At 40.5% G+C, this 234,130-nt stretch overlaps 16 protein-coding genes and 1 long non-coding RNA gene across 33 annotated transcripts; 9 read left to right on the forward strand and 8 right to left on the reverse strand.

The window, feature by feature from the left end:
* Window positions 1-848: 848 nt before the first annotated feature.
* On the forward strand, window positions 849-27,312 carry abcc6a (ATP-binding cassette, sub-family C (CFTR/MRP), member 6a). The gene is made up of 31 exons (XM_085277759.1): window positions 849-1,216; window positions 4,006-4,182; window positions 4,358-4,483; window positions 9,890-10,027; window positions 12,632-12,754; window positions 13,837-13,898; window positions 14,023-14,154; window positions 15,360-15,566; window positions 16,731-16,908; window positions 17,122-17,283; window positions 17,401-17,493; window positions 18,051-18,254; window positions 19,390-19,536; window positions 19,635-19,722; window positions 20,288-20,357; window positions 20,470-20,596; window positions 20,692-20,868; window positions 20,952-21,119; window positions 21,326-21,509; window positions 21,608-21,692; window positions 21,781-21,898; window positions 22,335-22,542; window positions 22,639-22,949; window positions 23,240-23,439; window positions 23,607-23,733; window positions 23,950-24,051; window positions 24,163-24,309; window positions 24,405-24,563; window positions 24,677-24,843; window positions 24,954-25,148; window positions 25,955-27,312. Exons 1-31 carry the CDS (start codon window positions 1,175-1,177, stop codon window positions 26,061-26,063), a joined length of 4,533 nt encoding a protein of 1,510 aa, XP_085133885.1. The 5' UTR covers window positions 849-1,174; the 3' UTR covers window positions 26,064-27,312.
* Window positions 16,125-21,467, reverse strand: LOC146573159 (uncharacterized). 2 transcript variants are annotated; one of them, XR_014892788.1, is made up of 4 exons: window positions 21,328-21,467; window positions 20,961-21,107; window positions 20,444-20,848; window positions 16,125-17,665 (listed from the first exon to the last, which is right to left on the reverse strand). It is a non-coding gene; the product is annotated as an uncharacterized LOC146573159 (long non-coding RNA). The 2 variants fall into 2 exon arrangements; XR_014892787.1 differs by having other exon boundaries at window positions 20,444-21,107.
* An 11,734-nt stretch (window positions 27,313-39,046) lies between the features above and the next one.
* Window positions 39,047-41,258, forward strand: cep20 (centrosomal protein 20). The gene is made up of 4 exons (XM_085278724.1): window positions 39,047-39,188; window positions 39,899-40,096; window positions 40,365-40,449; window positions 40,780-41,258. Exons 1-4 carry the CDS (start codon window positions 39,161-39,163, stop codon window positions 40,886-40,888), a joined length of 420 nt encoding a protein of 139 aa, XP_085134850.1. The 5' UTR covers window positions 39,047-39,160; the 3' UTR covers window positions 40,889-41,258.
* A 4,831-nt stretch (window positions 41,259-46,089) lies between these two features.
* Window positions 46,090-79,132, forward strand: myh11a (myosin, heavy chain 11a, smooth muscle). 3 transcript variants are annotated; one of them, XM_085277762.1, is made up of 43 exons: window positions 46,090-46,213; window positions 49,279-49,643; window positions 49,922-50,078; window positions 58,834-58,861; window positions 62,221-62,320; window positions 62,438-62,464; window positions 64,928-65,020; window positions 65,120-65,183; window positions 65,957-66,055; window positions 66,536-66,679; window positions 66,902-66,997; window positions 67,154-67,272; window positions 67,366-67,518; window positions 67,984-68,157; window positions 68,232-68,405; window positions 68,531-68,645; window positions 69,223-69,416; window positions 69,849-69,970; window positions 70,050-70,119; window positions 70,240-70,400; window positions 70,500-70,608; window positions 70,747-70,878; window positions 71,003-71,209; window positions 71,326-71,463; window positions 71,545-71,668; window positions 71,751-71,922; window positions 72,010-72,222; window positions 72,388-72,532; window positions 72,635-72,841; window positions 72,959-73,063; window positions 73,191-73,343; window positions 73,538-73,786; window positions 73,955-74,167; window positions 74,297-74,509; window positions 74,616-74,777; window positions 75,224-75,352; window positions 75,431-75,519; window positions 75,610-75,733; window positions 75,823-76,031; window positions 76,174-76,282; window positions 76,386-76,558; window positions 77,676-77,708; window positions 78,186-78,323. In XM_085277762.1, exons 2-42 carry the CDS (start codon window positions 49,302-49,304, stop codon window positions 77,698-77,700), a joined length of 5,832 nt encoding a protein of 1,943 aa, XP_085133888.1. In that variant the 5' UTR covers window positions 46,090-46,213; window positions 49,279-49,301; the 3' UTR covers window positions 77,701-77,708; window positions 78,186-78,323. The 3 variants fall into 3 exon arrangements, with proteins under 3 accessions (XP_085133888.1, XP_085133886.1, XP_085133887.1); XM_085277760.1 differs by lacking the exon at window positions 77,676-77,708 and having other exon boundaries at window positions 78,186-79,132; XM_085277761.1 differs by lacking the exons at window positions 62,438-62,464; window positions 77,676-77,708 and having other exon boundaries at window positions 78,186-79,132.
* Window positions 79,130-85,585, reverse strand: LOC146573162 (nuclear distribution protein nudE homolog 1-like). Its single transcript, XM_085277763.1, has 9 exons — window positions 85,413-85,585; window positions 84,942-85,032; window positions 84,660-84,813; window positions 84,077-84,225; window positions 83,835-83,971; window positions 83,088-83,264; window positions 82,920-83,005; window positions 82,674-82,828; window positions 79,130-81,414 (listed from the first exon to the last, which is right to left on the reverse strand). Exons 2-9 carry the CDS (start codon window positions 85,025-85,027, stop codon window positions 81,321-81,323), a joined length of 1,038 nt encoding a protein of 345 aa, XP_085133889.1. The 5' UTR covers window positions 85,028-85,032; window positions 85,413-85,585; the 3' UTR covers window positions 79,130-81,320.
* A 1,291-nt stretch (window positions 85,586-86,876) lies between these two features.
* On the reverse strand, window positions 86,877-91,771 carry LOC146573163 (pannexin-1-like). 2 transcript variants are annotated; one of them, XM_085277765.1, is made up of 7 exons: window positions 91,325-91,771; window positions 89,888-90,009; window positions 88,963-89,162; window positions 87,897-88,144; window positions 87,643-87,818; window positions 87,388-87,547; window positions 86,877-87,303 (listed from the first exon to the last, which is right to left on the reverse strand). In XM_085277765.1, exons 1-6 carry the CDS (start codon window positions 91,503-91,505, stop codon window positions 87,398-87,400), a joined length of 1,077 nt encoding a protein of 358 aa, XP_085133891.1. In that variant the 5' UTR covers window positions 91,506-91,771; the 3' UTR covers window positions 86,877-87,303; window positions 87,388-87,397. The 2 variants fall into 2 exon arrangements, with proteins under 2 accessions (XP_085133891.1, XP_085133890.1); XM_085277764.1 differs by having other exon boundaries at window positions 87,643-88,144; window positions 91,325-91,769.
* Window positions 91,772-96,915: 5,144 nt separating this feature from the next.
* Window positions 96,916-114,542, forward strand: marf1 (meiosis regulator and mRNA stability factor 1). 6 transcript variants are annotated; one of them, XM_085277767.1, is made up of 27 exons: window positions 96,916-97,029; window positions 97,594-97,800; window positions 99,266-100,150; window positions 100,315-100,477; window positions 100,590-100,804; window positions 101,095-101,212; window positions 101,302-101,474; window positions 101,813-102,331; window positions 103,681-103,835; window positions 103,944-104,105; window positions 104,201-104,384; window positions 104,519-104,697; window positions 104,815-104,895; window positions 105,030-105,269; window positions 105,357-105,476; window positions 105,576-105,754; window positions 105,998-106,218; window positions 106,324-106,466; window positions 106,571-106,704; window positions 106,876-107,078; window positions 107,366-107,593; window positions 107,966-108,205; window positions 108,287-108,529; window positions 110,859-110,919; window positions 111,101-111,202; window positions 111,454-111,624; window positions 111,756-114,542. In XM_085277767.1, the coding sequence occupies exons 2-27, from the start codon at window positions 97,648-97,650 to the stop codon at window positions 111,932-111,934; spliced, it is 5,451 nt and encodes a 1,816-aa protein (XP_085133893.1). In that variant the 5' UTR covers window positions 96,916-97,029; window positions 97,594-97,647; the 3' UTR covers window positions 111,935-114,542. The 6 variants fall into 6 exon arrangements, with proteins under 6 accessions (XP_085133893.1, XP_085133895.1, XP_085133896.1 ...); XM_085277769.1 differs by having other exon boundaries at window positions 103,947-104,105; XM_085277770.1 differs by having other exon boundaries at window positions 102,197-102,331.
* A 40-nt stretch (window positions 114,543-114,582) lies between these two features.
* On the reverse strand, window positions 114,583-128,002 carry bmerb1 (bMERB domain containing 1). Its single transcript, XM_085277773.1, has 6 exons — window positions 127,713-128,002; window positions 124,033-124,153; window positions 122,274-122,347; window positions 120,180-120,294; window positions 116,690-116,772; window positions 114,583-116,590 (listed from the first exon to the last, which is right to left on the reverse strand). Exons 1-6 carry the CDS (start codon window positions 127,798-127,800, stop codon window positions 116,472-116,474), a joined length of 600 nt encoding a protein of 199 aa, XP_085133899.1. The 5' UTR covers window positions 127,801-128,002; the 3' UTR covers window positions 114,583-116,471.
* A 560-nt stretch (window positions 128,003-128,562) lies between these two features.
* On the reverse strand, window positions 128,563-135,490 carry LOC146573166 (mpv17-like protein). Its single transcript, XM_085277774.1, has 4 exons — window positions 134,890-135,490; window positions 132,725-132,795; window positions 132,497-132,526; window positions 128,563-131,147 (listed from the first exon to the last, which is right to left on the reverse strand). Exons 1-4 carry the CDS (start codon window positions 135,191-135,193, stop codon window positions 130,938-130,940), a joined length of 615 nt encoding a protein of 204 aa, XP_085133900.1. The 5' UTR covers window positions 135,194-135,490; the 3' UTR covers window positions 128,563-130,937.
* Window positions 135,491-137,048: 1,558 nt separating this feature from the next.
* On the reverse strand, window positions 137,049-142,338 carry ntan1 (N-terminal asparagine amidase). Its single transcript, XM_085277778.1, has 10 exons — window positions 141,787-142,338; window positions 140,694-140,796; window positions 139,814-139,879; window positions 139,266-139,374; window positions 139,098-139,171; window positions 138,962-139,015; window positions 138,811-138,864; window positions 138,631-138,728; window positions 138,198-138,311; window positions 137,049-138,089 (listed from the first exon to the last, which is right to left on the reverse strand). Exons 1-10 carry the CDS (start codon window positions 141,865-141,867, stop codon window positions 137,919-137,921), a joined length of 924 nt encoding a protein of 307 aa, XP_085133904.1. The 5' UTR covers window positions 141,868-142,338; the 3' UTR covers window positions 137,049-137,918.
* Window positions 142,316-151,792, forward strand: LOC146573168 (putative ATP-dependent RNA helicase DDX17). The gene is made up of 13 exons (XM_085277777.1): window positions 142,316-142,633; window positions 143,603-143,762; window positions 144,018-144,114; window positions 144,390-144,523; window positions 144,721-144,786; window positions 144,914-145,055; window positions 145,222-145,382; window positions 145,479-145,651; window positions 145,738-145,848; window positions 145,963-146,024; window positions 146,173-146,232; window positions 149,116-149,349; window positions 150,503-151,792. Exons 1-13 carry the CDS (start codon window positions 142,581-142,583, stop codon window positions 151,006-151,008), a joined length of 1,959 nt encoding a protein of 652 aa, XP_085133903.1. The 5' UTR covers window positions 142,316-142,580; the 3' UTR covers window positions 151,009-151,792.
* A 1,039-nt stretch (window positions 151,793-152,831) lies between these two features.
* On the reverse strand, window positions 152,832-163,537 carry LOC146573169 (ADP-ribosylation factor-binding protein GGA1-like). 2 transcript variants are annotated; one of them, XM_085277775.1, is made up of 17 exons: window positions 163,407-163,537; window positions 162,650-162,734; window positions 161,144-161,219; window positions 160,939-161,037; window positions 160,519-160,642; window positions 159,345-159,445; window positions 158,974-159,054; window positions 158,354-158,491; window positions 158,162-158,243; window positions 157,966-158,076; window positions 157,701-157,844; window positions 156,688-156,731; window positions 156,281-156,471; window positions 155,906-156,177; window positions 155,627-155,796; window positions 155,333-155,443; window positions 152,832-154,578 (listed from the first exon to the last, which is right to left on the reverse strand). In XM_085277775.1, the coding sequence occupies exons 1-17, from the start codon at window positions 163,453-163,455 to the stop codon at window positions 154,468-154,470; spliced, it is 1,989 nt and encodes a 662-aa protein (XP_085133901.1). In that variant the 5' UTR covers window positions 163,456-163,537; the 3' UTR covers window positions 152,832-154,467. The 2 variants fall into 2 exon arrangements, with proteins under 2 accessions (XP_085133901.1, XP_085133902.1); XM_085277776.1 differs by lacking the exon at window positions 163,407-163,537 and adding an exon at window positions 162,873-162,891.
* A 4,715-nt stretch (window positions 163,538-168,252) lies between these two features.
* micall1a (MICAL-like 1a) lies at window positions 168,253-187,195 on the forward strand. 5 transcript variants are annotated; one of them, XM_085277782.1, is made up of 17 exons: window positions 168,253-168,435; window positions 169,724-170,720; window positions 175,033-175,081; window positions 177,593-177,734; window positions 178,925-179,016; window positions 180,161-180,300; window positions 181,081-181,670; window positions 181,756-181,816; window positions 181,996-182,420; window positions 183,682-184,070; window positions 184,161-184,295; window positions 184,420-184,546; window positions 184,707-184,797; window positions 184,938-185,011; window positions 185,479-185,593; window positions 185,671-185,717; window positions 185,810-187,195. In XM_085277782.1, the coding sequence occupies exons 2-17, from the start codon at window positions 170,575-170,577 to the stop codon at window positions 185,941-185,943; spliced, it is 2,757 nt and encodes a 918-aa protein (XP_085133908.1). In that variant the 5' UTR covers window positions 168,253-168,435; window positions 169,724-170,574; the 3' UTR covers window positions 185,944-187,195. The 5 variants fall into 5 exon arrangements, with proteins under 5 accessions (XP_085133908.1, XP_085133910.1, XP_085133909.1 ...); XM_085277784.1 differs by lacking the exon at window positions 169,724-170,720 and having other exon boundaries at window positions 168,254-168,435; XM_085277783.1 differs by lacking the exon at window positions 168,253-168,435 and having other exon boundaries at window positions 168,490-170,720; window positions 183,724-184,070.
* lg6h22orf23 (linkage group 6 C22orf23 homolog) lies at window positions 186,709-198,869 on the reverse strand. Of its 2 annotated transcripts, XM_085277787.1 has the most exons (10): window positions 198,735-198,869; window positions 191,023-191,080; window positions 190,350-190,389; window positions 190,124-190,243; window positions 189,802-189,902; window positions 189,174-189,236; window positions 188,295-188,450; window positions 187,992-188,129; window positions 187,547-187,647; window positions 186,709-187,396 (listed from the first exon to the last, which is right to left on the reverse strand). In XM_085277787.1, the coding sequence occupies exons 5-10, from the start codon at window positions 189,893-189,895 to the stop codon at window positions 187,301-187,303; spliced, it is 648 nt and encodes a 215-aa protein (XP_085133913.1). In that variant the 5' UTR covers window positions 189,896-189,902; window positions 190,124-190,243; window positions 190,350-190,389; window positions 191,023-191,080; window positions 198,735-198,869; the 3' UTR covers window positions 186,709-187,300. The 2 variants fall into 2 exon arrangements, with proteins under 2 accessions (XP_085133913.1, XP_085133912.1); XM_085277786.1 differs by lacking the exons at window positions 190,124-190,243; window positions 190,350-190,389.
* On the forward strand, window positions 192,429-197,037 carry klf1 (Kruppel like factor 1 (erythroid)). Its single transcript, XM_085277780.1, has 3 exons — window positions 192,429-192,773; window positions 193,927-194,785; window positions 194,876-197,037. Exons 1-3 carry the CDS (start codon window positions 192,699-192,701, stop codon window positions 195,049-195,051), a joined length of 1,110 nt encoding a protein of 369 aa, XP_085133906.1. The 5' UTR covers window positions 192,429-192,698; the 3' UTR covers window positions 195,052-197,037.
* A 10,667-nt stretch (window positions 198,870-209,536) lies between the features above and the next one.
* On the forward strand, window positions 209,537-212,025 carry LOC146573173 (uncharacterized). Its single transcript, XM_085278725.1, has 2 exons — window positions 209,537-209,910; window positions 210,301-212,025. Exon 2 carries the CDS (start codon window positions 210,373-210,375, stop codon window positions 211,582-211,584), a length of 1,212 nt encoding a protein of 403 aa, XP_085134851.1. The 5' UTR covers window positions 209,537-209,910; window positions 210,301-210,372; the 3' UTR covers window positions 211,585-212,025.
* A 4,363-nt stretch (window positions 212,026-216,388) lies between these two features.
* Window positions 216,389-225,595, forward strand: nfil3-5 (nuclear factor, interleukin 3 regulated, member 5). Of its 2 annotated transcripts, none has more exons than XM_085277788.1 (2): window positions 216,389-216,752; window positions 221,617-225,595. In XM_085277788.1, the coding sequence occupies exon 2, from the start codon at window positions 222,171-222,173 to the stop codon at window positions 224,004-224,006; it is 1,836 nt and encodes a 611-aa protein (XP_085133914.1). In that variant the 5' UTR covers window positions 216,389-216,752; window positions 221,617-222,170; the 3' UTR covers window positions 224,007-225,595. The 2 variants fall into 2 exon arrangements, with proteins under 2 accessions (XP_085133914.1, XP_085133915.1); XM_085277789.1 differs by lacking the exon at window positions 216,389-216,752 and adding an exon at window positions 217,932-218,398.
* The last annotated feature ends 8,535 nt before the right edge of the window (window positions 225,596-234,130 follow it).

Consider the following 234,130-nt stretch of genomic DNA (forward strand, 5'->3'; position numbering starts at 1 on the left):
GTGCTGCATTTAAGTATTTGCACCTATTCCTTAACAAACTAGTGACAGTAACACAAGCAACCAAGTCCCCCTCTCGTCTTTCAGTTTTTTCACAGACGAAAGGGACACAGATTTACTAACCCCCATCTTATTCAGCATGATGATGTCACATTTTCCACTAACAGTGCATGTTTTAGCTCAGGAAGATGACTAATTAACCAAATATATTATATTCTTGCCATATCAGCAATTTGTCCAATACTTGGAAATGCATGTGATGCTTTGTGCTACCAAGATAGTTCCACAAAAACAGTGTTTAGACTAAAAAATAGAACATTTCAAATACACAGCAGCTCAAATATTATGACATATGCTATAAGTTGGTGCTACCTAGGCTTGGTGAACTTAGGTAAGAAAATATTCACTGCTAATATCTTGGATTTGTGCTAAGTGGAGATCTTATAAGCATGGTATTTATCTGAGTGTGGCTAGTTTCAGTTTACAAGGTATGTCTATGCACAAACAGACACTTTGTGGTCAGACAACTGGCTGTTTGGGATGTGGGGAAAGAGGGGAAAAGAGGGAGCAAGGCAGGAGGTGAGGGGCACTGAGTGAAGATGGGAGGAGTGTGTCTGGGTGTGGAGCTGTCATCCCACTGAGGGAGTAGCTGTGGTGTTTTGATCAAAATCCAGAAGATGTGGGAGAGAAAAGAGGGGTGTGAGTAAATGAGGGAGAGAAAGAGGGAGAGTGTGAGAGAGCGAGAGAGAGAGAGAGAGAGAGAGAGAGAGAGAAATATTTCCACCCACCCAACAAGGAGACACACTCATAAACAGCAGGCAGACTGAGTGAGACTCAGAAAGACACAGAATCTCAGGGCAGCACCAGTTCAAACAGCGAGGCAGACAGAAACAGCGTTTGATTGAGAGAAGCTGTTTTATTAAAGAGCAGGAAAGGTCACACACTCAAACAGACACACACACTAATAAACACAGCGTACCACACAGACAGACAAGCGAGGACTGGCTAAACCCAAGAAACACAACCATTAGTCTTTTAGGACTCAGTGTCTCTCCCCCCGTCACACATACATACACCCACCGGTGCTGTTGCAGAGAGTCTGTGCTACCCATTGTGAGGAGCAGTGCTGATCGAGCCCAACAAGTGGAGCAACAGGGAGGAAGGAGCCAACGAGTGGATGGATGCCTTTTGCAGACTCAGTGGCCTGGACCCTCTGTGGGTGAGTTTATGATGTGTTCACTGACCCTGGAATCACATCGCATTACTGAGTGTGTGGCTTTTTCAGCCAAGGTCACTTTTAAACAGCATTCATTTAAAAAATGAGGTATGTCTTTATAATTCCTGCTTATTCCTGCAAAGATGTCTGTTAATTTCAGCTCGTAGTTGTCTATGAATTGCTAAATATGAAATCAAAGATATTTTTGTTATTTTGGCAGATTATATTATGAGTATTAGCATTTGTTTACAGAAGTGTTGGTGTATAAACACACTGGTATAATTCTTGATGAAACTCTCCTAAACTTGTTTTAATCTTATTATTTAAATGATCAGTGCCATTAGCATTAGCCAGATTAGCATTTTGTCCTTGGATACCTGTTGTTGATTAGATTAGAAGGATTACTGGCACTAATAAATAAATCAAATGAGTAATACTAATTTTGTGTGTTTAGGGAGAAAACCCCCATACACTGACCTTCTCAGTATTCGCAGCCAGTATTACTAATTGTAATCTAAAGCTTCTCTGAACGCCAGCCTTTACCTTTGATGAATACCACAGTTGTGTGTTTATTGTCATCCTGCGGCATAATTCATAACAACGAGATGCTGATTGGATGAAATGCACCACAGTGAGTCTGCTGCTCTAATTGGAAAAGGTTTCTAGTCTTGCATGTTTGCAAGACTCCACACTCTAAATCCCGGCTCTAAAATAAAAGGAACGGCTGTGATCCAACTGGAATGCCAGGATTATTAAATGCACTCATTCCTAACTTGACTTTTTCAACCCTCGTCCTTCCTCTTTCACTCGGTTTCTGGTTCTCGTTACTTCTTGTTCTCTGTTTCTGCTCCTGCAAAACCTCAAAACAACTGCCATCAAACACTGTTGGGAAAGTGAAAGCGTGTTAACTGTATTTTGTGCAGCCCTCGCTGCCATGAAACTTCAAAACACAGATGTGCTGTTCTTACGGGATGTTTTAACAGATGTTTCTGTCTTCTGCTGGCCACAAATATCTATTGCTATTAACTACACTGACCTTTTTACATGTTTTGGAAATGACATCATTGCTGACTCACTGGTCACAGCCTTGGGGCAGCAATGCAGATTTATATGGATCTAAAACTGAAATTGTAAAGTCCAGCTCAGCAATCTGTTCCAGCAACACCTGACCTGAAAGGTTTTAGGAAAAATTTGAAAGGGGCCAATTTAGGAGCTAGGATTGTGTTTAGCGTCTTTCTTTTTAGATCAACCTAATCTATAATTTGAACAACAGGCCAAAGTGAGACAGACAGGGGAGTGATCAACGCTCCCTTAAATTACAGTCTCTATAGTTTATACACGTCACATACTCACAATAGGTAATCCTCTAACAGTTCCTCAAAACTCAACGGGATTGCAACACGCTGAATTGGTTTCTGAAATAAAGGGGATGTAAAAAAGCAACAATGAGCAGATTCAGAGGACAATAAGTGTCTCTGTTCTCCACTCTCAAATCACTTTGTCAGGTAAAAATAGACACTATTGGCATCTACCAGACACCATTTCAGCCAAGGGTCAGAAACAAGCAAAAAGCACAAGAAAGAGCGCAGAGAGGCTTTGACGGGTTGGATGTCATCATAAAAGTGCTCATCTGCCTGCCACTGACCACAGAACTCAGACAGGTCTGTGAAAGTAGCCACCCACTCGCTCCTTCTCAAGCAGTTTTTCACTTAAATGGATTTTGATATGCCAAACCTCACAGAAGCTGCTGTTATACCATAGGTGCAAAATCATGCACTCGTTGCATAACCTTAACCAGATATGTAGTGAAGCTGTATGTGAGAATCAGACTTTTAAGGCGAGGCAGCCAAAGAAGTGTATCATCATAATTGCTAGCAACTGAAACAAGAGCCTGACAGTCCGATCATGATTCAGACCCATGTGGCAGTAAACAGTATTGACTGATGGTAAACTTGAATTAATCACAGTTACCAGAAATGACAGCGTCAGTCTGCCCAATATCTCACCTGCCGGGCTTCACTCAAAAGCCTGTGTGTGGACAGATGGTTGTTACATAATAATCTCGCAGCTGCCACCAATTTTGGCCACTTTACCTTATCCCAGTTGGAATTCTACCAGCAGAGCCAGACGTATGTGCCATGCTAGAAGCTTTAAAACCACTTCCTGTGGTGACTCCCCAGGGCAGTGTTGTTAGCACAGCCAGACACCCTGCCCCTCATTAGGGCAGCGAGGTGATAAACAAGGGAAGCTTGACAACAACAAGCCATTTAGCCCCAAGTATCTTTTTTTAACGATAGACAGACTATCTTGGTTGCGCTACTGTTACGTAATCGCAACATTTTGGCAGCATTTGCTCAACACACCTCGTCTGCACAAACTTTTATAGTTTATGGGCTTCATTATTACTGTAGTTCTTGACCTCATCGTTTGATTTGTTGACAGTTATATTGTCCTACTCAAATTGGGAAACAAGCCAGAGACGTGGTGAGGGGGAAAAAAATAAAACATTCAAATACTGACTCAGCTTTTTTGGCAAAGGAGGCCTTTTCCAGCTCGCACTCTCTCAGGACTGAGCACAGATACGTTTTCTGTTGACCTGCTGTGGTTTCGCTCTCAGTGGATTGATGGATGAAACGTAGGACCTGCACCAAGTCGGGATTTTTGCCACTTTGTCCCGCCTGCTTAGTCTGTCAGATGATGAATATAATCGCACAGTTTGACCTCGGTTTCTGGCTTTTAAGTATATTCTTTCAAGCTGAACTTTTGAACTTCTTGTTTTCTCTCTGATGCAGGACTGGAACCGTACATGGTACACAGCCAACCCAGACCTAACCCAGTGTTTCCAGAACACAGTGCTGGTGTGGGTCCCCTGTATCTATCTGTGGTTGCTGGCCCCTTTCTACTGTCTTCATCTCTACTGCCATGACCGCGGACACATTCAAATGTCCTGTCTCTGCTCTGCCAAGATGGTGAGACATCATTTTAAATGCTGGCCAGTCTTCAGTTTATTGTTTAAGTTTTTCCCATGACAGAAAAAGAAAAAAAGTCGAAACATTTGCTAAGTTTGTGTTGGTTTTTTTTGTTTTGTTTATTTTTGTTTTTAGCTTCTCGACTCATTCTCCTCATACTCTCTGCTCTGTTCAGGTGTTGGGTTTCCTGCTGGCTTCATTTGGCTTTGTGGAGTTCTTCTACATCCTGTTGGAGAGGAGCCAGGATATCCAACACCACATGGTCTTTCTGCTCAGCCCTATTATTCGCAGCATGACTGTGGTAAATACTGTGGCTCTTTTTTCTCACACATGTACACATCTATCCAAATCAAACTCCAGTTGTTTTAATTTAATGTTTTATTGACCTGGAAAAGGTTACGCACACTTTAGATCTTGCATGACATTTGGAACATCAAGGATAGGAGCAAGGCGCGTTTATCAATTCCTTATTTAGCCAAAGCACTGCACTGTGTTCTTAGTGTTTGTACTAAGGGGGGAAACTACATGTCGTCAGAATGGGAGTGATAACATTAAGGCACAGTGTTGAAAACAAATCCTTTAAGAATAAAAAAGCAAGAACTACAACGCAAGTTTTTAAACACAGTTATTAAACACAGACAACAACTTTAATATTACTGCGAAGCAATCATCTAATTGTGCATCAGGTGTCCATAATTTCTATATATAGATGCACCGTTGATTTGTAGATCTGACATTTGTTCTTCATTCAGAGTAGCTTTAGCTAACAGAGATGTTTGGGAAATATTTCGACTTGTGTCCTGCTGGCTCACATGTCACTGTGCAAATATACAGTATGCTAGTCAAACACTGAGGTGCAAAGATGCAGAACTATAGCTAGATTTATGGTGTAGCAGGCAATGCAAATATCACAGTAACCTGCTTGTATTTGACAATCGCTCATCGGACTGCAAAGCACTTATATAATGACATCACTTACTGTTTCATGTGGAGTCAATGTAACTGCATATGTATGTGCAAAGTTCCAATGCAATGAAAGTGTGACTGTTAGGTACTTTGGCAGTGGCCAAATAAACCAAATATAATGAATCAGATATTTTGCAGCCTGGATCCCTCTTTTACAAAATATATACAACTGACACTGAAAAAAATGGGAATTGCTTCATGTTTCCATCTGTGATTTAGGCTTTTTAACACAAACTCCTCTCAGCTGAGCTCATGAGACACCAGAGGAAGTCCATTCCCTCTGACTTCCCCTTTCCCAGTTTGGACCCTTCCTCTTTAATTTTCTTGCTTCTGTGAGTCTACATGCGTTGTTTTTTACATTATGGATATAAAATCTGCAAGAATATGACTGAATATAATGTGTCAGAGTATATACCTTGGAAACAGTATACACTACATAATGAATAAACACTGCATAAACGATAATATTTCTTATAGGTGATGATCTAGTGTATACTGTTTCCAAGGTATGTACTGTTTGTATCTGACACATCATCATGCATCATGATGATTGGTCAATTATGTATTAGAATTCAAATGAGCTGCTTAGTGGCGAAGAACATTGACAATGGCATGGCTTCAATCCCAATTAAGTCCATATGACTGTCTTCCAACTATGTGGTCTGTCTTTAAAACAAAAACACACAAATCCACACACACAATTGTAGTCTGTGTTAACCCTAATTACACAGGAAGATTCGGTCTTTATATAGCCTACAGGTGTACTGTTGGATTGGAAGTTTAGATGCCAGATGCTTCTCTGAGCACAATTCTTCTGACCACAACTGTACAGTTCAGTGGGTTCAACTGCAACGCCTTAGCAAAGAAGAAGAAAAGATAAAAGACAAAATAGCCCTCCGGATACCCTAGCAACAAGAATCCTCGGTTGGGTATAAACCAAACCCAAAATCCAAAAAACCCCAAAACAAAAAGCTCTGACTCAAATGTTTAGATCTGAATCAGTGCAAGACATATGCAGATGTACGTAGTCTGGAAGAGATCTTTAATCTTTACAAATGTTGTTTGTATCTTCCCTCAAAACATCTTGAAGCAAACCATACTGGCCTCCACGACCCAGATCACAGTGGTGTCTAGGGTGAGCGGTAGAAGGTTATTTATAGAAAATAAGGCCCAGCGTGCAATCAGAGAAATGTTTTAGCCTTTGTTGATAGAAAAGTCCCTGAATGTTTCTGAGAACATCGATCCCACTCATTTTCAGTACATCTTAAATGATACTTAACTTGGATGAGAAGGCAAAGGAGAAGAGGAGTACAGCTCAGCATGGGTGGCATGGCAAGTTTAAAATGCTGTTTATCCTGAGCAAGAGTGATAGAAAGTACAATGCTATGCAAGGGTGCAGAGCCCAGATGGGAAGGGTCCTGTGAGCTTATAAAGTTGTCGTATACGACCCACACAGTTGTATAAGTTTACGTACAAAGCTCTCTCTCTCTCTGTAGCCTCATACAGGTTCTGCTCAGTCTCACTCTCCAAGTCAGACAGCTTTACCCACCTGTGGTCTTTTCAGACTCTTGAGTAAATACCAGCACGTGTTTGTGTTAAAAATACACTGAGACGTCTCTTGTATCAAAAGGATACATCTCAAAAAAGGTCCCTTATTTGGAATATCTAATTTCTCACACCGGGGAGGAGGGTGGGGGGGCAGAGAACAAACTCCTAAATCACATTAAGAACATGTCTCCAATCTTTTAATCTATGTGCCAGACTTATCTTTATTAAAGGATATAATTTTCTAGATGTTGATTCTAGCCACATACCACCAACCAGTCCCTGGGTGCGGGAACGGAACACTGTGCTCTTGTTGCTCTGACCAGTTTGTTTTGTTGCCCTTCAACTCAAGTTAGTGTATGGGAACGCTTTCGCCCAAGTCAGTCAGCCCACGAATGAATCGTGGTCAGTACGGATGTAAAGTACACACATGACACCGGCTATAATCAGTAATGCCATGACGTAAAGCTCCTATTCCATCCCCAGCACTGCACACTTCCCATGTAATTATAAGGTCGGGGTTTGATTCAGGCCTAGTGATGAAGTTAGTTCCACCCACTGACTCCTACAAACAGATGGGCTTATGGTTTGCAGCAATATGGTGGCAAGACGGAGCGGAAAGCTAGGAATAAGATCAACCTTCCTCTTGTACGCTGACCTAAGGCCAGTTTGGTGTTAAGGTTTGGACTGGGGCTGATGTGATCTTATGTGTTTAGGAGCAAAAGAATTTAAAAAAAAGAAGGTTTATCCCATGGGCTTGGTACAGCACACTAACATAGAGTGTGCCTAATAGATATGGTGTTAAGTAGTCCCATAGTCTTACTTAACTCCTCCAGCAGTCAATAAGATGAACTGACTAATGGGTCAAATTAACCTATGAAATACATTCATTTATATTGATTCATCCCCAGTGTTAATCAACTAATTATCGCTAAACTGTAGCATTTTAGCATCTTTTAGCTAACTATTTTATCTTTATGATCACAAGCAATATCTAGTTTAACATAGTTAAGAATATTGTTCCCATATGCAGCAGAGGAAAATACTTCTAAAAGTGTATTAAATAACAGTTGAAGTTATTGACTTTTGCATTTGTTCAATCTTTATATCATGCTGGGCTGTCCCACAAATCCATTTTTACCATTCACTGGCACTTTAATCTATTGTTATGTAACTGGAAGATTAACTGTGGCATAAAAATGTCCTCTTTTTCTCAAACTTCATTTGACGATAATCTTAAATCTCCAGTAGTTGCTACACAGGTAGTATTAAAGCATTTCGTGTTTAGTTGGCTAAGACCACAAAATTGAGTTAAGAGAGGGCTGGACTGGCACTGCTCAGGCGCGTGCAACCACAAGCACTAATAGGCTCAAAATCTTTTGCTAACAGCGCTGCTATGCTATGTATATAAAGCAGTGAATGAATAAATCAGGCCAGTGTTGCTGATTTTATGTTCAGAAAACAAATATGCATTTAAAGCAGAATAAAATTCCATTGAAAACTATTAAAGAAGCTACTCAGTTAACTAAAGTATTGCTAATTAGAATAGCTTCGGTCCTAAAGCACACAAGATTCTTTGACATTTGTGTGTTTTGGGTTGGCATGTTGTTCACATCCCCTCTTTACTGTATCTATGGCTTTCCCTCCAACTTCCCAAACACATTCAAGTCAGGTAGACCAGAGACTCTAAATTCCCCATATGTGTGACTGTAAGTGCGTGTCTATTTATATTCTCTCTCCCTGATGGGCTGGTGAGCATCAAATGTGTTGGGGAAAATGAATGAACAAATCAAATCAAATCAAATGTTTCATCATCACTGCAGCAAGAATATTGTTTATATTAGCACAAAGACATTCACTGGATTTACACAAAGTGCTTCAGGTTGTTGATGCAAAAAGAAAAGTTATATAACTGACAGACCAGCAGTTTATAACAGGACAGCACTGCGGCTCGTCCCGGGGTAACCAATGTGGGTGCTCATTATGAAACCTAAATCCGCTTTCTCCCCACTTGGTGATGAGCTGGCACGGTGAAGTGACGTCTCACTTGGCCAACCACTCGGTGAGGGACCAATTACAGAGGTTCACAAGCCGATGCGTGCCTCCTCTGAGCACAGACAGATAGCCAGCATGTCTAAACCAAATTAGTCTTTTTTTGCTTGTTTGTTTGTTTGTTTTTTGGAGAAAACAGGAAAGTATATAGGACAGTGTGGCATGCGGCGTATATGTGTCATTTTTATAAAGAGAAAAGAGCCAAGTCATATTCGTGTCTGCAGCCAGGGAATTCCCAGAATCAGAGCTATTTTTGGAGGTTTTTATAAAACCATTGACCGCATTACATTAGATCACATGAAATCTGTGCTCTGTGGAAAACACTCGCACTGACAGTTGCAGCTAATAGAAGAGAATGAGGTTCTGTGGTTCCACGAGTGGCATCCGGTGACACACGCAGCCATTAAAAGATCGTCTGTCAGCATCCTCGGGTCATGCATTTGTTTTAGTAAGCAAGATAGCATTTGTTAATATTAACCAGAAAAAAAACAGCTTGTTGGCAGTTTTATTCCCCTGCATCAAGTGAAGGTTTTTCCATGAATTAAATGTTGTGTAAAATGTTAACCGTAGTTAACTTCAACGTTTGTCAGCATTTTTTGCAATTTATTTTGTTGCTATATTAAGTTTGCACTGCATTTGTTATTGGATTGTGAAGTTATTGTACTGATTTCCAAGCTAGTTTGGCTCATTGTTGGTTAGGTGAGAAACGATGAGCATAAAAATATCCCTTTCTTTGGATTTCTGCAGAATATCAGAATATTCAAATAACCTGAAGTCTTCATATAGACATAAATCCAGAGGCATTTAGAGTCAAAGGAAAGCCTTTTGGAAGGTCTCTGTTTTTAAATTTATAATGCAATCTATAGACGCAATGCCAATTAGAAAGCAGTTGACATGACTGTACACAGACTATGAAATCTGAGTTTCCCAGAGACTGAAAAACATTGTTGTGCTCTACAAAAGTTGATTCCTCCTGGTCCTTTTGTCCGTGAAATCATTTCAGGCAGTATCAACGTGGCATCACAGACTGGAGTTTGGCTCTCTTCTCTATGGTGCTCTCAGGGACAGAGTTGTTTCCTGTCCTGTGTTGCAAGAACCACACATGTTAACTGTTAAATTAAAGTCTTTCTGTCTCTCTTTCTAGATCCTGGCCATGTGCATCATCCAGTTGGAAAGAATAAGAGGCTGTCGTTCCTCTATATTCCTCTTCCTGTTCTGGGTCTTGGCAGTTGTTTGTGCTCTGGTGCCTCTAAGAGCAAAGATCCAGCTAGCCATGGATGAGGTATGTTCTTAGCCTATTAATGAATATAAAAATAAATGTACCCTTTAATATAAACGATATCATCTTGCATCCAAAAAGACTGAAATCAAAACTAGGCTCATGCCAAAGTGAATTTGTTAGCATGCCCAGTCTGAACTTAGTGAACCTGCCATGTCTAAACACCGTGAAGAGGTATCTAATCAGCTGTGCTCCTACCCATAGTCTAGACGCGAGACTCCAGCAGCACAGCTTGAGCTGTACCCTGTGTCAGAAAAGAATTTCTATCTCTATCCCCCAATTTTAACCAAGGTAGCCCAAAGTTAACACAATGTGTTGGAGGATGACACTGCCAATTCTGGTCAAGCCTGTGTGTGTTTAGGGTTTCCTTTTCTTCCTGTGTCTCCCGTCGAACACAGCAATCATTGTTGTATGGGGGTAGGTTTGTATTTTTGTTCACGCAGCCGTGGGGCAGTCGCATTTGCATTTCCATAAAAACACACACACATCCATATTTCTGTTTTATCGTTTCTCAGTGTGACATTCCCATACTGTTTGGGGGAGAGTAATGATGGGCCTGGGATAAATGCTGGTGAGACATGGCAGCCCAGGGTCAGACCAGAGGAACGTCAGCGCTGTGTTTATGGACCTACACTGCTGTAACCACGGCCAGATGGAAATCTATGCATTCACACATAATGTAAAGCCATATATGATTTACACGCAGATGTTTTCATTTCACACATGCGGACACATGAACGGTGCACACATGTAACCACTCATAAATTCTTACTATATCCTCCATACCATATTTCTAATTTATGATGAACCGTATCTACGTATTAAATTTGGTTAATCACTTTAGGCTTTTTACCACATCCTCTCCTCCAAAAACTGTTGTTGCTGCCAGCTAGAAGGTATTATACGTCAAGACTGGCATTTAAAGTTTCAGATTTGCAGGCAACTCCCCTAAAACTCATAAAACAAAGGAAGTTATAATTCCTGGTAGACTAATTGGCTTAGTCTACCACAAAGACAGTAAACTGATTACAAAAATTAAATGTAATGTGTCAGCTACTGAGACAGATTTTGTTTTTATGCTAAATAGTGGAGCTAGGTATCAAGCATACAGCCACAAGCAATATCACTCCTCTCAACCAACTTGGGAAGGAAACTGAATGTGCTTTTTCCTAGAATGTACAAATATGAATTTAATATTCATACAGTTGCAACAGAAGTAGTGAGGAAGTTCCAGGATCCCATCGGTAAATAAAAATTGGACTAGATCTCAGAAGTAAAACCAAAGAAAGGAAAGATTTAGGCAATGAATAGTGACGTTATAGATCTGTTTAACAGTTTCAAAATTGCAAACAAAATATTTTTAGTGTTTTTTTGACTGGTATATTTCAATGTCTGTAATTTTCATTATTTAAAAATGCCATTTTGTTCTCAGTTATCCTGGCCAGTATTTGTTTTCTGAGGGTTTTACTATAGCGGTCATCACTAACATCAGTACTGTTGCATGACAAAATACAAACAGTAAGACGTTTTCTTTTGCTGTGATGAGCTATAAAAAAAGCGGAGGCTGCACAGCTCAGCAGTTTTATTCCGTGTGGACTGTATATAGCGCTGAGATGTATTCTAAATGTTTATGAAGAATGTGTCCATTTCAAATTGCAGCGTTGACAGCTCAAGTTGATGGAGTACATGTTTGCGGACCCTTGGTCATTCTTAGCTGCTTGACCTACATTTTTCCCACCCACTCTCCGACCATCCTGACCCTGCTTTTCACAGTGTGGCCGGATCCGTTTGGCTTCTTCGTATCGCCTTTCTGGGCACGGCACCACACTTTTCACAGAAAATCATTTTACTGTTTACCATGGCTCCAACTCTTATGCATAGCCATACTGCTGCACATACACAGCACACAGCCTGTGGCAGTGGCTCTGTCCCAGTTGTAAACAAAGCCTGTGCCAGAGCCCAAAGTTTCTGTATGTCAAGAATAACATGCGAGTCCTACAATTCACAAAAGTCTCTGAGTGGTTAATATTGCAGCTGCTCCCTTGATTGAAAGTAAGGGTGCTGGTTTGTGAAACCACAATTTCCCTGTTTACAGATACGGGCTCTTAGCGTGACTGCGAGACAAATTTAACTGTTGTTTCATTTATAAAAAGCACACCATTAAAGACTCTGGGTTTTCACCCTGATTTGGCTTAAAGGTCCAAAATACTCTTTATTGTGTCTGTGATCCCGGTGCAGAAACCATCCTCCGCTATACGGCTTGCGCTCAAAGGAAAAGCTATATAAAAGCTATATAATGAATTTTGTGCTGTTGTGAAACTGCACACAAAGCCACAGTGGTGACAAATGATCCGTTGTACCACAGTCAGGATGTTGTGTGATTTGTTAAGTAATGTTGAAAGAGATGAAACAACCAAAATACATTTTGATCCAAATGAAAACCCTCGTCATGTCGGCCGCAAAGCCAATTAATTGTGTCCCTAGTTTAAAATAAATGTCTAAATTGCAAAACTTGCTTGAAACCAGTAAACTCAAAGAACTTTAACTGCAGCATTCTGACATTATCAGCTGCCTTTTCATTGCTTTTCCTATTTATTTATTCCACAGGGCATTGCCTCTGATATTGTACGATACCTCGCCTTCTTCTCCTACTTCACAATCCAGTTGGCCCAGCTATTCCTGTGCTGTTTTGCTGACCAGCCTCCAGAGGGAAAAACCATCTCAGAAAAGGTAGGCAGAGGAGAATGTAAACCGCTTCCGTCAAGAACATCCTCTATGATTACCTAGGAACGAAAAATGCCGGAGTGGCTGTCCTGTGGTTTTCCGCTTTTGTTGTGAAGACACTTTTCACTTTTGGAGGAAATGATGTGATTCACATCCTCCTTCCTTTCACTCTCACATGTCCACTTTGGCTTCCTGTGAGAGGAGTGTGAATGACTGTGTGTGTGTGCCTGTGTGTCTGCATACCTTCAGTACTGCTCACTCACTTTGTGAGATAACATCGAGACCACTGCTAAGAGTCTGTGACCACACAACAGAAAAGCAATTACTTAATACAGATCTCACTACCCCATCAAACATGAGCTTGGTAAAACGTTGTTGAGCTCAGAATAATACGCTGATTAGGGGCAACTCACAGGTGAATGAAAATGAGCCTCTAACTTATCAAACAGACATATGATGTAATATTTCCGCAGTGGTAAACAATTGAAATAGCTGGAAAAGTCCCTTAAGAAATTGCTGGCAAGTAGCAAGGAGGTTGAGGGTGCAGAAGCCACAGTCTGGCATGGTGGACACACCCATTTTCCTCCACCTCCTCCGCTGCTCTGCCCCACGCTCTGGTTAGAGTTACTCACAGGAAGAGAGGAAGAGGGGAGACAGAGAGTAAGAGCACTGGTAATGATGAGAGCAAACACCCCAGTGAGGGGGTGGCAGGGTGGAGGAGATGCCAAAAAGTTTGCGTGACGGGACAAACTCTGTTTTTCTGCGTGTGTATCCACTTGTTATAGTTTGTGATGACACATTTCCACTCTGTCTGCAGCAGACCTCAAAACGTCATATTCACCCTGCGCTAACACTGAGCACTATTTGTGCTGTTCTGTGGGAGTTCATGGCCTTTGGTCGTCAGACTGGACCACCTGAGTGTGCAGTGTTGTTTGCGCACATTAGCATTCTTAAACACAGCCCGCACAAGTGCACCATTCAACCATCAACCGACGGACTCTGTTAGGATGTGTATTTCTCAAAAACCCTCAAGTGGTGAGAGATTTACTGCGAAAACAACAGTGAGTCTGGTCTTTAATCTGTTGCAGAATCCCTGTCCTGTGAAAGATGCCTCTTTCCTGTCAAAGATCCTCTTCTGGTGGTTCACTGGGTAAGATGGTTCTTTAAAACCCTTTCATTTTTAGGCATCGGCTGACTCACTGCAACAACAGTTTGTGCTTGTTTACAATAATATGTTTATTCTGTTTGAATCACTTCCCGTGTTTCTTCCTCAGACTTGTCGTAAAAGGATATCGCAACCCACTGGAAGCAGGGGATCTGTGGACCCTAAGGGAGGAAGACAGATCACAAAAGATCATCTCAGATCTGGAACAGGACTGGACAGCTGAATGTGCCAAACTTCAAAAGTGAGAATTATTTAAATTTGATAAATTTTATTTGGTACTTTGGGTATTTACAGTAGTACTGCAATGCACTTTGCATATGCATCTGTATACCTCTCTAGTATGGCTGGGATTACGCTCCTTTAAGACACGTACACAAACATCTGCAGACACCACAAACACATAATTGTTCTCATTATACTACTTTCTAGTCCACTTGGAGTCTGCTCGGGGGAAGCATGTGCAGTTGGTGGACAAGTCTGTGGGGTCACCGCAAATTGGAGGGTACAATAACAGCCGTGCTGAGCCTCACATGCAGCTGCTGCTGATGAAACTTACATCATTCGTACCCTAGTGGACTCTGTGTACTAGTGGATGCAAAATCTATAACAAAATCTGTTACAGTACTGGAACCAATAACATTATTTTAACATTAACCTGATAAACAGTCATCTTTCAAGTCCTCAAACTGCCATTCTGACTTTCTGTTGAAAATTCTTATTTAAATCCTAACCTTAGGTAACCACGTCTTTACTGGGATCATCAGCTTTATTTGTTAGATTTTAGAAGGCATCTGCTTTTACATAGTTCTCCACATCAGAAGCATGTCAAATGTCAGCATACTCCTTTAAAGAACCACATCTTCAGCTGTTTAATGTTTGATATGTATCAGGCAGCAGTTGGTGCATGAATCTGCAGCACAAAAGACAGGACATGACATGTGCAGGAAATGCACGTGTCTTGCTATTTTGACACAGGCCTGTGATCCCCTGTACTCCTCTCCTTATTGTCATAGCCAAAAATCAGTTCCATTTTATTGCAATGTGGTCAAACTTCAACATGGGGCTGGTCGAATTAATGACCCGAGCAGAGCAGAGCTGTAACTGTGGTAAATTAAAACTTGGGATGTCTCATCACCACAGGCATTTAGGGCTAAAAATAGGCCCAAAGAGAGTCATTTGAGGACAATACAATACCATAATGTCAAGACTAGAGACTCTGTGCCATTTCCAAGGCTTGTTAACACAATCCAGTGCTTTGAAAGCAGTTGTTAAGTCTAATAATTATTTCAGCAAATAATGCTTTTCTAAGCTGCCAACAAATTCAGCGGTGGCACGAAAAACAAGTGCTTTTTTAGAGTTTTACATTGGAGACTTAAAAGACAGCAGCATGTTGGTGCATCTCTAACATAGATGTCTGTAACTGTGACAATGTCTTTGCTCTTTTAGGCAGGAGAAAGCCTTAGCATCAGGTGTGGCGCTGGGAAGCCGACTGCCAGAGCAGGCTCAGCTCCTCAGGAAGTTGCAAAAGGAACAAAGCTCTGGCTTCTTCCTCCTCAGAACACTGGCACGCAAATTCGGCCCGTACTTCCTGACTGGTACTCTGTGTATCATATTCCACGATGCCTTCATGTTCGCCATCCCTCAGGTGCTAAGGTAAGAGTGCACCAGAACCTCAAATTCTGCTTTTATGAAAGACATGTGCCTTTAAGTAGATGTAGTATGAGTTGCCAATATTTGCAAATATTAAGTGTATCTCAGCCAGTACCATGAGGCCCATGAGTATTTTTTTCCATTGCTGAAAATCCCCTAGATAGCAGTTCTCTCATTTATATAATCCATAAATGTTGTGACGATTTAGCATAAAGATAGAAATGAAGTAGTCTAGTCTGATAGAAAGAGGTTTACTTAGTGCAAGAAACTGTGCCATTATATTTGGAATGAGATACTGTTGTTGAGTTCCCAAATATAGCTTTTTCACTGCTCAGTGTCCCACAAACCAAATGGCATTGAGTGTACTGTATTGAGGAAAGCTCCAGCCAGACCTTTCCAAACCTCAGCTCTGACTGAAATTACCTGGATGCACTGCAGACCAGGCTAGGGTAAAATAAAGTTTTATTGTTTTACTGCTGGGAAAATTCAAGAAACAGCAGACAAAAATACAACCGTCTAAAATATCTCTTTAAATATAGAGATAGACAGATAAATAGCGTTAAGGGATTTGGTGATTTATGACAACTGCCAAACAACAACAGAAGCTGGCAGCAGTGAAAACAGGTCATGGCCGACCCGCCACCCGCCTCACCATCCCACCAGTCAGACTGGAATGTTGTTGTTGATGCAAAGCACAGAAGCAGTGGAAGTGTTAATTACGGTCATAGAGCTGTGAGCAAGAAAAGTAGACGAGACCACAGCCCTCTTTGCTCCAGTAAGGAGGACATGAAGAGAGAGAGAGGAGGCTCTAAATGTCAGAAATGCAGTTGGACCACAATAAGGGAGCCGCTGGCCAAGTGTGAGGGCAGCCTGGCCACAAGCTGAGCTCTGTTGTGCAACCTAGGCTACTTTGTGATGGCCAGTTAGCCAGCAGCCACAGCAGCGCTCAAGGACATTGGCAAAAGCACACGAAAAGAGTCAGATAATACCAGATTGAATCTGTAAAAAGAGTAAAAAACCTGTCTGTGCCTGTTTTGCTTTGCATCATTCGCAACTTTCCAGGAAAGATATAGAAACAGAGCCTCAATACAGAGGTTGAAGACAAAATTGAACATGTGCAACCATCTGAAACATTGCGATTAAGTATCTCTTTGTCCTCCTCCGTAGTCTTCTGCTGGATTTCATGAGAGATGAAGATGCACCACTGTGGAAGGGCTATTTCTACGCCACGCTAATGTTCCTCCTCTCTTGCCTTCAGTCCCTCTTCAACCATCAGTACATGTATACTTGCTTCACAGTGGGAATGAGGGTGAAGACAGCTGTCATGGGCTTGGTTTACAGGAAGGTGAGTCACTCTATATCTACGGACATGAAGCCACTAACCGACACAGACACACAACATAAATTATGTCTCAAGTGGCACAAACAAAAACCTTATCTTCTTCCAGAATGGAGTATGTGATTAGCAGTTTTACCTAAGATGAATGATTTTGTGAAATCTTTACGAGGATATTAAATTACACTGTAAACAATGCTGTCTCTTTTGTTGGCAATCCAGTCTTTGGTGATAAACAGCTCTGCCAGAAGGACTTGCACTGTGGGCGAGATTGTGAATCTGGTTTCAGCAGACACTCAGAAGCTCATGGACTTTGTGGTGTACTTTAATGCTGTGTGGCTGGCTCCGATTGAGATTGCGCTTTGTCTCTTCTTCCTCTGGCAGGTATGTTGAAATGCAGTGTTTTTACAAAGCATCCAATTCATGCACAAATGAGGCCTAACAGAGTAAGAGAAAAAAAAACAAACCTTTAAACAATCATATCCTTTCTCCTTTTTTCAGCAACTTGGCCCGTCAGCTCTGGCAGGAATTGCCACTGTCATTCTCATTTTTCCACTCAACGGATTCATTGCAAAGAAAAGAAGCAAGCTGCAGGTAAAAGCTGTTACAGGAATCCTTCACACTTTCGTTCCAGTAGCCCAGACATCTGGCACGTCAGGTCAGGGATACCACAGCTGGTTTAGATAGTGACTGAAGAGCTGTGTGGGTGTTTGGCCTGGATGGTGCATTCTCCCTTGTCCTTTTGATGTCTGGTCCATATAACATGCTTGAAAAACAATGACAGGAAAGGGTGGGCAGTAGAAAGGCATAATTTTTCATTTCTTTGGAAAAACAACAGAGGCTTCTGTAAATTTGGATGCCAGTTTAATCGAACTTAGTCTTGAATGCAGTGACCACATTCCTGGCTCTTTGTTGTTTCCTTGTTATAAAATTCACTAAAATGTAACAAGCAATAAATTCTTACTGAATTAAACAAGTTCTGTGATGTTCAAGAAAACTACTACAGCTGTAATAAGGGGAGTCAAACCCATGTTCACAAATGCATGAATCCTGTGGTCTGCTAATTGTCTATCCACTGTGCCTCAGTTCCAGCTTTGCATGCGGTCTTTTTCAAACAATACTGAGTAAAAACCCCTGTGTCTGGTCAACAGGAGATTCAAATGAAGTTCATGGATGGCCGTATCAGACTGATGAATGAGATCTTGAATGGGATAAAAATCTTGAAGTTTTATGCCTGGGAGAAGGCCTTCCTGGAGCAGGTTTTGGGCTACAGAGAAAAGGAGCTCAAGGCTCTGAAGAAGTCTCAAATTCTCTACTCCATCTCCATCGCATCTTTTAACTCCTCTTCTTTCTTGGTGAGAACAATCATTTGATAGACATTCCAATACAGAGGCTAACTCCACGATACTAACAAGCAGTCCTGCATGTCTAAAGTCTGAATAAGCCCACTGTGCTAAAGAGCTATATAGTCTGCAGTCTTGATAGTGAGGCGGTCTTGAATAAATAGACATGTAGACAAAAAAAATCTTGTCGTTTCTCAAGTACAGTAGCAATATATTAGATTTGATTGATTTGTTAGGAATTCACTTCATGACCGTCCCATGATAGCACCAAATGCTAACTATAGGCTAGGAGTGTAGCTTAAACAGTAGAGAAATGTATATGCGTGTATAACAAGCAGTCAGCTGTGACTGAAGGTGATTGCTCTCAGGGGGCTAATGCTACAATGTCTCTGCTGCAGCTCATTTAATGCTTAAAATCTAAATAACAGATGCCGTGAAGAACTTAGTGGTGCTGTGAATTTCCTCATCTTTACAGAAAGGAATCAGTCAAAGCCAGTAGTATCTATTGTCTCAGCCTTTTCTATCGAAAAAATACAAGAAGAATAAAGCGTACCTCATGAAATTACATTTAGGCCACAGCTCCACAGGTTCCCATTCATTCACGGCTCTTGCACCATACCTTTAAATAGTAGCATTCTACTAGTAACTAGTATTTTCTCAGTCATGCTAACGTGTTGGCAACCACCAGGTATAACCATTATACCATCTTACCATGCCAGAAACACAAAGTAAGCTGAGACAATACAATAATTACAAGTGTTAAATCAATAAGGTTGTGTTAGATCATCAAATCATTAAGATTTATCCTCTGGAGATGTCTGAAGAGAATTTCATCTTATTCTATCAAACACCTTGCTGGAGACGCAAAAAATAAAATTATACATAAGTGGCCTTATTTTAAAGATTCAAGTCTACAGAACAATAAGACTTGGCTAGACTTAGGGTTACGTGCCACAGACAGGGCGGGGAAGTCAGAAAGTAGTATCAGACATTTAAAGCATTGCTGCTGATGTTCGTCTCGACGTGGGTTAAAGTATATTGACAATTTAGACCTGTGCAATCCTTGTTCTTAAAACTGTCTGTGCCTAAAGAGCATGCAGGGTTCTGCCCATAAAAGTAACATTTAGTGCCTTTTTTCCCCCCCAAGATTGCTTTCGCCATGTTTGGAGTCTATGTGATGCTTGATGACAAGAACGTCCTGGATGCACAGAAGGTCTTTGTCTCCATGGCGCTAATCAATATCCTGAAGACTCCACTCAGTCAGCTTCCATTTGCAATAAGCACAACCCTGCAGGTAGGTTGCATTTCTTCTCCATCCCTGATTGAGGAGATTATTTTCACAGTCCACAGTTTAACAGCACATATCGACCATTTCATTTCTGACTGTTTCAGGCTGTAGTCTCACTGAAACGTCTGGGGAAGTACCTGTGCTCAGAAGAACTGAAAATGGAGAATGTCTCAAAGGCACCACTGAGCTCTGGTAAGAACCCCACCCATATATACACTATTACACTGAATGAATACACTTCTATACTTTTCAGTTTCACAAATATCCACAGTTTGGTTCCCCATACTGCCTGAAATCACAGGCTGTCATAATCAATATAAGCATCCCACAAGATGTAGTTGTTTATAACTGTGGACTACCACAACCTTGTATGGATCATGTGCACTGTCACTTCCTGGGTCCCCAGGCTGACTGGTAGACAGGGTAATTATAGGATGTTCCCTTCAGCGGTTGAACGTAAATCACAGCATGAATTCAGACATATGATTCAGAAAGAAATAAAAAAATATACTGCACTCCTCTGTCTGTAAACTGTCAACACTTCCTAAGACAGCTTGTGAAAAAGCAGCGGCTCTGTAATTTGTATGATTAAGAAAATTCACTTGTAATTACGCCCCGGCTGCACCCTGCCGAGTAACTTCAAGGAGAAGCTTTGTTTTGAAAGTTTGTTTATCACTAAGGATGAAAGAATACATCTGTTTTCCAGTGCTCGCTGCAGGTTTTGTTCTTTTAAGTCAATCTTTTCTTTATTGTTTAGACGGAGAAGATGTGGTCATAGAAAACGGCACTTTCAGTTGGTCTGCAGAGGGTCCTCCATGTCTTAAACGGTATGTCTTAAGTATGTGTTTATATGTTTTGGAAAAAGAAGATTGAAAAAAGAAATCAACAACAGAATAAAAGATTTGAGGCTTACAGGAAAATTCACTTCTTTGTTGACAGGATCAGTGTCAGTGTACCTCGAGGCTCCCTTGTTGCTGTGGTAGGACATGTAGGCAGTGGAAAGTCCTCGTTGTTATCCGCTATGCTTGGGGAAACGGAGAAAAGAAGTGGCCAAGTTACTGTCAAGGTACTAAGCTTGCGTTCCATAACAAGGTCTATTCATAGTTTGTGGGCAACTTGTAATAAATATTGATATTCTCGCTTTTGACTGTCTCTTCACAGGGTTCTGTGGCGTATGTTCCCCAGCAAGCCTGGATTCAGAATGCCACAGTCCAAGACAACATCATATTTGGCCGGGAAAAGCTGAAAACATGGTACCACCGTGTGCTCGAGGCCTGTGCCCTGCTCCCTGACCTGGACATCCTACCTGCTGGAGATGCTACAGAGATTGGAGAGAAGGTATTGAATACTTTGTTTAAAAAAAATGCTGCTTCATGCATATGTTGAGTCTCAGATATTTTAAACGTTTTTTCTCCATGCAGGGACTTAACCTCTCAGGCGGGCAGAAGCAGAGGGTCAGTTTGGCCAGAGCTGTCTACAGAAAGGCTGATGTATACTTGCTGGATGATCCGCTGTCTGCCGTTGATGCACATGTGGGTCAACACATCTTCGACAAAGTCATTGGACCAAAAGGAGTCCTTAGAGACAAGGTAATGCCATATAACGTCTGCAAAGTGCAGTTTATCCAGTTCAACGCAACCACAAAGACAATTGCGCCAGTTACAAGTTCTGTGCTATTGTTATCATAATATGGAAAGAACCACTTTGCTGACACCTTTGTTTTCAAGAAAGCCTCAATTTAGTGTTGGATTGTGCTTACATGTCATTTTTCTGACTTGTGTGGCTTGCTATACAGACCCGCATCCTGGTGACCCATGGGATGAGCTTCCTGCCGCAGGCCGACCTCATCCTCGTCCTCGTAGATGGAGAAATCACAGAGAGTGGCTCTTACCAGGAGCTCCTCAGCCACCACGGCGCATTTGCAGACTTCATCCACACCTTTGCAAGCACAGAGAGAAAAGAGAGTGCCATACAACGAGGTGAAAAGACATTTCAGACATTAGTTTTGCTGTTTTACATTAAGACAATCTCTTAAATTCCCAGTAATAACTCAACACTATGCACACTTTTCATGTAGCTGGTTCCAGGAGGTCTAATGCTCGCCTCAGTATGGTCGACTTCATGCCATTCTCCAGAGATCTCTCACAGGAGCAGCTCATTGGGTACATTGACAAATGCATCACTCCTCATTCTCATATTTGGAATATAAACCATACTTTTTTATGAAACTGACCTCTGACCTCTCCTTAGGGGTGACACCACTAATACAAACCTGCAGAATATGGAGCCTGTTTCTGAAACAGACCAGGAACAAGTACCAGAGGACTTGGGAAAGCTCACTGAAGTTGACAAGGCACGCACTGGAAGAGTAAGTCTGAAAAAGGCCTAAAATTAGGTGTCAGTGCCACTCCCTACCATGCTCTGCAGTTTCCCTCAACTCTGCTTAGCTTGCCAATATATTTCAAATCATTGTTGTTATTTTAGATTGTGCAAGTCTAATGTTTTGGTAGACAGTCACTCCCCTTATGTTATTTTTGGCTAAAACAAGAAGCCATCTTCAATGAAAAGCAATTTTACATGACATGTGCCCAGCACCAAATGGCAAACAGATACACAGCAGTAAAGTTAAACACATGGTCATGGCAGACACATTGTTCTGGTTGTGTCTGCAAAAATAGTTATTGCTGGTTTAATAATTATGAATAAAATTGTTTTATTATCTCTGATCTGGACTTGGATAAATGGAGGGAATGGATGTGAAGATAGTTCTCTTATTCCTGCTGCTTTTTATCTGTTTGTAACAGGTCAGGTTGGATATGTACAAGAAGTACTTCAAGACAATCGGTTTGGCCATCATCATTCCCATCGTCTTCCTGTACGCCTTCCAGCAGGGCGCTTCGTTGGCTTACAACTACTGGCTCAGCAAGTGGGCCGATGATCCTGTTGTTAACGGCACCCAAATTGATACAGACCTGAAACTGACTGTCTTTGGGGCCCTTGGGTTTGTGCAGGGTGAGTTAGTGGGTTTAATTCAAATGATGCTTCAAATGATTCAAACAATTTAACTTCGTTTGGACATAACAAACACTCATTCTCCCTTCCCTTCAGGTGTTGCTATCTTTGGTACGACTGTTGCCATCTCTATCTGCGGGATCATCGCCTCTCGCCACTTGCACATGGACCTCCTGAACAACGTGCTGCACTCTCCAATGTCTTTTTTTGAGTCCACGCCAAGTGGCAACCTCCTGAACCGCTTTGCTAAGGAGATTGACGCTATTGACTGTATGGTCCCTGAAGGCTTGAAGATGATGCTAAGCTACGTCTTCAAGCTCATGGAGGTCTGCATCATCGTGTTGATGGCTACACCCTTTGCAGCCGTGATCATCCTGCCTCTCGCTTTCCTCTATGCCTTTGTCCAGGTATATTTTCTCCCCAAAATATAAACTCTCCACTCTGATCTTTAGTTTCTTATTTGAGATGATGCTGTTGAATGTTGCTTAGCAAGAGCTGGGTTCCATTACTGTATGTTATTGGAAAGTTCTGGGCTCCAAAACCAAACCTGCTGATTTTGCCATCCACTTGAATTTTGTTCCCCACCTGCTGACATGGACTTTGAATGCATTCACTCTGAGTTATGGGAAAGCCCTGAGTGTTCCCACTTGTTTCATTCATTAAAGATGGTGTTTTACTTTTCCACTGTGGCCAACAGAGCTTCTACGTTGCCACATCCTGTCAGCTGCGCAGGCTGGAAGCTGTGAGCCGCTCGCCCATCTATACCCATTTCAATGAGACGGTGCAAGGCGCCAGCGTCATCCGAGCCTTCGGAGAGCAGTCCAGGTTCATTCTGCAGGCTAATGAGAGGGTTGACTTCAATCAGACCTCCTACTTCCCTCGATTTGTGGCCACCCGGTGAGAGGATATGCAATCATTATAAAGTGCCTTAGCTTTATTCATATTCCATTTGCTCACTTAGCAGTTGATGAGGGTTGGATAAGGTTTATAACATTAAGAATTGTGGTTGATTTATGAGATAACAATGTTATTAATGATATTAATGATAACACTGATATCTACAGGTGGCTGGCAGTCAATCTGGAGTTTGTTGGTAATGGTGTGGTCTTAGCTGCTGCCATTCTGTCTGTGATGGGGAAAAGCACCTTGAGCCCAGGCATTGTTGGTCTGGCTGTGTCACATTCTCTCCAGGTAATACAGTCTACCCACAGTCACGTTGTTATACTGTTATCCAAGTAGCCACCTTATTACCACCAGAAACACAGTATATATTCTTTGATCACACAGCTACAGAATGAGGCATTTGGGAGTTAAACTAGAAAAAGTGAAAATTGCATTGTTTTTATTTCTATCCGGAAATGCATCGCATTTCAGGAGAAGTAAAAGCCTTTTCACTAAATATTGCAGGTGACTGGAATCCTGAGCTGGATTGTGCGATCTTGGACTGATGTGGAAAACAACATTGTTTCCGTTGAGAGAGTGAACGAGTACGCTGACACTCCTAAAGAGGTCATTATTCCCACCGCACACACACGTACCCCAATCACTGCTTAGGACAATAAACTGTACTAGAGGAGGGCTTTTGTTTCTCTACTTATCCTTCCTTATTGGCTCATACAGGCCAGTTGGAGTATAGAGAGCAGCTCACTACCCCAGGCCTGGCCCCAGAACGGTACTATAGAGTTCCAGGACTACGGACTGCAGTACCGTAAAGGCCTTGAGTTGGCTCTGAAAGGAATTACTTTGCATATTCATGAGCGAGAGAAGGTAATTCATTTTGTGTGATATTAAAAGTGTTCATCGCCTTGATTTAAACTGCATAATTATCTAAAACATCATTTCTAAAACCTAATTTTTTTCAGGTCGGAATTGTGGGTAGAACTGGAGCAGGAAAATCCTCACTTGCCCTGGGAATCTTTAGGATCTTAGAGGCAGCAAAGGGAAAGATCTTTATCGATGGAGTCGACATTGCTGACATTGGACTCCATGACCTCAGATCGCGCATTACTATCATTCCTCAGGTATAATAACTCTTATTGAGATCTGGCTTTCATCACATTAAAAAAATGATTAGTGATTATATTACTAATTTAGACATTTCGGTGATGAATAAAATCTCTGTCCTCTCTCACAGGATCCTGTGCTGTTCTCAGGCTCCCTCCGGATGAACCTTGACCCTTTTGATACCTACACAGATGAGGAAGTGTGGAGTTCACTGGAACTTGCTCACCTCAAAAACTTTGTATCTAATCTGCCTGACAAACTTAACCATGAATGCACAGAGGGAGGAGAAAACCTCAGGTACACATAAGCTCACCAATATGACACGCAGTAGCGTACAGTAGCGTCTACTCCAGCACCACGTTTAGTATGATATTCTAATCTTCCCTTCTCTTCCTTTGTATACGTAGTCTGGGTCAGCGTCAGCTCGTATGCTTAGCCAGAGCCTTGTTGCGGAAAACCAAAATCTTGGTTTTGGATGAGGCAACAGCTGCTGTGGATCTGGAGACCGACACACTCATCCAGTCAACAATCCGCACACAGTTTGAGGACTGCACTGTGCTGACCATTGCTCACCGCCTTAATACCATCATGGACTACACCAGGTATATTAATGTTCATTGCCTATTTAGTGAATCGACAAAAAAGTAATGGTGACAATTTTAAGAATTCATTAAGTGACTGAGGCTAGGTAAAGATCCCACATTAGATGATCCCAGCTTCTGGAATATTGCTGCTTTTATCCATTTCTTGTCACAGTCCAAAAGTCTGTGAAAAGAGAGGACTCTGGACACTAACATGTAAAGGGCATTTGTTATTAGAAGAAAAAAAACTGTTTTTATTTACCATTTCAAAGACAGTAAATTGTGGGAATGGTTCTAAAGAAATATATTCTTTCTTGTAGCCCTATAAACAAACTTGTTAATATTAACTTTTGCCTAAACCAGTAGTATCTATGCAGTTTGTGGAGTCAAAGAGTCAAATCCAGGTGTAACATGGTCACTAGTGACATGCATTGTTTTTGCATTATTTAACTGCACTAACTTAATCAATGAATTGTTAACTTATATTCTGTCATTTGTAGATACGAATTAACATACAGAGGAAAGATCTGTTTGTAAAAACTGCTTTAAAAATGGATCTGACTCTTGCTGCCTGTGGATCTGAATGAGAAACAGCTAGATTATTTGTTGGACTATGCAAAAGTGTTTGAGGTCAGACTCTCTATGTGATGCAGGCATGTTATATGCTAGTAGAGTGTTATGCTATATCCAGATACAGCAAAGGAAATGATGACATGTGAGATGACGAATACAGATGTGCTTTGCAATATTTGCTTGTACTGCACAGCTTTATTACACACCTATATGTTGCATATAAACAATATACTTTCTTTCTTGCTGCTTCGCAGAGTTATCGTCATGGACAGAGGCCACATTTCTGAGATGGACTCTCCAGCCAACCTCATCTCACAGAGGGGGCAGTTCTATCGAATGTGTCGGGAAGCTGGACTGGTCTAGGTCTCCGCTGGGCTTTGGCCATAGAACTGATGACCTGGTGTACAGATGTGGCACCTTATGCTTATGGCTCTCCAACACACATTAATCTGGGCCATTCCAAGCTTTGTGGCAGCTCCAAAGACCTCTCCGTGAGGGCATTGTCGATGAATCTCAAAAGCATTTGTTGGTTTTTAACAGACAGACACACTGTCCCAAGTCAGGAAAAGACATTGTTAACCTCAGAGGATGAAAACTATACAGGAATGCTATACTGGATATTTGAGTCTCACTACAAATGTTGTATTTCGATTAATGGAGTCAGTTTATTCCATAAACAGGATTAAGCCAAAGGCTGGAATGAAAGGGTAACACAAATCTTAAGGATTTTCATTCTCTTTAAGAATGGAAGCTATATTATTTTTGTAGTTTTATAAGTGTGTATTTTTTTATGTTTTCTCAGGCTTAAATATGGATGTTTACTCACTCTTTTTTTTAGCCTTGTATAGAAAGAAGAGGCAATTTTATAATTTTAAAATGATAGAAGTCTTATTTTGTCTTCTTGTCTCAGAAAGTGGGTCAGGAAATTCTCTGACACACTAACCTTCAAAAGGTTCACTTTGGCAAAGGATGGGCAAATGAGGTTTGTACTGCATTCAAAATCTGAGCTTGGGGCAGCCAATTTGGAGTTTTTATATGTCAGGGAAAATGAGGAAAACATTGAAGTGAGCCAACACATTAGCAATCGTCCAACTATGTTGTGGCCATTGTTTATTTCTGTCAAAGTAAACACATAAAACTGTCAATAGAGTCCTTTCTGGTCAGATTTAACCTGACACCGGTAGTGAAAACCACCATGAATGAAGAGAATGCCTCATGAAAACAATGGTGATAAATCTCTGTGTGATTGTCTCTCAGCGTCTACCACACAGACCAGGCCATACACACACGGAGAAGATAAAAATCAGTGTTTGTTTGTTTTATTTTTTATGGTGCTGACATGTTGATTTTACTCTCTATTCAAAGAATGAACCCTATGAACTTTTCAAGGAGAAGAAGCATTTACTGTTTTGTCTTACTGGTTTAGACAATATATTCTAAGAGAAACCCAAGTTTTTATTTATACCATTTGACAAAATGTATTAAGTGTCCTTAAAATTATGAGGATTATGTTATATTTATACTTTTTATAACAAGCTTGATCATTTTCACTGACCTTTTACTGTTAATGGCTTTTGTTCCATACATCATGCTGGAAAATAAAATTTATTTGACTCAATGGTTATGTCTGGCTTTGCATTCGTAAGTATATAATGGTAGGTGCTTTCACAACCAAGTGAACGCAGATTGAAGAAGTGCTACAGAGCAATTAAGGCAACTTAAAATAATCACAGGATGGTGTCGAATGAGATTATATCTATGTATTTATATCAAATAATATTATGCCCCACTGACTTCATCATTTTAAAAAAAAGACACATTTCAAGTAAAAACCAAGTATTTCCTAATAATTATATTTTGAAAGAGTGAGGCAAAAATGCCTGACTCTTTCATTTAGGACTGTTTCTTTAAACAAGACTTTTGCCTCCTCATGTGTCAAGTTCTGTATGTAGTTTAATCCACATCCACATTTTTGTGTCAGAGCCTGTGCACAGCTCATTCAATGTGAGATTTACTGTGGTTTGTTGCATGTAACCAGAGCTGAGTTTATAAAAACCAGGGAAAGGTGCATGTAAAATATAAATTCACACAAAACTTAATTTAAGTTACCAAACTCAATCACTGGGTGGCAGACAGCTATGAAGCTGTTATCCAAGCTATGAAGCACAATAGCTGTTCGTTTACACCAATGACTGCAGAATGACTGTTTTGTCCTTCCAGTTACTGTTTTCTGCAGTCATGATGGGTAACCACGGGACAACAAACCCAGGAACACACAGGACTTAAATACAAAGAGTGATAATGAGGGAATCAGACACAGGAGGGGAGCACTGCAGGGAGCAATCGTACATCACAAGGAGTGGAGGAAGCAAAACTGAAAACATTAACAAAGGACGCAAGACTATCAACGTGAAAGGCACGGAGATGCGGACTTGACAGGGACACACGTCTGATGGGAGACAGAGCAAACATGGAGAACAGGGAGACTTCACTGTCTATGGAGAGAAGAGGAGATGAATAAACACATAGACAAGGGTGACTCGACATGAAACGAGGAACACAGGAACGGCACAGAGAAAACACGGAGACAGACTATACACAGCCTAAGATAAACACTGAGGGAGGGAGAACTACAGTCAATAAGAGCCTAAGACATAAAAGAGAGTCAAAACTGTGAATAACACTCAAAGAATATTGTAACCCAACCAGTGCAACCAGTGCAGGGGCAGAGTCCCTACAGCCCGGACTCTGCGTTGTGTAATTTTGTGTTGGATTGGGGTGTACAGAGTAGGGGTGGGTTTTGATTATCGATTTATCGATTAAAATCGATTCTAGCTTGGATAACGTGATATCATTCATTAAAATCCTGAATTGATTTTTTAAATATAAAATTACTTTGCCCGAAACACCAGAATATCAGGTTAAACCTCACAAAATTTCAACAACCACCAAACAGCTAAAACAGTAAACGAGAGCATCAAAACAAAACGCATGTTAGCTTGAAAAGTTAACAAATTGACAACAGCTTAAGGAAAACAAGTATTAACTGTAATAAAATGGTAAAACATAATAATAACCCTTTTTTGCACGCACGAGATCGGGGTCGGATCAAAAAATAGGCGTGCACTATTAACACCGAAAACATGGTCGGTTTTGAGTTTTGCGCATGCGCAGTAACAACAAGTAGGACAGCTTGATAGGTAGGATGTTTTGTCAGAATACCTGCAATGTAGCATCATGATGCTAACGGAGTTCTGGCTAAAACCACTAACTCTGGATACGAGCGTGACACTGCAACTGCTGCGGGCGGACGGGACGAGAGAGGAAAACCAACACTAATAAGAGGAAGGGGGGGAGGGGATGACAGATGGTGTAACCCTGGACACATCACTGTGAAAGAAATACTGTGTAGCAGAAACATTGAGCTGTTAGCCATTAGCATGCCTCCGTACTACCTCCCCAGGGATGTTATCACTAGGGTTGCCAACTCCCTGAAAAATAAATAAGGGACACCTCGTGGCCAGGACCGGGCGACCCAGTTGTCTTCACCCTTCCCAGTGTGGTGAATTTTCTAGCTCTTTTTTTGTGTGTGAAATTATTTTTTTAACCATTTGACTTGAAGTTGATTTAAGTAGATGCATATTCTATTCTTTGTGATATCAACACATGTGAAACAAATGATCATTTAGCTATTTATTTTTAGCTCAAAATGACAACATTAACACAATAAAACAGGTCTCTTTCTTAAACAGAAGCCTGTCATGCTTAACTTTTGAGAATATAAGTAAATCTTTCTTTAAAAGAACTCTGTCCTGCTTAACTTAAAATAATAGAAAACAATAGAAAGAAAAATATTCTTGTAACAGTGCCAAGCTGGTCAAGAAGGCTCACCAGCGCCTCTTCTTCTTGAGGACTCTGAGGAAGAACCACCTGTCCTCAGACATCCTGGTGAACTTCTATCGCTGCACCATCGAGAGCATCCTGACCAACTGTATAACAGTCTGGTACGGGAACTGCTCTGCCTCGGACCGGAAGGCGTTGCAGAGGGTCGTGAAAACTGCCCAGCGCATCGCCGGAGCACCACTTCCTGCCATAAAAGACATCTACAGGAAGCGGTGTCTGAAAAGGGCTGGGAAAATCATCAAAGACCCCAGTCACCCATCACATGGACTCTTCACCCTCCTGCCCTCTGGGAGGCGCCACAGGAGCCTCCGGACTAAGACCACCAGGTACCGGAACAGCTTCTTCCCCACAGCTGTCAGACTCCTGAACTCTGCCTCCTGACATCTGACCCACGTTAAACTCATGGACTGAACATACACACACCCACAATGGACAACTGTACCCTCAAACACACAATAATAACATGGACTGAACCACCACTCACAACCACTAGCACTTTATATAGCCTCTGTAGAAACTATCTACACCCTCACTTATCTTAACTGCACTACTGTATAGCTCTGTGTAAATAATCATTCTGTACATTCGATAATCTTTAATCCTACAACTGTTTACAACTTGCATAGTTCCCATTTCTGTATAGCTGTATATCTCGGATTCTGTAAAGTTATTTATTTCATATTCTGTATAGTTTTTCATATTTATATCCTGTTCATAGCCTGTACATACTTATAGTTATAGAATATTCACAACATACTTCATACCGTGTACATTATAACATACCATAATAGACCCATTTCTGTAATATACTCACATATCTATATTATTGCTGTTAAAGATATTCTATTATCAAAGTACTCAGATGCAATGAAATATCACTCAGACACTTAGAGCAGTTTTAAACGTGCACGGGTGAGAGACTCAGGGAGAGACTCACACACCTCCTTGGTGCAGTCTGGCTTTATTTATACACATCATGAAGCATACAAAAAAGGAAATATCATCCTTATCTTGTCAAGAAAACAGGTGTGGTTTATCAAAAAACTTCGTGTTCTCTACAAGGTTGTTTCTTACTCGTGGGTGGCGGTTTCCTGCTAGTGTGAAGGCAAACAGTGACAATGTGAAGGCAAAGACTGATAATGTGAAGGCAAGCAGTTTCCGTTATAAAGTAGGGAGCCAGCAATTAAAATATGCAGCTGGTTGAGTACAGAACAGAAATATAAACACTCTTAGCTGATTATTATATGAATAATAAAATCTTTAAAAGCAAAAATACTCTGACAATTGCTAATATATATTGTAATATATCTATATCACTAAAGCACTTCTGGATGGATGCAAACTGCATTTCGTTGCCCTGTACCTGTGCATGTGCAATGACAATAAAGTTGAATTCTATTCTATTCTATTTAGTGCATTTAGTACAATTGGCTTCAGTTGAGGTATTATTTCAGCTTTTCTAATGCTAATCAGCTGCTCCTGTTTGTAAACCCACTTGTTCCCATGATTACGCATCATAACTCATCATCATTATTCACCTATGTATTACTTTTATGTATTAGTCATCTATTTGTTGTAATCATCTATCCTTGCAGTTGTTTATTACACAAAATAAATTATATTATCACACTTCTGGCCACATAGCGCTGATATTCACTGCACATGCCCATATTAACTTTTTCCAGCCAGGTGTTTTCCTTTTCCCATTCTTCCCTTTCTCTGAGGGAAACAAACATTGCTGCTCTAATGCTGGGCTTACACTGTGCGGTTTTAGGCCCATTTTGAGCCGATTTTTGAGTGATCGGACCGATTTTGGCCTTCATCGTGCGTCATGTAGTATACGTTGGGTAACGAGAAGTGATTAACACCTCACGACCAGTTCCCGATCATCAATCGCTCGTGAGGGTGTCACCGCAGCTGCTCGCGCGCAAACACGTAAACGTCGGTGAAAAAGACGGAGCAGCACGGCAGTGCAGCGTGTGATCTGGACACAAGCGATGGAGGCACAACTTGTAGAACTTTGGAAAGCTCATCCGAGCCTTTTCGATGTGGCCTCACAAAATTATCACGACCACAACAACCGTGAAAATAGTTGGATTTACACTGCTGCTTAATCACAGCTGCCTGATCAATGTTTTTCATTAGCAATTTAGCAAAGTTGATGGTGGTGGTGTGTCTGTGTGAGTGAAAGACAGAGAGAGAGAGCGACAGATTTTCTGTTATAACCTTCATTTTATGGCGGGGGTAACTACTTTGGCACAACAGCGGCACAGTGTGAGCACTCAGGTCGCATCAGAGCATCGGGCGGTACAGTGTGAGAGTACATCGTGACCTATGAACTTCTAACCCCTGTGAGTCAATCGTGCAGTTTGAGCAGGAGCTGAATAACGTGACTGAAAAAATCACACAGTGTCTGCCCAGCTTTAGGTGTACTGTCGTCCGAGACTTGCACCGCAGAGTCGGCGTTTGTTTCCCTGTTGGCCATGCTTCTTGTTGTGGTCACCTGTTGTCTTCCGGTATTTTCTCCGAAAGCGACCTTTCCTCGACCAATGAGATGAGCGGTAATCTGAATTGTCATACTCGAATTGTCATAAGTGTGCTGTCAGCTCATTGGTCACAAAGCAGGAGAGGGGCTGGGAATTATGTTTTCAAACAAGGCGTTAATTCCATAAACATTTATAGACTACTTTTGGTTCTCACTGTATTACGGGACAAAGTGCGTCCCTTATTAGCTCAATACGGGACGTGTACTTTTGTTTCGAAATACGGGACGATTCCGTATTTTAAGGGACGGTTGGCAACCCTAGTTATCACGATAACAGAGTATGTCCTCCCCTTGGCCAACGTGGATGCAGCCTGTGACTCTCTCCACTCTGTGGTCAGCAGACTGCAAATGCAATCTCTGAGAGCCCTTCTTCTAATATCAGGGGACTTTAATCATGTCTCACTGGACTTGGACATTGGACATGCCCAACCAGAGACAATAAAACACTAGACTTACTGTAGGCCAATGCAGAAGGGCATAAAGTTCATCTCTCCCTCCCCTGAGCTGCAGAGATGGTCAGAGGAGAGCGAGCAGGCTCTTAAGGACTGTTTTGAGTCTACTATGTGGGAGGTGATCTGTGACGACCACAGTGAGGACACTGACAGCCTTGTGACATGCATTACGGACTATATTAACTTCTGTGTGGATAACACTGCACCCACCAGGATTGTGCGGTGTTTCTCCAACAACAAGCCTTGGATTACCCCAGAAATTAAAGCCCTCCTCAAGCAGATGAGGAGATCCTTCAAATCTAGAGACAAGAAGGAGTTGAAAAGGGTGCAGAGAGAGCTGAGAGGACTGATAAGGAATGGGTAGGACAGCTACAGGCAGAAGACTGAGAACCAGCTTCAGCAAAACAACAAAGTCTAGAGAGGCCTTAGAACCATCTCAGGCCACAAAGATCAGAACCCTCTGCCCGTGGGGGATGTGAGGTGGGCAAATGAACTGAATCAGTTCTTTAATAACAGGTTTGATTCATCCATGAGGCAGTCTTCAACATCGGCTGCAGACTCACACACCCCCACTGCTGCTGTTCCACCCCTGACACCTCAGACACTTCACACCTCCTCTACTCACCCTGCTCACTACTCCCCACCCCCAACAACAGTTCCAATACACATTCAACACAAGGCTTCAGCCTGTCTCTCTCAAACACCCAGGTTAGGAGGGAAATGAGAATTAAAGCCAAGAAGGCAGCGGGTCCAGATGGCATCAGCTCAGGTCGTCAGGTCCTGCGGAGACAAACTGTGTGGGGTGATGGAGCACATCTTCAACCTGAGACTGGGGAGAGTCCCACAGCTCTGGAAAACCTCCTGTGTTGTACCAGTGCCAAAGACTCCACGTCCAAAAGACCTCAACAGCTACAGGCTGGTGGCTCTGACATCCGACCTGATGAAGACCCTGGAGCGGCTGGTCCTGAATCAGCTTCGGCCCCTGGTGAGCTCATCACTTCAGTTTGCCTACCAGCCTGGCATTGGAGTGTATGATGCCGTCATTCACCTCCTACATTGTTTCCTCTCTCACCTGGAGAGCGCTGGGAGCACTGTGAGAATCATGTTCTTAGATTTCTCTAATGCCTTTAATGCCATTCTTCCCACAGTTCTGAAGGACAAGCTGGAGAACACAGGAGTGGACCATCACCTCACTACATGGATACTGGACTACCTCACCGATTGACCACAGTATGTGAGAACTCAGGGCTGTGTGTCAGACAGGGTTGTCTGCAGTACAGGGGCCCCATGGGGAATGGTTCTGGCTCCGTTCCTCTTCACCATCTACCGTACACTGCAAACTTCTCCCAAAAATCCACCCAGTGCCTCCTTCAGCAGTTATCTGATGACTCTGCAATAGTCAGACTCATCACTGATAGGGATGACAAAGAGTACAGAGAACTGACCAATGACTTTGTGGACTGGTGCCAGCAGAACTGCCACCAGATCAACACTAATAAAACCAAGGAGCTGGTGTCAGACTTCCGCAGGCACAAACATCCTCCACTGCAACCACTAAGCATCCAAGGTATGGCCATTGAGGCTGTGGACAGCTACTGGTACCTTGGTGTTTAACTGAACAATAATTCAGACGCCCTCTACAGAAGAGGGCAGACAAATGGTCAAAATTAGGCGAATCTACAGTGCATTTCCAGCTCAACAGCGACACCCTGTGACGTATTCAAGTCACTACCTTACAATATTAAACCAAAAACACAAACTCTATGTCACCCAGTAAATATTCTGTTCTATTTACTGGGGACATTTCATTCTTGCATGTACCAACTTCCTGTTTGTCATTCATAGTAAAATAAAAATGCACAACTTAATGTCAGCACTTGTGTCATCACAGGTTCACACAGAACCCTCTGGCTCTGTATCCTGTCTTCACCAAATGGCCAAGGAATAAGCTCAACACAAACAAGATGGCCATATCCAGCTCAACAATTTTTAAAGTGCTAACAGGTGATTCTTTGAGACCACAGATTTTTCCCCCACAGTTTATTGTTTTACTACTAGAAGTGATGAGTATACTTTTAATAATCCTACAGCACTAATTAATCACAGAGCTGGGAGATGAATTGAATTATGATTTAAATCACAACTCTGTCTTTTAACAACTAATTAAACAAGATCATCGCTCAACCCTGTGACCTGAGACATCAATCAGTGAAAACTGTGGGCCAATAAGGAGCGTCAGATGCCTTCTGAAGGTGGGTGTGATGTTTAAAAGGAAGTGTATCCTTGTCTTTGATGTCTACTTTAAAAATGCATTGATCTACATTTCAGAAAATCGCATTGTTCAAAACTGAGTAAATCCAAAATGTTTCACTTGATCACATGTCAAATGATAAAATTTCTTGTATGTAAAATTTCAAAATGTGGTATAGTTATATTCTTGTCTGGTAACAATAATAGACTGAGCTGGCTCTTTTTTTCTCCTTTAAAAATGCTACATTGTCTTCCTCCACACATGAATGAATGTGTGTTTTGAAATAAGTCAAGATATAAAACTATCACATTCTGCTTTATTAAACCTATTCTGCCATGTTCCGATTTTTTGAAAGGTTTCAAAGTAGGTTACACATTTAAATGAAACAGGAAGTTGGTGATGTTTTTTTTTTCAACTCACATACAATGAAAACAAACAGAAATCAGGGCATGAAACTGAAACATTTTGATTGATATTGTGGCATGCAGAGGAATAGTGATGTGCGAATCATGAACGAATCGCTCAGTACTCGAGAATCACTTTACTGACTCGTGCATAATGATTCACAAGCCCAACTGACTCACTGACTCATTCCTGTTGCTATTGGCAAACTAATTTCATTAGTCGAAATATATCTAGCTTATAATTAAAATTGTGGGGGGAAAAAAACAACAGCCAGTTTCTTAACAAAAGCATTTCTGCTCTGAACTGGAAGAAAAAACCCTGAGTAGAAAGCTTCCCAGTTCACAGTAGCATCGCTCTGCTAACATGCTAACAGCACATTTGAGTTACTCACCCCTTGCTCCTGTGCTGATTCATAGCCTAAGCGAATCACTCAGGACTCACTCACCCCCTCATTTAGATGAGAAAATATATATTTGACACATTTGAAGAAAATACTAATAAAATTAAATAAAATTAAAAATAAATGTTCCCTTTAGAAATCTTTTTTTTTTTGCTCTATAAAAATAGTTGTTTTTCTTTTTCAATCACTCATCTTAGCAGTAGGATTTACATGAAAATCCTTCTCGATTCAGTAAAAAGAATTGAATATACCATCACTACAGAGGAATCTTAGCCAAGACACTACATAAATTCAGAGCTTGCTGCTCAACCCCAAGCTGACAGGGGGAGCTTTTCATTAAACACTTGCTGGTGCTACAATGTGCTTCAAGGGTCAATAACAGCATAACAGAACTCACTTATGGTACTGCATTCTTTCTATAAAACAATAACTGTCAGTGACTTTGTACCATAGTATAAACACAAGATTGAAGATAACAGTTAACCTTACAGTAATTCCTGTATTACTGTAAGGTTCGGTACCTTACAGTATGAAAAAGAAAAGCCCAACAGACAAACCCCTCTGAGCAAGTACTTGGCGACAGTGGGGAGGAAAAACTTTCTTTTAAGAGAAAGAAACCTCAGACAGAACCAGTGTGTGTCTCACTGCTTTACACTCGCTGTCCTGGAGAAGCTCCCAGAAATTTTAAATACTTTCAGTTAGGAGAGTAGTGTAATAGGTGATCCAAGCACCAATGATACTGTTCGTCAGCAGTCCACTTTTATCAAACCCAATTCCGATATTGGGTCACATTGTGAGACGTTTTAGTAGGATCCTTAGCCCTCACAGGCCAGCTGTAAAATTTGCAATCTTAGTTCACTTGGGTCATTCACATCTTTGACCCATTCTGGGACTGCTTTTCTCTATTTAGAAGATACAGTATTTACCTAAATGTGTCAGGTATACCAGTACATTTGCTGCACATGTACACTCACTGGAGTCTTGTGGAAATACAAAATGCCCTCTGTTCCTGTCAAACAAAAGCTTTATTCTAAATGACTTGATCTCAACAAGTAACATAAACGTTGTCTTCTCAACATAGACAGTGGTCAGAAATGGTAATTTGAGTGTTTTTTCCAAGGAACGCCCCTTCGACTATACATTTTTTTTAGCTCTGAGGAAAGCTAAAAAGGTTCTCCAAGTGGTAGGGCGGTGGACCACTCAACCTTGATGTTTGCTGTTTTTGCATTGCTCTCCTAAACCCAAAATAGTTTTCTGTTTCACTTTTGTGATTTTATTTCTTCTATTCCTCTTATAACTATTTTATGGCTGATTTTAATATTTATATTTACCAGGCTGAACATCTGAATTTTGATGTGTATGAGACAGAGGTGGGACCAAGTCATTGTTTTGCAAGTCTCAAGTAAGTCTCAAGTCTTTATCCTCAAGTCTCAAGTCAAGTCTCAAGTAATGTCAGGCAAGTCAGAGTCGAGTCTCAAGTCACTGGTGTAAAAGTCCGAGTCAAGTCACAAGTCTGAAACTTTGAATTTCAAGTCCTTTCGAGTCTTTAAAAAAAAAAAAAAAACGAAAAAAATAATGTTGCAGTTATGCTAAATGTAAATATTAGACCATGTAATTTTAAAATCTGTGTTTTTCTCAACACATGACAAAATAGTGAACTTAGAAAATATACACAAATTGTGAAATTGCACCTCTTTAAAATGCAGCTCAATTAAACCTAGCTCCAAGAATAATTTTCACAGTTCACAGTTCTGAGATAAGCTGCATGTTATTCTTGGATGCGGTTGTAGGACCGGCTTTAAAATCGCATGACAAAAATATCATACACATTAAAAAAAAAACTGTATCACCAACGTAGCCTGGACAACATTTGCTAGTTAGATGAAGTCAGCTATCTCATTGTAGCATATTTATATGCATATTTATAATCATACGGTTCTTGGAGTGAGTGCATACACTCATGAAGTTTAGTAACTTCAGGTCACTGCAACAAGCCCAGGTACAGTTTACCGACGGATGGGTGCAAGACCTTGAAATGCACCGTGTAGAACGAAAGACCATCGTACGAACAAAGGTAAGTTTACCAGTCTCACAAATCGTCTTCATAAATACACATTCGTTAACCGTTTATTAATAGGACCTTTGAGCTCAACGGTAATTAATTAGTAGTGGAAATAATTTCTGGTACCCGTCACAGAAATGTAGCAGTGACAATAATATATGCTGTAATCGTACTGGACAATTAGTGATACAAAAAACCTGTTTTATCCTGTGAATAAAAGTATATGTTTTTGTCAGTGTACCATAATAACAGAAGCGAAACGCAATATTGTGTCAGGACAATTCACTATTTATGCACAATAAATAAAGGAGCATAGCGCAACAATTTCTGTTCAGCGCCAGACTTGCTTGTAACCTATATCACCAATTATGTTATGAAAATGACGTATTAACTACTAAAAAACACTGACCTTCGTGTAAATGCTTGGAGCAGACTAACCTGTGAGCTGGAGTGTTCTGGGACGTTATATTTGATCTTTGAATGGCTGCAATCCAGGCCATCCGTCGTGTCTTTGTCACTTCGGAAACATGGCTCGAACAATTTCTCTTCAACGACGTAATCCGATAACAACCGATCTCTTTACCCGTCGGCTTCCCGTGGCTGTCATGCGACCGGCTATTGCAGTTAATAATACAACAGCTTCTTGACATTTTTGTGTTTCTTTTTATCGCTGTGTAACTGATTTTAATTGAAAGCCTGCGTGCGCTAGTACCGCTTGCCACGAGTTCCCAGAATCCTTTGCGGTTCTACCCGTGAATGACGTCACATTTTCAATCTCTATATAATATGCATGTTAAATTTTATATTTGGGGTAAAATATCAAGTCTTTTCAAGTAAACCGGTTCAAGTCCAATTCAAGTCCCAAGTCATTGGTGTAAAAGTCCAAGTCAAGTCACAAGTCTTAGAACATTTTTTCAAGTCAAGTCTAAAGTCATAAAATTAATGACTCGAGTCTGACTCGAGTCCAAGTCATGTGACTCGAGTCCACACCTCTGGTATGAGAATCCCTTAACCTAACCATGTTTCAGCATTTTACATAAGTGTGGTCAGACTCTTTCTCTTTGACAGACTATTTATGATCATAGGTTATTGCATTTGATGTAAACTGTGCCTTGCCTACTCCTAGTTTTAAGTAAACTCTGTCCATGCGAATGCTTTTGAATGCTCTGCTCACTTCAATAATATTTATGATATGGTCAATCATTTCATTGCCATGTGCTTGAGAACTCTGAACCAAATGCACCTCTAAAGCTCAGCCATGTTGTCCTTCAAACCCCCCCAAAAATCACAGTAAAAATACACTTGTACATAATCTGGTCTTCCATAAAAATTGTGATTTTTTTAAAGTCTTCTCGTGTTATCTTCCTGAGTTGTCTTCCGCCACCTGTTGGGGCGCTATTTTTGGAAACGTTCATGTGGGTTGTATAGGAACACTCGTTGCGATGGCGACCATCACTGAACTGAAGTGCGGTAAGAGCTCACTGCCATTAGCATAATTCATTATTTTGTTTCCTAACTAGTATCCTAATACGATCTCAGATCAACCCACATAATTTTAGATGTTATTTTACAAGCTAGCGAAAAGCTACGAACACTGGCAAACTATAAAACACAGAAACATCCTTACCAGCCTCCATTCAAAAGTTTAATAAGTCAGCTACCTAAATGGCAGTGGTTTTAGGGATATTTTAAGGATGAATCAACCCATTGCCGCCTTTATTGTTAACACCTATAATTCGATTCGGCATAGCTAAACACGTAATATACTTTATTCGATCTATATTTTTTCAGGAAATTTTCGCTGCTCGCCAGCGCTAACAGCTGCTAGCCAGCTAGTTCAGAGTTAGGCTAGTTAGCATAGGGGGAGGACATGTAATAAACATTTTCATAAAAATAAGAACAGATTAATGGTTGAGAATTACTACGATTTAAAGAGTGTGTTGTGAAGATATTGACATGAATATGAGTTGTTATCGAAGCGGTCTATAGCTTTAAAAATACCAAGAATATGTTAAATTGGTAAATTTCTGTACGGTGTACGTCGTACAAAAACATCCCGCTTTCATTCGTTAGCTAAATTTACTGACCAAACAGATTCGTTGTACCCATAGGGGTTGTTTAGTTTTCCAATCTATTATCCTTTTTTTTTTTTTGCTGTGTTAAAAATGTGAATATTTTAGCTTTGAGGGAAACGCTGGAGTCTCGCGGTGTGCTGGGCCAGCTGAAGGCTCGCATCCGGGCGGAGGTGTTCAGCGCCCTGGATGACCAGCGTGAACCGCGACCTCCCCTGTCCCACGAAAACCTGATCATCAACGAGCTCATCAGGGAGTACTTGGAGTTCAACAAGTACAGATACACAGCGTCTGTGCTGACTGCAGGTGGGTGAGGTCCAAAAAAGTGCAAGCTCAACATTTTTTAATTTTATTTTTTTTTACAAACTTTAAGAACTGTAACTACTATTATTATGATTATGATTTATTACCTACGACCATTCAACTGCTTGTCAACACAAATGTATAATCAGCCAATCACATGGTAGCAACTCAGTGGACTCAACTATGTAGACTTGGTCAAGACAGTGGCTGTCATAACCAGCAACTATTGTTGAGAAAAGTGAATATTTTTTAGCACTGTTTGTTTTCTCAGAGTCGGGCCAACCCGAAGTTCCTTTGGACAGACAGTTCCTGGCGAATGAGCTGAAAGTCACTGAGGATCCAAGCTCCAAGTCAGTGTAAGTGTAGAAAGCAGGATTTAAGAAATACCAGTACATTCTGCTACTGAACATAATGTTCAAAAATTAGCTGAACTCTTTGGGGAATGTTCAGAGTGGGCGTAACAATTTGACAGTGTCCCCATGAATCCTCATCATAGTTGTGCACTGGCTTGATGACTTGGGAATTTATTCTAATTTAAAAAAAAAAATAAAATAAATTAGCACTTATCTCCATGTACCGCCAGTAAAAACTGAAAGGCGTACAATTTAAAATAATTACTATCAGTCACCTAGTTTCCTTCTCTAATGAAAACTTAATTACAATTCTTTTGTTTTTTTATTTTGCAGACCTCTTCTATATGGCTTAGTGTCCCACTTTGTGAACAGCAGTAATAAGGGAGGGAAGGTGTTTCTGCGAGGCGCTGCTGCCATTAACACTCCTGGAACTGATGCCTAAAGTTTGATGATACAGCAGTGACTTACTATGTTGTATCTCGCCTCTGTCCTTGTAGTTATTCAGCCTTTACAGCGTAAAGTCTGTAAGGTCTTGTTAGCTCAGTAATCTTTGTGTCTTTGTTATAAATTGCCAAATGTTCTTTGTGGCCTTTTTTACATTTTGAATTTATTATCAGACTTCAACACTTTATTTATATTAGTCACAGTGTAATCCTAATAATTAATAATCCTAATTGTTTTTGTCATAGTTGAGTTAAAGGATTGAGATTACATTTGTGATGTATTTGGTGTTTCATTTTGTAAATATGTGATATTTTTTGACTGATTTTTAACAGTGTAAAAATAATAAAATCTTTATTTTTATTCACCAACTGCAATTGCTGATCTCATTCTCCACCATATGGTGGCAGTGTCACCACAGACAAAACTGAAGTCTGCTTTTTTCATAGGATTAAACAACTTTCCTATTTTTTCAGTCTTATGCAGCCAATCATTTCTAACATGCAGACCAACAGTACTGGGTTTGACTTGTTGGTTGGTCTGGTTCACTGGGGCCTCCCTGTGCTCGCATGTGTCCTACCCAGCATACACACCACATCTCACACTCTGATAGCTACGATAGAATCCGGCCTCACTGCATCCCCGAATTAGATAAACAGCTAAGGAGATGAATGGATGGACATGTTACACTGTAACAGGTCCTAAAAGACCTTACAACATTGAAGATATTGAGAGCAGGACCTTGAGCATAAAAGTTGCAAATATAGCAGAGACCACAGCAAGTGCACTTTAATTAAGCTGCATGCATTAAACAGGCCTCTGAGGCGATCATACAGCTTGTACATTGATATGAAATGTTGCAGGCTTTTCCAAATTTACAAGACTTATTCATTGTGAATGCAAGCACTTTCTCTTTTACAGTTTTCATCATAGGGTGATTAAAGTAGCTGCTCCTCAACGTTGACCAAAATAACACTTTCCTGTGATTGTTTTAGTGGTCATTGTATTGTGTGAAACTAAACCCACCCATGATCCAAAGCTGTGCCCTTCAGTTGCTTATATAAATGAACCTAAACTAAGGTATAATGCATCTTCCAGACTTTATTCTGTAGCTTCTCTCTTTCATGTTTACTTCTTTTTCTCATTTGCTTGCTGCAGCTTAAGAGAAAAGGCAATGAGGTCCTTCTTACCTTGATAATTTTATTTTATCTGACCCCAAAGACCACAAAACAACAACAGTAAATCAACAAAACTTAATTATATCTATGTGTATACTGTGTGTAGCCCAGATCCCACGCTAATTATGCACTGCGTCGAGCTTTTCACATAGTTTCTCACCGTTTTAAGGAACTTGACATTTTTATCTCAAACTTAAAGCCCTAAGTTTCTGGAAGTGATTATCTACTGAGGCAGCCTTTTATTTCTTATCCTGATTACTGATGTTGGGCACTTAGTTGCACTGTTTAAACCATTTGTAACCTGCTCTACGTCTAAGTTATTTTTAGGTTATACACATTTGTTTCTGCTCATCATAGGTCTCAGATTCATCCACTGAAACAGTGAAGTGATAATACTGAGCACATGGTGTATTATCTTGAATTTGGCCACAAAATGATTGATGTACCTTTAGTGCAGCTTGTTGAAGAGCTTAACTGTCTACGGTGTCCTAATTTATTGTTTCCTAGTATCAAATGAAAATAGCGCTATGTCTTTGTTCGTCTGAAAATGTCTGAATTTACATGGTTTTACAAAAACAAACCTGATTTTTCCTTAAAGCTGAGGTACTCAAATACCTACTTCACTGACATCTGATATATCCATTCTCTTTAAAATGGCTTTACAAGCTCCTGAAGTTGAACAATGACACGATTGTTCAATTGGCAGTTTGCCCCATAATTGGTAGCATTTCTTCTCCACTGTATAAATTAGTTGTATGCAAAACAGGCAGCTGTATAAATAGTGTTAAATGCAGTGATCCTTTGACTGCTGCAGGCTGAACTGACGTTTGCCTCTGTGCTTAAATTAGAATGCAATTGCATTCCTTGGGGGTCAAACATATCCATAAACATGTTTTCTCTCCAATAGATGACCATCTATGGACATGAGGATGAAGAAAAAATACACATGAAACATGCTGTATGTACGAGATCTTAATATGACACCTCGTTTTGTTTTTATTGCTTCGAGGGAATCCTCCACATGTACGTGCTCAATTGCTTTAGCCATTCTGGCTGGTTTACTATAAACAGTGACCTGTTTGAATTCACTTGCTGCGTGTTAATTCATTTGCTGTGTGTAAATAAAATACAGATGATTAACATTTGATTTCTAAGTGAAAATCCTGCTTAGGTTTATTTCATTTGGAGTGGGATTTTGCCATCATTCACTCAGAGGTTTAAATCCATGTTCACTCCCGCTGTCTCCTCCTTAAAGGTGTGTCAGGACAAAGTTTAGAACAGATTAACTTTCAATACAAATAAATAATAATCCTTCCTTCTACCTTCATCCATTATTATGGCTCTTATTCTGGAAAATGATCCTGTTATACACTGTTTAGTTCAGAGGGAATCCCAAGTCTCTGTGTACTTATTTCAAAGGCATTAGCCTCAAGCTGCAAATTGTTAATTTCATATTTTATCTCACTAAAAATAACAAGAAAATAACAAGTCTTTCTCTTGTGTGCACTAAACAGAAGCTATAAACCAGTTGTCTGTCACAGCTAACTGCAGGTAAATAGAGTTAGAGTTTGGAGCCATAGGAGTAACTTTGTTTGAACAACCCTGTTGCTATTGAACCATATTTAGTCACTGGAGCTTGGGGTGGTTGCCTGTGCTAGACTTTGAAAGTAACACAGAAAGCTGCAGAGATTCCATACAGACGCCATTCTCCTTATATGGCACACACTGCAACTTCTCTGTTCAGTGTATCTGTTCCTCTTTCCCTCCTCTTCACTCTTCATCCCTCCCACTGCCTGTCTGTGCTGATTTTTTCAACCCATGGTCCTTTTCCACGAATGCCACCCCATCTCCTTGATGTTGGCCAGAGGGAACCTGAAGGCCCTTAATGTTGGTCTTAGGTCTGTCATCAGTTTTTACACAAACAGACACACACGAACACAATGCTATGTCTCTGGCGCAGTTATCAACCAGCAGTTTGATTTACCGGGACAAACAGAAAAGTGTCCTTATAAAGGAAGTTCCATTGGAAAGAAGCTGCACACAGGAGGGATGCAGCAGGACAGGGGAGGAGCTGTTTGCTGTGTGTGTAGCAACAGAAAGATGGGATGTGCACACACACACACACACACAAAGAAACTCACATTCATTATGCGAATTATGAGTTATGTACTGGTGGGAAACTCTCCAGGGAGGTTACAGTAAAAGGGGATTCCTATGCAGGGGACAGCTGGTTTTCCTTATGAGGAGTGGGAACGCATTGCATAATCTTTAAACCCTAGAACGTGTAGGAGTGACGCACACAGTTTTATAATTATGATTCCTGTTCATTTTTTCCCACTGTTTAGCCTTATTAGATTCAACTCAGAGGTGTGTGGAAATAAATGATACAAAATAAGGAGGTAAAAGCCCAGATTGCAATTTGAAATAATATTTTATTAGACTGCAGTTAAATTGTCTAAATTGTAAAGACTTTCTTGATTGCCTTTGAATAAATTCTTTGAAACATGACACCTGTAAATTATGTTAAAAAGGTTTTTCTACAGGGAAAGTACATAGAAATACATTTTTATTATATTGAAAATGTACTGCCACAGACAGAAGACAACTCCATCCCACACATCCACTCCTACAGCCATTGTAGAATAACACATACATCACCTAACATGCATGTCTTTAAACAGTAGAAACTGGAACACCTGGAAGAAACACAGACATTGAGAGAACATACAAACTGATAACAACAGTTAATTATGATTCAAGGCGCCCAATAAACGCTTGGCTTGATTAGTGCTGAATTACTAAATATTTTTGAACCAACTCTTTCCAAAGAAATTAGTTAAGACAGCAAGTGATAGCATGTTTTTAAGATTAGACTCAAATTGAACCAATTATTCGGCTTCTGTGTTTATTGTGGGTCCAGCTTTTATGATTCAATTAATGGAAACAACAAATCAAGTCATGAAATGTTCCTAAAATCTGTCATGATGCATAAAGAATAAACACATAAATTCAAGTTGAGCCATGCTGTTTACCTACAAACACACATTTGGCTTGTCCATCTACAAGAATGTAAAGTAATTGAACTAATTCTTTGGACAGGAGGGAGAGGAGAGGATGTTCCCTTTGGTAAGGTTATACTATTACACGTTTTCTTTTATATTTTTTAATATAAACTGCAGTTACTTTTAAAATATCAAGGTTTAGTTATCTAGTTTTATACAAATGATCTCATTTTAATTAATAAAAAACAAGTTATTATTTAATTTAACACAGTATCACTGACACTAAAATATCTAGTGTGTGAGAATTTGAGTTAATCGGTCTATTAATCTGAATAATGTGCTTATGGTAGACTCATAACCAAGACGTAGAATGAACCTTGCTGTGTTACATAGGCTTGATTATTTTTCGGGGTATTTTAATGTAGTTTGGCTCATGATGTAGTTAATTTTAACGAGAAGTTCTATATCAATTTGGATCATTTTATTTATAAAATATGTCACATGTATAAACGTGTTGCACATTAAAATCTAAAAAAAAAAGGGCTTGTAACATAAATGTTGTGGATTTAGATGTACTGGATTTGTTAGCTGCAGTAAATTTCAAGATATTAAAAAAAACTGATGAAACTGTATTACACGCCAATTTATTTTACAACCATAACCTGACCTCACAGCCCGTGTGTGCGCTAGTCTTACACACAAACATGATGTCTTTGTGCTGGAACAGTAAGCATGGAGATTAGGGAGTTATGGTGTTTTCCATTTTACTGTTGACTGTTATATATGACCTTTTAATCCTCTGCTTCTCTGTCAGCAGCACCCTCCACTCCATTCAGCGCCTTTTCATTCATCTTACATCCCTGTGACTCCTCGAACCTGCTGGTGTCCGCAGTGCGCATGTCCGTTGCCTCCGCAGCCCCGCTGACAGATGTAGACTGCAACTGGACGATGCTGCAGCTGGAGGAGGAGGGTCCCCTCGTACAGCTCCACCTTCGCGCAACAGTCCGCAGTTTAAATAGTAAGGCTTTGAAATTGACGAGGGTCATTTGGACTGTTCGCTTTTGGAGTACCTCGTCAACGCCGGCTTCTCCAAACTCCAACTTTCCAAAGCCAAAGCTCCCCTGAACACCCGTTTCTTCACATTATGTAAGTATATCCTTTAGTGGAAGCGTGCAGCGGCGGTCATGAAGTGCACCTGTCAATCGGCATCCCCTCATAACTTTAAATGCGTTTAAGGAAGAGGGAGTCTGCGTGTTTTCCTGTAGATAATGGCGGTTGCAGAGCTTTATTGTGAACTTTGTAGCTACTATGAAAAATTATTTTAAAAATATGCTTTAATTAATGTTTTATGGTAGCCTAGCATATGAGTTTTATTCATAACTTCTTCTGACAGTTAAAAGCAATGACATAGTTTACGTATCTGGGCGTCAGCTCATTATGTAATTATACATCTCCTGTATGCAAACACTTATTTGTGCATTAGATAAAGTGCAACAGACGACGTAGTATTATTGTTAAGTTAATCAACTACAGTTAATACTGTAAAAAAAATACATATATTAAATAAAACTGTAAAAAGTATTCGCGATCATAAGGAAAAGGGGAAAGGTCTGTCTATCTAAGAACCACATCCCACTGACCACTGAGTTTCCTGTTTTCCAAATATGGTTGTATTGGGCTGCATGTATATCCAGTATGTTTTCCCTGAAGATGCAGATAGCACAGACTCGTGACAATTTTCACATACAGCTAACTAATCTTGTCATGATTGGTTTGGAGGAGTGATGGACTGATTTTTATATAACACTCTTCTGCTCTCCTGAGGCACTCAAAGCGCTTTATACATGCCTCATTCACAAATTCATACAAGCCTTTTTTCTATGATTAAGCGCTTTCTGTCTAACATTAACACACATTCATAGCAACTTGGGGCTAGTATCCTGCCCAAGGATATTTGGCATGCAGACGTAGTCTCCCTTCTGTTTTATTTCAAGGGCTTTCACTGTCATAACCACACAAGCTAATGGACAGTCTAATAACTGAGTATTTCAACTCAATTATATATATGTAAAACTTGGATGCAGCTTTAAACAGATTAATTTTGCCACAGCATCACAGGTTTCTGGATGAACAGTTAAAGGAACAGTTTGGCAAGCACTGGGATATTCCTGGTCAGAAAATAAGAGGAAACACTTCCTGGAACAAGTCAAGTGTATATTTTAATAAATTCAATTAAACTATTTTCATGTTTTAATAGCAAACATTGAGCAAAGGCCTGGAAAACCTGATGCATCTGAGTTTATTGATAAAAGGATAACAGGAAGAAGAGAGAAAAGTTGTAAAATTGTCAGCCACTCGGTCAGCCACAAATAGAAAGGTCACTTAGTCTCCTGAGTGATATTTCCACTTGTTTATTATTTTTGATAGAGACTCTGGAATAATGATCCAGTTTATTGGTCTCATCACAAGTTTTATTTTTAGCCTTGGTGTGATATTTTTGACAAACTAGAACCGAGACAATACTGATTTGGTTTGATGATTACACAGGAGAGAGTTTAATATTATATTTAGTGGTTAAAGTTATGACAGATCAATAATACTGGATTATGTGTAGTTTAGTCTCATGACGAATAAAGATGCCAGAGATGACAAACCATCGTCGTGACTGTGAGACTTTTCCCTCTGAACCCTGTTCTGTCTTCAAGATACACTTACTGAGCACCAAACTGTATCAACACCACAGAAAGTGAGAGTGGACTCCACAACTATTAAGCATTAACTCAAGTTGGTGAGAAAGGTTAAAGAGAGTGAGGAGGAGCAACTTGATTGGCTGCACACACTTAAGTATACGGGGAGTGTCAGGAAAAGTTTGTTTACATTTATCTGCAGAAAATCACCAGATCATCAGAGGGTTCCTTCCTTGTTTTCTCAGACGTGTGCTTGACTTACTGCTTTCATCCACTGACATATAGACAGTGTTTGCTTCTGCTTCAAGCTAATACTTTTACAGTATATTTTATAGTTTGTGACTTAGTTTGTCTAAGACCAGGATTTCATATATAAGCTATCTTAGGTTAGAAAGTAAAACATTTTTTCCACTTAAAAACTTGCAAACTTGTTTCATTTTATCCATCACATTATGGTTTTATAGTTATGTAACAGTCCCTAAATTAGATCTAATGGGTTCCGTTTTTTTAATAACACTTGAAAAGAATTAAGTGCATGTACATTTACTCTACATATTTCTGTTAGCATTTCACATAAGCTCGGGAATGCTCCTTTTCAGACATGACTGAGTCCCAGGCACTTGTTCATGATTTAACCAGTGCATTTAAAAATGAATGCTACTATGGCCCCGTGTGAAGCACGATTGTTAAAGCTCCGGGCCCCCCTCAGGCTCTCTGCCTTACTGTTATCATTTTGGAGTAAACGACAAGGCCGGCAAGAGACATACTATTCCCTATATGGGCTTTGTTTGGGAGTTCACTTGCCTTGCTGTTTAGGTCTGCAGAAAAGAGCCCTGCTCCAGAGAAGGGGTCCATATATGGTCATCACAGCACGAGACTGAAGCCTCAAGCAGGAGACAGAGAGAGAGTAAGAGAGAGCAGGAGAGAGAGAGAGATGCAGAGTGAAAGACCGGAAAAAATGGATGTTGACAATTAAGCACTGACTTGACTGAGTATAAGTAAATGCCAGCAAGTATTAATGGTTTAGAGTTATTTGAGATAGAGCTGTTGACAAAACGTAGCGGTCTTTGTTGCTGAGTTAATTAAAATCAATTTCCCAGCCTCAGTCATTGGATCTACAGTAGGGAGGGGAATTGTTTGAGCTCTTCCCTTGTGGTGTGTGAGAGAGACAGGGAGAGAGTGCAGGGTCGAGAGGGGGGTGGAGGTCTGTGAGAATGGCTGCACTCTGGAACTCCCCGATAGATGAAGCATATTAACTCTTTGGGTTACGACCACAAGCAAGGAGGCAAATTTATAGCATGACTCCCACTAGGACTTACTCATTACTTGACACAGGGTTTTGCTATCTATAGGCCCAATCAGGTACTTCCAGTACCTGCAAGTGATTATTGTCTCTTACTGACTGCTGCTACTGACTTTCCGTTGCCTCTTTTCTCCCTTACTTGCATTCTTTCTGTCATCCATCTTTGTTTTACTTACTGCTCCCTCTTTTCTAACATTCAGTTAATTTTTTGTCATCGACAGCTGGCCCTTCACCTTAAGCCAAGATGTCCACGAAGGCCCCTACCGAGGATGAGAAGTTCCTCTTTGTTGACAAAGACTTCCTCAACAGCCCGATGGCTCAGGCTGACTGGGCAGCCAAGAAGTTGGTATGGGTTCCATCAGAAAAGCATGGCTTTGAGGCAGCTAGTATAAAGGAGGAGCATGGCGACGAGGTGCTGGTGGAGCTGGCTGATAATGCCAAGAAGATAACAGTCAATAAAGATGACATCCAGAAGATGAACCCTCCCAAGTTCAGCAAGGTGGAGGACATGGCCGAGCTCACCTGTCTAAATGAGGCCTCTGTGTTGCACAATCTTCGCGAGAGGTACTTCTCTGGGCTCATTTATGTAAGTATTTACTAAAAACAAGCGCATGCTCACAAAATAGTTTATGCCTTATTCTTATGGCAACTTGTTGACTTTGTTATCCCTTTGTTATTTGGATTGGGATGTACAAACTCTGACCCTAAATAAAGTACTAGAAAAATGATGACAAACTATGAATTTCCTCAGATTATTGTACTTTTTACTACTACTACTACTACTGTCTCGTTCTCTGGCAGAAACAAGCATGCAAACTGTGCAAGTTGTCCTTGTCTCACCTTTCTTGCATTCTCTGCTCTCAGACATACTCTGGCCTGTTCTGCGTGGTGGTGAATCCTTACAAAATGCTGCCCATCTACTCAGAGAAGATCATTGAAATGTACAAAGGAAAGAAACGACATGAACTACCCCCTCATATCTATTCCATCTCTGACAACGCCTATAGAAACATGATGCAAGGTAAGATGCTTACTACAAAACTCCTCTTGTGATGTAGATGCTTTCATACTGCAAAGACATGTTCCTACCCATGTTAGCTCTGTAATGGGGCTTTTTTATGTTATCTATCCAAAGTATACAATAGAAAAAGAGTCTTAGGCAACCCTTTCTTTATGTTTTGCTTCCAAGGAGCCAGACTCTAGTATTTTTAAAAGTGGTTCTCCAAATCAAATCAAATCACTTTTATTGTCACATCACATGTGCAGGTACATTGGTACAGCACATGTGAGTGAAATTCTTGTGTGCGAGCTTCACAAGCAACAGAGTTGTGCAAAATACAATAATGTAAACAAGCAAAATACAAGAATGGCTACATCTGAAACTAATAAATATATGTACAATATATAATAGTATATGCATTTCTGGATGTGTATACTAAATATTTTTCTACGTGTGTGTGTGTGTGTGTACACATATTTTACAAATTAAATAGAGTAAACAATAAATAAAATATATAAAATAAAATATACAGAGTGAGACATGTGCAAAACAGTGGCATTACTGTACAGTATGGAGTGCATAATGTTAAAGTTCCAGTAGTGAAGCTGAGGTGTCTATGAAGTGTTCAGCAGTCTGATGGCCTGATGGAAAAAGCTGTCTCTCAGTCTGCTGGTACGGGACCGGATGCTGCAGAACCTCCTTCCTGATGGAAGCAGTCTGAACAGTTTATGGCTGGGGTGACTGGAGTCCTTGATGATCCTCCCCGCTTTCCTCAGGCACCGCTTCCTGTAGATGTCTTGGAGGGAGGGAAGCTCACCTCCAATTATCCGTTCAGAGCACCGCACTACTCGCTGGAGAGCTTTGCAGTTGTAGGCGGTGCTGTTGCCATACCAGGTGGTGATGCATCCAGTGAGGATGCTCTCAATGGCACAGTGATAGAAGGTCCTGAGGATGCGGGGGCTCATGCCGAATCTTTTCAGTCTCCTGAGAAAGAAGAGGCGCTGCTGCGCCTTCTTCACTGTTTTGTTTGTGTGTACTGACCACGTAAGATCCTCAGCCAGATGTACACCAAGGAACCGGAAGCTGCTCACTCTCTCCACAGCAGCGCCGTTGATGGTGATGGGGGTGTGTACTTCTCTGCACCTCCGGAAGTCCACTATCAACTCCTTTGTCTTTGCGACGTTGAGGGTGAGATGGTTGTCTTGACACCAGTGGGTCAGGGCGCTGACCTCCTCCCTGTAAGCCGTCTCATCACCGTTGGTGATAAGACCCACCACTGTAGTGTCGTCCGCAAACTTCACAATGATGTTGGAGCTGTTAGTGGCTGTGCAGTCGTAGGTGTAGAGTGAGTACAGGAGAGGGCTCAATACACACCCCTGTGGAGCACCAGTGTTCAGTGTGATGGGGGATGAGGTGATGCTGCCCAGTCTGACCACTTGGCGTCTGTCAGACAGGAAGTTAAGGATCCAGCTGCAGAGGGAGCTGCTCAGTCCTAGATCCTGCAGTTTCCTGTCCAGCTTCGAGGGAACGATGGTATTGAATGCTGAGCTGTAATCTACAAACAGCATCCTCACATACGTGTCTCTCTTCTCCAGGTGTGACAGGGCAGTGTGTAGTGTCAGGGCTATGGCATCATCAGTGGACCTGTTGTGGCGGTATGCGAACTGTAGAGGGTCCAGTGAGTCGGGTAGTGCAGAGCAGATGAAGTCCCTGACCAGCTTCTCGAAGCATTTGCTTACGATGGGGGTCAGGGCTAAAGGTCGCCAGTCGTTCAATGAGGAGATGGTGGAGGATTTGGGTACAGGGACGATGGTGGCCATTTTGAAGCAGGCTGGGACTACAGACAGAGAGAGGGAAAGGTTGAAGATGTGCGTGAACACTCCAGCCAGCTGAGCCGCGCATGACTTGAGGACGCGGCCGGGAATCCCGTCCGGACCAGTAGCTTTGCGTGCGTTCACCTTCCTGAAGCTTCCAGGTTTTCTAAAGATCTTTTATAGTTTTTCTCTGGACATTGGCTACCTTTTGTTGTTGTTGTTGTTTTGTTTATTAAGCCTAGTATTGGTTCCCTGGCATCCAGTATAAAAGCATAACTGAATAGAAAGACACACAATTGAATGTAATCAGTCACTGACTGGCCTCCCCAGGGCCCAAACTTCAACATTTTTAAAGCAGTGTGGGATAATCTTGGAAAACAACAGAACAAAAGTCAGGCAACACCCAAAGAAGAGCTTTGAATGTCCTTCAAGAAACCTGGAGAACTATTCTTGAAGCTTAATTAAAGACATTACAAGAACAGCCTGACCCTGGTAGCTCAGGCTGTGTTGAATGATGAAGGAGGTCATACCAAATATATGCAAACTCGGTTTTTGCTTTATATACTGAATATAAATGAATAAATTCAGAATTGTTTCAATAAATTGCTGTAGCTATTTTACTAGGAACTTTTGACTTTTGCACAGCACATGCTGAGATGGGCTACAACATTTATAAACTAAAATGATCAGATCAAAATGATAAATAATAACAAACTGAGACAAGAAAGCAACAAACGTAAGTATATCTTCAGCAGGCCTCACACATAACTGAATAAAATCTGCAGGCGTTAGCTGCTGAAGCTCTTAAGTAAGCTGTGTCAAATTGAGCTGTTTGTTGGCAGCTTTAAGAGCTTGTTGTGGGTGAGTTGTGGTGGCTCTTGGTGACGACAGGCTTATCACACTGTCATGTTGACAAAGTGGTTGACAAAACAGCAAATTAATCCATGAAACTGATGGCTTAAAATGCAGAGCCATGTTTATAATGTAGTGAGAACAAAAAATACACTCATTAAAATGTAAAATGGTATGAAAAACAACTCCAAAATAGTATTTTGGTCTCATAGAGGTGATGGTAGCAGTCTTGGTCATGCTTACAGTAAATGTCCCTGCAGTGATTCAGAGTGGCTGGTTTCCCATAGAATCAGAGTCTGTGTTTCCAGGGGGTCTTGCCCACTGGATTTTATGTTGATATGACGATGTGTTCTCTCAGAGGACTTGACATCTGGATTGTGAGATGGTTGAGAGATGGGTGGAGGGCAATAAAACATTTCCTGTTTCAGAAAACCCTCTTGCTTATTTAAAAAAAATTCTTAGGGAGTGTAAATGCCAAAGATTTAACAAGTTTATTGGTCCTATTAAATGAGCCTGAGACTTTTGTCCTTTGGTTTGAGGAGTTTCCTTCCTAAACAGGATGTTTAGACAGGAGTTACTGTAATTTAGAGAGTTATTGTTTGGAAACCATCAAAGAAAGTTGTGTTATAATTTCTTCCACTACTGTACAGGCCTCACACATACATGCACAGCTGTCAATTCTGATAGGGTCATTATTACAGTATTGAAGTACACACCTGAATGAACTTTGAATTTCAATGCTAAAAAGCTTGAAGAGATCCAAACAAGTAATCAGGTACTCTAAAGCTCTGTATTTTGTTGTCATTATAATTCCTTTAGAGAGTATGTGATTCACACTGTGATATACAAAGCAAAATAATTGTTCTAGGATGTAAGCCAACAACTTGAAACTATATTTCTTTACCCGGGGTACTTTTGTTTGAGAAAATGTCAGTAGCATCGAGACCACCAACCTCTGACACCCTCTCAGACTGTTCCCGGCAGCTTTAGGTTCCTACATTCATCACTTAATCTATTTGTGTTGACAATGCTGCATGAAATGTATGGACAGCCCATGCATGAGTACGGAGCCCTGCAAGGGATATTGGAGAAAAAAAAATTAAGATGAACTTTTGCCAGATCTTGCAAACGTTTTGCGAGATCTCACAAAGTAGGCCGCATCCTTCAGAGGCCACCAGCTCGAAGCTGACCAGGAGGTCGAGGCATGATGTGCCAGGAGTGCGGTGTTCCCCCCGGCTCTAGTGGGCCTCGACCTCCCGGTCAGCTTTGAGCTGGTGGGTAACAGACGTCTCCAAAAACGTCGGAGCACTTTTGCAAATATGTGATGTCTTGATAAACCAAGCAGATATTTGAAGTTTACACAGCTACATTTTGTGACCCATAAAGACTAATATTAAAACTAAGTAGCTGCCTCCATTGTTGGATACTGAAATTGGCTAGACCGCGCTATGAATTCTGGGATAGGTTGGGCCACGAAGGATACACCGACTTGGCCTTCAAATGCGACCTGCGAAGGATTTGTGGAGGAAGACTTTTTAAATATCTCCCCAATTATATCAAGACTGATGCAAACATATCGAGATAAGTTTGCATCACTGGGGTCAAAGCTGAGTGTAGCCAGGAGCTGTCTGTATTTGTGTCTGTGTGATGCACTTATGTAGTTTATGGATGAAGCTTGTGCATCCAGTTTGCTGGCTCTACCAGATATAGTCACATCAGGCTTTAAAAAAACTAACAGACAGCTATAAACCATAGTGGAAGTTCAAAATGCAAGTCCACAAAACAGGGAGTTGCAAGTCCACGTATATATCGCATTACGCATTACGATCAACGATGACTGATCAAAGAAAATAAAGAAGCCTATCAAATGTGACCGTGCCGATATGTAGAACAAATTTGGAAATAGATATACTGAAACACCAGTTTGTCTTCAATTTGCTAAATTTGTTTGGCAATGACAATATAAATAACTTAATTGGTCTTTGATAAAGCAACTTAATGCTTTCTAATGCTTTTCTGTTACTAATAAGGTGTACGCACTGAGTGATTTAACGTTACAACAAACCAGGATACAGGAAAATACCTCATAAGCTATAGTTTGTAAACACAGCATCAAGAGTAAACAAGAAGAAGGGAGGATTGGTGTTTATGTGGCGTTTGGATTATACATCTTCTGTTCATCTCTGAGAACGAACGCTGGAACATAGCAGATGCTGTTCAGTCTGTGTCTGTATGTGCAGAAGAAAAAAATGTTTTGATTTGCTGCATTTATTTCAGACTAAACATTTTTTTCGGACTTATCATATATGTGACAGTAGATATTTAAGCTTGGACCACCCATTTAGCTGTCACGTTTTAACAACTGGGACTTAAAGTGCTTGAGTAAAGAAATCAAGATAAGTCGGCAGCGAAAAATAAGAACAAAAAAAAACCACAAAGAGAAATATAAAGAAAAGCATAGAAAAGACAAGAAACAATTAATCAAAAATATATTCATTCTTTAAAAATAACAAAATGTCTCAAGTCTCGTGGAAAGGTGAAAGAGACTGTCTCATATGGGTTTAAGTGAACTCATGATACGTTTTCCTCGTGCTTATTTTCTATCACTGTTACTGTTACAATGGTGATGATTATGTTAAATGAAATTTCAAGTAATCCATGTGAGCCCAAAGTTCAGGCTTCGAACTATTCTCAGGCCGTTTGTCCTGCTCTTAGACCTGCATGATGTCAGCGAGACTGGATATCTTTAATATGATGATCTAAGACACACAGCGCAGGCTGTTACCACATAAAGTCCCACCTACCTGATGTTTAAACTTTCTGTTTATAAGGCAGGGGCAGTCAGAGGACAGTTGGTTTAAATGGAAGGGATGGCAGCTAAACAGCTTGATTTGAGACAACAAGATCCAGTGTTATTTTGAAATGTGAATCATGTGGTTCAGGAATAAGAATAGCTCATGGAGTGTGAAATCAGTATGATAGGTCCTGTTTAATTTTTAAAGCTGGGGGAAAAGTATCAGTTTGAGAGGGGCAGCGAGTCAGAGGAAGGTTGTCTTAAAGGCAACTTTAATGAGGGTCATGGTTTAGATAAATAAGAGTGATTTTGAGCTGTAATGTAAAGCTACTGTAGTGGAATAAAAAAGGAACTGGAAACGAGCATAGCTGTAGCTCAGGTGGCAGAGCAGGTTAGCCACTAATCAGAAGGTCGGTGGTTCGATCCCAGGCTGCCTCCTGGCTGCATGCCAAATATCCTTGGGCAAGATACTAACCTTGTTTGCCTGCTGGTGGTGGTCAGAGAGCCCGGTGGCGCCAGTGTCCGGCAGCCTTGCCTTTGTCAGTGTGCCCCAGGGCAGCTGTGGCTACAATGTAGCTTGCCATTGCCTGTGTGTGAATGGGTGAATGACTGAATGTAGTGTAAAGTGTAAAGCAGGAACTGAGTAAAGTGCTATACAAATGCAGGCCATTTACATTAAAGTCTCCTTTTGATTCATAGGGTCTGATTGCTTGAAGCGTAGTCTTTTTCATAATTTAAACCTTTACAATATCAATGTCTCAAGGGTTCTCTATACACCAAAATAATATAAGAAAAACTATGACTGCCAGGGAGTTGTTATTGTTGATGCTTTGGTAGGATTTCCCATGAAGTTGTGACTAATGAAGCAGGATGTTCTACACTGAGTGCTGTAGTATGAACAATTCACATGTAAACTGGAAGTGGTGCATAACTGAAGCAAATCCAGATAAGTCTCCTAAGCTCTGAAACATTCCTTCTTCAGTCTTGGCCAAGATCCCATTCCTCCAAAATTGTACTTTGGTCTTTGATGTCCGGGAGATAAAAATGTAAATTCCCGTGGGGAGTTTTCTGTCCCCAGCAGCAGATGATTGACATGCTGTCCTTCCGTGCTCACAGTATATTTACTGGTGCAGAGACTCATATAATCAGATTTAATTCTCGTGACTTAATTAGGTTCACAGATTTTTTAAGTCTCATTCACTAATGTGAGTGCATGTTGTTTTTGGATTTGTTACAAGAATTCACAAATCTGGCCACCTTACTCTCTCTCTCTCTCTATGTGTGTTGCTGTCTTGCACTCTGCCTTAATTAGGAAGTGCAGAGAGGGAACAGGGTACATTTCGTCTGTATGTAAGGAATGAATCCAGTGGAACAGCAGCCAAACTGGAGTTCACATGGAGAAAAGGCATCCACCCCAGTTTACAGTTCAATGGAGGCTGGACACTGTATCTGTGTGTGCAGAATAGAATAGAATAGCCCTTTATTGTCACTGTACTTGTTCGACGAAATTATGAGTGCTCCACCCTAATTGTGCAGGAGTGTGCTGCTGGTTTATCTTGTGTGTGCGTGTGTGTGTGTGTACTTGTATGTGTGTGTCTTGGGGACCGCTTTAAATTTTCCACCTCTAAAGAGAGGACAGTTTGGCAAAGTGAAAACTCAATTTATGAAACACCTTCAAAGAGTTTTGTTGAGACTAAGGTTGATGTAATGATGCAACAGGGTTAGAGAGGAGCGGTTAGACTAATTTCTGTTGAACAAGATCACATTAAGCCCAGTTTAATCTCAAGTGCCAGACAAGTTAAGTTGTTGTAGTACCACCAACATTTTTCCTTTCTTTAGTAGAAAGAAGTTCATTAAACATTAGACAATTAAATATAGAGTATCTGTTAAAATCAATAGACAGTAAACATCATCATATCGTGTGAGACAGCTTTTCCACCTTCAGTTAGTCTACTGTCACTAAAAAGAAATGTTTTGGATACGTCTCCAAGGCTAGCTATCTTACTTCAGGCTACAGGCTATGGGGGCTATAAAATTGAAAACAATTAGTGCTTTGGTTTGTGACGTTATCCATTCTGTCAGTGCAATGTTTCCTGGTGCAATAAATGGGGAAAAATTTCCAAAAATGATGCCCTCCTCTCTTGCAATTTTAATTTTCTATGCAGTGGGTCAGATTGGACAATAGATATAAAAGAGAGGAAGTGCCTTAAACATTTCTTTCTAAAAGGTAGAAAGGTAGTGACTCCTCTAGTTGAAAAAAGATGATGTCCAGTATAAGAAAACTACTTACACTCTGACCTCAGTAAAGACTGTACTGATGAGTGCATGAACTCAGTTCAAGTCTTATGGAATACAGCAGTATCAGGAAGGACATTAAAGCAGGGTATGTTTAGGGGGGACCATATAAATGTTCACAGGCCCTCATGTCTGGTTTAAAAGAAATTGGAAATTGTGTGGCTCAAAGTTTCAGAGATGAAATTTCACAAATCAGTGGGTGACATCATGGTCGCTATGTCCATGTTTTATATAGTCTATGGAACTCTTTGGGAGACGTTTGACACCACAGAGATGGAGTGAAGTGTCAGTAAATAACCTCACAAAGTTAGACATGTCATTAGATTTGTGTCCTGGACATGTGGATGATAATCAAAATGAAAATGACATTCTTCAGTGTCAGAATGAGGAATTGTCTCCCGTCATTCACCCTACCCTGGGTCATTTTTGTTGCACAGTTGCATAGAGGTTTATGAGGCTGCCTAGTATGCCATTTGTTCTGTTCTGATCACAAATGCCCAGAAAAGTTATCTCTCTTTCAGCAACGTGCACCATACTCCCCCAGGGGTGGTTTGTACTGAAGTATACAGTTACAGTTTAGCCTTATATGGTCTTCGTGTAATCTCCCTGGAGTATTTTTGGAGACAGTCTAATGACTCATTGTTTTTGCGCATTCAGAGTTCATTTTCATGTGTAAAAATCAAAGTATTTTTAAGAGTTACATGTTTTCTTTGGCACAAGGGAGTAAATCACAAAGCCTAGCTGGTGTTTTAAGTTTGACAGTAGATTGATCTTTATTGCTGGAGAATTACATGTGGTTTCACAGTAGTGCATTTGACTACTTTGCATGGTGAATATAAGTGGTAGAAAGAAAAGAAAGAAAATAAAAGTCCCTCATGTCTATCATGCACAATAAAAATTACAAATGTATTCTACAGTTACTGCAAATTTATTTAGCTGTATCATGAATTTTATGTTTAAAAGTATTCAACATAAGTTGTAATAAAAATAATCTAACACTGACTCTCTCTTGATTCTACAGATCGTGAAGACCAGTCCATTCTCTGCACGTAAGTGAAAATCTCTCTCCTCCATGCTCACCTGTTCCATCTCTGCATGTTTGTTTTTTTACATTTTAAACATCACATAAAAGCAGGAGTGAATGCTACATCTGTTTGTGTGCAAGAACAGTTACATAATGCTTGTGTAAACATAGATCTAAACAGACGAAATACCTTTTTGGTCTCTCAGCACCGTTTCAACCATTAGTGCCAAAAAGAAATGATTTTGTTTGTCGGATTTTGTTACCATGGAGTCATCTTGTATTCAAAGACAGCTAAACTGGATGTGCTTTAATGCTTTTACGGTGCTCCCAGAGGCCCCTCTCTCCTCTCAGACCCTTACTCAGGAAGTATGCCCTGGATCCTGATGGGAGAACCAGATTAGCTCTGCAAATGTTTTGGCTCTATTTTGTTTGTTTATTTGTTCTAAACTAATTATTGAGAACTTTGACTGGGCAATTGGACATCCAGGGACAAACGGCCTCATTTTGTCTCTTAATGATAGCTTGATATTTGGACTGGCCTGAACTGAACTGTACTTTTAATTTATAGTAAACAAAGTGAGTTAATTAGTTTTTCTTTGTGTGCTGGAGTGACTTCACGTTTTGTCATGTACCATTTTAAATTAGTTGCACAATATAATCTTGCTGTTTATACATGTATATCTCAGTCATAAATGTAATTTAATAAAGACAATCACAAGAATAACCTTCTACACAAGAAGGTTAATTTACATGAGGCCATATTTAAAACTGTTTAAAGTTTTGTACGCAGAGCCGAAACACCATCAGCTTGGAACATCAACTCCTTGCACTTTTTAAGATTTCTGAGCCCCATCAGGCCTTTGGACCCATAAAAGGCAAAAATGTTTCAGCAATGATACGTGGAATTTCATTTATGACATTCTTCCTTGTGGGTGGATGCACTTGTGTTTAATTGCTTTGTATGCTTTGTGGTATTGTTTTTACAACAATCTATTATGGGCCGCTTGCATCTTAATGATTTTTAGTGAAAGCACTTTTTAATGTTGTGACTGGAGACTTGTGTGTGTGATTTTAAGCTGTTAATTAGTTGGGAAATTACACAGAGTGACATTTCTGTCACAAATTTCATATACTTCCTCTGTGGATGGACATGCACCGTTTTACCATGTCTGAAATCTGGTGAAGGCAAAAGAGGATTCAAAAGCATGACTTTTGAAAGTGAAGGTTAGAGTAATCAAACAAACAAAAATAGACTAAGGGTCGACTAAATAAGTGGATCCGGATGACCAAAAAAAGGGAACTAAACTTGAGGAATAGGCTTGAACATTAGAGAAACGTTGAATGGCAGACAAGAAGATCCAAACTAAATACTACAAAGAGGAATAGATAACAGGACGCAGGTGAAGCAAATCAAGATACAGACAGTAATTACAGTGTTATTAATACAAAATACCAAAACAGTTTCAAACCTATTATAACAAAATTAAAACGGCTCCAGTCTGGACTTTTATTTGTGGGTTTGATTATATCTTAAAATGATTCCTACTGTATCTTCTGGTTGCTGAGTCCTGATGAATGTATTATTTATTGTATTTCCCTGATTGCTCCATATAATAGTAAAAACGTGCCATGGGAAATAGTTGGGATGCTAAGAAATTTTTGGCATTTCAGCTTCACAAGGTCACCAGTTTCTTTTGTCTGCTGTTCAGTATATTTTCATGAAAAACAGACTGATGGGACAAGAATATTCACTATACTTCTGACTAGCTTAGGGCTCAAAGTTATAAATTTTTTAATGAGGAACGCCAAATATTTAGCCTTCCTGTCTGTTCTTGTAATTTTGATTTGTCAATCTAATAAAAAAGGGTGTGCAATTCATTTTCTCAAGGGGCCTCAAGTTCTCAAGAAACTGGAACTGCTGTGGAAGATCACATTAATATGCTGAACTCTGCTCAGTGTTAATTTTATCACTTTTGTCCACAGTCCCAGTTTCTCATGGGGCCCCCCTGGGAAAAATGATTGCCCACCTCTTCTTTAAAAGACGATACTACTTCCCTGATATTCAGTGACACATGTACACTTGTAAAATGTAGAAAAAATTGATGTTTTTATGAAATTAAATTCCCAAATATTAGAAATGCGGCCATCCATTCTGTAATCGTTCATACCCTTTCAAATAATCTTATAACAGCAAGTGAAACCTGTGCTGCTTACTGTGGATAAGCCGGATGAGACAGCTTGATAAACTATCAGGAAAAAAATCCCAACAGAATTTGCTCTGCACTAACAGCTGCCTGCAATAGCAGCCTGGATGTCATATATCCTTAGCAGACCTGAGCAGGACTGAGTAATTACACTCCTCTTTATGCTGCCAGGCCCTAACACAGTGAGCATCCGATGCCTTTTATGGACCCATGACCGAGCATGTCTGTGTGTTCTGGCTAGTGGCTGATGGCTCTGGGATCATTCAACTTTATTTGAAGTAGCCAAGTTCATTTTCGGGGAATAAATTGCATCGTCTCGCTTATGTTTAAGTAATTAGATGCCTTTCAAGCATACAGTAGCACGTTTTAGATTTTTGTCTAGTCTAAGGGTCGTTGTCATATAACTTTCATCAAGTTATCAGGTATATAAACGAATATAAGAAGTATATTAACATGAAATATCGGGTCACATTCTAAGAGCTAGCTCGGCTCTAGTGGAATGGTTGCATGAAATACTCCCTCCTGTCTCTTCGGGTGCATCTTAAAACCGATTCTTATATAGTGCCTTTCTAGTCTCCCAGAGTACTCAAAGCACTTTGTACAACATGCCGCATTCACCCATTCACACAAGCACTGTCTTCTATGTTTTTAAATGCTTTCTAACTAGCATTCACACACATTCATACTCCAATGGATTCATCGGAGAACAACTTAGGGCTAATATCTTGCCCAAGGATATTTGACATGCAGACTAGGGGGAGTCAGAGTTCGAACCCCCAACCTTCCGATCGGTAGACGACCTTGTTAGACTTAACTAGAGTAACTCTGAATGAGTTAAATTTGGAAATCTTATAATCGGTCTCAGACAACTTTCTTCCCTTATGAACAACAGGTGAGTAGCATCAGTATGCACAAATAAGAAAAAGGGTAATAAATCCCTTTTAAAATAACCTTTTCCCTGAAACTGTGTAGATTATCACAGGACCTGTGTGTAGTATACAGTCTGAACAATAACATTATGCTTTGTGTCAGGCACAGTTATCTCTGCAGCACATGATTTCCATTCAATTAAACTGGGTTACTGAAGTGTGAACAGAAACCTGTCAGTATTGCTTATCTTCATTGTCCTCTCTCCTTCTCTATTTCTTTTTCAATCCCACTGTAACTTTTTCCTCCCTAGTGGAGAGTCTGGTGCTGGGAAGACAGAAAACACCAAGAAAGTCATCCAGTATTTGGCTGTTGTGGCCTCCTCGCACAAAGGCAAGAAAGACAGCAGTGCTGTAAGTATCTGTGTAAAGAAACCATGATAGTTAGGATCTGTCAGCCAGTTCCCTCACTCTTAATGACATAGGAAACTACCCAGTTTAATCCTGTATATTACCATTTCCTCCAAATAGCAACATGCAGGATCACAGTTGGCTTACGTGAGTAAAGGGGAATGCCCGGAGTGTGTTTTTCTGTGTGGTTTTCATGTGTGTGTTCCTTCTTTAGGTTAGAAAAGTGCATGAAGATTGATAGTGTCACTGTTGCCCCCGAAATACCTGTTTTTCTACTGATTTTGCTTACACCAAAAGTACAGATGCCAAATGTTACTTTCCTTCTGTTAGATGGTGTTTACCCTAATATTCATCATCAAACAAAGTTTATTAAGGCTGCATGATCATCAGATTACTGAATCTCAGTCACATTTCAAACCTTGTGTTGTTCAGTGGCAGATATCCAGTTTTGCCTTCTCCTCAAGCGGTTCATTACGTTCAGTTTTTTGACCTCCATCTTCTTTAGACACCCTTTCACTGCCAGTGGAGATTATATGCAAGCCTCCCCGACAGTGAAAGGGTCTCTCACAGATCACAGTGTGAGCATGCCCTGTTTTTACCTATCAAACACCAGTCGCCCCCTTCCTTCCTTCCTTCCCTCCCTTACTTCCTCATCCGACTGCCAGTGGGCCTGACGTGGGCCGTGAGGCTGTCCTGTAACTTTTACTTTGTGGAGTTTTTAAAACTCAGTTTGGGAAACTCTGTTGACTTTTAAACATTGTGACTTCACTAAAATCAGCAACAAACTTGAAGCTTTCACAAAAAATAAAAAAATTATTTTAACGGTACTTCAGCTCAAACCTCACAAGTTGATGTTGCTGTTCTGGTGCTCGGGTAATAATTGGAAAAAGTCAGTCAAAGCAACGCTTCCCTTTGGCTCTGACCCTGCTCACTCAGAAGGTCTTTGCTCCCAGAGGAATAATTATCTCTGGACACTGTCCTCTATAGGACCTTGAGGCTCCCATGGACTGCCTGTGCAGAAATAGCATTGGATTAAACTCTTTTTTTTCTGCTTTCTCTTACTTCCGCTCATTCTCAAGCACTTTTTTAGCAGTTTCTCCTAATCTGTACTCTTAGATATTTGTATTTAAACTATGTCTCAAGGATCAGTCTTTCCCACCAGCTGTAACTTTCTCTTTCATGCTGTCTTGCTTTGCATCTTTTTTCCTTTTCTATTTTCTCATTTTTCCTTCAGAGACTTAAATAAACAGGACCTTCTTCTCTGCTTTGCCACCTCTGAACTGCATCTCATCAGCGGGTCTGTATCCTCCTGTTTTTTTCTTACATATAATATAAATACTTGGCTTTTAATTGAGGACACAACTTTTCCCAAATTAAAGCATTTTTCTAAGAGGCAAATTCCAAAATTATTTTAGTTCTCTTTTTTAAATTTTCCCATGTTCCTTTGAAATGTCTATATGTCTGTTTGGTTTGCTAAAGCAAGCTTAAAATATCTGTCAAAATATCACTAGTTTTGCCAAATTTCACATAAAAATACAGTATGAAGTGAAATAATGTGAAAACCGGGAATATTACTTCAATTCACATTCAGTCAGTATTGGCTACGTCTTTTACTTATTATCATTATTTCTATTTTTAATTACGGCTGTGGCTGACCTCCATATTTGTCAGTGAGTTCCAAAAACAGTCCTCTAATATATGGAAAAATATATATCAGCATTAGTAAAAACATCTGTAAACCACATATTTTGAAACTGAGCTTAACGAATTCACACAAGTTGGCAAACAGCTTCACATGGCTATCGTTTGTCTTCATTATCTTTGTGCTACAAGTCGTGCTCCTTTCTCTTCTTCCTAGCTTTAGCTCACTTACAGTGTTGCTAAGGGAGGTGTTTTTAAGCAAGAGAGGTTAGGTAGAGGTCTACAGCGCCCGACCTGGATACAGACTAGGACAGACCACTTTGATCAGGTGGATTAACTCAATGCAGAGTGACGGGGTGTCTGCCTCATTTACTGACTATCGCCCAGCTCCACCTGCATCTACAGTCTCTGCAGTCACGCTGGAAGCAAATCGCATCTCCAGTAGGATGTTTCTGAATCAGAATCATTTTGATTTGCCAACGCACTGAATAAAAAAAACTTTGTTGGAATATTTTCACAGCTTTTCAGCTGGTATTTGGAAGCCTGTGACCCAACATAACCCACCTCATCCATCTCAGCCTCTGATCTTCGTCATCAACAACAGCTTCTCTGGATTTTAACAGTTTCTCAGAACTGATGGAGGAGTGTTTTGGTCATGTCTGTGTTATGTAATCCATCCAGTATTCATCAGAAAATCAAAGAAGACTACAGTGAAATTATTATATTAACCTTTTGTAACTTGATATAAATGTACTTGTCCAAATATTCATTGTTTAGTGAGGACCCGTGCCCTTCGTCTTGTTTTCTGCCTTTTTTCCCTTGTCACTGATGATATTCTGGTAGACCTGCGCTAACCTATCAATACTGACCCTATACTACTTCATCCCCACCAAACTCCAACTCCACTGCATCACAAGCAGCGAATCAGTCCTTCTTAGTCACATTTTTCTGTGTTGCTGTCATCACTAGGGGGAGCTGGAGAAGCAACTCCTGCAGGCCAATCCTATCCTGGAGGCCTTTGGAAATGCTAAGACCATCAAAAATGACAACTCCTCAAGATTTGTGAGTTTTGTGAAGTTATAGAATGCATTGTTTAGATGTTTTCTTAGTTATATTTTTTGCACGTATCGTGATCTCACTTCTCATTTATCTCTCTCACAGGGAAAATTCATCCGCATCAACTTTGACGTGACCGGCTACATTGTTGGAGCCAACATTGAGACTTGTATCCTTTTTACTTTTTAATCTTAGACATATTATTTTTACAGTGAGAAGACTTTTTGTGTTGCCTTTCATCTGCACCAAAAGTTAAATGCTGTGTGCTGCTTTTTGATTTCAAATAAGTTATTGCAAAGTTTATCTGCTGACAGCTTTTGAATAACAGTTTATTTCGGGCCATTATAAATCATCTTTTTCCTATAAAAGGCGTTTTTTTAGGTATATAATTCAAACTTGCATCATCTATGAGATTTTTAAAACAATGACTGCTAGCTTTGTTGCTAATTACTTAATTACTTATTACTATTACAATTATTACAATTACTTATTAATCACTTGGATGAACTGTTTAGATTGTTTAAAGTCACAATAACCTCAGAAAATAAATGTTTGGCTTTAAATCAAGAATTCATACACTGATTACTGCAAAGATTAACACTAATATCTGATGACAGTTTATTTTTAAACATAATGTCATACTCTTCTGGACATTTTTCTGTCATATAACTTAGGAATAAAATCAGGGCTTGTGAAAATATTTCACATTTGGCTAGATACTGAATAGGTGGCACTCATTCGATGACATTTTGGAGAGAGATAGATTATTAGATCATTAGAAACTGAAACTTGACTGGCTTGTAAAAAAAAAACACAAGGCATTAATTATATTCTTCCTATTTAGTTAAAACAAGAATTATCATTTAAGGCTGAACAGAGGTTTGTAAACTAAATTGCCCCTACTCACAAATGAGATTTTTATTCTTTAACAGTTGCTCTCAGATCTGCTGGAGAAGTCTCGCTGTATCAGACAGGCAAAGACAGAAAGAGCTTTTCACATTTTCTACTACATGATTGCTGGTGCCAAGGACAAACTGCGCGGTAAGATGATTATAAACCCAAAATATGTGTGTGATTTCTTTGATGCTGCTGCTCAGCTGTTAGCAGGGCTTCTTTGATGCTGCAGCAGTTAGCAGGGCTTCTTTGACAGTGTGTTGTACATATCACCGTCATGTGGAAGTCTCATCTGGAACTGGAGGAAGGGGAAAAGGAAGTCACTTCTGGTCTTCGTTGACTGTCATGCATGTCACAATTTATCCAGCTGGATTATGAAAATGTTTTTTTAAGGTCATGGAGGAAAAGAATTTTCTCAAACTCTCAAAGAAGATTTTCTTCCAACTGATGTTTAACCACAATAATCAAAATAAAGCTGAGTAAAGCGTTCCTGCATGTTATTTATGACCACTCGTGCTATTTTCTCACGAGAGCAAAATCTTCATAAAAAGTTAAGCCTCACTGATTCACAGATTACTGACCACAGAACGATGATGATGATAAGTCGCTGTTTTTCTTTATTTTCAGAGGAGCTACTTCTGGAGCCCTTCAGTAATTACCGCTTCCTCAGCGCAGGCCACGTCCAGCTCCCTGGCCAGCAAGACGATGAGATGTATGAGGAAACCATGGAGGCCATGAATATCATGGGCATCACAGAAGAGGACAGAATTGGTATCAGCGTAGTAATAAGCATAGCATTAGCATCGCTCTAATACTGTTTGGTCTTTACCTTCTGAATCTGGACTGTTGTTGTGAATTTGCATTGAAGAGGCAACATTCATTTACATTTAAATCAGAAAACAAGCTGATTTTGGGGAAATGTTCCAGCAAACAAGAAGAACATTATTATTAGTGTTTCCCCGTGAAGTCAACCACTTGATTTCCTTGTTCCAGATATCCTGAAGGTGTGCTCCACAGTGATGCAGCTGGGAAACATTGAATTCAAGAAAGAGAGGAACCAGGAGCAGGCAACCATGCCAGACAACACTGGTTAGACACAACTTCTTCCTGCCATTAGAAATCCCACTAGGGGTTATTGACTTTTACAAAGCCAGCTGTAACTTTAAAAATGTATTATCTATAGCAGCAAGAACACCTGGGTGAAATAATATTGTGTCCAATATGACAAAATTTCTGTCTTTGTAGCTGCGCAGAAGGTGTGTCACCTGCAGGGCATCAATGTGACAGACTTTACACGAGCCATCCTCACCCCTCGCATCAAAGTGGGCAGGGAGGTGGTGCAGAAGGCACAGACCAAAGAGCAGGTACTGCAAGGAGGAAACTGTTTAAAAACACAGGAATAACTGTGTGTTAATCACAGTCTGGTCTGTGTTCTTCTGTGTGTCTGTGTCTGTTAGGCTGACTTTGCTATAGAAGCGTTGGCCAAAGCTGTCTTTGAGCGACTGTTCCGCTGGATCCTGGGCCGGGTTAACAAAGCCCTGGATAAGACTAAACGCCAAGGAGCCTCCTTCCTGGGAATCCTTGACATTGCCGGTTTTGAGATCTTTGAGGTATAGATCATCACACACTGTAAAAAAAAATTGTAATATAAAAGAATTTTACTGTGTATTTTCCAGTTTTGTACTGTTCTTCTAGAATATCATTAAATTTACATAAATAGACTGTGATTTTACATTTCAAATGTAAATTAATGTAAAATCACTGTAAATGTAATAAAACATAATTTTCTTGTTTTTTAAATGTATTTGTCTGTATATATGCATATTTAGATTATTAAAATACATTCACAAATGAAAAAGGCAAAGTCCCATGTAAAATTAGGACAACAAACTGTATTGTCATTACTGGAAATAACCGTATTTTCATGAGAAAGTTATTTTCTGGTATTATTTTGGCGCCCCAGCTGCCAGAATATTACTGTTTTTTTAGGATTTTTTTTTTTTACGGTGCAGAGCGCTTGGAAAGATAGTGGATGTGATATGCATGTCTTCATCTTTGTGTTCTGGCTATTGCAGGATAACTCCTTTGAGCAGCTGTGCATCAACTACACCAATGAGAAGCTACAGCAGCTTTTCAACCACACCATGTTCATCCTGGAGCAGGAGGAGTACCAGAGAGAAGGCATCGAGTGGAACTTCATTGACTTTGGCCTTGACCTCCAGCCCTGCATCGAGCTCATTGAGAGGCCAGTAAGTGTTAATAATAAATAACAGCATCAGTTAAATCTTACACAGCCTCTTAATCACATAAATATTCTCTGCAGAACAACCCTCCAGGCATCCTGGCCCTGCTGGATGAAGAGTGCTGGTTCCCCAAAGCCACAGATATCTCCTTTGTGGAGAAACTTTTAAACACACAGGGCAACCACATGAAATTTGCCAAACCTAAACAGCTTAAAGACAAAACAGAGTTCTCCATTCTTCATTATGCTGGGAAGGTGAGAATGATGGCAGTTAGGAGAAGGGAAAAATGTTCTGTCTTCATAATGTTTATCTTAATTTGAAGACAATCATCTTGCATTCTCATGAAAGCTCACATAACTTTGTCGTCTTGCTGTTTTAGGTAGACTATAACGCCACAGCCTGGCTGACAAAGAACATGGACCCTCTAAATGACAACGTTACAGCACTGCTCTCCAATTCTTCTAACCAGTTTGTCCAAGACCTCTGGAAAGATGGTGAGATGCATATGATTTTATTCCGTCTCATAAGTTTATTGTAAGCCACTCTGAGACAAGGACCAAACTCTCCTCAGTGGTAAGGCATAAAAACAGCAGAAGCTTCTGCTGCCACAACTAAACTAGATTTTCTTCTTTACTGAAATCCTAGAAATGTTTTTCTGCACATTTTGCCTTTGTCTTTGGAGAAACTTCTAGGTTAGGGCTTCCTAGCTTGCCCTGAGAGGCACTCAGAAAAGAGACTATTTATCTAGGAAGTTCACTTCCCGGTTAAATAAAAGGGAAAAAAGAAACCTTAGTGATTGTTGAACTATTTTGGAGCCACAACTAAAGATATCACCTTGATTCTTTCATATTGATTTTTAGATGGGACAACTCAGATTTATTTTACCTTAAGAACATTAAAGCAAATCTGACGTGTACACAATGAAACAAATTACCCGAAAGCAACACACACATTTTACCTGCTTTTATCAATATGTTTGTCCCACAAAAGATATGCAATTAGATTCTTAAAACTGAAATAGGCATTAAAGCAAAGACAAGCTGATTTTACACACTGTTTTGTGTTTTTCAGCGGACAGAGTCGTCGGCCTTGACACATTAGCTAAGATGTCAGACACCTCCGGCCCGAGCGCCTCAAAGACCAAGAAGGGAATGTTCCGCACAGTGGGGCAGCTCTACAAGGAGTCTTTGGCAAAACTCATGACCACGCTGCACAACACCCAACCCAACTTCGTCAGATGTATCATCCCGAACCATGAGAAGAGGGTAAAGACAATTAGCAGCAAAACTACTAGACTAGCAATAATAAAACATAATTTTAGAGGTGGTTGCTGGTGGTTAATGATCAATTAATCAAGTGTGTGTGATTATCAGCTCTTGGCTGCTATCTATCCTCTTAATTTCCTATACCTTAAATGTGTACTTAGTATTTCACAGGATGGTGTAAAACCCTATAAGAACTTTTTTTTCACATGACTATAGATGCATATTGAGAGGAGAGCTTTTTCATCATCATATAAATTAGCAATTGATCTCACTCCATATGTGGCCGTATTTCTAAAGTCATGAAAAAAAACACACACACATAACATAGACAAAATGAATTTATTACTAACCGGTCAGCATAAGCGAGTTATACTGTATGTATTTAGTTTTTGAAAACTTTATGTAATAAAACTGCAATCCTGCTCTACTCAGGCAGGGAAGCTGGATGCTAACCTGGTCTTAGAGCAGCTCAGGTGTAACGGTGTGCTGGAAGGAATCAGGATCTGTCGACAAGGCTTCCCCAACCGAATCGTTTTCCAGGAGTTCCGCCAGCGGTCGGTCTAGCTACTACTATACTATTTCAGTCAAAATTTCTCACCATATTAAGTGTAACATCTCTCTGGCTTCTTGCAGTTATGAGATCTTGGCTGCTAACGCTATTCCCAAAGGTTTCATGGACGGAAAACAAGCCTGCTGCCTCATGGTTAGTTCACAACTTCAAAATTGTCATCCATGTTCAATAACATTGACACACACCAAGGTAGAATTATCCTGTGTGACAACTTAATATATCACATCATTTACTGATCTCCTGTCTCTGTAGATCAAGCATCTGGACTTGGACCCCAACCTGTACAGAATCGGACAGAGTAAAATCTTCTTCCGCACAGGAGTGCTTGCTCAACTAGAGGAGGAGAGAGATTTGAAGATCACTGTGATCATCATTGCTTTCCAGGCCCAAGCTAGAGGCTTCCTGGCCAGAAAGTATGAAAATTGAAGCCCCCCCTTTAAAGCAGTTTATTTGTTGCTGTTATCACCGTAAATAAAACTTTGCATGTTGCACTATGTATTTTTTTTTTGAAGGGCATTCGCCAAGCGACAGCAGCAGCTGACAGCTATGAAAGTGATCCAGAGGAACTGTGCTGCCTACCTCAAACTAAGGAACTGGCAGTGGTGGAGGCTTTTCACAAAGGTCAGCTAGTCAGTCTCTAGAAGCATATAAATGCAACAAAACCATAGTACATCTGTGTGTTTTTTGAGAAAGAAACTTTCCAGATACTACAAAATTATTTTGAAATGACAAATTCTGCCTTTTCCTTCTGAACAACAGGTTAAGCCTCTGTTGCAAGTGACCCGACAGGAAGAGGAGATGGGTCTCAAGGAAGAGGAGCTACAGAAAGCCAAAGAAGTTGCCACAAAGTTTGAGTCAGAGCTAAAAGAAATCACCTTGAAACATACACAGGTAAGGGATTAAATGCGCATCAATGACACAAACCTTGTTTTGCTTTCTTTTAATGAATCCGTTCAGCGTTGATTCGATAAAGTTTCCAGTTATGGAGAGTCTGCTGATTCTGCCTGTCTGTCAGATTGTGGAGGAGAGAAACGCACTGCAGGAGCAGCTTCAGGCAGAGACAGAGTTGTATGCTGAGGCTGAGGAGATGAGGGTCCGTCTGGCGGCGAAGAAGCAGGAGTTGGAGGAAATCCTCCATGAGATGGAGGCGAGGCTCGATGAAGAGGAGGAGCGTTCTCAGGGGCTGTTAGTGGAAAAGAAGAAGATGCAGCAGCAGATGCAGGTCAACATGTCTGTTTCGCACTGTTGTTCAGTTGGAGTTGTTATTGCTCGGGTAGCTGTGCTTTCACAGTGTGATAAAGCTGCTGGAGAAACTGAGGGTTCAGTCTTTTCATGCAGGAGTTGGAGGAACATTTGGAAGAGGAGGAAGACGCTCGTCAAAAACTGCAGCTCGAGAAGGTTACCTGCGAGGGAAAGATCAAAAAGCTGGAGGATGATATTCTGGTAATGGAGGACCAGAACAACAAGCTGCTGAAGGTAAGTACTGGAAATCAGCATTTTTCAAAGTAAGTCACTTGGGAAACTAAATACATCACCGGCTTTGTGATGTTTTTGTAGGAGCGAAAGTTGCTAGAGGAGAGAGTTGCAGACTTCAGTGCTAACCTGGCAGAGGAAGAAGAAAAATCTAAGAATCTCACTAAGCTCAAAAATAAACACGAATCCATGATCTCTGAATTAGAAGGTAGTCACCTTGTATGCATTTGTAACGGTACTCATATCACATTTCTCATACACATCATTGAGTGGTATCTCTCTCGCACTAGTCCGCTTGAAGAAAGAGGAGAAGACCCGTCAGGAGCTGGATAAAGCTAAGCGCAAACTGGAGGCGGAGTCAAATGACCTACAGGAACAGATCGCTGACCTGCAGGCCCAGATCGCTGACCTCAAAGCTCAGCTTGCAAAGAAGGAGGAGGAGTTACAGAACGCCTTAGCCAGGTAGTGTCAGACTGGTGTATTTATTTCTTCAAAACAACACTAAGTTCTATCAGTTTTAATAGTTTAATATACTCTTGATTCTCACAGGTTGGAAGATGAGTCTGCCCAGAAAAACAATGCACTGAAGAAGATCAGAGAGCTGGAAGGACACATCTCCGACCTGCAGGAGGACCTAGACTCTGAGCGGGCTGCCAGGAACAAGGCCGAGAAGATCAAACGGGACCTTGGGGAGGAGCTGGAGGCCCTCAAGTCTGAGCTAGAGGACACTCTGGACACCACTGCCACACAGCAGGAACTAAGGTTACACAAATATGTATTCAGAGGAATTTATAAAGTGTATATACATTCACCTTTTAGATGATGAAGCTATCTTAGAGAAGAAAAAGATGACTAACAAAACATAACCAAAAAACAAAATGTGCATGCTTAAAAAAATACCTGCATTATCCATGTATCTGCCTACAGAGCCAAACGTGAGCATGAAGTGACCCAGCTGAAGAGAGCCATTGAGGAGGAGAACCGGACCCACGAGGCTCAAATACATGAGATGAGACAGAAACACACTCAGGCTGTTGAGGAGCTCAGTGAGCAGCTGGAACAGTCAAAACGAGTAAGGCCACTATTTTATGAATCATTCTTAATACCCAGCTGTCATTAGCTTTTTATTTCTTTAATTTCGTATTGAGGATTCTCTTTATTTTCCTCTGCTCAGGTCAAGTCAAACCTGGAGAAAGCAAAACAAGCTCTGGAGAAGGAAACGTCAGAGCTAACTATGGAGGTACGCTCACTGACCCAGGCCAAGCAAGATGGGGAGAACAAGAGGAAGAAGCTAGAAGGTCAGGTGACGGATCTTCAGTCCCGCTTCAACGACAGCGAGAAGCAGAAGGCTGAGCTGACAGAGCGCTGCTCCAAGATCACTGTAAATCACTTTCACTAATTATTTAACAACTGGAAAAAAATGTGAATCATTAAAAAAAGAATGCCACAAAACTACGCTTGAAAAAGTAACAAACACATAATTTTTATTCCTGTACAGATTGAACTGGAGAGTGTGACAAACCTACTGAATGAAGCAGAAGGAAAGAACATCAAACTGAGCAAAGACGTGGCCAGCCTTACCTCCCAACTCCAAGACTCTCAGGTAACCGAACGTTTACTCTTAACATGTTGTTAATAACACCACACAAACATTTAGTCTTTGCTGTGACGATGAAATATATTAAACTTTAGAACAAACGCACTGACTACTGAACTCTTGTGTCTAACAGGAGCTGCTGGCTGAGGAGACACGCCAGAAATTGCAGTTCTCCACAAAGCTGCGACAGGCGGAAGACGACAAGAACAGCCTACAGGAGCAGCTTGAAGAGGAGATGGAGGCAAAGAGGAACGTGGAGAGACACGTGTCCACTCTCAACATCCAGGTCAGAGGCCGAACTCTGTTGATTAAGACTTTAAGAGAAATTGGCGGGAGCAAAATAAAGATAATATGATGGGAAAAAACTGGAGCGATATTGGAGTGAAGGTTTACTGTAAGCTAAAGCTCATAACAAGAAAACACTCTTGTACCATGTAGAAGATTCCTCTCTGTTACATAACAGTTTTGCTTTGTGTGCAGCTATCAGATGCAAAGAAGAAGATGGATGAAATGTCAGGCAACATTGAGCTGCTGGAGGAAGGAAAGAAGCGTCTGCAGAGAGATTTGGAGGCAGCGAACACTCAGTATGAAGAGAAGGCCTCAGCATACGACAAGCTGGAGAAGACCAAAAATCGTCTGCAGCAGGAGCTGGAGGACACGCTGATGGATCTGGACAACCAGAGGCAGAACGTTTCAAACCTGGAGAAGAAACAGAAGAAGTTTGACCAGGTCTGCTAAACCAGAAAACAAGCTTTTAAAATATCATTCATGGGATTGAGCCTGTTTTTAGAATTTCACAGTTAATTGTAGTCAAGATTGTGACTTTATTATATAAGATTATATGCACAGTAAAACAGATTTGTTAAATTCATAGTTATTTGTTTCTTTGATCTCCAGATGCTGGCCGAAGAGAAGAGTGTCTCCAGTAAATATGCAGACGAGCGAGACCGTGCTGAAGCTGAGGCCAGAGAGAAGGAGACCAAAGCTCTGTCCCTGGCAAGGGCTCTAGAAGAGGCTCAGGACTCCAGAGAGGAGCTGGAGAGAGCCAACAAGGCCCTAAAAGCAGAGATGGAGGACCTGATCAGCTCCAAGGATGATGTGGGGAAAAATGTTAGTGTTGGAACATCTTTCACTCACTTGGCACTGGTCAATAAATCTGCAGGCTGAAAGTCTGTAGTTACAGGTATATGTTTACAGTGTCTAGAGCTTTCCAGTTAATTTAAAATGTATTGATGGAAGGTCCATGAGCTGGAGAAGTCCAAACGAGGCCTGGAAGCCCAGGTGGAGGAGATGAAGACGCAGCTGGAGGAGCTAGAGGACGAACTGCAGGCGGCTGAGGATGCCAAGTTGCGTCTGGAGGTCAACATGCAGGCTCTGAAGGCCCAGTTTGAGAGAGACCTCCAGGGAAGAGATGAGATGGGAGAGGAGAAGAAGAGGCAGCTGGTCAAGCAGGTAAATAAAAGCCTTCATTCTTATACCAGAAGGATGTGAATGATTTATTATCAAAGAATGCTATTTCAGCGTCAGTAATCATTGCAATGATGCACACTGGCTGCAGGTCCGTGAGTTGGAGACGGAGTTGGAGGATGAACGTAAGCAGAGGGCCACAGCAGCAGCAGCCAAGAAGAAGCTGGAGATAGACATGAAAGATCTGGAGGGACAGATCGAGACAGCCAATAAGGGACGTGATGAGGCTATCAAGCAGCTCCGCAAGCTCCAGGTCAGAGCAAAGGACACTGAGAAAATTCAGTACAGAAGAATTTATATAAATACTGTATGGGTCTTTTAGTTTTCACTGTAATTTTTTAGATGCATATTTACATTAAAGCATATGTTGTAGTGAAGGTTTTTATTTTAAAGGTAAAATGTTTTTGGATTTTTTTTTAACTTGGAAGCAAACACATGTAAAACTTAACTTGTTGTTTTCTTGAAATAAACTTGTAGATATGTAGACAAACATCTTCTTAAGGGAAAATTCCCCGGTTTTGGCTAGTAACTGTGACTTTAAAGGGAAATGTCAAAACACTAAAATAAGATATGATCACTAAGAGAAGCACTTGAAAACAGGACTTGGTATCATCAAACACAGATCATCTGCCTCAAGTATCGTAAATATACTTGAAACATTATCTGATGTCTTTTCTCTGTTTCTCTTCATCCCTCCAGGCCCAGATGAAGGACTACCAGAGGGAGCTGGAAGATGCTCGTGCTGCTCGAGAAGAGGTGCTGACCACCGCAAAGGAGAGCGAGAAGAAGGCCAAGAGTCTGGAGGCTGAGCTCATGCAGCTACAGGAGGTAAGGCTGTCGATTCCTAACAAGGCAAGAACGTCTCTGGGAGCCGGGGCTCAAAATAATGAATGTATGTGTTTGCAGGAACTGGCTGCAGCTGAGAGAGGACGGAAGCAAGCAGAGGCTGAAAGAGACGAACTGTCCGATGAGCTGGCGAGCAACACCTCTGGAAAGTAGGTGTAGAGTTCACTCTGTTGCTTTGTCTGTGAAGTGAACCATGAAAAAAAGATGGTGGCATTTCTTACCATGCTCTCTGTGCTCAGGTCAGCCTTGTCAGATGAGAAGCGTCGCCTGGAAGCTAAGATCGCCCAGCTAGAGGAGGAGCTGGAGGAGGAGCAAAGCAACATGGAGATCCTCAATGACAGGCTGAGGAAGAGCACACAACAGGTGATAAGACTGTAGCAGACATGATTCATGAAGTGTTAAAGCACTGGGCAGAGTTCTCATCCCTCTCTTTGCACGTACTCCACCCACAGGTGGATCAGCTGAACAATGAGCTGCAGACGGAGCGCACCACCTCCCAGAAGAACGAGAGCGCTCGGCAGCAGTTGGACCGCCAGAACAAGGAGCTGAAGGCCAAGCTCCAGGAGATGGAGAACCAGGTCAAGTCCAAGTTCAAGTCCTCCATCTCTGCCTTGGAGGCTAAAGTGGCACAGCTGGAGGAGCAGCTGGAGCAGGAGAACAGGTCAGGGACACATAAACACAGAGCATACCGTATGTTTGATGAATAAAAAAATATTTACTTTTTTTGGTGGTTTTACCTTCTTTAAATTGTATCAGCTGTACTCATATTCATTTCCTCTTAACTCTTGTCCATCTTGTCTCAGGGATAAGCAGACAACTGCCAAGAATATGCGCCAGAAAGACAAGAAGCTCAAGGACCTGATGTTGCAGGTGGAAGACGAAAGAAAACAGGCAGAGCAGTACAAAGACCAGGTACAGTCACGGAAATGTTTTTGTGCACGAACAAGAAAATAAATGCAGCTTTGATTGTGCTTGTCAGTGCCGAGTTAGCATATTCGCTTTGTTCACTCACCAGGCGGAAAAGTCAAACACTCGCATGAAGCAGCTGAAGCGGCAGCTAGAGGAATCGGAGGAGGAGTCTCAGCGTGCCACAGCAGCCCGCAGGAAGCTGCAGCGGGAGCTGGATGAAGCCACTGAGGCCAACGACGCCATGACCCGCGAGATCGGCTCTCTCAAGAACAAACTCAGGTAGGATAAAACGCCAAAGGGTCGTTCTGCTGATGGAGGTGATGTTCACCTGCTATTTCCATGATGCCACAACAGGACACAGACATTGCAGTAAGAGGTTGGGATGCTGTGTAAAATGTAAATAACTGAATGTAATGGTTTGCAGATCAGTTTAACCTGAAATACTACAAAGACAACAGGCTAGGTCTCCATGGTAACTTAGGTTTTAACATGACATAACCTGGTCGGTTTCAGAGTTTTGGCTTAAAATCAGCTGGAGGAACCACATTTTTATTATTACGTTTTTTTAAACCATGCTTTGCTTGCAGTATAGACTCTGTGGTGAAGCACTATGTTTTTATATACATACCTTACTAAAACCCCTGAATGAAGCTCAACTGTACACAGCACTCTGCTCATCTTATTTGCAGCCCGAGTGTTAGTGAGGTCTTTATCACCAGCTCCTTTGGTGGTACTCAATGTATCTAATTTTATGCAGAGCAAGTAAAGAAGCTAAATGGCACCAGCCCCCCTCCCTTTATATGCAAGAACACTCAGAGCCTGAAGCAGAAACTCTTTCACTTGAAAGTTGACTGTTAAATAATTTTCATGGTACCAGTTACCTCTGAATGAGGATTTAGGTTTTGTCGAGCCAGCTAACACAAAGAAACTCTGGCTTCGCTGAACTTCCTTCGTAGTAAAACCCTTGAGTCTCAAACTGTGCTGTTGGAAGAAGGAACTAAACCTGTTAAACATATTTTTGACATGATTCTCGCATCAAAATTTAAAAAACTGTATATTTGAAAAGCAAAATTAACAAAATTGTCTTTTCTGCTTCTTTCAATCAAACAGGCTTCGAGTTATTTGCAAATCTTAGCATTCTGCTCTAACATTTTATAAAGCATCCAAACTTTTTTGTAGCCACAGTTGTACACAAACAACAGTTTACAGATTTGCCAAACTGTAGACAGGTTAAAGCACATTTATTAGTTTTAAATGCTCTCAGTTAAGCTACATTTCAGTGCTACAGAGCATAATTAATGTCATTCAAAGGGATGTAAATGAACACTTGAAGCATTCACATTCTTTCTAAAGTTGATGAGCGGAAACAAAACAATCATGTCCATCTCTATTCCAGAGGCAACCCTGAACCCAAGGAGTAACGCAGCAGGTATCTCTGCGCCTAAAAGTTACCCCATCACTATTTCTCATTAACATACCATAACTTTTCATTCCCCGTGCACACCCTTAATGCTCTCATTTCTTTCACTGAGCCTAACTGAGGGAAATGTGGCTATCAGAGATGTAACTGAAAAATTCTGAGTCCCAAGTCATATTCCACCATTTGGTTTCCATTGTACCCATTTCCTGGGGTCATATTTTTCCTCAGTGCTTGGTTTAACTGCCGTAAACCAAACTCATTTTCCTGACCAAGGAGTTAAAATGAGTTACAAAGATAACCAGCGTGCTTTACCCGTAACCGAAGCACAACCTGTACATTCTGTACTTCATCAACGCTCCTTTTGCAGTGTGCAAACACCCAACTGGTTTTCAAATGAACTTAACCAACACAGAGCCTATTGCATCCCCTCACTGTGACAATGTTTCTTTCTGTTTGTGTCTTGTGTACTTTTTTGTCCTATTTTAGGCGTGGAAATGAGCCCCCCTTTAGCAGCACACCTCGGCGCATAGGCGGAGGCCGAAGGGTGGTCGAGGATGCCTCAGAGGAGGACACCGACTCCCAAAGCGACTTCAATGGAACAAAGTCCGCTGACTAAGGGACTTTTTAAAAAACCATATATGAGAAATACTGTTCAGGGCAAAGCCTGCCACTTAAAACAAAGAAAAAGCCTATTATGCTATCTATCTGTCCTCTTGTTTCAGAGCACCTTTTCTTGACACAAAAACAATCAGGACATGATTTCAACTTAGTGGGGTCGTCTAGTGGTTATGCTTTTGTGTGATTTGCTGTTTTTTTTTTCCCTTTTCTATTTTCACTGTTTTTTTTTTTTTTACTGCACTGACACAAACATAGGAGCCTCTAATTAACACCCACTTAGTACTTAAAGCAGTGACAAAGTGTAAATCTACAGATGTAGAACTATTATCAGTTACCGTCGTCCTGTTGCCTGTGACTGCTGTTATTGTTCCAGAGCACCACTCTAGGGTTTCAGATTGGATGCATAGACAGATATTTCAATCCCCAGTCTGCTTCTAGTCAGCAGTGTTGTTTATTACCCCCCACCAAGGAAAAACATTTTTAGCTTCCGTCATATTATTTGTGCCTCTCATGTGTCCAAACCTGTTTAGAGACGCGGTTTATGAAATGTTTGAGGTCAGACAAGGTTTTCGGTTACTGTTAACCAGAAAACTGAGTCACATATCAACATGGAGCACTAAGCAACGCTCAGATCTTCTTTCAGTAGCTTTCCTCTCTCCAGATTTACTGTACTTAGAAACAAAAAGTCCCTGATCACCCTAAACTAAGTCAATCTCATTTTATAATTTTCTTTGTATTCAACAAATGTTTACATGGCACTTTTTGTATCCATTACCTGTTGAACCACCTGCACAAGAAATAAAGAAAAAAAAATAGTTTGACTTTCTCCTTTTAATGTTTCTGTCTTGGTCAGTAACTCACTCACATTATTCACATCTGCTCAGTTTAGTAGAAAAAGAAAAAACGACTGCAAACCAGCAGGACGAAAGTTGGGTATAGTACCTCAGGCACAAACAGTTTAAAGTCAGCATACAGAAGCAGCTGCAGGCGTCCTAAACAAACAGCCAGTACACAGTGATTACAAGGATTACAACTGGAAGTAGCTCAAGGAAGATTAAAGGGGACCAGTTATGCTTCCCTTTACTTTCTGTCACACTTATAGACGAAACAAGGCCAAAGTTTCAAATCATGAGGTCAGCATATGTGTTAGGATTCCCTGTGAGTCAATATTTCTAGTTCAAGCCTGCTCTAAAGACTATTTTCTGTCTACTCTGTATGTCGTTAAAGAGGATATCCTTAATGTGTTCATTTCAGTGAGGTTCAAAACTTCCGTTTAGGAGGGAGCAGACATAAGAGAAAAAAAAAAAAGCTGGCCTAAATTAAGATCTACAATAACTTGTTTCAGGCAGTGGATAAACTCGGACTGTAAAAAGGTCCTGAATGAGACAAATGATGATTATTTTTAACTGTGTGACCTTCATAGCGCCTCGGTTACACTCAAGAACATTAATATGACTGTAGAAACAAGCATTACAGGCCCCCTTTAAACTGTCCTGCAAACAGGAGGACCTCCAGATTTCAGATGTTACAAGTTAATTCCTACACAAAGGCTACAGTGCAGTATACAGTGATAGCTACTGTATAAAGGTCATATTTAGATATGCAACTTTAATATTTGCTTAATGAGCTGCTTAATGAGCTGCTGGATGGCAGTAGTGACAAGATCCATTTAAACAGAAACATTTCAGGGAAAAGCATAGCTGTCACAGAATCGCTCCATTTCCTAATTTCAAAGTCTTCTTTATACCTACACAAATATACGAACAGTGCTAATTTGACCATTTCAAAATCTATTATTGCTTATCATGTTTACCATATGTCCACCATGTAAGTCTAAGTGGCAGAAAGAGATACTATACATTCAAGTGCCTGTCTAAAATATACTGTCAGCTACCATCAGTAAAAAGGTTTATGATAACATTAGATCATAAATCTTCAGCATGATAAATTTTATCTTTTATAACCCCAGTAAAGCAGAAAATAGTTGGTGTGTGAAATGGTTGGAGGGAGGTAATAGGAAGGACCCGAATGATAACGAAATGGGGTTGAGGGGTATACTAAATGCTATTACTTTAACCACCATGAAGTCAAGTGGCACCCCTCTCGATGAAAATCTGACAGAGACGATGATCTGTTTCGGTATTTTAACACCTGGATCAGCCGTGGCACTGCAGCAAAGCAAGAGCCCAAAAACTGAAGAAGTAACAGCAGTGATGAAGGCTGGCTGAAATACTAACGCCAATTCATGGCAGGAAGTAATTCATTGTCAGCTCATTCATTCACCCAGTCTGAAATATTTTTAAACCAAAATATCAATCTGTGTTCTTCAAGACATGATGGGAAACGATAAACACAGAAAAGGCCAATGATAAAGCTAAACCATGTTTTTCATATACATCTCAAAGAAAAACAAACCTATTGCTTTTGTTATTTTCAGTTTTCCCATTTATCACAGCTTTGGTTTTGACTTGGTCACAAACACAATATTTGCTCAACTTTTCCATAAACAATACTCCAGATTCTTGGTCCCTATACCAGGGTCACTTTCCAGTGCTTTTAATTATTAAAACTGTTCCTTACATGGATAATGATTAATAGGCTAGTGCACTAGATTAGTGATGTAGGAGCAGAAATGTTTACAAAGCCCTGCTGTGCTTGATCCAACCACAGAAAACACAGAAGGTCCATGAGTTTTTTTTTTTTTGTTTGTTTTTTTTAAGTTAGCCACCACAGCATTAGAGATATAGTGGAAGATATGCTGCGAATGGTAGGGTCCACAGGATGTAGTGCTGCCTCCTGTGATATGGTGTGGTACAAGCCTGAGAGAGCAGAAGTTCGTGTGTTAATGGGCAGAGCCTCTCTCTTTGCTCAGTGAGGGCACGGTGCAAGGACAATCAGCAGGACGTACGGCGACAAGGAAGACAGCTCAGCTCAAAGTCCAGGGGTGTCATATGAGGAAGGTCAGGAGGGAGAGAGAAAGGAAGGGTTTTTTCCCCTCCCCTCTCATAGCAGTATCTTGACCCCTCCCTGTGGAGACTGGGCACCATGGGAGATCCCTCTTGGAGGAGCTGGTCCAAACTCTAACCGTTTCACCAAACTGAAAAACAAAGTTCAACTCATGAGCTAAAGCTGTACATTCAGAGTCACAATCTTTTTTCAAATGTAGTTACAGTCAAAGGCCTCAAGGCTTTGCATTTGGACTGTTGCCATCTTGTTTTTTGTTTGTTGTGTTTAACAAGCACAGGGTGGTTCTGACTGAGAGACCCATAACAATGCTTGTGAGTTAGTGGCTTATTAAACAAAGTTAGGCAGCCAGACCCTAAAGCATATCCTGCTTTATCATTCATTTCACATCTTGAATGGAGCCAGAATGCACAAAATAAACATCATGTTTGTTCAGTAAGACTTCAAATTAATGAATGACTTTATAAAGTCATCAGGAACATTTTTACTCATGTCATAAAAGTAAAGAGGGGAGCATCATTCTCCCATCGACCTTTTACAGAGTTCATTTTGCAACCCCCGGAGACGCCCCCTGCTGGCCATTACATCATGACATTACACATGTCACTGCTTGGGTTTAGCCCAACTTCATCTGGCTTTTCAGGCCCAGAGGCCACATCCATTTTTAACTCTGTTCCCCATAAAGATGACATTTGACGGCACCCCTGTGCTGGTGTTTTGACACCTCAGTATATATTGATAGACGTGGAAAAACAACCGTTGGAATAGTTTCCAGGTTTTGTGATGGGTAGCTGGACAGGCAGAGCTCACCCCCTCAACTTCTGATGCAAACCCAGCCATTTTGTTCCATATGCAGGCATGAAATATGACAGTAACTGCTCAGATCATAAAACAGCTTGAATAATTTCTCCTAGGAGAAGGTAAAGACTCTATGCATAGTCTATACAGGTTATAACTGGTGTAGAGACCTATATATGCCAACATTCAACTACACATTACCTCATGTATTACATTGTTTAGCTACAAACACCATTATCACCAGTTATCACTACCAGTTGGCAAAGTGGTAAAGATAAAAGGCACCTAATTTAAGGAAGTAAAATTAAAGTATCATGCAGATTCTGAAATATTCAAATAGCCATTAAGTTTTATTAAATTCTGTTAGCATGCAATAAGCTACTAAACTTTTTTCCAGGGACAATCAACAAAAATAGAATAATAAAACTCTAAAATACCAAACAGCAACTTTAAGAGCTGGAAATTAGGCAAACAGAGAAGTAACAAGGTGCAATCTGGATCCATAAGAAGGCCAATCATAAAGTATGCAGATAGCTAGACGTGTATTACTCAAAACAGATCTTCTACTGTAAACTCATGATGACATTCCCTCACCTGTCATACTGAGAAGGAGGGCTCAGGCCCACCGCCTGGAGCTCAGCACCTGCATCTAAACCCGAAGGACTGCCAGGACCAACTGTAAGCGCCGGTCTGTTGACGGATGTGTCGTACACAAAGTCTCGACAAGATGCCAACTTGGACTCCAAATTCTGGCAGGATTAAAATAAATAAATACAGAAATCAATAATAAAGACATACAAACCAACATAGCACTTTCAGTACAAGTATTAACTTTCTTACTCCAACTTTTCTGAGTAGTTCCCCAACGATGTTGAGTGCAGATATTCTAGCCGATGTAGTAAGCGGGGTTCCTGTTAGACTATCGCCTAAAACAACAACCACACATAAGCTGATAAACACATGTTTTTTTAGTATAGAGGTACTTATTAAGATAGAGTTTTATATTACCTCTCCGGATGTTGGAAGCTGGGGTTGTGACATATGAACTAATAGGTTTGGAGGGTGTGACGGGGATGGAAGGATTTCCAGCTGAGGGTAACATCGTATCAGGACGATCTGTGTCTTTGCCCAGGCTGCTGGATGGCCGTCTCTCCTTCTGTCGTACAGCCAGCTCATGGCGAAGGTCTGCCGCAAGTTACAGAAGTAACAGAATTTAAACCATCTTCTAACCAACCACCTATTATAGTTTTTCAGAAGTAATTTATATTTGTGGAAAAAGCTGGCATATGGGGCAGGCAAACATGATCAAAAACAAAAGTAAAGGTGACGCTGGTTGCACAATGAAACCTGACGACCAACTGCCGGTTCAGTTTCTCGCAGCACATTAAAAGCACATACAATATATTAACTGTGATAGCGTTCCACACTTTAGAAAGATTCACCAAGTGAATTTCCACACACCATATAACACTAAAATATATGCCTATAGTTGTCTGTGAAGACCAGTTAAGCATAGACTCATAAACACTTATAAAACCCATTAAATAATTTTACCTAGGTTACTAGTTAAAACATATCCTATAAAATTATTATATATTAACAGTCAGATGTACAATAAACGGGAAGAACAGGACATAAATAAAAACAGGAACTGCTGAATTAATCAAACTATCAAAATTCACTGAGTCAGTGATAAGAGAAATCAGCAGTTCTTGTGAACCTGAGAAGCTGCTTTGAGTGGATGATTGTGTGTACCTCTAGCTTCGTCCTTGAGCCTCTGAACAGACTCAAGCAGGTTCTCTTTCTCATCCAGCTCACTTTCAAGAAAGGCGTTTCTCTCAATGACCTGGTTCATCCGCTGCTCAAAGTCCTCCAGAGACATGATGGTAGCCCTGAGACAAGCAGAGAGGACATATTATGCAATATTGTTTATATATTGGCAAGTCTAACAGGCACAGCATGGCTGTGTGAACATGTACCAACTTTTAAGCACTGACCTTTTGGTTCTCTCCAGGTCATCATTGGATTGCTCTAACTCTCTGATATACTTCTGCAGATGATCTCTAACTGCTCTGGTCTCTCCCAGCTCTTCCTCAAGTGTTGATATGTGCCTCAAAGCATCAGAATGCTGGACTTCAAATTTCTCCTACAAAAAGCACAAGAACAAATAAACTGAAACTGACAGTGTCAGCTTGGCAAGGTCATGGCAAATTAATCAACACAGCTGCCGTTCATATTTTAATAAGAAAAGCTGACTATTTTATTAAACGTTGAGACAATAAACCCTTTAAAAAGTTCCCTCTCCCCACATTTGAGCATTTTTTGAACACACAACTGAATTTACTTTCTCCACTATGCTTATTTCCCCATGGACCACTGACTAAAATAGCAGTCAGCTGCTTTATACCCAGGCAGCAATTTTCCTAGTGGCAGTAGCAATAACAAGCTGAATGTTGGTAGGCTAAAAGCTGCTTGTGTGGGGTGTGTCTGTTCCAAATCCTCAATGTCACTAAGTGGAGCATCAGTGCTTGTGTCCCTCTATTAAGGGGCCACAGCCTACTTAAAATCAAGGTTGTCTACCTTTATGTTTTCCAGTTCTACACGAAGCCGGTGATTATCCTGCAGGAGCTCTTTGTTTCGACCCTCACATTGCTTCAGCTCTGTCTCAAGCTCAGCCTCATAGTCCCGACTCATCTGCTGGAATTCCTGCAGCTCCTCTTGAGCCTCCTCAGCCCTGGTGACAGAGCAATGTACAACACCTCCAAAATATCAGCTCAGCACATGTTAAGAATTATATAACAATAACTGCAGAAAGTAATTTCCTAAAAGTAAGTCCTCCGATTGTATGCCTTTTTTTAGTACCTTTGCTCGTATCTCTCTGCTTGCTCCTTCCAGAAGCCCAGCTCCTCTTCTAGGGATGCAAACTTGCGTGTTGTCGGCTCTACCATGTCTGCTGCTCCGAGTAAGAATGGAGGGAGGATTCAATCAAATTATAGCTTTCTCCTTTCTTAAATTACGTGGTTGTCTCACTTGGGGACACATCATTACAAAACCGTTAGCGAGTGCTAACTTTATTAGCTAACACAAATTACCTCCGCCGAACAATTTCCTTCACATACTTATGCCAAAAAAGGGATAACCAAAAAAATAGTTTTAAAGTTTATTTGTAGAATAGTAAAAAATGAAACGGAAACTTTTAAATCTAAATGCAATGTCAGAGAATGCATATGGCCCGGCTAAGTTTTTAGCTAACTTAAGCTAATATAGGCAGCTAACCGATCTAGTTCGATATGTGATTCTAAAGCTGCTCTAAACGGAACTAAACACACTCACCTGCATATGAAGGAACGATTAAAGCATGCTACAGCTAAGGGAATGTACTTCGATGTGATGATATTTTTTCCGGATTTATTGAGTATACGTATTGAGAATTGCACAAACTAATCCTTCGTTACCACGTCGATCGTCTCGCCAACCAAATAAATACGAACATTGAGTTCGTGAAGCTCATTGGGCAACACAGATGACGTTTTTAAAGATTAACCAATCATATGATTTAGCAGACCTGTAGGCCGGGAAGGCGGAGCCTCAAGCACAGTCCGTTGTTTCTGCTTTGTAAGGCGTTTATGATATTTCATACACTGCATTTATAATAAAAGAAATTATTGTATAGCCCTCACATTTAGATTTAGATTTTCTTTTTTTTTGTTTGTTTGTTTTTTGTTTCAGTATTCTGCCCATATTACTACACCGACTGTCTGACAGGGAAAGTGAAATGGAATTGAAGCACTTTTTTCTTAATACATGATAAAGCGTAAAATGTTCTTGAGCTTTCATTCAGTCATCATTTATGTATGGGAAACATACAATGGTAGTGGCTCCACTGATGCTTTGTGTTATAAAAAAACAACAACAACAACTGTATTTCAGAAATGGCTGAGCTACTGTGATTTCTCCAAACAACTATCTCTAGGGTTTACAGAGTGCCTATACTACTTTAAACTAATAGGAAATAACTCAAATTACCACTTGTTCCAACCAATGTATGCAGAAGAACATCTCTGAATGTACAGCATGTCCAGCCTTGAAACAGACAGGCTACAACTATATAAAATCACAGTGAGTGCCTCACTTGTCAGCTTACAACGGGAAACTGAGGCTACTCACACAGGTTGATCATAACTGGACATCAGTTTGGAAAAAAGTTCTGATGAGTCTCATTTTCTGCATTCAGACATTCAGATGGTAGGGTCAGAATTTGCCATGAACAGCATGAAAGCATGGCTCCATCCTACATTGTATCAATGGTTCACACTGCTGGTGGTGTAATGGTGTGGAAGATTTTTTGCTGCCACATTTTGGTCCCCTTAGTACCAGTTTGGCATTGATAAAACACCACAGCCTACCTTCAATATTGCTGATTTATGCTATGATTTCAGTATGGATCAAAATCTCTATACCCTGTTGAATAGATGTCATTATAAATTAAGGCAGTTCTGAATGCAAAAGGTGTCCAATGTGCTACTAATAAGTTGTACCTATTAAAGTGGCCATGAGTGTGTATTAATTAAGTTAGAAATAAAAGGATAATAATCCAAAATGGTCATTCTGGCAGTGATACCATTAGTATTACAGTACTTGGAAAAATATAAATGTACCTTTCATGTAATTTGGACAGTTTAGGTTATATTTTAATTTTAGTGAGTGCAAACCAAAGTACATCATATACAGTATGCCAATGCTGATAACTTCACATTAGAAGGCAAAAATGCTTTACAACACAAACAAAAGTTCCAGTTTTTATAATATCAAGTGGTCTTAATTTATTGCGGCTTATTTTCAATAATTACACATGTAAACGAATAAAAACAAAGTGGTAAGAAGCTTCCCTCATTCTATAATAAAAGATAGGAAGCAGCTGTCCGAAGAACATGGCTCACTTTGATTTAAAGGCAATTTGGATCCTGAGCAAAGACGTGTGCAAAAAAAAAATAAAATAGGAAATCCTATGTAGAAAAAATTGCGACACCTGCTCCACTTATCTCTGGAGTATTTCCATGCATTAAAGTAAGAAGGTAAGGTAAACTGAATTGGTCAAACTACAGGTTTGTAGCTTAACACGCTACAACAGCTCCAATAAAAACAAGTCCAAAGGAGTTCATCTCAGTGCTTCTTTTCCATCAGAGCATCCTCATCAGGTCATCTCATCAGAAGTAACAAGGCACTGGAGGAAGACAAAATAAGTATGATGTTAAATACAACACATTTATTTTGGCTCTCATCAGAACACTCAAGAGTTTATCCTTACATGAGAGTAACTATTCTTCAGCCTTATCCGTTTCTTTGTTGTCCTTGTGAGAGCACGTCTTCTTACTGTCTAAAACATCAGTCTTCACCTGCCCCAGAGATCGCAGTAGACACATGGTGTCAAACCCCTCATCATCAGCCTCTTGCAACAATTCAAGCACCTGTGGAAGAGACATTTTTCTAATTTTCCTAAGAAGAAAGGAACAACACAAACAAGTGCCCATGCTTCACCCACAGTTTTAGTGTTGAGACGCACCTGCAGACACTTAAAGGACTTAAGTGCGCTCAGGTTCTCATGCAGAAACAGCAGATAGATACTGAGGTCATTGTAGACGGGGGTGACCAGACCCAGAGCACCAAATCCTGGCAGCATCTCATAAGGCCGAAGGAAGCTGGAGCTTTGACGTGCTGGCCCAAGAGCAGCATACACCACTAATGGAGCAAGAATCACATACACTCCCAGGTTGATATAGCTGAGAAGCCTGAAAACACCAACTGCAACAAGCTTACACTGAACAGGAGACGGCACCATGCTGTCGTTCTTCAGCACTCCTGTCCGCAGGTCACACGGAAACTCATCCGTGAGAGAAGCTAGCAGGATGTAATAGCCAAGGTAGATACATGCAAGCAGGAGGATCAGCAGAGTCAGTCCCCGACATGCCAGGTACTTGACCACAAGTCTGTGAGAGAAGCGCTTGGTCTTTAAATACTGCTCCACTAAAGGGTATTTAAAGCAGCCTTCAGTCAGGTCCGAAGCACTGCAGCAGGAAAAAGGTAAATGAACAATTAGCATGAGATAAAATGACTTCAGTTTCATAGCACTTTGTGGAAAATAGTTTTTAAACTACATTTTGGGTTTTTTAATGATCACTAATATTCAAAAAATGCCCCACTTTGTATGTCAGGAGTGAAAGACAAGCATTTCTCCCTGCCAGCTTTGCTTCTTTAACACTACCACAAGATGGCACCAAAGATGCCATCACTCTTCAGCAGATACAAAATGAAAAGAATTCAGATGTCCTGTGTACTGCTGCCTACCTTTCACCAAATAGCAGGAAGACCCAGTTAGCAACAATAAAATAAATGAAGCATTTAGCAGCTTTAAAAATGTGAGTGTAGGATGACTAAATGTTCTCTACATGAATACAAATATGGTACATTTCTCTTATATTTTTACTTGTACATATCTGAGATTCTTTTCAACCTTTTCGATTTGGATTTATTTATTATTTATATTGTAAAGCCCGATGGCGAGTAAATGCACCGAAATTTCGTTCTGGTGTGCACTAACAGTTGTATGTTCTGAATAACAATAAAGTGGCTATTCTATTCTTTTCTATTCTAAATGACGTCTCTATAAACTGGCTGCATGTGTAAATTAATGGCCTCATATGTGTAGTTTGTCGTCAAAGTTCAAGCTAGCTCATACTATAATAAAAAAGTGGTAGACCAACATTTTAAATAAATACCTTCAGAAGACTTTGAAAAAAGGAGTCTCCCAGTCTAATCACCTGCCAAAATCTACAAGAGTAAAGCAGTTGAGTACATTGACTGTAGGTGATAACAAGGTGTTTACCTCTGTGTGCCTTCGGGTGCATCCTTGCTATCTAAAGAGGCTAAATTCTTGGCTAGTCTGATGGCACGATTATAAAAGCGGTCTAGCTCCTCCATGATAAAGCTGAGATCAGAGGAGAGGTGCGGAGCTGCTGTGAAGCGCCAGAACAAGGCGGGGATGTACATGAGGATGGCCAGTGAGAGCAGGATGTATGGGAAGAACTGTGGAAGTCACAGAAAGGAAGACAAATGTATTAGTAGCTTTATTTTGGCTAATATTACTTTATAATGTTTATTCTTTTAATATTATAAAGAAAATAATGTCTTTGCCGTTCTTTGGTGCCCTCGCAGATGTTTTAGGAAGCACTCGTCTGGCAAAACTTGATTATTATGTTTAATTTGATCATCACCAGATTATGATGTGGGTATATACAAGGTTGTAGTTCGTTTCAGTGTCTACTAAGTAGTTGTTTAAATAAATTTGTAATGTGCCTAGCATCTGTTGAAAATATGAGACTTATTTCATTATGGTTAATGTAATATCTAATTTAGCTATTCGAAGACCTACAAAATGAAAATTAATGACGTTTTACAAATGAAGAGGTAATTAATTAACAGAAGTATTAATCTGCCAATAAATTATTAAAAAAAAACCATTAACAACTGATAAAAAAAAACAAGTGATAAAAATAGCATTTCATTAAATTAAAACTGACATATAATCAGCAATGCACTAGTTATAAATTCGATTTCTAGTATAATTAGATTTCAGCATAGTATTATGTTTATTGTGCAGGTATAAATGAGCATACTATATGTGTAAAAGATTTATTGCACAGGTGTGTATATGTTTCAATACAAATTCCTGCACTTTAACATAACATTGCACCTTTTTTATAAACATGTCCAGTGCATTTACTGTCTGTGTTTGGTTATACTGTGTGTACCTTGTGTAGCCACAGTGGCGAGCTGTCTGCTTGCTGCTGCACTGCTGCCCAACAAAAAGAGTCCACGTATCCAGCCTGTCTCCAGGAAAAGTTAGTGGGAGGAAAGCAGCTGATCTGGGTGCCTGAGGACCCAGAGGAAAACAAAGAATCAGTGCTAATGGGTGGCTTGTTTTTTCAGAAAAATTAATGCAGCCTTCTTTTTTCTGCACTCATGGTCCAGTTGCTTTGAATTGCTTTCAGCATATTTTGAGCCAATAATTACGTCATCGCCTGTTGTGGCAGGGATTCAAAGTATGCACAATTAAGAAAAAAATGCCCCTCATACTCAGTGGACAGGAACATCTTCCATGTGTTTTCTGTTCACTAGATACAACCACACCAACTATCAGTTATTTGAGCTCCAGCATCAGAGCAATGACCTTTTGATGTTTAGCAAAAGTGCAAATTTTGAAATTTTGTAAATAAAACAAAATAAAATGTAAGATGACAGTCGTCATTTTGGTGTCCTGACTTCTTTTAAATACAGTCTGTGATCCTGTTGCCATGCGTTAACTTGTATTGTTTGGGTTTTACCTCTCCCATCTTTTCACGCACTTGTTTGGTATTTTATTATTTATGTAACTAACCTTTGGAACTAAGAAACTGGAACTAAGAAGTAAATTCACTGCTTTTCTGCAATTTTCATACTTAGCCAAGCCACCCAAATTCCCACACGGGACCCTGTGGCATGCTGATGTTTGACACCCATCCTATGGCATCCCATTTCTGCTTAAAAATAAGCCAATTCACAACTCAGTGTTTCTATAGCTCAGAAGACTTTCCTTCCTGCAGCTATTTTTTTGTGACTGCCACACTATTTTTAATTGGGAACATTAATAATAGATTTTGAACCACTTTGCATTTCAACCTCAGAAGCACAACAGTAGTTCCCACAAGGCTTGCAGAGTAATGATCCATCTGGTCTGATTATGGACAGTGTGTTGGACTATGAGCATTGTGACCTAAGGGGATTATGTAGATTTGTGAAACTGCTGATGGAGCTAGATTTTTGTTTACACTCCAGAGGGAGGTATGCAGATCAAACTTGTGCCATATGTGTTTGTGTCTTTTCTCGCACTCATTGCATTCAGAAACAAGCTCATCCATGAAAAGAACACGTGTGTCAGCATGCCACTGTTTTCACCATCCTCATCATCAGCACCAGCAGCAGCTGCAGAGGCAGCAGGATGCTTGCCTCACTGTCTGGGAGTGAAAGGAGCAGACGGGTGGAGACTCAAACCACACCTTCTTCCACACCTCTGTCCTTCTGCATAGTAAAACACTCATCTTCACCCTACACTCTATGTCAGTTTGATTTTATTTAAGGAACAATAAGTTTCCCTGCCGGGATTGCATTTTCCCACATAATGAAACTGTCTCTTCACACATTTAACTCACCCACTGAGACCTCCTGAGCAAAGGCGAGCGAGATGAGGAACAAAGGCAGTCCCACCGCCAGAAACGTGACTATTTTGTCCACAGCCAACTCGAGACGGATGCCTTTGTACTTGGTCTCCGTCGGGTCCTTTAACAAAAAGTCGGAAAAGACGTACTCGGTGGCTACGTGTGCGATCGCCATGTCAGACGGGACCAAAAAGTCGGTGCCGTCTAATTGATGGGAGAGTCCGTTTCTTTTCAATTAAGCAAACAGCTTCTGGTGTTTCAACGATGTCGAGTCGCTCTCACGGTGGATAGTGTATGTATAAAAGGACAAAAATAACGGACCCACGTCCGTTCACAACGGGGCTGATGGTTGAACCTGTTTCCCTGCCTACCCCAGACATCAACGGGAGGGGAGGGGGGGGTCTGCCAGCCACTAGGGAGCGCTATTGTTCCGTTATACTCGACCGCTCAAAGCTTCTTTTTTTAAAAACGAACAAACAAAATAAACCAACAACAAAACTTTGGGGGGCAAAGGTGGGGCTTCTATACAGACATTCACTCCACATTACACCGTATCTATGCCAACTAAGAATAATTAATTAAATTAACACCCACATCACCGTACTCTGGAAGAAAGCTGGAAAGAATTCTGGCAGGAACAGAGACAACACGCAAGAAAGGCCCACGATAGTCAGGCTGAGGGTTTCCATGAGAAGATAAGTAAGACTATCAATAACAATGTTATTAAGATACTTCCTACCAAATGAAAACAACCATTAATTCAACAGTGCTTCCTTTCAGAATGTAATACCACCATTAGAACACTGCATTGCTATGTTTTCATAAAGACATAATGCTCCACCAACAAAAAACATTGCTTAATATTTTGCATGTTTAATCTATAAAAGCAATAATAAATGATAAGCAATAATAACATAAAAAGCATACTGATGGTATGGTCTGAGTATGTATCCTTGGATGTTGTGACTACATGTCGTTTTTGTGTGTGTGTGTCAATGGAAAATTGTACTTAGTAGTCAGTATAATCTTTTAATGATATAAGTTTGCATATGGTAGAATACTGCACGTAATCATTTGTGTTTAGAAGTATATAGTTGGTGGCATATTGAAAGAATGTCTCATCCTAGGAGGTCTGTAACATTCCAGGGTGTTCTGGCGTTCACCCCCACATCCTAGGAGCATGGGAGAGGTTGTACCTTGTCTTATTGTTTTACGGTAGGATTAATGTAGCTATGTCAGTTTTAGTCTAAGTGCTTTTTTACATATAGATGAACTGTTGGTATTTCCAGACCAGCAGGTTAAGGGAAGTCGTTTATGGGGTCACACTCTGAAACACACATACACACACACATACACACACGTACACCTCCACATTCCAATGTAAGGAACAAACGCTCACTGAAGCATATAAATAAAGACCAGGGCAGTCCTCGGGGCGAGTCTCAGTTCTGGAGGCTGCCCTTGCTAGCAAGAAGTTCTGTGTGTTTCTCTTCTCTGAGTCTCTACTGAAGAAGTGTTTTAGAGTATATCTCTTAACAGTGTGTGTGTGTGTGTGTGTGTGTGTGTGTGTGTGTGTGTGTGTGTGTGTGTGTGTGTGTGTGTGTGTGTAACACAAAATATTACCATAGTCTTAGTGGGCATGTGCTGGAATAAGAGCATGTGAAATTTACGACACAATGTGTTGTAGAACAGTAAGTAGAAAAGTAAGCACTTATAGAAGTAACATTTAATGATTACTTGTCTAGCTCAATAACAGTCAGTGTGTTAGAGTCTATAACCATGCAATGGTTGGTCCAGGGTGACTGAATCTTTTAAGCTCAATTATATTGTTGCACAGTGTTATATTTTGAAGTAAAGGCATGCCATGGAAGTAAAAGTTATTTCCAGCATGAATTTTGATATACGTTGACCAAACAAAATCACAAAGCTGCACGTGCTTACATAATACATAAACATATGTAGGATGTAAATAATAAGACTGAAAAATGGTATATTGCACGGTAGGACTGAGTCGTTATATTTGTTTGAGCAGTGTAACATGTATATATATGAGGGCTGTAAACATGTGGAAGGGAACAATAGAATGATGTACTTTGGATTATATTGTTTGTTTGGGTTTTTTTTGACAGATTATGAAATTTACATAAGTAAATGATTAACAATAAATTCCAGAAAGCAATGAGAATATCGCACATCGGATTTTGAATGTGAGGAAAAGGATTTTAAATTAAATTCTAGATTTAAAAGGGAGTCAATGAAGAAGAGTTAGAAGAGTTCATCTGCAGGTAATAGCCTACATAACTATGAGAAACATTCTCTTATCCATTTTTATATTATCATAGAAATTTCCACTTCCAATTTTAGCCTAAAAATACTGTAAAACTAATATAATATCCTGTAACAGTAAGAGTCTACTTCCCAAACTTCTCTACAATACACTTTGTGCAGTAAATAATAAAACCCAAATGTGTAAGTATGAGATATTAGCCTTAAAGATATAAATCTCAAAAAACACCAAAGGATAAAAACAAAAAAACAAAAAGAAATCAGAGGTAAGAATCATATCTTTAAAATAGTCACTTACGACATAAATTGATTATAACAATAAGATATAAAGAGCTTCATTGTACGTACCTGTTCACATCAAACCTCAACTTGTGTTACATTCAGTGATCTGTGTCCCCTGCCAAAACAACAGAGGACTGTCAGGAAGAGGGCTAAGCCTCCATCATTGGTCCTCACGAGTCATGAACATATACTACATTTCCATCAAGGCAGTGCAATCTAAAAAGAAAGAAAAGACTAGAAGATGCAAAGGCGCAAAGAAGGACGACCTGCCCTGCAAAGCATGTAAAGCAGTCTATGGAGACAAAAGTGACCCAAAGGCCACTGAGGAGTGGATCAGCTGCGAACTGCAGCACCTGGTTCCATGAGACTTGTGGAGAAGAAAATGGCATCTGTGCTGATGATGGATTCTTCTGTAAAGACTGTCTTTAAGAATCTGTCTTTTTGAAAATGGAAGATGCAGTTGTTATGAAAATACTCTAATAATTCATTAATTCTTGTTGTTTTTGTAATGCCAGTGTTGTTATTCATGAATTATTAAATCAACACTTGAATGTGTTATGCTTGTGAAAATGAGTTCAAATTAAAGCTGATTGATTTGTTATTGAATTGTTTTACAAGAAATAACTGGTTTCTCTTACAATTTAAATGGCTCATGTGAGATTATTCTGTTGTCATATGTTATCTTATATCTGTAGTTAAAGTAGTTGAATTATGATAACAGCTGTGGGACATATATTATCCTTTAGTTTAGATGGTGTGCTGTGTATGTAGTTTAGTTCTCATTATACTTTTGGGTTAAAAGAACATATTCATTTAGTAGTTCATTAGATAAGTGTGCATCACTCTGTATCCTTGATCTGCTGTGAATGTCTCACATTGTGTTCTTGACATGTTTTACTGCTGAATCATGAAAAGAAAGGTTGTATGCAGGAGACTCTGTGTCTAGGACAGGGGAGATAGACCACATTCCATACCCCCACCTTTACAGAGAGCAGAAAGACAGGGAGCTGAGGTCATAACTTAGGCGCCGTAACAGAGAAAGAATGTGAATGTTTAGGCTTTTACGACTAGGTGGGGGCCACTAAGGCTATAAGAAGCGGAGTAGCCCGTCACCATTTTGAGACATGCTGTGACCCTCTGCAAGCATCTCTCCCGTCCGGACGTTCTTATGCTCTTAAGTGTTGAATTGTATGGAAATAAACGATTGTTGATTGAGCATTTATACACCGAGTATTGTCCTTCCTTCAGCCCAAAGATTAAAAGAATTGGGAGATTTCAACACTCATTTTAGCTGATGAGTGGCTCATCAGGCCCACTTTACCTGAACACTGCTCATCTCAAAAATGTGCAACAGCTCCAGGTGTTTCAAAAGCTATAGGGCCTGAGTAATTGTAATTTATTGAATTAATTCAACATTTACATATTGAAAACAATCCATATTAACAACAAAAACACAAATCACTCACTCAGTGGTTTTTTTGCAGATTATTAAACGATTTGCCAAAAAGTGTCCAAATTTAACTGATTTCTTCCTAAGTCACTTAGATCATTTCTTTCGTGTTTTTTTTTTTTTTGGGGGGGGGAGCCCCAGCCCTAGGCCCAGAGGCCGAGGGCACTCCACCCCCCGAAGGGGCCCGAGCGAGCCCCAGGGTCCAGGCCCCGACAAGCAGCCACCAGGAGTGAGGTGGTGCATACCTGAGCAGCAGGTAAGCGCATAGCCCCTCACGAGAGCCCTCAATATATACGTGTATTTAAAATTGAGAGGTGGGCAACGGCGCCAGAGGTGAGGTTGTACACCCTGACAGTCTTCTGGATGCCGTGTAGCGTGCCCACCCCTAAGGTCCTATATGTATGTGTTATGAGAGTGTGAGTAATGTGAATGTCTAAGTTGTGGGATAAAATTGAGGCACAGACAGCCAGAAGGGGACAGAGGGGGGGGGGAGGGATGCCTCCCCTGCACCCTGGTGATACACCTTCACCCCAAGGCCCTGCATGTGTGGGTGATTGTGGTGGAGCAGCAAGAGGGAGGCAGCTGGAGATGGGGAGGGCCAACTCACCCGCTGACCCCAGTAGGCACCCCCACACTCTGGAACCCACCAAGGCAAGGGGACCCAGGCCCATCTGGACCGGGGCCCAGTTCAGCAGCGCTGCCTGGACCCACATAGCCCGGGGCAGCCCACCTGACCCAACCACAGAGAAAAACTGCACCCACCCCATCATCCACTCATCTCCCACTTAGATCATTTCTAAATCTTAATGTTTGGTTTATTTCTGTGCTTTATTTGCTCCTGAGCAAACTGGTTTGGCTGAAATGAAAGTTAAGCTTCATAACTGGATGTTTTATTTAATCTTTAAGTCTTACTTGAAAAGCTTACAGTTTATATTTTGAACTGAATATTTCACCTGTCATATCCCCTGATGGAAAATGTGCCGTTCTTACTTTGCAGACTCTGAATTAAACATTAAAAATATTTTTAATTGAGGAGGAAACATTTTCACTGGGAGTGGAAACAGCATATTAATATGTGATGATCCTGAAGGCAGCTCCAGAGATAATCAAATTATGTTTTAAATATTTGTTCAATTGTCTTCCAAACCCCATTAGCCTATTGTAAGTTTTGAGTGTCTACTAAAATAATAATAAAAGCATTCTAACATGAGACCTGTTTGTTACCATCGTGCCTTATTAGACATTATGAAACAAATCATATGTAAAAGTGAATTTTGCCAAAGTGCTTAAAATACTTCTTTTTTTAAATTATCTTTCTATACTATCTGAAATCTACTACATCATGTTTACCTTTTTATACTATGTCTAATTTCCATTGCAAATATTAATCGCAGTTAAATTAAGAGGGGATGGCAGTAAAAACTGGCGCTGAGATGATCAAGGACGTTCTCGGCAAGTCCAGATTCCCGCGTGAACTTACGAAGTACGGACTAGCAAGAACGCGAGTACGGACTTGCGTACTTGAGTATTGAGAAACAGCCAGATTCGGACAATAGGAACACATTTTACGACAGCAGTAATTGCTTTCCGGCAGAAGTAGGTTACAAAAAGGTGCGCGTTTCTAGGGAGATAGATAGGGAATGGTCCTTTGAGGAAGATGTAGAAGACGCGAGTTTCTCAGGTAAATAATCAGCTTGTTTGGCATTACCTCGCTGTTACCGAATAGTATCAATTCTCTCGTAAGGATCTCGAAGGATAGCTTGTGGGAGCAAGTATGTGCAAGTGCGTTCAAACAAGCTAAACATTAATACCCAGTTGTTAGCTTAAATAGCTAAAGACAAGCCATTAAGTTTCTATTTTAATGGCTAGATTTAGGTAGTGAGACTAGTTGGCTTAGCAGGCCAGTTCCGACGTAGCCAATGAGTAAATTAAATGAAAGTAACGTTAGCTAGCTCGAGCTAAGTTATCATCTTATCGGTTAGTTTACGTACTGCTTCGCTTCTGACATTAGCCTAAGAGGAACTGTTAAAACCGTCGAATTTGTAAAGGTTTGGGGTTGGAGATGACCCTTTTATTTATCTGTAATGTTTTGAAGCTGTGCTGTCGGGCTCACGGTTAGTCACCTGCGATCTGTGTCATCATAAATGAGTTGGTACGAACTTTAACCACGGTGTCAACGTCGCATATGGGAATTATTCAGCATGACTGTAGTAAACTTCTTTTAACTTTCGTTTCTTTGGGAAAGCATGAGAGAGAAGAGAGATAGATGCAAGTATGGTGAAAGACTCCTGTGGTTCGTATGATGGAAGGACTGGGAAAGGAGAGATCAACATGTGGCGCTAGATCCTTCCCATGGCTCGCTCACACCGAAACAGAGGCTTCAACCCTGCTATGGAAGCTCAAGGACTGCTTCTCCGCACATGAAACAAGCTCCCCTCATCAGACAGACAAAGTATGTATTTATCAGTACAGACATATGGAGCTTAATGAAGAAACTGAACTGTTTTCTAAATGAGAGATTAAAATGAAAATATTTCAGGTATGTTATCAAACCATTAATGTAAACTAATTTTTTTATTTTATTTTGCTGCGCAGTGTTATTTACCCCCTTACTGAGTACTAGAAAAAATAGTTGTCACACTTAAATGTTTCAGATCTATCAAATTTTAATATTGGATAAAGATAACAGTAAATACAAAATGCAATGTTTAAAATGAGGAGTTAATTTATTAAGTGAGGGAAGAGGTAGCTAACCTACCAGGCCCTATGTGCCGCCCTTGCCAGCAAGAGCAGCAGTAAAGTGTTTGTGGATAACACTTTACTGGGAATGATATGCATCACTGTGGAGAAATTTTGTCCCACTCTTCTGTAGCAGAATTGTTTTAATTCAACCATTGGTGGCTGTTTAAGGTCATGCCAAAAAAATCTAAATTTAATTTAAATATAGGCTTTGTATAGCCCACTCCAAAACCTTTGAGCCATTTAGAGGTGGATTCACTACTGTGTTCTGGACCGTTGTCCTGTTGCATAAAACAAGTAAACTTGAACTTCAGAGCACAAACTGATTGGGGGACATTCTCATTCAGGACTTTCTGTCAGTTACATCTAGTCATTCATGTCCTGAAACAGCAAAGAAGCCCCGGGCCATCACACCTTTGATATGATCCTTTTTTATAAAATGCTGATAGTTTTATGTGTGCTGTAACTTTAACTGATACAAGTGAGGCCTACAGGTTTTTTTATTTTATTTTATTTTATTTTATACATGCTGGGTGAAGACATAATTTTGGGAGGCTTGCCATTCCTGGGAAGTTTCACCACTGTTCCAAGTTTTCTCCATTTGCACTTCATGGATTTTGTCATGGGTTACTGGAGTTCCAAACCCTTATAAATGGCTTTGTAATCCTTTACACACTGATAGATGTCAGTTACTTTTTCTCATCTGTTCTCGAGTATTTTTAGACTGTGGCATAATGTTGCTTTTTGAGATCTAGTTTCTTACTTCGCTTTGTCGGACATGCTCTATTTGAAGAAATTGACAATTCATCTGACCTGAGAATAATCAGGCATGACTCTGGCTAGTGAAACTGAATTCAGCTTTCCAAAATATGTGGTTAATCAGTTAATTTAAGAAGGGGGGGGGGGGACAGTTGCCTTTTCACATAGGGCCTGGTAGTGTTAGATAACTTTTTTTTTTCTCTGAATAAAAATAATCATTTAAAAAGTTCATCTTGTCTTTTTCCAATAATAACATTTGCTTGTTGATCTTTTTTAGATGTTTTTTTTAAATATCGTAATCTTTTATTTATATTTTTTAATTCATATAGATATGTCTTTATTATGGCTTTGAGAAGTCACAAGAAATTTACAGAACTAATGTGAAGTGATTTTTTTTTTTTTCTTCTTTTCTTATTCAGAGCAATCACATGGACAACAGAAAGGCTGTACTGGATCTGAAAGATGTGCCTCCTCCACCACTGCACCATACTTCCTCTTCCCAGTTATCCCAGCCCTTCTCTCTGTCCTCTCTCCCATTGCCTCCTCCCTGCTTGCCGCCACCTCCCCCTCAGCTTGCACAAGACTCCTTCCAACAACCGCCACCACCTCATCAGCAACAAGAGGGGGCTAGCCCCAAAGTAAGCATTTGCGAGCACTGTGACCACAACAACACAGATGGCTTTGGGTTGTTGGGTGGCAGAGGTGTTGTTGGTAGCGGCAGCAATGCTGCAGGAGTTGTTTCGCTTTATATGGCCCCAGGGTCTCTGGGAGCACCGATCAGTACTAGTAGGTCTGGGCCTTGTTCTGTAGCCTCATCTGTTCATCAGTATAAACATAAATTTAGCTGTGGCACTGGAGGTGAAGCTTTTGATCCTTTATTCAGTCTTAGTTGCAAACCTCAGCTGTCCTCTTCTGTTGCTACCTCTCAACCTATTTCATCACACCCCTACCTCCCCTGCTGCTCAGGGCTTCTCCACACCTACCCAGCTGTACCTCTTTCTTTCAGTCAAGCCAGCCTCTTTCCCTCTTCAGCACCGATGGCATCCTCTCTCCCCTCTGTTTCCTCTCTACCTGCTAGCTTGCATGGCTCTTGCCTGACCTCTTCTGGCTTTTACACATGTGGTGTGGACTGCAGCGCATCAGCCAGAAGATCCCAAGGAAGTATACTCGGTGGTCACCCAAGCACCAGCACCATCACTACTACAGCCACTTCAGCACACTTCTTCTCTAATCCTATGCACCTAAATGTTGAACGCACTGTTTGTGTGAAGGGGGCACACTACTGTCAGGAGTGCTTATTTAAGGTTGGTCGATCTCTCTTCATTAAATTTGTGTGGCCTAAAGATGCAGGTATTTTTTTACAAAATGTTGAGCTGAATCATGTGTGTTTAAGCTTTTATCGCTTTTCATATTTCTTGTTATTGCTTTTTTGTGTGTTTGAGCGTCTTGAATTTGTACCCTTTTGCAGCCTATGAATGGTCTGATGGCAGAGTCCGACAAGGTGCACCCAAGTGTTCCTATTCCTCAGACTGCTCCTATTCCTATTCCTATTTGTAATGGCTGTGGCACCTTCTCCGATGGCAAAATGCTCATGCCATCAACCAGTCTTGGCAAGACTGGACAGAAATATGGTTAGTGGAGTCAGTAATGCAGCAGTACAAATCGGCAACAAAACTGAACTGATTTTATTAACTATAAGCTTCCAAGAAACCTGAGTGTGCTTTAAAATGATCGCTTTGCTAGGATCACCAGAGGGTACTGGTCCCGAGAACATCCCTCCAGTCGGGGTCTTTTGGGACATTGAGAACTGCAGTGTCCCCAGTGGACGCTCTGCTGGAGCTGTGGTCCAACGAATTCGCAACCGCTTCTTCCAGGGTCATCGTGAGGCAGAATTCATTTGCGTTTGTGATATTAGCAAGGAGAGTAAAGCTGTCATCCAAGAGCTCAACAACTGCCAGGTATCAGTAATATTCAAGCAATAAAAGCAGTCTGAAATTACCCTAATTATGACAATACAAATACTGAGTTCTCTTCATGCTGCTAATTGGTTCTATAACATTAAGTATAGCTTGTCCTGAAGAGGTTAAAAAAAAGTTGTGCGTTCAGTATTTTTAGCTTGACTGATCAGCTTGTGATTTTTGTCTTAACACATCACACACTTTTAAAATATCCATACAGTTTGAGTGTGTATTCAGTCACTGCCTAAAAGGAGGAATAATTCAGACGCTTAATAATTGTACTTTTACAGGTTACTGTTGCACATATTAATGCCACAGCCAAGAATGCTGCAGATGACAAACTTCGTCAGAGCCTACGGCGCTTTGCTGAGACGCACACTGCACCTGCAACTGTTGTACTGGTATCCTGTAAGTTCACCTCTGATTACTTGTAATGAACTACAGCCATGTTACCACACATACATTTGTGATAACACAGGTCACCTTTTTATTAACAGCTGATGTGAATTTTGCAAGCGAGTTGAGTGACCTGCGTCATCGCCATGGTTTCCATGTAATCCTGGTTCATGGCAGCCATACATCTTCAGCTCTACTGCAGCATGCCAACAGCCATGTGCCCTTTCAGGAGATAACAGCAGATCTGCCACCACGCATGCTTGTCAAAGCGCAGGTAGGCCTCATAAATGCTTCATTAAGATTTTAAGAGTACTTTTTAAACTGTCCTTTTATTAAGGTAAGTATACGCTAACAAAATTAACGAAGGACAAAATCTCGTTTTAATGTAAACTTGCCAAATGTGAAGAGCGATGCAGCTGGAATGTGAATTTCACACACGATTGAGTTACTAGTCTAATAGTGGGAATTGGAAATCATTAATTGTTGCTAATCGTTAATATTGTCGGCCATTCCCACTTGTTTTTCCCAAGTAAAAATAAATAAACGTTTTATTTTCTGAGTGTAAATAATACAAACCAGGCAGCCGCGGTGTCTTTTCCTCCCCTCCTTCAGCCCAGTTTCAACCACCTCTATGTGCACAACCTCCCTCTCAACTGTGACAAGAACATGCGGAACGCTGTGAAGCTCAGGCTCCGCCGGCTGTCAGACAACTGTGGCGGCAGAGTACTTGGTGTGTCCCAGGGCACAGCAGTCCTCCGCTTTGGCAGCCCTGAGGCAGCTACACGTGCCCGCAAGCGAATGGAAAATGAGGATGTGTTTGGCCACAGAATCAGCCTCTCCTTCTCCCCGCGGCCCAGAGACGATGCAAGTCCTGAGTCTGAGCTTCGTTCTCAGCCCCATCACTTGCCTCAGACTCTGGCCCGGACCTCTCAAACCCAGGATTCAATGTTCGGCCCTCCCCCATCTATAGCCTCCTTCTCTTTTCTGCCCCTGGAGACACCCAGGTCACCCAGAAGGCCACGGCGAGCAACCCGCCCCTGCCACACCCCTGGTCCGGTGGCTGAAAGGCCCTATAGCCCCAGGAGGGGTTGCAGTGGGCCTCCCGGTGGTGCTCCAGCCAAGCCCCATCAGGTCAGCAGACTCATCTGTGCCTGCTTCCCCTCAGCCTCCATTGCCATCTCTCTTTGTCTGGGCTGCTTTGTAAATCACTGTAGCTTCTCCTCCCCCCAGTGACCTTCTAATTGCTGCTTTGACTAACAGCTTGTAACTGTTAGCTCCTGCCTTTTGCCTGCGCATGTAATATGTGTTGCTTGTCCTTCATTAATCCACTCCTCTCCTGCTCGTCAGTCATCGTGTTATTGCATGAACGCCATATAGCTTTGTGTCTGTGGTTTTGCTCAGTATATCAGTGCTGATGTAGTTTGTGAGCTACCATTTTGTGTGTTTTGTCCAGGTTCTGCTTTATGTGCTGCTATAAGCGCTTTCTTTTCTATTTTTCAAATTAATGAATTTACTTTTGGAGAAATTTGGACAGTGCTGATTTCTACTATGATTAAAAATGACCTCTAGTGGCTGATTCGGTTTGTCTTTTTCTGGTTTGTTTGTAACCAGTGTGACAAATGGGGGGGGAGCTGACCCATAAATTAACTGGGATGGACATTTAAGTCTCTTTGTAGTTAAACAGTAAGGAGAAAATGTAATTTAAGATTTCTCTTTAAGCACCAAAATTGAATGAAGACATTAAAGCCTAGGTTTTTTGTTGTTGTTTTGTTGTTAGTTTTTTTTATATAAAGCCTTAGAGGTTTTTATATTTGAGGCTCACAATAAAACAAACGCAATGGGACTACCACAGTATTTTCAGTGTGCTGTTCTCATTGCTGCGAGGGCAAGTAGCAGAAAAGTTTGAACTGTCTCAGTATTCCTTTTATATCAGAGCAATTTACAGTGTTACACCCTTTAATGCAGTCAAGTTAATTTAAAAAATACAAGTTGTCCTTGGCTCAGTATGGGCCCTTCGTGAGTTTAGAACATAAGCAAGCACAGTTACGTAGTTACGTTACTTAACTGACGTCTATGAAATTTCTGTTTGATAAACAAAAATATATTGTAATCTGGAGAAAAATAATAAAAAATGTCTAAAATATTTGATCATAGTCCTGGAGATTTTCTTTGGTGCCAATCTAAAACCTTTTTGTTAATTATAAATTATTATTATTGCTTTTAATATGTAAGAAATTCCCTGAAAATGAGCTCTACGGTAAAGCAGTTTTTCCTTTTTTTGGCATTTTGAATGTACATCCCTAGTTAAACAGCAGTCCATGGTCTTTTCTGAGTTTCTCTGTTCTGCTTGTATTCGTATTTTGTAACTACTTGAACTAATCGCTTGACCATCCTGTTCCACACATGGACAGGATGGATACGACCATTATCTAGCAGGTCAATATCTACAACTTAACTTCTGCCTTCCCTGCTTGATCCAGGAGCTGGGCAGTTTGGAGGGGAAGGCCAGAATGAACTTTCAGCACTTGGAAAAGGGATGTGCTGCCTCGTCTTCGACCCAGAATAATGGTGAGGCTGGAGCACTGGAGCAACTAACTAAGCCTGGTCTCACTGTAGAATCCATCTACAGCCAGAGGTACACACAGAGATGGCGGGAATAAATTTTCAACTGAAAATAAAATGTTTGTCATGTTTGCGTCATGTTGTTTATCTGCATGTGCCTGTTGTTCATCTTTCTGTATAGCAGAGAGGACTCCAGCCCTCAAAGTGCAACTGAATCCCCTGTTGACCAAGTGGACAGGAACTCAGGGGAGTTCCAGATTAGCACACCCTCCGCCTTCAGCAAGTTGAACCTACACAGAAGCTTCAGCCCCCTCGTCTTATCTCAGGGCTCCTGGTCTTCCAGGTTACCTACTGCTGCATGCAAATTATAAACCATGCGTAATGATAAATGTAATTTTAATTATGTTTTTATTGCATCTCTCCATTCTCTAACATAAGGAGTGCATCCCCTTGCCTATCCAGCCGTTCCTCACCTCTGATTGCTGCCCCTCGTAGCCCTTGTTCTGAAGCTTCTGAGCCTTTCTCAGAGGGAGCAGAGATCCAGGTTGCCAACCTGGACTACAGAATGTCTCGCAAGGATCTGCAGCAAACTTTAAATGACACCTTCTCCCGATACGGAAGGGTAAAGCGTAGTCAAATTATGCCAATATTTCATGCAACGCATATCTGTGTTCTGCTCACATCTAAGTAGTTTGTATATGTTTTACCTACCCTTTCCTCTCAAAATCACTTTGTGGTATAACTTGTTTTGTTTAGGTAAAAAGTGTGGAGCTTAGCCCCCACACTGACTACCAGCTGAAGGCCACAATTCAGATGATGTCCCTGCAGCAGGCCATTAGTGCAGTCAGCGGCCTACACCGTTACAAGATCGGAGGCAAACGCATTCAGGTGTCTCTGATCACCGGTGGCAGCAACAAATCTCTTGCCATGCTCAGGTACATTTTATATATATTTTAGTTTGGAGCTTTAATATGTTGGTTACATTGTGAAATTTTAAAATTTAAATTGTTGTTTGGTCTATCGTGGTGACATTTGTGGTTGTTATTTTATAGCCCAGAGATAATCTCCATTCTTCAAGATGCTCCTGCCAGTTGCCTTCCTCTTTTCAAGTTCACTGAGATTTATGAGAAAAAGTCAGTATCTTTCTAAACTTGTTATTGTCTAATTTTTGCATACACATTTGGTGTTTGAGTATAGCATTCAAAAAATGAGATGGCAAAAAAATGTAGTAAAAGTATATACTCCAACTCTGCCCTGCTCTCTCCAGATATTCCCGTAAGCTCGTGGTTGGCGATCTGTATCGGCTCCCAGAGCTGGTTGCAGTGCGGGAGCAGGGAGGCTCAAGGTTTGTGTGCCTTCTGTCCAACAGCCAAATACGCCAGAGTCCACTGGGATCTTCCCAATCCCAGGAGGGCTCCTCCTCAGCAAGTGGGAGTCCTGTTGTGTTTGAGGAGTTGGAGTACCATGAACCTGTCTGCAGACAGCACTATTCACTGCAGGACTTCAGGTATACAACAGTTCGAAACCTTTATATTGTAGCGTAAGTTGACCTTTTTCCATCACTGACTGTTGTTCTTTTTTTTTTTTTTTGCAGTGAGGCCGACTTTGACCCTGATTCCTATAAAATCCCATTTGTTGTAATGTCTCTGAGCACACTAGCCTCAGAGGTCCACAGTCTGTTGCAGTCACATCAGGGCACACTTCCACTCCTCAGGTAAGAACTGGTTTATTACCTGTTACGTGTACGCATTTTTAATGTTAGAATATATTTTCTGTCGTTATAAAGTTATTAAAAAGTTTAATTTCCATTTAGTTTTCCAGACTGTTATGCAGCAAAATTCAGACCACTTCAGCTTGGCAATGAGTCACTGGAAGGTGGTGTTCCTCTGGAGCACCTCGTCACCTGTGTTCCCAGTATCACAGTAGTCACAGCTCAAAATGGTTTCAAAGTCATCAAGTGGATCAACAATAAACCTCCGGTGCCAAACTCTGGTAGGTATATTTACAAATCTGGTTTTTATTGGAGTTTCATTTTCATTTTTCATAGTGCTGTTCAGACCTCTCATCTTGGGTGTGTTTTGGGTTTTTTTTTTTTTTTTGTTGGTTTTTTGTTTTAAACTCTTTAACCATCTGATATGAGTTCTTGTAAAGTTATCAGGCAGTTTGCGTTTAGCTCAGGCAGCCCATTTCACCTTAACAATTTATTATTATTATTTTTTTTTAATTGTCACACAGAGCCATGGATTCAACGCTGCAAGAGTCCAGTCGGCAATCCACAGCTCATCCAGTTTAGCCGAGAGATTATTGACCTCTTAAAAAGTCAGCCGTCATGCATAATGCCAATCAGCAAATTCATTCCCTCATATCATCATCACTTTGCCAAGCAGTGCCGCGTCTCCGACTACGGCTTCTCTAAGCTGCTGGAGCTCCTCGAGGCTGTGCCACATGTTCTGCAGGTATTTTTAATGAGGACCACCCAGTGATGATCTTCCGATTGAACAATGTATTTGTTCATGTTGTCTTTGTTTATTTTATACGTTTTTCATTTTTCTAACCAACAGATCTTGGGTATGGGTACAAAGCGTTTACTGACTCTAACTCACCGAGCTCAAGTTAAACGCTTCACCCAAGACCTGCTTAAGCTGCTTAAGTTTCAAGCCAGCAAACAAGTGGCAATCAAGGACTTCATGCAGGCATACCATTGGTAATTAAACATAAATAGGACACGTGTGTTAGTTTCATAGGAGCGGAAAAACTGTTTGAATTATTAGTGGTGTGGGTGCTGTGATGCATTCTTTTGTGAATCAGGTGCTTCTCCAGAGACTGGAGAGTAACTGACTATGGGATATGTGACTTGATGGATCTGTTGACTGAGATCCCTGACACCACCATCACCATCACACAACAGCCCACCGACACAGTCATCTCAGTTCCTAAGAGGGGTGAGTGCATAACTGTCAATTTGGAAGTAGAATTTAAAAGCGCATTAGACTTGAGTTTAAAAAAGGATCTACTTACCTGCAGAAACTGTTAACCATAGAAACCTTATTTTATTTTAATGATGCATTTCTTTTTGGTTGCCTATCACTAAAGTCGTTTTCTTTCTTTACTAGAGCGTACTATGGAAGAACTGGAGCGTACCAAGCAGTTTGGGAAGGAGGTGGTGGACCTGCTTCGCCACCAGCCTCACTGTCGAATGCCCTTCAGCAAGTTTATACCAACTTACCACCACCACTTTGGTCGCCAGTGTAAGCTCAGCCACTATGGGTTCACCAAGCTCATTGAGCTCTTTGAGGCAATCCCTGATGTCCTGATGGTGAGTGTGGCGTGCAGTAGGTTTTTGCTTTTGGCCAAGGCGATGCATGACGATCGAATCACTTCCAGTATGTACACAGCATAAGAAGTTGGCATGGGGTTATTTTTCACTTAAGAGGATTTGCCATGCCTTTTGATTTCAGTCAGTGGATCAGGCCAGGTTTCTTTTTCCTGCATCTCCCTTGAGTGCTTGGATAGAACTGTCTTTGTAAATATAATTATGATGTCTGGGACTCTTGGTCTTCATGAAAAACAAACTTACCATTTAATGCCCTCGTCCTTCATCAGGTGCTGGAGTGCGGTGAGGAGAAAGTGCTGTCTCTCACTGAGGTTGAACGTATCAAAGCTCTGGCAGCTCAGCTGGTCAAGCTGCTGCGGGCTCAGAAAAACTCCAGTCTGCCTGTGAGTCAGCTGCTCACAGAGTACAGCAAAACCTTTGGTTACGGGCTACGCCTGCAAGACTTCGACGCAAGCTCCCTGCCTGCTCTGCTGACCAAACTCTGCCATGTTGTCAAGGTAAAGAAGAAAACATCCCCAGGGGAAGCTGTGTAAATCTATCTGCTGAGAAGCTCGCTGTTGCTTAGTTTAATAAAATAATAAAAATAGAGCTTCACTTGACAGTCAGATGTTTTTTGTAAAGGCAGAAGCATGTGGTCATGTCTGCTAAAAATAAAATTAATAGATTTGTTGTCTCAGGGGTTTTGTCTTCATTATAAATTAGCCAGTTTATTAAATGCACAAAATGAAGTCTCGCACAAAAGTCCTGTCAGTCATCCTGGAGGTTATAAAGTTTTTAAAATCACAGTAAACGGTAAAAAGTCTCATTTCATATAACTTAAGACACATTTTCAGATATTCTTAACTACCCACTTTGTGCATTTCTGAAAGGTGGTGGATGGCGCGGATGGTCGGGAAGTGCAGCTGATCAACAGGAAGTCTCTGCGCTCTCTGACCTCACAGCTACTGGCACTGCTCATGTCCCAAGAAGATGAGAACATCACCAAAGGTTTGAAGGTGGAGGAGCTGAGCCAGTATTACCTAAGCGTTCACGGAGTTGCGCTAAACCCATGTGAATATGGGTTCCTTTCTCTCAGCGAGTTACTGAAGAGCCTTCCATACCTGGTCGAGGTGAGTACGAGAGTTTTCTTTGGGTTTTCCCCCCCCCAATACTTTTACTGTGCTTGATCCATAATCATCATCTTTTCACAGCTGTACCACGAGGAAACTGATGATACCACTCAAGCTGCCAGCAGTCATTGGGAAGAATTTGTGAGGCTAACCAGGCTTTACCAGTTTGCTCGTAATGTACGCGCGCTGCTCCACACCTACCATTACAACCAGATCTTCCTGACTGAGTTCCACGGAGCATACAACAAATTCACAGGCTGCAGCCTTGATCCACGTTTCTGTGGGTACACCAGCGTTGATGAGCTGCTCAGTGCGATTCCACAGGTATAGTTACTGCAGTAGAGACTGGAGCTCCTCTATAAGGAATCATTCTAAAACATGAACAGGCTTTCATTCAGATTTGCACCTTATGTGACATGGACTTACAGTGGGGCAAAAAAGTATTTAGTCAGCCACCGATTGTGCAAGTTCCCCCACCTAAAATGATGACAGAGGTCAGTAATTTGCACCAGAGGTACACTTCAACTGTGAGAGACAGAATGTGGAAAAAAAAATATCCATGAATCCACATGGTAGGATTTGTAAAGAATTTATTCGTAAATCAGGGTGGAAAATAAGTATTTGGTCAATAACAAAAATACAACTCAATACTTTGTAACATAACCTTTGTTGGCAATAACAGAGGTCAAACGTTTACTATAGGTCTTTACCAGGTTTGCACACACAGTAGCTGGTATTTTGGCCCATTCCTCCATGCAGATCTTCTCGAGAGCAGTGATGTTTTGGGGCTGTCGCCGAGCAACACAGACTTTCAACTCCCGCCACAGATTTTCTATGGGGTTGAGGTCTGGAGACTGGCTAGGCCACTCCAGGACTTTCAAATGCTTCTTACGGAGCCACTCCTTTGTTGCCCGGGCGGTGTGTTTTGGATCATTGTCATGTTGGAAGACCCAGCCTCGTTTCATCTTCAAAGTTCTCACTGATGGAAGGAGTTTTGGCTCAAAATCTCACGATACATGGCCCCATTCATTCTGTCCTTAACACGGATCAGTCGTCCTGTCCCCTTGGCAGAAAAACAGCCCCATAGCATGATGTTTCCACCCCCATGCTTCACAGTAGGTATGGTGTTCTTGGGATGCAACTCAGTATTCTTCTTCCTCCAAACACGATGAGTTGAGTTTATACCAAAAAGTTCTACTTTGGTTTCATCTGACCACATGACATTCTCCCAATCCTCTGCTGTATCATCCATGTGCTCTCTGGCAAACTTCAGACGGGCCTGGACATGCACTGGCTTCAGCAGCGGAACACGTCTGGCACTGCGGGATTTGATTCCCTGCCGTTGTAGTGTGTTACTGATGGTGACCTTTGTTACTTTGGTCCCAGCTCTCTGCAGGTCATTCACCAGGTCCCCCCGTGTGGTTCTGGGATCTTTGCTCACCGTTCTCATCATAATTTTGACCCCACGGGATGAGATCTTGCGTGGAGCCCCAGATCGAGGGAGATTATCAGTGGTCTTGTATGTCTTCCATTTTCTGATGATTGCTCCCACAGTTGATTTTTTCACACTAAGCTGCTTGCCTATTGTAGATTCACTCTTCCCAGTCTGGTACAGGTCTACAATACTTTTCCTGGTGTCCTTCGAAAGCTCTTTGGTCTTGGCCATGGCGGAGTTTGGAGTCTGACTGTTTGAGGCTGTGGACAGGTGTCTTTTATACAGATGATGAGTTCAAACAGGTGCCATTCATACAGGTAACGAGTGGGGGACAGAAAAGCTTCTTACAGAAGACGTTACAGGTCTGTGAGAGCCAGAGATTTTCCTTGTTTGAGGTGACCAAATACTTATTTTCCACCCTAATTTACGAATAAATTCTTTACAAATCCTACCATGTGGATTCATGGATTTTTCTTTCACATTCTGTCTCTCACAGTTGAAGTGTACCTCTGGTGCAAATTACTGACCTCTGTCATCATTTTAAGTGGGGGAACTTGCACAATCGGTGGCTGACTAAATACTTTTTTGCCCCACTGTATGTGTGCATATGAGTGTGGACTCCCAAACAGCTTGTATTTACTTGTTTCTCTCCTTCAAAAACTCAGCTCCCTCTCAAGAATCTCCTTATGTGGATGAATTCAGCTTCACCTACTGATGATAGTAGTCAGAGTTCTGAACTCAGCTTAGTGAGTTCAGGGCATATATGAAGTAGTTCTCCACCTGCTGCAGGTTCTGGTGAGATTGGACCTCCAGTTTGTAGGAGACGGACTAATGCCACCAGCACCGTCTAAGATGGTGGAGCTTGAGTCAAAAATCCATTTTAGGGAAGGTTATAAATATTAAATATCACCGTATGGCAACCGGACAAGAACGCTAGATAGTGGTGGGGAAAAATGCAAGACAGGAAGAGCAGTTCACTAGTAAAGGGATGGCACATGGTTGTGTTCATAGTAGAAAATATTTTTAACCTTATATATTTTGGTGGCTGATAATAGACATGGGCAACCAGCCCAAGTAATCTTTGTGTGGGCAACACTGATCTAAATAAACTCTTAAACCTTTTCTCTATTGATCGCTTTTGTTAATGTCCTGAACTTTTGTGATAATTGTTTATTTCTATCAGTTCTCACCATTCAGTTTCTGATTTGTTCTCATCAGGTGATCTGGATCAAAGGGCATGGTCACAAGAGGATTATCGTTTTGAAGAACGATATGAAAGGTAAAGGTGTTGGGAGTCTTTCTTATTGAAAGTTCAGATTGAACTTTAGGTTACTGACATGCTCCACTGTGCTGACTGAAGTGATCAAACTAAAAGGTGATTTTTGGGTTGTGATTTCATGAGATGGCGGCTGTGCATTGTAAGAAAATTGTAATTAAAGTGCTTTGTCTGTGTGTTGTAGCAAAACCAAGCTGTTCAGTCTCCAACAGCCCCCAGCCGGAGAACACTGAGAGCCCGAGAGACAGCCCGATTAGCAGTGCAACATCTGGAGCTCAGAGTCCAGGTAATGGAAGTCATACATGACTGCTCAAGGTTTTTGTAGTCTTTAAAGATATACTGAAGAAAATCAGGAGTTCTGAAATAAGCTTTTTCTTAGCTTTACAAAAAAAATCATGGTGAAAAAAGCTCAATGCCTTTTTTTCAGTTTTCAGTTTTTTATGTTGCATCATTCTCTCCTCCTCTTAATTGGCTATTGTCGAGACCTCAAGTGTTGGCCAGCCTTTTTAATTGATTTTATTTTGTTTTACCTTCCAGGTGCTGATGCAGCTGCAGAGTCAGAGCTGCTGTGTCTGTCGTCTCCAGTGGACCTGCTGTGTGGCCCTGTTCCATCCTGCCTACCGTCGCCTCAGCTTCACCCCGACCCCGTTGTCGTCCAGCAGGCGGATCTGATTCACTTTGAGGAGAGAACTCCTCCACTACCAACAGGTGGTCCATCTGATTTATACTGTTTTTGTGGTATAAAATTAAAAGGATCAGTCTTATTTGCACCTTTTCCATCTGTAGTTAAGTGTGAGCTTGTTTGTTTGTATTGTTTGAACATGTGGTGGCACTGGCAGACGTCACAGCTGATCTACCTGCAAAGCGTGATGGCAGCACAGATGACTCTGCAGACCCCAGAGAACCACCACCACCACCTGACACAAAGACCCTCCTGTCCATGGACAGTCCCAGCAGAAGAGCTTCACGTAGTAGAATCAAATTAGCAGCCAACTTCTCATTCACGGCAGGCCTCTGATCCTCTCATATATACACATACAGTCTCACATACAGCAATACAAGTTTACATACAGTGTAACTCTAAATAAAAGAGTTGAACGGCTACACTAAACACATAACACAGAAGAGCATTGGTCTTGACCCTTTATGTCCTAACAGGCTGTTGCATTCTGCATTCTTCGTCATCACATTTGTGCCATTTTAGTTAGTTTTTGGTTTGTTTTTTCCGTTCAGTCTTCTAAGTTCACCAAACTGATTTGCTTCTTGCAGACTTTCTGCAATTCTGATTTGCCAAATGTCATCTGCTCTAACGTGTGTTTAGTTTCCTCCCAAGGGCAATTAATATCCATGAATGTGCATTTTCAGTTTAGAGCCATATTGTGTTGAACACTTTCAGTGAATGAGCTGAGTTTGTTGTCACTGTGAACAAAGTGGTAGAAAACAATGGGAGAAATGCTAGGGATGAGTAACTAGGTTTTCTGTATTACATCAAAGAAGTGTAGGTATTCACTGTTTACAAAAATACACGAAGGTTTTTAAAGAGATTTTTGTTAATGAACCACATTGAGAAACCTTCATAAATACTTCCTTGCTTTATCTCCAAGATATAAAATTTCATTTAGAACTTTCTTTGTAGCTAACCCCAGATATGTTGACCCAAACTAGCAGCTGAAGCATCCACCTGTTTCTTTCAGGTTTCTAAAGAAATTGCTTTTTAATCAGATATTCTTCTGTATTTTGTCTGTGTAAGGAAGTAGCCTCAGCATAGTGTTCAGTTCCTTTTTGTACTGTGTAGAGTATTTGGTCACCGGTAGAAGAGTTTGGCTTAAATGTGTAGCGGATTGAGTGGCAATTAAATGCTGGGACTAAAGAGAAGCCAGGTCTTAACTGTTAAGACTGTGTTGTGGAAGCTGTCGGTCTTTGAACAGTTTTAGTTTTGCAACAGTTGCTGCTCTCCGGAACTTTTATTGTTGTATGTTCACTTAATTTATAGCAAAGACTTTGGCTTGTGTCTTCAGGGCCTCTAACGAAGGCCTCAAAAGTTATTAAAAAGAAGAAAAAAAAGGCACTTCAGTATTTCAGCCATGAGCGTGCTTAGTCAGCAGAAACTGACTTAAGCTTTGTCTTTAGTCAGCAGCCGGGGTGTGTGTGTTTTGTTTTAGTATTTTGTCTGTGTGTGTGTGTGTGGTTTACACTGGAGTAGGTGGTGTGAAATGTGCATGTTGTGCATAACTGAGTTTATGCATGGTGTAATTCCAGGAGAAGCAGAGGCAAACAGAAGGATTGTAAAGACGTTTTTTAAGACCAGTCTTTATTTCCACCGTGATGTTTAGATCCCAGAGTTGGCATCACCCCATGCAGCTGCTGTATACTGTAAGTGCTCAAGGTTTGTTGCTTTAACCTTGGAGCTGGTCGCCGCTGTATCACTGGTGATCCACTCGGTCTGAGATCTTGAGGGGAGCGGTGAGCACTCCTGAGCTTATGATTTTTAATGAGACTGAATAGTTGAGTTTTTAGGGAAAGAAGGTGATCGGTGATGGGTTTGAGGAACAGCATAGGGGGCTCTGGGAAGCCTCCTGAACAGATTGATGTGCACACAGAGGCCCCACTGAGGCTCTCTGGAATCTGCCGGGCTTTTACAATGGTTTGTATCTGCCCCGGTGCTGAAAGGACTCACCATCTTTACCTCCCCACCCACTTTAATAGCAGTTTTAACTTACTGTTGTGGGTTAGTTTTCTCAAATTTCGTTTGTCTTGAGCATTTACCAGGCTGCTGGCTACTGAATTGCCACCAAACAATGTTGACTGCCTGTGACGTCGAGCACGACCAGGGTGCCACTGAAGTCAGAGGGTTGAAGCTGTTTTTGTTCAGTGAAAAGTTTAGAGAATGGGCAGCAGCCCATTTAATCAGTTTGTTTGCGTTCTCTGCCTGTTTAGTCAGTGTTCGAAGCATAACATGAGTCTTTCTGTCAGACATGAATTGAAAGATTTCCCCTAACAACTCACCAAAATGTCTGACATACAAATCAAAATGATTTTAATTATAGCTGTTATTGTTTATCTCTCCTGCAGGGTTTTGTTGACTGTCTGGAAGCCACTTTGATTAAAGACTCATTGGTTCAAAATCATTATTTAGAAGTGGTAATGATAGAAACGAGCTTAAAATGCGTACGAGAAATGAAGACATTACTTTTTAGTGAATTTGAGCAAACCCTAGCAGCTCCTCGGTGTACTGCAGTGACAACTACCTCTGATTTTATTTCGTTTTCACTTTGATTCAGTTACATCAATGAAAGGCTCTTATACCAGTCAACATATGCACTTATGCATAGTTTTGGTTTAATGAATGCGAGGCGTTTGCATGGTGGTTTAAACAAGTTTCTTCGTTGCCTGTGTATCTCACGTTGTCTTACTTTGAACTTTAATATTGCACATTTGTTCTTCTTCTCTGATTTATTCAGCAGTGTCCTTTAACCTTTTTTTCTTTTTAAACTGCCCAACTAATTTCCCCCTCCCCTTCCTTGTACTGCACTGTTTTACCACTGTGCTGCACCTAAAGTTGCTGTAACAGTCACATTGTTGAAGGGACCAAAAAAGATTTGCGTTAATAAATTTCACAAGCATCATTTCTGCCTCTTCTCATTATTCAAACATACACACGGTGAGTTCCTGAAAGATGCTCTTTATTTAAACATATATGTACAGGTAGTTTCAGCTTATTTTCTGCATATTTGTTCAATACTTTGACATTAGGACCTTCATAAATCCACTACAACTACAGAATGCTAAGTTATCAGAACAAAGGTAAAGTGACAGAGAGCAACACTTTGCTTGACATGAGTCACACTAAAGTCCTAAATACACTCAAACACACACCATCTATTGGAGGCATTTACAGCAGAGTTGCATTCATTTCCTGGAGTTTATCATTTTAAAAACGCAAGACTTAAGTTCAAAGGATGCATGTTGTTTCTCTGCAATATCCAGAATGATGATGAATGATGTCTCACTACCACAGTGAACACTTCCTGGCAGCTGATGATGCAGATCTTAATATGGCCTCTGATGTGCTGATTTGGGGAGGAGGGTAAATGTGATGATGGAAGATCAAGTGTTGGCATATACAGGCATTAAAGTCATCATGAAAGGGGTTCCTGAAAACTATAAAGGTGAGTCATTAGGCTGGATGCTAGTTGGCACTCTCTATAAATTGTGTTGGAAAAAGTTTAGATGCATTTTTGTTCCAGTTTTATTCTACTACAATCTATAACCTTTGATTTAGAGGACTCCCCAGAACACCTCAAGATGTAAATGGATTTTTTTTTTTTATCTCAAAATGAATTGTAAACTTTTCTCCCATCATATTTTCATTTAAATGTTGTTCTGATATACAAGAGTTTTCTTTTGATGATTCTCTGTGATCTCACTCCAGATTGGATAGAGAAAACTGTCCTTTTGAAGACTTCTAGAAACATAATTGGACCTCTCCTATAGGACGCACATTGCTAACTAGCACTGAGCCCAATATAAGCTCATTTTTAATCTGGTTTCCACTGATGCCGTGCTGCATAGAGCCTTTGCGAACCAGCTGACATTTCCACAGGTTTGAGAATGAACCGGATGCTATATAGCAAAGGTTGGAGTAATTTCAGTGGGGTGGGGGGTACTGTGGACAGAATCTGCAGGTGAATAATCTCTATATTTCTTGTATCTCCACCCTGATGTTAGTGGTTTCAACTTCCGGCTTGGCAACAGTATTGTATCAGATTTTTGGCACTGACTTCAGTCTCTGTCATACAGAACCAGTTCAACACGGGCACTGGCAGCACGTCAGTGGAAAAGAGGCAACTTAGTTTGTTCAGCATTAAGTCTTTGTTTAATTTGTAAATGCCTTAAGAATTAAACTGCTGTTTGATAATATTGCTCAGCACTTGTAGAAAAAATCATCCACTGGCTCCCTCTCCTCATTAGCATATATAAATCAGTTTGCATAAGTCCCTTGGCAGGGAGCCATATTGTTTTTCAGAGCCACTTGTGTTTGTCCCACCTGGGGAAAATGATAAAATGTAGCAACTGAGAGATTCACTGGTTGGATTTTAAGCACTAAATGAATGAATACCCGTCGTCAGACATCAGCTTTTCTCTTCCTGTCAGAGAACCCTAGCATTCAGTTCACTTTATGGACATTGTGCTTGTAGCTCTGCAGATGAGATCCATCCTCATTGAACCTGTCATGATGGAATTAACCAATCTGAAAACTGACTGAATAAATAAATCAACACTTTCAACATAGTTTTTATTTACAGTTCTCTTCACAGCTTCCTTTCCCTTTATTTCATGGTCTTGGTTAAAAGCTCCTTACTATAAAAGTTTCCCTTAAATACCGACCGGGGATCAGCTCCCAACCTCTTACAAACTAAGCTACGAATCTGATACCTGAACAGTTTCGTGGTTGACTGTGACTCTCCGAGTAACAGGAAGTGATGTACGTCATGTCGTGTGATGTGAGTGCGGTGTCTGACACAGGGTCGGGGCCATAAGCAGGTTTGGGTCAGTTACATTACAGCACACTGGGTGGCTCCGCAGCAGTCCTTAATGATGGCCGCTCCTGACTTGGTGATGGATGGCTTGTTGGGAGGCGGCTCAGGGATTTGTCTCTTGGGCTTTGGAGGATCTTGTCGTAAAGGGAGAGGGAAAAAAGAGACATAATCACATACAATGCTCTTGTCTCTTTAAGATGGTGTGCATGAGTTATTTTTAACCTCTCACTCACTCTGTGTGACTTTGAGCTTCTGTTCCAGAGGCATCAGCTTCAGCCTGAGGAACTCCGCCATCTCTTTGTCCTCCTCCTTCTCCCTGAGGTACAAAACATCCACATCTTAGTCTGAATGAAATTCAGAAAATGTCTGCTTTTATCTGACTGAAGCAGCACTACTGGACTGACTGACTGACAGGACAGCATGGCTGCGCCACAGTTTTTGGTATTTTCAAAGCTAAACATCTGGGGGGGTGTTTTGTTTTAAGAGACTACCAACTTTTAAAATTCCTTCGTCTGTTCATTTCAAGCTCTGCATTTTTCTTCTTAATCTCTATTAAAGTGAGCACACATGCTTTACAGTTCAAGACAATCCTCATCTTATAGTGGGCCTTGGTGAAGCCTACTGTCTGAAACAACCAGGGTTTTTTTTTTATTACTTTGAGCAACTACAGACTTATCTTTCATAAAAACAGGCTTCATCTCTGTTACCTTTCCCCTTCCTTTGTGCAGACTTTGATCTAACTGGCTGCCACGTGGTCAGTCAGAATCATATCAGGGTTATCCACTCTCACTGCCTACATACACTAGTGGAACATACATACTTGTTTTGAAGCTTTGGAGTCAGTTCAGCTCCTTCCTGTCTTTATCCGAGTATGTATGAACACTTTCTGTCTCTTTCTATTTGTCGCTTTCTCCTTCTTGCCTCTTTTTCCCACTCTGTCAAAATCGCTTCTTTCACTCTTTTGACGTCACTGTACTTGTCATGTTATCTTTCTGCTCACACTCTTCAGGTCAATCACTCTCTGCTCCTTCTGTCAATCTTCCTTTTCAGACCTACCAACGTTTAACCTCCTCAATCATCACTTCATCCTCCTAGATGCCAAAGTTTCCATGACTTTACTAATAATAATGGATTGGATTTATATAGCGCTTTTCAAGGCACCCATTCACTCTCGCATTCACACACTGGTGGAGGCAAGCTACTGTTGTAGCCACAGCTGCCCTGGGGCAGGCTGACAGAAGCGAGGCTGCCATATCGTGCCATCGACCCCTCTGGCCAACACCAGTAGGGTAAAGTGTCTTGCCCAAGGACACAACGACCAGGACAGAGAGGCCGGGGATTGAACCGGCGACCTTCCGGTTACAGATGCGCTTCCCAACCCCCTGAGCTACGGTCACCCAACTACATCAACTCCACCAGTATCTGGACTCACACTAGTCCAAAAGAAATCTGTCAAATACAGTCCAGACCCGATCAGCTGACAGCTAAGCTGAGAATATTTTGAGCGCCTCTTCCAGAACAGAGCTACGCTGCTAAACATGAATTACTGCTCAGTGAAATAATAATCCTTGGACTACAGTGGTCCTGAATTAACTATAATTAGTTTAGTAATAAAATGTAAGCTCTACTGAGCACATTTTATATATCTAATATTTCTGTTTTCAAAGCAGTCATGAGCTCTTGTAACCTTCAAACTGCAATAAAATATGAAGATGAAGAAATCAACAAATAATCCATTTTTTCTGTTAATTTCACTTTGAGGCGGAGGTCAGTTTTAAATATATTTAAAGACAAAAAGAGGCGAAAAAAGAAAACCGATTCTTGGCTGGAATACAGAAGCCAGAGAGGCATAATAAAAATGTTTTTCTGTCCTTCTCTGGTCTACATTTTGACGTTTTGGTCATCAGGATCTATAAATGTGCTTTCATCCTTATTGGTAAATGGCCTGTATTTATATAGCGCTTTACTAGTCCCTAAGGACCCCAAAGCGCTTTACATATCCAGTCATCCATCCATTCACACACACATTCACACACTGGTGATGGCAAGCTACAATGTAGCCACAGCCACCCTGGGGCGCACTGACAGAGGCGAGGCTGCCGGACACTGGCGCCACCGGGCCCTCTGACCACCACCAGTAGGCAACGGGTGAAGTGTCTTGCCCAAGGACACAACGACCGAGACTGTCCAAGCCGGGGCTCGAACCGGCAACCTTCCGATTACAAGGCGAACTCCCAACTCTTGAGCCACGATTTGAAGTACAAATTAAGATTATTATTAGGTTCTGTATCTGCTCTGTCTTTCAGACACTTAATCATGTATCTCACTAAATTATATTAGGAAGGAGCTTGCTCTGCACCCTTGTTGGCTACCATTTAGTTTTGTACAGGACTTCAAACACTCAACAAAATGACATCTGCTGACCTAAATGAGAATTTTTGTTTCAATATGCTTCCTCTGAACAAATTTATAGGAAATATAGAAACATACACTCGCCAGCCACGCCATTATTGACACCTTACTAGTAACATTATGGAACCTCTTTTGCCTTAACAACTGTTTTAATTCTTGTAGCACAACAAACAGCTTGTCAACATGATGCTCAGAGATTTTGGTCCATATTGACATGATGGCATCACACATTCATGATGCTATCACATCCCAGGGGTGTTTTTTTGGACTGAGATCGGGTGACTGCAGAGACAATTTGAGTAAAGTTCAGGAAATCACGGTAAGCAACAATACTCGGGTGACGTGGCATTTTAAACCATGCTTAATTAGTACTAATGGCCCCGAAGTATCATAAAAATATCCCTCACATCATTACATAACCAGCAGCAGCCCAACTGACAATCTGTAGCCTCAGATTCCTGCTCTTAGGTGACAGTAGTGGCACCTGGTGTGGTCTTCTGCTGCTGCAGCTCATCTGCTTCAAGGTTCAATATGTTGTATGTTCAGACATGTTCTTCAGCATAGTGTTGTAACAAGTTATTATTTGAATTACTTTCGCCTTCCTATGAGCCTAAAGCAGTCTGGCTATTGACCTCGGGCTTCAGCAAGGCATTTTGGATATCTTCTCAATAAACTCTAGAGATGTCTGTGGGGGAAAACTCCCAGTAGACCCAGTAGACTGTAAAATTAAAGATTTCTCTTTGCAGCTCTGTTACCTGAAATTAAAGAGAACACACGATTGGACGTAATCTAATGCTACATGTGGCATTGATTTTGATAGAAGATAATCACTTTTAAGACTCTTTGGTTGTGACTCAGTACTGTCACAAAAAATGATTATAATGACACCGAAATAACCCAGAACAATCTGAAGGCACAGTTTCAAAATTAATCTTTTGAGTCCCACAGACATTTGTTCACGCTGTGATTTAAACCCATTATCTTGCCTATCTGAAAGTTATCTGTGTCACTCTCTGTGGGTTATCTGGGGGAGCAGACAATGCAGAGCCACAGTCATCAGTCAGCCTCCCTCCCACACACACAGCTAAACACTGCTGTGATGATGAAGTGACCCCTGTTCGCCGTCTTCAGTCAAGTTCACATTCACGCTACACATTTACTCTAATGAGTCTCCTTCCTGCTGTTTCTCAACTCTTCTATGAGGATCAAATGAAGAAATAAACAGCCAGCGGTATCTGAGTAAACAGACAGTCAGCACACAGAGACGTCATCCCAGATATGAGCTGTGCTCAGAGCTTAGGAGGGCCGTACCTTAATCTCTCCACCTCGGCATCGTCGACCAGAAAATCCCTCTTCTGCACCAGTTTATGGATCTTCAGGATCAGTTCCTCTTCTCGCTGCCTGTGCTTCTTGGTTTTTTCTTTCTCTGGGGGGAAAACAAGGAAGAAAATAAGACGGACAGCAGCAACCCATCTGATGTCTACAGACCGACCCTACAGGAATGTCAGATTCTCTTTAACACTGAGTCACGTCACAAAACAGATCCTTAATTCTGACTCACGCATAATTTATAACAAATAAGGCACTCACTCAATTATGCAAATGTTTGTGAGCCTTCTTTTTGGTTTTGCTGGCTGAAGGATTAAGCATCTGCAAGCATCAGAATTGTCCTGCCTCAAAGAGCTAACCTTCACACTCCAAAGCACAGAATATACACTAACAGACCAAATCAGATGTATGTAAAAACAGAAAAGGACACATCGACACATGGCTGCAGTGGTAGGCTGTCTGGCAATGCTGATATCTAGGCTATTTGAGAAAAAGCGGATGAAAAATGACTGTTAAAACCAGCTTTTTCTAACATGGAGCAGTGCAGCTACAGAGCGAAGCTCCCAGGGGGCAGGACAGCCTGAAGGATGCACGGGTTAGACACATAATCCAAAGTCAGAGGAGCAGGTGCAGGAGAGGTAGCTGGGTCTGTCACATGACTCCTTTTGTCCTGGAGTGGAGTAATGGGATACCAGAACCCCCTTAACAGCATACACAACACTTTTGGCACAAGGGAATGTCAGTGAGATTTTACAGGGCAGTGCAGACTAGGTGGCAAGTGGACAAAATAAAAGGAACACTATGTTATAATGTGATCCTATTAATAATTTATGTGATAAGAAAGTAACATATCTTCTCTCCTATGAATTAAAGCTAGAAAAAAATAAAACACACCTCAACTCAAGACACTTCTGTTTTTCTCGCGCAGCCTTCTATGTTGATCAATGTTGGCAAAACTAGTTATATACTACTCTTAATCTGATTTACGTTTGTGCTGTACTTTTTCAATTCTTCCAAAGGGGGCTATTTGACTGATTTGGTTTCTTGTTTTTTAGCCGCATTCCCAAAGAAGTAATTCTGTCAGAGGTGAGTCCGAGCCCATTAGAAGGGATTCTTTTTTAAGTCTATCTGGATCTCAAAATTGAAGATTCCTTATAAATTTTCCACAAATACACAAGGAATTTAAATGAGAAAATTCTTTAAAAAAAAACACATCAAACTAGTCGAGAACCAGATTCCCTTCAGGGATTTACTTCATTCAAGCTGCGGGGAAAATTTAGCCTTCACACAGGCTAAATTAGAACTACTCATGCTGGATGTGTTACTGTATTGTCAGGGTGTTTCTGTTATTTCGTATATGCTGCTGGGTTGTCAAAGTGGTAAAATAAAATCCAGGCAGCGTTTGACAGGTCAGTCCTGATCCTCATGTGTGCATCCTTGAACACAACACCAGCCCCTCCTGCACACACACACTGACACATGATGTACATGCGCTCGGAGGAGGCGTGTTTTCCTGCTGTTGCCAGGTTCTCTCTATGCATAGCCTCATGTACGCATTTGGGTTGCTATGTGCGATGCAGCTGACGTCAGTCAGCCACTTTAGCACATTCTCGCTGCATTTCTGATACAGGCAACGCTGGAAGTGACTGTAGGCTAATATTTGATTCCGTTTTTGCACAATGAAAACATGCAGGCAGTAAATGAGTGTTTACTGAAATTCATTTTAGACTCTTTGCCTGGAAAACCTCCCTCAGCTTGTGTTTCCTTCAAAGTGATGATGCATGGATGTTTATGTGTTTGTGAGTGTGTGTATGCTTATCTCGCCCTCATAACTTCACTGTGTCCCTGGGACTTACAATCAATCCTGCGTCGTTTATTGTTACGACACGTCCTATAAATCAGTGTGATACTCGCAGAGGCGATAGGCCTCCTGTGAGCTGCACTTTCTATCAAAAGATCTATTTTTGGTCAAGTCTAAACAGAGAGTGTGGACAGTTCTGCATGCAGAGGAACAACTGTGAGTTCTTTATCGCCTGATTTTGATGCAGAATTTCCATGAGTGACTGTTAATTGTACCTGGTACTGCGACAATCTGCCTTAGCTCCTGCTTTAAACTCATGATGTCTTTGCAGAGCTGAATGTCATCCATCCTGAAAAGATAAAAGGGAGAAATAAAAGTAAAGCACTGGCTTCCATCAGATTACAGACAAACTGATATTATTAGCTGCTTCCACTTCCATTTCTGACATATTTATCTGATTGACATGACGTCAGGCAGACCTACACTGTATAATAAGGAATCTTGAAGAAAATAAACAATAATCTGATGTAGAGGAGCTGGATAATTAGTTTGAAGGATTTTCTAACAAGCGGAGCTTTTTTTATATTAAGTCTTTATGAGGTGAAGAATTTAGCTTTCTGCAACTAATTTTCTGACTTTATCTCTAAAGCTGCCAATTTCCGAACCTGCCATTTTATCAGTTTTGCTACACAAAAACGATTGCCACAATTTCCTCGAGCACAACACACAGTACAACACAGAGTCTTCACATCACTTCTCTTGATATAAAAAGCCATTCAAAACACATTCAGTTAACAAACATTTTAAAAAGCGAGCCCACCAAAGCACTCTGAATGGTTTTTATTATTCAGAATAAATTACCCACATTCAATTCATTTCTGTCACTGAACTTATTAATTCATTAGCAAACAGTTTCAGTGTTAATCTCTAAATAATCACCATTAGCTGGATGTTGTTGAATAAACTCCGCTCTTGTTCTTGTCATTAAGATTTCATAGCCTCGAGCTCACACATCAGGAGTGAGTGTGTTAAGTGTGTCGAGACGGAAAACACACAACGACAAAAAAAATCAATCCTGCATGCTCTCTGTGCTTCCTGTAGCCCTCATGTCTCACCCTTGGGGCCTCGGCATTTTCCCTTTTTATTACCTAAATCCCTGTCTGTGTGTGTGTGTGTGTGTGTGTGTGTGTGTGTGGGTGTGTGTGGGTGTGTGTGTGTGGAGCAGATTTAATTCTCCTTGTGATAGATCAGGACGATGACTCATCCACTGCCTCCTTCCTCCTCCTCCCTGCATGTATCCCAGTTGCTGTGTTTTACACCTCCCTCCTTCTCCTTTCTCCCCTCCTAGATCCCTCGCTCCGTATATCTCCCTCCTCTGCCTTGTGTTTTACTCTCTCATCGGTATTAGTAGATTCCAGCAACCTTTGGCACGCCATCTGCTACTTGGTGTGTCTGTGCCTGCACGTGAGGACGGACAGCAGAGAGATAACAATAAGCAGCATGGTGGCCTAATTAAGCCCTGCAAGTAGGCTTTTTATTACAGTGCAACACTGTGGGATTTTTTAAATCTTTATCAGCTTCATCTGATACTTCGACCATCACTGGGCAGATACTAAACATGCAGTTATCCCCCAAAATACATGGTTCATTGGTGAGAAATTTGGAAATAGTTTTGCACAAAAATAAACAAAGCCTTGTATTTCCATTTTTAGTTTTAAAACGATACACTGAGCGGGTATATAATGCTGTTAAAACTTCTTTTTCAGCAGTGATCTATAATCCTTTAAGCTTAGCGGCCAGTGAGTCCATCAGTGATGACTCATTCAGCTGCTACATGCATGTCCAGCCCTCAGAATAATCAATGGACAAATTGACAGCTTCCCTAAATATTGAGCACCAAGCTTAATGTATGTGTGAAGGAAGTAACACGCATGCCTTTGTGTTGTATTAAGAGTATCAACTGTGTCTTGGTTAAAAAAAAAAAACCTCAAAAAAAGGCGAACCTCTGGTCTCAGAAAAAACACAGACACTCACATGAAGCGCAGCTCTGACTCTCTGCGCACCAGGACTTCCCGCAGGCGTTGGATACGAGCCATCTCCACCTCGATCTCCTCTGGAGACATCGTGCTCTCTGCCATTGACACATCTGAGTGACCTGAGAGGAAGACAAACAGAGGAAAAACAATGCAATAAAAGAAGACAGACCTACAAGACATTCTTGAACCATAGTTTTATTCACTCTGGACACTCCTTCACAGTTCAACCATGCCTGCTTGGTTTAAATTACAGAGAACAAGTACTACACATGGCTTACTTCCATTGGCCGCATCTAATTAAAGCTCTAAAATGTAAAGTCCTCATTCCTTTGATTTGATGTCACATGTGCATTGGAAAGTTCACTCCTTTCGTTTCATCGTTGAAAACTTTCTCATACCGTCAGCTTCTTGGCAAACTCACTTCTCACCTCCTCTCTGTGTGACATGTCATATCACTGCACCCAAGAGCATGATATTTGGTGAGAAAGAGGTGTGGATAATTGAGTTAAGTGATCTGAAGTTTAAAATCAAAGCAGTGCTTCAGCCATAAATTACAGATTTTTTTTCTGAAAGCTTCCAATCGCCCATAAGAAAGGAATTAACCAGGAATATATCACAAGTATTTTCCAAAGAGACAGAAAAAGCACTTTCAGCACGGACCGATGACCAGATGTGGCTTCTCGTTGATTTCTTCCCAAGCTGGAACTGACCTCACACTCCATCTCTGCCAGTAACATGCAGAAACATTGCAGCTACTATACAGACAAACCACTTAATGCACTCGTCAATGCACCGACCACAAAAATGCCGCAACACCTGATGAAGCGGCTCAGCATACGGACAACAGCATAAATCGAGCCAATATGGAAAACCTATCTATGTTCTCTGTGTGTGAAAGTGTTTAGCACTGTGGTGTGCTGATTCCCTCCTCAGAAGAGAAAGCCTGGTTCACCAAGGCTTTGACAAAGGGACCAATGAAGAACTTTACAAAGTTGCATTATGGGAAGTGTTGTACCTGGCTGAAGGGGAGCTCGGTGTAAAGTAAACAAAGGTATTTTTTTTACTGCTAATTATGCAAAGCTACTCTAGTAGAATGAATGAATAAACATACTAAGCTGGAAATTACATAAAAGTATTGTTATGATAAAAATACTATTGCGTAAAAGTGTCTCAAAAGACAGTTATATAGTGTACCTTACTTGATCTTCTCATATGAATACTCACTTCTCCATATAGAAATTACAAGGATTCTAAGTGTCTGTCATTCCTTCTTCCCACTCAGGCTGTGAAGTGATGCCAGGACAACAGGACATAATGTCCGGTCTACAGATGCCACGTCACAATACACCTGATTAAACAGTTATTTGCGTCTATAACACACTCTGACGCATTATTTATTCAAAGTATGTACGGTAATATTAGAGGGTTGGGATCAGTCCTCCGTCCTCCTGCAGCAACACTAACTGCAGTGCGTTTGTGATACTTTTCATGGATGCTTGCTGAGGATGGAGCTGACTCACCACAGCAGACAGAAGTCTGCACAGGAGGGCGCACTTTGTTTGTGCCTTGCTGATGTTGAATCACCATCTGACACGTCTGCTGACAAAAGACGCAGTTGCGAAAGTTTGTATCAGCGAGATACGAACTAAAGTTTTACACGCGTTTCCTCTATCTCCTCTTTTTTTATTTTACTGTTTCTTGCTTTTTCCTCGCACGTTCCTCTGCCTCGCTTACAGCCACGTGTTCATCATCAATAACACCAAGCTGCATTAGGTCCTGACCAGACCATTAAAAGTGGCAAAGTGCCAGCTCAATAATGTCTTAACAGCTCTCTCTGAACCCGACATGCCGCTAACACCTACTGAGCACTAAAAACACTATAAGTAATTAAATGCTAATATAATTAAAAGTGGCGCTTTCCTCAGAGACAGGTATGGTTGACAACAAAATCCAGCCAATGTAAACCACACCTGAACTACCCCAGTTTCACTAAAACTAACTGGCTCATTGGTGCACTTCAGGATTACGACTTAATGAGGCTAAAACAACCCTGAGAGTCAGGATCGTGTGTACTGCAGCAGCCACATGGGGTTTAACAACAGGGAAATGTCAGTGCCTGTATGACATCGAATGCAGACACCCCCTGACACATGCTGCAGTCACACTGTACACACTGCTGCCGGACCACACCCCCTCCAGTGGGGAAAAAAGAAGAAAAAAAAACAGATGGTGGGGACAAAATAGAAAGTGCAAGGCAAACACGTGTGCTATTTGCCTAATAGATGGACACAAACCTGCAGGGAGCTGCCTTTGTTGTACCTCTGTGTTGTTTTCTGCCTGTATGTTTGTCTTTGTAGCAGAAAGAAAACGAGAGCGCGAGAGAGCAATGGCTGGATCTGTTTCTAAAAATATCCTCTGCATTTTCTTCTCAGACTTAATCTGGAAGTTTCTTCACACACTACTCCCCTGTGATGATGATGACTGGAATCAGGAGGGACACTTCTGAAGTCTCTTATATTTCTCTAGCTTCGTCATTCAGCTACGTCACTAAAACACTTTTTATCACACGAGAACAGGAGAAAATAACAGAAACATCTAAGACGATGTAAACAAACTCTGTTTTTGCTGCTTTATGCCCATCCTGAAGCTTTGCGTTTGAATGATTTCATTTGATCATGACTGTGCATTAATATTGCCACAGGCACAAATCCAAATCAGCATTAAAACTAAACAACCATTTCATTTTATCATCTAACATGCGTGGTATTGACTAAAGATGAAATCCATTAGGCATGTGACATAAAAATAGATTAATCAATCATCTAACAACCATGAATGCCAAGCAAATATTTTATTGATTCTGGCTTTCCATGGGGAGGATTTTCCTCTTTTTTTCATATCACTTTAATTTGAATAGATTTTCATCAGTTGCTGAAGAAAAAAAAGCTCTCTGAAGAGGAGACAGAGCTCTGAGCTACTTCAGACACTACTTAATAAATGAGAGAGTGTGCATTTTATATGCAGCCTTGAATAGAACAAATAAGACAGGATCGTGTGATGTTGAATTTAATGTCTTGTTTGGCGTTTTTGCAGCTTATGCTCTATTATCACAACAACAAATTAGCCTTAATTTGTTGTTGTTATATTTATTATTGGTACTTGTGAGTCTCGCCAACACAGCTACGCAAAATGAATCCCATGAATAATCACTGAAAGTGGGGAATAGAGTTAATAACATTTTTTAAAGCTGCCTCTTGAGCCCTTTCATATAGATATACGTACACTGATTAGAGCAGAGGAGCAGGGTGTTCACTCAGAGCTAGTGCTCCTGCTGCATCTTATCAGCTCACAATTAAATATCCACAAGTTTGCAAATGCGCTGCGTCCGAGACCTTTAGTGGTTAAAATTCATTAACAAAGGGCGCAATATGCTACCCACGGTTTGCACATAAGGGACGTAATACGCTTTTTAGTACCAAGGCAGCGCTATTGATCCCATCCCAAACCTTTTGTGAGTCACGCTTTAACCATTTAAACTCTAAGTGCTGACTGGGCATCCTGACAGCGAAACACACACTGAAGAAAAGCTGAGACCACAGCTGCACGTTTCCCGCCACACACTTCCCGTTTTTGTCTTTATTCCCTTTTATTTTATTGTTTTTCGTTGACGACGCTCACCTTTGTCCGTTGTCCACGCCGTTTCCGACACAGCTCCGTAGCTCCTGAGCGCGCGCTCGGTGTCCGATATAGATTTCTTCAGTTCCATGTCGGTGGAGTGCACGCGCGCCGAAACCGAGAAACGATGTCGTCCTTCTGCGTCTCGTCTCAGAGTCTGTGCGACCTTTCAGATAAGTCAAATTTCACCCGGTGACAAGGCTCCAGGGACCCGAGACGTTGAGCATCTTTATTCGAGGTTTCAAGTCCTTCGACGTGTGGATGGAGAGGATGTAGAGAGCATGCGCAGTGCGGCCAGGAATGTAAAGGCTGGGAGACACCCACTATCACCGAGAACGCATTGAGAGAAGAGGGGGAAAAAAAACCACACACACACACACAACCTAATCTAAATATTTACCTATGTTTTATTTAGTAATTGAAATTTCATATATACACAATCATATATACAAATTTCTTTATGTTTCCTCCACATATCCATCCATCCATTCACTTCCACTTATCCGTCTTTCGCAAATGCAGGCTTTCCGCTGAATAGAAGTGCGCGCGCATACACACTAGGAGATATATATATATATATATATATATATATATATATATATATATATATATATACACATATATACATACATACATACATATATAAACAACGCTGTCATTTTATTGAAATATTTTTATTATTTTGCTTTTTTAGCTATTTTGTTACTCGTTATGATGAACTTAGTGAACTGTTGTAATAAACCCGTTTCCCAACTTAAGGGATAAGTAAGGAAACGTTATCTGAAAACAATAGGCCTACTAATTTTCATAGTACACATTAATGTTTTTGATGATTGTATTCAGTGTATTGCAAGTTAGTAGTTTAATATTATATACTGTCTCTGGTGAGAGCGCTTCAACAGTTTGTCTCCTTAGGCTTTTCTTTGACTCACATGCATATAAAACTGACAAAGGTTAAGAAGCAGGTGTTTTCACACAGTTGGTCAGTTTGCTTTATGGAAAATCAGGCAAACATCTTTTTGAACAATCTGTTACAAATTTAGAAACCACTTTAATGGAAAAAAGGAAGCTTCATTGTTTAAGTTTACTACCTTGTAAAACTGCGTACAAAGGCTATACAGTTCAATGAGTGGGAAGTGCTTTATATACAAGCTTTGATTCTCAAAATACCTGTAGTCCATCTAAATGGCAAGTAATCCATAGGAGGGATTTTCCTCTTGAACTCAAGCCAAAACAAACAAAAGGCACCTTTTGTGAAAAAAACTGTGAGGCTATTGACCATTGTTCTGTTGTAGGTACAAGAACAAGCTCATTAATGTCCATTTCATTTGTGTAGCTACAATGGTGTTCTCACTGTGCTCAGTAAAAAGAAAAAAATCCAACAATAAATGAATGACATTTTCTCGATTTATTCAACAATAAATATTATTACTATATTTCCAGCGGTTAGTGCAGAAGTAATTAGATGAGTTTTCACAGTCAACAGCAGCCATTTGTGCTCTGTGACAACAAAACCAGTAAAAACAGAAGGTTTTGACTTTGGAAAAATAGCATAGAAACAAAAGGAATATTCATTTCTTGGACATTTCAGCTCCAGGGTATCAGCACACATACAGTCAGGAAATCGGAAGTTATTATTAAGAAACATACACTCCAATCTCTGATAAAAGATACAGTAGTGATTAAAATGTTTTTCTTTACCTCAGATCCAGCAGTGCTTCATATATTAATATGTTATTAACAGCACTAATTTCGTCTTGTGAGACAGATGAAATGTTATAGCCACACACACTCAGAATGAGTATGTAATCGCAAACTATATTTTAGGCTCAAACGTACCAAAAAAGCTCTCCATAAATCCCAGTAGTACATGGAAACAGAAAGAAAAAGTTAATTATCTGTGTGAAACAGAAAAGAGAAGTATGCCATTAAAGTCTATATATAACATAACAAACTGCTGTATTCTAGCTGCACTCGATTTATAAAAGCCAGAGGCGTCTGATTTAACATTTTTTTATGCAGGCAAGTTCTATAAAGTATCTATAAAGTAATATTTATACAGATGGTTGAGCCCATGCGATGGTATAATATTAACAAAGGTTACAAAAACAGGCAGGCAACATTTCTTCCTTTCAAGTAAATGGATGTTTGAGACAAGCTTTTCCAGTTTTTATTAGACCAACACGGCATAACCTTTAACTTTCTCAGTACTGCATATTAAATAGTGAAATGACGATGACTGAAAATGTGCAAATCAAAACTGTGTTTTCAGATCTGCTTACATTTTTCTTGTGCTTGAATGGATTCATACTGTGCACTCAGTTCATTAGCGTTCTTATGTAAAAATGATCCACCTATAAATTGATAATACAAACATATAAAACAATATCACATATTGTTGGTACTAGAGGTGTCAGGATAGATGTTATTCATAATAACAGTGATATTTAAAACTGAAATTATGATAATTTTGTAGTTGTTATTACTTTCATGTCTGTACAGCTATTCCTACAGACTTTCTTTTTGTTGATTTTTTTTATGGATTTTGTAATAATATCAGTGAATTATTTTGACCATGAAAATCATTTGAGGTAAAAATCGTACATTGTGACAATCCTAACTGGTACCTGGGTATGTCTGTATTCGATACATCATATACTAAAATGTAAACTGGAAACATCTGGGATATTTCTTAGCGATCAGGCACTCTTTCAGCCAAAGATGAAAGGTTAAGCTGAGATTTAAATGTTTAAAATGTGACTCAAATCATCATTAATTAAAATTCTAAGCTAATAAATTAGCTGCCAGTGTCCACATGGTGGAAATCATTTGTACACTATTCCGTTTTTCACTTTGATGCAAATCAAGCAAATCAAGTTAATTTTTTTTTTAAAAAAGGACCTTACTTGTGGAACAAACACAAGATGGCATTAATAAAAATGAACAAAAGAGCCGATGGTCATAGTCACTGTGGTATGGAAGGATAGATCTTAATGTTTTCCCACAGAGCTAATATACTGCATAAATAATAAAAATATTCCGCATATACATTCAAGATGCTGGAGTTTTTTTCAGCACTTTCACTCTTATCTCACCGAGTCTTTGACCTGTGACCTTGGCAGTGTTAGTGTAACATCAGCTGAGTTAGACCGCAGTCCACTAGTCCAGCTGACGTTTTGTCACCTTCCATAAAAACGACTGACTCTGCTACTGTGTGGGTTTACATAGTCATGCCCCTTTGCTGGGGGCATCCACCTTGTCTTTCTCTTTAGTGTATTCGGCATCATCGTCTTTATGAGGGAACATCCACGCCAGCGCAGCACCAGCTGTGCCATCACCGGTCTGACGTGAGAAGCACAAGAAAGTGGCCCAGATGAAGGCACAGCAGCCAGTGAAGGTGGTCCGCACATACAGAGGCACCAAGGCAAAGTTCAGAAACTGAGAGAAATTGAGATAACAGCATATCGTCATCACTATTATGTCATAAATGTCTACTGATTGCTATTTAACACAGTGGTATGGATAGCAACTGGAGGGTAAAAGGTGTGGACAATGACCCAATGCAGTACGTAAGAAACACAGAAAAACACTTCCCCAGATACGTATTTAGCCTTTTTTTTTTTTTTAGCCTTTATTGGATAGAGAGGGTGTAGATAGACAGTAAAGCGGGGAGAGAGAGGGGAAGACATGTAGCTAAGGGCTAAGGGTTTGATTCAAACCCGGTCCTACTGCTCTCTGGTCATACAGCATATCGTCGCTTGCTCACCCACTGAGCCCACTGCTGTTTTTGAAGGTGAGATTGATTTTTGTGATACTACAGGATATTTTATTTCTGCTTTTACTTCATAGTTTCATAGTAATAAACTATCATTTTACAATCCTGTGTTTTGATTCATGTTTCTGCTAATGCAGTACAATGAACTGTAACTTTATTGTGGTATTTGACTTAGGTTTCTTCTCTGGTTTTCATGGAGTTTTTTGGATGCCCATTTAGCTGGGTTTCTGTTTAAGTTTCAGTTTCTACTTTGAGTTTATTACTTGTGCTAAGTGTCAGTGATTCCCCTCTCAGTTCTCTCCTTTGCCTCATCCTTTAATGCTAATGCATTTGTCCTCCAAGTTCCCTCGTCTCTGTCTTCGTGTTTAGTGTGAGCCTTCATTTCTCCACATTTACCATTTTGTCTTTTGGTTATTTCTTAAGCTTGGTTTTTCTTCATGTGTTACTTCCTACCTTGGCATTGTCCTTATTTTTTTGTTATGTCTAAACCTGAACCTCCATGTGCCACTTGCTCTGCTGATCTCACTGTATGGACTTTGATTTCTGATGGTATCTGTTTTTGGTCTTTGCTTGATGAAAATAGTTGAAATGTAGCAAAGCAGATCATTGAATCAGAGTCAGAATACTGTTTCCCAGAGAAAAATATGTGGTCACAGTTGCTCCAAGCGAGCTGCACGCGCACGCGCACACACACACACGCACACGCACACACGTCACTGAACGAATGTATTAATTCCTGTTGTATAAATAAAGAAAGCAGACGGTGACAGAGCACAAGTCCGTGAGTGTCTCTTACGTGTAGGAGCGCTCTGTCACTTGTCATTGCGAGTAAAGACAAGTGCAGTGTTTGTGTTTTCTAACTCAAGTGTCTCAGCTGAAGAATTGCAGGCTGATTTTAAGAAATCCCCTCTCAATACCCTTCATCCCTGAACTTTATTGCACAATTACTCTACATAGCTTCACCCAATTATATTAATGGACATAAGCTGATAATGATGATGCTGATATTTACCTGCATGAATGGCCAGAACATTAGCCCTGTCTGAGAAGAGAGATACAAACAAAGCACAAAATAAGAACTAGAAAACATAATCAGAAGAGCACCTAATAAACGGTTTGTACCAATAAAACTGCGGATGTTTGGGATTTGAGCACTCAACACATTGGACTCTTCTGCTTTGAAACAGATACTGTTAACTGTCACGACTTTAGAAAACAACAGCCTGTGTCTGTGACTCACCTTATAAGTATTCAGGAATTTTTCTCTCCAGTCTTCCAAGATGTCTTCTTTGCCCTCCAAGAAACTGACACCTGGAGGCACATGAGATTTGACTGATTTATAGGCAGTGCAGGAAGATCAATGCAGTTTGTACAGTATAAACATATTAAATAATCATGTCATGTTTTTTGAAGATCTTGATAAACATATAGCCACATTTGAAACAAAAATTAGTACAATAACCCAGTGTACACTGTTTTCCACTATCATTATGGAGTTTATGAAGCGTATGTGTAAGTTCAATAAGGATCTGTAATCACTTATCTGCCTGCCTCCGTGAGTGTTCAGCTGCTTTTCTGTTTTCTACACGGCTACCGCTTCCCTGTACTGTCAATCTCAATACTGACGTCATTACTCTAGTCCAATCATTTTCTCACCCGCCTTCTTTTTGCCAATCAGCCTCTGCTTTGCATGTTTTAAATCTCTGTTCCCACAGACCCCACCTCTACCCCATCTTGTTTAAACCCCTCAGCCAGAACTCTATTAAAGCTTCTGTATTCATTTTCACCACCAGCAGCGTTTAGACTCCGGGGCATGCTGTCCTAAATCATATCTCCGCTGGGATTTCATTCTGGCATGATGGGTCATCTGAGTCTAATCCCCAAATACATTAATTTCTGTATCTCAATTTTTAAGGATTCAACTGTTTCCACATTTGAAGTGAGTCAAATAGGTCCATGTTAGGTCGTTTAAGTGTTTAACTAAACGTGCTGGTCTGGCTTTAAAAAATCCATCCATCTCCATTTCTGAATAAATTCTTTAATCTGTCTCGCATGTATTGGTTATTATTCCCTAACAAAAAAGGGAAAAATATTAATTTTACTATACTATCTTGATTCTAGTTAATTTTTAATTTAACTTTCAATAGTTTATGTCCAAAAGCGATTATTGCACTTTCAACATTTAAGGTTATAGTTATAAAATCTGTAGTTTTTTTTTGAGCAGAAGCCATTTTAATGAAGAAGTTACAAAAGAAAGGTTTTGTGACAGACTGCAATAACAAGTTCTGATAAATTTATACCAGCAATATTGCTGTATATTGTTATGATTGTATCTGAGTGGATTGGAGCCTTACTGACACTTCTGGACCTCATGAAAGCACAAGCTACACAATAACTTATTGTGAAAATACTGCCCGAGTCCACAACAACTTTTGCTCAGCAGTAATGAATACTGTAAAACAACTGAGCTGCTCTGCTCTGCTGAATAAAACCATTTCTACGGTACCCCCCAAAAAATCTTTTCCCCCTGCATTATGTCTCGACATCAGCACATACTGGGGAACAAAATCAGGGGGGGGTTTTGGTTTGTAATGAGCCATTCTAGGGGAGTGACTACATACAAGAACTCAAATGGTCTGCATGTTAAAGAAAATTCTAATCAGTTTCCTGTTATTTTTAGTCATTTGATGAACAAAAATGTATTTTGCAAGGAAAATTACAACCCGCTTATAATCTTATTTGTACATTCTGGAGGATTTCTTTTGAGCTCTGGATGAATAATAAAAATCTAATTAAATCTAGCAAAAAAGTATGCAATTCTGATTTCATTTTTCACATTTGTATTATTTTCAGTATTTGTTTTCCATTTAATCTGACTTGGCTCTCCTTTTCTGCTTGCTTTCTAAGTCTTTGTTCATCCGATTATTTTAATTAAATGTTATTTAAGTCTTTGACTCGACTCTCAAAGCTGTAATCATAAGCTTTGACAGCAGATATGTCAAATGTTTAAATAAGCATGTGTTCTTTGATTTTTTTTTTCCCCTCTGTGGATTTATTATTAAAAACTTGCTAGGATTGAGGTCCCTTTGTGATCCGGGTTCTGATAGGGAGGAATTTTATCACTTCCCATCTAAAGTAAACCACTGTAATGAAGCAATATCTGCTGGCAGTATCAGTCGTAGTCCGCCCAGTTAGTGGTAATAATCCACTCCTTCATGTCTTTCACTTGACCTCTGCTCGTCTGTGTCACGAGACAAGGAACAAGCGGTGATATTAAGCCACATGAAAGGAGCACAGAGAGGGCATGGGTCTGATTACAAATGGACAGAGAGGCGATCAGCTGTGAGATTAACCATTAACCGCCGTCAGAAATCCTCCAGCCTGTGCCTCCCACAGCCCACCGACCTGTGTAGAAGACACTGGTGGCGAGGGGCGCAGCCGTCGTCTGGTCCAGGAACAGCTTCCTCATCACCATCCCGATAGAGTTCCCGGGAAATCTCCTCTCCAGGAAACGCATCCAGAAGAAATTGAAGTTGCCATGGAAACTAAACGCGACCACCGCGACGTTCCGTGTTTGTCTCCACTCGATGGTCTCCCTCCCGGAGAACCACTGGTGGACGAAGTCCCCCCCGGCGAACAGGCAGCCGTACAGTGTCACGTTGGTAACCCACGGAAAGCGACGGGCATGTCTTAAAAACAGCTTTAGCATTATTTTTAGCTGCCGTTACCCCGTGAAGTGAAAATAAAAACCTATTTCAAGTCCTTTTAACCACAAAACGACTGACTGTGATGTGCTAGCTAAACGCGTATACTTTAACAGTCACACACGGGTCTTCACTCTCTCCACATCACAGTATTCACCTACCACCGAGTCTTTACGTTTCTCGTGTAATTTACGCTATAAAAACACAAAATCATAGCTAAGATACTTGCTTGGCAAACACCATACAGCTGTAACCGGCACTGGACTGACAGCCGGCGCAAAGGTAGCTTCCTTCTGCTTAAATTTACTACGCCCCCTTTTTTACGTGAAAAACAGAAGCAGCGTTGAAGGGGCGGGGCTGGAACGTCCAGAGGAATATGTCCGCTTCACCGCGAGGATATTACCTCAAGTGACGCTTTTATGAACAACCAGACCGTGAAGTGCGAAGGCTTCTCTGTCAAATAATGTCTTCTTTACATCATGGCAAGGCTAATAGATCCATCATCTCAAGGGCAACAGATCAAAGACTCGACTTCAAACCTAAATCTTCTCTGCAGAAAATCACTGGCAGTACTGACAGGGTCCGTTCAGGGGATATTAACACAGGCTATAATAACACAGGCTACCAAGGACGGAGACTACAACTGTGTTTTTCAGTTCCCAGGATCGAAGAATTATGTATGTATGGTATGATTTTACAAATGTGTATATAACGTTAACTTTATATTAATTTAAATCTATGACGGTCTAACATTAATAGGTAGCAAAATAATAAGTAACTAAAGCTTTCAAATAAATCGTTTGGAGAACAGAGTACAAAATTTACATCCACAATAAAGTGGAGTAGAGGTATAAAAGTAGCACAATGCAAAAGTCAAGCAGAAGGTAAGTCAGTAAAATACTTGACTAATTATACTAAATTCCATTGTGTTTAATCCATAATAGGGTTGGTGTGACAGAAGAGAATGCTAGGGATAAGGTGGGGCAGATGGTTCTGTGTGGTGACCCCTAAGGAGAACAGCTAAAGAAGAAGAAGAATTGAATCAAACCAATCCTACAAGAAGTTGATCTAAAAGTGACACAAACAACTGTAGATATTGCTGAATTTATAGGAATGAGGACCTTTATTTACTGGCCCCCCCCCCCCCCCTGCAATACATGTGTAATGCAGTCCAGCAGAAGACACAGATTCTTTAAGAACTGTCAGACCCCAGTTCATCAGTTCTTGTGACATTTGAAGCCACTAATAAGGAGCTTTCCATTTAGGATACCTGCCCCCCCGGGGAAAATAAATTAAAATAAAATGAATAAATAAATAAAAACCTAAGCACTGCACATAACCCAGCACACAGTACACACCTAGGCATAAAGTACACACAAACACACATTCAAGCATAAGTACATGCACTCACACAGGCATACTTACAAAGAACCTACTGTGTAATCCAAAGGGTATGGTGCAGGAAAAGCTCATTTAAAATGAAAATGAAGCATTGATTTAAGTAACCTGACAGAAGGAAGAATGCCTTTCCAAAGTTTAGATGCCAACACCTCCAAAACGTGTTCTGCTATGGATTCAAAATTAGATCACGGAAAAAGGCCCTGATCCGATGAATAGAGGTGCTGACTGCTGGAATTTATGTCTCAGAAGATTTGTAGGAGCAGGAACCTGGTCATGTGGGGATTTCTAGGTTTTAAAATGATAATGGAATGTACTGATTTGCATCTAGAGCACAGACACACACATTTTATCTAATAAAACACATTGACACTTTTTACAAATGGCATTTGAGCAAACTGTTGCAAATTATCAACCAAAAATGTATTTTTCGATCTGAACAATGCGAGCATTCAAAACAGATTTCCTCATTCACATTTATTTCTCAACAAATACAGCATGTTCACAAGTTCCAACAATTTACACTGAATTTATCAAGCACCTTAAAACACAACTGATGAAAAGGCCATGCATGAAATTTTTAATCAGGCAAAACTAGTAAAACCGCATTTTCTTTAATTAAAAAACAATCCATAACATCCACACTGCAGAATACCATACACATGTACACATGCAGTTTGTAAAACAAACATATTCTTAGCCAGGTCTGCAAAAGAATATAGTTTATGATAAAATATCTTTTACATGGTAGATGTGTTTTTAGTCAAAAAATAAACTTTAACTATTACACAATGAAGAATTTAATTGTTCACCAAAATACATGATAGAAATTGTTGCTGCACATCGATTTCTTAACTTTTATATGTCTACTGTCTTCTGGCTTTGGGAGAGGAGGTAATCAATCAGAGCTGTGTCACATCTGAAACTGATTCTAACACTTGACTAATACTGGACCCATGATGTGGAAAAGGTCAGCACTTGGACACCTGGTGAAACACTGTAAATGATTTCCTTTAAAAAGGGAAAACAGAAAAGCAGTAGGACCTTATCCTGAACTTGCTGCAGAAAAGCACACTTCGTATGAAGTCCTGAAAGTGAGAAAAACTATTAGAGGCACGAACAAAGAGACTGCCTCTACTCATTCCACTGGACCAGCCAGATGAGTCAGGAAAGCAATTCAACAGATACATGTTCAAGTAAAGTAAACTCCATTTTAAGACACAATAAACACAGAACAGAAATCAGGTGAGAGGGTCACAATGCATCCCACTGAGCTGAGAGACAAAAAAGGTCAGCTACTGGGTTAAGGTTCAGCAAGAAAAGAGTTGGACTCTATGACTGGACAACCCTCTCCCAGTCCCCAGTCTCCGTCCTGTGGTAGAACTGTGGTTGACCCCCTGGAAACAGGCTTTCAGAGTTGGGGTGGTCTAAAAGGAATTGAATAGTGGACTTCATATGCTGGACAAAGTGCGGTGGCTCAGCCCTCGGAGAGGTGGACAGGTACTAAATAAGAGGACGAAATACCAAAGTCATAGTCTGTTTTAAATACTCACAAAAAAAGCTTCTTGTCATTGGTTAACAACCAAAGACAATAACTTCCAATAACGTTACCTTTAAAATTGTGTCGTCATTCTGTGACAACCAGAAGGCAATATCCAGATTCTGAGACCATGTGCACGGGCCGATTTGAAAAAGTCCCCGACTCGAGTCATATATGTTAACCATCTGCAAGGGATGATTATTTTAATTGGTATGTTTCAGTTTTTTGCCAGCAAAAAACAAAAACTAAACATAAAAATAACAACAATTTCAAGATCCCAGATCCGTTATCCATTAAAACACAGACTTGTGAAAACATTTTTAAGTCACTTCAGTAAGTACTGGAAGTCAGAAAAAAAAAAAAATCAGTGATGATGTAATCTGAGGATCTCTTTCAAAATTAACAGACTGATTAAATATGAGGTAGACAACTGAAAATTGTGTATAGCCAAACATGCATTTTTCTCTCAAAAAAAAATCTCATCATGTCATGTTTGCAGAGCACCTCTCCTCCCGTGAAGGTCCGTGCTGATCGCAGCTCCTCTGCAGGGCCTTTATGAGGGAAGGAGGCAGGGTAAACGTCCCCTGTTTTAACATCTACACCTGTTCAGAAACAAAGTCACAACATATTAAAGGCTGAATACCACGAAAGCACTGGATCCTGTTCTGTAACGGTATCACTTACCAATTCCATATACTACAGGTCTGTGAGTTCCATTAACAACCACATCGTTCATTTCTACAACAGCGAATCGAAGGCACGATTAGAGCAAAGGTTTTGTTTTGACAGGTGTATCTAAACAGTCTTCAACAGTTAAAACAAACATCAAAGTTACCTGTGATGCAGCATGTTTCCAGATGAATATCCTCCTTCTGTACCTGGAATGCTGCTGTGAAGTGATAAAAAGCCATTTAAGTTATGCTGCTGCATTACACTGCAGTCCAACATGAAGTAAGTTTGTAAGGTTATACCCAGTATATCAAGACTGAGGTTATGGGATGTTGTTGAGTCGTCATTGAATCCGCCGACAAGATGGAGCTCAAGTCTGCATATTGGAAAGGAGAGGAGAAATGTAAATTAATTAATTAATTAGTTGAATAATCTGGAATTTTACTGCTTTTTTTATGTGTGTGTCATACCTGCCCTCCTTACAAGCATCACTCAGTGATGTCACCGCTTTCACGAGGAGTGGTACTTCAGACCAAGTGCTGGAACCGTCACAATGACCTAGGCAAACTGCTCCACTTCCTAAGAAATAATGAAACGTAATTGTTAACCACAAATTCAATATACAGTTTCCTTTTATAATGCCTTAGCACAAATGGTAAAATGGTAAATGGCCTGTATTTGTATAGCGCTTTACTAGTCCCTAAGGACCCCAAAGCGCTTTACACATTCAGTCATCCACCCATTCACACACACTGGTGATGGCAAGCTACATTGTAGCCACAGCTGCCCTGAGGCGCACTGACAGAGGCGAGGCTGCCGGACACTGCCAGACACTGGCGACACTGGCGCCACCGGGCCCTCTGACCACCACCAGTAGGCAACGGGTGAAGTGTCTTGCCCAAGGACACAACAACCGAGACTGTTGGAGCCGGGGCTCGAACCGGCAACCTTCCGATTACAAGACGAACGCCCAACTCTTGAGCCACGATCGCCCCAAATATGGTAAAGGATTTCTCACCAGTGTGCCGCAGCACAACCAAATGGCAGGTTGTGGCATCATCAGATCCAATGACTGAAACGCATTCTGTTAAAAATAAGACAACAAAGCATGTTACTGTTATAGTGCAGTACATGATCTGGAAGACCAAGTAAACATGCTGAAGTGCTGAATTTTATACCAAATAGTCCATAAATAAATAAAAGCAGAGTGACGCTTAGAATAATTCTTGATCCAAAAGCTATTCAGTGGTCAGACTTCATCACACACTATTAAGGTTTCTGTTGTTGGCTGAATGCCTTGTAGAACAACAAGTTTTAACAACAAGCAACCAATCAACATGATGGAGCCAAGAGTTTTCACACTTGAGGTTGAGCAGCAATGGCAAAAAGTAACCCCAACGATTTCTTTACCTAGCTTGATGATGAGGTGGAACTGTCACTGAAAGTAATTCATGAATATAAGGCAGAAAACATAGACTGGGATTTATTCCATATACTGCTACATATTAGAGTGGGTACCAGGCACGTTATCCATCCATCACTTTAACGCTTTGGCAATTAAAGTAAAGTGCAGACACAAGCGGAGTAAAATTACAAAATGTGTGAGAGCTTAGCTGCAAGTCTTCGGCTTCATTTTTGTAACTGATATGACAAAACTGGTAAGTGAAAATGTCTATGTCTTCTTTTTCAGTAGCCTCTGTTTCTGCCTGCCAAAACATAACCCTTGAGTTTTCAAGCTAAAATTGGTTCAACAGCATCTCCACCCATCTCTGTTATGTGGGCCCTAAAAGATCAAAGCTGTGTGAGGGTAAGGTGTAGACATAATAAAAGTCTTATGTATCAGTGTGTATACAGCCTTGCGATGAGGTCATCTGGTTCCAGTATTTTGTTTTACTCACTGTCTGCTGGTGTTGTTGCAGCAAACTCCCTCTGATGGACATACAGGAGGCACTTTGGATCAACATCAACAAGCGGCTTAGACCGAAATGCTTTTGCCTTTTCCTGTGACATGAAAGCAAAATAGTTAAATGGTTCAAAGTGATAAAACAAAGAAAACAACACAAACTGATTTAGTAGTTGACTCGGATATTTTTTCTGATCCTGACTCGTAAAGCTGGATCAATTATTGGGGACGACGGGATGCGGGCCAGCAGGTTTACAGGGGGTTACTAGGAGTTATGTTTGGTGAAACTTTAGTTGGGTAGTTTTATTGCACTTCCTGCAACAATTTGCAATTTTCAGCAACTTAATATTATTTCACTTTTCCTCTCACTGTCTGCTCCACTCTCACAGTATGACTGAGAGACACAATAGTGTGACCATAAACAAAAGCAAGGTGCAGTGAAGACTCTCTCACTGAGCTGAAATGAGACCAGTGCAATAAACGAAGTGAATAATTTTTTAATTATTATTTTTCATTTATCTTGTTATTTTATTTATCTTTCAACTTCCCCTTACCAAAAAACAAAAACAAAAAACAACTAACTAATGACATACAGTTAAAGAAGATTTGAAGACTAGATTACCAAAATAAAGGAACAAAGCTAGAAGGCTAGAATGAATCTTATTCTGAGCTAAGCACAGGTATCCTACCGATCTCGAGGATTTGTGATGGAATTGAGATTTGGCAAAGCGACATTTATGTGTAAAGTATTTGTTTATGTGGATGTTACTGTTATTGAGGGTTTGAATCTTTTTCATGTTCGTTATTAGTCCATACTGGATATCTATAGCTATAAACGGAATCTATATTTAAGGTACCTGAAACGTAGTCGTAGTGCAGTTCTATAAATCATTCCTGTGTAACTTATTAGGTTTGGTTTTTTGCTTCATGCACAGATTTACAACCACTGACACTTACTTGGTTACTTTAGAGACAGTTAAATCTGTTATGTTAGTAAATTATCAACAGCGATTTTGTTAGCATAACGATATACAGACAATTCCTATTAAATGAAAAGGATGAGCAGCCACACTTTTGCAAAAACAAACCTGTAAATGTGGATTTTTGTCGAACAGGTCCGCTGTCGATCGTATGCGGTCAAGCGGTTTATTTTGAATGAACAAAGGCATTTCTTCAGGCTATGTGAACTTTACAGTGGTTGTCACGAAGAGCAAAAACTTCATATTACTATCTTTAAATACCACATACTGAATTCATTACTCAGTACAGTCATTGGTTGCACCCATCTACTTGAACTTCCTGGAAGACTTTTCTTCGTCGCTTCACAGTCGGATGCACCAGGTGAAGCATTAGCGCCCCCTACTGCTGAGTTAGAGATTCCTTATGTTCTTCGTTAAAAGTATGAGATTTGTGTCAACACAGAGCTTTTTTAACTACTTTGTGGAGATCATTTTAAGGTCCCTCCATCTCACTTTGCCTTTTCACCGTGAAATAGGGCCCAAGGTTTTGACGCCACACAGCGATAAAAAGCGCATTGTTTACACTTATCATATTCACCATTGCGGCTAGTGAATATGCGTACGTAGTAAAGGTTCGTTTTAGACGAGGCTACGTAAACTTACTAGCTGAAGTCACGTCGGGAAAGAGGGCAGGGAGGAAAGGAGCGAGCTAGCCGTTTAGCTACGTGACGTACACAATAATTGTGTAATAATCCCGACATTTACGCGTAATTATCGTCTAATAGAAAAATAACGGAAGGTTGCGACGTTCTTGTCGTTGTTCTCGTAAATTGCGCTTATTTTTCCGTCAATCGCCGAGCGAAACGAAAACAAACCGCTCTCCGACGTCAAAGCTAGCATAACAAACACAACAGAACGGGAAAATGAGAGGGGGTTCATCTTATGGAGACAGAGACAGGGACCGTGGTCGAGACAGGTGAGTTTTTAGTTTATATGTGAAAGCAACATATTTTACACACAATTAGCTTTACAGACCTGGACTTGGGAGGAAGTTCGACCTGAGGCCCTGTTTTGTTTTGTTTTTATTAAACCCACAACCGATAAAGCCTAGACTTCCTCAATATTTTCTTAATTTTATTGTTACTCCATTATTATCATTATTATTATTATTATTATTATTAATAATAATAATAATAATAATTGTTATTATTATTATTATAATTCACAGTCGAGGGTTATAGTACATTTGCAGAAGTACAAATGCAACAGTTGCTTAAAAATGGTGTTGAATTGATGCCAGGATCAGAATCAGAATACTTTATTAATCCCGAGGGAAATTATGATAATTTCATGATAAATTATGATAAAGTTCAGGTCGCCAGTATCTGCTGTTTAAATATCAGTAGGAACTACAACTTAGGGCTACCTGGTATTTTTAACATTACATTTTATTACTTAGGAAATTGTAAAGGTAAAGTGTTGGGGTTTGTTACTTCTACCGGTGTACATACATAATCGTTGTGTCATCACACTACACTTACTAGCACACCTTCGGTGGTGTTTGCACATCTGAACTTAACTGAATATTGTAACCCTAGGTTTATATCTGCTGCAGTCATTACATAATTTCTGTAAAGGATTAAAGGTATTATAACTATCTTAAAATAACCCTAAAGCTTTAGGTTATATAAACAAAGCACAACAGAGCATTTATTGACTGGTGTAGAGGAGTTAAAGTCCTACAGTTTTTGTGGACTAATATAGGATTGGCACTGTAGACTTGATGATTATAATAAAATTACAGTGTTGTTACATGCATTTTCAGTAAGCCATACATATTTTGGTCAGGATCATAATTGCAGCATTAGCTCAACAGTCAATCCTTTGCTGCAGCTTGCGGTTCTGAGTCTTCAGTGCTCTTTATCTCATTGCTCTTATTTCTCAGGCCACGGTTTGGGCCCATGAGCGGTCGCGGTGGACCTCCACCAATGAAGTTTGGGAATCCAGGGGAGCGTCTTCGAAAGAAGCGGTGGAATCTGGATGAGCTGCCAAAATTTGAGAAGAACTTCTACACTGAACATCTTGAGGTGCAACGCGTGAATCAGGTAAATGTTTACTGTTTTTCTTCTACATCAGTAATATGAAAATGTGATTGACCTAATTTTTGGAGGGTATTTTTGGTAATAAGTTCTGTTTCAAATAGTGCTTTTGCTTGTGTGAGAAAAAGTGGAAACATACAATAAAAGCAGCAAAAATTGTAATTCTTTGGTAAAACTTTAGAACATACTCTGAAAAATGTGACCAATTTACACACCATCCCCTCGTGTATGTTTTCCCCCTTCTCTTCTTGTTATGTACAGTATGAAGTGGAAGACTTCTGCAAAAGAAAGGAGATCACAATCAGAGGGTCCGGCTGTCCAAAGCCTGTCACCGCTTTTCACCACGCGCAGTTTCCTCGTCAGTAAAAAATACACTGCATAAACTATGATGCTGGCACAGATCATTTCTATAAAACATTAGCAAAGCATTAGTTTTAGTAATTTTTTCTTTCACAAACTCAAACATCCAGTGACTATAAAATCTCATAAATTTGTTTTAAAGCCATTATCAAAATGTTTCTTACACGTACTGCAGGTATATTTAAACAAACAATTCTTCTGATGAAAGGAAACAAAGAAGATCAAAACATCTGCACAGCTTTTTGTTGATTGTCTCCCTCATTTTCCTGACAGAGTACGTGATGGATGTGCTGATGCAGCAGAACTTCAAGGAGCCCACAGCAATCCAGTCCCAGGGTTTTCCTGCGGCCCTGAGTGGCAGGGACATGGTGGGGATTGCACAGACTGGATCGGGAAAGACACTGGCTGTGAGAATTCTTCATCATTTGGGACCATGACAGAATTTTTAATGCTTTATTTAAAAGTCAATAGTAATTTCTGTATGTAGCACATGTTGCTAGGTTAACTGCAGAAGTAGGAAGAAAATCATTTTTATGCTTATACCAAAAGATTTTCAAATGGGCATTAGTTGGTTTTACTAATTTTTTTGCATTTTTTCCTGCAGTACCTTCTTCCAGCTATTGTACACATCAACCACCAACCCTATCTGGAGAGGGGAGATGGTCCAATTGTAAGTTTAAACTTAATGTGTAATATAATACCATAATATAATACAGATTTTATTTAAATCATGATCTTAGTGCAGGTCTTCTGTCATTCTGTAACCTTCCTTATTTATTATCCTCATCTCGTCGTAGTGTTTGGTACTTGCCCCAACCAGAGAGTTGGCTCAGCAGGTACAACAGGTCGCTTATGACTATGGGAAGTCTTCCCGTATCAAAAGCACCTGTGTCTACGGTGGAGCTCCAAAAGGACCACAGATTCGAGACCTTGAACGAGGTATGGTTGGGTGTAGATAAGGACATGCAGTGGATTATTGAAAACTGTTATAAAATCCAAGAAATCTATGAAATGTTCTGTTCACTATATCCCACAAGAACGATTGTCACTTTGCCTGAGCACCTTTCAAGATGTGTATTGCTTTTTCTGGTCTTCTTGACTCTAGGGGTTGAGATTTGCATTGCCACACCTGGTCGCCTCATTGATTTCTTGGAGGCAGGGAAGACCAATCTGCGCCGCTGCACCTACTTAGTGCTGGATGAGGCTGACCGCATGTTGGACATGGGCTTTGAACCGCAGATTCGCAAGATAGTAGAACAAATTCGGGTAAGGCTGAGGGCTGGTTTACTATTAAGATTCTGGATAAAACCCTATCGTAGAAGTGTTTTTCAGTTAAAATCTATTTCCTTCTCCGTCTCGTAGCCTGACAGACAGACTCTGATGTGGAGTGCAACGTGGCCAAAAGAGGTTCGGCAGCTGGCTGAGGACTTCCTGAGGGACTACATCCAGATCAATATCGGAGCTCTGGAGCTCAGCGCCAACCACAACATCCTGCAAATAGTCGATGTCTGCATGGAGACTGAAAAGGACGACAAGTAAGAAACAAAAATATGACTAGAGTAAAATAGCATGTTGCAATCTTTCATTATAGGTCTAATTTGAGCTCTTTCTTTGTTGGAAGACTCATTCAGCTGATGGAGGAGATAATGGCTGAAAAAGAGAACAAAACCATCATCTTTGTGGAGACTAAGAAACGCTGTGATGATCTTACACGGAGGATGAGGCGTGATGGGTGAGGAGTTACTCTCTCTTGTGATAATTACAAAGTATTTCTAGGAGAAATATTGAACATTAAAATACTGAAGGTGGAGTAATCTTGCTACTTTAATGTGGTTTTGTTTTCTAGGTGGCCGGCCATGTGCATTCACGGAGACAAGAGCCAGCCTGAAAGAGACTGGGTACTTACAGGTGAGGATAAAGTGGTGCCACCTTCTGTCCTGTCTTTGTTGTGGGTTATTTTCCTCCCATTCATCTGTTACCAGTATTTTACAAAATGATCCTCTTCTTCAGTTTCATTTTGTTCTTCTGTTGTAAAGTGTTTGATTGTATTCCACAGAATTTCGGAGTGGCAAAGCCCCCATTCTGATTGCCACTGATGTTGCCTCTCGTGGTCTGGGTATGTCTCACCACACAATAGTTCATAATATCTCACTATCTTAATAATTCATAATATCTCATGTAATTCTGTATTCACTGTGTCATTGTGATTCGGTTTTTTTTTAATCTATTTTTTTTTTCAGAAATAACTTTTAAATAATATATACATAAAAGAATAACACAGTTATAGTTGGTGGGTTCCTATTAAAGTGACCTCTGTTCTGCTAAATATCTTTACAAGTAGGCCAGTAGATTGTCTGTAAGTGGACAGCTGGAGAACAACCTTTCTTGCAATTGGCAGATATAAATCAAAACACAAAATATACATTTTCTTGCAGAACTGTCCTCCAACAATTACACTCAGGTTGTTTATGTCAGTTTTTTGTTATTAGGAATGTATTAATTTGGGTCAACAATAATTACAAAATAACACTTAAATACACTAAGTACACATCTGCTATAAAAATTTTAAAAAAGGCTCCAATATTTTGCAAAAACTCATTGTTTGCCTTTCAGTACATGTACTTAATTCTAGTGGAAGATCACAAGTATGTCATTTGATCTGTTAACATTTTTGCATTTAAAAAATTAAGGTTAATAGATTTTTAAAAATTCATTTTAATTATGTTTCTATTATGAGTCAGTGTCATTATAGTAAATGAATAAAATAAAAGCTAAAGTGTAGTTAACTGAAATAAAACTCTTGAAAAAGGTTAACTGAAACTATATTTTGCACATAAACAAAACAAAATAAAAATATCCAAGAAATGTCCTTAGTTTTAGTATTTCTCAGGTTGGCTGAAATTTACCAATACAGCCGGTATTGGTACAGATCTTTATTGAGATATGGGGGTATTTATGTCATACTTATGTCACTGTGTACCAGTGTCCTTATTGTGAAATATATTCTAAGCTTCTTCTTCTTCCTGAAAATTACACTCCATATTATAATACTTAAAAAAAACTTGTAAACTTGTAAAACTTGTATATTAAAAATTAACTAAAAGTTATCAAAAAAACCGGCAATGAGTAAGTCCATACTAAAATCTAAAAAAAAAAGTTAAATACAAAACTAATAACACTTCTGGTTCTGGTTTTAACCTATTAATGTGGTCTCTCGGTTAAACAGGACATTAGCACATTGGTTACAGGAGCTTTTACATAGATTAATACACCAGTAATTGTATTATACAGTGTGTACATGTACTATTGCAATTAACCACAAGTGTGAAAATAAACTGAAAGGAATAACAGGAATGAATTTAGTGATAAACAATGAAACAAATCAGTGCTTTATATTAAAGCGCCCGCCCTTACTGTAATAATGTGACAGTCTAACGGACCGTTTTGTCCAGTATGGAGGCTGCAGGCCCTCTGGTCCACTGGGTTTATAGTCTGTTTCTTGTTACTGCAGTTTAAAGGCTTCCTTCAAACGGGGCTCTTTGGCACGCTGCCTGAAAGGAGGGGTGTGTGGGACAGATGCTCCTGTGCACCTTTTCTTATGTCTCCTTTGTGGTGTCAGTACAAATTTACTAAGGATGTTGCACATATTGCACTTTTTAAAAAAAATCTAAGCGTTAAAAGATAAATTGTGTAGTTGTCCCTTTATTCTGCAAAAATGTTAAAGTTTGCTATGTTTTGCAGATGCATATGTGTAGAATAAAGACAGATGAATTTTCTCAGATCCACTTGTTGACAGGATAATCTTGAGAAGGGGGGATAAGTGAAAGTGTCTTAATTTTTCCAAAATCCCCATGACCGAATCCTTGTTCTCTTTTCCCCTCTTCTCCTCTCAGGGTTTGGCAGCACATGGCAGCTGTAACAATCTGCGCTGCTGTCACTGCCCCCTCATTCACGTTAAAATAGAAGCTTCGCTAGTTTTAGAGGGATTACAGCCCCTCTTATTCGACTAAAAAAGATCCCCCCTGCCCAGTATTGTCAGAGTTTGTAAATCCAACGAGCCTTCCTTGGGAGCAGCCTGAGGTTCCTGTATGTCTGCCCATCGGTCCGTCCCAAAAAGCAGACAGACAGGAGAGAGAGAGTTAGACGGGCTCGTCTGGATCCAGTCCTGGCCAGGGTCTGAGGAGGGCCCTGCAATGCGGCGAGAGAGCAACAGAACCACCCGTTGTGTGTGTGTGTTTGTGTATACGTGTGTGTGTTTGCGTGGGTGGGTGTGTCTCTGGAGATTTAACGGTTCTGCTCCCGTCTGACGTTGCTGGTGTGAGCAGAAGGTGAGGGAGGAATCCTGTCTCCCTCTCCCTCAGCCCCTCCTTGTGAACCAGGACTGATCAGGGGGGACTGACTACCTTTGTAAACACAACATGAAGGGGGTAAGTACCTCACCACCCCTTTGTCCTAACTCCTCCACGAGCTCACCATACATTCAGGTGCTGCCTTAGTGCTCATTAAAATCAGTAGCATTCAATCACGGTACATTATTATTCCTATGTAGTAGGTAATGGTTGATTAAGTGGCTTCCCTCTGTCACGATGGAGGGGAGAAGGGAGACTTATTGATCAGCAGTGCTGTCAGAGCCCCACATCTTCTGTAATGAGAAACAGACTCGTTGTCCTCGCACATTCTGAGCAGCAGTCACATTAATGTGAAGATTACAAATCCAAATCATGATTTCAGCTGAATGCCATGCTCACTTTATATCTGCTGAGCACAAAAAGCTACTTTTCAGTTATTTTTGAATGTCGTTTGGATTTTTGCACGATGTCTAAATAAGCAGGTAAGTTATTCGTTTAGAAATTCTCCTAATAATGCATTTGGAAAATATTTAGTTGTAATTATATATTTGGGCTAAAATAAAATTACCTTTTTTCTCCAGAAGTCCTGATCTTGAGATTCTCATGTATTTACTTTCTCCCTTCCTCTAATATCGGTTTTAATTCAAAAGATGTGGAGGATGTCAAGTTCGTCATCAACTATGACTATCCAAGCTCCTCTGAGGATTATGTCCATCGTATTGGACGTACAGCTCGCAGTACCAACAAGGGCACTGCTTACACCTTCTTCACCCCAGGAAACCTGCGACAAGCACGAGACCTTGTCCGGGTGCTGGAGGAGGCACACCAGGCCATCAATCCTAAATTACTTCAGCTTGTGGACTCGGGCCGTGGAGGAGGAGGCGGTAAGAAGGACTCTGTCACGCTCTTAAACCTCAGTCAAATCACACAAATTTTGTGTGTGAAAAGGCTATCCATAAATATTTATCATACAACAGAAGGTGCTATTTTTTATCATTTAATGATGATTAATGAGTTTTGTTACTCTGTTTTAGACTCCTAGTACTGAAATCAGTCTTAAAACGTATTTGTTACCTGTGAATCTGTTTGTCCTGATTGTGCTTTACATATTTATACACCTTTGGTTCTAGGCTGCTGTTTAAGTTTTAATATGAAAGGCAATAGAGCACACAGGTACCTGTTCAGTATGGTCAGTGACAGTTGACTAGCCTGATTGTAGTGCAGGAAACACTACTGAAAAACTTCACACACAGCTTAGTCAAGGAAAGTCACTGCCTAGATTTAAATAAGCAAACAGTTAAGAATGTTCTATTGAATAACTACTGCAGTGATTAATATGTTTCACATGGAAGCAATGGTGAACCACGGTGTTTGAGGAAGAAATAAAAAAACAATCTTGAATGATGACCATCAGTGATAACTTAAACGTTTCAGATTGTTAAATATTATCAGTAGAACTCACAGTAAACTCATAAGATTGGGGTGAAACACCTGTGTGGCCTTAAGAAAACCACTCGTCAGTGATGCTAACTGGAAAGAAGGCATCCCTCATGAAACGATGCCCCCATAATGATTAGTGTCTTCATATAAGCTTGTAGGGTTAGTGTTTCGATCTGGGGTTCCTGTGGTGGTCAAATTTAGGTTCAGCAATATTAAGTTCCTAAAAATGAGGTCAGTTGACTACCTAAATATGTCAGATTACCTGTTTTTCCTAACAATGGATATTTTCCTATTTGTGTACTCTTAACATGATAATGCCTGGATTTATCAGGCTGAAAGTGTGCTTCAGGCGACATTATTCTCACACATGGATTGGCCACCACAGGTTGGCCTTCTATTCTTTCGCTTAATTATATTTACAAAGTTATTACTCTGTATTTTTTTTTTTACTTTATTATATTCTATTTCAATGACTTACTTTATTTCACCTTTTTTTTTGATTTGGTGGATAAAAAACAAGAATTTTCCAGTATATTGTGTGTGTTAATGTATCTAAGTATGTTCTTACCTGAAAATTGTTGAATTGCTGTTTTTCAGGTGGAAGAATGCGTTACCGTGGCAGCAACTCCAACAACCCGAACCTGATGTACCAGGAAGAGTGTGATCGTCGTATGCGCTCCAGCGGCGGCGGGGGCAAAGACAACCGCAGCGGCTTCAACCGTGACAACCGCAACAACCGTGACGGAGACCGCTCCTCTTCTTCCTCCTACAGGGACCGAAGCCGGGATCACCGAAACAACTACAACTCAGGCTCGAATCAGTACCAGAGCTACAACAGTGGGGGAGGTGGCGGCGGAAGTGGCGGCAGCTACAACTCTCGCAGTGGAAGCCAGGCCGGGAGCGTCGGAGGTCAGGATCAGACGAGCCAACCGCAGGGTCAGTTTGGCCAGGCTCCTCCTCCACTATCAGGGGGCCTGCAGCCCCTAATGGCTCAGCAGTTTGCTCCACCACAGCCCCCACTCATGGGCTTCATGGGGCAACCGCCGTACCCGTTTCCTTCGCCTCCCCCTCCTCCCCCAGGCCTGCCACCTCCCAGGAAGTAAACTGAACAAGCACCGAGTTCCTTTGTGCTACTTGTGCATCCACAGGTTACCTTTGTGGGCTTTTTAAAAACTCTTGAAATCATGTAGAGGCAGGGGTTTCAAAGGCATATGTGTAAGGAGGTAAGGGCTTATATTTTCTATTTGTTTTGTACTTTTTAATACACCCAAAATGTGGAATTTAAATTGTCTGATAGAAAAGGAAATCTTCAAAATTTACCAAGGGTTTTCTAAAGTAGACTGCCACTGTACCTGCACCATGAACCATAAGTATTGTGTTTCTATTCCAAACAAATGCCTCAGAGGATGTGATCTACTTAAAGGATTTGATTAAAATGAAAGCGACGTTAGACTGAAGCCTCAGTATTATGTGGATCATTGGGCCGGTCTACTATAAATTCATTAATAGTCATATTCCAGGCTCATATCATTCTTGAGCGCTATATTAGTCTACACTTGTTCAGTTTGAGACATTTTGGCTAGCATTACATTTTATTTATTCTTTACATTATAGCTTTATTCTCTGAAGCAACATTGAAGTTTGTCTCTTCTCTCCAATAGTTGTCATACCAGTCAATCATTGAGTTTGTAGTGTGATCGTTGTACTAGACTCAGATTTTGTCACGCATGCTTTTCCTTTCTGCTGTCCCGTAGCATTACTAAGCACATTGTTGACTAAACTGCAGATTGTTGCTCGTTTCCCTTTTCCCCCTCAACGTGTTCGTTTTATTGCATTTTCCTAAATAAATCAAACCAATAAAGTGTTTCCTACTTTTCAAATGATTAATCAAGCGTGTACACCTGGTTACTTCCCTGTTAAGATGACCTTCACTATATTATTGTAGTACATTCTCAGGATTATGCACGTTTTCTTTTCTTTTTTTTGATCAGTAAATGCATATTGGTGGGGATGGAAGTTGACTTCTGTTTACAGTTGGTGCACAAAATTATGACTAACATGGACATGGGTTACAAGGAATGTGCTACATGCAGTTTTTTTTGTAGAAAATGGTTTCTAGAAACTTCAGCTTAGTATTTATATCTGAAACAGGTTTGGTAAAGGGGGAATCCACTCTGATCTACTTATAACCATACCACAAATTGCTCTCTCGGTTTTAGCATTTACTTATTCCTTTTTGTTAAAAACGTGCAATTAGCTGTGGCAATAATAACAAATCTTAGCTGGCCTATTAATACCCAAACCTAGCAGTTCTCAAAAGTCGGACAAAGCCACAGCATGTGGAGCATGGATGAGCCTAATAAGACTTACAGTTGTGAACTCTAGTTTTTAAAGAGTGTGCCACAAAAAGTATAATATCGACTTAATTTATTAAATTTGTTTCGAGTGGAAAGCCTCCTCCACACCTACATGTCAGTAGTAGTAGCAGAAGGGTGCCAGTTTAGCTCAGTGGGTCAGCAGCCAGCCATATGCTGCATAACCAGAGTGCAGCAGCCTGTGTTCAAGTCTTCTTCTCTTTGGCCCCACTTTCCTATCTGCCTTCACTGGTAAAGACAAAAAATTATCAAAAAAAAACTATGTTTGATACCGTTATGGCAGTCCTGCTTGTCCTTTGTATTTTTATAATGCAAATCTGAATGGAATCAAATCCGTTTCAGCGTTTTTCACACCAACTACCCATAATTGATGAAATCTACCTTATTGACAAACTGCTAGAGCATCAAAACCTGGAGTGTTTATCTTTATTATTGCTTTCTTCCGTTTAATCCCAGATGTTAGCAGTAAAACTGCCTGTAGATAAATTAAAACATCAGATTTATAACATAGAACCATCTTAAAAAGGGAAAATTGCACAGTTTAACATGGGTCAATTTATCAAATTAAATTTAATACATGTACAGCGGAATCAATATTACACAGTGAGTGATTTCTTAAATTGCCTCTTAACAGACTGTGCTCCAATCAACTCAACAGCCGTGGTTATCAGAATAATCCCATGAATTCACTTTTGTGTGTCATTTGTTTCACAAAGTCTTTCCCGGTAAGTATATGAACAAATGAAAACAAAGATCAGATCAGCCATTTGTATACATATATGTACAAAAGGAAAAAGAAAAGGTTTCATCTCAGGCACATGGCAGAATCAAACCAGATGCCAGTGACGTCACCTCAAGACCGGGTCAATCTTTGGGTCAATCAACCATATAAAGGGATAAAAAAAAAAAACGAAAGGACCATGTAGTGTACACGGGAATGATTTCATTTGCCAAATTTAGACACAATAAGTGCATGTAAGATTAACTCAAAATCCTGAGTGTAACATAAGGTGATAAAGTGTCCCAATCTTTTAATAACACAAAAGTGCAGATATTTTTAGAGGCAGCGATTTCATTTGTGGGCCTTTTGACGCAACAGGAGAAAAAGCACCGCTGTAAATAATCTTAAAAAGCAAAAAAGTAAACAATAGTCGGTTCAGTTTCAGGGTCCTGGTATTCTCCATGCTGGCTCACAAATCCAAACTTATTGGTCCAGCTGAACAAAGCAAAGCTTTCCTTCGAGTTTTCAGTCACACCTGTGCTTTTCCTACTATGACCCGCTAACACGGCTGCTGTGAAAACAGGCGCATTCTCACAGCTTTGACACCCACACCAACCATATGTAATACCTCCAAATACATTAAAACTCAGACTATTCTTGAAAAGGAAAAAAATAAATCACATTCCAATTCATCATTGAATTAGTTACTGCATCATTACAGATCGTTATCTTCATACGCTAAACAGCTCTACCCCTTGGCTCAAATGGAAAACGTCTTCGGTGGTGTCATAAGTGGGAGATGAACGTTTGTCTTATTTTCCTCTTCAAGTTTTCATTTAAACTGGAGGCGGTTTGCTAACGCGTTGCACCAAAGCTGTGCTAAATTCCATCATTTGATAAGAAATGAATAAGAAAACAAAGAATATTCTAAATCCCAAAATGTTTTCTGGCTTTTGGTAAGATTGTTTAAAAACCTCACTTGAAACATTCAGCTGACCTAAGTGAGTATGAAGTGACAGATCTGCCATGAACGCTCAAACATCTGCTGAAATGCAGTCTCCGATCGAACATCTCCTTTAACATAAATGTCAGATATGAGCTGTTATTACATGTTAACACTTTGCAGTATGTATACTGGACAAATGCACACATTCAATTTTTAAAACATGTTTTACCAAGAGCCGCTGCACTGAATCATGTCGGCTTTATGTCGCTGCGCTGGACTGATTGTTGGACAGGAAAAGAAAAGCGATCAGCAACAACGCTCGGGAACATGGATATGATCAAAAAAGGACAAAAAGGCTGTGAACCAAGGCACGCGGTGGAAGCTGGTTCCCGCAACTGCTTCCAGAGTTTGAAACCACAGAAGCGTAAAGGTCTCCGGGCCTCAGTCAGCATTGAGGGAAAGCTTCAACCTAAATGTAAAGGAAGCAGCAGATCACATGACAGGATACTGGTCCTTCACACTAAAGGTTTCCCCAAGTGTTTGGAGGTGGGAACTGGTCGACGTCACCAGATTCATCGTGAGATTTGTCCCCCAGGTTGAAAGTTAGTTTGTACCGCAAACGGACTTTCTCCTGTGACGACACAAAAGCAAACAGGTTAACTCATCAGTGATATGCAGTTTCACTCCTATCACTGTTCTTTGCTGCATTTGCACTTTTAGTATACAATCATCAACATTTCTCCTTAAAAGGCATAGTTTATTTTGATCAGATACAGAAGGTGAGCAATATACTGCTGCAAGGAAGGTAAAAAAGAAATATATTTTAGCCACCTAAACACAATGTCAATTAAAGTGTTCCAGTTTTATTTACAGTATTTTCACAGCTTCAGACAAACACCAATTAAGCACAGGGAAGTTCTCTTTAAAGCCACCAGCCTCCTTTAATAACAGTAATTTTACCTGAGAGAACGTGGCAATTGCTGCATTCATCGGTTTGTTTGCGACTTGTGTTTTAAAACGTTAAACAGTAACCCGTGCTCTGAGATAAATGTACATTTTTTGCCAAAAGAGTCTGCCTTTAGAGCAAATAACCGCTTTAGTGTCGTGTTGCAAATGAAAGCTATCAAATTAAATGAAATTATAGCAAATTAAAGCAGTGAAAAATATTCTCAGTACACATAAAGAAACAACACAAGCTTTGCTTCTGTGACAGTAGTCCTGCCTGCTACCTCGAACTGTGGAGGGGCATGCTGACTGATCTACTGTAGATAAAACACTGACGAGTAACTGATAAATGTATAAAATGAATAAAATGCATATTCTGACCAGAGGCGATCTCAAGCAAAGTGCAGTGTATAAACAATGCGGTTGAAGACGTAGATTACCTTGTGAGGGTTCGCTAGCAGTAAAATCTGTGTGATGGCAGCTGGAGACAAGATGGGATTGAAGGCGGGCAGCTCAGTACTGGAGGGAGGCTGAAGCTTGACTTTCATCACCTAGATAATGTACACCCATTGACACATTAAAACCTACATGCTTTCCAGCTGGCTAAAACAACAAAAGCTCTCAAATTAATAACAGAGATTGACTTAATCTCAACAAAGAAGAATTTCTGGATCAAAAGCATGAGACATGGCCATTGCTACCATCAGTACGAATTTCAGGAAACAGGAACCTACTCTGGGCACAGCTGCCTGGAAGCGGATGTTGGTAACAGGAATAGGAGCTGAAGACAGCATGGAGATGATCACCACCAGCACGTCAGGTCGTGATGGAGGGCAGTCGCGGGCAAAGGTGAACAAAACCCGGAGACTGTGCTTATCAAATACAGTGACTGGTAACAAGGTGCCTGAAATAGATTGAAAGAAATCAAAAGAAAGGATTTCAATTTATGTTACCTCCATATTAGCTCACAAAACCTTTCATGACTAAGGCTAACTTTTTGTTCCAGTGCTTACTAGGTTTGATGATTTCCAGAGGCACAGTAACATCAGCTAGAGAGATGCTGTCGTAAGTGTCAGCAGTAGGTAATGAGGCTTTGTCAGTAACTGTGAGTGTAAGATTGGAGAGCAGCACAGCATCAGACTGCTCTGAATGGATGACGGAACTGGCCCCAGGAGCAGTAGCAGAACTAGAGGTGGAGGTGGAAGTCGCAGCAGGTGTGGGCTTTGAGCTGGATTTAGCCTGGAGATCTCGTAAAGGGACTCTTGATTGAGGCTGCAGCTTATCCCTACATGAAAAAGAACAAGGACACATGTTATATGGCAGCTCTGCGCATGTCAAATTCCAACAACAGCACGTTACACTACAAAGGTGATGACAAAAGCACTTACCATTTGACCTGCTGGCTCTCTGGAGGCAGAGACTGCTGCAGCAGTGCCTTTCCCAACAGATCCAGCTCTTCCATGGCTTTAGGAGGAGCAGTAGCCCCCTCTACTGGTGGAGCCCGTGGTTTCTGAACTACAGCTGGTAGCAACACTGAAGCTGGTGCAGATTGAGTAGATACCTCTGTTATATCTGATGACTGAGAGAGAAAAACTGAGTTATTTTAGTGTAAAAGGAGATGAAGATGGCATAAAACAGAAAATTAAACCAGTGGCAGGAATCCACTGTGTAAGATCTTTACATGCTATGATTTATTTAGAACCACAGCTGGGTAACAGTAAAGTAAGTTTAAGATTTTAATAAACATGTCACACAATTTTACTGTGAGCATATTAAGTATCATCTTACTTCGCACCTGAAAAGTGTTCTGAGAGTCACCGTTTTCAGTTACATTCAGTCCTGAGAGAACAGACAACAAAAGTTAGATTACATCCAATTTAAGGTAATTTTTTTTGGAATCACTGAAGCCTTTTTAAAGGAAAAACAAAGAGCACACACTGTATACAGACACAGTCACTGCAACTGAAGACACACACACACAAGGTATGTCCACACTACCCTGCTTTATCATCCTTTTTGTGTTACGTGTAATATAATATACTAAGTAAGAGACTTGGTGCAGAAAGAAGTCAGATTACATATAATGTGCTCTAACTAGAGTCATGCCCTGTTGAACATTTATGAATTTTATGAATCGAAAATGGCGAAATCAATCTTTTACATACACTACAGTCTTATACTGTACTAAGGGAAAGAGACTAGACTTGTGATCTGGCCAGCAACACATTTCTTTTCCGCTAGGTATTAGATCACATTAAAGTGTATAATTTTGTTCAAAATTTATTACAGAACATTGCATTTTATCACAGGTGACTTTTCTCATCTGTTTTTGTAATCTTAAATGAAACTGTAGGATTGTCCTCCTTATAAAGGAGAAAGGAGCAGAAATGCATGATTCTTATTTTTTTTAAAAAGTCTACTTGAAAACAGCCCAATGACCTCTGCTCTGCAGCACTTGGCATGTCAACTGACGTGACTTTCTAACATTAGCTGTAGCCATTATTCACGTTAAATGCAGAAAAACTTGACTCAAATAATGAAAAAAGTTCCAATTGTGCTGCCTAAAAACTAAATGAGCGCTAACAAAAATCTAAAAACTTTATGTTTCACTCTTTCGTATTTTCCTTAATTATGTCTATACACAGGTGTCTCTGGAAAATGAGGTCAGGATCACAGAGGAGGTCTGTCTCTGCAGGATGCTGTGCTTGAATCAGTGGAAAATAAGGCAGAATTGTGCTGAGCAGACTGGGATGTGCTTCCTGGCTTTCTAACTTTTTGTTCACAAACCACATGATTTTTCCTGCTTACCAAGTGACATGAGCTCATCATCCAAGAGGCTCAAGCCCATATTCTGAGTCAGAAGTTGCAGGCTGGAGGAGTCTGTGTTAGACGGTGCGGTGTTGGCTGATATGTTAAGGCCTGTCAGATCCACAAGTGCTGAGCTACTGTTGCCTGATTTGGAAAGAAAATACTCATTTGTGACTCAGAAACTGAGGGAGAATTAGGGTAAACTCAAATAGATGGTAAATAAGACTTTATTGCAATCTTCAGCTGTGACTTTGAAGGCACCCACCTGGTTGTAAAGACGAGTTTATGACATCTTTAGACACATCCTCTCCCTTTACGAGCTGTCGGTACTGATTAATGACCTGCGTCAAACTGTCATTGGCCTGCAAGATATCCGCTGTAAGCAGAAAACTAATCAGTAAGACAAAAATTTTACCCTTTGAGGCCTAATTTTTATCTGTTTGTATAGGTAACAATCTTACCTAAAGCTTCATCATTATCCTCAGTGTCACTCGCTAATCGGAATAGGGTAGGCCTCATCTTCTCACAGCGATTGTAGAGATCCTGCAATAAAAAATACATCATGAAACCCTAAAATCACACACCCGCTGAGCAGTACCAGTGGGAGCACGAGACCTGCAGCAGCTCTTTTTAATGTGCTGCGTCCTACAAACCTTAATGAGCTCCTGGTTGCTCTGGGAACAGCTCTCCTTATTGTAGCCCTCCAGCAGCTGGCTCAGCAGGCTGACGCTCTCCTTCACCTCCTGGATGGCATTCACTCGCTTCGACACTTTCTCCACTCGTTTTTGGTCCTAACGAAACGTTCGGTGAGATCACACAGTGCCCAAGATCAAAAGAAACTTTTGCGGACCTTAATTTTTTCACTCAATCAGGCCATGAAGGACAGATGTAATGATAATAAATAACATCTTATACCTCACGACTAATATTTAATGCCACAAAATATGAAAGTAAAGCAAGTGCACATTTTAAAACCCTATAATTAAGTCATTTAATAATGAATTTAAGTTTTATTTCACCAAAATTCATGCGTGGCATCTGATTGACTGTCATTAATCTTGATCAGTATTAGTTTTTTATTACTCTGCACAGTCATTCTCAATAATTTATTAAAACATTTAAGCCTTGATGTTTGATCATTTCACTAAAGCCATAAATATTAAATGAATACACCATCTCCATAAAAGCTGAAGAAGACCGAGTCAAACAAAGGGACATGTATGTGAGAGCACATGTTGTAAACCTCACGCAGCAAACAAAGCCGATGACTCACCTCTTGGACCATTTCCTTAATGAGCTTGTTTGCTGCTCTTAAATCTTCAGGGTGAGTGCTATTCAACAAGCGGGACAGCGTCTATAAAAACAGGATGAGACAGAAGCAGGAGAGGAAAGGAAAGAGGAAGAGAATTCTTTAAACTGCTGCTCCCCCAGTTTTTCCCAGGAGTTCAACTTTACATCATTTGATGGGAAACAAACTCGTGATGATTCTGTTGGAACAAAGCCCATCCTAGGACAGAAAATGAATGACGGATTTGTTTCTAAAACCTGAAATGTCAACTCGTTGGTGCAGGAATACACATCCATGATTTCACAAGTCTATCGAATGTGATTGGTGCGTCCTGATTACTTGTGTAATATATACACCTTGGATTTCTCCTCATCTTCAAAGATGGCACTTTTGGCTCTGGGTGGAGGGGGTGGGAGGGGCTTGTCAACGGGAAGCACAGGATCCTGCTTGACAATGCCTGGAAAAAACAAGAACACTCATTAACCTTTGAAAAATACAACATCTATTGAGAGGGCCACCTGAGTTTTAAATATCGGTTCTATTTATAAATCACAGATAAAGAATCGCAGTCACCTTGACCTCTGTTTCAACTACGATGCCTGTGATACTACTGCTTTAATACTCTACACCCATTAAATAATTTTAAATGAGTCTTCAAATACATAAAAAAAAAAAAAAAACTACAAAAAACAAGTTTAATACTAATATAATCCAGGAATTTATGACAGCTGTTGGAGGGGAAAGTCTGTTTCTGCAATCAGACTGGGTTCAGATGACCATGACTAAGGACATCGGTCTCATGCTTGTGCTAGAAAGGAGAACTGACACATTCTCCCTACTAATCAAAAAGAATGGGGAACCAAAAAATACATTAACACTAAAAAAGGGGGGAACTAAAAACATCCATAAAACATGTACGATGAACTAATGTGCAACCACGGAGAACAATAGACTGTTAAAGGGGGCCTATTATTTTTCATTCTTCAAACAGGTGGAGTAGCTTTGCATGATTAACAGTTCAAAATAATGACATTTTATGTTATGCTGGACCTCAATACAGCCCTATGTCCTCTACCTTTAGGCCCACCTTCCCTTCAAACTTTTTCTGGTATTCCACACGTCAGAAACCAAAAGAATCCATCGACCCACAAGCCACATTTTTTTAAAACATGATTAAAACTAGAATTAAAGTCAAATAACAGTCAGAATCATAAGAAAACACTTATTTGTTCTCAAGAAAAGGATCTTTAATTCAGCCTAATTTTACTCTTTGCAATCTGCAGTTTGAGAAACACTGCACCTTTTTCCTGACTGGCTGCCTCTCACAAACAAAAGGCCTGAACAGCAGACAGGAAGGGCTGCTGTGACAACCATTATTAAAGACATCTGTGTCACCAACATCATACAGCATCAAGACAAGAAAAATACGGTTGAATCTGAGCTTTCACATAAGTTCATTATTTTAAACTTTGTAGAAGTCATTTGTCTTGATGGTTACACATAGAACTCTAAAACATCAGGAGAGCTCACCCTGTTTTTTCAGCATCTGATATGCTTCCAATATCTTGGTCTCATCTGGGAGTCTCACCGTCCAGCTGTAAATCATCTCTAAGACCTTCTTCTTCACTGCCTCTGGAGCTCGGGCTCCTAAATACTACAAAGAGAGGGGGAATGGGTATTAACTACTGCTAAAGAAAAACAGACTTATTCTTTCACAAATGAAAATGAAATTGGGTCAGAAGAAAGTACTTATTTGGTACAAGATTTAATATTAAAACCTTATCCAGGCTGTGTTTTCAAACAAACTGTAAACTAAATACAGCTCAATCTTTTGTGAGATTCATCAAATAGCTGTCATTTTCAGTAGTTATACTAAACTATAAAAACCTTCACATGGATCTTTGGTTACAGCCAAACTGGTGAGGCAAAACATAGAACAACAGTCGTTACCTTTGGTGAAACCACTTTGATTAGCTCATTGAGAAAGCGAAACTTCCCCACTTCACTATGAAATCGCTTTCCACAGTTCTTCATGCACGTCTCAAGAACCTGTGTTCAAAGGTTGTTGGTTTTACATTTGCACAGACATGCAGAGTTTAACATGACATCCTACAGACCTTTGCACTTGTTGATGCTGTGTGCAGGACGATCTTACCGTTAGCGCTTGCATCGCCTCCCACTCCTGAGGAGACTGAATTTTATGTGCCAGAAGTCTGGTTGCAAGCTGAGGCCTGAGAAAACAAACAAAAAGGTTTCACTACAGTGACAGACTTAGGAGGTTGTACAACACCTTAATTTAAATTTTTAGTGATATACTAAGTATAAAATTCTGGTTTTAAACACTACCAATTTTTTGAACCAACATCTGCCACTGGCATCAGCAAATTTACAGTACTGTGGAAATCTCTTGAGCCACCTCGTGTCTTTACACTTTCCTTCCAAGGAGGAAGATTTCAGTGTCATTTTTTAAAAAAGTGATCTTGAGCAGTAGTTCTTCAGGCTTTCTAAAGGTCTTTCTTTGGACATTCGGCTGCTTTTTCATTCATTTTCAGTTCAGTCCTCATACCTGAACATTTTCAGGGATGTTTTTTGTCACTTTATACTGATTTATGAATTCATGCATTAAAAAGGCACCCGACTGAGGGAATAAGCCATTCTTAAGGAAAGGAAACAAGTAGAAAAGGCTGAGGTATGCCAAATCACACAAGAACTGGACTGAAAAGCCTGTGACAACAAAGAGCAATGAATCCAAATGTAAAAGTTTTGGTTCAAATCAATACATAGAAGGTCAGGACAGCGGTACAACAGTGAGTGTTTACAGGGATCTATAATACGCAGTGGAGGCTTTGTCATGGTTTGGGGCTGCATTTATAGATCTTGTAATTATGAACACAGAAAACTATTGTCAGATTTTTATCCAACACACAGTACAATTTAGAAAGCATCTGATCAACAGTATGCCAATAATCCCAACACACTGCTAATGCAGTAAAAGCCTTCCTGGATAAAAAGAGAAAAAACAAACCCAAAAAACACACATACTATGGAAAACTATCATGGAATAGTCTGCCCAGATGCCAGACCTCAACATTATTGATGCAACGTGGGATTATCTTTACAGGGAACATCCAAAGAAGAGGCATTGAATGTTCTTCAAAAAGCATGGAGAGCTGTTCCTGATAACTAAAGAAGAGCAACAGTATCTCTCTTCTTTAGTCATCAAGCCTGTATAGAAGAATAAAGGTGGTCACTTTCAACCACGTTGGAATTCTACGAACTTTGTTTTTTTTTTTCTCTTGTATATTGCATTTCCATTTATTTCTGCATATTTTAATAACTCCCTACACCCGCTTCCCATTTTCCTGCCAAATATAAAGAAATTAGGGGTGGCTCAAGACTTCCGAAGTGCTCCAAGTAAAATTATTTAAAGCCAATATAGACATTTCACCATTAAATCCCTGCATCCCTAAAATTAATTAAAAATGTCACAAACAAGCAAACTGTTAAAAAATGCATTACAATCCTTTAAATCAATACTACTCTAAAAAACTGAAAGCAAAGGGACACAAGTTGTCAGGATGATAATGTCAACCGCTGGTACACCACGTTAGTCTCCATTTCAGTGTGAAATTGTGAACCAAAGGAATCATCATCGACTCACCCTTCCGGTTCATTTTCGAGCTGATCACAGAATCCCTTTATTGAGTCCCAGTCAATTTCCTTATTCAGAGGATTGGTGGCCTTATCTGTGTAAAATTGAAAACAAACAAACATATCCTCAACTTGCTTTAAATGCTTGGCGTGTTTTTGAATTTCAGACCTGAAAACTGGGACAGAACCACTTTAAATCGGATTGTTATTTGTAGATCTGAAGGCGGTCAAACCTGTCGCTTTACACCTGACTCTGTGCAGCAGCTGTGGCCTGTGAGCGTGTGCAATATGTAAATCAGCTCTCTTGCTTGGAGCAGATGAAGAGGGTGGCTCGCTTTTGGAGACGTGTGTCAGATTATAGCCCAGGTGTGACAGGTTTCCTGCTAAACTTGGTCCTCAAGGAAACAACCAGAAGCTAACTAGTTGCTTGATTTTTAGCCTTCAGCTGAGCGTTGCTGACACCTTTAAATTTAAATGTCACCTTTCTGTAGTATCACTGAGCTAAAGCGGACAACAGTAAACTACCTTTAAACTCATAATGAAGCAACTATGAAACCGTATATAACTGTTGGAGTTTGTTCCTCATCGCCAGCTGCACTTTTTAATTTAATGGCTTTCGCTGACTCCTCTCTGCTCCCGGGGGAGGAAGCTATAAGCGTCAGCGAAAAATTCACAATGACTAAATATGTCGATGTACCTCAGGGGCATTTCGGTTATCTATCCACGTTCAAAACCTAATCGAGTATTGTAATAAATTGCTAACTTACTGATGCGAGACTGCAGACTGGCCTCATCTGGAGGCGCCGCCGCCGCCATCTTTCAAGAATTCTAAACAAGAAGCAAGCTATCGCGAGACTTTTGTAACATATCGCGCGAATAGCGAAACATTTCAAGGGCTTTGAGAAGATCTCATCAAACAGCGGTGGGAAAGATACTACAGCTCAGCTGAACTCAGATCATTAACAACTAATTTTATTATTGGCGATTAATAAAGTTTTCGGATTCTGGTGGTGAAAAAACATGTGCCAAACACAAATCCATTTATCTAATTGACTGTGATAACAATTTCATATTTTCATATTCTTTTCCCTACACAGGTTCGAGGACGTTCCAGGTGAACACGCGCGGTGAGTTACAGCCAGCGAGGAGTCACGCAGTTTTTGCGTGCATGTCTGTGCTCGTGGACATTTGTGAGCAGAAACACTTATTATTAAATTATGCACTTACACTCAGAGTTAGAAATGAAATATTTGTATTAGAGGGAAGGAGTATAACAAACTATAAATTAAGCTAATTTGCACGTTTTTATTCTGCTTTTCTAATCAAAAAATTGTTAATGCAAGAAAAATATCCAAATATTAACAGGAAAATCTCAAACCAAACTCTTACCACCCCTCTGTAAAATCAATATTTAATATCAATGACTTACATGAAATACAGTTAAGTAATAAAATGAAAGAAAACAAGTGAGCACTACTGCATATAAACCCGACTAGATACATACACATATACACTTGTGCTAACAATTCAAGAAACATTTGGTATATTTTATATCCCCCCTCTGTCCTTTTCTCCGGATCCTTGTAGTACTTTGGTAGTACGGTAGTATTGTGGTCTTAGGAGCTGATGTGTCAGTGGAAATGAAAACAGCTAAACTGTGACAGCAAAATGTTAAGAATACATATTCTTACCCAAGGTGGCATGCTGTGGCTTTTACAGAAATGCAAGCGGAGATGACCACCTCAATTTTTAGAAGCACTCCTTTAATAAAAGTAGCAATGAAACCACCTTACTACACATGAATCTGTATTATTGGCAAATTGCTCTTAAAGTATCAAGAGTATTCTGCAGAACACATTGTTCCCCATCGGTGTTATACGCTTATAAGGTTGGTCTGAATTTAAATGCTTCATATGCTGTTTGAGCTACAGCAGGGGTCCCCAATCCCAGTCCAAGAGGGCTGGTTTCCTGCAGGTTTTAGATGTGTCCTTGATGCACCACAGCTGATTTACCGTAAATGGATAAATTACCTTCTCAACACGTCTTGAAGTTCTCCAGAGGCCTGGTAACGAACTAATCATGTGATTCAGGTGTGTTGACCCAGGGTGAGATCTAAAACCTGCAGGGACACCGGCCCTCGCGGACTGGGATTGGGGACCCCTGATCTACAGTAATGTATTATATTCTAAAATGATGCTAAATGATAAAAATGAAGGTGTTGGCAAAACAGCTGGTTAAACTATCTTCAGCTAAAAACCTTCTGCTAAAGTAGACAGTGAATAATTTTTTTTTGTAAATGTGTTTTTATATTTATATATATTAATTATTATATTGATGAATGAATTCATTACTGCCATTGTTTGTATTGGCAAAATTTAGTAGATTACAGGTGGAGGTGGTCAACAAGTACAAGTACCTCGGGCTGTGGGTGGACAACAAACTAGACTGGTCATGCAACACAGAGCACCTGTATAAAAAAGCCCAAAGCCGACTGTACTTCCTCAGGAGGCTGAGGTCTTTTAACATCTGCAGGAAGCTCCTGAGGATGTTTTACCAGTCAGTGGTTGCTGGAGTACTTTTCTATGCTGTGGTGTGCTGGGGGAGCAGCACAGCAAAGAAGGACTCATCCAGGCTGGAGAAACTGATCAGGAAGGCTGGCTCTGTGGTCGGCATGAAGCTGGACACTCTGGTGACAGTGGCAGAGAAAAGGACACTAAAGAAACTGCTGGACATTATGAACAATGCTGGGCATCCTCTGCACACGGCCATTAACAACCAGAAGAGTCTGTTCAGTGACAGGTTGCTTCTCCCAAATATATATATATATATAATATTCTGTAACTCTGTAACTTCTGTCGGTGCTGTGCTTTTTTGGAAACCGAATTTCCCAGAGGAACCCACCCGAGGGATTAATAAAGTTTTATCTTATCTTATCTTACCAATATATGTGGACAGCCCGTTCTCATTCCCGACGTGTAACATACCGACCATTAGTCGCGCTCCAAGGTGTCCCACAGACACGTGAAAGGTAACCTTCCGCATCCATTTGATACGCGCCGGATTGTGGATGATATCCAATAGAATGACGCTCCCGGTGTAATACACGTTCCAGCTGTGTATTCCAGCCATAACCCTAACCTTAATCCTAACCCGTATCATAACCTAATCGTGTTAGATAGTGTTTTCCAAAGCAATTACAGTAAAATAAACATACACGTGTAGATTGATTCGAAATGGTTCTCATGTTTCCTCATTTTTCCGAACAAGTAACATAGGGACATGTTGGGTGGCCAAAAGCGTAACATACTGACGATTTATCACCTAGTGTAACATTTTACACTTTGAGAGTGAGAACGTGTTGATGTGGATTCTTAATATGAAATTATAGTTTACATACAAATATCCTTATAGTCTGAAAATTACAGTACAAATATCCTGTCACATTTGATCTCTGTGAGGTCAGAGGTCAAATTTACAAATGAATACCTCTTATCTGTGACCTACTCCTACATAAGGTTTGTGTAATCAGAGTAAAACGTCTGTGCAATGTTTTAATACAATAGTTGCTACTAAAATCGTTGATTTTTGAAAAGAATGACAAACAAACACGTTCAGTCTAAGCTGAAAATGTATACATTTGTGTGACAATGAAAACACGCACAATTCACAATATAATCTTTTTTGGATCTTTTTATTGATGAAAAATACATTTAGAGTGCCCAATACGATAAGTTGTGTATTAGATGGCACAAAACAAAACCCCAATAATTTGACAATTCCCTCTGAGCAAGCACTAGGCGACGGTGGGGAGTAAAAACTTCCTTTTAACAGGGAGAAAACTCCGGCAGAACCAGGCTCAGTGAGGAACGGCCATCTGCCTCGACCGGTCAAGGGTTTTTAAAATGACTCGATTAGATGTTAAATAAATTGAAACTGAAAATGCTACGTCCAGATGAACAAAATCTACTTTTAGGGATTTACAAAACACTAACCAAGTATTTTCTGCCTGCGATCCATACAGCATGACCCGCAGAGAGAAAGAAGCTTGTAATGAAATGTTCACTTTCCAATACAGTGATGGCATGCTCCTTGAAAAGCTTTACAATTATATCATCTGCATATTCATGGTCTAATTCCATGAATGTCAGTATGACATCTGGCTCTTTCCATTTCTCTATTAAAGAGCTGTAAACCATATCACTGAGGAACATCACATTGTCGATTTTGATTTTTTTAAGTCTAGGCCAGAGTTTTATGAATAGCCGTTGGGTGATGGCATCAACTTTTTCAGTACAGCAAGGTGAACTGGCATTGTTAATAACACGTGTCACCACCTTCTTGATAGAGGTTTCCACAGATAACCTGTAATTTTCAGCCTCTTCAGCTTCACACAGGGCTGGATTCTGCATAGTGTCGATCAGGTGATTTTTAATGATATCGACCGTCAGTTTTCTCAACACTGGGTCCTCGTCGTTCAGTAACATCAGTAAATGTTTTTCTTTACAGAATGTTTTCTGACGTAGCTCTTGGTAAATGGCCCTGTCGAGATCTTTCAGTTTTTTTTTATGTATATGCAGATCTTTGATCCTGCTGTCAGACAACACGTGTTTTAACAGGTGCCTGTGGAGTTTTTTAGAAGGTTTGTAGTGCGAATTCTTCGCAGCCCGTGTGAGCACAGCATCAATGAGTGCGCTCACACATTCTTCTTCATCATCATCATAATCGCTGACAGTAATGCCAGATGATGATTTTTTCTCCACTATTTGAAATATATTACATTTAAATTCTTCTAAAAGTGTTTGAGAAATGGCTTTAGTTTGTTCGTCCTCGTCATCCTCGGCTCTAACGCACCACGAGAAGAACCTTGCCAGTAGGTTTTTACGGAAGAGGTGATCTTCAAATATGGAAATGATCACCTCTAGGTACGGCTGACCTACGGCTAGCGCAATGATCACGAGATCAGGGCTAATGTCCAGCCGTTTTTTGATGTCTTTAAAAATCCCCTTTTCAAGTTTTTTAATCCCCCTTTGTGTGATTTTGAGAGGCTTTTGCTCAACTTGTGCCCACAGAGCTGTGAAGAGGCGCTGCTGAATCATGTCAGACGGCGACACCTTTGCCTCTTTGGAGGCACGTGTAATAACAGCATTTATTAGCTCTTTAACGAGCAGCTGTTCTTCTGACACTGGAGGTTCCTGGAGAACAACTGACTCTGGATCCCCCGGATTCTGATGCTGGTTGCACGACTGAGGGCAGCACACACAGTGCTTCGATTTCCCCTCGTCGCTCTGTAAAATGTTTGCGCCAGGGACGACACTACATTCAGAGTCATCTGCAGTGGCGCAGCTTTGAATCGCATCGGTCGTTTCAATGGCAGAATTCATATTTTCAAATGATATAAGTTTTTACAATCTGGACTTGATGAGTTTGTGTCTTAGACATTAATGCCTCTTACTCCCTCTTACTAAACTTACCTTGTGACTAACCCTGTGCAAATGCTTCTATTTATAGACTTTGACCAAGGTGATGTCACACAAGACATGAAAGGATCAAAGGGATTCTAGCGCTAAGCCCCGCCCACATCCGATATGACGGCGACGTGACGTTACCCTAGCGACCACAATGGCGATCCTCAGTTGTTGGGATTGAGTGAAACTTGTTTGGATTCAAACATGTAGCCTGCTGGTCCACTGCTGTAACCCACAGCAAATACTGTTAAAATCCTTCCTTTAAAGTTAGAATGCCAAGCGACCCCCCCTCCGACCCTCACCCACTGTGTTGTTGTCGGGTTTACGGCTGGTAAGCTATGCTAATTTAACTGTTTATGTAGCTTCACTCATTCACCTGCAGACACAGACGGCTATCAGAATGGTCACACGTCGGTATATTACTGGTAGCATTATAAAGTGTTGATATGCATGAATACTTTCTTCGTTTCTGATGAAATTCTACCAGAGTCTGTGTTAATGACAGGGCTGGGGGGATTAGTCCTGTACAAAGAGGTCAACACGGCCCCACAAATGAACTGTATACTAGTAAGCTTTGACAACTATAAGTAAAATTAAGTCAAAATCAGTGAAATATTAATGAAATATTTTAAAAATGCTACATTCGTACCCACATTTCAGTAACAATAAAGCTCAAATTTAGTGCATCGGCAGTAACAGATGTAACTAGACTGACTGAGTACATTGGGGCTCAATGGCTGATGGAGACTGACACATATCCCAGTGATTTTAGAGAAGATCCATCTATGCAAGTCAGTGTCTGGTATTGACTTGGGATCACTACTTGGTCATTGGGTCTCCAGCTGGCCGTGTCTGCAACCGAATATAATCCAGGCTTTAGCTTTCAAATTTCGAAGTCAAATTCTTGGTTTAACCTTAAAAGCTTTGAATGGCAAAATAAGCTTGTATATGGGAAATGGAATATCAACCAAAAAAACAAAAAACAACAACAACAAACCCCTCATTACAAAAACGTTATAAATTGATTTGCATGTCATTGAGTGAAATAAGTATTTGATCAAAAGATGATTTTATATTTGGTGGAGAAACCCTTGTTGGGGTGCACAGCAGTAAGACGTTTCTTAAAGTTAGTCACCAGGTTTGCACAAATCTCAGGAGTGATTTTGGCACACTCCTATTTACAGACTGTCTTAAAATCCTTTAGGTTTCTTGGCTTTCAATTGACAACTTGAAGCTTCAGCTCCTTCTACAAATTTTCCATAACACTGTAGTCTGCAGACTGGCTAGGCCACTCCATCACCTCAGTATGCTTCTTCTTTAACCATCCTTTTGTTGCCTTGGTGCTCTATTATGACCCACGTGGACAGATGTTTATCTCCAGTTGACTGGACACAGCTGATCTGTTTGAGCCAGAATTCTGGCAGGACTGTGGAGTTTCAAATCCCTAACTCACTCAATTCATTACATTGATTAAATGTGTTTTCTGGATTTTTGGTTGATGTTCTGTAATTTTCCATTGAAATTAAACTACAATAGAATATAGACACTGTTCATTTCTTTGTAAATAAGAAAGCTTACAACAAATTTAGGGGCTCAAATAGCTATTTCCCCCACTGTAGGAGGCAGCAACCCTGTATTATACAAGTTACCTGAGGAGGGCAGCAATGCGGGGATGATGCATGTCTCCGTCGACTCCAACACAAGAAGAAGACAGCAGCCCCTGAATGGGTGTAGCACCCCCTGTTGGGCGATAAGAGCAGGGAGAGAAACGGGATATTGTAGGTTGGCAGCTTGGCCAGGCTGTCAGTGTTTTAATCAGCGCTGTTCGGCTGGAGTTGCACTTCCTGTGCGGGATTTTTATTTTTTCATAGGTTACTTTTAATTGTATTGGTACATAAATGATGGCGTCGCGGGCAACGGACTAAAGAGACTTTTTTTTTAAACCAGTCTTTTAGCCGTTGTAGTCACTGCACTTACAAACAAAAGCCTAGTGCGGGTCTTGCGGTCCTTCACAGAGGAAATTCTGCACCTGCTTCGACTGAAACTGCATCACTGCGTGAAACAACAGTTTACACATATACAGCAAACCTGCAAAGTGGGGCCAAACAGCAAGCCACTGCAGCCAGTTAGCTAACTCGGCTACGTCAAGAACTTTTGAGGGCGAGCTCCTGTTATCAGCTCGGGAAATCAGCCGTGTTTTTTCACTCATTCCGCAGTAACCGCAGTCTGAATAACCGCACACGGGAGGTAAACTTCACACGGTGCTTGCTGCAGTTGGTAAAGTTGGGCATCGTCCAGCTAGCTCCTAAGACATGCTCGTTTTTTTCCAATGTGACTCAGTGGCTGCTCATGAAGGTAACGTATCGGCAGCTCGGGTGTTGCCTGGCCGTCGTCGCTTTCTCTGTCCCGTCAACAAATAAAGGTCGATCAATCCAAGTTCACCACCTTCCCCATCGGATTTGTCTGTAGTATGATGGGATCTCTGAAGGCTCTCCAGGAGTGGTGTCGGATACAGTGTGAGAACTACAACGATGTGCAAATTAAGGACATGTCTACGTCCTTTCGAGACGGGCTGGCGTTTTGTGCCATTATTCATCGCTTCAGACCAGATCTGATGTAAGTAACCACAAGTGTAACATAAACGCTACTGTAAAATGAAGTTAGAAGCAGGTTAAGTTAACGGTAAGGTTAATCTGTGGTACACTGGTTCTTTTTTGTGTAGGAGCTGCCTCCGTTGAAAGGTATACTGGTTTTTGAGGCGTGACAGGCTGCTAACTGTTTTCTTTTGTGACTGAATTGAGGTTCAGAATTACTAAGGGTAACTCATCCATTCAAAACACCAATGTAGAACAAAACCTGTCAGGACAGAGCCATCTGAACTCATCTGTGCTCTAAAGAAGAGCTGTCAGACTCCTTAAACTCAAAGGCCATATACACGTACAGCCCAGTTTGATCTCAAGTAAAACCATTACGTAATAACATATAACTTAAGTTTTATAATCTTAATAACTACACTGGACCATATTCAAAACTATTAAAAATGGAGACGAAACCACGAACCCAAGTGGGAAAAACAATCCTTACCCCATTCATTTTAAAATAAGCCAACCAACCATTTTTTCTGTCATGTAATTAGTGATCTGTGATTGCTTAAGGAACATGTGTAATCCCACAGTATCATTATAAGCTACTTGAAGTCTGTGTAACTTTTTTTGTTACAGAGACTGGTACAGTATGAGACATGTTCACTCTATCCATACTTGCAAAAGAGGGCGTGTGCTTGTGCATACACCATACATCATTTTCTATAATTATCTCCATCATCTGTCATTTCATCTGTAATAGAATGCCCAGGATATTTTTACTTTAATGGAATCTGTACGATTGTTATGAGACTGTTTGAAATCAGGAAATCTTAGATATTTGTCTTCTTTGCTTCTGTAAATCATGACAGCATTCTTACAGACACTTTGTGTGGTATCCTGTTTTGTACCATAAACAGGACATGTGGTAAACTGCCCCTGTAGACCAGCACTGCTAGAACTAAATACCACAAGATCATATGCATACATAATGTGGTTCACTAGAGTACGGTCATGCATCCCACTTCTCCAACAGAAAATGTTCCAGTGCAACTCACAGCAGAAAGTCATATGCAAAACCACATGGCAAGGTTTTGTGACTAAACTAGAATAATATTTTTTGCCTTTATGATTCAAACAACTTGTACTTTTTAACTTTCCATACATTTTCACATTTACTGCTCCCATGTAGTAATGATGGCATTGCTACAGTAGGAGTAGTGTTGTAGGTTAAAGACAAAAATCCAGTTATTAATGCTTTAACTGCAGTGAAATTAGATGTTTTCATTGTATTTAAGTAAAAATCTAAAAGCACCATACTAACATACCTAAGTATGGCAGTGTTATCTTGGAAGACACGGTTCATTTTTCAACTCTATGTTTTAATTATATTTTGTCACAGCCACTTAAAGAAAAAAAGCCTCCTGTAATGTTGTGAGTTCTGCGATGTGAGCGAGTGTCCAATGTGGCGTGTCAAAGTCATCCTGACAAGCGACGCTCTGTCTGTAACAACACTTCCCTTCTGTGTTTCACACCTACACACTGAGTACAGAGGTTACCACAAAACACCACAGCGTGTATATGTGATTTACAAGGGTTGGGTATAGGGAGGAGGACATGATGACTCGCCATCTTTTTAGTAGAGATTCAAAACAGTAATTTTGTTTTTCACTTGAGTGACAGTGAGCCACCTTTAGCCACCTGTACAAATGACAGCCTGAAACTTTACAGTGCACACAAGCTATCCTGTTTTTGTTTAACGTATGCTGCTGTACACTAAATGTGAATGTGTTTATTTAATTTTTTTCTCTTCAATCAGAATTCACACAATACAATGGTGTGCCTTGAGAAAAGTCCAGATTTCTTGGAGATTTTGTGGCAACTATAAGTTATTAAAAACAAAACCCAGGAAAACTTGCTAGGCATGTGATGCGAGTATGACTGTATTAAACCACAGAAGCACTCTGTCTTCAATTAAATTTTATTAAAGTTTATTCTTTGGGAAAATTGGCTTAAAAAATAAGAAAAGTCTTCACTGGTGTCTGACAAACACAAAATCAGTCAGGATGGTAACCTACCAACACTGATGGTATGCTGTATAACCACTGAAGGTGCTACAAAAAAAAGCAGAAGCCCCACAGATGAGCGATTAGCAAGCGTTTTTACAAAAGAAGCAAATCATAGAGATGATAAACCCTTTGCCCAGTTTGACATTTCTGACCATAAAGCCCGTCTTTCAAGGGCAACTGCCAGTCCATAGTGGTCATCAGTGCCCTACCTGCAGACAGGGGTGATAAAAAGGACTTTCATGCTTCAAGAGACCTGTGAGCATCAGAAAGCTGAGAGCTAACTGTCACAGGTTACTGGAAATGGTCATATGCCATAAGAGTTCCTGAGTGAGCCAGAGACAAAGGCAGGTTCTTCCATAGATTCACCTATGAAAGCCTTGAATTTGAATTCCTGAGGTAGGGCAAAGGCACACCAATGTACAGGAAAAGAGGGAACTTGATTTATAACATCAGGGGAAAAAATGAACTATGGATGCTTCGTTGTTCTGAACAGATTGTTATGAAGGGCTAGAATTTTCCCACAGACTGCAGTAAAATGTACCGTTAACCACGTGTCATCCCAGTGTCCTTTGAAGAAAACAGGCAAAATGTGGTCTGATAAATGATTTTGGACAGTAAGCATGTGGCTCGTGCTGTTCATCTCTCAGGTGAGCAAACTGGACTGAATGGAAGCAGAGCAAACTTTCACTTAAACAGTGAAGTGGACTTTATCTGCATAAACAGCACAGCAGTAATGCTGAAAGTACAGGAATTAGACAAATCCTAAACTCTGCAAACTGGGAGCTTTCAAGCTTTGCCTCTTTAATTTGTGTCCCAGCATGCCTCGCTGTTCAGCTTTCTTTCTAGCTGCAGCGGCCCTGCTGAACTCCCTCTGATCCAGACAGACAGCCCGTCAGACTAATCTGCGGCTGAGACCTCTGCCTGTCGAACTGGATTTAGCTCTAATGCATGTGCAGGTCATTTGTAGTAGAAGTGCTGCCCTTTACTCTGCAGCCACTGAAGCTTCATTGAAAAATGGCACACTGATGCAGATGAGACTTGGATGGCCTTATCGTCCTTTGGATGACGACTCCTGTCAGTCAGACCAGTGGAGATGGAGTAGATGTGGAGCCCCAGAAGTCATTCATGGCAAAGTTAATGGAAGTGCACATAAAGTGTCTTTTTAAAACTTGTATTTAAATAAAATTCTGTTAATTTATTGCTGCTTTTGTTTTATATTTTTAAAATCTCTAACTCATTTGATGTCTCACCTGCTCCTTGATTAGTGCTTAATTATTCACTGTCATAACATCAGACAATCTTATTCTGCAAAGCTTTTCCAACTGACTAAACCAGATTTAGCGGATGTACTGGTTCAAGCCAGGTTTTGATCATGTGGATTGTCATTACCGCCTCTCTCTCGCTCTCTCTCTCTCGCTCTCTCACCTAAAATAAACCTTGGAGTGAGACTCTGAGTCATTGTGGATTAGATGTGCATGCTGATCACACACAGCATTTCACCGTCCCAGTCAGTTCTTTTTTTTCTTTTTTCTGTGAGGTATGAAAATGTAAAATCTTTGTTATTTTTGAGTTACTGCACTTTTTATTTTGGCAATGTCTGTTATGCTGACACGGGGGACTCGGGCTGACACAGCCCTGATATTAAAGTTGCTGCTCGGTGCGTTTGTGGCCACGGGAATTAGATTAGAGAGAACAGAGGTCACTTTGTGTGGCTCCAACACGGAGCTCATTCACAGGATTTTGCCTTCTTGAAAGTTCCACATGGTTTCCACAAGCACTCATTGGGTTCATGGTGGGTTTTTCTTATTTTTCCCCCTGCCATACTGTTGTGTCTAAGACCACTGCACACATTTACTTATGCACATTCATCCCACAGCTCCTCAGACATTTTTTCCAGTTTTACTGCAGGATGTTTACTGGTGAGAAACTGGCTTTAGATCCCTGCTCTGGGCATTTTAGAGCAGAGCCTTGTAATTATCAGCCCATCGCTCCTGCTGCTTCTTTCTTTTTGCTCTGGCATCAGGCATCATTTAAGGCCGGTTTTTGAGATTGTCAGCAGTGGTAGGTGGGAGCTGTAACCGCTCACCACTGCAGTTTGTTATGCTGTCAGGCAAATAATAGCTTATAATCTATTTAGATTATAGCTTATAGTCTATAATATGAGTGCAAATAGTTGAGCAAGTTGTATGTAGAAACAGGGCTGCTATAGAACTATGCTGGCTGCCTTATCTTCAGCCTTATCCTAAATGTTGTTGTAACCTTTTTCTGTCATTGCAGAGATTTTGGCTCACTGACTAAGGAGAATGTCTATGAGAACAACCGCCTGGTGAGTCACGTTTACAACTATATGTTTTGTACACACGTTGTTCTGTGTTGAATGATGTCATTTTGAAACCTGAGTCATTTGGAAATCCCTAGCTTATGTGTAGCCAGAAACATATTATGTGTTTGACTCCTCATAGATGTTGTGGGTGTAAGTGGAGTGTGTGCGTGATGTGAAGACAGACTCTTACTCATTTCTGCTGAAGGGCAGAGAGTCAGAGGGAGGAAGCCAGAGCACTCTGTGTCAGAAAAAACTAAATTCTTGACATAAGCCTGTGGAGAAACCATGAAGTGAAGCTTTTCAGTGCAAAAGTGCAGAGTTTGCAGCTTTGTAAAGCAGTACATCAAATACAGCCTAAAACTTTAAAAATCTGATTTCCTTGACTGTTTTTTTTCCACATGGCTTTGAAGCCAGGAGAACATTGAGGGTTGAAATGGAAGTCTCCTTTCAGTCTGAGCTCAGCTTTGGCAGTTCTTTGTTGTTGTTTTAATGTTTTGTTTTTCAATTCCTGCAGCGTTAGGAGAAGTGAGAAGCTTATAAAGAATTCTTATAAAGGAAGAAAGTAATTGTCACGTCTAGTCTGGAGTGAATATTATGTGGAAAGCATTCTGTTTGATTGACCATGTAAGATCAATTTGTAAGTTTCATGAGTGTATTTGGGGTTGATTGTCTCCTGGAATGACTTTTGAGTCCCCTTTCATGTAGGAGGTGCTGATAGACTCACTAAATGCTGAATCACTGTTTAGATGTTACTGCTGTCACATGGAGACTCAAGCTAGGAGCTCCTACTGTGCAGGTTTCAAGTTATTGTTAACCTTTAGAATCACTGTGGATTACATTACATTGGTAGCAAATGTCAATGTTGCAGACATTTTCTTTTTTTTTTTCTTTTTATTGTGTTACACAATTTTTTCAGGTTTTTGATGATGCCTGGTGAGGGTTGATGTGTCACTTGGGTGACACTTTAGGTCACAGACTTTAGAGTGGTCTGTTTAGGAAAGTCATAGATGACAGGGTGACGAGAATTCGAGCCAGAAGGAAGCTGCAGACTTTTTGTGTCACCTCATTTTTGTCATTCATCCAGTGCACCCAGTTTTTGTCTCTGTTTTTAGATTCAAATCCAAAAATAAAACGTTAGGAGTATTTGTCATGGTGAGCCACAGATTTTTCAGCACGAGGTGGAAACTACTTTAGCTTCCCTCAAGTAGCTGTTTTGGTTGTTGGGTTGCCACTACAGAAATAACTATATTGGTTTCACTTCACTCGCTCACCATGCTCAAAAAAATAACAAAAAATAAAAAATCCTAGGCCTTACAAAGTGTAAAATGCAAGAGAAAAGTCTTCCTGACCCGATTTGGGCTGAAAAGTGTTAAAAGATCCATCACTTGGATAGTATCTGACTCAAGGCCTCTGCAGCATTAAATCTCACTACTCTGAGTCTGCTAGCTGTGGATCACTGCAAAGAATCACCATGTACTTATGTGAAGTGGATAACTGCAATAAAATCAATACCTATAATAGCATAATAATAATGATGATAATAATAAATAGATATTAAATGTTACTGAGCAGCACACAGTATTAATGATACATGACGTGTTTGGAGGCAGCTGCCGACCAAGATGGTGTGTGTGTGTGTGTGTGTGTGTGTGTGTGTGTGTGTGTGTGTGTGTGTGTGTGTGTGTGTGTGTGTGTGTGTGTGTGTGTGTGTGTGTGTGTGTGTGTGTGTGTGAGAGAGAGAGAGAGTGTGCTTGTGTTCATAAGGTTTCTCAATTTAACTATCTAATAGTAGGTGTGGGGAGGTTAAGACTGGTTTTTAGAAACCACATGTTTGGGGATTTTTAGATTTAGTTTCACTTTAATTGTGATGTGCAGCATTTGTAGGCCTTGTTGTTTCAGAACCGTGCTGGTATGTTGTTATGTAATGCTGTTTGCAGTATCATTTCTTCACTGGAATTTTTTTCTCACTGCTGGTTTTTCTCAAAGGAATAAATGTAAACATCATGCAAACGGCGGATTGTTTTTTTGTTTTTTTTTTACTGCATACTTTCTCACACACATCCAGTCAAGCTTTTCCACTTGTTTTGGTTTTATTTATTTCGGCTTGAGATAAGATTTCTCCTGCAGGCTCAGTGCAGTGAGGGGATTTATTTTTTTGTAGGTGCTTAAAGCATTGAAAGGTTAACCACTAATCATTTCCATTCTCCTGAATAATACAGAGACCACACTCCCACAAGTTTCCACTACAACTCCTAATAATAAAGAAATGAAATACTGATAGAAGTCATACCAAGATACCACATTAGGTTTCAACAACAGAACAAGCTGAGTTGTTACCAAATTTGTGCTTATCAAGGTTTTTATCTTTAATAACAAAGAGGTCAGTTTACCTCGCTCTTACTCAAGTTTTGCCTTGTATCTAAGCTCACTGGTTCCTGTCTCATTGCCAACATCTCTTTTTGTTTCCTGCTCTTTCTACTTCCTTTCCCCTTATCCTCTTTTCCTCATTGAAAGGCGTTTGAAGTGGCTGAGACTGAACTGGGGATTCCAGCCCTGTTGGACCCAGAAGACATGGTGTCTATGAAAGTGCCTGACCGGCTTAGCATCATCACATACGTGTCCCAGTATTACAACTTCTTCAACAACAAGTCTCAGGGTGCGTGCAACTGTGTGAATTCTGTCACATACACATGTATAATCTTTTACTTGTTAATGTATATGCTATTACAGACTCAGTAAGCTTTTTTTTTTCAGTGATATATTTTAGGTATGAGTGTTTCCTGCAGAGATGTTTTGCATTTGTGACAAACTGCGGTAAATGTGATTATATAAAAGCTGTCTCTCCAGTATCTTCCTGATCCCTGGATTGACTCCTTTTCCATGATCTTGAACTGCAGTTTGTCAAAGTAGTCCTTGTTCTCCTTGTTCCACTTTACCCTACTGCCTACTGGCGTTGGCCAGAGGGGCCGATGGCGCGATATGGCAGCCTCGCTTCTGTCAGTCTGCCCCAGGGCAGCTGTGGCAACCGTAGCTTGCCTCCACCAGTGTGTGAATGCGAGAGTGAATGAATAGTGGCATTGTAAAGCGCTTTGGGTGCCTTGAAAAGCGCTATATAAATCCAATCCATTATTATTATTATTATTATTTGCAGCCTCGGTGAGCTCAGTGTTGTGACACATACACCAGTTCTTTATCTGCAGCAGGTTTTGGTTTCCCTCCAGCATGAAACAGCTTGTCAGAGCATATCAGAGATTACTATCCCCAGCTGCACTCAAAGACTATGACTATGACGGGTTTAAAAAACAAAAGACAGTAAAGGAAAAAAACAAACTAGAATGTATGTTGGGTTGGTTTAAAAAAATATTCCAGAGTTTTGTTTTTATGCACTACTGTAGCAATCATCAAAGGAAAAAGTAAATCTTTTTTTAATTGGATGTCGGTTTAGTCTCTCTTGTCTTCACCTTCAACTCTTAAGTGCTGTGATTGGGTCATATCATCATCATCATCATCATCCACTTTCTTTGCTGCCTATGCCAGTGAACAAAGAGCAAACACATTCAGTGTTTGATAACTTGAATAAATGAAAAATAAAGAGGGGGGAAACCACAGATGCAACTTGGTCAACTTTACCAATAGGGAGACATGAACCTAGAGGGTTGGGGCCAGTACCTGGGTATATTTGTCACTTTAATTTAGTGGTGCCATTCATGAAAAGTCTCACTTCATTTCTCATTTCATCATAACTCAGAAGAAACTGGACTGCACAACAGCTTAAATTTTGGGTGTGATAATAATGTATACAAGAAATTAGCCATTAACTGGCTTCCCCTTGTTTCTCTACCACAGCAAACCCTCCTTGTATGAAGAGGCTCAGTACTGCTGGTCTCAATGAGCCAGCCCAGAAAAGGCCTGTAACTCCTCTGGAAGATAAGACTGAGGTAAGTATATAAGACTTGGCACCAGGAGAAGCGTTTTATTCTTTTATCTGTTTGGGAATATTAGGCCTAATTAACGTCTAGGAGCTTGACATGGTGTCTACTAGAGTTTGCATGGTAGCAAGCTGTAGATCACTCAAAATACTTTGATTATGATGGCCTGTTATGGAGTGGATAATCCCACTGAAATGACATTTGAAGCCTTGAAAGATTTAACAATCATTTTGCATGTACTATGTGGAGTTATTACATCGTGTAAATCTGCTATTTTTACTACAAAAGTGTAGAATATCCAAATATGGATTTTTATGTCAACTTCCTTATGTGAGCTATGTGTTGCACAGCAGGGGAAAAAGCTCAACAATGGCGGTAGAATAAGTCTATAAAGATAGCCTCTGTATCCTGTCTCTCTTTTCTTTCGCATGCCCTTCAACACCTTTCCTCCATCCCGTACTCCCATGTACTGCTTTTCTCCTCATCACTCCCCCACTTGCCCTTCCTCCCTTCTTCAGATGGAAATTCATTCCACTCCCTCCTCTTCCTGTTCTCCGTCCTCACATCTCACCCCCCCTCCGCTCTCTGGTCCTGAGCCTAGGCAGTAGGGTGGGGGTGGGAGGGTGGGCTTGGAGGTGAAAGAGAACTGTTAGGTCAGTCTTTCTTAACAGTCTCCTATGGATAAAAGACTAACAGTTGTAGTTTCTTAACACTGTGTGCCAAGTTTTGAAATATGCTGCTTCTAACCCCTATATTTACTTAACACCTAGAAAAAAACAAACAAAAAAATGCAATATCTCAGTCCTAAAGAGTAACTGTATCCCAAATGTGTGACTCCCAGAGCCACTAACCAAAGCTGTTTGGATTGTTTTTTACTAATAAACATCTTTTTATCATTTCATTCTTTTGATTTTTTTTTTTAACACACTTTTTTAATCAATCAAATTATGTTTTCACTTGAACTCCAAAAATAAGATAACCAAGTAGATGTAGCTAGCTAAACAGAATGAACAATCCACATCCTCAAATCCTGACTCCGTATATGATCTCCCCCCTCCCCCATTACTCTCCATCTTCCCCCTTCCCCTGATGTCTCCTCCCTGTCCCCCTTCCTGCGAACAACATCCCCGGTCGCATGTACTTGCCGATCCAGTCCGTGCAGACAGGCACCGAAGCGGTTGCGGCAGTCAAGCGGAGCACTCTCAGCAGCACCTGCGCCGCCTGCCAGAAACACGTCCACCTGGTGCAGAGGTTTTTGGTGGATGGCAAGCTCTACCATCGCAACTGTTTCAAGTGAGCGCTCCCTTTCTACTCATTTCTCGTGTTGTACGTCCTCACCTCCTCTCCTCAAGGCTTACTCCCTCCCTCTGGGTATGGCCGCCAAACAATTTAAAAACTTGATAAAACAAGACCCGAATTATTGAGTCAAGCTGTGACAGAGGATATTGTGCACTATCGGGTGATGGATTCAGATTTGTGTGTGAGTAAGACGCTTGAACTGGATGCTTTATCTTTTTGTTTTAAAAGAAATTGTCAATTAGAAAACATTTATTACAACTTATTACACATTTATAACATATTATAACAGTTATTACTATTTGTATTTGCCATTGCATTACTTTTTATTTTTTATTTCTTTTAATATCAGTAAATTCCCCTTAGCTATTTGTTTATAAATCTTTTTGTTTTGATTACTTTCAGTAATAGTTACTATGATATGGGTGCTATTTTTCTGATTGAAGATGCATGAAGTTCAGCTTTTCAAAGAGCTGGTCACATATTTTTGGTGGACACAACAGTTAATATTTCACCCTGAGTTGTAGCAGCTGCACATAGGCTTCACACTACAGCTAAAATTAGCTATCGTGTCAGAACAGGTGTGTCCGGTTTCCTGTGACATCGTGAGAAAGAAATGTTTATGTTTCACCTGTTGAACATTTTCAATTCATATATCTACTGTAGGTGGTGTTTGGTATACATTAATAATGCGTGAATCCTTTTTGCAAACAGGTCACAAAAAACAACTGTTTATTTTTCGTCACACTTCCTGTTTTTGTTTCTTTGTTTTCTCAGGTGCACTGAATGTCACAGGACACTGCTTCATGGATCCTACAAATTAGAAAGCAACTCTGGGGCACTTGTCTGTGCACATCACCTTAATAGGAATGCTTTATCCAACCAGAATGGCCAGCCCGATCTTAGTAAGAGACCAGCGTCGGGACAGTCTGCTAGGACCGGTCGCAGCACAGTTCCTCACACGGCGCCCTCTGATGGCTGCCAGGCAAAGACTCCAGTACAGGAAACGAACGATTCTGACGTTCCAGCCGATGACTCAGTCACGGTCGCTCCCGTTACAACAAGCAAAGACGGTTTAGAAAAAACAAATGAAGACAGTACCAGCGAAGCAGAGGAGAAACCACGATCTGCCACACCTCCCAACCCTTTTGATGAGAGCGACGATGAAGAGGAGGAGGGAGAGAAAGAAGAAGAAGAAACTCAAACACCAGCCAAACACACAGCAAATGGAGACCTCCCTTCTACACCTCACGTTGAGGTTACCGGTCGGCCAGTGCCTGCACCCCGCCGGGTTTCTGATCCCATCCCTCCACCTCGCCCTGTGCCACGGGCTCGACTCTCCCGCACAGCAGACGGTCCTGCAGTCGGTAAGTAGTTTTTGCACAGTAAGTTTCTAAAAATAGCAGAATCATTTGTTTATAGTCATGCTCAACGCTTTTCCTAATATCACAGGTGAAACTCAGAAGCTTCCACTTCCTCCCAAACCCAGAGGAAGGTCACAGTCTCCTGCAAGGTAGCTGAATTTATCTTAAATGCCATTTCACGTTCGTTAATCACACCTCCATAGTGTTTGTCATGTTGTTGCAGTGTGTGCTGTAATTGTTTAACCCTCCATGCTTCCATGTGGATGTACTTTGTTGTCTTCCTCTGTGTGACCCTCCCTTCCATCACTATCTGTGTTTCACTGTTCAGTGGCACCCATAAACCCAAAGACCCACCTTGGCTCGCACTGGTTCAGTCAGAACCCAAGAAGAAGAAAGCACCAGCCCCTCCCCCTCCCCCTGCTGGACTGGCAACACCTCCAAACACAGGCTCTTTGTCCTCTCTCAAAGGGGAGGGCTCCAGACCCAGCACGCCCCCCCAGTCCTCCAACCCGTTCGAGGACGACGACGACGAAAATAACGAGGGAAATGGGGAAGAAGGGAGTGAGGGAGGAGCACCTCCAGCTACGGTGGTGTCTAGTCACCCATGGTACAGCATCACTCAGGCAGCAGACGCAGTGGGTGCAGACACTCCCACTAATAAACGAAGTTCATCCCGCTCTGTCAGTCCTGCAAGCACCAAGAGCAAGAAACGGCCTGCACCTCGTGCTCCTCGGCCACCCACCGGTAACCAAGGTCAGTTTTATCAGAACCACAAACACCAAGAGCATCCCCTTTGTGCTTTACAAGTATCAAACAGTAACTTAACTATTTGATGTTTTATCAAATGTTTGTAAAGAAATTACAGAAAGAAACATAGGTCATTTTCTTTAGTGTCACCTGATTCAGTGGGTTTCTAAACTCAGTGTAAACAGCTGAGAAATTTGAAGTTTATAGATGAAAACACCAATATGACTGTGCAGTTAAACTGAATGAAAGCAGAGTCCCTTATGAAACATGGCTGTGCCCAAAATTATGCACTAGGATTGACTTTTTCAGGGGGCATACTCTTTATATCACTTATCCATATTTTTGTAATTTATCAGTACTTGACTCATCGTGAATGAGGTCATTTCGCCATGGAAATGTGCTTCTAACTTGTAACACAGCTCTCAGGAAGTGATTGATGATGAGCTAACTAGTGTGTCTGGAAAAGACAGATGCGTCTAAATATGCTGAACAATAGTAGAGACACTGAACACGCAGTGCATGGTACTTTTCATAGTAACATAAGGGTCACCATTCAGAGCCATCCTGGTAATGTATTCGGGCAGATATGTGCAACTACTGACAAAGTGTTTGTCGTTGATTGGCTCTGCAAGGGGTGCAAGCACTATTGTGCAACAGAATTTCCTCAGTTTATTTGTTCACTCTCTATTTATGTCTCTAGTTAAACTGCCAGGTATATGGAGTTACATGTAACAGGACAAAAGTAAATTCATATTTGATTTTCAGTTGCAAAGCCTGATCGTCATTGATCAAGACTGAAGTTTACAACCCAGTGATTTATAATATTGTGCCTTACTTTCCATTTTATCCATTTAATAGATAAAAAGCACATTTGTCCAACTTTGAGCATCCAATCTTCAAAAATGTGTGCAGTATAGAAGTGTGAAGTGTGTGTGCTGTTGTTAGTCACTTTAATCCTAGATTAGTTTGTCTGATGTAAAATTAAACAACCTCTAATTTAACAGACAAGTTGTCACTTCAAAAGAGGTGAGCGGAAACAATGTACACAGCTGATAAAAATAGTAATAATAAAAAAAATTATTCTAAAGAGTCACAGACTAAAAATAGTTGAAAAGAGATGTGTTGCTAATAGATGCTAAAAATAATGTGTTTTCTTTCCCCTTATCCTCGCTTTATTCCAACATTTCAAACTACTTTATTCCTCTTGAATTTCTTCTGTCCCTGCTGTTTTTTTTTTAATTATTTCAAAAACTTTTCTCTTCTTCAGCTCTCTCTCATTCTCAGTCCTCCTCTTGCTCCCCCTCTCCAGCTCTCAGTACAGAGAGTTTGTCTTCAGGCTCAGACTACAGCTCCTCTCAGCTCCCTTTAGCTGGCGGTGGCAGCAGCGACCAGGAACACAACTTCACCAAAAGCGTCTCCGAGCCTTCCATCTGCTCACCGAACGACTCCAAGCCTTCCCCTTCTTCCTCCTCGACTGAGCATCTCCGTCAGCCTTCTCCAAGCCCCGCCCCTTCTCCAGTACCAGCAAATGCCAGCTCAGCTCCAGCCACTCCACAGACCAGTCGCAACCCAGTGACCAAGGCTCCTCGACCTCCACCACCACGACCCAGCAACCCCAGCCCACTGGCCTCAGAGGCCACCCAGTCACAAAACAAGGTAATGGCTCCACCTCCAAACAGAAGACAATTTATATATCAATACACTTTGCACATACTAAAAATCCAACTGCATCTTTTCTCTTTTTAGCGGATATGTAAAGAGAACCCCTTCAACCGAAAAGCTTCGCCCTCTCCTGCCAATTCTAAAACCAGACCGCCAAAAGGCCCCCGTCCTGCTAGACCCCCGGCTCCCGGTCATGGCTTCCCACTTATTAAACGCAAGGTAAATAACCCCCCAAAATAAAAACGGACTAATTAAAAACAGAAATAAACCCGACAGAAATGACATCATCACTTAAGAGTAAAACAGATGAAGTAGTAGTCATGTGATTCAAACATCCTTCCAGGTGCAGTCAGATCAATACATCCCAGTTGAGGACATCCATGGGGAGATGAGTCAGCTGGAGAAGCAGCTGGATGAGCTGGAGCAGAGGGGAGTGGAGCTGGAGAAGAAGCTCAGAGACAATCCAAACGGTATCACATTACAGCACTTTAAGTCCAGTGAAGACCAGCTTTCTGTTCTTTTTGTTTTGTTTTTTTAAAATAGTCATTTCTAAGTAATAAAAGCAAATCTGCTTCTCTGTCAGAAATGACAGGAGTACTAATATTTGTTATTCACCCTTTCTTCATTTAGATGAAGATGAGGAGCACTTGTTGGTGGACTGGTTCACCCTAATTCATGATAAACACCTTCTTGTCCGACGGGAAGCTGAGCTGGTCTACACGTAAGATATAAATTTTACAGTTTTGGAACGTCATGGCTGGTTTTATTTTTACATATAAACCCTGTAGACAGATGCTCAGAATAGTAAGCGTGAAGTTATATTTTTGAACTTATTGTTGGTTAATGTGTTGCTCTCTGCAGGGCGAAGCAGCAGAACCTGGAGGAGAGGCAGGCTGATGTGGAGTACGAGTTGAGGTGTCTTCTCAACAAACCAGGTATTTGAGACATTTCCATCTGTATAATAACTGGGTTAGAACGTTATCCAGACTGGCCTTTCTCACATGTAAAGGAAGGTAAAAACCATTAAATGCCCAATCCAGTTTCATTTCAGTGGCTCCCAGTAACTATATTCTGTAAAATTATTGTTTACATTATTGAAGTACCCAAAGAACTTAAAAAAAAAATCAATCTTCAGTTTGAATTATTAAGAATCTCTTGGTTAGTTTGTGCAATGAATGAAATGTCAGTATCTCCAGCACTCCAAGACTTATTAATCAGGACTCCCTGCTGACCTGACAGGATGGTGGATGTGCATTTAGTTTATAGTGAATGCTGCTCTGCTTTTGCATCAATAATTTATAAACCTTGTGAACACCTACAACGTGTACGTAATTGAAATAAAACAACAGATTAAATTATTAATCATGCTCTGCTTCTTCCATTTCTTCTTTCCTCTCATCAGAGAAAGACTGGACCGAGGATGACAAGAGTCGGGAGCAGGAGCTGATGGCTGAGCTGGTTACCATCATTGAACAGCGCAACCAAATAGTCAACAGCATGGACGAGGACAGGCAGAGGTAATCGAGTACAGACAGTTCATGTGCATCTGTGTTGTGTAGAGACTGGCAGGAGTCTAACTGTGGTTCTGTCACAGGGAGGAAGAAGAGGACAAACTTATGGAAGAGATGCTGAAGAAAAAAGGTGCGATGATGTTTCATTAGATTCATGAAGGCACTCTTTTCCTTCCTTTAAATTTTTAATGCAGTTTTATTTCTTATTTTAATCCTCATCAGACTTTCAGAAGGATCCAGACAGCGATCACCAGAAGAAAAAAGGGGCAAAGTTTAAACCCATCAAGGTGCTCAAGCGTCTGAGCCATAAAGGAGAACCGGGAAAGAGTCCCAGCCCGCGTAAGGAGAAGAGCTGAACAGCAGAGGACACGTCTAGCTCAAGAGGATATTTGAAGGACTACTATTTTAAGAAGACTAAAGAATTTTGATAGAAGATTATGACATCTCCTCAAACAGTTTTTAAGCACCAAGACTCATTCAGTGACTATTTTCAGTTGCCTTTTAGTGTCTGACAGCAAGTGCTTTAAAAAGTTTAGGCTCTGAATATTCAAACTAGTGGCATGTTGGGTGGGTTTCTGTATTACTGCACTGATTACTTTTTGCTTTAACATCCCTGCATTGCACAGTGACTCTGCTCTATAGGCCTTCAGCAAAGATGTGATATGTCAGCTTACGTTGATCCCTGATATCCTTGAGTTTTTAGTTTTACTTACACCCTCTTGAGTAGTGGTCTCCTTTGCTCCTTCAAAGGTGCACGTATTTGAGGTTTTATATCATGTTTGGGTTGAGCCCATGGTACTAGTAGCAATAAGTTTGTCTTTTTTGTTGTTTTTTTCCCGATGAAACTTGCTTGAAACTGCAGCATCTACTCTTGAAAAGCTCAATCAAAGACTTCTAGCTGCTATATATACACATATATTTTATTTGTGTTTGTGTGTATTTTAGTTTCTAGTAGTTTTACAATTGTGTTGGTGCTTGTCATCAAAGCATTACACAAACATAGATATAGTATTTATAAGTGGGTTAGACTGGAGGAGAAAATTAGACGAGTAACGAACTGCAGATAAAAAAACAAACTGCCGGTTAGTTTTAAACGGGACTTATTCATTTTCCAAGGAAAAGCAGGATAGGTGTCCTTTTATTATGGAAGGTAACAGATGCAATATTGAATTTCAGAAGAAGAAAATATACAGTATTTTATCAACTGTAGCAAAAGCCCAGTTTATAACGGTTTTAACTATCGAAGGATGGACCTGAGGTATGCAATCATTAATTTATATTTTACTATGCCTTTTTGTGCGTGTGTGTTTTGCCTTAAAGTAGTTTATATCGAGTGCCATTTATTTTATTGCATACATCGTTAGTTCGAGCTAATGTAAACGCGTTTACTCATTCTGTTCGTGTTCTCGTCTCTTAGATGATGTATTTGTCTTGTGTGGCTGTGTCTGTTGTCTGTTTCTGCTCTGTGCCTAACTTCCTGTCCAGCTGAAACAAAGGGCTTCTGTGCCACCACATTTTTGTCATCTTGTACATTGTCCTAAAACGGCAGCAGGACTGTGTGAAATACTGACACTGGGAGGCAGAGGAATAAAAGAAATTCACACAGTTGGGTAGATGTGTGTTGTATTCACTGGCGTGCGCGTGTGTCTCTGCTCTGACTGAAGGTATGTCGCTTGCTTGAAGAGAAGCAGACCGCCCGGTCAAAGACAACAGTCAGTCTTCTTTGTTGGCTGCATTTTCTGTCCTCTCTGCGTTTGTATCAGATGTGGGAACGTGGGATTTTTCCATTATCTCCAATTCTCGTAATTTCTGTTATTAGAGCCAGGATACATTTAAGTGAATCTGATCATATCTTAGTTCAATTTAAACTGCTACTGATCTGTCTCGTCACTGAAATATATATATATATATTAAAATACAATACTAAATGAACATAATAGTGGCTGAAAGCACGTTTACCTGAGATATCTCAGTGTTGATGATGTTGATATAATCTTTCTCCTGACCCAGGGAGGCCATGTCTTCCAGAAACTGTTGTCTTTCCTGTATTTCATTCAGAACTGCAGGAAAAACAGAACGTGTTCTTACTCTGAGGGTCAGTGAGCACATTGATCTTGTCATAAGGCTCAGAAAATATTCCCTACAAAAACAAATTTCCGTTTTTCAAATGTATCTTTTGTTGCACTAAAAACACCCCAAGGTTCCATGCACTTCTATTACAATCTAGAAGGCAGACATTTCTGGAGCTGAAATCTACAAAACAACTCCCAATAAAAGAATTTAGATTGATAAACAGCGCTACAGGCAAGAGGAAAAATTGGGGGTTAAACTGTCCCTTTAAGATTCAAATATGATGCTGGTGTAACCGCTCCACCTCATTGTTTTGCTCTGCAGTCAGCCTCACCTTCCTGATAGCGATCCATCTTCTTTGGTATTTCTGAGCTCTGATGTTGAGGAGGCTTCTGAGAAGATCCCGCTCCGGGCTGCTCGGTCCCATGTGCAAAGATGTTCTGAAGCTTCCTCTTCTCTTTCTCTAGGTCTCCTTGGGTGACATGAAGAAAAAGTTCCGAAAAACAGAGCCTGACTTTTTCTCAGAGTGCAGAAAATGGAATAAATGAAGAAAAGGAAAGAAATGGGGAAAATTGAAGGGATCGATGACATGCAATATACACATAAAATGAAATTTATGTCAGTTTCAAGAACGTACGTGTTGGACCAGGACGAAACTTTTCTCTCTCGTAGCTGTTCCCAGACCGACATGCCTTGGCAGTGCGTTTCTGAGTGTGGACTGGCCAGTGTTTCTGGACAGATTTACCAGGAGAAGACTGTGCCGGATCAGAGGTGAAAGGCAAAGCTGTTTCATCTGAAGGAGAAAATTTTACAGCAGCAAAAGTTTTTTGTTTACAAAAAATGAAGCGTTGCTAATTGTGGATGCTTTTTTTCAAACCCCATATTTGAAGTGTGGGACTCTTCCCGACAAGCTTTGCATGATTCACAGTTTAAAGAAACTGAACAGTGAACTGGGCTAGGCCGAGGTTCTCGATCATTTGACAGGGGTACAGAGTATAAACATAGCTTCTCCACACTAGAAGGAGTCAGCTGAGGAAGATTGGGCATCTGAATAGGACGGAGAGGTGTTTTGGTAGTGTCTGGGAAGAGACCCGGAACAGACAAGCTATGGACATTGTGTCACTTGGCTTGCCAGGGAATGCCTTGGAATAAGAGGTGGTGGCTGGGAGGAGGCAGATCTGGGCATCTCTGCCTAGATCTCTGTCCCCCAATCCAGACCCTGGGTGTCTGCTCCTTACAAACAGATTTGAACAGCAGGTGGGAGTTACAACGTGAACCACATAATTTAGGCAACCATATCAGGTACACCTGCTCTCAGCACATCATGCCCGAGTGTTAAATCAATCTGAAGTCCAATAGTAACAGTATATGGCACCATAAGGGCCAAAATCATGATGGTATTTAGCAACAGGTCATATGTACAGAGTGGAATATTGTTATTAACTTACAACTATATCTTAAGTATAAATATAAGAAAATACTCCATGAGACAGTATCAGACCTTTAACAAACTTACTCTTTGGCTGATTGTTGATCTGTTTTCTCTTGAGGCTGGTGACCCTTGATTCCTGCTTCAACACTGAGCACAGAAACAGAACAATAAGAGTACACAGCACAGGCCTCAGCAACGGTAAATGAAACACAGACACAGCTCTATAGCGGGATCATAAATTCTGAGACCATGCTGAAAATCTCTCATATCTTCATAAAATTTGAGGACATGCAAAATGAAGAACAAATGTTCTGACCACGAAAAGCTCACATGGTGTGTTTACAGGACTGACAATGACACTGAAGTGCCTCACACTCAGAGTGAAAGACGCTGGTGGGTATATTCAAATCTGGAAACCCCAACTTCCCTCTGACCCAGGACAATTTATCTGAGGTTTTAACTCCAACATGCCTGAAACCTTTGGAGGAACTGCTTGAAGACGTAGTAAGTAATTCAAAACTATCAACACATCAAGGTTGAACAAAGCTGGGCAGTCTGTGGCGGGCTGATTCCAGCCTGTCAACACTGTATTTCTAGTTCAAACTGCTGCACTGATATCATCATGTATGCATGCTAGAATATGCTAGAGCAAAATTTAAGGTTTTTATTAATGTTTCTTTAGTGAGCTCAGATTTTTTGGAGCACAGCTTACATCTCAGCATGTCCTGGGTCTCCTTGCTGAACTGTGTGGCTCTGGGGCTGTTCCACAATCCCCTGCTAGCTGAAGCCTGTGAGGAAGTTTCCATCTGCAAACTAAAACACACAAATTACAACCCAGAAAACCATTGTTTTAGTTCAATTTATGATGCTGTTATTCCTGAATTTAACGTGAACTTCATCGCTGTGATCTATGAATGACTTCAACACGACCTAAAGCTTCGGAAAAAAACCCGTTAATCTACGAGACAAATATTGTAACTAAATATTATATTAATAATCTAATATTAAACACTAATAATATTATTAAAGCTTACCTCGTTGTTTTTTAAGGAAAGGCCAGTCTTTAAAAAAGGAGACCAACTTCAAACTCAGGAAGACGGCAGTAACACTATGTTGCTATAGCAACTAAATAACAAAAGCCCTGTTTTAACTCACTGAAATATGTTTTTTAAAAAAGGAAAAAAAGAGGGAAAGACAGAAAATTATTACTATAAGACTCCACGTTTTTAAAATCTTTTTTAAAAGATATTTTACGCTTACCAATGGTTTCAAGACAGTGGTGCAGTGTCAACTATGGCCACTAGAGGGAGACAGATTATTTTTTATTACCGTTTTAATGGCTTCCATCAGTTATTGATTTTATTTTCATTTATTTTAGTTTTGTCACCAAGAGTCTATTAAACATTTTTTATTCTGTTAAAATATATATACAGAGAGGAAGTCAGGAATTACTAGCTAATTAATAGCTAAATACCATTTTTATAGAACAAAACACTCATATGGATCCCTAAGATATTGACATTATATCATCAAAACTACAAGGGATTTCAAAAAAATAATTAAGAGTAACGCAAACTAATTACCAATCGTGAGACTCAAACAAATGCATTTTCAGTCAATGCCTTTGAAAGTGACAAATAAACTGCCTAAATTGAACTTGTTTAATAGAATAGAATAGAATGGCCCTTTATTGTCATTGTACATGTACGATTCAATGTGTCTATAAAGCAGTCGATCATTGCATATTTTTTCAACCTGCATAGTGAATGTCTTATGTGTAGTCGTCACTCGGAAGACTCTCAAGAGAGAGTCTTTATCAGTGGCGGGCAAGTCATCGGGGGTCAGCAGCAGTCAGGGCATCATTATCTGTGGAAATACAGCAGCCTGCATTTGCTGAATGTCTGCAGATAAACAGCAGCCCGAATATAATCACCTTTCACACATAGGTCTTCTCAGAAGTCACACGTCCTCGCTGGGAATACAGACACAACCTGTGTGCACAAGTGTGTTAAACTGTAAGCAGCAAAAACAGAAGAAGAGGTTCACTTTCTGCTGTAGAGTCAAACAATTAAAATTACTACATATCCATTATTTGTTTTAGTATATGTTTATATGCCAGTCACCTGTTTTTAGGTATTTACACAATCATATTAAAAGTATGCAAGCTGCTTTTTCAAATCATGTATGCTTTCTTTTTTCAATTAACATGTCTATCAACATTAAACGTGCATAAAACGTCTCTGTATGTGTGCCCACACAGTTTGAACTTTGTGCCAAAGCGTGCTTAAATAGATAGCGGCCTTTCATCTGATAACAGCCAATGATCTGTTTACTTGTGAATGAAAAATAACTGAGTGTGCGCCATTTGTCTACAGGCTTAATTTTACTGCACTTTAAAGGCATTTGTGTAGACATTCAAAAGTATGGATGGTAGTTCAGTAAACTTAGAAGATGTTTTCAGCATTATTTATCCCCTTTTTTTTAATTTATTTGCAACTATTTGCAGTGACTGTTACCATCTAATTATCATGATTTTATTATTTTGTGTATCATTTTAAAACTACTCGTTCAGTTTTGATGGAGCAGCTGTTTAATCCTGTTAAGGCTAGTGTATCATATTTGATACATTTTAGCTCTACATCATTAGCATGATTTTGTTTCCCTGAAATACCTGATGTACACTGTCAGACACGTGCAGTGCTACACAAATGCCAAATGATACAAATTAAAACTCACATACGCAAATTTATATTAATTTATTGTTTAATTTTGTAAAACAGTTTCCCCCTTTCCCTTTTTGACATATTCTACTTACAAAATAAACGTTTCCAGTGACAAACCAAAAATGTTTCTTTCGTGTTTAATGCGTAAACAGTTAACAACTATTGCTTTAATCCTGATCATCATTTGACTCCCTGTGAAGCCTTAAAAAAAATGTGTGTGTTGCTATTTGATCCCAACTTTTTCCTCTGTGAAATAAACATCTGTAAAAACGTACTTTAAGAATTTTAAAAACATGAGTGTAAAATGATTGTTGAGCATATTCACGTCAGTGACCATTTCACTGATAATGATTCATCAAATTTTAGCTTTTAATTGCAGCAAAAGCGAAGGTTGTTTGGTCTTTCCTCACATGTAAAAGGTGAGAGGACAGCCTGACGCTCAATGTTTTTTCAGGTTTTATTGCTCTGAATCCCACACAACAGGAAGACAGTGTGCTGAGGTCAGATAGTAGAGTTTCTTAGGGTTTATAAATGACCGGTCTTAAAGGAACCAGAGAAGTAATTTACACGTATGCTCCACCTCCTAACGGTCAAAACCTACATGAAAACGAGAGATTTGAAGTTAGACTTGCAGCTGACAGAGATAGACAAGAGAGAGGAGGGAGAGATAGCAGGCAAGCAATGACGAAAAGGAGGCAGTTCTCTGTGGCCTGTTTGCACTGAGTGGACTGTAACTGGGATGAGAGGCCTGGTGAGCTGGAGTCTGACTTCCTGTTAGCTGAGGGTGAGGTGGGCATGTAAAAAAAAAAAAAAAATACAGAAGTATCCAAAAGAAAAGAGAAACTTTCCTGTTCTTGTTACACCTGTTGCCATATCAGACTGCTTGATGGCTGTTACCCAGGCTGTGCTCCCTTCCTTCAGCTCCTTCTCCAACCTCTCTCACTCCACTGACAATATGAAAGTAAGTAGCATGTTCACTTCAAATATTTGATTCTTTTAGCGAAATATAGTGACTCACCTTTCATGTAGTGTGACCATTTAATATTTATGTGTCTGCTTTTACTACAAAAGTGACGGAATAATGCTCAAAATTAAACTGCTACCAAAATGACTTGTAAGTTTTTTTGTTTGTTCTAAAGGGCTCTAAAAATATACTGCATACAGTTTCAAGATGAAGTTAAATGAAATCTTATTTACACTTGGTAGCTTTTTGTAAAATTTTGCTGTTGTTCCAATTGAGTTCACTTATTGTATTGTGGATTGTGCTGCTTTATATGAAAAAGCAATGAAATCACAATGTAAAGAAAGTCTGCAGGGAGCAAAACTGTTGGCTTAATAAATAATTTATTGAATATCTTTAATGATAGCTTTGGATTTGTATTAGAATAATACACGTGTGTGAGAGCCACCAGCATCTATTACCACAGTGGGCAGAAATTAATGCATATTTTTTTGTTATTTCTGGCAATCTGAAATTTTTTTTTTACTATTATGTGAAAGAAACTAAACTAAATTAAATCAGTAATAAAGAACAGTGACTTTGCAAAGTCTGAAAGTTTTACAATTGAATAACAGTCATTAATAATTCAAATTTGTAACAGAACAGAGTGGAAATGTCCATAAAGATAGAAGTATGTTGAGACGGAAGCTGTTCTTTTTATACAGAACTAAAAATAATATTGTTGAAGTTCAAAAATACTCTACACTTGAGGATTTGTGGCTTTCCATTGTGATCTACAAATTGTAATGTACATGTGATAACAGAAGTCTGTCTGCACATAGAAAAACTGAGACATATTATTGAAATTGCACATAGTTTTCTCAAACCATCTCACAGTGGTTATTACGCAACAGTTTTACTGGTCTGGTCCGTTTTAAATCAGATTAGGCGCTTTGTGGCCCTAAGCAAGAAGCTTGACTCACTGGTGCAAATGCTAAGAAAATCTACTCATTCGATGAAATTCAGCTGAATTTATTATGGGCTTATATTATTATTTGGTTATTCTGAGGTAAACAAAATAAGTAATCTAGTTTGTTTGTATATTTGGAAAATACCCTCTGTGAACATTTAAGGATGTTCTTGGTTTTCATGAGCTTAAAATTCTCTCCAACAGGTGTGTAAGTCAGATGGGTCTCTCCCTTTGGACTCCCCAAGCACTAAACTGTCACCAAAGAGCTCTGAGCAACTGCAGGTCTCTGAACAAATGGCAGAGGAGCTCCTGGATGATGACAGCCAAGCATCATGGGACATTGAGTTTCTGCTGTCAGAGTGGCGCAGCCCTTCCCCCGACCCTAGCCCCTCTCTCAACAACAGCAACCAACTGCTTCCGCAGTTTGACCCAAACACTGCATACCAAGAGACGAGTGTGCTTAAGGACCCATCAGGACAGGAGAGTCTACAGATGAACAGCGGCAGCCTCATGGCTGAGCTCATGTCCCCTGCTGAAACCACCACAGTCCAGCCAGAGCTGTACCAGCGTAGTTTTAATGACGATCAAACAGGTCGAACTTTATTTTCTAATGTGCATAATGTAAATCAGTTTGACTTCTCCCAAGGAGGAAGTGTTGAAAGACACAGCAGAGGAAGCCTCAGTAAGGTTGCATCATGGGACTTCAACCCCTACTATCACCACCACCACCAACAGCAACAGCCTCCCGTGGTGGCCATCCCTGAAAACAGGTTCATCCGACCTCAGCCTGTGACTCCTGACCCTCGACACTACCGCTACTTGCCCCACTTTAACCACACTGCCAGCCTTTACTGTGACTACAACCACAGCCAGGGGCATTTGCCCCTGCACCAGCAGCCTCTGCTGGTTGGACAACAGGTGCCCCCTAGTGGGTTGGAAGGGAAGCGTGGCAGAAGAGCTACGGGGAAAAAGAGACCAGCCATCCACAGCTGTGAATACCCCGGCTGCAGCAAGACCTACACCAAGAGCTCGCACCTCAAGGCTCACCTCCGCACCCACACAGGTAACCAACAACAGAAACAACTGATCTTAACTCATGGTTTAAATGATGCTTTTTTAAAAAACTGCTATCTGCTTTATTATCTTTTATCAGGTGAAAAGCCTTACCACTGTTCATGGGAGGGCTGCAGCTGGAAATTTGCCCGCTCGGATGAGCTGACACGTCACTACCGCAAGCACACGGGTCAGAAACCGTACCAGTGTATGCTCTGTCAGAGAGCCTTCTCTCGCTCAGACCACCTGGCTCTGCACATGAAGAGACACAACTAACGCTCTCGCATATACACAAATCTACACCTCTGCCATTATAGGACATTTTAATTAAAAAGTAGACAAATTTTGTCTGAATGTAGGACCTCAAAAGTCATCTGGTGTAGATGTTTTTGGTATACTTACAAAACAAATGAGATAGGTCTAACTCAAAATCTAATTGAAAACCCTTCAGCTTCAGAAATGATTGATATCCGTCACTTAAAGAGTGACCATTAGTAATTGCTGAAGCACTGGTAATTAGAGAAGTACTCCACAGAAAAAAGATGGAGCAGGGGACTTGCTGCAGGCACTGTAGCAAGTTTATCTCCTTTGTCTCTCTCTATTACACATATTTTATCTCAAAGAAGCCAGCTTTACCATGACTGGCTGCTCGTGTGGGGCTTTTGTGCTAAGATGACCGTTTTAGAGATATCTACCTCTGTGACATCGTACAAAAGAACTTGTAGAAACTGAAAGTCTGACACCTGAACATTTAGCTGATAGGATTACTCACACGTACACTGACCTCAATACGTGAAACCTTAGCCTTATTTAACATGAGCATCCACCATTGTTGACAGACAATATTAGATAGACAGATAATATTGGGTACCCTTTAACCATCACATCTACATATCTGAGCACAACAGTTACCATATACCTTAAATCAAAGTCCTAACTTAACCTGGCAGCATGTCAACCAGAAGAAGACAACCTTTGTAAAATAAGCATGTCTAAAGCTATAAGAGCCGCTTTTACAAACACTGTACACACTGTGGGTTTACAGACAGTGGACTTAAACACTAACAAAAGACCTAAAAGTGTTTGTAGCATTGGTTACAAGATGACACACAACAGTGTATCCAGAACTCACAGCTTACGAAGAAAGCCACGAGTGCTTATTAGCCATGCTTAATTATGTCAGCACTGAGATGATATAGTCATCTCAAATTCTGTTCCCCTTACAGGCAAAGCAAGATGAAGTACTGATATTTGGCAGATTTTGGCCAAGTGCAAATATCAATGTTTAATTTTATTTTATTTTTTTAATTCCCCCTTTTTGTGCAAGGGAAAGAAAGAATACTGCACTGCAGTATGATTTTATGTCCTTACAAAGTATCTGATAACTATAAATCTATTACACTGGGTTCTATACAGTTTAAAAGGACCACAAAACTGATGTGACACAACAGTTAAACATCATGCAGTCAGAAAGAGAAACACTGACCCATACCCATGAGCTGGTGTGTCCAAAATGGTAATAGAAATATGACTTAAATTATATGTGAAGCAAACTAATATTGGTTTATTTTTTTAAAACATATTTTTATTTAAAAATAAGCATTTGCTAAAGCTGTAAATAATCAGTATTTTTCTGAGCTCTCTATTGTCATTAAAAAATAAGCAACATATTTATTGTCACGATCTTTTACAACAGCAGAAGATACTATATTATTTGTAAAATATTTTTGTTTCAAAAGAGCGTTGTTAGCATTGTTGTGTTAAGAATTTTTAAGATGTTTTAATTCCAACAATAAAGACTTTTAATTCTGTAAAACTGTTGGTCAGTCGAGCCTGATTTAAAAATAAATAAATAAAAAATAAATACAAATAAATCACAAAACCATAAAGCTGGGACTTCAAAATTATTGAGAAATACTATGATATTTGTCAGCAATGATATATATATTTTTTTGTTTAATGGTTTATTAGTTACTTTACTACTCTTTTTGCACAACAGGCCACGATTTATGTCCTTGTCAGTACTGCAAAACTGCATTTTTCAGTCATTAGTACATCAAACTGGACCCTCCAGTGGGCTGAATGTTTTATACCCCTGCCCTTAAATATTGTTTGCTTTACAGCAAGATTAGGAAGAATTGTCCGTTTCAAGTCATTTGGGGTTTTCAAAGAAAGTGAAAACACATTTTTCATTTTCCAAGAGAGAGAAAGCACTATGTTTGATATCAGCATTTGACCTCTAGATGTCAGTGTTCTGTTATCACGTCAGTCCTCCAGGCTGCAGGCAGGTATCAGCAGGCTGTAGGCGGCTGTGTCTGCTGTGTTTCTAATCTGGGTAAGGGTGAGGTAAGGATGGGGATCTGCTTATGTAACACGGTGCACTGATTCATCCTGATTATGTCAGATGATGGAGTTCAACATCACATTAAGAAGCTTCCTCTCCCTCCATCTAACAAATATATAGAATGTTGTGTACTGCATACCCTCAGGGAAGACAAACAGACTCACAACCTCACACACTTACCAGCATCTACAACACATGCTTAAGCATACACATTCAGCAATGAATCTGCACTGCTTTGTAAACAAAGTTATAAAAAACCACTGCTGACCTAATGTGATCCACAACAAAGCATTAATATTGACAGTATTTTTAGTTGCATAAAAGATCACAGAGATTCTGAGGCTTTGGTAAAACCTCAAAAAACAAAAACAAACCAAAAAAGAGAGAGGGTTTGGTGCATGAACATATTTTAAAATGAGAGATATTCATTTTAAAATCATTTATTGTAATTGCAAGTTTCCACTCTGTAAATGGATTTAACTTCCAGAGCATGATACTGAAGTGATGTAATTTTGTACAAAAGCCTGTTTGTAACTTTTTATAAACTTACATGGAAATACTAAGTTCTTCGACAGATTCAATAAAATCCACGAAATTCCTCTTTAATAATATGAAAGTCTGACGTACAGTTAATTTAACCCTCATGTTCTGGATTTTCTGGTATGTGAACAGGAACAGTTATATCTTTACCTCTCATGAGACCAGTTATGCAATCATACAAATGTTTTGCAGGAGCCCAACCAAGTCAAGGGTTAGTATTAGAGTTTGATCTGTACTAGCGATTAAGACTGAGCTGCTGCAGCTAGGTCCACTTTGATGTGCTACCATGGCTAAAACTGGGTTCTTAATCCTGCTAATCGGGGACAACATAATGAATGTTGAGCAGAGACGTTAACTAGCTAGTACATGCATCAACACATAAATGCCTTAATCAGAGCCTGAAATATCTACATGAAGTTAATAGTAAATGATGCCTTTTAATCTAAGAGCTAGAAAGTCCTTAAAAGGGACCTAATATGCTCATTTCCAGTTCCATAACTATGTTCTTGGACTCTATTAAGGTAGCTTTGCATGACCAACAGTTCAAAATAAACCTTATTTACCTTGTGCTTGGTCTTGGTGCAGGCCTCCCAGTTTATCATGGTCTACCATAACCTGTTTTGCCTTCCAAAAAACAGAAGGCTTGAACAGCAGGTCGGCGGGGCTTCTGTGCACACAGCCAGAGCTGTGTTCTTGAGATGAGCATTTTGGAGACTACTTGCAGATACACTTAATGCATTATTTGAAATTTTGGTCAGAATGAGGTCAGAAATGAAATGAGCAGAGCCAATGAGAACTACAGAAGCGAAATGATAAGAATTTAGTGATTCCGATTCATTATCGATTCTCTTATTCTCTTTACTTTGATAGTAAACACCATCGCTAAGCAGCATATCAAAGACATTCATGCAAATTAATGACATGTTGTGGGTCAAATGTTTGGTCATGTTGGAGGTATTTCCCCTCTTTATTGTGATCACCATTGGGGTCATTACTCAAAAAAGGTAATATATTGTACAGAACATTTTTCAGGTAGAAATAGAGGCTGCAGCCTGACTGCTCATCTGTTTGTTACCTGTTGAAGTTCAGAGTCTGACTCCTGTGCCGGGGCTGCGCTGGGTTCTTGGCTAGCTTTGTGTTAGCATGCTGTCTGTGTAGATCAGGCTTGGCCAACTCCAGGCCTCGAGGGCCAGTGTCCTGCAAGTTTTAGATCTCACCCTGGGTCTATACACCTGAATCAAATGATTAGCTCATTACCAGGCCTCTGGAGAACTTCAAGACATGTTGAGGAGGTAATTTAGCCATTTAAGTCAAGGACACATCTAAAACCTGCAGGACACCAGTCCTCGAAGCTTAGAGGTTTGGACATCACTGGTGTAGATGCTCGCAGCGAGGTGAAGTTATGTTAGCAGCATAATGCGACTGTTGTGCTTGATGTACTGGATGCAGTTTGCACTTTACTCATCATTTTGTGCAGTAAAAATACAAGTAATGTCCATAAACACTATTTACCTCCTCAGACACACAAACTGAAATCAGCTCAAAGAACCACAAGTGCAACTGGAACTGGAAAGCAGGATCATAGTCAAGCATACTAACAGTTCCAAGGAACTGGACTACTGGAAGCCGATTCTAGATTCCTATGCCTGAAGAAATACAATGAGATATATACACTTACTGGATTGAGACTGAAAGGGTCTCAACCAAGTAGGAGCCCCTGTTAAAAATGAACACCTTCAAGCTCAACTGAAATTTGCAGCTGCCCACATGGACAACAAATAAGACAAAGGTTGAACCATTTGTCCACAAAGACATTAGGTATGTTTCAGAAAGATCAAGGTCAAGCTTTCAAACCTAAAAATGATGCACCAACTAACAAGCTTGGGTGGTGGCATCATCATGCTCTGTAGCTATTTTACTGCCAGTTGTGCTGGTTCATTGCACAAAGTTGATGAAATAATAAAAGAGGAGATCTACCTCCAAATTCTTCAACTTTACCTTAAATCAACAGCTAGAAAGTCAAACTTGGATACAGTTGGATTTTCTAACAGGACAATAATCCCAAACACACATCAAAACTGTCATAGCCAATGAGGCAGGCTGGACTCAAAATGCAAGCTAACATGAAGCTTGTGGAATGGCCTTGCCTCCATCCAGATGTGCACCAAGAAACAAACCAATTTAAGTGAACTCTAGAAATTTCGCCAAGAGACAGGTCAAATACCCAACCAGAATTATGCCACAAGCTTGCAGACAGCAACCAAAAAGATTCTGGCCATGGTGCAGCTTGCTAAGGGACACTTAACCAAGTATTCGAAGGAATGTATATGCATAAATTCAAACTTTTGCACCCAAGTTGTGAAAGAACAATTAAATAATTCAAAACCCCAAATTACCATCTCATCCATGCCCATGATAAGTGCATCTAAACTAGTGACCACAGCTGTATTAACATATAAAATATGACCAATATTAAAAAGGCCTCTTTTGGCCTTGACCGTATGTCATTACATAATCAAGGGCTCATACACTTACTCACACACTGCCATGCAAATTGCAAGGTGCAACGTAAAGTGTTCTGCCATTGGAATCAAACCACCAACCCTGTCATAAGATGGAAAACCTGCTTTATCACACCGCCCTCAAGCAATCATGATAATTTTAGAGCTAATAATAATAATCTGTTCTTCACTCATACAAAAGATGTTCCACAACATCAGATAAATCACAAATATGTTAGTGATGGTCATGAGGCTCCATCTGCAGTCTATTTTAGTGCAGCGTTCAAGGGAAAGTGATTTGGGATTTAGAGGTGACACGAGGATAGAGGCTCTGGCCTGTAGTGCCCTAAAAGAACAAACAAACTCTGAAACAAATCTGCTTTCTACTTCCATGTTCTACTTCCTCCTTTCATGGTTACATAAGGTTATAGCTAACCCCTTGATTGGAGTGATCTTATCTCTGAGCATGACAAGAGTGTACTAAACAAAGACATTATTATAATGCATGTGACCAGGCCAAGGCTTAAACACCATGTGGCATAAACAATGACGGTAATGTAATGTTTTTCAGTGCATTTGATTCTTTAAGCTTATTCCACCACATTTTTTTTTCTAAATCCCCAATGCCAGGTCATTAATGGAAAAGACTCATTAAATAATTTGATTTGATTGTTTTATATAAAGAAGGATATTTTCTTCCTCCCCACCACCCACATGAACCACAGAAAACAATTTGAATGCTGCAGTGGAAGAAGGTTTACTGAGGACAGAAGCATAATTAAATCCTCCTCTTTCTTGTTGTTTCCCCCCCTAACAAGATACGTCATTTCAGTCACTTATTTAATCAAGTTAAGGAGAGGGAGAAGGAAACAGGGTAGCTTCCAGATAAGCAAGCTCACATCTGGAAGTGCCGACAGTTATATTTTAACAAGAATCAAAATGTAACTTTAGAACTCAAACCAAAAAAAACAAATACTTTCTCTATACCTGTTTTACTTGATTTCCCTCTCACATCTAAATATTGTATACTTCATTAATTGCATTTAATATATTTAATTAAGCTTTTTTCATAGTTTACATCCTTTTATATTGCTTTAAATATTGGGCAGCTTTTAAGGAGTTTGAGTCTTAATGTATTAAGACTCAAAATTATAAACTCCTTAGACAGCTGCTCTAGACTCTATTGCACAGATTCTCATATTAAGCTTCCTTGAAAATGTGCGGTCAGAAGTCAAGAAAAATTGGGACATTTTCAGACACTTAAACACTAAATTGCAGTGTTGGAAAGGCAAAACACATCATCTGAATAGTAACGCTGTCTGAACTCTGCAGTATTTGTATTTTAAATGTTATATTTGTTTTAAATGTTATATACCTATGTAGTATGTGACTTTTGTTGCCATGATGCCAGGTCTCTCTTGGAAATGAGATTTTTAATCTCAATGAGATTTTTACCTGGATAAATAAAGGATTAATAATAATAATAAATAATCAACTGTACTGCTACCCTTCATATCACTAAAATAAACATGTGGAAACATTCTCACATGCAATATACACACAGTATATTATAGAATTAATATTTTAGGATAACTGCTTCTCCAATGAGCATTTTATAAATGGATTTTCTCTGCATTATTAAACCCGCTATTTCAGGCCTCTACAACATCTGTATTTTTTATGAAAAAAATGTAGCATGATTTTGGACTGGTAACTGTCCGTATGGTATATAATATAAGGATTTCTAAACGATGACAAAGTAGTCCCACTCAGTGCGTTTGTTCTCTCTCTCATCGAATTCAGTTTGATTATTTTAAGCCAGTATGAATGTGTGGAATTATTTACTCTTTGTCTGCAGTTACACAACCTCACATAATGAGAATCTTGGCCTGCTGTCCGAGAGCAGGATGAGGATTAGAGCGCTGAAAGCCGCTGCAGCACTGAGACTGTTGAGAGGGACTGCGAGTCCAAATGAATCAAAGGAAAAGCTGGGAGAGGGAAGAGGGAGAAAGACGGAGCGGGGGTGGGGGTTATCCGCCTGATTTGAACTTGAGCATACACACACAGAGTCAAACAAGGCCACAGAACACTCTGTGCACCGGCAGTCAATTACTTTGTACCTTTGTTTTTCAAAGAGCTAATGAGGCTTTGCGTACACATGAATGCATATGCAACAGGGAGGCTTTGCTGACATAATGAGCTGCCTGTTTTTAAATTTTAATGCATGCATTTAGTATGGCAACTCGATAAAACCAGGAGACTCATAATTACAATAAAAATGGCCGCAGCAGAGGCAAAATGATCCTCTTTTAGTCTTTAGACTTTTCATTGACCTGTTACAGTTGTTTCCAACTCCAGGGTAGCTTTGCATGATTCACAGTTTATAATAATCCTTATCTTCCACTGTGCCTCCGTGCAGGTCCCTGGTTTCTGGTCAAACAACAATAAGTTTTGAAACTTAAAACCAACAGTAAAACATTACATGTAAAATAAAAAGGTCACCAGATGAGCTTGTTAAATACAGCATACTTGTTCTTTTGGAGAAATCGGTAACTAAAAGCATCCCAGATTATTTATTCTGCACTTAATGATTGTAATGCAAAACTCTAGTTTTCTCAGAAAGCTTCATATGCCCCTTATTCATTTTTTTTAACATGCTTTTGAAGAGGAAATAAATGTAATTTTTATTAGCTTTTTTTTTTAACTGCTTTTACATACTGCTGGTTACTTACAGTATACATAATAGTGTAAATGTGCTAACCAGCTATGTGATTTCAGTTCACTTCAATTTATTTTTATACCCGAATGTCACATGTGGAGGTTAAAAGGGCATCACAGGCATAAAAACATATCAAGCTGACAGACCTTTAAACAAAACTGTTCTCTGCATCTGCCATGTTCCTGAATGGGGACGATTCTTATCAGTACAGTAGTATTATTAAGTTAAAATGGTATTTAAATGTCAGAATAAAAAAGGGGTATCTTGAAATTACTGTCAGAGTTTGCTTCCTTAAGATTTTGAGGTAGGCTGTTCTGGAGTATGAGAGCATGAACTGCAAAAGCTAAAGTATTTAGTAGCTTATGATTTGGCAGGGGTCGTCAAACTATAAGATATAAGATGACCCAAGACTATAAGATTTTGTATCGAAGTAAAAGTATTTTAGAATCAATACTGTAAGATTCTGGAAGCCTACACTCTTTGCTAAGAGTGGACATGTGTTACTGGTTTCTAACGCTGACATTTTTATGAGTAAATTTATACTGGTGAACTCTGTGATGCTAGATCAGGTGGTTTACAAGGTTCAAATGAGGACTCAAAATGTTATTACGCGCGTTGATATTTTGCACAATATTTCAGTTACATAATCCCCGGTGCAGAGTGGACACGTCGCCAACGAAGCATGTCCACTGATGCTGGTTGATGTTATGACTTTAATCTTTAGTTCAATACACAGGGACACGGTAAGAGTCACGGTGGATCAGAGCAGGTGTTCAGAGGTGAGTGTGTATGCACACCTACACAGTCTGTGATTATAAACTCTCCTCTTTATTGGAAATTACTTTGTTCTGGCAGACATGAGAGAGTTAAAGCAAATCCATTTGGTACTGAAGAATCCAGCTGTTTTGAAAATGCAGAACACAAAGTGCTGAATTAATTCTAAAGGACACTTAACTTTAGACATTTCTCCAAAAAGCTCCATTTAAATTGGAAACAGTTTACATTACAGATTCTATATCCATCATGACTCTTGTGATGGCAGAGCTGTACCTCAGGCCTACATGGAAATGTACCAATACCTGCTGGGAAGACTACCATGGACTTTGACACTCATGTTCAGCTCCCCTTCTGTGTGAATTATAGTAATGCTTGTGACCCCTTTTATTTCATCTAGAACCACCACCAGGTTTAACATGATATAACATTTCCAGAATCCCTCAGGGGCCAGTTAACATACCAGCATGCAGACTTGCTGCTCTAACAAAGGGAAAGAGTGCTGCACATCCATCATTTAACCTTATTTACAGTTTGCTGCTCATTCAGCTCAATTTTTTTGCTCCAGCCTCCAAAACCTCCACGGTACGTTGCAGCATGCACCCCTGGATCGTATTTGCTCTGTAAAGTTCGTAGAAACATTTCCACAGTCACACTGTTGTCACCAAACCTTTGATGAAAAAACCCCCCAAATAGTGAATTTTAGTTCATGAGTCCACATTTCTCTCAAGCGGGGAACAGCAAACGTGTTACATAATAGGGTGACCGGACCTTGCAAATGGAGTATGGGGCAAAAAGTATATTTGTTTTTGACAATGCTGGACACATTAGAAATGCTAAGAGGCATTTGACGTGTAAAGGTCATGTTTTATTTGAATGCAACCTTACCAAGTGTTATTAGAAAGCTCGAAGGTAAGATAAAGTTGTTGTCACCATGGCAAAGAAAAGAGCCATCAATGATTGTGCAGTGGGACTGGCTTTATTTCACTTTAACTTAAAGACACACAGGGGCTGCTAAACTCTGAAAGACAAAACAAAGTTGGACGTTAACTAATTAACTTAAAGGTTTAAACTCAGAAAAACAAATCAAACTCACCTCAGCTGTCACCCACTGTGGGAGTGAAAAGAGTGAGTAACAGGAAGCACAGTCCATATATAATGTGTGCCAGTTGAGTTCAATTAAGGTACAAAGAAACTCAGAAACCAATCAGTGATGAGAAAGTCAAGACAGTGAGTGAGGCGTGAGAGAGTGAGGAAATGGGTAAATACAACAAGAAACTTTACTACACTAAGTAAATATAAACACTATTAAAGGAAAGTAAATTTTAGTTTTGTGCAATAATCTTCTTCTAATACTTTTGAAAGTATTTCCACAAAATAAAAATGCCTGAGTTCAATTCCACCATCAGGCCGGGGTCTTTCTGTATGGAGCTGCATGTTCTCCATGTGTTTGCGTGGGCTCTCCCCAGGTCCCCCAGCTTCCTCCCACAGTCCAAAGACATGCACTTAGTGGGGGTAGGTTAATTGGAAACTCTAAATTGCCCATAGGTGTGAATGTCAGTGTGAATGGCTGCCTGTGTATATGTGTTTGCCCTGCGACAGACTCGCGACCTGTCCAGGGTGTACCCTGCTTCTCACCCTAAGACAGGTGGGATAGGCTTCAGCACCCCCCGTGACCCTGAAATAGGATAAACAGAAGCAAATGGATGGATGGATAAAAATGCTGTGAACTCTTTAAGTTGCTATTTTGTTTAGTAATGTCACTGAAGCAATGTGGTGACCTGCATTTTTCCATATTGGACATTGTGCAGATAGTGTACAATGATGGTCTGTCAACCTGCCTGAGAACCATGATAGCATCCTCTCATTAAAGTCATTCAGTGTCTGTCTTCATGCTAAACAGAATGTGGAACATTGTCTCAATATTTGGGACAGTGGGACAAGGGATAAAAAGTGCTGTACAGTCCCACATAAAGTGGAACATCCAGTTGCTGCGTTGCATAATACCCTATGAGAAATAAACACCGCTCAGTTTTTGCATTGATTTTATAGTAAAGGAATACAAGTACTGCTTTTTCATTTACAAAACAGGTCAGCAGCATGAGAAATCTTAAGAAAAATAAATGCATTGCCAGCTGTATGTCTCAGTCCTTCCATATTCAGTCAGTGTATATTACAAAGAAACACAAACACTGACGCAACTCCTTGGCCTGACTACCTTGCTTTGATGTGGTATAACAGGACATAGTTCATATTTATGTCTGTGAGAAAACGTCAAAACTAACAATAATTCAGGCCTCTGGCTTGGATGAAATGATGAAATTTGCACAACAGTTCCCATGACTTGATGAGATGTTGTAACATGATGCTTCTTTGTGCCAAATACAGTGAAAAATGATGCTCTCATGGACTGCTCTTTTCCCATTTTACATATCCAACTTTTGCCTTGATTGGACCCTTTGACCAGTCGTTTCTGGCTCTGGGCCGAGTCTTTGACACCCAGCGTAGATCTGCATAAATTAAATGAAAAGTATTGCCTTGTTTAATGGAAACTAAAGAGGCCAACACAGAAAAAGGAGAGGTTCAGTGTGAAGAAGTCCCATGTGCAAGGAGGAAGTATCACTGTGGCACAACGCTTATGGAACAGTGTTCCTTTTTTCTGCAAAAACTCACCCCAACTGAACTTTCAGCATGGCACAGTCCTCACATGCACTTTCTCTGAGTATTATGCAACAGCTTGCTTCCCCATTTACACTAGCTTTCAGGGCACAGTCTCCATAAAGATGTCTTTACATTTTTCATTAACAGGATTAAATAATTTACAGATTAGCTCATAGGTTTAGTATATCTGTGATTAGCTTCTCTTGTTTTTAACACAGCAAAGCTATAGTCCTGAAAGAGAGAAAACATACATGGTGAGCTACATTACACAACTATGCTGCCTAATAACCTGATGTTGTAATGGAAAGAAAAACAGAATCATATTGTCTATGTGCTCATTTGAATGTAAGAGACACAAAAAAAGCATGTGCACAGTATTTTTTCCCCATGTTTCTGTGTACCTTGAACTGCCCGTTAGTGGTGCTTACTTGGAAAGAGCAAATGAGGACAACTTAAGCAACCACGAGCACTGCCCGCACAGGCTTTGGCAAACCTTATGACCTCATGTAAAAATATAATCAGACGAAACAAAGCAGTTAATGAAAATCTGCTTTTCTCCCTAAGCTTCCATAAAAAATATTTATCCTTAGTTATATCTTCTAGGTTACACAGCCATTCCAATTCTTATTTTTGAGAGGCCTTTATGGAAACCTAAACTATCAAGTTAAATTAAATATTTTGTTTACTTGATAAATGACATGCAGTTTCGGAGATTTCTAAAGCAGCACTTCCAGGCGCAGCTATAAGGGTAAAATTGATGTTGTTGTAGAACATACAGTATTCAACACTTAAAGCCCCTGAAAGGTAGAGTGAATAACATTATCTCAATATAATAGGACTTCGATACATCAGAGCACCTTTGATGAGGCCCAGACTGTGATAACTACAGAAATGGTTTCCAAAGTGGGGTCTGGGGACTCCTAGGAGTCTATGACTCATAGCCCAGGGATGCAAAGAATAAGGAGTAGTAAACTATACAAGTTTTTTGCCATATTAAAGAGTGTTTATCTACAGATGGGTACTAACTTTTTAGGACATTTTCTAATGTTATTGACCACCCAAAGCGCATAACCCAATCACACACATTCATACGGTGCTATTTTATGTGCACTTTAAGCATTGCACACACCCACCCACACCGATGGGAATCAGGGGTAGACTGGCGTTCAATATCTCAAACACTTTCAGACTTTCTCACTGACTTTATCCACAGCAGCACTTAGTTTTAACATCTGTGTATTTAGAGCAAGCGTTGCTCTTGAAACTTGGAGAGGCTTTTACATGATGTGGGTCACTGGGAACATAATTTACTTGGTGAAATAGTAGAAACAGGAAGTGTTATGTGACGAGAACAAGCTTATGGTAATATGATGACAAGGTCACTGGCCTCAGGTTTTTACTGTTTTATTTTTTTTTTATTCTTGGTTAATATGTTTGAGTTGGGCTTCTGTGGTGTTTTGTCACTCCAAGTGTTTGAAATTTTCATTTTTTGTGGTTGCTGGATTTCTGGGTTTCTATTTTGATTTCTTTACTCTGGTAAAATGCAAGTTTTGTTTCTAGTGACATCTTTGAGTCTTTAATTCCTGTTTTAGTATGTGGTTGTTCCAGTAATGAGTTTCAGTTTTGTATCCCATGTTTTGGTTCATGTTTTGGTTTCTGTTGGTAGCAGTTAAAGTTCCCTCAGTGTTTCCCTATCTGCTCTTCTCTCTGTGCCGCTGTGTATCATCCAGTGTTCCTTAGTCTTTGTCGTAATGTTTACTGTAAGTCTTCTTCTCTACATGTTCAGTGTGTTTCCTTATCTTGTGCTTGTTCAGTCGCCTTTGGTTATCTCCTGATTTATTTTGAAGGTTTCTCTTTCTTTCTGTCCTGCGTTTGTTATGCTTCCTATTTGTCTGCTAATAATCCCCCCCCCCCCATGTTTACACATTTAAATTGGTCTTCAGCTTTTTGGTGCCCTCTCTAATTGGTGAAATTTCTTTAACATGGTTTTGTAAGACCTTCATAGTGACATTATTCCCAGTGGTCTCTTTCAGCAGGACAATGTGACATTGCAAAATTGATTACCGGTAAGCATGGTCTAAACATGCCAAAGAGAAACCACAGACCTCGGTTCAATCAGATCAAACATCTATGTATAGTATGTCGGCCACTGGTTACAGGACTTAAAGGATCTGCTGCTTGAACAGGACACTTTTAGATGTTGTGTGCCTCCAAAGGTCAAAGCTGTTGGAGTGTATCATTTTAATCTGTTAGAAGAATCCTGCTGACTGTGATTGATTCATAAATTTAAATAGTGCCAGTTCTTAACAACAGTTATCTAAATATTGCTTTAGTAGGTTAAAGACACTTTTAGAAAGAAAACATCAAAGTTCAATCAGTCCCCTATGACAAAGCACCTGGCAAGAGTGGGAAAGGAGAACGCCTTTTAAACAGGAAGGAGTCTTCAGCAAAACCAGGGTCCCATAGGGGAAGCCATTTACCTTGTTTAGTTGGAGGTTTGAGGGGACCAAAAATATGAGGAAAAAAGAATGAAAAAGAATGGTGTGGGATTTACTGCTGTATCTGCTGAAGTTTAATAAAAAAAATATGTCTGATAAATTCTGGTAAACTTCTGAACAACTGGACCCTCCTGGGAGGAGAAAAAAATTCTAATTTAAGGTATGTCTGCCACTTTTCAGGCCCGGAAACTACATCGATATTTTATATACAGTCTGTGAGTAAAAGGAAGGACATCATTACACATTATTAATCCAAGTGCATATTTCATGCCTAAAATCAAAATGTTCGACGATGTCAAGTGACCCATGGTGATCAACTTGATACTTACAGAAAGGTACTTTACAAAAATTAAGCCCATAAAAAGAAACTCCAAACTGTCTCAAACTCTTTTTATCAATAATCATGATGAAACTTATCAGAACCAAACGTATTTTAATTGAATATGAGAAGTTTTACTTATACTTTAAAAACATTTCGACATTTCATCTTATTTCTGTTCAAACATAAAGCCAAAAATCTTATTCGCCCCCTGGTGGCTGGTTGCAGTACAAGCCATTAACCACGCCCCCTCAATGTTACTCGGTGAGATAAATTAAACTATAATTGAAGTACTTAAAGCTTAAACGTAGAGCTTCTGTCTTATTAAGGCCGTACATCATCGTAAATGTGTTTCTGATGATGACGCTAATTTGTCCTCCTTTTTTGTCCTCTAGTAACCTCAGATATGTCAGTTATGATCGGAGTCCCATCTCTGCGTGTCAGGCAGACACGTCACACGAGAGTTAAAAGCGCCGCAGATCACAGCTGCCGTGGAAGTATAAATTTAACAAGCCCATCACTCATTTTCCCCCCTGCCTGTCTGTTTTGACTCGGCTGGCTTCCCGTTAGGAGGAGGAGGAGGGTGAAGAGAACGAGGAGGAGGAGGAGGAGTGTGTTACCCGGGGTGAGGTTCCGACCCCGGCTGAACCAGTGAGCGGGGGAAGGAACGGCAGGGAGATGCGGTGTGTTGAGGAGCGGAAACGTCTGAATGACCGGCAGAGATTTGCAGTCTCCTCTCCGAGCCAGAAGGTTTTTATCAGTTTGCAGCTGCTTGATTTGTAAGTAATATACATTTGCGGCTTTTAAAGTAACCTTTACAGTCATTATTTTATCCTGTTAAGATACGTGTGCTATATTTTATTATTCTGTGTGGGGTAAACATGAAGAACTAAATGACCCATTACACATTTATGGCCATTTGATGCCAGTAAATCAAAGTTTTCATGTATAATTTTGGACAGAATCAAATAAGACATCTGGTATTTCTAAGTTTAAGTGAAGGAAGATTCATCCAGCTTTTATGTTTGTAATTATTCATTTTGAAAGCTTTTCCCTTTAAATCTTGTATTTAAAAATATTTTCCTGCTAACATTAATTTGACAATCGGTTTAAATTTTACAACATTACAAATTTTCATCTCACCACGTGGATTTTTTTTTCTCCTCTAGGTGGAGCCATTACAGCATATTTCACCGGGAGCTGCCAGCCCTACAGCTCCTTGCAGTCAGGAGTGAGTGAACATGACGGGTCAGACTGTGGGAGGCGTCATCCAGGATCTGTCGGTGCCCTCTCTGCTGGTTGTGGGGTCCAGGCCTCAGGGGGAAACCGGCTCCTTCACCGAGGAGGCTGTTTCCATCCTGACCTCCACGAGTCAGCTGGCCCGAAGCCTCCTGGGTCACACGTTTGCCTTCAAACGCAAAGACAGCTTTAACAACGCTGAAGCCATGGCTGGCAACAGCTGTGACGAAGACAGCGGTAATAATGCACGTCGCAAACGGGAGTTCATCCCTAATGAGAAAAAAGATGATGGCTACTGGGACAAGAGGAAAAAAAACAACGAGGCAGCTAGACGCTCCAGAGAAAAGCGGAGAGTCAATGACATGGTGCTGGAGAGGCGGGTGATGGGTCTGCTGGAGGAGAACGCCCGCCTCAGGGCCGAGCTGTTGGCCCTCAAGTTTCGCTTTGGGCTTGTTAAGGACCCCTCTAATGTGTCCATCCTACCGTTGACTGCGCCCTTCTGTCCTCATCCCACCCCCAGATCAACAAATCACTACCAGGCTCACACTGATGGCTCCCCATATGTCGGCACACAGGCCAGTGCCAACACTCACCAGATCCTCTCTCAGGCTCCGCAGCAGGGCGCCATCTATGGTGCAAGAACAGCTGAGTTGAGTCATAGTGGATCGCAGGAGACTGGGGTTGTGACCTCATGTGGCTCAAACGTGGGTAGCCCTGTGTTTTTTGATGACACACTGGGTGAGAGTGGCAGGCCTTCTCCGAGGGATGTGACGGAGGAGCAGCAGTGCTGTGAGAGTCAGTATTTAAGCAGGCAAGACTCATCGGAGGGTTTGAGGAGTCTTCCACACAAGCTTCGTTTTAAAAGCCCTGGGGGAGGCAGCAACGGAGGGGAAATTTCTGCATCACCTGACAGCAGGAATAGTGGCCTGCCTATAGCCATGGTGGGACCAAACATCCAAATGAGAAACCACCAGCAAGTGGGGTGGGACGGCCAGGTGGAGAGCCAGGCTTCTTGGTCTAGAGAGGATGCCTGGGGTGTGCAGTATCAGGGTTCACCTTCAGGATATAATAACTCATCTTTTCCGCAGAATTCAAGCGACCACAGATATCCAGCAGAGGACAACAGCCTCAGGTCGCAGATCAGCAGTTTGTCCCAGGAAGTGGCTCAGCTCAAGAAGCTCCTGTCTCAACAGCTGCTTCCTAAGATGGCCTAAAACCAGATGAGGGGATGGTCAGATCCACACCATATTTCCCCAAATAATCAAACTCATTTTCCCAGAGTGGGATGAGCATAAGCAGCTACCTCTGAAATGGCATGACATTTTTTAGTGGCCTGTTTGCTCCAGTGATGAACAATACAGCAGGAGCAGAATTAAGGAAAGTCATCACGTATACGCAACACTGTATGTACTGGACTGAAACACAAGAATGTGTCCATCATCTGCAAAAACCTCTTTCTCATCAGATTCAACCTCATCTTCAATATTGTCATATTTCGAGACACCTGGCACTTATTTTGTGTGTAAAATTGAGCTGTTATGACGTTTTGGAGTGTACTGTGGTTTTTGTGCCATTCACTATCGTAACCTCGATGTTACTTTTCAAAACTGTGAGTGCACTCAACTGTGTGGAAATAAAATCCTGCTTTATGTAAACCACTGTGAGCATTTTTCATGATAAGAAATTGCAATTTTTTTTACTACAATTTAAAATCACAAACAATCTGCATTTGGTTTTGCACTCACACACATCCCCATCTGTTTAATAATCATCACAAATAAGTGTCAAATTCTTACATTAATCCTAACCTAAAAGTTGGCTTTTAATACTAAAACCAAGGCTTAACCCTCAACACACCTTAAAGGGGTTTTTAAGGGTTTATTTGAAGGTATTTAATAGTTTAATTGTCTTTAATTGATATTTAATCATCTTTATCTTTGGCTACCTTAGACAGTCAACTTAAATGTTGTTTGGACAACCTATCGGCCTGCATATGCACAATCACAAACACTGAAAACTCCAAATAAATTTAGACTGATCATAGTTTAACAGTGAATGACTGTGTTGCATTTTTCTGAATGACAGATATTTTTAAGAAAATGATTTTTAAGCCACATCTGGCACTAATGCTGGGCACAACAGGAGCTATGGTGTGGCACTGGACCTGTGTAGGGTTCACTGTGCCAGACTTTGAATGTTGCAATCCGGCTCAAAAGCTGCAACATAAATATGGAGACTAACACCAGAATTTCACAGAGACAAGGTTTTATTTTAAATAACATAACAAGTTAGCTAAAAAGCTAGTACCACTAAGACAAAGACTAGTGAGGCTCCATGAAAGCCTGCCTCAGGTATACCTTTATCCACACCTGACTAGGTGTAGTCAATTAGCTGCAGCTGAAGATGCTTGCATTGCCAATGCAAAGAGATTAGGGGCTGCAGAGGGGTGTAACAACCAAAGTTTTCTTCTTTCCATAAACTAATATCATTTCAGTTTTGTTTATGGCCTTTCCTCCTTCAACAAATACTTTAAAACTGTAAACACCACCTCACTGTTGATCCATTTGCACTGAGTTAAGGATACTGAAAAAAAGGGACAGTGGAGTGTGTGGGACAGAGCTGGGGAGAGAGGGGTGAATGCAGGGAGAGCGGTGTGACACTGCATGAGTCATCTATCACGTCAGCAGCAGAAAAGCTATTTTTAGCCTCGAAGCAGCTGCGGTGGAGACTGAACGACCCACATGGAAGTGAAGGATATAGGTTCAGAATACATTAGTAACACAAGAAAACAATAGAAATGAGCTCGCAGACATATGAAATGTAATAGTAAAACACACTCTGAGAACAGCACAGAGCCAGAAAGCAGTTGTAGATAAAATGAATGATTGCATTTTGTCTCAGAAGATGACTGAATGGCATAATTCTGTATTCTTGGAAAAATCCATTTTCACTTTTAGTTTGTTTTTTACCAGCACCAGGTGGCGCCAAGTATCTTTAGCAGCATGCTGTATGACTTTCATTCAGTCATTCCATTCATTCACAGCAGTGTTACTCCTTTGTGCTTACTACAGTAACACATGCTGCACACGCACAACAACAAGATTTGCAAAGCATTGTTTACTGACTTCTTTCACCCCACAAAGCACAGTGCGAGTATGAGGCAAGAAAACAAAATGAAAACAAACTGAACAAAACAAATTTGCTTGCTCATTTTTTAAAAGCACATTTCATTTCAGGTGGAAACACAATGAGCTGCACAAAGCATGAGCTATAATCGGGTTTACAGTCACAAAATCATTTAGAAAACAGACATAAGTGAATAAATACATAGAAATGATTAAGGTGAGGGAAGGGAGGTGTGGCATATGACTTGTCTCCCCCAAAACAACCAAAAAACAAAAATAGTAAATTGGATTCAAGAGATAAATCAATTTAAGAAATATGATTTTAAAGAGATCATAATTAAGACAACAATAGACCAGCAAAAATTGGTAAGTGGTGTGTAGTTGTGATTGAGTAAGGACCAAACCAAACAGTAACAGCACTAATAACAGTCATATTGACCTCAAAAACTGTGGCTTAAAGCTGAAATATGAGGTTATCTCTCTGCAGACCTGTGCAGCTGCAGAGACCCATCCTTTAGGTCCCGCTTCTCTCGCTTTCTCCCCAACAAAACCGCAACATACTTATGAGATCTTTTGTCTGTGATTAGACTGCTACCGCCCCCCCACCACCACCACTCCACCCATACCATAAGCCATATAAGATGGAGTAGAAGGGTTGCTAGGCAGACACCACCACACCACAGTTGCCAGGGGAATGCCTGCATGCAGAGGCAGCTAGAGAAATGGAGGAGTGTGTTGGGGGTTGGTGGTTCTAAATGAGGACTGGTGGTGGGAGGGGGAGGAGCCAGACAAGTTCAAGGCCGCTGTTTCCCCTGCATGGTAATGGTGGTGGTGGTGATGATGTGTGTGCGTGTGTGTGTAACTGGTGTACATGTGTGGATTCAGATAAAGCAGGGGGAAGGGACACGAGTGTGAAAGTGGCTTGGAAGTGGCTGTGTGTCTGATACAAAGCAGGGCTGACGTAACGGTAGATGAAAAATGGTGAGGATGAGAACAACGGGTTTTGTGGGATAATAGAAAAAGCTCCTATGCAGATTCCACTTCCTGTATAGAGAAATAAAAATGCAGACAAAACAAATTTATGATCATTTTTAGTCTGTGAGAATAAAATTCTGCCTTACTGCCATGAGTAGTGAGATTATTTCACTTTAGGGTTTTGCAATAACAGTAATTATTCCAAAAATCTTAGTGCAATGATCAAATATAATGCAATCAAAAGCTTAATGAATATAGAATTTATGTAAAGCTTTAAAAAAGTAAAAATCAATTACTACTACATCCAGGAGAAATGTATATTAATGCTAAAGTCAGTGCTTCCAGTTAGAAACAAAGCAGATTCTACATTAAACTCAGTGTCTTTTCAGGACAAACTGATGTTACATTTTTCCAAATTTCTCATTTTTATGTTTGTCACATCCATTTGTGCAGCATAAGCCATCCAGGTATATTGTATCATAAAAATGCTTACATCAAAGAAAAAAGCAGCATGAATAACAGTGCTGCAGGCCATTTGGGGTTGAATGGTCCCTTTAAAATAATAATAATTTGAAAAATTACCGCAGGTTTTATCACAATAAAAATAACACCTCAATGTGTAAAACAGTATAAAATATGGTTGGATTGAAGGGTTAAGATTAGGGTTAACAAACTGCCCCTCCATGCATACCCAGATACAAATGACCCCTAATATCTAACACATACACACAGACTCATTCACCCTGGTATTGTAACTGCTATCTAAGCATTGAATTTTCATATTAATAGCCTTTATGCAAAAATCTGTTGCATATATGCTTAAAAACGGAACATGCATTTATGTGGGTTTAAATTATAGGGAGAATGTGCAGGTAGAAGAGGGAAATAATTACAGGCCTGGATTTAAACTCACCGGCCTATGGTTCCACAGTGAAGGAAGGAAGGAAGGAAGGAAGGAAGGAAGGAAGGAAGAAAGGAAGGAAGGAAGGAAGGAAGGAAGGAAGGAAGGAAGGAAGGAAGGAAGGAAGGAATCAGAATCAGAATCTTATCTGTCATTGTAGAGGTGGAGCTCTCTCAGTGAACAAGAAGACACAGTCACTCAATAAAATTAAAATTAAATTAGAACATATATAAAAATATGGGAAGGTAGATAAAGAAAGATGAATAAAAAAGAAAATAGTAAAGTTGTTACTTTCACTCATATTTCATACTCCACAAAGAATATTAGTATATACCTAAATGTAATAGTGTAGTAGTAATAGGACAACGTGTTGGAATTGAGTTCAAACTCCCATATTTGCAGGCAATCAGTGACAAAATCCAAAGTCTTCCTCTGTAAATAATTGAAAAAACACCAAGAAAAAAACACTAGTGTACAGTATTTCCTTTGCCATACCATGAAGTCCAGGTTAGCCCTAAAATTTAATTTTGTATCACAAGAAAAGCACGTGAAAACTGATTTTTACTTCTTTAAGTGAACGTACTTACTAAAGCACCCAATGTGCTCTTATTTTGTGAGAAATAGTTTTGGATCAAATTAATATTAATAATAAACAAATAAATAAACAAGCCAGAGTGGTAAACAAACATCAGTTATTATTATGATTTTTATGAAACTTTTGTTTCCCAGTATGTGTAATACGCTTCATCCTATATATTGTCAGTTAACAATGAATGTGTTTTCCTCCCTCTTCTTTCGTTTCCTTGGTGTCATTCGTTTATTTATACGGGTGTTTCTGATGATTAACAGGTCGTGCTGTTGTTGGGCCATGGCGTCTGTTTAAAGGCATTCGTGGCCTCGTTAGAAAATCTTGTAAATGAGATGACATTACAACGTGGAGTAAGGAAGAACCCGGAGATTAAGGGGCGGGCAGGAGAACAAAAAGAGAGGGGCTAATAACACACACAGAGAGGGGGGTGAGAGAGAGAGAGTCTCGCGCGGAGAGACAGTGGACAGAAACGTGACTAGGCAGCCTAAGAGCTGTTATGCAACTGCTGACCTACTAACACATATTTCTAGAAAGGGAACCGGAGAAACTGGAGCAAAGTGTCCTGCAGCGCACAACACACGGGCAGTCCGAGCCAAAAGACAGAAAGGACATCCAGCCGACCCACTGACTCAACGACAGCTGACCCGAGCAGCGACAGGAAAAGGAGAAGAAAGTTTTTTTTTCTCAGTCGGGAGGTTTCTTCTAAAGGGACACGGGAAGGAGGAAACGGGAGCGAGACAGCTTTTGTGTCGGGGAAGCCTGAATGTTTTCGTCCCTCTCCTGCGTGGAAAGGTAGGTTATAACTGAGCGGCTGGCTGCCGTGTGCTGTTTCTATCTGCCTATTTGCATGTTTTTTTTAATCATTCTGTGCGGGTAGATACGTCTCTGGGTGTGTGTGAGTGTGTTTTGAGGCGAGGACGTGATGCTCATGGCCGGTTATTGTTCACATGGCGACTCTCGGCTGCGCCGGCAGATCCCGCGTCCCTCCGTGACTTTCAGCCGTATGCGGCTCTTTTTGTGTCACGTAAAACACGCAGCTCACCGGGCAAGTGTGATACTTCAGTTGGCGTTTTGTTGCCTTTTTTGTTTCTTTGATGCTTTTACGAAACACCGAGTCCGCTTGGTAAAAACGTGGTTGGCCGTATCGCCGCACACTATGAGGTCAATGTCAAAGCGATGTAATTTCCTCTCATGGTGGTGTTTTCCAGGGAGCACGGGGCTGCTGCTGCTCGGCTCGGACTGTGCTGTGCGGTCAATACACCGTATTAGCTCCTGCACGTGGCATATTGGCATGATATTTTTATGTAGGTCATTGGATCAGTTCAGTTACCCAGATATTGGCAGCCCAGCTAATGCAAAGGCTGGGATTAACGCATGGCTGTTTTGAGGTTATGAATTAATTTGAAGGTCTATCACAGACATCTGTGGGAATCTCATGTCAGAGTAAATGATAAAAGGAAAAAAAAATCATATTTTTTAAACGAGTTTTGGACAAATGATTTGCAGATAGGGTGTGTGTAAACATATGTTAGGGCTTTTTCTCCGTTGAGAAAGATTACTTGGTTGGGTTTTGGGGATTTATTAAATAAATGGTCACATGCAAAGGGGGAAATGTCTGATTTCTATTCAAAGTGGGCCACTGGGCGATTTTTTTTTTTTTTTTTTTTTACTCATAAGGTGCGTTAAGTAAAGCACAGAGCTTTGCTTTGAGGGAGTTGGAGGCTATGACATAACCAGCACACAGCAGGGAAAAGCAATAAATAGCAGCTCCCTCCTGGGACAGAGACGCTTTGTAATTGATTCTCGTTCCCACCCTGCACTTTTCCCCTGTCATTTATATCTACATTAACAACAAAATTCTTGTATCTAAAGAAGGCATTTAGCCAGAAAAGCTGCTATCAGTGATGTAACCCAGCTACTCAGTGTCTGCGAGCTATTTTTAACTTGCTTAGTCTTTTTTCTTTTTTCTCCACCACAAAGGAAGCACCGAGCAGAAAAAGCAGAAGGCTGAACCAGATATAACACTGTTTTCTTTTATTTTTGTGTCTCAAACAAGATTCCAGTGAGGGCTTAGGGAGACCGTTTGTAAAGTTAGAATAACAAGTGAGCATTCAGGATGTGATGCAATGTGTGGAAACCCCTGTCTGGCAAAAGCAGGCACAGTTTTGGTTAGTCCACCTACTGCCAGCTGGTCTGGTTTCAGAGCCACTGCTCTCTGTCCCGACCAGCTTTCTGAATATAGGTCAGACTTGTATCTGGGTGAGGAGACATGAGGTTTAACAGGGCAAGCGGTGGACTACTTTGGCTGCTCTGTCTGTTGCTCTGAGGAATACAGGAACACAGATGGCAGAAGACTTATCTAAGTTCAGCTATTTCCATGGTTTTGGCAACTTTTATTTTTTTACTTTGCAAATCTGCACCACACTTATCTGGTGAATGTAAGTAACAAAAACTTTTGACACATACTTTAATGCAAATCAGATTTGACTAAAAAGAAAAAAGGCTCTTGAAAGGCTATTAAAATGCATATGAATAAAGAATTTTCACAGATAAGTGAATCGAGAATAATTTGTTGTCTTTAGCCCACAGTTCAAAGTTTCATTTAGTCACTTGTTACTTTGGGTACTTGCTAAATGACACGTAGTCGTATATATGTCCCCGTAGCTGACCTGGAATGTCTGGATTCCCGTCTCTTAGTTTTGTTTAACACAAAGCCGCAGGGCAAAATGGTTCCTAGCTGGGGCCCCTCCACGTGTGTGGTGTTGGATCATTTAAAAGATGGGGGAGAGGAAGAGGACGGCATGTGTTTTACTCACGCTTGCCTCAGAGGGGTCAGAGGTGAAGCATTCTTCCTGGAGCGGCAAGTGTCTGGGAACTACTTCAAAGTTGTGTCTCAGTGAAAAACACGGAAACAATCCGTACAGTAGCTGGAGTGAATAATTCTTCTTAATGGGGAAATTAGCTTCTGCAGAAAAAGCCAGTTAGATTATACCACGCTGAGTATCCCTTTATTTTCTAGCATTAGTCTTGGGTAAGAGAGATTGGAAGACATTCAGAGACTTTAACCTGTAGCTCCTGCTTCTGTGTATTACGCATGTATTACACAAGCTTTTCTCTGTAGCAAGAGAAATTCAGAGCACGTACACTACGAGCAACAACAGCAGCCCCTCCCCTTGCAGTCCTAAGAGAGAACCTGTTATATGTGAATTTGGCTGCAGAGATGGGTGTGTGCTCTGACGTCAGTGCTGTATCGCTCACTATCAATTTTGCTGCCGATTCTTATTGTTGTGTGCAGCAAAAGGCGTAGCAACGTTTCTGGAGTGGACAGGAATTAATGTTGCGTGAAAATCACCGAGGCTTTCGTAATATGATTTTTAGGCACATGACGTATTCAAGTGGGTCTCTTTTTTTTTTTGCTCCCGCTGCAGATTCTGTAAAATTCCTCTTATGTCCCCCCCCCCCTCCTTTAGAAAAAAAAAAAGAAATCTCTCTCTGCTTCTGCGTCTCACTCCCTCACCTTTCTGTTGCTCTATTTTTAGAGTGCACTCTAATACTCTCTTTCCCTCTCCTGCCCTCCCTTCGTTGCAGTCCCACTGACCTATTTTATGGCGCACCGTCAAAGACAGGAGGAGTGTTTACCGCTTAGCGTCGTTTCTAGGTCACTGGGACAACATAGACGTATGTGAGCTTCCTTCCCACCCTCCTTTGTCTCGCACCACCCTCGCACCACCACCTCACACACACACACACTCTTCCTGCATGTCTTTACAAAGATTTTTCAGGATTGGAAAGGGGTGGGTGGGGAGGGGTCATCCTACGTGTTTCCACATCTGTTGCTATTCGTATTCAAAGCGCTTATGGTCCAGTGGGGCTTTACACAAGTTTTTTGAGAAGAAGCAGCCAACAAGACAAAGCCAACTCAATTATAAGACCAGCCTGCAGCATATCTACAATAGACCTTGCCCCTGAGTTACAACATAACACATGATTAAATAAATGGTTAGTTATTCAGGTCAGCTTTCAAGCTGTTCCAAGGTCACAATGTGGGTTTTTTTTTTTTTTTTTTAAAGTGAGATTATGTAACAGGGTGACTGACTCGCAGTGAAGAAGAAGAAATGCAGTCACCGGTCGGGAGAAGAGATCACTAGATTAGATAGTTATGCAGCACTGTCTTGTCGGTACAAAATGAGTGGTTTGTTATAGGAAAACAAAAAAACACAATAGCAGAGGTAGATATGAACTTGTCTTGTTCGTGAGAGCTTTTGTTCTCCTCTCATTGACTTCGGTCCATCGTTTACATAACAGGAACAGTCTGTTTGTTTTGGTTTTTGTCTCATTTAAGGCTTCACTGCACTGAAAGAGCACAAGGCGAATATCGAAGCAAAACCGGATCTGCTTTCTGTTTTGTTTTTTAAATTCTGTGCTACGTCTTATTTTTACTAACAGAAGGACTCAAATAGGACGGGCAGCGATAATAAATCTGTAAATCTACATAATAAAAACGTAATCAGTAGAATTGCAGTAATCAAGTCACAAAGCAGAGAATATTCAGCGGGGATTCCTGCGCTCCTAATGATAGAAGAAGGTCATGTTTGTGCGCTGTTTAATTCCGTTATTGCAAATGAAAAGCGACACCAGAGCCATTGTTGCCCACAGGCACAGTGACCTAGATTATTGCATTTGCTCAGTGTGTGTGCGTGTGTGTCGTAAAAAGGATGTTTTTATGTTTGTAAAGGACTTCAGGGCCCTGTGTAATGACGTGTTCTTAATTAATGCATATCATCTGTGTAATCCAATGGAGTGAGTGAGGCAAAGAAAAATAAGGGCAGATCTAGTTATTACATAACACACCACGACTGTCAACATCCGCCTGCGCTGCGTTTGCCATTGTTTTTAACTTTGCAAGACAGGTCGGGTGGGCAAGGCTTCCTGTTGATAAGATGTTGACACCGCACAAGGAAGTTCAGCGGCTTGTGGTGTTGAGTAAATTCAGTCAGTGAGATGAACTACCAGAGAAGCTGTGGCAAAAGACAAACCCCTTTTTGCCCTCTTCCCCATATTTTAGAAAATGAAATCTATAAGTAGAAACCATAAATGCACAGTTTGTGTTGTCATTTTACAACTACGGTAAAGCCGAATCAGTGTGCAGATCACATTTGTATCATTCCCCCTCTAGCTTTTTATCTGTCAGTCTCTGCAGAGCTGGCAGCAGGTCAGCCTGCCTCGGCTCTAGTTATGTGATGGAGCTCCGTCTTACACAAGAGCTCTGCAGCAAGAGCACATACACATGTTTATTCCCAGACTCAGCCCTGAGTGTGTGTGTGTATGTGTGTGTGTGGCTACCCAGACTCTGCAACCAGCTTCATTTTCTTTCTGAAGTCAGTCAAACACAGACAAGACAGAAAAACACTGTCTAAACCCTCGGGGGTTATGTCATAGTTTTTTCTGTGCTGGCTGAATTGAACTGAATAGACGGTGTATTGATCTCAACCCTTAGACCAAAAGCACCCAGAGTAAAGCTTTGTACTACAGTTAATACATATAACCTGAACTGACTTGCATGTAAATACATGTCACAATGAACTGGAGTAATTTTACAGCTAATCTAACTCCCTCTCTGCTTCTGTTCCCCTCCCTTCCTCTGTCACTGTTTCAGTAACCCATTTAGTGGTCGACTAACGGCGGCGTTGAAGCTGGATCCTTAAAGAACCCAAAAGTAGACAGACCGACCTACATCCCATGTAAGACACCGAAAGAAGCGGGTCTGACAGACATCACAGCTCTGCTGAAGATCGAGGAAGACACTGATAAACTCAAAGTCACCCCAAACGAACCTCCAGAGACTACTTTGAACTACTTGCCAAGACAGCTGGAAAACCGTTTGCACAAAATACAGTTTCTTGTTTTAGTTTTCTTGCTCAGAACACTACTTCAATGTCTGAGGTTTTTGTGGAGTTCCACCTCTTTTTAATCTTCCTGGCTAATTTAGACACTTGAACATTTTGATATTATAATTTAAGTAACAGAAATCAATGAGGCTTTCGTTTCGAGGAGCACAAATACCTCATCCAGAAGTTTTCGCTGAACCTGCGACATAGGTCAGACGTCTTAGTAACAAAGCAGAAGGCTCATATAGTTTTACATTTTTTTCCCTACTCCCCCTTTGCCCTTTGCTAGAGTGATACTCTAGCACCCTGCGGGGAAGAAAACATGGAAAGTCTCAGTATACACCTCCCATCCACCAGCAATAACAATGACGAGGAGGGTGACAGTTTTTCCCCGTACAATGGGAGCCTGCCATCCCCTTCTCCCGAAGGATCGGCACGCATTAGCCGCCAGTCTAAAGGTAGCAAGCCTACCGTCACCTCCCGTCGCAAGAGAGAGTTCATTTCTGATGAGAAGAAAGATGCTTGTTATTGGGAAAAACGGAGAAAGAACAACGAAGCAGCCAAGCGCTCAAGAGAAAAGCGTCGCCTCAATGACATGGTGTTGGAAAACCGAGTGATGGCACTGAATGAGGAGAATGTTCGTCTCAAGACGGAGCTCCTTCAGCTCAAGTTGCGCTTTGGCCTCATCAGCACAGCCTCCTACATGGAGAAAAGTCAGCAAATCTCCAACAGCGCCGCTGATGGAAACACTGGCGGCAATGGGAGCAGCACCAACGGCACCCCGAATGGTAACGCATACCTTTCGAGCAGCGGCTACTCCAGCGCATCCCAGGTGATGCTGAATTCAGACTCGTCAGAAGCTGAACAGTCGAGTCTCGGCGAGCGCCACTCCACGCTCCCCAAATATTCCCCCCGTGGCTCCGTGTCTGACATGTCTGACAGCTCTTCCAGCCCTGAACCCATGAGCTACAACATAAAGAAGGAGCCCACAAGCATGGAGATGGCTGGTCTGGAAAACAACATGATTCCCAGTGGGATCACTAATGGGATCCCCAATGGAATGCAGAATGGGGCTTACCATGGCAGCCACAGTGCTCTGGTTTCTCCTCACCAGCAAAGCCCCCCATTGGCTGAAAATGTCATGGACTTCCAGCATCATCATCAACAGCAACAGCAGCAGTGCCACATGGAGATCTCCAACCCCGCTCCTCAGGCCACCTCAGCTCAAAGGAGCGTCATTTTGTATCGCTCCAGCAGTGGCTGTTATCCCATGGAGAGCCAGAGGTCTGAGGAGCAGCAGTCCCAGCAGAGCAGAGCTCCTCAACATTGTCAGGACATGCTGACTTCCAAGTTCTCCGACTGCTCGATGACCATCACAGAGGTCGCTGAGAAGCTGGAGAGAACGAAGACCTTGGACTCTCCACAGTATGAGTACACCAACGGTCACTCTGAGTCAATAGAGGAACTGCAGCAAAGGTATAATCAGCAGCATGACAACCACAGTCTTCAGCACACTAAAAACCACCAGAACCCCTTCGCCCCTGATCTGATCCACAACAACGAGGAGCGGAGGTCCTCCTTCATACAGCACAATGGTTACCTCAACACACTGGATGAAGAGCCCCCGGTGCTCACCTATGAGGGAGGTCCCCAAGCTGATGGTTTCTATCAGGAGAACTCCTCTGCTAAAGACACTTGTTCAAGTGACGGAGACCCTCGTAGCTCTGATAAGGAGGGCTCCACAGATGATGAATCCCCCTCCTCATCCTCCTCAGATATCAGCAGCTACCACCAGAAGATTGAGGGAATTGGTGGTTTGTACGGTGAGTGCCAAGCCGAGGTCAAAGGCACTGCCCTTCCCCACAAGCTCCGCCTCAAGTACAGAGCTCTGTCCAATGGGGCATCGAGAGCACAGGTGGAGGGACTGGTCAGGACCTCGATGTCCCCTTCTCCCACTTTGCCTCAGCATCCTTACCTAGCTCTGTCCAGCAACCCTCACAGTGGCAATGGCAACGGGGAGAGCAAAGATGCTGAGAATGAGCCAGAGTATGTGGAAGACATCAAGTGTCAGGTGAATGAGAGGCCAGAGGCTAAAAATGAGGGAGGTAAAAGGGGATCCAGCGGTGGGAGCGGTGGGCGCAATAAGAGGCGAGATTAAGGACAAATAGGAGCAGCTGTCGTCTGCGGTGGACAGACAAAAAAGAACTGTCACTCACATTGGCACCTTGCGAGGTATAAAAGAAGCCAGTGATCAGTGTGAGATGTAGTTAGGATGTGATTTCACCACCAAGTTTCACTGTGTCACCTGTACCCCTTCCTGTACTCTCTCCTACCTCCCGCCTATCCCTCCAGGTAGATTAACGAGGGATGTGACAGAATGAAACTCTTCAGAGCTGGAGTTTGGGATATTTCCCTCATGGAAAATTCAAACATTATTCAATTATTCATTATTGTAAACTGCCTTAGTGGCTGGCCAGTGTTTATTGTGGCATTATGGGAACATTCCTTTAACCAAAGACACACATCCTTCCTTTAACATCTCCCCTTTTGGCAAAGAGTTACATTCTTCCTCCCTCTCGTCCCTCTTCTTCCTCTCCATTCTCTGAACGATCTGCACACAAGTCCTCTTCACTATTGAAGCACTTAGATTGTATATTACTGTGACATATAAATTTGCATATATGGAATATATATTTTAAGAAGAAAACTGTGGCAAAAACAATAAAAATTAAAGCATTGGGATGTGGAAGTCGTAGACTTTAAAGCGATCAGCTTGTTTGTTGTTTCGAGACACCTTGTACAGTCCTTTTTTGTTTAAAAAAAAAACAAAACGCCTCAAAGTTTCTCTTTTACTAAAAGTATGAGCCACAACTTGTAAAAAAAAATAAAAAAAATCAAATAAGTGAGGTACCCTTCTTTTTTTTAAAAGTTTGAGTTCAGATCGGGGTCCTTATTTAGAGGATCTGACCTCTTTGACACTCAAAGTTGTCAAAACAAGCGAAGGCCAGTTACTCGCATATCAGTCCAGGCTATGCAGTCACACTTTCCTGTTGGCAAGCACAAGGTGAACCTTGTTTGCCGGCCATCCAACAGAAATCAATACGTCTTCATTTCAAGACAAAAATCGTCTGTCCAGTAAGTGAAATGGCTCTCCAGTCACAACCAGCAAAGCTGCTCTCTCTCTTCATAAGGTGCCTCTTTATTGTGTTGTTCCTTGTCCCCACGTTGGCAGCGTCTTAACGATCCCGCTCACCTCCGCACTGAGTTTTAGCAACTGTAGCTGCAGTAGATCATAAAGTATGTACAAGTTTAACTGTTTCACTTCCTGGTGCCTGCCTCTGGCCACTATGTATAAATGTAAAGTTGTCTATCTCTTGTATACTGCTGTCATTATTTTATTATTGTTTTATTAATATTATTTTCTGTTGTATTCGGTTATTCTTTTCGCTGTTATGTGTATTTTTCTGTCATTCACTTGTGTCATTTTTGCTCTAAACTCTTTCTGGTTGTGCTGTGTATTTATTCATGCTACCCTTTGCCCCAGTTACCGTTTGTACTCTGTGTTATTGTATAACCTTTGCTGAAAAGCTTTTTCAGAAGAGAAAAAAAAATGAATAAAGCTTGGCCAGAAGTGATTATGTAATGCTATACTTCACGTGGATATGCAAATGGTTAGAAAAAAACACTCATTTTCGATTGTGAAAGATTCAAAATGGGGGGAAAAAAAATAAAATGTTGTTGAATTTATATACGTCTCTTTTGGATTTTTTTGGAGTTCTTATGAAATTTGACAGGAAATTATCCAGACAAGGAGAAATCCAACTAGCTGATTCACAGCACTCAGATGGTCACTTCCCAGTCTGCCAGCTCGGTGTGGAACCACTTCAACACGTCATCACTTCATACTGTCGACTGGCAAACATTTACTGACTGTGGCACATCAGTACAGCAGGGCATCTGTTGGCTAACCCAGATCTCTGTCTGAATATTCATGTGATATATTTATACTGACAGGTACAAACTAAACATGACTGCGATGGAAACCAAAAATATCACCTTTCAAAGTCACACCTGCTCCCAGAGAGTATTTTATTCAGCAGATCAAATATAACAATATAACAATAAAATCAAACTTATTGCTTTAATTAATTTCATTTAAAGACCTGTTAGGAAATAAAGCTGACAAGGAATACAGTGTCAGTGCAATTACAGTTTGTATGCAACAACTAATAGGAGGTAACATTTAACCAAAACTAGGCAATAGTCTTGAAGAGATTTAGTAAAGCTATACCTAGAAATATCTTATGTTCTGCAACCTCAGTTCATTTTAAGCTTTTTAGCTCAGTGGTTTTGGTTTTAGGGACTAAATGTTTGAGGTTTTTGCCCATTTATTGGTCCCATTTACATGGAGGTTGCTGTTTTTACGTCATGTGTGCCACAGGAAAGACGAAACTTGCAAGTAGCTTTTGAGCACTATGGAGCATTTAGCGGCACTTTTGCCAAGAATTTACCACAAAAACAATCCTAAAAAGAGAATTGCAGGTAATATTGCAAAGAACACAGGTCAAATTGATGATGCTATTGTATATGTAAATAGGTACTGGTTAGCAAGTATGTGTCACCAGCACAGCCTTGCCTCACTTGATGGATTGAACCAAAAGTCAGACTTTTTACAGATACTCAGCTGAAATTAATTTTCATACTGCACATTAAGTTGTGTTTCATCAGAAAATCAAAGTTGAGGTTGTGATAAATTCTGTTTCTGGTGTTGTCCAGAATTGCTCAATTCTTGTTTTAGTTGCAGAAATAAAGGGAGGAAAAAAAGTGTTTTAACGTGCAACAAGCCAAAACAAGTTACACAAGTCTCTTGGGAGAAAACTGCATCAAACTAAATGCTGACATCTCCGAGCAATCCTGCCGTTAATGAAACACAAGCTAATGGGAACAGCAGGCTGGCATGCTGAGTGCATGCCACTGACACGGGTTACATAAGAGCCATAACAAAAAGGAGAACCTTTCAGATAGAGAGGTTTTGCAATGTGAAAGGAACACCCAAGTTGCTAGAGAATCTCAAGAGAGAGCAACTCTGGTCTGAAAAGGTCAACAAAGATGGGAGGGACCCCAACAAATATCTCATCAACATGTTTTCAGCCTCTAAGTAGTTCACATTGTGCAATTTATGACGCAGATTCGCTGCATCCACAGCACATAATGCTTCCATGTGAGTTTCACAAAAATGGAATAAGGATGTAGGCAGCTGACCACAGAGTGACCTCCTGTTTTCAGCAATTTGACACTGATGTGTTTTTATTTCAGCTATCCAAACCAACCACCAACCGACTCTAACAAGGTGACATTCCCGAGAAAACCGCAGTGCCTTGTAGTTCGCGCTCCATCCACCCCCAATTTCCTTCCTCTCCTCCCTCATCCCTGTCATCAATATCGCTTGCTCTTTTTCTCTTATCCCCTCCTTTTTTCCCCAGCACATCTTTGAGCTGTAAAAACTGCTTTGTGCAGAGGCTTGTGAAAACAAGCCAGGAGAGTAAAAGTAGGTCAGCGAGGAGGGATAGAAGAGAAGAGGGTGAGGAGTGAGAGAGACAAAGAGTGGGGTTATTCAGAGTGGAGGGAGACAAAGAGAAAGGGGGAAGGAATAGAATAGAGTTACATCAAATTCCTCTACAGCATAAACTTGAGCAAACTACTCATAAAAAGCACTCTTGCTGCTGCCTGAGGCAGCAGGTCAGTAGCACACAAGTACACAAATGCACAGTTACACACTGGAGTCAAGTTTGCGTTTGCTCCAGCTGAAATTTATAGATATACATGTATAAAATGCACACACAGTGGAAAGCTCTGAGAGATTTATTATTACAGTTTATCCATTCTTTGACGTAATTGATGCATATATATTTTACTTCATTACATAACCATAGTTTGAGCAGGTGGATATTTTTGTCTGCGAGATTCAATCTCCTAAGGAATTTATAAATATCCACCTTGATAAATGTCAATGCAACATTCCCACCGAGTCAGAACATCTGATAGTGACTCATGAGCTAGATACTCAGCTCTGATTTGAGTTGACCTCATTTCAAATTATAGTTTATTTTTACCTGACACAAACGCCACAGACTCACCTACCTGCCCCCCATGTGTGCACGGTAGCAGTGGCTACATGACCCACGACAGAAACTTTGCTAAAATAAAATATGAAAGAAGTTAAAAGTTGTAGTGAGAGGTATATGTGCGTGTTTATGAAAGAGAGTGAGCAAGGGGGTGTTGGCCCTGCTCTGCCTGCAGTGATCAACAGCCCCGGCTGGTTATGTAACTCAGATGCTGCAGTATGTAGGTCAGCAGCGCAGGGAGAGGCAGCGATCGGGTAAGGAAGATGAAGCTGAAGAGTGTGTATTTCAGCTTCCGCGTTGGTATGTGTGGATCTGAATCCTTTCTTTAAACCCTTTTCCACATAAAGAGAATGTGCAAATTTTTAAATGATGCCAAGCTGGTATCCAATACAATCAGAATCAAAAAAATCTTCTTAAAGAGCTGAAATTTACAAGCCAAGAGGATGAAAGAAGCTTGCTGCTGCGTTGCAGTGAAGACAAATGTACCTACCTTCAAGTCCTCATAAACTTTGAATAGCAAAAGTTTGAATGTTCTAATGCCTATAAAAAGATTTAAGCATGTCAAATTGAAAAAAAAAAAGAAAAATAGCACCATTATGAGCTAAAAGCCCCCCAAAAAGTCTTGATTTGATTGCAATTGGTTAGATTTTGTTTTTCTACAAAAACAATCAGACATTAGCTCGGTTCACAGAAGAGAGATTGTTGAAGAAACTCTGGAATTCAGCTAATCAATTATTAAACTCTTTGAAGCATGACTAGACATGGTGGCTAGGAGAGTCTCAAGTTCCTTCTCTGAGCATTGTTAGAGCTATTAAAATCCCATGCCTTTTCCTGTTATGATTACTCTAATGATCTGAATTCAGATTTGGGGTTGTGATTAGCTGCTGAGAGTGAATTTGCAACTTGAAAGTTACACCTTCAAAGTATTAAATTAAATCAACATAAAAGTGTGATATCAACAAAATGTAGCATATTTTATTTGCAACACAACAAATGGGGCTTAGAGTTGGTGCATGCCTGCAGGAAGCCAGAGAGAGAAAAAGGGAGAAAAATGACTCCTCTGTTGAACATGCTTGGTTGGCTGCCATTCAGGACAGAGTTATGTTGCTTGCCATGACCCATTCAGTCTCTGCTGCCTCTGACCGCCAGAGCACTGTAAAATAGGTCACTCAATGTATGTGTGTCTAATCCTACAGATGTGTGTAGAACAATGATTTGAGGACTGCCAACTTCAGTGACACACTTTAGCACACACATAGACACACATCTGTATACACAGCATTTACATCATAGCCTTAAAATAGGACACAAGAAAGTTGTGCACTTCTGAAATGAAAGTAGGCCACAGGGAAGAACTGTGTGCGTGTTGGTATGCGCATGTGTGAGAGATGAATCAGCTCCATGTTATGCAATGCTAAACCACGTATTACCATATCTTGTGCCCTTGTGCTACAGGAAGAAGGCTGTAGGCGTGTTTGTCCAAACGGAGGGTACAGAGAGTCGTACCCTTTCACTCTGACTTCAGCGATGCATCATGTGCCCGTTGAATTTAATGGGCTGTAATTTTGTTTTCCTAAAGCTTAATTCAGTTTTGCTCTTCGATGTTGAATTGTGGTCATGATCCCCGGTGGAGCCAAGGTGAAGCCAGGGGTGGCCATGGCTACCACTGACTAACAGCCACGCCAAACAATCAACAGTGAAACCCATTACACTGCCAGCTCACTGAGATTTCAGGAACACTGTGTTGTCTTTAAAAAGAAACTTGGCAAGGGCATTAAATTTCAAGTATGTAGAGCAGAGGTTCACGTCTTTTTTCCGTATTTGTTTCCATGCTACCCCCTGCTTACGCAGATCACAAGATCTGGAAGATATAACTAATGCTACAACTCAACTAGATACCTCCATCTTTTCCATTTGTCTTTCTTTTTCCATGAATGCCAGGTGTCACCATGATCTGTGCATTATTTAATGCTACAATCATATAAACTGTGTAACACTGTGAAATTTGTCCCCATCCTACAGCCAGCTTTGAACTTCTCTCACTGTCCGATGTAGTATGGTAGTTTCATTTCTTTCCCTACACAAATATCCACCCATTTATTCCTTAAACTGCTTATGCATTTCAGCGGGGGCTTCAGGCTATCCAGCTGTCACACAGTGAAAGACAAGGTTACATCCTGGACAGCCCTGCAGTCTGTTTTCGAGTTAATTGTAAGACATACAAACATTTGTGCTCACGTTCAAACCACGGCCAATTTCAAATCACCAAACATTCAACAATTCCACATTTTGTTAATCAGTTCAGCTTTTCACAAAAAGATTGTCGTGGTAATGGTTTACTCCAACAGGGCACTCATGCCCGGTAACAGGAAGTGACCACAAATCATTTGGTCACCAATGATTTGTCATGCAGAAAAACTGTAATGAATCATCTGTTTATGTTTAACCTCAGCGTAAGTAATGATCTCATCCTGGCCACCACTATAAAACTGGCTTGGTTCTGCCACTTGTCACAATCCAATTGCAGAAAGGTTTTCCAGAGTTGAGAGCATGGGAAATATCCCCAACACTGTTTCTAAGCTCTTAGCTTTTATTTGATCAAAATCTCAGAAATATACTCTTCACGCTCTTTAACCTTTCGTTATTCAGCAGATCTGCACAGTAAAAGATTCACATTACCTAAGAGAGAAACAGCTCCTGATTCAGTCTAGACATGTTGGCTTCCCACCTAGCTGTTGGAGAGCTCTGACTCAGCCATTATGCATGTCTCTTTCCTGTTTCCACATTAAAAAAAGATTCATATTTGTAAGATGTGTGTAGACAATTCAAATATTTTACTGACATCAAAGGAACTCTAATGGTCCACAAACACGTTGGTTCGAGTCCATAGCTTTAAATCAGAGCTGTTACAGTGCTCCATAAATATTTTAACTGGAACATCGCTGATCAATAAAGTTAATTAAACACAGAAGAGGAGGCTACCTGCATTTTCAAAGTTTTCTAGTAACAATTTGCAGGATGGCAATAAGGGCTTATATATTGATTGTAATTAAAACTGGCTCAATACTGATGGGACGTTTAACAGTTTAATATCCCGCAGTGCACCAAGGTGTGTAAGTTTTATCTTTTTATCTTTTTTTAATGACCAGTGAAAAACCAAACTTTTACACTCTTTATTAGTCTGATTTTCTACTTAAACCTTAAACTTTCATTTTGAAACAAGCCCACGTGTTTCCTGCTGGTCAAATAGCCGGCGTGTGGATGCATCCAGCTAATTGTTAGCCAGGTTTGCGCACCATGATTAAGATACTCTGGAATGTGATGTTCATCTCTAACGTTCTGGTTTACTGATTATTGTGTAATATTTACTGAAGCACATCACAAAATACATAGTTTAGCCATGAGTGTGAGCAAACAGTATAGATGGGGGAAGTAAAACTCACAGGTCCACGTACAGTGACAAATGGTTCTTGGTACACATCCCTTCTAAATCAATAGAAATAGGATCTAAGGAGGACAAAGTTACAGCTTAAATTCAAGTTATGCTCACGAGAGCAGGTTTATTTAATAAAGGGAGTATTTTCCACTGATGTGCGTGGCAAAGAAGCTATATAGTGATATAGAAAAAGTGATTTTTTTCAGATTATTTGGAAGATATCCAGTTGATTTGCTTCAACGTGCTAATTTTCAGATTTATTTGAGAGTACCTTTCCACTCAAAATGACTATATCGTATCCCCCATTGCTTTAGAGATTTAATCAAGGTTAGGACAGAAAGGAAAAATAATAACAGACATTCATGGATGCATGAAAGTATTCAAAATCATGCAGCTGCAAGACTGAAAGAGATTGTAAGCCCTTTGGCACAGCATTTTATATTTCTGCATAAATTCATAAGAGATTTTTGAGCTGATAAAGGGAGCAGAAGGTAACTGAAAACTCCATTATTTGGCATTTCTGTATTGAGGAAATATTAAAAAGCATGCAGACCTCTATGATTAAAAGTTCATTTGATGATAAATTGGAGTCAGGGGGTTTCCCGTTATTGACTGACTCAGGTTTAAGTCTTTTTATTTAAGGAATGGTGAACTATCAAAGCATGATCTTTGCAAAGCAAATAAAAGGAATCACTAGAAGTTTTAAAAAGAGACTACTAATGTACTAATGAATGATGCCACCGTGGGTGAGCGTTTTCCTTATCGCTATCTCAGCTTTTTGAAACCAGATGTCAAAAGAATGGATCTGGCTGTGAAGCCGAGGAAGACTACAGGCCTGTAGCAGTAGTGGGTTGTCAGTCACAAAGCAGGCTTTCTGGACACTAATAAACTTCAAAATGTTCATGTTGTTTTCAGTATGGCTTGAATTCAGCAAGAACATAATCTTCAGGAAAGCGTTTAGTGAGAGCAAGAGAAAGGAGCCAAGGGCTGTTGTACAACTGTTGTGGACTTATTTTTGCAGCCCAGTGCATTTCTAATGGCCTTCTTCAGGCCATTAGAAATAATTCAGTCAGTAATTGAATACATTGATAATTCAATATACAATCAGATAAAGTGAAAGAGATGAAAAGATTAAAGAGTTTTGTCATCCTCACACAAAGGCAAGATGTGCAACGACTTCAGAAGTCATGAAGGAGCCCAGGGCAGCTTTGAAGAAGCTAAAGGCCTCTTTTATATAGGCTATTATCAATCATCAGTCCACCATCAGAATGATGCTTAATGATGGTGTAACCTCAGTTTTTACACTTTACTGAATAAACAGATGAGACAAAATTGGCTTTTTGTTTTAAATACAAGACATTACGTTTGCAGTAAAGCGTTATAACACTATCAAGCACTATCCACGTGCACCAAGACAGCAACACTTAGCGCGCGCACACACACACACACACACACACACACACACACACACACACACACACACACACACACACACCACTGTCAAGTAGAAGTCTTGATTTCACTCCACTAAACGTCTTTGATTTAGTTCATTGCAGTTCATTGCAGTAAACCATCAAAGATCACAGATTTGAAACGGTTAGTTTGGGGAAATGCCTCCAAGACAACAAAACAGAGGCAACAAAGGAACCAGAGACACAAAATTGAGTTATTACCAAAAATAATAAAATCTATTGTCCCTGTGTAAAAACAAAGGGAGACATAGACAATCAAAAAAAAAATTGATAAAATCAAAAGCTGAACAAAAGAAACTCAAATACAATCATGACAGAAACATTGGTACACAGGGAGTCACATCAGCCACCAAAAGAAAAGGTTCACATATGTTTGACCCTTTTGTATATGCAATATTGCATCTTTTCTTCTATAAAATAATCACTGAAAATATTATTTTTTCTTCATTTGTTCAAACGGGTTCTCTTAATGCACTTTTTGCACTTCTGATGATGTTTTAGGTCATGTCCATACATTGTGTTTGTTTTCTTTTGTTTTTGTGAGCTCTTCTACATTTCTGCAGTGTTTGCAAAAAAACTCACAATACAGTGCACAAAGCTGGCGATGTGTTATTTAACCACATAAATGCCCAGTCAGCATTCTCCTCACAGTCAAACTTTAATGGCGCTCCAGCAGCTCGACAGACTACAAACAACATGTTGGAGCTGGAATCAGTGAGGTAACCTGCAGTCATTTGTAGTTGGTTATTAAGGGATTAACCCCTTTGGATTAGTCTCAGCTATGTTTCCCATCTGTCCACCGTTACAGCACAGACCTGCTGATGCACGAGCTCTGCAGGACGCACGCTAAGACACTAGCAAAGCACATACACGCAGGAGAACACAACAAAAGACATATTAGAAATATGTCTCCATGAGCATGTGAGCAAATCTTTTCCAACTGACCTACTGTACTGTAAATCTACAATATGTGTGATCATACATGCACGGACACGCACACACACTGAACACATTTGCTCACGTCACATGCATGCATTCTGCAGACACGCTTATGAAAAATACATGCACACACTAATCTGTGATTAGCTGAGTGAACAGGAGACATGCAACTCATGTACACGAGAAGGTGGAATCAGTGGCGTGTGGCTTTGAACACAGCTGTCTCTGTTTAGATTAAATGTATAAGTATGTGACTGTGCTTGTGAGAAACTGTGCATAACTTTTCGTCTTAATGGGATTGTTGTTTAAT

The sequence above is a fragment of the Mchenga conophoros genome, linkage group LG6 (genome assembly GCF_057382185.1).
Source record: "Mchenga conophoros isolate Kocher_MC1m ecotype Shallow Benthic linkage group LG6, M_conophoros_male_GT1.1, whole genome shotgun sequence".
In the NCBI taxonomy this organism is placed as follows: domain Eukaryota; kingdom Metazoa; phylum Chordata; class Actinopteri; order Cichliformes; family Cichlidae; genus Mchenga; species Mchenga conophoros.

Excerpts from the sequence above, each read along its gene's own strand:
- abcc6a (XM_085277759.1), top strand. The coding sequence starts at position 1,175 with ATGGATGCCTTTTGCAGACTCAGTGGCCTGGACCCTCTGTGG. Across the intron at positions 14,155-15,359 it reads GAATGTGCCAAACTTCAAAA|GCAGGAGAAAGCCTTAGCAT; the intron begins GTGAGAATTATT and ends TTGCTCTTTTAG. Across the intron at positions 19,537-19,634 it reads CAATAAGCACAACCCTGCAG|GCTGTAGTCTCACTGAAACG; the intron begins GTAGGTTGCATT and ends TGACTGTTTCAG.
- cep20 (XM_085278724.1), top strand. The coding sequence starts at position 39,161 with ATGGCGACCATCACTGAACTGAAGTGCG. Across the intron at positions 39,189-39,898 it reads CATCACTGAACTGAAGTGCG|CTTTGAGGGAAACGCTGGAG; the intron begins GTAAGAGCTCAC and ends TGAATATTTTAG. Across the intron at positions 40,450-40,779 it reads GATCCAAGCTCCAAGTCAGT|ACCTCTTCTATATGGCTTAG; the intron begins GTAAGTGTAGAA and ends TTTATTTTGCAG.
- myh11a (XM_085277760.1), top strand. The coding sequence starts at position 49,302 with ATGTCCACGAAGGCCCCTACCGAGGATGAGAAGTTCCTCTTTGTTGAC. Across the intron at positions 65,021-65,119 it reads ATGACAACTCCTCAAGATTT|GGAAAATTCATCCGCATCAA; the intron begins GTGAGTTTTGTG and ends TCTCTCTCACAG. Across the intron at positions 74,778-75,223 it reads AGCAGCTCCGCAAGCTCCAG|GCCCAGATGAAGGACTACCA; the intron begins GTCAGAGCAAAG and ends TCATCCCTCCAG.
- LOC146573162 (XM_085277763.1), bottom strand. The coding sequence starts at position 85,027 with ATGGTAGAGCCGACAACACGCAAGTTTGCATCCCTAGAAGAGGAGCTG. Across the intron at positions 84,226-84,659 it reads TAGAACTGGAAAACATAAAG|GAGAAATTTGAAGTCCAGCA; the intron begins GTAGACAACCTT and ends TGCTTTTTGTAG. Across the intron at positions 83,265-83,834 it reads GCTCAAGGACGAAGCTAGAG|ACCTTCGCCATGAGCTGGCT; the intron begins GTACACACAATC and ends AACTTGCGGCAG.
- LOC146573163 (XM_085277764.1), bottom strand. The coding sequence starts at position 91,505 with ATGGCGATCGCACACGTAGCCACCGAGTACGTCTTTTCCGACTTTTTG. Across the intron at positions 90,010-91,324 it reads TGCTCAGGAGGTCTCAGTGG|GCACCCAGATCAGCTGCTTT; the intron begins GTGAGTTAAATG and ends CTGGGTCCTCAG. Across the intron at positions 88,145-88,962 it reads GCACCCGAAGGCACACAGAG|TGCTTCGGACCTGACTGAAG; the intron begins GTAAACACCTTG and ends TTCCTGCTGCAG.
- marf1 (XM_085277767.1), top strand. The coding sequence starts at position 97,648 with ATGATGGAAGGACTGGGAAAGGAGAGATCAACATGTGGCGCTAGATCC. Across the intron at positions 97,801-99,265 it reads CCCCTCATCAGACAGACAAA|AGCAATCACATGGACAACAG; the intron begins GTATGTATTTAT and ends TTTCTTATTCAG. Across the intron at positions 101,475-101,812 it reads GCATGCTTGTCAAAGCGCAG|CCCAGTTTCAACCACCTCTA; the intron begins GTAGGCCTCATA and ends CCCCTCCTTCAG.
- bmerb1 (XM_085277773.1), bottom strand. The coding sequence starts at position 127,800 with ATGGAACTGAAGAAATCTATATCGGACACCGAGCGCGCGCTCAGGAGC. Across the intron at positions 122,348-124,032 it reads GAGTCAGAGCTGCGCTTCAT|GATGGATGACATTCAGCTCT; the intron begins GTGAGTGTCTGT and ends TTATCTTTTCAG. Across the intron at positions 120,295-122,273 it reads GCAGATTGTCGCAGTACCAG|AGAAAGAAAAAACCAAGAAG; the intron begins GTACAATTAACA and ends TTTTCCCCCCAG.
- LOC146573166 (XM_085277774.1), bottom strand. The coding sequence starts at position 135,193 with ATGCTAAAGCTGTTTTTAAGACATGCCCGTCGCTTTCCGTGGGTTACC. Across the intron at positions 132,796-134,889 it reads CACCAGTGTCTTCTACACAG|GTGTCAGTTTCTTGGAGGGC; the intron begins GTCGGTGGGCTG and ends ATGTGCCTCCAG. Across the intron at positions 132,527-132,724 it reads AATTCCTGAATACTTATAAG|ACAGGGCTAATGTTCTGGCC; the intron begins GTGAGTCACAGA and ends CTCTCTTCTCAG.
- ntan1 (XM_085277778.1), bottom strand. The coding sequence starts at position 141,867 with ATGCCTTTGTTCATTCAAAATAAACCGCTTGACCGCATACGATCGACA. Across the intron at positions 140,797-141,786 it reads ACAAAAATCCACATTTACAG|GAAAAGGCAAAAGCATTTCG; the intron begins GTTTGTTTTTGC and ends TTCATGTCACAG. Across the intron at positions 139,172-139,265 it reads GATGCTTGTAAGGAGGGCAG|ACTTGAGCTCCATCTTGTCG; the intron begins GTATGACACACA and ends TCCAATATGCAG.
- LOC146573168 (XM_085277777.1), top strand. The coding sequence starts at position 142,581 with ATGAGAGGGGGTTCATCTTATGGAGACAGAGACAGGGACCGTGGTCGA. Across the intron at positions 145,652-145,737 it reads GAGACTGAAAAGGACGACAA|ACTCATTCAGCTGATGGAGG; the intron begins GTAAGAAACAAA and ends CTTTGTTGGAAG. Across the intron at positions 146,025-146,172 it reads AAGAGACTGGGTACTTACAG|AATTTCGGAGTGGCAAAGCC; the intron begins GTGAGGATAAAG and ends TGTATTCCACAG.
- LOC146573169 (XM_085277775.1), bottom strand. The coding sequence starts at position 163,455 with ATGGCGGCGGCGGCGCCTCCAGATGAGGCCAGTCTGCAGTCTCGCATC. Across the intron at positions 158,244-158,353 it reads GCAACCAGGAGCTCATTAAG|GATCTCTACAATCGCTGTGA; the intron begins GTTTGTAGGACG and ends TTTTTATTGCAG. Across the intron at positions 155,444-155,626 it reads TCCAGGCAGCTGTGCCCAGA|GTGATGAAAGTCAAGCTTCA; the intron begins GTAGGTTCCTGT and ends TACATTATCTAG.
- micall1a (XM_085277782.1), top strand. The coding sequence starts at position 170,575 with ATGATGGGATCTCTGAAGGCTCTCCAGGAGTGGTGTCGGATACAGTGT. Across the intron at positions 185,594-185,670 it reads ATGGACGAGGACAGGCAGAG|GGAGGAAGAAGAGGACAAAC; the intron begins GTAATCGAGTAC and ends GTTCTGTCACAG. Across the intron at positions 185,718-185,809 it reads AGAGATGCTGAAGAAAAAAG|ACTTTCAGAAGGATCCAGAC; the intron begins GTGCGATGATGT and ends AATCCTCATCAG.
- lg6h22orf23 (XM_085277786.1), bottom strand. Across the intron at positions 189,237-189,801 it reads GACCCAGGACATGCTGAGAT|TGTTGAAGCAGGAATCAAGG; the intron begins GTAAGCTGTGCT and ends TTCTGTGCTCAG. Across the intron at positions 188,130-188,294 it reads GTTTCGTCCTGGTCCAACAC|GAGACCTAGAGAAAGAGAAG; the intron begins GTACGTTCTTGA and ends ATGTCACCCAAG.
- klf1 (XM_085277780.1), top strand. The coding sequence starts at position 192,699 with ATGGCTGTTACCCAGGCTGTGCTCCCTTCCTTCAGCTCCTTCTCCAAC. Across the intron at positions 192,774-193,926 it reads ACTCCACTGACAATATGAAA|GTGTGTAAGTCAGATGGGTC; the intron begins GTAAGTAGCATG and ends TCTCTCCAACAG. Across the intron at positions 194,786-194,875 it reads TCACCTCCGCACCCACACAG|GTGAAAAGCCTTACCACTGT; the intron begins GTAACCAACAAC and ends ATCTTTTATCAG.
- LOC146573173 (XM_085278725.1), top strand. The coding sequence starts at position 210,373 with ATGACGGGTCAGACTGTGGGAGGCGTCATCCAGGATCTGTCGGTGCCC.
- nfil3-5 (XM_085277788.1), top strand. The coding sequence starts at position 222,171 with ATGGAAAGTCTCAGTATACACCTCCCATCCACCAGCAATAACAATGAC.